The 288,358-nt window shown below is 36.1% G+C and overlaps 2 protein-coding genes and 1 non-coding gene across 3 annotated transcripts in view; 2 read left to right on the forward strand and 1 right to left on the reverse strand.

Annotated features, from left to right (window-relative positions):
* Positions 1-18,004: 18,004 nt before the first annotated feature.
* Sec5 (exocyst complex component secretory 5) lies at positions 18,005-160,852 on the reverse strand. The gene is made up of 9 exons (XM_089097972.1): positions 160,603-160,852; positions 131,508-131,660; positions 124,200-125,161; positions 109,051-109,200; positions 84,741-85,115; positions 51,152-51,691; positions 42,882-43,063; positions 23,421-23,474; positions 18,005-18,162 (listed from the first exon to the last, which is right to left on the reverse strand). Exons 1-9 carry the CDS (start codon positions 160,709-160,711, stop codon positions 18,093-18,095), a joined length of 2,595 nt encoding a protein of 864 aa, XP_088954098.1. The 5' UTR covers positions 160,712-160,852; the 3' UTR covers positions 18,005-18,092.
* Positions 160,853-184,179: 23,327 nt separating this feature from the next.
* Positions 184,180-288,358, forward strand: part of LOC148946370 (uncharacterized) — a 127,051-nt gene continuing 22,872 nt past the window's right edge. Inside the window, exons 1-10 of the mRNA XM_089098414.1 lie at positions 184,180-184,263; positions 206,154-207,871; positions 214,593-214,867; positions 223,660-223,813; positions 228,511-228,895; positions 231,513-231,752; positions 252,581-252,693; positions 265,296-265,523; positions 274,980-275,078; positions 282,973-283,250. Coding sequence (XP_088954540.1) covers positions 184,207-184,263; positions 206,154-207,871; positions 214,593-214,867; positions 223,660-223,813; positions 228,511-228,895; positions 231,513-231,752; positions 252,581-252,693; positions 265,296-265,523; positions 274,980-275,078; positions 282,973-283,250 — 3,547 coding nt within the window. The 5' untranslated portion in view covers positions 184,180-184,206. The remainder of the gene's footprint in view (positions 184,264-206,153; positions 207,872-214,592; positions 214,868-223,659; positions 223,814-228,510; positions 228,896-231,512; positions 231,753-252,580; positions 252,694-265,295; positions 265,524-274,979; positions 275,079-282,972; positions 283,251-288,358) is intronic.
* On the forward strand, positions 217,223-217,293 carry TRNAG-GCC (transfer RNA glycine (anticodon GCC)). The gene has a single exon. It is a non-coding gene; the product is annotated as a tRNA-Gly (tRNA).

Below are 288,358 nucleotides of genomic sequence, written 5' to 3' on the forward strand. Positions count from 1 at the left end.
GATTTTCGGACTACTAGTTACAAAATGGCTATCTCCCAATTTCAATTGAATTCGTTTCGGGAAAATAAGATGTCAGGGAGGAGGAGGGTAGTTGCTCTCAATCATCTTTCACTCTTAAAAGGGAACTAGGATTATACATTTCCAATCAAATGAATCTCTTTTAAAGCTCACACGACCACCCCTTCCATAAAAACCTTCCATGTCCCTGGGGCATAACTCAAAACCCTTACCACAAGACTCTTGGGGATTCTGTCAACCCCAAAGGCGTTATTATATGACCTTTGGGACTATTTTTGACCAGATGGCTATTTCAAAATTCTTATCGGGTACATTTGTGGAAAATACGATTTGGGGGGGGGGGTGCGGCTGCCCTTCGATTCATTTGACTCTTAAAAAAGACACTAGAACATCTGAGTTCCAATCAAATGGGCCCATTCCGGAGCTTTTACGACCACCCTGTCCATAAAAATCTTATATACCCTTGGAGCATAGCTTAAAACCCTTGCGCCGAGGGCTGTGGGGGGTAGTCATCCTCAAAGACATAATTTCCAGACCTTTGAACTACGCTGAACAAAATGACTATCTCAAAATTTCGATTAGATGTGTTTTGGGAAGTGGTGGGCATGGGAGGGGGGCTTGCTGCCCTCCAATCACTATTGACTGTTAAAAAGGGCACTATCTCTTTCAATTTCCAAACAAATGAGCCTTTTTCGAAGTTTCCACGATAATAAATGGCCATCTCAAAATTCTATCAGATGCATTTCAGGAAAATCCAAGGTGTGCGGAGGGGGGGGGGTATTCACCTTCCGATCACTCTGGATCTTAAAAAGGGCACTAGAAATTTCGATTACCATTCTAATGAGCCCCCTCCGAAGTCTATACGATCACCCTTTCTGTATAAACCTTACATGCCCCCAGGGCATAACTTACAACCCTTGCCCTGAGGACTGTGGGGCAGGGAGGGGGAGTCGTCATTCTCAAAGACCTAATTTCCTGACCTTTCAACTACGTTGAACAAAATGGCTATCTTAAAATTTTGATTGGACGTGTTTGGGTAAATGGTTGGCGTGGGAGGGAGTTAGGTGCCCTCCAATTACTTTCAACTATTAAAAAGGGCACTAGACCTTTCAATTTCCAATTGAATGAGCCCTTTTTGAAGTTTTTACGACAATTCGTTCGATACGAAGTGTCTTGGTCTAAAACAAACAAACAAACCAAAAACATAATATATATATATATATATATATATATATATATATATATATATATATATATATATATATATATATATATATATATATATATATATATATATATATATATATATATATATATATATATATATATATATATAATAATAATAATAATAATAATAATAAATTGTGCCCAAATCGGTCTTTACTTAGGCTGCGTTATTGCGCTGCCCATAATTGTTTTCAGCTAAAAAAGAAACTAAAATTTTGACCACGAAATTTCGGCATTTATTTATAATTTTTATATTATAATTTAGTTGTTTTTTTTAATTAGAAACGCTTACCACATTCGCCTGCCAATGTGGCATAAAGAAAACGAACAAAAGTGGGTATTTTAAGACCAAACAAAAATACTGAAAAAACAAAGCGAACGTTTCGAAAGGACAATGGGATCCATTTTCAACCCGAACAAAAAATATATTTCAGGAAAATACCAAAGAAGTCAAAGAAAAAACCAAAAACGAATGCGGAGAGTCTATGTTTGAGTGAATGAATTTTCTTTCATTGGCCAGTCGTTTGCAAATATTCTTCGATTGCAGTTCAAGAGTTTTTGGATTTTGTGCAAATGGTGGATATTCATGAATGACTCGCTTTTGGTTGTAGGGTATTTAGTTCTTCCGATTTTAACGTTCCCTCCCGCCCCCCGGGAAAAAAATCTTGGATATGACCCTGGCTCTAGGTACAGAAACAGGACGGGAGTCACAAAAGAAAAAATGAGACATAGCAGCTATGAAGAGGATTCAGATTCTTTCAGGTGGATTTTGGGTAGACTATCTCTCTTCAAATAGACCGGAAAGGTGGAGCAGAGCCTTAAGCTCGGACCCATAAAGCTTTAAAAGGGAAGGGAAGGAGGAACAGGGAGCTTAGCTTTCGGCAACTGAGTGCGTAGATCACAAAGTGGTGTACAATTGCAACCGACTATGTATACCTCCTTAGTATATCGAAAATTCTATTACGGGGAGGGCTCATCTTCAAGGGTGGGATACAATAACGAAATATTTTTTTTTCATTATTTCGCAACAGAAACAGAAACACGTTATTTTTGCCCAAAAATATAAGTATATTATTCAAACAAATCAGCAGGTATTCCTTTAAAAATCGGGCAAAGCTTCTAGAAGATGATTAGTATATTGCCAGGGGCCAGCAAATTCCCCTTTTCTGCTTTTCAAAAACAATTTGAAAAAACAGATACGAGGTCTTCGAAGACCTCAGTAGCGTTGGTCGTGGGCAAAGACTCAAAGATCTGAAATTAAAATCAACAAAAATGTTTCTGAGAACGGAATTATATTCAAAATTCTATTGTTAGGCTCCGTTTTCTATTGAGAAGCGTCTCAATTTATTTACATTTAGCTATCGCGAAAGTTTTGATCCAGAGCTTTTTAAAATGTGAGGGGGACTGCAAACCCCTTGAATTCATACTGTTTAAGTTCAACTTTAATTTATGTACAACAATTCTTCGAGAATGATAATCATCGGTCAAAAAGTGCACCCCTAAAATATTCATCTGGAGGGGGATCTTAAATATCAAAAATGAATTTTAATGTTATAATGTTCACATTTTTGCCAAGAGGACTTCCTTGGACAAATCTTATTTTTACAAGATACCCCCCCCCCTCTTTTCCTTTCTATGTAGGTAAATATTTGAATTTATTTTTTGTTGTTACACTTTAAATATTTCTGCAATAAGAAAGAAGTTGTCACGTTGCAGCCTTTTAGTCGAAATAAATTCCGAAAAATAATAGAAGGTTAGCGGGATAAATTCTAATCGCGCTCCTGCCCCCTCTACATATTTATCTGAAACTCAATGATAGTTGGGAAATTAATCACCTAAAAAATCACCTTAAAAGTGATTCCCCCATCCTCCAACGATCGCTGTGGATTTTTATACTACTGTGCATAAATTAATGAAGCCTCGAATGAATCAACCCCGTCATACGAAACTTTAAAAATAGTCAGTAATACTTGTATATTTGCACGGAATTAATGTATCTTAAGGAATGGACGCCCCATCGCGTGGCATTGTTATCCCTGATTTGATTACCTTAACTCGATTGGCTATCTTTTGACCCCCTTCAGGCCACAGTTGTTGCGTTACATCAAATATGACAAAAATTGCTCCTTTACTGTGGTGTGATATCTTGTGGTACTTAACAAGAGCACTAGAAATCCCAATCTTCGTTCTAGCAAGCCCTCTTTCGACCTCTCTTTTGCTACCATCACCCCTGAGGAAACAAACATGCATCTGTGATAATCCTTCACTTAAAAAATATGAAATATCAAATTATGGTAGATAGGAACTTTGAATTCTCTACTATGGAGTTCTTGGATATGCTGAATTTGATTTCATTTCATAAGGTATTCATCTCATTTCATAAGGTAGTAATTTCATTTCATAGGGATTACTTTTCTTTTTGGGGATGGTTTACTCCATTTTCTAAAATTAAAAAAAAATTCTTATCTTATTAATTTTTAATAGGTAACTTGTATTTGCAAGTTACACTATGTATTTGCATATATTTGTGGCAACCACAAATAGTAATTCTTGTTTTATGTACATTGTTGTTGAATTTTCTTTAGAGTTTCAGTTACTATTGGCATGAGTTACTTTTTACTGGCAAATCGTTGCCCTAAATTCTCTAATGAATATTTGGCAATGATTGTCTGCTGTAAAATGCAACATTTTTTACAATTTCAATTATTGTTGATGGTAATTTTTTCTATATTTGTTGTTTATTTTTTCATTTAAATATTTGAACAAAAATAAATCTACAAAAAGTTCAAAAACCATGATTCCAGTTACACTTTAAACCCTGCAAAGTTATAAAAACGTCAATCATTACTAAATTACGAAAAATATGAAAAAAAGACTTTCGTCTTGGATATTACTATAAAAATGGTAAACCTCAGAGGATAGTGATGAATTTTTTCCGAAGAGTACCACTATTTTACCAAATCATGTTAACATAGAAAAGAGACCATGTCCACAAACAAAACACTTATCTTTTAAAAGAGGTAAACAAAACAAGGCAATTTTCAATAATGAACGGAATATTCGATATTTTGCACTTTCTGTGATTAGCCCTAATGCGTGCCGATAAGAGTAAATTCATGTGTAAACTCCATAAGTCCGTTCATGAGTAGACCAAATCTAAAGCTTTTTTCAAAGGTTCAGAACATTATCAGAAAATGAGTCCTGACTTTGGCCAAAATTCCAATTTTTAATTAATTTTAACTACATAAAAGAAGAAGAAAAAGAATAGTTACTCAAGCGATTGATTTTTGAATTGAATTTATCAAGTATTTTGGGCAATCGGTTGCATCAAGACTGGTCTGGGTAATTGTAGACAGAGAAAAGCCAAGACAGATAGAAGATTTAAAAGAAGAAGAAGAAAACTGAAGAAAGAAAGAAGAGAAGAAAAGAAGAAGAACAAAGAAGATAAAAGAAGAAGAAGAAAAGTGCGGTATTTAGATGAAGAAGAAGAGGAAGAACTGTAGCGATAATAGAGCTTTAAAAGAAGAAGCAGAAAATTGAAAGAAAAAAGAGATGAAGAAAAAAGTACAAATAAAGGAAGAATAAAATCATGGTGTTTAACAGAAGACGAATGAGAAAAAGAATAACTGTGACTCTAATGATAATAGAGCTATTAAAGTCAACGAGGCACACATCTCATTCCTAAATGTAGAAAATGGAATAACAAATTAAACCAAATTCACAAACAACAATGGCTTGTAATAGTAGATGGCATCACTTCCTGACCGGCAAAAATACTCCCTTTTTGAATCCCTATGTTTTTCTATTTATTATTCCAAGAAAACATTTTGGCAATACAGCAAGGTCAGATTTAGCCTTTTAGATTTAGCCTATTTTCAATTTGAAGTTGGTCCTGCTTTCTTGCCATATTGAACGGATATTTTCACCCGAAAGCGGAATCATGGCTCAGAAAAACTAAAGCTTGGCAGGACAATTTCAAAACAAGCAAAAACCATCCTTTTTGGCCCAAGACAAGAACTGTGCGCAGGTTTCAGAAATGTAATGTCATATTCATCAATCCGGCATGGGGTCCACATTTTTCATAAGAACCTCAGAGGTTAGACCCTTCCCATTTTCTCGCAATATAGTGATATCGACAACATAAAAAATTGGGGAAAAAAAATGAAGTGTTGCTCCCAAAACACATTTATCCACAAGTACTTTTGAAACAAGGTGAGTTTTTGTCAATCCAGTTTTTTTTTTAATTAGGCTCTTATCTTGTTTTGATTAGGGTCCCCAATTCAAGTCAAACCAACCCGCGGTTGGTAACACAGCAGTTGGTTCAGTAGTCAAACAACCGTCAGTAGTGTCTAAATTGGCTGTTTCTTACCAAAAAGTTTCTATGGTCTTTCAACGAGAACGAAAATACGACTTGGACCGTGTTTGACTGATTTGATCGTTCAGGACCTGGTTGATGTAAAAATAGATGACTGATACGACTTTAAAAATGGCAGGAGGATACGCTGTCCCTCTCACAACTCCTCTTACCCCCGTCGGGCCACCCCTATGACTTATTAGACACTGAAATTCTGTTGAATAATTCCTTATTTTAGAAAAACCAAAAGCTTTGATTGTGCATTGGCCGAATACTGGCCAACCATTCTATTCAATTTGAAAAGGTTACAATTACTAGTACGTTTTTACCTACTTCAGCTATATTTGAAAATTGAGCCTATCATTAGAATAGGCAACTCGATAATACAAAATCCACAGGGGAATGAATTAACACTGCAGGTAGATGAGATTGTGCAATAGAGCAACGCACTTTTATATTACCACTACGCACAATATTAACAGTAACGCACATGCTGGGTGGAATACTCAATCACTTACAATAATTACAAATAAGAGGATTATTTTTAAACGAATTTAACAAGCGATTTTCTCAGAACCACCAGCTGGGATGGAGGGGGAGAATTTTTCAAAAAATACCCCTAGGTTTTTTTGCCCTCCCCACTAGATTTTGAATAAATACCTTTTTTGGATAGTATCATTGAGAAATACCTTTTTTTTTGGTATTCTCATTGAAAAAAAATGAAATTACCCCCACCCCTCCTGGATTTTGAAAAATAAAGTCAGTCCTTTCATTCTGACGACCTGGCCATCCTAGCAGACTCCATGGATCAGTTGCTGGAGGCGCTTCAAATTTTACGAGAAGAGGCCGCAATTGTAGGCCTGCAGGTGAACTGGAACAAAACGAAAATTATGCCCATAGACCCGTATTCTCTTGCTGTCATTTCTCCAGTCAGTCTGGACGCAACAACTAGCATAGAAGTTGTGCAAAAGTTTACCTACCTGGGATCCACGATTTCTTCAGGTGGCTGACTTTGGCGTCAGCCAAAGTCAGTTCATCAGACTTTGGCGAAAACTGAATATCAGTCGTTCAACCAAACTTAGAATTTTCAGCACCCTCGTTGATTACATAATACTTTATGTAGCTGAGGCTTGTCAAGTATCAGCTACAACCCTAATGGCCATCGATGGGTTCCACTCAAACAGTCTGAGAAGGATAGATTGCCTGCGTTGGGTCGATCTCGTGAGTAATGAGAAGCTGCTGCATCTCACCAAGCAGTCCCGGTTTTCTACCTAAACAGCCGAGCGTATCTTACAGTGGTTTGGACATCTACTTCGAATGCCCCCGCACTTACCTGCAAAGATGATCTTCGACTTTGACTCTGTCAAAGCCGGTTGGAAACGACCTCTGGGCCGACCAAAAAAGAGATGGTCCGACAGCGTATCTGAGTTCCTAGTGATGGCAAATATCAGACCAAGTGAAGCGCAAACCCTTGCAATGGACCGAAGTGGATGGAGGAGGCAGACGTCACTCTCTACGCCGAGTAGCACCCCGGCAGGAGACCTAAGTCAAGTAAGTCAAGTCTTCATTCTCGTGAATTACTGCCTCTGATATTTATTATTATTATTAGTTTTTGGTTGGGTTTCAGTTACGTTCCGGAGTTGGCAAGACAAATCAATTGCATTCTGATTTTAGCTTTATTTTGTTACTTTTTGTTTGGACAAAAGTAGTTTGTTGCACATTAAATTTTAATTTGAGCATGTTCTTTCAATTATCTTCTATTATCTTTCTATTTATCTTTCTATTATCTAATTATCTTTCTATTATCTTCAAACCTTATGAAAATTCTTTTATCTTTAATTATTTATTATTATCTACACCCAGCGATGGGTGAAATACTTATCTAAATACAGACACAAAATACTTGGCGGTAAATGTTTTTAAATAGTATTTCTAAATCCGTGACTTGGAATGTATTTTGTATCTAAGTACAGAAACACGTATTTAAATGCCCCCCCCCAATAAAAATGCTGGAGATTTGCCCCTCGAGATCTGGGATGTTTTGACATTAAAATGCACCCCTTGAGGTATCTCTTGAGGTGAGGCGGGAGGGAGTAGTAGTGTACACAATCTTTCTCTCAGTATAGCCTTAAAAGCCGAATAGAACCAGATTTTTCGTACAGTATGTTGTTTGACATACAGTCAGTCAAACTGATGCCTAAAACCGGCAGTAGACAATGCTTCTGGAAGGCATCTAACAAATCCTCCCCGTCTTCTAAAGCACCCACGCTTCAGAATCATACTTGACCACTGTCGTGACCGTAGCTTTCAAGATCCTAATCCTGGTTCACATAATTATCTTTCTATTCTTCCGACTTTTTTCAACTATGAAAAATAACATGGGCATTGACTATTTTACTTTTTACATCTTCACTGCGCCCACCGTCTTTACTATTATCATCTTTACTTTTATGAAACTTCAGGGAATGTTGAGGAAAATGTTGAACTTAAATCAAAAGCCTTTCTGTATCTAGGTGCTCAAAAGGACGTATATGTAATATATCGGGAACTGCTAAGGGTATTAAGTTGAGACTTGCAGAGAATGGTGAGGGTTTTTTTGCACTAAATCAAAAGACATTAAATGCATCTATGTTGTCAAAAGGGCTTATCTGAGAATATCTATATTGATCTCAAGAACGGATAAAGCTATTAAATAGAAACTGTCAGGGGCCGCTAAGGGGGATGTTAAACTAAATCAAAATACTCTATATGCATCCAGGTTGTGAAAACGGCGTATCTTCAATATCTGAGAAACGGTTATGGGTTATTAAGCTGGAAATTCAAGAGAATGTTGAGGGGGGTGCTGAACATAAAGACACTATGGGCATCCATTTGTCAAAAGGGTGTATCTGCAATATTTCAGGAAAGGCTAAGATTATTAAGTTGAATTTTTCTGGAAATATTGATTGGGATGTGATGTCTGCAATATCTCAGGAGAAATTAAGGGTATTAAGTTGAAACTTTCATAGAATGTTAAGGGGGATGTTAAACTAAATAAAAAAAAAAAACTATATGCATCTAGGTTGTGAAAAAGGCATATCTTCAATAGCTGAAAAACAGTTAAGGTTTACTAAGCTGAAACTTTAAGGGAATGTTGAGGGGGGGCCTGGACTTAAAGCCACTATGGGCATCCCAGTTATCAAAAGGGCATATCTACAATATATCAGGAAAGGCTAAGTTTATTAAGTTGAACCTTTCCGGAAATATTGATTGGGATGCTTATCTAAATCAAAAGACACTCTGTGCATCCAGGTTGTCGAAATGGCATGTCAGCAATATCTCAGGAGAAATTAAGGGTATTAAGTTGAAAATTGCATAGTATGTTAAGGGGCGAAAGCAGTCCAAATCGCTTGGCTATCTCTTCAATGTTAAAGAAATTTTGTTTGTTTAAAGAAACAGATACATAAGAGAACGTAAATTGTGGTTCACCTGGAGACTAATGGCTATCATTTGGTCAAGTTCACCTTTTTTTCGTTTACTCCCTCAATTTTTTAAATGCATATTTATATAAAAACTCTTTTGGCTTTGTTAATGAAAACGTTATTAATAACTTTAATAAAATTCATACTAGCTTGTAAATGTTTTTAACCCAAACTATTTGTTCAGACAGTTTATGTTGATTTTACTCAATTAAAGGCTTTTTTTTATCCTTTGTTTTTTTTTCGCTGCAATCGATTTGGAGTTACGGAACCCTCAAGTTGAAAAAGTGTTGTTTAATTTTCAGGTCAGTGTTGCAATTGACAGGCGCCGTGTCCTGTGCATGATACCACTAAACTTGGATAAACATGCCGTATCCGCTGTATGCCGTTGTTCAAAACCAATCGAAATATATCAAGGATTGAGCAAGTTCTATTCAAGAGATTGAAAAACTTTTTGAGTTATGGAAAAAAAGCGCAATAAAAGAGGACTTAATTTAATTAACCTGCAAAAGGGCAGGGAACAAATATGCGTGAAACGTAAAAGACTTCCAAAGTATTTGCTTGACTTAGAGGAAGTATCTATGCAAGAGGAAACCATTATAGAACCACCAAGACTAAAAACAATAACAGGTGGCCGCAATTTAACTTCTGAAATCTTGAAGACTGCTTGTTGGATAGTCAATGTGCCTTATTTTGTGAAAAGCTACAAAGATCTTGTAATCAAACATACGTAAATACAACTTTTAATTTTATAGAAAAATAATATGGTTTCCCTGCCTGACCCCAAAGAGGGTTACATTAACCACCCCCCCCGTCTCCAAAAAAAAACAACAAAGAACATTAGAGGTTCAGAATAATTTAACGGTACTTATTTAGAAAGCAGTAATTACAAGATAATTGTATTGTGAGAACAGATAGAAATTTTAATGGGTAATGCCTGGATGCTGTATAAACATAGGTTACGTATTTAATATATTCTATGCTTTACCACCCCCCTAATGCGCAAATATATAGCTCAAATTTGTTTCTGAACTATTATATTTTCATCTCATTTTGTTTTATTTCATTAGCATTAACGAAATTTCACTTCTCTTGTACTTACCACTTTCTTAACAAGTACCTATTTAACGCTTATGTTGGAGTGCCATTTTATGGGTATTTTCGGTACTAGATTTGAAACTACTGTTTTTTAGTATTTTTAATGAGAAAAAAAGAAAAAAAATCAGTATTTGTACGATATAATCCTGACAGTGGCAGATCCAGGGGGAGGGGGGGTGCCCCCCCTAGCGTAGTCTAAAGTAGTGTAATTTACTTAATTATCTCAATTTTGCATTAATTAAATTTGCCCCTATCGCAAGTTTATCGGATCAACCTATTTTGCCCCCCCCCCTAAAATATTTTTTTCGGATCAACCTATTTTGCGCCCCCCCTAAAAAATCCTGGATCCGCCCCTGAACCCTGACCTAATATTCCTCATCTAAATAGAACCTGTTTCTCTGACGTTCAATCCAAATGAAATTTACCTAAATATGATAAAAAAATAATACTTTAGAAACAAATTTGGGCTATATATTTGCTTATTAGGGGGGGGGGGATAAAGCATAACGGGTCTACAAGCATAATGTGTTAGGTACAATTATTTTCCATATTATGAATTAAGAATTGTTTTCTAACTTAACACTGTCCAAATACTTTACCAACACCCCTCCCCCTTAGGTGCAAATATATTGCCCAAATTATATATTTCCCATCTATTCTGTCACTTCTCTTTGTCTTGTCTCATGCTAAGCTGAAAGAAACGAGCGAAAAAAAAACCGGTTCTACAATGTGTCAATGGATGAACCACTTGAGTGGTCACGGCTATACCATACAAGTAGCCTGCCTAAAATTCTCTTAAATCTTGAAAAAAAATGTAAGCGGGTATCTTATTTTCTTATTAAACAAGGAGTTCTCACCCTTTCCGATGTTTTTGAACATTGGTGCCCCTGCACTTGTGTGCAATTTACTTTTATTTATTTATTCATTATTGGATTTAAGTTTGATGTGTGTCAGAGTAAAATGCATAAATAAAGACTTGGACCCACGGATGCCTTGATTTTGCTTGATTTTTAGGTGGAATCCCAGTCTGTGACGTGCTTTAGAGGCTACCATTTGAGATATTCGCATGTTTTAACTAAGGGTTACCAAGATGCAGCTTGACAAAGGGATAGTTATCCGTACGAAACCAAAGGATCCATGTAATACTTCTTGGTTCCCGTAAATAAAATACAATATCGACTATGTACCGCAGTTCCTACCATTTGAAGCCAGGTATGAATGCAAGGACCCAAAAATCACATGAAAAAGAGCAGTGCCAATTTTGAAACCAAGAGCTCAAGCTATCGACCTTAAAATTTAAGAACAAGACTTTCTGTTACCCAAGAGGTTCTTAATCTGGTCGTTACCCATAATCTTATCCATTGTTCCTTTTACTTGCCTAAAAACTTGAAGCTTTTTTTTTATCAGTCCCTGCTCCCTATAATCCAAGTCTGAACCTTTTCTAATCGCAGATGGAACAAAATTATCCTGAATATGTGGGTAACTACCAACCTTTTAAAATACCACTGTTCACACTAGGGTTTATTAAGACTTGGGAAAATTTGGCATTAAAATCATCCTTCCCTCCGTAACTACAAAATAAATAGAGAACCCCATTCTAGAGTTTCAAGGAAATTTCTAGTCGTTTTATTATAAGTCGAAATGTATTGCAAACCAACCAACAAGGGATGGGGGTATTAATTTTCGGGGGGTGTCTTACGGGGGGAGGGGTCTTTTTCGGGGAGGGGACGCCTATACTAATTTCCGTTTTACTGTTGTGACAAAATTAATCTCATCCCATGAATTCCCCCCCCCCCCCCCAATGTCAAATTCTTAGCCAATGTCTTGTTTAAGGTGCCAAGACATACAACTTATTGCAAATATGATGTTCAACAGAGAGTTCAGGGCTGGATTACGTTCACGTTTCATTTTCAAATGTGAATCATACAGTGAAGAGATTACTTTAAAAACACCGAAAAAGACATCGAAACCATCTCACTAATAACACAGGTTGGAATCAGATTTACAACCAGAAGAAAAGGAGACTGAAAAAAAGCAAAAGAAAACAGTTTTACAAAAGAAAGAGTAGCCAAAAGACGAAAGGTCAGCACAGGGACAATAAACGTTAACAAAGAAGCAGTAGCTGGTGCAATAAACACTGGTATGAGTCATGCCCAAATTCAGGAGCTTTTTTCTACAGTTGGTTTAAACTGTATGTCACAAAAAGTTTCTATAAAATATGAAATGGACATTGATGAGAACTTGGAAAAAACACTTCATCAATTTTACCGAACAATGGCAAGATTGAGCGCAGAATGGTTATTAAAGCAGGCAAAAAAGCCAATATGCATGGTTCAGTGGAGACTTGTGTTATAGTCGGTGGTGGCTGGTGCACTAGAAGCTATGACAATAGTTGTTCTGCGTTGTCTGGTTATGGAGTCGTCATTGGTTTTTATTCAAAAAAGCTTCTACATGTTGGGATTAGAAATAAATACTGTTGCATTTGTATGAAGCATCGAAGGAATGAAAACACTTTGCTTCCCGACCATAGGTGTTTTATGAACTGGCAGGGACCAAGCACAGGTATGGAATCTGATAGTCTAGTCGAGGCACTTCGAATCGCTCCAACTATGCACTCTTTAAAATATGTTAGATTTATCGCTGATGGTAACTCTAGCACCCATGTAGAGCTTACAGCCATAGTACCGTACGGTAGATATATCGAAAAATTGAGTGTGCCAACCATGCATGTAAGTGCCTAAAAAATCGGCTTTACATGAAGCAGAAAGAAAACCCCGGATGCAGAAGTCTTCTTAGTGATTTAAAAATCAAGAAAATGTGCGGCTTTGCAAGAAACCCAATTGCACGCACAACCAAAGAAGGGAAAGGGGTCAAAGACCTTGTAAATGAGCTGAAAGCGATACCATTGCATTTCTTTCGTGGTCATCATAGACAGTGCCCAGAATGCTGCAAAAGGGCAGGAAAAATTGTTGAATTCAGCGAAGAAGGTGCCCTAAGCAATATTTTCCTTAGTCATGTGTATTCAGCCTTTGACACTTTAACTAGAAGAGCTTGATTTCTCATCGGAAACAGTACTAGCAACCTTGCAGAGTATTTTATGAGCATAGTTGCTAAGCTTATCGGGGGAAAAAACATAATGGTGACAAAAAGAGCCCGATACACAACGCGTTTTACCGCTGCGGGCATAAAATATTCTAAGGGACATTCTGCCCGTTTGCATATTTTTCGCAGAAGTTTAGGATCTACACCAAGTCGTTTGTTGAAGCGACTTGCTGACTGCGTCAAAAACAAAAAACAACAAAACCAAGTAGATAACTTTGAATACCACACAGACTTTCCTTAACGATAAATAAAAGTTCAAATAGGGATACTTACTTTCAGTTAAAAAATAATTTTTTATAGTTTAATTTCTGGTGGTTTTTGAAATAGTGCCAAGAAATCCGGCTCCACCTCCACGGAAAAATTCCCCCCCTCCCACAGATAGATCCTCTAGACAATTCAATCCGGGTGAAAAATTTACCCCGGACAATTGCCCTTAACATCTCCATCCTTAAAATTTACTCGACAAAGGGAAAGTAAGACAATAAAAAGAATTTCGCATAGGAATTTTGGCAAATTTCCCCAGTATAAAATTTCCTCAGAAAATTTCACCCCCCTCCCCCCGCGGAAAATTCTCTCCTGAGGTAAAATTTTCCCTGTGGAAAATCCCCCGAGCAGAAAATTCACCACCCCTCCCTCACCCGAAAAATTTATGCCAACTTCGCAATAAAAAATACTATACGTAAACAATGGGCAAATTTTATAACTTAGAGATGCAACCCCAGGGGCTATGGGGGCCATATTCTCTCCATGGTTAGGGCATTATATCTCACAATTTTGATCGAACGATTTAGGGAAAAAGGGGTGGTGAATGTCATGAGGGGGGGGAGGCTAATTGCGCTCCAATCTTTTTGGTCACTTTAAAAGGGCACTAGAACTTTTAATTTCCATCGGAATAAGTCCTTTTCCAATAATATAGGTCTATTGGTTCGATACAATAACCCCTTGGGAAAACAAACAAAAAATAACAACAAATAAACCCGTATCCGTGATCTTTCTTCTTAAAAAAAAAAATACAAAATTTCACATTTTTGCAGAAGGGAGCTTGGAACTACTAAAACAGGGTTCTCGGATACACAGAACGTGAAAATATGATTTTCATTATGATCTCTTGACTTTTCGGGAGTGTTTCTCCCCCCTTTTTAGAAATCAGGCAAATTTTCTGAGGATCGTAGCTTTTGATGGGTAACACTAACTATCAACATAATAAGCCGATTCTTTTGATATAACTATTGACACAAGAATTCTGAATTTTTCGTTTCGGTAAAAATTAAGCAGCGTTGCTCCTTACTTACAGTTCGTTACCACAAACTATTTGATTCAAATTTAAATTAGACAAAAATCTATGAATAAGCCTTGGAATTTGTACTCAGCATTAGAAGCTTACAAAATAAGCCTCTGTAGTTAATTTGTGACGGAATTCATGATGTTTTAACCTTTTTTCCATGATATTTCAAGGGAAATTTCCCTATTTCTTCGAATTTCAATTTGATCGTTGAGTTATGAAAACTAAATCTTGTTGGATGGACGCTAGACTGAGTATTAACTTAGTTGCATCTTTCTTCTGCATTTATTTTTTGGGGTCATTGTCTTTTTTTTTGTAATACAGACAAATTGTTCAAGTTTGTACACTTCTTTTTATTTGTTCTTTTACGACCTGTGCAAGCTACTTTTTTGCGATCGTAAGAACTTTTGATATTATGGAACAAAATTTTAAAATGATTTATCTCGGTTTACGAGTGTTGAACAATTAGCCTATTTTCATCATTTGTGTTAGTTGAATAAAAGCTTAATAAAGGTATACTTCATGAAAAACTTGTAATTTGTATTAGCAAATCTGATGTGCATGTGTAATGTATCGTATGTCATAACTAGGTAAAATTGTTTTATGGCAAAAATTTATAGTTTTCTCCGTTTTTTTTTATATTTTTTTTTTCATAGTGCTATTTTATTTAGTTGTGTTAGAAGATTTTCATCAGATTTCTAATGAATAGGTAATCTATTAAAATTGAATTTTTTGTAAAATTTGTGCAAAATTGTGCTCTCAGTTTCCATAATCCAACTTTCTTGTGCATTTTTTCTTTTTTTGCACGCGCATTTTTTTGTGTTGCAGATCCATTTTTCAAGATTCTACTCTAGGTATTATTTGTATTTTTGATAAATGTCAGCCCATTTTATTAGTTCATACCAGATTTGTTTTCGTTCTCTTTGCAACTAATTATTTTAAGTCACTTGTTTGAATTAGTAGAGTTAAACTGTAACATTGGTTTTTAAAATGATTTGTGCTTCTAAATGGGATGCTTCACAAAAAGCTGTAGTAAAGTTTTTCTTAATCAGCCTTATGTGCTGGTACACCCTTCAGAGGAGATAGACAGACCATAATGTCAATATGATCTTACTCCTATAAATAAAAACCTGATTCCATATCATCATGTGGTGAAAACTATTTTTTTCAAAACAAGTTTAGAAAATTTACTCTATTTAACCTCAAATTTATGCAAATGAATTTTTACATGGTAAATGAGGTAGAACAGCTTAATGTTTTCCATCACTGTAACTGCATCGGTCTATTTTTCTTTTAGTGGGATCCTCTGCTTTGTCTGCTAAATTGTCTACCGTCCACATTGCCCTAAATGTTTTAAAGGTTATTGTTTAGAGTCTGAAAGTATTCTATCTTTAACTGACTCCCAGTCTGCAATACACTTGCTCTCAAGTTTACACAGAATTGTTGATGATAAGGGCACACTTCTTGTGTTCGATCACACAAGAAGCGTGGTTTTTGTATCTTGAGCAAGCCCCCTCCCCTCCTTTTTAATATATTAAAATTTTGTTTAGTGTCATATCGGGAAAATCTAAATATTGATTATTACAAGGTCTAAGAATTTAGTGTGCTTGTGCATAATAGGGTGCCCACAAAAGAACTCAAATTTGGTTAATGTTAATAAAAATAAATAGGATGAATAGATAATAGTTTAGAAACAAATTTGGGCTATATATTTGCACGTTGGGGTGGGTGGGTGGTTGGGTGGGTGTTAGAACATAGCATATATTAAATACGTAAACTAACCAAGGTACCTTCCCCCCCCCCCCTAAACCCCAAAAAACAACAGTTTAAATATTGTAAACGCAATGGAAACCACGCTTTGCATTCCGTTTCTCTATTGCCAATACCCGTTTGTCGGGTTTCGTGTCTTGTTTCCTTGATACAGTTATAGCTGTGGGTACCAGACAGTGCACAAGTACCGAATTTATCTTCAGAAATAGGGTAGGCCGACCATAGAGGCAGGCAAATGAAAAAAAAGGTATTTGTTTGCAGTTTGAGGACTTCTTGTATTCGAGTTTTGTTTTTTATGTTTCAGCAATGGTAGCATCGGGGCTAGATCAAAATTATATATGGAAGCTTTATTACCCTAAATTCTAAACGGAAGAAGACCTCAATATTTGGTAATCCAAAAGACATTTATAAACGAGTTGACAGGTAAATAAAACTGCACACATGACTTCAAAGATAATGTAATTCGGAATTAATGTTTATTTACTGCATACGCTAAAAAAAGTCTCAAATGCTGAAAACGAACGCATTTATACATATGTATGTTATTACTACATACTGGAAATAAATTTATACTTCTTAGCTGTCATTGAAATTATCCTGTCTAGATAATGCTAAAACCGTGTTTTTTATTCTTCAAAATAAAAAAATAATTCATCTATTTTGAAGGTCAGTCTGGGCCAAAAGATAAAAGGAAAGCCCCATCTTCATGAATTTTCGAACCCCTTCATGCATAGAACGTTTGGGATTTCGTAAGGAGTACAATTGCTTCTGTCACGAAAGAAGAAAATACAGACCAGGACATAGTCAAGGCTTAAAAAGTAATTGTGGTGCTTAGAAGTACCACCAATTACCAAAATCTGTCAGCCATTTCTTAACGGATCGAAGGCAGGGGCGTAATTTGCTATGGGACAGGTCCCTCTACACCCAATTCCCCCCCTAGACCTCAGGTAAAGTTGGAGCCAATTTTCCCCAATCAAATGAAAATGGCAGTGAAAACTGAGAAATGATCCATATATTACCGTAAAGACAAAAATATACTAAAGAAAACTGCATGTTTCTCTGGATACTTGAATTTTGCAGGCTTATCTTAGTGACAAGATTTTTTGCAGAAACTAAAGATCGCAACGAAACTTTGAAAAGTTGTCAAGTACACTCTTGCGAAGGTTTTACCCCCCCCCCCCGCCCAAGGCCCTCTTAACACTTCGCGCTGACTGAGATACGACACCTCAACACAAATACTTGACAGTTGCTTATGTCCGCATTATTTCTATTTTCTGTGTATTAATTATCCAACAACGCTCGCAGGTAAGTTAATAATCCTAACCTAATTTTTTAGATACGTTTGAATTTAAAAATACGATCATTATTTTACATGAGGGGAAAATTTTCCGGCGAATGTCAGGGGAGATTTCCCAGGGCGAATTTTCCACAGGGGGGTTTTCTCGGACGAAGTTTCTCACAGAAGGGAATATTCCGGCGGATAGCTTTCCGCGGGGGTAATTTCACGGAGGGAGAAATTTTCGGTAGGGGAAATTTTCTAAGGTAGATTTTCCTTTCTTCTGATATCGCAGCAACGCGCGACGGGTAAGCTAGTCCCCCTATAAACGTAGAAATGGCGAATCACTATACAATAACTGAAGTAAATGCAAGCTCCGCTGCGCTCTTTTAAGAGTGAATTCGCTTAACATAAATCACTTCGCAAACAAAAATAGAATTTAATAATAATGGCAGTAAAGCATTTAAATATAACAAAGATTGGGACAAAGCAACAAAACAGACAAACTTATCTCTTCAAGCACATTTGTATCACTCTAGATTTGTTCAAGTAGCGACGTAGAATACGATCAACTATCCTAAAAACAAAAAAGGAGCAAATTTAGAATTTGTTAAAATCCTGGAAGGGAGGGGTCAAAACGGGCATGGTACCCCCACCCCCTAAACAAGATCTTTCTGGCTAAGTATGATGAAACGAGAAAACGCAGGAAAAACAATAAAACAACGTAAATCAGACAGTGAAAAAAGAAAAATAACAACAAGTATTTCCATCAAAACGTTTTTTCAACTATACTTTGTGCAGAAATAAGAAAAAAAAATATAGACATAAAAGTCGACCAGACAATAAAAAAGCAACTAACCTTTAAAAACTAACATTCGTCGTTTTATACTGTCGGGTGGACTTTTATCTACCTCTACTACTGATAACTCACAGCAGCACCAAGCCAACTCAGGCCAACGCAGCTACGCACGCTCCTCTTCTATTTTCATCTACTCATAGACCAATCTCTTAACATTAAATCTTTTTTAAGACCTCCTCCCACCCGATTCGGGGACGACCTGTTTTTCGTTTAACCCTAGACGGTTGGCCGTAAAGGACAATCTTTGGCAGTCTGTCATTGTTCATGCACAGAGCGTGTCCTAGCCATCTCCGTCTTCCTCTTATTATAGCCCCAGGAAGTGGGGTTGAACCCCCTTTTTCGTAGAGCTTACTGTCTGTTACCACTCTCATTGATTAATTATATAAACTTAACTCACAAAACGGTGCACGGCAAGTATTTTTTGCATTTTAGTCGTGCGGGACCTTTTCATCGGCATGTGTGATTATAGTACGGCTCGGATATAACAACATTCGCCACCTCCGTTATAATAGGGCCGTTTTTTCACTCATCAATGTGCTAAGATCTTACATTTTTTGTAAGAAAACGCTTAAAAGTGAAATATTTGAACAGAGATCTTACATCTTTTGTCGTTTTTATGCAAACGTCTTTCATCTTTTTTGTCTGATCAGCGGTCTGAGAACAATGATGAGTATATCATCAAAGTTCTCTCATCATTGTTCTATATGGCAGAAAGATGGCGTCTTTCACGCTTTTTGCTAACATCAGTGTGCTTTAAGATATTGGAACAAAGATGAGTTTAAAAAACGATAATCTTTGCAGAAAGATGAAAGATCTTAGATGTAAGATCTTAGTGCTAAAAAACGACCCTAATATAAACAGTGTGAAATGAAAATTAGCGTTAAGACATTTGGTTTCGCTAACCCTTATTTATTAGAGTTACTGAATATCCTTGCATTTGTTGATAACATTCTCATGGTGCTAACACATGCAATATTTGACTTCAGTATTGCATATGAAACGCCAAGTTACACTAGCTGACTTCCCGTTATGTAACCCCAATACGCTAAAAGCCCTGACTTACCCGTCTTACTTAAGTTTTTGATTATTGGCCAATGAGAGTGAGCATTTTTAGTACTGGATTTGTGAAAATACTTTCCATTCTCACTTAACATGCTTATTGGTGAGTTGGGCTAACAAATGTTTTTTTTTGAGCGTCGATGTCTTACGCATTTAAATTATATGCCAAAAAAACCCTGCCATCTTTATAAAAAGAAGCCTACCCTTTACACGGATACGTTACTGAAACGTTGGAAAATAGTGCAATATATACTTAGCCTTCCTACCAATTGTCCATGCAGTTTCACGATGCTAATCGTCCTAATCATTGACGTCACTATTGCCCACCAAACACCGATGATGAGCAATCTTGCCTACTAGATAACTAGCCCCAGAACACTGAAATGCACCAAAGACAACTAGAGATGCTCAGCAACGATCAGCCCAGCAGATGCCCAGCAACGATCAGCGCAGCAACGAGTTAGATGATTCGCCACATAATCTCTAATGTAAAACGGTTGGTCGAAAAGTAGATCAATCTTAGCACCTGTCTAAAGCACTTCATGGAAGTAGGACCATGTGAGGAGGGCGGGAGAGGGGGCATTTAACCACTACACTTTTTGCCCCCCCCCCCTAAATAGCAAAAAAAAATTTGTTGGTATTTTCATTGAAAAAATACTTTATCTTGTTACTTTTAATAAAAAGAAAAAAAAATGATTTTGAAGAATATCTTTTGCCACCACCACTTTAGATTTGAAAGAAATATACACCCCTCCTCCAACATTTCCATAAATTGGCGCCATTACTTCATTAAGCTAACCGGTCTAATCTCTGTCACCACTATTACGTTTGAAATGTCAAACCATAGTAATCAGAAAGTAACCCAAGTTTGTTAGAATACAACAACTACACGATATAGCTTCTCCTAGCTATACTTTCGTCTATTACTAATTACCTCACAAAAAAATAAAAATAAAAACGAAAAAATGAAAGCACTTTCCAAGTACCGTCAAATAGAGTCTTTAAATTAGACTTTAACTATAGATTTATTACCTTAATAGATACCAAGTAGCATCTATAGAAGCATCTATATTGCCTGATATTGATAGTAGCATACTACATTAACCATAGATTTGTTGCCTGAATAGATATAAAGTAATATCTATAGCAGTATCTAAAACCAAGTAGGAAAAATTGTGATGAACTCTGGAAAGGGTGATAAATACTCCCAAATATAAAATAACAAAGAAACTTCCTCTAGGTTAAAAATATTTTTTTTTTGGCATTTTAATTAAGAAAGTCGAAAAAAAGAAATGCCTCCTGCCTAAATATCGAAAAACACCTTTTTTGTATTTTCATTGACAAAAATTTAAAAATCCTTATTCCTCCTCCCCCTACAATTTGTGAATTGAGACTACTGTGTAAATAAGAGAGAAGATCCTAATATGGGTTAAAATCCCACTCATTCCCAAAAGAACCCTTAGCTGGTGACACGCAACAAACATCGCACAAACAAACACCGTCTGGTGACGGTACTACTCATCACCAGAGCTTTGTTCAATCACTCTTTTGGATTTTTTCGTATTTATTACTATTTTAATAATCATTACTAAAATTTCCGCAGCCACGATGCAGTGAACAATACCATAACATTTGCTTACTAATTGCCATAATATTCGCCACATTGGCATAACAATTCGCCATAACAGTGCCATACCATTTTGCAATAACGATGCCATAACAATTACTATAACAATTTGCCACAACATTCCGCATAATATTTTGCATGGCAATACCATAACATTCGCTTTCTATGGCTTTGAGTCTAGCCACACAACTCTTTAAATAGTAACATTACCCACTTTTTTATTACTATTCTTTTAGCTCTCAGTTATTTTCAAAAATATTAAATTCAAACATCAAGTTCTATTCAAATTAAAAAAAGAAAGATACAAAATGATGACGTTGAATTGAAGTAATTAAGGTCAGCTCATTAAATAACAATGAAAATAAATACAATATATTTAAAACGCATCTAATACATCAATTGTGCACTGATAGAATGCAAAGAGAAAAAAAGACAGAAAGCGACGAACTGGAAACAAAAACATATACAGTAGCTTCAGAACTGAAAGATACAGCAGCTTCAGAAAAATGATAAAAAGAGAAAGGTGTAGAGAACCTAGAGAATCAGATTTGCCCATTCATGCGCAATTAACTATGGGTCTAGTTTTTGTCACCTATTACCCTTACCAACAGCTAAATGTAGGTTTGCTAGGTTAAGTCAAATGCCGCCAGAAAATGCATGGTTGTTAATTTGTAATAATTGTAGGCCTATCTTACAGAATACCTCAATTTCTCTAAAAAATGAAATCCTATCAAATTTCTGCACGCGGTAATAGCCTACAAGACGATATCGTACATTTTCAATTATCTAAATTTAAATAAAAGAGAAAATAATAATACAATCATCCTTAAATTCGAAAACAACCATTCGAGGGGGGGGGAACTTGTCCAAATTTTATTATTAAAGTGTATTACTCATTACTGGTTCACGAATTTGATTTAGTGCGACTGAGCACACACTGCACTAACTCATCTGTGCCAAAGTGGAATTTTATTACTAAGACGTATTACACATTACTGGTTCACGATGTTGATTTAGTGCGATTAATGCACGTACTACACTAACTCACCCTTGACAAGGTGGAGCTGATAAACGGAGCTCATTCGATTTTAGACCTTCCAGCATCTTTACTCTTGTGGTATCTAACCAGGCGTTGCAGGGTAACTGATTTGACAACCCAGATAACGTCACTCCTCAAGAAGAATTGTGGTTTTCGACTAAAGAGCGATCCGCAAAATTCTACAATAACGATATTTGGAGCCCCCAAAACCGCTGGGGAAATACGTAAACTGGTGTATAATTTTCAACCCTGCCGTTGTACCTGAACTTTTCGGTGTTTTATCGAATTTATCCGAAAGAAAACCGGAGCTTCTCCGAAATCTCCCTCGCAATCAACGTTGTTAGTCATCACATTTTAATTACAATTCATGATTTTTAACTATATTTCTAATTATCATAACATTTTTAATTCAATTTTTAATCATCACATTTAAATATATTTGATGGCAAGTTTGTATTGATTTGTAATTGTTAATTGTTCTGTATACAGTCACCAGTTCCACTGTTAGGACTTTTTCTGGGTTTCCCCGGACAAAGAATTGGAATCTCCCTGGTAATTGACGTTTTTAATTATTACACTTTCAATATTAAAAATGGCAAAATGTCGCCTTACAAAATCCTTAAATGTCTTAACCAGAATAACCCTTTTGCAAATATTTGTAAATAAACTTTGCAATCCCAAAAACAAAATGGCAAAATACTTCGATAATCTGAGTGTTACAATTATATTAGAAACTAAAATAGATCAGTTGTGAAAACAGTGCCACATTCAGAGGGAATTTAAGCTCATTTTAAGAGGTCAGAATACTACCAAAACAACTATGTTTGACCTTATTTTACTTTGGCCGTACAGTTAGCTTGAGGTTTGAAAAAATCCTTATCAAGTTAAAGGTAGGAAGAAAGTAAGAGAGGAAGGGAAGGAGGGAGGAGTAAGAGCAAAAAAGGAGTGAGAGAAAGGAAAAAAATATATATGCTTACTCTTGGTCCTTTGGTTCAAGCCGGATGTTCGAGTGAGAGAGAGGGGGGAGGAGTAGGGAGAGGAGGGAGAAAGTGAGAGAGAGAGGGAAGGAGGATTAAGAGAGAAAAGGGAGTAGGAGAAAGGAAAAAAGATAGATGCTTACTCTTGGTTCAAGCCGGATGTTCGAGTGAGAGAGGGGAGGAGTAGGGAGAGGAGGGAGAAAGTGAGAGAAGGAAGGAAAGAGGAGTAAGAGAGAAAAAGGAGTAGGAGAAAGAAAAAAAAATAGATGCTTACTCTTGGTCCTTTGATTCAAGCCGGATGTTCGCAGCTGCATCCTCAAAATACCGTCTGAAATTAAAAATGAATCATTTTGGCACAAACGGATTTAAATATGACATTTGAAAATTCGTAGTACCGAGGACAGTGGAATGAAATTCAATTGTTTGAATTGGAGAAATAGAAACTAATACAACCATATATATCTGCAGTTTTTTGGTACTAGTGGACGTAAAATAAAAAAAAAATGGTTGAAAAACCAGCAAAAAATCAGCTAAAAACACATGGCACCAAACAACTTAAGAGGTTGTAGTTTTCCTGTGAAGTATAGTTGTCTTTGGGAACGAACGGATTGTTAATGATTGAATTTTAAGGCGGAAAGCGTTGTCAAATTTAACTAGTTAATTATACTTACTTATTTCAACCGTTCAACGTGGCAACACTGACAAAAATGAGACAATGCCCAAAAACTTCGTTAGGTTGAAACAACCAAAAGAAAATTTTTAGAAAATTGCGATTTTGCAGGCGAGAATAGACCTAAGATGAGTCCAGGGCACAATTTTGTATTTTTATTATTGATGTCCTTGGTAATTACATAAACCGTATAATTACAACTATCCACTTCTCATACTGATTATCAAGTAAGACTGTTTTAATAAATATTTTTACATAAAATATTTCATACCCTTGGCACTATACTATATGTCCCAAAAAAGAAGGTGGGATAATTTGAGACAAAAGAGAAATTACAAAATAAATCCCAGGTGAAACAGGACGAAATGTTTTTGCCTACAATGACTGTAATACAAACTATGTTCTATTAAACACCTTTTTGTAGAGGCGTGAATGGAATTCCAGTTATTAGGGAGGTATGACCTGACCCCACTCAGTTATGACCTGAGCCCACTCAGTTATGACTCAAGTTATAACCTGACCCCACTCAGGCCGAGAGGAAAGGACGAACAATGAAAAAGTCTTTCTATAAAGAATTTTAAAAGCAAAAATTAAAAACATGATCTTCCCAACTTGGAGGCAGGCTCTGAGAAAGGACACCCACAGTTAATGGTGAGGTGGTAAGCCCTCCCCCCTTTATAATTATTTCCTGGTACGTCTTGAAAAAAAAAATCACGCAGGTGGTCTTGGTTCCAGGCCTTCCAAATTCTACCCCTGGCTTACTTGATTAAGTCCCGTCCTGGGTTTGTGGTTGTATTGGTACTTCTCTTTTAGGCAGACGATGAATTTGGCTACCGTATTTCAATCTGTCTGTCGCTAGACGTAGTAGCTGGGGCCAGTTATGGTCTAGGAAGTTATCGGTCCATCTCTTGCGAGGACACTCACTGAATAGGGCTAAAGCCAGCGAAACTGTTACTTTTTGAGTCAGTTTGTGATGGTTCGGGGGCAACGGAGTAGTTTTCGGAGGTCTTCATTTGAGACTCGGTAAACGTAGGTAGTTCTCCCAATGTGCCTAAGTAAGGCATTTAGTTTCAAACGCGGAGATTCTTTGCTCATCATCAGCCTTTTTCACCAAGTTTTGCTTGAGTATAAGGTGATGGGCATTATGAGAAGGGTTGAAGAATCTCACCTTTAGAGAAGTTGCCAGAGCCTTGCTTTCCCAAATTGGTAAGAAGTTTTTGCATAGCCTGGCCAAGTCTTCGCTTGATTGCTTTTGAGCAGTCTTTTTCAGAGGTTAGGATTTAATAGACGAAGGATTTAACATTTTCTACTGGTTATTTTTTTTGTGCGACCAAATTTCAGTGCTGCCTAGTTTTGAAAAATTTGAGCATCACTAGAATATTTAAATGGTAATGCATGTGAGCAAAATTACAAAAAATAAAGAATTCTAGGATGTATAGTTTAATGTTTGTTAGAAGCAGCAAAAAGGCGATTGGTAAGTTCAGACAGAGTGGAAATTCAAATCGAGTTATTAAAACTTCGAAAATTATTGAAATGTTTTAGCTATAGAGTTGTATGTTGAGTGAGTTATGGTGTTCATTAACGTTTAATTGTGTTACAATGCAGAGTTATAGTGGGTCATAGCATTATAGTGATTGAGTGTAACTGCATAAATGGTGTACTAGAATAATAATAATAAAAAAAAAAAAAAAAAAAAAAAAAAAAAAAAAATCAAGAATGTAGTGGCTGTTGACAGCAACAGAATAACAGCTCCAAACATAGCAGAATCTCAAAAATCCAAATATAGACATAAAATTTGAAGATTTTAATATAATAGATGGGGGTAAAAAAAACCTGAAGTTTAAAACATGGTTCATAAGCCAAGAAAAAAAGAAAAAGAAGAAAAATTCCAAATTTGATTTTCTGCTTGAAACATTAACATTTATTTATGACACGAAACACTTATTTATGACACGTTGTAAACAAAATAACAAATAGAGTATAAGAGAACAAAAAAGAAAAGAAAAGAAAGACAGAAAATGACGTATATAACAAAATTACAGAGGATCCTAACAAAACAGGCGAGTCACATCGAAATTAGATGAAAAATAGTAAAAGAAAAAATGTTGGGATTATAGTGTGTGTCAGAAAACAAGTCTTGTATTCGTGTTATTTCTTTTTCTTTTTGGAATTAATTATTGTCTTGCTTTCCTTTATGTTAGTGTGATTCTGCTATAATCATTTCGGTACTTGTATGATACCTACGCCCTACCTAATGTTCTTCTAATATGTGTTTCTCTGACGCTCAATCCTAATGATATACCAAATTAAGATAAAAATATAATACTTTAGAAACAAATTTGGGCTATATATTTGCACATTAGGGGGGGGGGGGGTATTGCGCTGCCTAAGTAAAGAACGATGTTGGCACAATGTATTATTTATTTTTTTGTATTTTGTTTTCCATACCAGGGCACTCGGTATCGAAGGAGTTCTCGTAGAAACTTCGAAAAGGCCTCATTCGATTGGAAATTGGAGTAGCTAGTGCACTTTTTAATAGTCGAAAATGATTGGAGGGCAACAAGTGCCCCCCCACCCCCATCATTCCCCCAAACACATCCAATCAAAATTTTGAGATAGCCATTTTGTTGATAGCCAAACACATCCAATCAAAATTTTGAGATAGCCATTTTATTCAACGTAGTTTTATATTCTGGAAATTAGGTCTTTGAGGATGACAACCCCCCCCACAGCCCTCAGGGCAAGCGTTGTAATTTATGCCCTGGGGGCATATAAGGTTTTTATAACATTGTCGTAGAAACTTCAAAAAGGGCTCATTAGGTTGGAAATTTAAATGGCTAGGGCCCTTTTTAATAGTCGAAAAATCTTGGAAGGCAAATAACACCCCTTCCACGCCCACCATTTCCCCAAAAACATCCTATCAAAATTTTGAGATAGCCATTTTATTCCACGCAGTTTAAAGTTCATGAAATTATACCTTTGAGCAGGACACTCCTTCCACAGTCTTCAGGACAAGGGTTATAAGCTATGCCCTGGGGGCATATAAGTTTTTATTGAAAGCTTTGTCGTAGAGACTTGAAAAAGAGCTCATTCGATTGGAAATTCAAAGATCTAGTGCCCTTTTTAATAGTCGAAAGTGATTTGAGGGCAACTAACCCCCCTCTGACGTCCACCTTTCCCGCAAACATATCCAATCAAAATTTTTAGATAGCCATTTTGTTCAGCGTAGTTAGTTTCTAGATAGAAATTAGTTTTTTGAGGAGGAGACTCCCCCAAAGCCCTCAGGACAAGGGTTGTAAGTTATGCGCTAGGGCATATAAGGTTTTTATAGAACGTGTTGTTGTAGAAAATTCAAAAAGGGCTCATTCGATTGGAAATTGAAATGGCTAGTGCCCTGTTTAATAGTCGAAGGTGATTGGAAAGCAACTAACACCCCTTCCACGCCCAACATTTCCCGAAACACATCAAATCAAAATTTTGAGACAGCCATTTTGTTTCCCGCAGTTTAAAGTTCAGGAAATTATACCTTTGAGCAGGACATTCCCTCCACAGTCTTCAGGGCAAGGGTTATAAGTTATACCCTGGGGGCATATAAGGTTTTTATTGAAAGCTTTGTTGTAAAAACTTGAAAAAGGCTCTTTCGATTGAAAATTCAAAGGGCTATTGCCCTGTTTAATAGTCAAAAGAAATTGGAGGGCAACTAACACCCCTCTCACGCCCACTTTTTCCCCAAACACATCCAATAAAAATTTTTAGATAGCCATTTTGTTCAACGTAGTTGAAAGTTCTGAAAATTAGGTCTTTAGGGATGACAACCCATCCTCCCCACAACCCTCAGCGTAAGGTTTGTAAGTTATGCCCTGGGGGCATATAGAAAGTTTTTTATAGAAAGAAATGTTGTAAAAACATCAAAAAGGGCTCATTAAATTGGAAATTGAAAGGGCTAGTGCCCTTTTAAGAGTCGAAAGTGATTGAAGGACAATTAACCCCCCTCTCACGCCCACCATTTCCCCAAGCGCATCCAATCAAAATTTTGAGATATCCATTTTGTTCAACGTAATCGAAAGTTCTGGAAATTAGGTTTTTTAGGATGATAACTCCCTCAGAGCCCTAAGTGCAAGGGTTGTAAGTTATGCCCTGGGGGCATATTAGGTTTATATTGAAAGTTGTTGTAGAAATTTCAAAAAAGGCTCATTTGTTTGAAAATTGAAATTGCCCTTTTTAATTGTCGAAAGTGAGTGGAGAGTAATTGAACCCCCTTCACACGCCCACCATTTCCCCAAACACATTCAATCCAAGTTTAGAAATAGCTATTTTGTTCAACGTAGTTGAAAGTTCTTGAAATTATGTATTTAAGGATGACAAACCCCCCAGAGCCCCCAGAGCAAAGGCTGTCAGTTATGTCCTTGTGGCATAGAATGCTTTTATAGATAGAGTTGTCGTAAAAACTTCAAAAGGGGCTCATTCAATTGGAAATTGAGAGGGCTAGTGCCCTTTTTAATAGTAGAAAGTGAGTGGAGGATAACTAACCACGCTTTCTCGCACACCATTCATCCAACCATATCCAATCAAAATTTTCAGATAGCCATTTTCTTCAACGTAGTAGAAAGTTCTGGAAATTAGGTCTTTGAGGATGACACCCCCCCCAGCCCTCAGGGCAAGGGTTGTAAGTTATGCCCTGGGGGCATAAAAGGTTTTTATTGAAAGCGTTGTCGTAAAAACTTCCAAAGGGCTCATTTTATTGGAAGTCGAAAGGGCTAGTGCCTTTTTTAATAGTTAAAAGTGATTGGAGAGCGACTAACGCTCCTCTCACGACCATCATTTTCCCAAACACATCCAATCAAAATTTTGAGATAGCCATTTTGTTTAACGTAGGTGAAAGTTCTGAAAATTATGTCTTAGAGGATGACAACCACCCGCACAGCCCTTAGGGTCAGGGTTGTAATTTATGCCCTGGGGGCATATAAGGTGTTTATAGAAAGCGTTGTCATAGAAACTCAAAAGGGCTCCTTCGATTGGAAATCGAAAGGCCTAGTGCCCTTTTTAATCATCGAAAGTGACTGGAAGAATTGAAATTTTTATATCAAAGATTGATGTGGGTATAATGTATGATTTTTGTTGTTGTTGTTGTTTAGACCAGGGCACCTCGTATCGAAGAGTTGTCATGGGAACTTCGAAAAGGGCTCATTCGATTGAAAATAGAGATGTCTGATGCCCTTTTTAATAGTCGAAAGTGATTGGAGGGCAACTGATCCCACGCCCACCCTCCCATTTGCCTTTATGTTTAAAAACTAAATGTTGCCTTAAGATTAAATCAAAATCTACTGCGTTAATGCTAATTCCCGATAAGGCATCTCAGCAGTATCCCAAGAACGACTGAGGGTATTATGTTCAAACTTTCGGGGCTTCTTCTGCTCTTAAAATTTAACCAAGTCAAAATAGCGCAAGTGTATCCAAGCTATCGAAGAAATTAAGCAGATTTTTTGCGAATGGCATCAAGTTTTCCATTTCAGGTCAACTAGAGGAGGTATGAAACGAAATTAAACACTACTATTTGTGTCCAGATTTTTAAAGGGTATATGCTGTTAAAAATTACTGAAAATATTTCTCAAGCATACAAATAGAAGGCCAAACTATAAAGACTTAAAAAAACGAAAAGATTTAAAGTATTATTTTCTTTTTCACTGAAAAGACTATGTCAATATAAAACGAACAGAAATTAATTTAAAAAACTTTTTCCACAAAATAAGTTTTTTAAAGAAAATTAAAGAACTCCATTCAACAAAAATGAGCAAAAATAAAATCAAATAATCTACCAAGCGTGAAACTACCACAAATCAGCATCAATAAATAAATGAAACCAAAAACGAAGAGAAATTAAAATTATCAACCGAGTCAAACTCAAAACGAGCAGAAATTAACATACGGTGGGCTTAAAACTCCTGTGCCTTCCCAAGGCCGGAACAAAATTTGCACTTTACTGAAAAAATACAAATGAATGTGTATTGTCAGTTTAATACACATATACTGATATTTAGTAATCAAAATGTTAATGTTATTTGATTTATTAAAGTTATAAAGGTAAAAACATTTATATTTTTTACCATCTGATCTCTTTTGATTTAACTGAACTAGAACTTTCAATTTCCAATAAATTGAGCCCTCTCTGAAGTTTATACGAGCATCCCTTCCATAACATGCTATATATGCCCCCAGGCATAACTTACAACGCTTACCACGGGTACTGAAGGATTGTGTCGATCTCGGAGTTTTCGTTCTATGATTTTTGAACTATTTTGAAAAAAAATGGCTCTCTCAAAGTTCTTATCGGATGGGTTTGAGGAAAATAGGGCGTGGAGAGGGAGGGGGGGGGGTCAAGTTGCCCTCCGATCTCTTTTGACTCTTAAAAAGTGAACGAGAACTTTAAATTTCCAATCAAATGAGCCCTATCCGAAGTTTATACGAGCATCCCTTCCATAAAACACTTCAATTTAGCTGTGGCTGGGCTTACGATAACCCCCCTTGTCGGAAGAGAGCCCGAGGATATTGGTGAAGGATATCACCTGATCTGGTCTGGTGACCAAAAAAGCAAGACGAAAGTGTAGGCTTCGTGCTGAATGCCAGAGCCAAGAGATGCCTTCTCTCCTATAAACAAATTTAAGATAAAATACTGAAGGCTCAGCTCCAGCATAAGCATAGAAATTGGACAATCATTGTATGCTATGCTCCCACCAATCCGAATCCTGAGGAAGTGAAGGATCAGTTCCACGCAGGGCTCTCAGCGACCGTATCAAGAGTCCCATCCCACAGAATTGTTACTCTACTAGGAGACCTTAAAGCGAAGAACAGTCACTTCTCAACGCTTCTGAACGCCGAGACAGTTGCTGATCCCGACCCAGATCTGATTCAAGCAGCCATGGCCAAACCCGAAGCTACTTCCGACCTCGTATCGCAATCGTTTACCACCTCTGAGATTCGAAATCCTGTTAAACAGTTAAATAAGAATCGAGCCCCTGGCGTCTGTGGTATTCAGAACTCCTCAAGTACGGGGGTGCAGCGATGATTCTGTTGCTCAAGCTAATCTTCTCAGCTGTATGGACGACGGAAAGCATACCGAACGACTGGCGTGCTGCCATCAAATCGCTGCTCTGGAAACACAAGGGCAGCCGTCAAATCTGCTCCAACTATCGTGGGATCACGCTTCTCTCCGTTCCTGGGTCCAGCAACGCGGGAGTTCGACGACGGAGCAAATTTTCACTATGCGCCAGTTGATCGAGAAGACGCAGCCACCTCCTTTGCATGTCACGCGACGCCCCAGCACGGGTTGCATTAGACTTCGACCCCACCCTACACGGATGGAAGCGACCCAGAATACGCCCCCCCACTAGGTGGAAAGACAAAGCCGATGAATTCCTCGCCCAAGCCCACATCCCGGTGGAAGAAGCTGCGAGCCTGGCAAGCCATAGGTCAACCTGGAGGTGCCTGGTCTAACCGATCTCTACGCCGAACCCTCGGCAGGAGCCTTAAGTCGAGTAAGTCAAGCCTACCATAAAAACCATATATGTCCCCAGAGCATTACTTACAACGTCTGCCCCCGGGCCTGGGGGGGTTGCATCCATACAGGAGTTTTTCTTATCTGACCTTTGAACTATTTTTAACAAAATGGTTATCACAAAATTTTCATCGGATGGATTTTGAAAAAAAGGCGTGGGGGGGGGGGGCTAGTTGCCCCCCGATCTCTTTTGACTCTTAAAAAGTGATCGAGAACTTTCAATTTCCAATCAAATGAGCTCTCTCCGAAGTTTATACGAGCATCCCTTTCATAAGACGCTTCAATTTAGCTGTGGCTGGGCTTATGAAAACCCGCCTTGTCGGAAAAGAGTCTGAGGATATTGATGAAGGATATCACCTGATCTGGTCTGGTGACCCAAAAAGCAAGACAAAAGGTGTAGGCCTCGTGCTGAATGCCAGAGCCAGGAGATGCCTTCTCTCCTATTAACAAATTTTATATAAAATACTGATGGCTCAGCTCCAGCACAAGCCTAAACACTGGACAATTATTGTATGCTATGCTCCTACCAATCCGAATCCTGCAGAAGTGAAGGATCAGTTCTACGCAGAGCTCTTAACGACCCTGTTTAGAGTCCCACCCCACGACATTGTCACTTAGACAATGCTTTGTCACTTAGAGTCCCACGACACGACACAGCTCTGCAATATGCAAAATCAGGTCATATCAAACACGCTCTTTCAGAGACGAGATATACACAAATACACTTAGTATAGTAACGACGGCCAGACAAAGAAGATGATCGATTATGGTATGATCTCGGGTCTCTGGCGCTCGTCAATAACAAACTGCCGGACTTTCTGGTCGGCCGAGCTTGGAAACACAAACCATAGGATGGTAGTCGCCACGCTGAGGCTACGCCTGAGAGCGCAACGACAAGAAAAACAGCCTCTCAAGTTTGACCTTAGTAGTCTGGCTACATCTTAGATGCAACAGAAGTATGCTCTCGATATCTCTAACCGGTTTAGCTGCCTCCAAGTTCTAGACGACCCTGAAGTATTATGGAAGTCTTTCAAACATAACATACTCGATTCTGCTGGCAATAGCATTGGCCGCAGCAGACACAAGAATAAACCCTGGATATCCCAGGAGACTCTGTCCATGATCGAGCTGCGTCGGAAAGCCCACTTAGCAAAGAATATGCCAGAGTACAGACGACTCAATGGCCCGCACAATAGCCTACTGCACAGAGACAGGAATACCTTTGTTGACAAGGCAGCCAGTGATCTTGAAGATGCTGCAAGGAAAGGCGAGACCTGCTCCCTGTAAAAACACCTCCGCGAACTGACGGAAGGGAAGACTTCCGCCGTGAGCCGTGTTTTGTTTACTGACGACAGCATGCTGGATGACGATGTAGGCCAACTCTCCGCCTGGAGCAGTCTCTTCTCAACGTTTCTGAACGCCGAGGAAGTTGCTTATCCCCACCAAGATCTGATTCAAGCAGCCATGGCCACACCCGAGGATACTTTCGACCTCGTATCGCATCCGTTTACCACCTCTGAGATTCGAAATGCTGTAAAAGGTTAAATAAAAATCGAGCCCCTGTCGTCTGTGGTATTTCTGCAGAACCCCTCAAGTAAGGGGGTGCAGCGATGATTCTGTGGCTCAAGCTAATCTTTTCAGAGGTATGGTCGACGGAAAGCATACCAAACGACTGGCGTGCTGGAATCACATCGCTGCTCTGGAAACGCAAGGGCAGCCGTCAAATCTGCTCCAACTATCGTGGGATCACGCTTCTCTCCGTTCCTGGTAAACTCTTCACCATGCCACTCCTCGACAGGTGCTCCACCTTTTTGCGCAGAAAGAGAAGAGTCCAGCAAGCCGGGTTCATACCCCGGCAGGTCGACGACGGAGCAAATTTTCACTTTGTGCCAGTTGATCGAGAAAACGAGCAAACAAGACCTTCGATTCGGTTGATCGCCGTTCACCTTGGCTGATAGTGAGAACTTCGGGCTTACCCCATAAATATTGCTTTCTTTTTGAAAAGCTGTATGACGATACGGAGAGCTGCGAGCAAGTAAATGGAAGACGCATTCCCACATTCTCGGTGAAGACTGGCATCCAGCAAGGTTGCGCCACCGCTCCCGAGCTTTTCAACTGCGTCATAGACCATGTTATGACCAGCACGACGAATCACCTTTGGCTCGGTCTTCAGTTCGGAGACCGGCTACTCTCTGATGCTGACTTCGCCGACAACATAGCGCTAGTTGTGGACACCGTCAAAAAGGTCACCAAAGCTCTCCAGGTGCTCTCAGAAGAAGCCCCGAAAGTTGAACTGAAGATCAACTGGCAGAAAACCAAAGTTATGCTCCTTGAGCCCCCCACGTCCCGTTCTACTCTAAAGGAAGTCAACATCGGAAGCAACTGAGTAGATGTGGTTGAAGACTTCACTTACCTGGGATCTATTCTGTCGAGGGATGGCTTGATCACAAAAGAGCTTACATCTCGAATAGCCAAAGCGTCGGTACTTGTTGAAAGGCTTAGCAGCATCAGGGAAAAGTCAAACATAAGCCGCTCTACTAAAATGCGCATTTACAATGCGTCAGTCAGTTATGTGCTGCTGTATGGAGCGGAGACGTGGCCAGCTGCAAAATCTATGCTCAGCGCTGTCGGTGTTGCACAGATGAGACATCTCCGAAGAATCGAGGGACCTCACTGGACCGACTTCGTTATCAACCAGACCCTCCTTTCACGTACGGCACAAACTCCTTTCTCGACACAGCTCGCCCAGCGTACTGTTCGGTGGTACGGCCAACTCCTTTGCATGTCGCGCGACGCCCCAGCACAGGTCGCATTCGACTTCGACCCCACCCTATACGGATGTAAGTGACCCAGACGACACCCCCCACCAAGTGGAAAGACAAAGACGATTGATGCATCGCACAAGCCCACATCTCGGTGGAAGAAGCTGTGAGCCTTGCAAGCGATAGGTCAAACTGGAGGCACCTGGTCTCATTGTTCTCTACGCCAAACACTCGGCGGGAGCCTTAAGTCAAGTAAGTCAAGCCTTCCATAAGAACCATATATGCTCCCACAGCATTACTTACAACGTCTGCCCATGGTTTTTCTGACCTTTGAACTATTTTAAAAAAAATGGCTATCTCAAAATTTTCATCGGATGGATTTGGAAAAAAAGGCGTGGAGGGGGGGGGGGTCTAGTTGCCCTCTGACCACTTTTGACTTTTAAAAAGTGAACTGGAACCTTCAATTTGCAATCAAATAAGCCCTCTCTGAAGTTTACACGAGCATCCCTTTCATAATAGCCATATATGCCCCCAGAACATAACTAACAACGCCTGCCCCCGGGCCCTGGAGGGTTGTGTCAATACCTGAGTTTTTGTTATCGGATTTTTGATTTTTTTTTTAACAAAATGGCTATCTCAAAAGTTTAATCGGATACATTTAGAGAAAAAGGGGGTAGGGGTGGAGGATGGGTCTAGTTGCCCTCCAATCTCTTTTGACTCTCAAAAACTGAACTATAACTTTCAATTTCCAATCAAATGAACCCTCTCTGAAGTTTTTACTTGCATCCCTTCCATAAGAATCATATATTCCCACTGGGAATAACTTACAACGCCTGCCCTCGGGCCCTGGGTGGCTGTGTCGACCCGGGATAGGATCTTTGAACTATTTATAAAAAAGGCTATCTCAAAGTTCTTATCGGATGAGTTTGAAGAAAAAAAGCATGGAGGCGGGGGCTATTTGCCCTCTGATATCTTTTGACTCTTAAAAGTGAACTAGGACATTCAATTTCCAATCAAATGAGCTCTCTAAAGTTTATAAGAGCATCCCTTCCATAAGAGCTATATATGCTCCCAGGGCATAACTTGCAACGCTTGCCCCCGGGCCCTGGGTGGTTGTGTTGACACCGGACTGTTTTTATATGACCTTTGAAATGTTTTTAACAAAATGCTATCTCAAAAATGTTTTCCAAACCCATCTGATGACACTTTTGAGATAGCCATTTTGTTAAAAATAGTTCAAAGGATAGATAAGAAAAACTCCTGTATGGAAGCAACCCCCCAGGGCTAGGGGGCAGGCGTTGTAAGTAATGCTCTGGGGGCATATATGGTTCTTATGGAAGGCTTGACTTACTTAACTTAAGGCTCCTGCCGAGGGTTCGGCGTAGAGAACGATAAGACCAGGCCCCTCCAGGTTGACCTATAGCTTGCCAAGCTCGCAGCTTCTTCCACCATGTTGTGGGGTTGTGCAAGGAATTCATCGGCTTTGTCTTTCCACCTAGTGGGGGGGGGGGCGTCCTCCGGGTCGTTTCTATCTGTGTAAGGTGGGGTCGAAGTCGAATGTGACCCGTGATGGGGCGTCTCGTGACATGCGAAAAAGGTGGCCGTACCACCGAACAGTACGCTAGGTGAGCTGCGTCAAGAAAGGAGTTTGTGACGTACGTGACAGGAAGGTCTTGTTGCTAACGAAGTCAGTCCAGTGAAGTCCCTCGATTCTTCGGAGATGATTTATCTGTGCAATACCGACGGCGCTGAGGATAGATTTTGCAGCTGGCCACGTCTCCGCTCCATACAGCAGAACGGTGCTGACTGACTTATTGTAAATGCGCACTTTGGTAATGCGGCTTATGTTTGGCTTTCGCCAGATGCTGCTAAGCCTCCCAACAAGTACCGACGCTTTGGCTACTCGAGATGTAAGATCTTTTACGATCAGGCCATCCCTCGACAGAATAGATCCCAGGTAAGTGGAGTCTTCAACCAAATCTACTCGGTTGCTTCTGTTGTTGACTTCCTTTACAGTAGAACGGGACGCGGAGCATAACTTTGATTCTCTGCCAGTCGATCTTCAGTCCAGCTTTCGAGGCTTCTTCTGAGAGCACCTGGAGAGCTTTGGTGACCTTTTCGACGGTGTCCGCAACTAGTACTATGTCGTGGGCGAATTCAGCATCTGAGAATAGCCGGTCTTTGAACTGAAGGCGATTGGTCGTGCTGGTCATAACATGGTCTATGATGCAGTTGAAGAACTCGAGAGCGACGGCGCAACCTTGCCAGACACCAGTCTTCACCGAGAATGTGGGAATGCGTCTTTCATTGACTTGCACGCAGCTCTCCGTATCGTCATACAGCTTTTCAAAAAGCGAGCAATATTTCTAAGGTAGGCCCGTAGTTCTCAGGATCAGCCAAAGTGAACGGCGATCAACAGAATCTAAGGCAGCCTTAAAGTCCACGAATGCGATGTACGCTTTTCGGTAGAACTAACGCGTCTTCTCGATCAACTGGCGCTTAGTGAACATTTGTTCCATCGTCGACCTACCGGGCATGAACCGGGCTTGCTGGACTCTTCTCTTTCTATGCAAAAAGGTGGAGCACCTGTCCAGGAGTGACGTGGCGAAGAGCTTACCAGGAACGAAGAGAAGCTTGATCCCACGATAGTTGGAGCAGATTTGACAGCTGCCCTTGCTATTCCAGAGCAGCAATATAATGCCAGCACGCCAGTCGTTCGGTATGCTTTTCGTCGTCCATACAGCAGAGAAGATTAGCTGGAGCCACAGAATCGTCGCTGCACCCCCGTACTTGAGGAGTTCTGCAGAAATACCACAGACGCCAGGGGCATGATTGTTATCTAGCTGTTTTACAGCATTTCGAATCTCAGAGGCGGTAAACGGTTGCGATAAGAGGTCGGAAGTAGCCTCGAGTGTGATCATGGCTGCTTGAATCAGATCTGGGTCGGAATGATGAACTACCTTGGTGTTAAGAAGCGTTAGAAAATAACTGATCCAGGCGGAGAGTTGGCCTGCAGTATCATCCAGCAGGCTGCTGTCACCAGACAAAACACGGCTCACGGTGGAAGTCTTCCCTTCCGTCACCTCGCGGAGGTGTTTTTACAGGGAGCAGGTGTCTCCTTTCCTTGCAGCATTTTCAAGATCACTGGCTTTCGTGCCAACAAAGGCCCCCCTATCTCTGTGCAGTAGGCTATTGCGCAGGCCATTGAGTCGTCTGTACTCTGGCATATTCTTTGCTAAGCGGGCTTTCCGGCGCAGCTCGATCAAGGACAGAGTCTTCTGGGATATCCAGGGTTTATTATTTTGTCTGCTGCGGCCAATAGTATTGCCAGCAGAATCGAGTATGTTGTCTTTGAAAGACTTCCATGCTACTTCAGGGTCACCCAGAACTTGGAGGCAGCTAAACCGGTTAGAGATAGCGAGAGCATACTTCTGTTGCATCTCATATGTAGCCAGATTACGCAGGTCGAACTTGGGTGGCCGTCTTTCTTCTCGTTACACTCTCAGGCGCAGCCTCAGTGCGGCGACTACCATCCTATGGTCTGTGTTTCCAAAGCCTGCCGAAATATAAGTCCGACAATTTGTTATTGACGAGCGCCAGGGATCCGAAATCATAACATAATCTATCATTTTCTTTGTCATGCCGTCGTTACTATACCAAGCGTATTTGTGTATATCTCGTCTCTCAAAGAGCGTGTTTGATATGACCAGATTATGCATATTGCAGAGCTGGAGGAGTCTTTGTCCGTTGCCATTCAGTGAATCCGGAGTCACAGGGCCGAGAACACTTCTCTACACGCCCTCCCTGTCATTTACCGTCGCGTTGAGGTCTCCCAGTAGAGTGACAATGTCGTGGGGTGGAACTCTAGACATGGTCGCTGAGAGCTCTGCGTAGAACGAATCCTTTACTTCCACAGGACTCGGATTGGTGGAAGCATAGCATACAATAATTGTCCACTTTCTAGGCTTGTGCTGGAGCTGAGCCATCAGTATTATATCTGAAATTTGTTTATAGGAGAGAAGGCATCTCTTGGCTCTGGCGTTCAGCACGAAGCCTAAATCATCTGTCTTGCTTTTTGGGTCACCAGATCAGGTCAGGTGATATGCTTCATCAATATCCTCGGACTCTCTTCCGATAAGGCGGGTTTCCGTAAGCCCAACCACGGCTATATTGAAGCGTCTTATGGAAGGGATACTCGTATAAACTTCGGAGAGGGCTCATTTGATTGGAAATTGAAAGTTCTCATTCACTTTTTAAGAGTCAAAAGAGATTGGACTAGCCCCCCCCCCTCTTCAGTCCCTATTTTCCTCAAACCCATCCGATAAGAACTTTGAGAGAGCCATTTTTTTTCAAAATGGTTCAAAGATCCTATAACGAAAACTCTGGGGTCGACACAATCCTTCAGGGCCCGGGGTAGACATTGTAAGTTATGCCCGGGGAAATATATAGCTGTTATGGAAGGGATGCTCGTCTAAACTTCAGAGAGGGCTCATTTGATTTGAAATTGAAAGTTCTAGTTCAGTTTTTAAGAGTCAAAAGAGATAAGACGGTAACTATCCCCCCCCCCCACGCCTCTTTCCCCCAAATGCATCCGAAAAAAAATGAAATAGCCATTTTGTTAAAAATAGTTCAAAGGTCAGATAAAAAAAAACTCTGGTGTCAACAAAACCCCCCAGGGCCCGGGGGCAGGCATTGCAAGCTAGGCCCTGGGGGTGTATATGGTTCTTATGAAAGGGATGCTCGTACAAACTTCAGTGAGGGCTCATTTGATTAGAAATTAAAAGTTCTAGTTCACTTTCTCAGAGTCAAAAGAGATTGGAGGGCAACTAGCCCCCCCCCCTCCACACCGTTTTCTTCCCAAACCCATCCGATAAGAATTTTGAGATAGCAATTTTGTTAAAAATGGTTCGAACATCCGATAATAAAAACTCCGAGGTTGACACAAACTCATTTTTTTACTTTGATGTTGTTACTTTGATATCAGTTTTGATGCTTTGATGAACATCTGATTTTGAAAAAAAATTTGAGTTTGAAATAAGGAACTTTAAAAACATAAAACTTTTTGCAATCAAAAACGAGAAAAAATTAATTAAAAAAACAACTTTCCGAAAAAGAAGTTTCTCAAAAAAAAGTAAAGGCCATTTCAAACCTAAGACCAGCAGATACAAATACCTTTTTAAAGAATAAATGAAACCCAAAAACCAACAGAAATTAAATAAACAATCGTAGCAAAAAACATGCAAAAAGTAATAATATAAATGAATAAATAGATCTTAAAGCGGGTAATGCTTAAATTGAATATGCAAATGAAGCTTAAAACGAAAAGAAATATTTTGCTATTGAAGTATAAATAAACTCAAAAAGAACATAAATTAAACAAACAATCTATGCAAACAGACATCCTTCTCTCCATGGAAAAGTCTAAAACCTAATGCGTCAATGGCGCTTTACTGAAAACTATATGTGTCTTGAACAGTCTTAGAAAGTATAAACTATAATTGGCTTCACATGACTTATTTAGAAAGTAACTAGATAAACCGCAGTAGCTAAAAAACATGTATGTGCTGTAGTATACTGTTTCATTTTCTCTTTATATTACTATCTTAATATCATTTATGTTATTGCGATTATCTACAATCATTTCTATTATTTTATTATCGTTGACTTTACATGACTCACTTAGTAAGTATTTAGACAAATCGCTGTAGCTCAAAAACATATATGTGCTGTATTTTACTGTTTAGTTTTCTTTTTGGCATTTATTATTATCTTACTATCATTTATGTTATTGTCATTCTACTACAATCATTTCTATTATTTTATTATCATTGGCTTTACACAATTTGTTCAATAATTAACAAGACAAATAACTGTAGCTCAAAAACAGCTTATTTTCATCTGCAGTAGAAAACTTCAGCTACTTTTCAACACTCTCCCCAGCAAGATTTTTGCACTTTACCTGTCCTTGCTCTGATTTGTATATTGTTGTTGCTATTTGTGTATCCACGAAAACCACGGATTGTGTATTTTACGGTTTTTCCGTGAACTTATTTTTTTGTATCTATACTTTATTGAAGCCACACACACCCCAAAATTTTTGCCCGACTCGTAAAAACGTAAACAAAATGAATATAGCCAAATTTTCATGTGTTTTTTGAATTTTTGTACCCCCCCCCCGAAAAATTCACTTTGCAAACCTCCCCCCACCCCCCAAAAAATCCTGGATACGGCCCTGGTAACAACCAAAAGAGAACTCACAGAAAATCATAGTTTTCAGATATCAATAGACCTACGATGGAGCCAATTGGATTCTCTGGCTTATTTCTGGGCAGTGTCTCATTTTAGACGTTAAACTGTGAAAATAAATAAGCAAAACTATATTGTTAAATCTGATAGCAGTCTCTAGTATAAAATTTATTGTTATGACCACGAAGTCACTTTTGCATCTGATTCCTAACTTCTTCGCTGGATAGAAAATGTTTCCCACCTAGGGCCTCTTTAAGGGGTTCAAACAAGTGAAAGTCCGACACAAACGACGATTTTTCTAGAAGAATGTAATGGAACGTGGATGCACAATTTTGAACCACAGTCTAAGCCTTAAATGGAAGCATACGGGTTCACACACCCAAAAGAAATTCAAAACCCAGTCTCCTGCGGGTCCCAGTGCACTCTGGGATCCGCAGGGGACATCCCGAGAATGTAACTTTCCTGAAGATAGACAAACGATCAACAGCTAGCATTACAGTAATATACTCATAAACAAAGTAAGGCTTGCCATAAACGTTGTGGACTCTCAACTTTAGGTGTGACTTTGCTTCATGACAATGCACGTTCACATGTGGCTTGTAATTTTAATCTTGTAATTGTAAAGGTGTGTAGCTTATAAAAACATCATACAATTGATAATTTTAAGAAAAGTGTAGTAATTCTAGAGAAATATTAAAAAAAGATATTATAATAAATTTACAATGAAAAGTGCGAAAATTGGAGATTCATGAATACCTTAATTCTAACATAATTCCTAGAGAAGAATCATCCCATCTGGTGGAATGTATTGATGCTCAACTGGATTTTCAAGTCAAAATTTTCCTCGGTTGCTTATTTTATGCTGAGTTTAAATTCATTCAGTGGAAAATAAAACAACACATTTAGTGAACGAAAAAGAAAACACTTTAAAGAAATAGTTCATAAGCCATCCCCCCTAGGGCCCTGACCTTACCGGTCAAACTTATCATTCGTTTGGATTGATTAAAGAGGCTCTATGCGATGAATATTTTCAATCTCGTGACAAAGTTAAAAATCAGGTGCAAAAGTCATTTTGTGTGTATAAAAGAAAGGATGAAATGTCGTCCTAATTCTTAAAGCCTTTGCAATGATTTCTCATTTTTTGTAGTGAGAATTTTGGCGATGAAAATAACGATTTTCGCAGTGTGTGTGTTCGCGTATTTAGTAAGTTATTTAAAAGCAAGATATGTCTGTCCTTTAAAGGTGCAAATTTAAGGTGCAACTCGCTCATCCTCGTTCGCTCAAAGCCAAATCTGACTTAAATGGGAAGAGAGGAGAAAACGAAAGAGAGAGAGAGAGAGAGAGAGAGAGAGAGAGAGAGAGAGAGAGAGAGAGAGAGAGAGAGAGAGAGAGAGAGAGAGAGAGAGAGAGAGAGAGAGAGAGAGAGAGAGAGAGAGAGAGAGAGAGAGAGAGAGAGAGAGAGAGAGAGAGAGAGAGAGAGAGAGAGAGAGAGAGAGAGAGAGAGAGAGAGAGAGAGAGAGAGAGAGAGAGAGAGAGAGAGAGAGAGAGAGAGAGAGAGAGAGAGAGAGAGAGAGAGAGAGAGAGAGAGAGAGAGAGAGAGAGAGAGAGAGAGAGAGAGAGAGAGAGAGAGAGAGAGAGAGAGAGAGAGAGAGAGAGAGAGAGAGAGAGAGAGAGAGAGAGAGAGAGAGAGAGAGAGAGAGAGAGAGAGAGAGAGAGAGAGAGAGAGAGAGAGAGAGAGAGAGAGAGAGAGAGAGAGAGAGAGAGAGAGAGAGAGAGAGAGAGAGAGAGAGAGAGAGAGAGAGAGAGAGAGAGAGAGAGAGAGAGAGAGAGAGAGAGAGAGAGAGAGAGAGAGAGAGAGAGAGAGAGAGAGAGAGAGAGAGAGAGAGAGAGAGAGAGAGAGAGAGAGAGAGAGAGAGAGAGAGAGAGAGAGAGAGAGAGAGAGAGAGAGAGAGAGAGAGAGAGAGAGAGAGAGAGAGAGAGAGAGAGAGAGAGAGAGAGAGAGAGAGAGAGAGAGAGAGAGAGAGAGAGAGAGAGAGAGAGAGAGAGAGAGAGAGAGAGAGAGAGAGAGAGAGAGAGAGAGAGAGAGAGAGAGAGAGAGAGAGAGAGAGAGAGAGAGAGAGAGAGAGAGAGAGAGAGAGAGAGAGAGAGAGAGAGAGAGAGAGAGAGAGAGAGAGAGAGAGAGAGAGAGAGAGAGAGAGAGAGAGAGAGAGAGAGAGAGAGAGAGAGAGAGAGAGAGAGAGAGAGAGAGAGAGAGAGAGAGAGAGAGAGAGAGAGAGAGAGAGAGAGAGAGAGAGAGAGAGAGAGAGAGAGAGAGAGAGAGAGAGAGAGAGAGAGAGAGAGACAGAGAGAGTGAGAGAGAGAGAGAGAGAGAGAGAGAGACAGACAGGCAGACAGACAGACAGGCAGAGACAGAAAGTGAGAGAAAGAGAAAGGGGCGAGATTAATATTGCATTGAGGGAGCAGAGGGAGAAAGATGATATATGGCTAGGAGAGCAGCATACTTACAAGGCTGATTCTGTTAGGTACGGTCTAAAGAGTGTTTTCATAGCTAATAGATCAGCTCTTGCTTGAGCAGCACCTAATCTGGAGAATTTTTCATCAAACATAAGGCGATGTATTTCATTTGCTACATTTTCCATTATGCGTTCTACAACATGAGGTCCAACGTTCTTATTTAGTGAATATGTCTGGAAAAAAATGGTGTAGTACATAAGATCGTAACAAAAATCAATCTTTTCTCTTTAAAACCTAGAACACAAACCTATAGGTAAAACCTAAGCCACAAGGTGTAATATAAACACAAAAGTTGGTAAAAACTACCCCTAGCCCATGATTTGGTTTCGAGGAACAAGGTAAATCCATTTCTGGGTAATGTCTAACGATTGAAGAGGCCCTTTCTGGCCATTATACAGCCAAAAAGTACAAATCTTTATGGAACTTATTTCACATTTACAGGGAGAGAGTCAAATTGTATGCTCATCTTAAATAATGCGAATCACGGAAAGGTCAAAGAAAAGGCCACATCCAGAATTTTTGTTCGGGGGAGGGGGGGGGGGTGTGTTCCCGCCCTTTCTGGATACGGCCAGAATTTTTGGGATTTTTTGCCCAAATGCATCCGATAAAAATTTTGAGATAGCCATTTGGTTAAAAATAGTACAAAGATCATATAAATAAACTCCAGTGTCGACACAAACCCCCAGGGCCCGGGGACAGGGGTTATAAGTTTGTGCCCTGGGGGCATATATGGTTCTTATGGAACGGATGCTCGTACTAACTTCAAAGAGGGCTCATTTGATTGGAAATTGAAAGTTCTAGTTCATTTTAAATTCAAAAGAGATCGGAGGGCATCTAGCCTCTCCCCCTCCACGCCCTTTTTTCCTCAAACCCATCCGATAAGAACTTTGAGATAGTCATTTTTAAAAAATAGTTCAAAGACCATATAAACAAAACTCCGGAGTCGACATAGGCCCCCAGGGCCCAAGGCCAGGCGTTGTAAGTTATGCCCTGGGGGAATATATAGTTCTTATGGAAGGTATAATCGTAAAAACTTCAGAGAGGGCTCATTTGATTGTAAAATGAAAGTTCTAGTTCAGTTTTTGAGAGTCAAAAGAGATTGGAGGGAAACTAGCCCCCCCCCCTGCGCCTTCTTATCCAAATGCAATCCGATAAAAATTTTGAGATAGCCATTTATTTTATAAATTGCTCAAATGTAAGATAAAAAAAACTCAGGTGTCGACACATACCCCCCCCCCCTCCCCCGGGCTTAGGGACAGGCGTTGTAAGTTATGCCCTGAGGTATATATGGTTCTTAAGAAAGGGATGCTCGTATAAACTTCAGAGAGGGCTCATTTGATTGGAAATGAAGGTTAGAGTTCACTTTTTAAGAGTCAAAAGAGATCCGAGGGCAACCAGCCCTCCCCCCCCGCCTTCTTTTTCAAAACCCATCCTATGAAAATGTTGAGATAGACATTTGGTTAAAAATAGTTGAAAGGTCGGATAAGAAAAACTTCGGTGCCAATACAACCCCCCAGGGCCCGGGGGAAGAAGGTCTAATTTATTCCCTGAAGGCATGTATGGTTCTTATGAAAGGGATCTCGTATAAACTTCATAGAGGGCTCATTTGATTGGAAATTGAAAGTTCTAGTTGAGTTTTAAGAGTAAAAACAGGTCAGAGGGCAACTAATCCCCTTACACCTCTTTTGTCCCAAATACATCCGATAAAAATTTTGATACAGCCATTTTGTTAGAAATAGTTCAAAGGTCAGATAACAAAAATCCCGGTGTCAATACGATCCCCAAATTGAAAGTTCTAGTTCACTTTCTAAGAGTCAAAAGATATCCGTGGGCAACTAGCCTCCCCCCCCCAAACCCTTTTCCTCCCAAACCCATCCGATAAAAATTTTTAGATAGCCATTTCGTGAAAAATAGATCAACGGTCAAATAAGAAAAAGTCCTGTGTGTCGAAGCAACCCCCCCCCAGGGCCCGGGGGCAGGCTTTGTAAGTAATGATCTGGGGGCATATATGGTTCTTATGGAAGGGATAATCGTATAAACTTTGGAGAGGGCTCATTTGATTGGAAATTGAAAGTACTCTTTCACTTTTAAGAGTCAAAAGAGGTAGGAGGGCAAATAGCCCCCCCCCACGCCCTATTTTCCTCAAACCCATCCGATAAGAACCTTGAGAGAGCCATTTTTCAAAAATGGTTCAAAGATCATATAACGAAAAACTCCGGGGTCAACACAATCCTTCAGGGCCCGGGGAAGGCGTTTCAAGTTATGCCTGGCGGGCATATATAGCTGTTATGGAAGGGATGCTCGTATCGACTTCAGAGAGGACTCATTTGATTGGGAACTGAAAGTTCTAGTTCATTTTTTAAAAATCAAGAGATCCGAGAGCAACTATCCCCCACGTCTCTTTTCCCCCAAATGCATCCTATACATAATTAGAGATAGTTATTTCGTTAGAAATATTTCAAAAGTCAGATCACAAAAACTTCGGTGTTTACAGAAACCCCCAAGGCCTGTGGGCAGGTGCGGCAATCTGTGCCCTGGTGACATATATGGTTTTTATGGAAGGGATGCTCGTATAAACTTCAGAAAGAGCTCATTTAGATGGAAATTGAAAGTTCTAGTTAAATTTGTAAGAATCAAAAGAGATCGAAGGGCAAATAGCCCCATCCCCACGGCCTTTTCCCCGCAAATCCATCCAAAACAAATTTTGAGACAGCCATTTTTTTAAAAATAGTTCAAAGGTCAGATAACAAAAACTCCGGTGTCGACACAACCCTCCAGGGCCCGGGCGGCAGGCGTTGTAAGTTATGTCCTGTGGCCGTATATGGTTCTCATGAAAGGGATGCTCGTATAAACTTCAGAGAGGGCTCATTTGATTTGAAATTAAAAGTTCTAGTTCACTTTTAAAGAGTCAAAAGAGATCGAAGGGCAATTAGCCCCCACCCCCGCCCTTCTCCCCCAAACCCATCCGATAAAAATTTTGAGATAGCCATTTTGCTAAAATAGTTCAAACATCAGATAATAAAAACTTCGAGGTGGACAAAAACCCATTTTTTTATTTTGATGAATATTAGATTTAAAAGAAAAAGTTTTATTTTGAAATAAGGTATTTTGAAAAACTTGAAACTTTTTGCAATCAAAAACGAACAAAAATTAATTAAAAACTTGCCGAAAAAGAAGTTTTTCAAAGAAAAGTAAAGGCCATTTTAAACTTAAGATCAGTAGATACAAATACCTGTTTAAATTTAAACTCAAAACGACCAGAAATTAGATAAACAATCATAGCAAAAAAACATACAACAAGTAATAATATAAATGAATAAATAAATCTTAAAGCAAGTAATGCTTAAATTGAATATGCAAATCAAGCTTAAAACGAACAAAAATCATTACAAACAAGAGTTTGGGTATCGCCTCCTTCTCTCACTGTAAACGTGTAACTTTTTTTTGAATAACTTCTTTTTCGGCAATTTTTTTTCAATTAATCACAGTAAAACAAAACAAAACAACATTGGAACTATTTTTGAGCAATAGGCATTCGACACAAGAGAAAAAATAGAATGAAAAAACCTACGAATGTTGCTGGACTGTCGGTGGACAAAAGTCCAACGAATGTTGAATTAAATGTTGCCAATCACCCTAGGTTCATGGGCGATGACTGTTCTTCAATCCAAATATTTTTTGGAGTTTGTATCAGGTCAAACAGTTCGTGGTAACGAACTGTAAGTAAGGAGCGACCCGGCTCAATGGTAACCGAAACTCTAAAAAACGGGATTTTGATACCAATAGATACATCAAAAGAATCAGATTTTAATTCTGATTTCAAATATATAAGTTTCATTAAGTTTAATATTACCCATCAAAAGTTACGTGCCTGAGAAAATTTGGCTGATTTTCGAAAAAAGGGGGAAAGACCCCCTAACAGTTATAGAACCTTAATGAAAATCACACCATCATATTCAGCTTATCAGAGAACCCTACTGTATAGGTTTCAATCTCCTATCTAAAAAAATGTGGAATTTTACATTTTTTGCCACAAGAAATATCACGGATGCGTGTTTATTTTTTTTTTTTTTTTTTTTTTTTTTTTTTTTCTTTTTCCCAGAGGTGATCTTATTAACCTGGCGACTCTAGAAGTTTGTAGAAGTGCTCCTGGGAACAGGCACGAAAGACTATTTTTTCCTTTTATGGTGTCAAAAAAAATGGAAGACCCCTAGACCTCTTTTTGCTTTCGTTTATTTCCCAAAGTTATCCGATCAAAAGTTTCAGATTGTCATTTTGTTCAGCATAGTCGAAAATATGATAAAAATGTCTTTTAGGATGACTTGATCCCCCAAAGTCCCCAGGGGGAGGGCTGAAAGTTATGAACTTTACTCAATGTTAACATTTAGTATTGGTTATTGGGAAGTATACAGCCTTGTTCTGAGGAGTTTTGTGCGGGTAGGGGGGGGCCGCCGACGGTCGCCGCCTAGATTGACGGATCTTTCCAGGAAGCACTTGTGCCTGGGGGAAGGGACATTGCTATGAAGGGGGCGCCGGATTTCCCAGCATTATTAAAGAAAAAGATCAGGAATTAAATAAAAAAAAAACAAGTTTTTCAACTGATCAACTGATTGTGATTAAGAGGTCATTTTTAAAGAACTGGAAAAAAAAAATCGAACTATAGTTTAAAGAGCAGGGTATTGACTAGGGGCGAACCCCCTAATATACGTGTTAAAAATTTATGAATATAGAAGTTCGTTACGTAAGTTAATTCTAAGTTACGTATATTTATTACTAATAAAAACGTTCGTAAATAAAATTAAACAAGTTTCGAGAAAGCCATTTAACCAAATATAATATGCAAATTTTGTTTTAATTATTCATGTACGGTGAGCCAAAATCAAAACCTGCATTAATTCGAAAACGTTCAAAAATTAAATAAAAAAAACAAGTTTTTTTAAGTGAAAGTAAGGAGCGAAATTAAAACTTAAAAAGAACATAAATTATTCCCTATATGAAAGGGATTGTCCCCTCCTCAACGCCTCGCTCTTTACGCTAAAGTTTGACTCTGTCTCACAACTCCATTTTTTAAAACAATAAAAAACTTTAGCGTAAAGAGCGAGGCGTTGAGGAGGGGACAGCCCCTTTCATATACGGAATAATTTCTGTTCGTTTTAAGTTTTAATGTCGCTCCTTACTTTCAGTTTAAAAAACTTGTTTTTTTTATTTTCACACCAAGAACTGGATTGATGGACCCTTCTTGACTTCCAAACATACCTGATACTAATAACACTGGTGGTCATACTTACTACCATCAAATTAAAAATGGAAAATAAAATAGCATGGTAGAATTCAGCCTGAATTTAAATCACACACTATCTCTATTTCATATTTATTTCCATCTAAATGTCCTACACATTCGAACACTGTTACTAACAGGAGAGACATGGACGGGACATTTCTCCTAGTCCTGAGACTACAAGGGGCATGGACTAAGCTGAATCGGAAAAATATACATATTTTTATGAAGACTAGAGCCAAAGATTTTGCTATCCCCCAGGCCGCAGTTGTCCCAGGCCAGGTAAATTTTTATTATCTACTATTTAAACAATTTCTTGATTAATTTTTAAGTGGTTGAACAAAAACAAAATCCACTTTTGTATAAATAATGACGAAGACCGTACTGCCTTTCGAACACAAATACAAACAACAAGTAGAAACGACAGGGAATTTTTTCTTAGTACAATGGAAATAAAGACTTTTCTTAAGACATTTCAGAAAGAAAATCTTTAGAAAAATCTTTATTTGAAAATTTTTTAAATTCTTTGTTTGATTGTTCTCAGGTTGTTAGATTGGACAAAAATTTGTTTAGCCATGATTTTCGCTTTTCAAAGGAACAAATTATTAAAAAACTGGAAAGCCTGAGTTATTCGAAGAATAATTGTAAAACATTTAATCAAGTTCTAATTTATTAATATTTAATACTAAATATTAGTAGCCAATACGAGCTTGATCACTTATTGGCTGATGGCCTTCTTGTCAAAATCCATACTACAAAATATGTTTTCGGGTCTTCACATTTTGTTGTTTGGTCTTCACATATTCGTCTGAATAGTTTCACCTTTAAAATGTCAAATCAAAATAGATAAGAAATTATAATGTGTAGAAGAATATTCTTGCTTTAGTAATTTAGTAAAAATTTAGTAAAAATTAGTGAATTTAGTAAACATTTAGTAATTCAGTAAATTTTAATAAGTCGATAGGCGTTTTTTTAAGCCTTTAAGAATATATTGGAATTTTTTCCCCAAGTGCTCTTAAAACAAAACCCAAATACTTTTTAAATATTTACTTATTTGGTGACAAATGCTGTTATGGAAGAAAGTGCTGTTATGGTGACAAATGCAATTATTTGCTGTTATGGAAGAAAGATTCAAAGCTACCGTTAATGCCATGAATCAGTTTAATACACATTTTACTTTTTTTTAAAATATTTTTCTTATTTTAATTATTTTTCTATTGAAATAAATAGGTTGAATATATTTAATATTAATTATCTAGTTTAATATTGGTCTTTAAATATTAATTTAATGTTAGTTTAAAATATTAGATTTTATCTTAAATATAATATATATATATATATATAAATATATATATATATATATATATATATATATATATATATATATATATATATATATATATATATATATATATATATTCTATTTTTTCTCTTGTGTCGAATGCCTATTGCTCAAAAATAGTTCCAATGTTGTTTTGTTTTGTTTTACTGTGATTAATTGAAAAAAAAATTGCCGAAAAAGAAGTTATTCAAAAAAAAGTTACACGTTTACAGTGAGAGAAGGAGGCGATACCCAAACTCTTGTTTGTAATGATTTTTGTTCGTTTCAAGCTTGATTTGCATATTCAATTTAAGCATTACTCGCTTTAAGAGTTATTTATTCATTTATATTATTGCCTAGTTGTATGTTTTTTTGCTATGATTGCTATGATTTAGTAAAAATTTAGTAAAAATTAGTGAATTTAGTAAACATTTAGTAATTCAGTAAATTTTAATAAGTCGATAGGCGTTTTTTTAAGCCTTTAAGAATATATTGGAATTTTTTCCCCAAGTGCTCTTAAAACAAAACCCAAATACTTTTTAAATATTTACTTATTTGGTGACAAATGCTGTTATGGAAGAAAGTGCTGTTATGGTGACAAATGCAATTATTTGCTGTTATGGAAGAAAGATTCAAAGCTACCGTTAATGCCATGAATCAGTTTAATACACATTTTACTTTTTTTAAAATATTTTTCTTATTTTAATTATTTTTCTATTGAAATAAATAGGTTGAATATATTTAATATTAATTATCTAGTTTAATATTGGTCTTTAAATATTAATTTAATGTTAGTTTAAAATATTAGATTTTATCTTAAATATAATATATATATATAATATATATATATATATATATATATATATATATATATATATATATATATATATATATATATATATATATATATATATATATATATATATATATATATATATATATATATATATATATATATATATATATATATATATATATATATATATATATACAAGTTAAATTTATATTTAGGCCAAGTGGTGGATTATTTACATCAACAAGCTTTGCTTCAGGTTTTGTTATATTAAATTTCTAGGAATAAACCGCATATATACAACGTTGGTATATTTTTAAGGCCACAATCCTTTCTACGACAAAACAAATAAGAGTTTCAATAGGGATAGGTCCTTTTATTAGACAGTGAATAACATATACAAAAGTTCTGGATATTTCGAAGACATAACCAGTCTTCATCATCAGCAGAGAAACTAAAGTTATTTAATACTTTAGTTTCTCTGATGGTGATGAAGACTGATTATATGTCTTCGAAATATCCAAAACTTTTGTTTATGTTTTTCACTGTCTAATAAAAAAAAACATCCCTATGGGAACCCTTATTTATTTAGGAATAAACGCTTTTCTTTCTTAGAAAAAATGATAATAATAATTACAGATATGAAAGTGCCGAAGATCTAAGATGTCGAATATAAGGTCAGAAATCTTATCAAATTTATGCTAATTCCAGCGTCATCTTTCGGACGAGTATACAACATTTTTGAATAAATTGAATGGGTAAGATATTTTCGTAGATATGGATAGAGGGCAATAGAAGGGGGGGAGGTATCTAAAGTATATAAGGATTCATCCTAACGTATAGCTAGAATTATTAAAATTCTTACTTACATCCTGAATTACTTGTACAACACTTAATACGATCTCATTTACATAAGGGCTGACATCGTTAGGGACTAAATCACATTTATTCCATTTGAAATTTCCCGCGTACATATGAGGCTCAATCAAGTTCACTAGAGTATCCTCCCTATCCGGGTCACACAAACTGCTCAAATAGCATTCATATAACATTTTCGATATAGCTTCATATTGATCTCGTGCATCATCAAAGTTTATACTACTTAATCCAAGGTGAGTAGCTTTACCTTGAAGAAGAGGAATAATGAAATCACGTGTATATTGGCAATTGTTTCTTGAGATTAGCACACGCTGTTCATGAGTGACACGTCTAGAGGTATTGTCACTGTCTCGTTTGTAAAAGCTTTTTAAAACGAAAGCAAATTCAAAGAGGGCTTGACGAGAGGAACTTCGAAGACCATTTGTACTCAAACTTTCATCTAAAAGGGATGATTCTCCTTCATAACCTCTTATGCTTACATCAACCACTTTCTCAAAGGCTTTTGAAATAATTTGTTCAAACTGGAAAGGCTGCAAAGTAATAAATAAACAATTTAATTGTGTTGTTGCTATATACAATTAAATACCATAAAATACAATATATATATATATATATATATATATATATATATATATATATATATATATATATATATATATATAATTCAAATGTATTGTTGCTAATATCAACTAATATTCCTGTTCATTTTAAACCAATATTAAATGACCATACTAAAAAAATTAGGTCAGTAGACAGGCTGCATTAATCGCCACGTGGGACAACACTTTTCGGCAGTGTAATTTTTGAATAGTCTTTCGTTTGTTTCTGGCTTGGTTTTTACTGTCTCGATAGAATTGACTTCATAAGGTTAGTTTTGTTTTTTAGTACTGAGGACGGCTTGGCGGAAATCCTTGCTGAAATATCTGCTTTTTCTTCTCGCTTTCTTTTCCACCGGCTGAAAATCCCCCTCGTTTCATGGTTTCTTAAATTATTTTTTTATTTTTTCAAATTATTTAGTTTTTCATCAAGCATAAAATTATTCAAATGAAGTCCTTTACAGTTAAAATAATAAAATGGATGACTATCCTTCAAAGATTCATTCCTGAAGACATAATTTAATAGTTTAGTTTTGAAGGGTGACCTAGGACTCCTCTACAAGAAGCACCAAGGACATAAAAATCGAAATATTTTATAAAACTTGGACCCATCTTAGGTGTATTCGTAGATTCATTCCAGATTCATTCCTATTCATTCAAGATTTTAAGATTTCAGCAACAGGTTCAGCCATTTGAAACTTGGAGCACTTTGAACAGACAGGCATAGACAGATATAAGTAGAAGATGGATCATATAAAGGGTGAAATGAGTTATTCCATTGCAACCCTTTGTACTGAAGGCAAGCAATAAACAGCATTTACAAGGGTGTTTAGTAAAAACCGATATTCTAATAATTTTTGGGATTCTTTAAAAATTGTAGTAGTTTTAGGGTGGTATCACATTTTCACCAGTGTTGTCAAGTTGAACTGCAAAAATAAATGGACAAAACTAACGCGTCGAACTTGACAGCTCTTTTTCCATAAAAATTAAAACAATAACAATCTCTTGAGTCCCAAAGACAAAAACACCAAAGGATAACAACATCTTTTACAACAAAGGATAACAACAAATGATAACATCAAAACAGAAAAGGATAACAACGCCCTTTGGCGTAACATATTTTTCGCTTCAATGCTTCGATGGACGGGTGAGTTTGTTTAGATGGAGGGATGAGTTTGTATTTGACAGAATTGAGTTTGTCTTCACGAAGGGGCGGAGGGGTGATTTTATCCTTAATGGAGGGATGAGTTTGTTTAAATGAGGGACGTTTTGATGGAGGAATAGGTTTGTTTTGATGGAGGAATGAGTCTCTATTTGACAGGATCGAGTTTGTCATCACGAAGGTTTGAGTTTGTTTTGATGGAGGGGTGATTTTATCTTAATGGAGGGATGAGCTTGTTTAAACGAGGGACGTTTTGTTGGAGGAATAGGTTTGTTTTGATGGAGGAATGTTTCTCTATTTGTCTTGTCTGTTTTTTTATTCTAATTTATTTTTGCTTTTTTTGCTGGATGGATTATGTTATATTAACGTTGTTATTATCTTGTTACAACGATGTACGGTTATTGTGAGGACTGGTATTTTTTTGAATTATTTCAGTGTCTCAATTATACAGGATTTAGTTTGTAATAACGAAGATTTGAGTTTGTTTTGATGGAGGGGTGATTTTATCTTAATGGAGGGATGGGCTTGTTTAAACGAGAGACGTGTTGATGAAGGAATAGATTTGTTTTGGTGTAGGAATGAGTCTCTAATTGACAGGATTGAGTTTGTCATCACGAAGGTTTGAGTTTGTTTTGTTGGAAGGGTGATTTTATCTTAATGGAGGGATGAGCTTGTTTAAACGAGGGACGTTTTGGTGAAGGACAAGGTTTGTTTGATGGAGGAATGAGTATTTTCTTTACTTGTTTGATAATTTCATCTAGATGGTTTTTGCTTGTTGTGTTTGTATTTTGTTTGTTGATTCACGTATTGATTAGTCTGTTTATTTGAGGGAAGTTTAGATGAAGTACTAGGATCGTTTTGTTGAAGGTCAGAGTCTCTATTTGACATGATTTAGTTAGTCATCACGAAGGTTTGAGGTTCTTTTGATGGAGGGATGATTTTATCTTAAAGAAGGGATGAGTGTGTTTACATGAAGGAAGTGTAGACGGTTTTTGTTGTGTGTTTTGATTGAATACTGATTCTCTAATTGACAGGACTGAGTTTTTAATCAGGTAGGTTTAAGCTTTGGTTAATGGAATGATGATTTTAGCTGAATGGAGGGATGATCTTGTTTATTCGAGGGAAGTTTTGGTGGATGAATAGCTTTGTTTTGATGGAGGAATGAGTCTTTATTTGAGAGGATTGAGTTTGTCATCATGAAGATTTGAGTTTGTTTTGATGGAGGGGTGATTTTATCTTAATGGAGGGATGAGCTTGTTTAAACGAGGGACGTTTTGATGGAAGAATAGGTTTGTTTTGATGGAGGAATGAGTCTCTATTTGAAAGGATTGAGTTTGTCATCACGAAGATTTGAGTTTGTTTTGATGGAGGGGTGATTTTATCTTAATGGAGGGATGCGCTTGTTTAAACGAGGGACGTTTTGATGGATGACTAGGTTTGCTTGGATGAAGGAATGAGTCTATATATGACATGATAGAGTTTGTCATCACGAAGTTTTGAGTTTGTTTTGATGGAGGGGTGATTTTATCTTTATAGAGGGATGAGCTTTTTTAAACGAGGGACGTTTTGATGGAGGAATAGGTTTGTTTTGATGGAGGACTGAGTCTCTATTTGAAAGGATTGAATTTGTCATCACGAAGTTTTGAGTTTGTTTTGATTGAGGGGTGATTTTATCTTAATGGAGGGATGAGGTTGTTTAAAAGAGGGACGTTTAGATGGAGGAATAGTGTTGTTGTGATTGAAGAATGAGTCTATATTTGACAGGATTGAGTTTGTCATCACGAAGATTTGAGTTTGTTTTGATGGAGTGGTGATTTTATCTTAACGCAGGGATGAGCTTGTTTAAACGAGGGACGTGTTGGTGGAGGAATAGTTTTGTTTTGATGGAGGAATGAGTCTATTTTTGACAGGATTGAGTTGGTCATCACGAAGATTTAAGTGTTTTTTGATGGATGGGTGATTTTATCTTAATGGAGGGATGAGCTTGTTTAAACGAGGGACGTGTTGGTGGAGGAATAGGTTTGTTTTGATGGAGGAATGAGTCTATATTTGACAGGATTGAGTTTGTCATCACGAAGATTTGAGTTTGTTTTGATGGAGGGGTGATTTTATCTTAACGTAGGGATGAGCTTGTTTAAACGAGGGACGTGTTGGTGGAGGAATAGATTTGTTTTGATGGAGGAAAGAGTCTATATTTGACAGTATTGAGTTAGTCATCACAAAGATGTGAGTTTGTTTTGATGGATGGGTGATTTTATCTTAATGGAGGGATGAGATTGTTTAAAAGAGGGACGTTTTGGTGGAGGAATAGTTTTGTTTTGATGGAGGAATGAGTCTTTATTTGAGATGATTGAGTTTGTCATCACGAAGATTTGAGTTTGTTTTGATGGATGGGTGATTTTATCTTAATGGAGGGATGAGCTTGTTTAAAAGAGGGACGTGTTGGTGGAGGAATAGATTTGTTTTGTTCGAGGAATGAGTCTTTATTTGATAGGATTGAGTTTGTCATCACGAAGATTTGAGTTTGTTTTGATGGATGGGTGATTTTATCTTTATGTAGGGATGAGCTTGTTTAAACGAGGGACGTTTTGATGGAGGAATAGTTTTGTTTTGCTGGAGGAATGAGTCTATATTTGACAGGATTGAGTTTGTCATCACGAAGATTTGAGTTTGTGTTGTTGGATGAGTGATTTTATCTTAATGGAGGGATGAGCTTGTTTAAAAGAGGGACGTTTTGGTGGAGGAATAGATTTGTTTTGATGGAGGAATGAGTCTCTATTTGACAGGATTGAGTTTGTCATCACGAAGATTTGAGTTTGTTTTGATGGAGGGGTGATTTTATCTTAATGGAGGGATGAGCTTGTTTAAAAGAGGGACGTGTTGGTGGAGGAATAGATTTGTTTTGATCGAAGAATGAGTCTTTATTTGACAGGTTTGAGTTTGTCATCACGAAGGTTTGAGTTTGTTTTGATGGAGGGGTGATTTTAGCTTAAGGAAGGGATGAGCTTGTTTAAACGAGGGACGTTTTGGTGGAGGAATAGGTTTGTTTTGATGGAGGAAGGAGTCTCTATTTGACAGGATTGAGTTTATCATCACGAAGATTTGAGTTTGTTTTGATGGAGGGGTGATTTTATCTTAACGGAGGGATGAGCTTGTTTAAACGAGGGACGTTTAGATGGAGGAATAGTTTTGTTTTGTTTGAGGAATGAGTCTTTATTTGACAGGATTGAGTTTGTCATCACGAAGATTTGAGTTTGTTTTAATGGATGGATGATTTTATCTTAAAGGAGGGATGAGATTGTTTAAACGAGGGACGTTTTGAGGGATGAATAGTTTTTTTTTTTTGGAGGAATGAGTCTCTAATTGAAAGGATTGAGTGTGTAATCACGAAGTTTTGAGTTTGTTTTAATGGATTGGTGATTTTATCTTAATAGAGGGATGAGCGTGTTTAAACGAGGGAAGTTTTGATGTAGGAATATTTTGTTTTTTTTGGAGTAATGATTATTTATTTGATAGGATTGAGTTTGTCATCACGAAGTTTTGAGTTTCTTTTGATGGAGGGGTGATTTTATCTTAATGAAGGGATGAGCTTGTTTAAACGAGGGACGTGTTGATGGAGGAATAGATTTGTTTTGATGGAGGAATGAGTCTATATTTGAGAGGAGTGAGTTTGTAATCACGAAGGTTTGAGTTTGTTTTGATTGATGGGTGATTTTAGCTGAAGGGAGGGATGAGCTTGTTTAAACGAGGGACGTTTTGATGGAGGAATAGTTTTGTTTTGATGGATGAATGAGTCTATATTTGATAGGATTGAGTTTGTAATCACTAAGTTTTGAGTTTCTTTTGTTGGATGAGTGATTTTATCTTAACAAAGTGATGAGATTGTTTAAAAGATGGACGTTTTGATGTAGGACTATTTTTTTTTTTATGGAGGAATGAGTCTTTATTTGATAGGATTGAGTTTGTCATCACGAAGATTTGAGTTTGTTTTAATGGATGGGTGATTTTATCTTAAGAAAGGAATGTGCTTGTTTTAACGAGGGAAGTTTTGATGGAGGAATAGGTTTTTTTTTATGGAGGAATGAGTCTTTATTTGATAGGATTGAGTTTGTCATCACGAAGTTTTGAGTTTCTTTTGATGGATGGGTGATTTTATCTTAAGAGAGGGATGAGCTTGTTTAAACGAGGGACGTTTTGATGGAGGACTAGGTTTTTTTTTATGGAGGAATGAGTCTGTATTTGACAGGATTGAGTTTGTCATCACAAAGTGTTGAGTTTCTTTTGATGGAGGGGTGATTTTATATTATTGAAGGGTTGAGCTTGTTTAAACGAGGGACGTGTTGATGGAGGAATAGTTTTGTTTTGATGGAGGAATGAGTCTATATTTGAGAGGATTGAGTTTGTCATCACGAAGATTTGAGTTTGTTTTGATGGATGGGTGATTTTATCTTAAAGGAGGGATGAGCTTGTTTAAACGAGTGACGTTTTGATGGATGAATAGGTTTGATTTGATGGAGGAATGAGTCTATATTTGAAAGGATTGAGTTTGTAATCACGAAGATTTGAGTTTGTTTTGATGGAGGGGTGATTTTATCTTAATGGAGGGATGAGCTTGTTTAAACGAGGGACGTTTTGATGTAGGAATAGGTTTGTTTTGATGGAGGAATGAGTCTTTATTTGATAGGATTGAGTTTGTCATCTCAAAGATTTGAGTTTCTTTTGATGGAGGGGTGATTTTATATTAATGGAGGGATGAGCTTTTTTACACGAGTTTCTTATATTGTTTTTTAGAGGTTTTTGGGTAGTGAGTAATTTGTCTCTATTTGACAGGATTGAGTTTGTCATCACGAAGATTTGAGTTTGTTTAGATTGATTGATGTGTATAGATTCCCGATTTTCGGATCTTATATCATCGAGGGCCTTGTAGATTGAGTACTGGTTTTTTTTAGATTGATGACAGAGTCTTTATTTGACAGGATTGAGTTTGTCATCACGAAGATTTTAGTTTGTTTTTATGGATGGTTGATTTTATCTTAATGGAGGGATGTGCTTGTTTAAACGAGGGTCGTTTTGATGTAGGAATAGGTTTTTTTTGATGGAGGAATGAGTCTATATTTGACAGGATTGAGTTTGTCATCACAAAGTTTTGAGTTTCTTTTGATGGAGGGGTGATTTTATCTTAACGGAGGGATGTGATTGTTTAAACGAGGGACGTTTTGGTGGAGGAATAGTTTTGTTTTGATGGAAGAATGAGTCTATATTTGACAGGATTGATTTTGTCATCACGAAGATTTGAGTTTGTTTTGATGGATGGGTGATTTTATCTTAATAGAGGGATGAGCTTGTTTAAACGAGGGAAGTTTTGATGGAGGAATAGGTTTGTTTTGATGGAGGAATGAGTCTGTATTTGACAGGATTGAGTTTGTCATCACAAAGATTTGAGTTTGTTTTGATGGAGGGGTGATTTTATCTTAACGATGGGATGAGCTTGTTTAAACGAGAGACGTGTTGGTGAAGGAATAGTTTTGTTTTGGTGGAGGAATGAGTCTATAATTGACAGGATTGAGTTTGTCATCACGAAGGTTTGATTTCGTTTTGATGGATGGTTGATTTTATCTTAATGAAGGGATGAGCTTGTTTAAACGAGGGACGTGTAGGTGGAGGACTAGATTTTTTTTGTTGGAGGAATGAGTCTGTATTTGACAGGATTGAGTTTGTCATCACTAAGATTTGAGTTTGTTTTGATTGATGGGTGATTTTATATTAATGGAGGGATCAGCTTGTTTAAACGTGGGAAGTTTTGATGTAGGAATTGGTTTTTTTTTATGGAGGAATGATTCTTTATTTGACAGGATTGTGTTTGTCATCACAAAGTTTTGAGTTTGTTTTGATGGATGGTTGATTTTATCTTTATGTAGGGATGAGATTGTTTAAAAGAGCGAAGTTTAGATGGATTACTAGATTTTTTTTGATGGAAGAATGAGTATTTATTTGAGAGGATTGAGTTTGTCATCACGAAGATTTGAGTTTGTGTTGATGGAGGGGTGGGTTTATCTTAATGGAGGGATGTGTTTGTTTAATTGTAGGACGTTTTGATGGATGAATAGTTGTGTTTTGATTGAGGAATGAGTATTTATCTGACAGGATTGAGATAGTAATCAAGACGTTTTTAGTTTGTATTAATGGAGTGGTGGTTTTATATTAATGGAGGGATGGGCTTGTTTAAAAGAGGGACGTTTTGATGGAAGAATAGTGGTGTTTTGATGGAGGAATGAGTCTCTAATTGTCAGGATTGAGTGTGTGATCAAGATGGTATTAGTTTGTCTTGATGGAAGGGTGATTTTCTATTAATGGTGGGATGGTATTGTTTAAACGATGGACGTTTTGATGGAGGAATAGATGTGTTTGGATGGAGGAATGAGTCTTTATTTGACAGGATTGAGTTTGTCATCACGAAGATTTGAGCTTGTTTTGATGGAGGGATGTTTTTATCTTATTGGAGGGATGAGCTTGTTTAATCGAGGGACGTTTAGATGGAGGAATAGGTTTGTTTTGATGGAGGACTGAGTCTATATTTGACAGGATTGAGTTTTTCATCACGAAGGTGTGAGTTTGTCTTGATGGAAGGGTGATTTTATCTTAATGAAGGGATGAGATTGTTTAAACGAGGGACGTGTAGAAGGTGGACTAGTTTTGATTTGATGAAGGAATGAGTCTGTATTTGACAGGACTGAGTTTGTCATCACGAAGTTTTGAGTTTGTTTTGATGGAGGGGTGATTATACCTTAATGGAGGGATGAGCTTATTTAAACAAGGGACGTTTTGATGGATGAATAGGTTTGTTTTGATGGAGGACTGAGTCTCTATTTGAAAGGAGTGAATTTGTCATCACAAAGATTTGAGTTTGTTGTGATGGAGGGGTGATTTTATCTTAATGGAGGGATGAGCTTGTTTAAACGAGGGACGTTTTGATGGAGGAATAGGTTTGTTTTGATGGAGGAATGAGTCTTTATTTGACAGGATTGAGTTTGTAATCACGACGGTTTGAGTTTGTTTTGAGGGAAGGGTGATATTATCTTAACGGAGGGATGATATTGTTTAAAAGAGTGACGTTTAGGTGGAGGAATAGGTTTGTTTTGATGTAGGAATTAGTCTCTATTTGACAGTATTGAGTTTGTCATCACGAAGTTTTGAGTTTGTTTTGCTGGAGGGGTGATTTTATCTTAATTGAGGGATGAGCTTGTTTAAACGAGGGACGTTTTGATGGAGGAATAGATTTGTTTTGATGGAGGAATGAGTCTTTATTTGACAGGATTGAGTTGGTCATCACGAAGATTTGAGTTTGTTTTGAGGGAGGGGTGATTTTATCTTAATGGAGGGATGAGTTTGTTTAAATGAGGGACGTTTCGATGGAGGAATAGATTTGTTTTGATGCAGGAATGAGTCTTTATTTGTCAGGACTGAGATTGTCATAAAGAAGATGTTAGTTTGGTTTGTTGGAGTTGTGATTTGATATTTATGGAGGGATGTGCTTGTTTAAACGAGGGACGTTTAGATGGAGGAATAGGTTTGTTTGATGGAGGAATGAGTCTCTATTTGACAGGATTGAGTTTGTCATCACGATGGTTTGAGTTTGTTTTGATGGAGGGGTGATTTTATCTTAATGGAGGGATGAGATTGTTTAAACGAGGGACGTTTTGATGGAGGAATAATTTTGTTTTGATGGAGGAATGAGTCTTTATTTGACAGGATTGAGTTTGTCATCACGAAGATTTGAGTTTGTTTTGATGGATGGGTGATTTTATCTTAATGGAGGGATGAGCTTGTTTAAACGAGGGACGTTTTGATGGATGAATGGGTTTGTTTTGAGGGAGGAATGCGTCTCTATTTGACAGGATTGAGTTTGTCATCACGAAGATTTGAGTTTGTTTTGATGGAGGGGTGATTTTATCTTAACGGAGGGATGAGCTTGTTTAAACGAGGGACGTTTTGATGGAGGAATAGGTTTGTTTTGATGGAGGAATGAGTCTTTATTTGATGGAGGGGTGATTTTATCTTAATGGAGGGATGAGCTTGTTTAAACGAGGGACGTTTTGATGGAGGAATAGATTTGTTTTGATGGAGGAATGAGTCTTTATTTGAGAGGATTGAGTTTGTCATCACGAAGATTTTAGTTTGTTTTGATGGATGGGTGATTTTATCTTAATGGAGGGATGAGCTTGTTTCAACGTGGGACGTTTTGATGGAGGACTGGTTTTGTTTTGATTGAGGTATGATTCTCTCTTTGACAGGATTGAGTTTTTAATCACGAAGATTTGTGTTTGTTTTGTTGGCGGGGTGATTTTATCTGAATGAAGGGATGAGATTGTTTAAACGAGGGACGTTTTGATGTAGGAATAGGTGTTTTTTTATGGAGGAATGATTCTTTATTTGATAGGACTGAGTTTGTAATCACGAAGATTTGTGTTTGTTTTGATGGAGGGGTGATTTTATCTTAATGAAGGGATGAGCTTGTGTAAACGAGATAAGTTTTGATGAAGGAATAGATTTGATTTGGTTGAGGACTGAGACTTTATTTGACAGTATTGAGTTTTTCATCAAGTAGTTTTGAGGTTTTTTTTCGTGAGTGGTGTTTTTATATTAATGGTTGTAGTAGATTTTATAATAGAGGGACGTATTGATGTATGACTTGGTTTGTTTTGATGGAGGAATGAGTCTCTTTTTGACCGGATTGAGTTTTTCATCACTATGTTTTGAGTTTCTTTTGATTGAGGGGTGTTTTTACCTTAAAGAAGTGATGTTCTTGTTTAAACTATTGTAGGTTTGATGGAGGAATAGTTGTGTTTTTATTGAAGAATGTGTCTGTATTTGATAGGATAGAGTTATTCATAACGAAGATATGAGGTTGTTTTGATGGATTGGTGATTTTATCTTAACAAATGTATGTGCGTGTTTAAAAGAGGGACGTTTTGTTGGATGTATAGATTTGTTTTGATGGAGGAATGAGTCTATATTTGACATGATTGAGTTTGTCATCACGAAGATTTGAGTTTGTGTTGATGGAGGGATGATTTTATCTTAATGGAGGGATGAGCTTGTTTAATAGAGTGACGTTTTGATGGATGACTATGTTTGTTTTGATGGAGGAATGAGTCTCTATTTGACAGGATTGAGTTTGTCATCACGAAGATTTGAGTTTCTTTTTAGGGATGGGTGATTTTATATTAATGAAGGGATGAGCTTGTTTAAACGAGGGAGGTTTTGTTGGATGACTAGTTTTGTTTTGGTGGAGGAATGAGTCTCTAATTGACAGGATTGAGTTTGTCATCATGAAGGTTTGAGTGCGTTTTGATGGAAGGGTTATTTTCTCCTACTGGAGGGATGAGATTGTTTAAACGTGGGACGTGTTGATGGAGTATTTGGTTTTTTTGATTGAGGAATGAGTCTTTCTTTGACAGGATTGAGTTCGTCATCTCGAAGTTTTGAGTTTGTTTTGATGGAGGAATAGTTTTTTTTTTATGGAGGAATGAGTCTTTATTTGACAGTATTGAGTTAGTCATCACGAAGATTTGAGTTTGTTTTGATGGAGGGGTGATTTTATCTTAATGGAGGGATGAGCTTGTTTAAACGAGGGACGTTTAGATGGAGGACTAGATTTGTTTTGATGGAGGAATGAGTCTTTATTTGACAGGACGGAGTTAGTAAACAAGAAGATTTGAGTTTGTGTTATGTGAGGGTTGGGTTTAGATTAAGGTAGTGTGGAGATTTTTTAAACGTGTGACGGTTTTTTGGAAGACTAGTTGTTTTTTTATGTAGGAAAGAGTATCTATTTGACATGATTGAGTTTGCCATCACGAAGATTTGAGTTTCTTTTGATGGAGGGGTGATTTTATCTTAATGAAGGGATGAGCTTGTTTAAACGAGGGACGTGTTGGTGGAGGAATAGATTTGTTTTGGTGGAGGAATTAGTCTCTAATTGACAGTATTGAGTTTGTAATCATTAAGTTTTGAGTTCGTTTTGATGGAAGGGTGATTTTATACTAATGGAGGGATGTGAGTGTTTAAACGAGGGACGTGTTGGTGGAGTACTAGATTTGTTTGATGGAGGAATGAGTCGTTATTTGACAGGTTTTAGTTCGTCATAACGAAGCTTTGAGTTTGTTTTGATGGATGGGTGATTTTAGATTAATGTAGGGATGAGCTTGTTTAAACGAGGGACTTTTAGATGGAGGAATAGGTTTTTTTTTATGGAGGAATGAGTCTTTATTTGACATGTTTGTGTTTGTCATCTCGAAGATGTGAGTTTGTTTTGAGTGCGGTGTGATTTTAGCTTAACGGAGGGATGTTCTTTATTAAATGAGTTACTTTTTGAATGTAGACGGGGTGTGTTTTTATTTAAGAATGAGTATTTAATTGACAAGACTGAGTTCGCCATCACGAAGGTTTGAGTTTGTTTTGATGGAGGGGTGGTTTTATCTTAATGGAGGGATGTGCTTGTTTAAACAAGGGACGATTTGATGGAAGAATAGTGTTTTTTTGATGGAGGAATTAGTATATATTTGACAGTATTGAGTTTGTAATCACTAAGTTTTGAGTTTGTCTTGATGGAGTGGTGATTTTATCTTAATGGAGGTAGGTGATTGTTTAAACGAGGGACGTTTTGATGGAGGAATAGATTTGTTTGGATGTAGGACTGAGTCTTTATTTGACAGGATTGAGTTTGTCATCACGAAGATTTGAGCTTGTTTTGATGGAGGGATGATTTTATCTTAATGGAGGGATGAGCTTGTTTAAACGAGGGACGTTTTGATGGAGGAATAGGTTTGTTTTGATGGAGGAATGATTCTCTATTTGACAGGATTGAGTTTGTCATCACGAAGATTTGAGTTTGTCTTGATGGTGGGGTGATTTTATCTTAATGGAGGGATGAGCTTGTGTAAACGAGGGAAGTTATGATGAAGGACTAGTTTTGATTTGATGAAGGAATGAGTCTGTATTTGACAGGACTGAGTTTGTCATCACGAAGGTTTGAGTTTGTTTTGATGGATGGGTGATTTTATCTTAATGGAGGGATGTGCTTGTTTAAACGATGGACGTTTTGATGGATGACTAGTTTTGTTTTGATGGAGGAATGAGTCTCTATTTGACAGGATTGAGTTTGTCATCACGCAGTTTTGAGTTTGTTTTGATGGATGGGTGATTTTATCTTAATGTAGTGATTAGCTTGTTTAAACGATGGACGTTTTTGTGTAGGAATAATTTTGTTTTGATGGAGGAATGAGTCTTTATTTGACAGGATTGAGTTTGTCATCACGAAGATTTGAGTTTGTTTTGATGGAGGGGTGATTTTATCTTAATGGAGGGATGAGCTTGTTTAAAAGAGGGACGTTTTGATGGAGGAATAGATTTGTTTTGATGGAGGAATGAGTCTTTATTTGACAGGATTGAGTTTGTCATCACGAAGATTTGAGTTTGTTTTGATGGAGGGGTGATTTTCGCTTTACGGTGGTAGTAGCTTGTTTAAACGTGGGTCTTTTAGATGTAGGAATAGTTTTGTTTTGATGGAAGATTGAGTCTTTATTTGATAGTATTGAGTTTGTCATAACTAAGATTTGAGTTTTTTTTGATGTAGGGGTGATTTTATCTTAATGGAGGGATGAGCTTGTTTAAACGAGGGATGTTCTGATGGATGAATAGTTTTGTTTTGATGGAGGAATGAGTCTATATTTGATAGGATTGAGTTTGTCATCACGAAGATTTGAGTTTCTTTTGATGGATGAGTGATTTTATCTTAACGGAGGGATGAGCTTGTTTAAACGAGGGACGTTTTGATGGAGGAATAGGTTTGTTTTGATGGAGGTATGAGTCTATATTTGACATGATCGAGTTTGTAATCTCGATGATTTGAGTTTGTCTTGATGGTGGGGTGATTTTATATTAACGGAGGGATGAGCCTGTGTAATCGAGGGACGTTTAGATGAAGTACTAGGTTTGTTTTGATGGAGGAATGAGTCTTTATTTGACAGGATTGAGTTTGTCATCACGAAGATTTGAGTTTGTTTTGAGGGAGGGGTGATTTTATCTTAATAGAGGGATGAGCTTGTTTAAACGAGGGACGTTTTGATGGAGGACTAGTTTTGTTTTGATGGAGGAATGAGTCTTTATTTGATAGGATTGAATTCGTCATCACGAAGATTTGAGTTTGTTTTGATGGAGGGGTGATTTTATCTTAATGGAGGGATGAGATTGTTTAAATGTAGGACGTTTTGATGTAGGAATAGATTTGTTTTGATGGAGGAATGAGTCTATATTTGACAGGATTGAGTTTGTCATCACGAAGGTTTGAGTTTGTTTTGATGGATGGGTGATTTTATCTTAATGGAGGGATGAGCTTGTTTAAACGAGGGACGTTTTGATGGAGGAATAGGTTTGTTTTGATGGAGGAATGAGACTCTATTTGACAGGATTGAGTTTGTCATCACGAAGATTTGAGCTTGTTTTGATGGAGGGGTGATTTTATCTTAATGGAGGGATGAGCTTGTTTAAACGAGGGACGTTTTGATGGATGAATAGGTTTGTTTTGATGGAGGAATGAGTCTCTATTTGACAGGATTGAGTTTGTCATCACGAAGGTTTGAGTTTGTTTTGATGGAGGTGTGATTTTATCTTAATGGAGGGATGAGCTTGTGTAAACGAGGGACGTGTTGGTGAAGTAATAGATTTGTTTTGAGGGAGGACTGAGTCTATATTTGAGAGGATTGAGTTTGTCATCACGAAGATTTGAGTTTGTTTTGATGGAGGGGTGATTTTATCTTAAAGGAGGGATGAGCTTGTTTAAACGAGGGACGTTTTGATGGAGGAATAGGTTTGTTTTGATGGAGGAATGAGTCTCTATTTGACAGGATTGAGTTGTCATCACGAAGATGTGAGTTTGTTTTGATGGAGGGGTGATTTTATCTTAATGGAGGGATGAGCTTGTTTAAACAAGGGACGTTTTGATGGAGGAATAGATTTGTTTTGCTGGAGGAATGAGTCTTTATTTGACAGGATTGAGTTTGTCATCACGATGTTTTGAGTTTGTATTGATGGAGGGGTGATTTTATATTAATGGAGGGATGAGATTGTTTAAACGAGGGACGTTTTGATGAAGGAATAGGTTTGTTTTGATGGAGGAATGTGTCTTTATTTGCCATGTGCGAGTTGTCATCTCGATTGTTTTAGTCCGTCTTGATGGCAGTGTGATTTTCGACTAATGGAGTGATGATATTGTGTAAATTAGTGTCGTTTATATGAATTACGAGGTTTGCTTGTATGGAGGACTGAGACTGTATTTGACATGATTGAGTTTGTCATCACGGAGATTTGAGTTTGTTTTGATGGAGGGGTGATTTTATCTTAATGGAGGGATGAGCGAGTTTAAACGAAGGAAGTTTAGATGATTTAATAAGTGTGCTTTGATGGAGTAATGTGTCACTAATTGACATGACTTAGTTCTTAATCTAGATTAGGTGTTCGTTGTTTGATGGAGGGGTGATTTTATCTTAATGGAGGGATGAGCTTGTTTAAACGAGGGACGTTTTTAGTTTTTTCGGGATGATGGTATAGCTAAGACAGTGTATCTATTTGATAGTAGAGAGTTTTTAATCACGAAGATATGAGTGTCTTTTAATGGAGGGGTGATTTTATCTTAATGAAGGGAAGTGCTTGTTTAAACAAGGGTCGTGTTGGTGGAGGAATAGATTTGTTTTGATGGAGGAATGAGTCTCTATTTGACAGGATTGAGTTTGTCATCACGAAGGTTTGAGTTTGTTTTGATGGAGGGGTGATTTTATCTTAATGGAGGGATGAGCTTGTTTAAACGAGGGACGTTTTGATGGAGGAATAGATGATAATTTCTTAAACCACATTGGCCTGACATCACATAAAGAAAGAAAAACGAGCAAAAATGGGGTTTTTATAGGCCAAATGACGATACTGAAAAAACAAAGCGAATATTTCGAGAGGACAAACGCCTCTCTTCTTCAGCACGAAACGAAACGATGTATCAATAAAAGCCAAAAATTAAAAGAATTAAAACCAACTACCTAACAACCATAAAAGCGAGTTATTCGCCAATATCCGTGATTTGCACAAAATCCAAAAAAACATGAACTGCCATCGACTGATACTAGCGAGCAACTGATAAAGGAAAGGAATCAATTCATTCACTCGAAAAAATAACACGAACCTTCAATTAAATAAGTTGGAAAACTATGTCATTTGATTTTGGATTTTAATTAAGGCATTTCTTGCAGACACCCGTTGAGACCTAAGGGGCTGTTCATGTGTTTGATTAGATGACTGGGAAAGAGGTTCAAGGTTTATTTCAGGGATTACTAACGTATCGGCTTCTCTTTTGAGAAAACAGAAATATGACTCTTTTATTCTTAAATCACCGGAATCTCTGTTTAAAGCTAGACCTAAATGTTGGTATTTATAAATTTCAACAGCTTCTCTGTAGTGCTGGACAATACCTTTATCATGCGAAATAAGACTAGCTTGACTAAACAAAATAGTATGGTCTGGTTTTTCAAAAATGTGCTCTGCAAGGGCAGAGTCAAAATTTTCTGGTTTTTTCCGCTTTTTAAGTGTATTATTAATTGAACTAGAATGCTGGGTTAATCTATCTGTTAGTCGCTGATTTGTTCTTCCGATATACCAAAGACCACACGAACAAGGAATTCTGTAGACACCGGAGTTTTCACCTATCGGGATAGGGTCTTTACCTTGATAAATTTGGGACCTGATAGTTTTTCTGGGTCTATAATAAGTGTAAATGTTATTTTTCCTTAGATTTTTGAAATGTGGTCTGAAATCCCTTTAATGTATGGGAGGCCAAGATAAACTGAATTTTCCCTTTGATTTGTGTTTTCTGTGGAACTATCTGATAATCTTTTAATGCGTTTTGTAATTACAGAATTTATTAAACTAATTGGATAACCATTCCCAAATAAAATATCTCTAAGATGGTTGAGTTCTAAATCCAAGAAACGTGTTGAACAGACTGTCAATGCTCTATCAACTAGAGAAGTGACAACTCCTCTTTTCACAGCTGTAGAATTATTGGAGTAATAAATTAAGTAACGGTCATTTTGTGTGGGTTTTATATATACACTAAACTCGAAACATGAATCATTTCGGTGCACCAGAACATCTAAGAAAAGAAGACGCCTCTCTATCTCTGATTCCTGAGTAAATTTCAGTTTTGGATCCAAGGAGTTGAGCAAGTGAACTCCTTAGGTCTCAAAGGGTGTCTGCAAGAAATGCCTTAATTAAAATCCGAAATCAAATGACATAGTTTTCCAACTTATTTAATTGCTGGTTCGTTTTGTTTTTTCGAGTGAATGAATTGATTCCTTTCATTTATCTGTTGCTCGCTAGTATCCGTCGATGGCAGTTCATGTTTTTTTGGATTTTGTGCAAATCGCGGATATTGGCGAATAACTCGCTTTTATGGTTGTTAGGTAGTTGGTTTTAATTCTTTGAATTTTTGGCTTTTATTGATACATCGTTTCGTTTCGCGCTGAAGAAGAGAGGCGTTTGTCCTCTCGAAATATTCGCTTTGTTTTTTCAGTATCCTCATTTGGCCTATAAAAACCCCATTTTTGCTCGTTTTTCTTTCTTTATGAGGAATAGATTTGTTTTGATGGAGGAATGAGTCTTTATTTGACAGGATTGAGTTTGTCATCACGAAGATTTGAGTTTGTTTTGATGGAGGGGTGATTTTATCTTAATGGAGGGATGAGCTTGTTTAAACGAGGGACGTTTTGATGGAGGAATAGTTTTGTTTTTATGGAGGACTGAGTCTTTATTTGACAGGATTGAGTTTGTCAACACGAAGATTTGAGTTTTTTTTGAGTGAGGTGTGATTTTATCTTAATTGAGGGAGGAGAGATTTTAAAAGTGTTACGTTAAGTTTGAGGTAGAGTTGTGGTTTTATTGAAGAATGATTATTTATTTGACAAGATTGAGTTAGTCATCACTAAGATTTGAGTTTGTGTTGATGGAGGGGTGGTTTTATCTTAATGGAGGGATGTGTTTGTTTAAATGAAGGACGGTATGATGGAGGAATAGATTTGTTTTGATGGAGGAATGAGTCTCTATTTGACAGGATTGAGTTTGTCATCACGAAGATTTGAGTTTGTTTTTATGGAGGGGTGATTTTATCTTAACGAAGGGATGGTCTTGTTTAAACGAGAGACGTTTTGATGAAGGACTAGATTTGTTTTGATGGAGGCATGAGCATCTTATTGAGATGAGTGAGTGTGTAATCATTATGATTTGAGGGCGTCTTGAGGTAAGACTGTGTGGATACGATGGGTTTTAGCGGCGTGTTTAATCGAGTGAAGTGTATATTATGTACGGGGGTTGTTTTGATGTATTACTGATTATCTCATATAAATGTGTGTGTGTTTAATAACGTTTTTGTTTTTGCTTCTTGATGTTGGGGTGTTTTGAGAGGTCCTGAGTTATGGTCGTTTGTCTACAAGTGAAGTTAAGATTTATGACTGGTTTTGTTTTGAAGGATGAATGACTCTCTATTTTACAGTATATAGTTATTAATCACGAAGGTTGGAGTGTGTTTTGATAGAGTAATGATTTTATCTTACCGGAGGGATAGGCTTGTTTAAACGAGGGACGTTTTGGTGGAGGAATAGGTTTGTTTTGATGGAGGATTGAGTCTATATTTGACAGGATTGAGTTTGTCATCACGAAGATTTGAGTGTGTTTTGATGGAATGGTGATTTTATCTTAATGGAGGGATGAGCTTGTGTAAACAAGGGACGTTTTGATGGATGAATAGGTTTGTTTTGATGGAGGAATGAGTCTGTATTTGAAAGGATTGAGTTTGTCATCACAAAGATTTGAGTTTGTTTTGATGGAGGGGTGATTTTATCTTAATGTAGGGATGAGCTTGTTTACACGAGGGACGTATTGATGGAGGACTAGATTTGTTTTGATGGAGGAATGAGTCTCTATTTGACAGGATTGAGTTTATCATCACGAAGTTTTGTTTTTGGCTTGAGGGCGGTTTTTTTTTCTATGTCCGGATTGATTATTTATAATAACTTTGTTACGTTTATTTTGTTTTAGAGGGTTGTTTGATGGAATCCATTGTCTCGAATTTACAGTACATTGAGTTTATTATCGGATGGTTGATCGTGTGGTGAGTTTGTGATTTGAATAGCTTAATAGAGGGATGATCTTGTTTAAACTAGGGAAGTTTTGATTGAGGAATAGGTTTTTTTTGATGGAGGAATGAGTCTCTATTTGAATGGATTGAGTTTGTCATCACGAAGATTTGAGTTTGTTTTGATGGAGGGGTGATTTTATCTTAATGGAGGGATGAGCTTGTTTAAACAAGGGACGTTTTGATGGAGGAATAGCTTTGTTTTGATGGAGGAATGAGTCTCTATTTGACAGGATTGAGTTTGTCATCACGAATATTTGAGTTTGTTTTTATGGAGGGGTGATTTTATCTTAATGGAGGGATGAGCTTGTTTAAACGAGGGACGTTTTGATTGAGGAATAGTTTTGTTTTGATTGAGGACTGAGTCTATATTTTAAAGGATTGAGTTTGTCATCACAAAGCTGTGAGTGTCTTTTGATTGATGGGTGATTTTATCTTTAGGGAGGGATGAGCTTGTTTAATTGTGTTACGTTTAGATGTAGGTATAGGTTTGTTTTGATGTAGGACTGAGTATCTATTTTACAGGATAGAGATTGTCATCTAGATTGTGTTAGGTTGTTATTATTGAGGGATGATGTTACATTACCGTAGGGATGAGCTTGTTTTAAAGAGGGACGTTTTGATGGAGGAATAGGTTTGTGTTGATGGAGGAATGAGTCTCTATTTGACAGGATTGAGTTTGTCATCACGAAGTTTTGAGTTTGTTTTGATGGAGGGGTGATTTTATCTTAATAGAGGGATGAGCTTGTTTAAACAAGTGAAGTGTTGATGGAGGAATAGGTTTGTTTTGATGGAGGAATGAGTCTATATTTGACAGGATTGAGTTTGTCATCACGAAGATTTGAGTTTCTTTTGATGGAGGGGTGATTTTATCTTAATGAAGGTATGAGCTTGTTTAAAAGAGGGACGTGTTGGTGGAGGAATAGTTTTGTTTTGATGGAGGAATGAGTCTTTATTTGACAGGATTGAGTTTGTCATCACAAAGATTTGAGTTTGTTTTGATGGATGGTTGATTTTATCTTAATGGAGGGATGAGATTGTTTAAACGAGGGACGTTTTGATGGAGGAATAGGTTTGTTTTGATGGAGGAATGAGTCTATATTTGACAGGATTGAGTTGTCATCACGATGTTTTGAGTTTGTTTTGATGGAGGGGTGATTTTATCTTAATGGAGGGATGAGCTTGTTTAAACGAGGGACGTTTTGATGGATGAATAGGTTTGTTTTGATGGAGGAATGAGTCTATATTTGAAAGGATTGAGTTTTTCATCACAAAGTTTTGAGTTTGTTTTTATGGAGGGGTGATTTTATCTTAATGGTGGGATGAGCTTGTTTAAAAGAGGGACGTTTTGATGGAGGAATAGTTTTGTTTTGATGGAGGAATGAGTATCTCTTTGACAGGATTGAGTTTGTCATCAAGATTATTTGAGTTTGTTTGGATGGAGGGGTGGTTTTATCTTAATGGAGGGATGGGCTTGTTTAAACGAGGGACGTTTTGATGGAAGAATAGGGTTGTTTTGATGGAGGAATGAGTCTATAATTGACAGGATTGAGTTTGTCATCACGAAGTTTTGAGTTTGTCTTGATGGAGGGGTGATTTTATCTTAACGAAGGGATGTGCTTGTTTAAACGAGGGACGTTTAGGTGGAGGAATAGTTTTGTTTTGATGGAGGAATGAGTCTATATTTGACAGGATTGAGTTTGTCATCACGAAGCTTTGTGTTTGTTTTGATGGAGGGATTATTTTATCTTAATGGAGGGATGAGCTTGTTTCAACGAGGGACGTTTTGATGGAGGAATGGGTTTGTTTTGATTGAGGAATGAGTCTCTTTTTGACAGGATTGAGTTTGTAATCACGAAGATTTGAGTTTGTTTTGATGGAGGGGTGATTTTATCTTAATGGAGGGATTAGCTTGTTTAAACGAGGGACGTTTTGATGGAGGAATAGTTTTGTTTAGATGGAGGACTGAGTCTCTATTTGAAAGGATTGAGTTTGTCATCACGAAGAGTTGAGTGTGTTTTGATGGAGGGGTGATTTTATCTTAATGGATGGATGAGCTTGTTTAAACGAGGGACGTTTTGATGGAGGAATAGTTTTGTTTTGATGGAGGAATGAGTCTTTATTTGACAGGATTGAGTTTGTCATCACGGAGATTTGAGTTTGTTTTGATGGAGGGGTGATTTTATCTTAATGGAGGGATCAGCTTGTTTAAACGAGGGACGTTTTGATGGAGGAATAGGTTTGTTTTGATGGAGGAATGAGTCTCTATTTGACAGGATTGAGTTTGTCATCACGAAGTTTTGAGTTTGTTTTGATGGAGGGGTGATTTTATCTTAATGAAGGGATGAGCGTGTTTAAACGAGGGACGTGTTGGTGGAGGAATAGATTTGTTTTGATGGAGGAATGAGTCTATATTTGAGAGGATTGAGTTTGTCATCACGAAGGTTTGAGTTTGTTTTGATGGAGGGGTGATTTTATCTTAATGGAGGGATGAGTTTGTTTAAACAAGGGATGTTTTGATGGAGGAATAGATTTGTTTTGATGCAGTGATGAAGAATTGAGTTTGAATTCACGAAGAACCGAGTTTGTTTTGATCGAGGGGTGAGTTTGTTTTCACGAAGGGATGACTTTATTTTCACTAAGGGATGATATTTTTCTAAAGGAGGGATTAGTATGTTTTGTGTCTATGTACCTCTGTTCATACTCACTCCCCATTCTTGTTCGACTTCCACAGTTTACACGATATAACTTTAACTCAACTGCAACTCAAATTTTTCAAAAAAAATAAAAATTAGTCTGTTCAAACCCAGGAATTAGTGAAAATTTCAGGAGGATCCTTTTTCCCAAAGGGTCATACAGGCAAAACAAGATATCACATGGTTCGTCTTTACCAAAGAAGAAGCTGCAAAACATGAATGAAAAAATTAAAATAAATACAGATTTGTCGAGTTCGTTGAAAAAAAACTTCTGTGTATTTTGCAAAATTTACAAGATGAGAGTTAAATTTCTACTTATTAATAGAAAAAACTTACGTCAGGTAGTATCTTAGTAATAATGCATGAATAAATCATCTTCCATAAAATTCTGGCAGGACTGAGCTCTTTTTTCATTTGGCGTTCAGCCAAGTTGGCACCAAACGCCAATTTGGCGTTTGGCTGATGAAGCGGAAAACAAATCAACCAGTGAAAAATCAGTTTTCAACCAAAAAAAATTGCCTTAAAATTTTGTAAGCTGATTTGTCCCTATTCAACAGTGCCTAATGTAATTAATCTCCGTTAGTTCTGGTTTTCAATAACAAATTTGTAATTTCTATTTTCTTATTGTGCTTCAAAGATAAATAAGCAGCAAATTGTCCTTTTGCAAATAGGAAATTCTTCGTATATTTATCTATCAGGATAAGCTAACTATATATTTTTTGTTAGTTTCATGGGTTCTATGGGGCAGCAAAATTTTTAGTTTTTTCTGCAAGAAATTCATGTTGGTGTCTAAGCCCCGTTCAATTCAGCACAATAATTACGTTTATTCAATAAATTATTGCAGTTTATTTTATATAAGCTATGTTGAAATCGGGGTTGCTTCCTACTTCGTCCATAAAATGTTAAATAAAAACAAGCTTTTAATGTTTTTGACTTGATTTCGGGAATGCTGTATCGCCACGTATAACTATAATAATAAAAATATCGAAACATACTTAGATGGCGTAATTGTTTCGATTTATTACTGGATAACTCTGGCCTACTTGCCACGAAGTGTCAACAAACCTACTTCACTCATAGTTGAAATGGTTTGAAGTTAATTGGAGAGTAATTGGTGGAAGCCGTTTCAGAGATAAATTACGAAACAGACAGTACAAAAAAACTGCATCTCGAGATTATCAATCTATGTATAAGAGAATGCAACATATTTAATATTTAAATATAAATTCCTTTTGAGCATTATATACAATTTGACTAGTGACATTATCATAGGCAGCGTGATAGCACTGCCTAAGTAAAGAACGATGTGGGCACAATGTGTTTTTTTTCCATGCCCGGGCACTTCGTATCGAAGGAGTTGTCGTAAATACTTTTAAAAGGGCTGATTTATTTGAACCTAATAGCAACTAGATCCATTTTTAAAAGTTAAAAGGGATAGGAGGACAACTAGCCCCCCCCCACGCCCATCCTTGTTCCCCGCACTACCACTTAAAATTTTAAGATAGCATGTTTGTTCAGCGTAGTCGATTTCCGGATGGAAAACATCTTTTTGAGGATGACACTCTCACCAAACCCACGGGGAATTGATTCTAAGTTATGCCCTTGGGGCACGCAAGGTCTTTATAGAAGGAGCTGTCTTAGAAACCTCAAAAAAGGCTCAGTCGCTTGAAAATTAAAAGGGCTAGTGCCCTTTTAATAGTCGAAAGTGATTGGAGGGCAACTAGCCCCCCCCCCACCCAACGCCCATCATTCCTCCAAACACATCCAATCAAAGTTTTGAGATGGCCATTTTGTTCAGTCTAGTTTATTTTCATATAAAAAATATATTTTTGAGGAGAATACTCCCCCACAACCCTCGGGGCCAGGGCTTTAAGTTATGCCCTAGGGGCATATAAGGTTTTTATAGAAGGCGTTGTCGTAGAAACTTCAAAAAAGGCTCATTCGATAGGAAATTCAAAGGCCTAGTGTCCGTTTTAATAGTCTAGTCCCCCCCCCCGCGCCCATCATTCCCCCAAAGACATTCAATCAAAATTTTGAGATAGCCATTTTGTTCAGCGTTGTAGATTTCCAGATAGAAAACATATTTTTGAGGAGGACAGTCCCCTATAACCCTCGGGGCAAGGGTTTTAAGTTATGCCCTGGAAGTATATAAGGTTTTTATAGAAGGCGTTGTCGTAGAAACTTCAAAAAAAGTTCATTGGATTGGAAATTCAAAGGGCTAGTGCCCTTTTTAATAGTCGAAAGTGATTGGAGGGCAACTAACTCCCCTCTCACGCCCACTTTTTCCCCAAACACGTCCAATCAAAATTTTTAGATAGCCATTTTATTCAACGTAGTTTCAAATTCAGGAAGTTAGGTCTTTGAGGATGACAACCCCCCCCCCCCACAGCCCTCACGGCAAGGCTTGTAAGTTATGCCCTGGGGGCATATAAGGTTTACATAGAACGCGTTGTCGTAGAAACTTCGAAAAGGGCTTATTCGATTGGAAATTGGAGTGGCTAGTGCCCTTTTTAATAGTCGAAAGTGACTGGAGGGCAACTAGTCCCCCCCACGCTCATCATTCCCCCAAACACATCCAATCAAAATTTTGAGATAGCCATTTTGTTCACCATAGTTGATTTCCAGATAGAAAATATCTTTTTGAGGAGGACACTCCCCCACAACGCTCGGGGCAAGGGTTTTAAGTTATGCCCTGGGGGCATATAAGGTTTTTATAGAAGGCGTTGTCGTAGAAACTTCAAAAAAGGCTCACTCGATTGGAAATTTAACGGGCTTGTGCCTTTCTTAATTTTCAACCTTGATTGTCGGGCAAATAGCCCCCCCCCACGCCCATCCATCCCCCAAACACATCCAACCCACATTTTGATATGTCCATTTTGATCATCGTAGTTGAGGTCCAGATAGAATACAAGGTTACGGAGGGAACACTACCCTTAGGACAGGAGTTGTAAGTTAGGCATTGAGGGCATATAAGGTTTTTACAGAAGGTGTTGTCGTAGAAAACTTCAAAAAAGGCTCCTTCGATTGGAAATTCAAAGGACTAGTGCCCTTTTTAATAGTCGAAAGTGATTGGAGGGCAACTAGCCCCCCCCCCAACGCCCATCATTCCCCCAAACACATCCAATAAAAATTTTGAGATAGCCATTTTGTTCAGCGTAGTTGATTTCCAAAGAGAAAATATGATTTTGAGGAGGACACTCCCCCACAACCGTAGGGGCAAGGGTTGTAAGCTATGCCCTGGTGGCATATAAGGTTTTTATAGAAGACGTTGTCATAGAAACTGCTAAAAAGGCTCCTTCGATTGGAAATTCAAAGGGCTAGTGCCCTTTTTAATAGTTGAAAGTGATTAAAGGACAACTAACCTCCCTCTCACGCCCAACTTTTCCCAAAACAAATCCAATCAAATTTTTGAGATAGCCATTTTGTTCCACGCAGTTTAAAGTTCAGAAAATTAAGTCCTTGAGGATGACAACCCCCTCACAACCCTCAGGACAAGAGTTGTAATTAATGCCCTGGGGGCATATACAGTTTTTATAGTAAGCATTGTCGTAGAAACTTCAAAAAGGGTTCGTTGGATCAGAAATTGAAATGGCTTGTGCCCTTTTTAATGGCCGAAAGTGATTGGAAGGCAACTACCATCCCTTCCACGCCCACAATTTTCCCAAAAACATCCAATCAAAATTTTGAAATAGCCATTTTGTTCCACGTAGTTAAAGTTCAGGAAATTCTACCTTTGAGCAGGAAACTCCCCTCACAGTCTTCAGAGCAAGGGTTATAAGTTATGCCCTGGGGGCATATAAATTTTTTTTGAAATCTTTGTCGTAGAAACTTGAAAAAGGGCTCATTCGATTGGAAATTCAAAGGTCTAGTTTCCTTTTTGATAGTCGAAAGTGTTTTGAGGGCAACTAGCCCCCCCCTCTCGCACACCCTTTCCTCAAACACATCCAATCAAAATTTTTAGATAGCCATTTTGTTCAGTGTTGTGGATTTCCAGATAGAAATTATTTTTCTGAGGAGGACAGTCCCCCAAAGACCTCAAGGCAAGGGCTGTAAGTTATGCCCTGGGGGCATATAAGGTTTTTACTGAAAACTTCGTTGTAGAAACTTCAAAAGGGTCTAATTCGATTGGACATTGACATGGCTAGTTCCCTTTTTAATAGTCCAAAGGGATTGGAAGGCAACTAACACCTTTTCCAAGCCCACGATTTCCCCAAAAACATCTAATCAAAATTGTTCCACGCAGCTCAAATTTCGGGAAATTAAGCATTTGAGCAGAACCCCACAGTCTTCAGGGCAAAGGTTATAAGTTATGCCCTGGGGGCATATGAAGTTTTTTATAGAAATGTCCCCCATTGTCGCAGAAACTTGAAGAAGGGCCTATTTTATTGGACACTCAAAGGGCTAGTGCCCTTTTTAATAGTAAAAAGTGATTGTAGGGCAACCGGCCCCCCTCTTATGCCCACCTTTTCCCCAAACACATCCAATCAAATTTTTAGATAGCCATTTTATTCAACGCAGTTGAAAGTTTTGGAAATTAGGTCTTTAAGAATGACAACCCACCCCACCCCCCCCGCCCACAACCCTCAGTGCAAGGGTTTTAAGTTATGCCCTGGGAGCATGTAAGGTCTTTATTGAAATTGATGTTGTAAAAACATCCAAAAGGCCTCATTCAATTGAAAATTGAAAGGGCTATTTCCCTTTTAATAGTCGAAAGTGATTGAAGGGCAACTAACCCACCTCTCACGCCCACCATTTCTCCAAACACATCCAATTAAAATTTTGAGATATCCATTTAGTTCAACGTATTCGAAAGTTCTGGAAATTAAGTCTTTTAGGATGATAACCCCATCTGAGCTTTCAGTGCAAGGGTTGTAAGTTATGCCCCGGGGGCATATAAAGTTTGTATAGAAAGTTGTTGTAGAAGTTTCAAAAGGAACTCATTTGATTGGAAATTGAAATTGCCCTTTTTAATAGTCGAAAGTGAGTGGAAAGTAATTAACCCCCCTCTTACGCCCTCCATTTCCCCAAACACATTAAATCAAACTTTAGAGATAGCCATTTTTTCAACGTAGTTGTAAGTTCTGGAAAATACGTATTTAAGGACGACAAACCCCCCAGAGTCCCCAGGGCGAAAGTTGTAAGTTATGCCCTGGGGGCATATAAGGTTTATAATGATAATGTTGTCGTAAAAACATCAAAAGGGGCTCATTCAATTGGAACTTGAGAGGGCTAGTGCTCCTTTTAATAGTTGAAAGTGATTGGACGGTAACTTACCCCTCTCTCACGCCCACCATTCCCCCAGACACATCCAATCAAAGTTTCAGATAGCCATTTTGTTCAACGTAGTAGAAAGTTCTGGAAATTAGGTCTGCGAGGATGACAACCCTCCCTCCCCCAGCCCTCAGGGGGAGGGTTGTAAGTTATCCCATGGGGGCATACAAGGTTTTTATTGAAAGCGTTGTCGTAGAAACTTCAGAAGGGATCATTTGGTTGGAATTTGAAAGGGTTATCGCCTTTTTCGATAGTTGAAAATGATTGGAGAAAGATCAACACCCCTCTCACGCCCACAATTTTCCCAGACACATCCAATCAAAATTTAGAGATAGCCATTTTGTTTAACGTAGTTAAAATTTCTGGAAGTAAGGTATTAGAGAATGACAACCACCCTCACAGCCTTTAGGGTAAGAGTTGTAATTTATGCCCTGGGGGCATATAAGGTGTTATAAGGAAGTGTTGTCGTAGAAACTCAAAAAGGGCTGATTCGATTGGAAATCGAAAGATCTGGTGCCCTTTTTAATAGGCCAAAGTGATTGGAAGGTTTGACATTTCTTCATTCAAGATTGATATGGGTATAATGTATTATTTTTTGTTGTTGTTTAGACCTGGGCATTTCGTATATAAGGAGTTCTTGTAGGAACTATAAAAGGCGCTCATTCAATTAAAAATAAAAATGGATGATGCCCATTTTAATCTTCAACAGTGATTGGAGCGAAACTAAACCCCCTCTCACGCCTAACCTCCCAATTGACTTTATGTTCAGAAACTAAATGTTGCCATAAGATTAAATCAAAATGCACTGTGTTAATGCTAATTCCCAATAAGGCATCTCAGCAGTATCCCAAGAACGCCTGAGGGTTTTATGTTCAAACTTTTGGGGCTGCTTCTGCTCTTAAAATTTAACCAAATCAAAATAGCGTAAGTGTATCCAAGCTATCAAAGAAAGTAAACAGATTTTTTTGCGAATGGTATAAAGTTTTCCATTTCAGGTCAACTAGACGAGTTATGAAACTAAATTAAACACTTTTATTTGTGTCCAGATTTTTAAGAGGGTGTATGTTGTTAAAAATTGCTGAAAATTTTTCCCCAGCATGCAAATAGCAGGCCAAACTATAAATCTAAAAAAACGAAAAGATTTAAAGTATTATTTTCTTTTTCTCTGAAAAGACTTTGTCAATATAAAACGAACAGAAATTAATTAAAAAAAACTTTTAACACAAAACAAGTTTTCAAAGATAAGTAAAGAACTCCATTCAAACAATCATGAATAAAACTAAAATAAGCCATTCTACCAATCGCGGAGCTACCACAGATCAGCATCGATACATAAATGAAACCAAAAACGAGCAGAGATTAAGATAATTAACAGAGTCAAGCTGAAAAAGAGCAGGTATTAACATAAGTTGAGCTCAAAATCCCTATGCCATCCCAAGGCCAGAACATAATTTGCACTTTACTGAAAAAAATACAAATGAATAAATTGTCAGTTTAATATACATATACTGATATTTAATAATTAAAATGTTAATATTATTTGATTTATTAAAGTTATTATTTGAAAAAAACTACGTTTTCTAAAGAGTTAAAGAGGCTGAGTTACAAGGTCGAACCTTAAAACGTACAGGGATTAGGAGGCACAGTTGGGGGCTGCCGCCCCCAAAACCCCCGCTTTCGCAGCCTGTAAATAAAAAAAAGTTTTTAAAGTGAAAGTAAGGAGCGACATTAAATCTTAAAACGATCAGAAATTATTCCGTATATGAAAGGGGCTGTGCCCTCCTCAACGCCTCGCTCTTTACGCTAAAGTTTGACTTTCTCACAACTCTTTTTTTTAAACAATAAAAACTTTTGCGTAAAGAGCGAGGCGTTGAGGAGGGCACAGCCCCTTTCATATACGGAATAATTTCTGATCGTTTCAAGATTTAATGTCGCTCCTCACTTTCACTTTAAAAACTTTTTTTTTATTTACAGGCTGCGAAAGCGGGGGTTTGGGGGGCGGCAGCCCCCCAACTGTGCCTCCTAATCCCTGTACGTTTTAAGGGTCGACCTTGTAACTCAGCCTCTTTAACTCTTTAGAAAATGTAATTTTTTTCAAATAATTTAAAAAAGAAACTGAGTTTCATTTTTAAAATTTAAATTCAGTATATAAAAAATTTTCTATATCTGTGAATCGAACCCGGGTGTACCGCCCGATAGTCAGGAGTTTCGACCGTTGCACTAAAGAGACACAATTGTAATTGTTTTTTTAGTATCCCGAATCTTTTTGACGCAAGCAAAACTTGATATTTGGTTTTTCGAAAACAGGGAAGGAGTGATCAGATTGAGCTGAAATTTCGAGGATAAGCTCCCAGGCCCTAGAAAAGCTTGTCCTCTAAATTTCAGCCCGATCAGACAACGTTAAAGGGGGGTTGTGGTGGGAAAAATTAACATGGGCTATTATAAGAAAACGAGGTTTTTCGTAAATGTAAAATCGGGGGATAATTTTTTCGGTCTGAAAATATCAAAAGGCCCTAACAGGTCGAATTCTTCTTCGAATGAGTCCTCATTCACCCGGATCCGTTGCCAACTGTGGCCTGTAGGCGTGGCTAAGAAAAAAAAAGAAATGAATTTTAAGTGGCTATATTTGTTTTTTTGAAAACAGGGAAGGAGTGATCGGATTGAGCTTAAATTTCGAGGACAAGCTCCCGGGCCCTAGGAAAGCTTAACCTCTAAATTTCAGTCCAATCGACAACGTCAAAGGGGGGCTGTGGTGGGAGGGTCGAAACTTCCGGCCCAGTTTACCCCATGAAGACAAAGTCGGAGGAGGATGAAATTTTGCACGTTTCTTAGTTTGAGCTTGGGCTACAAAATGCGATCACCGCCGTCTCTCTGCGGCCTCTAGGACCTGAAATCGCTTAACATTGTGGTGGGTCGCCTCTATAGAGGCACAAGTGTGCCTCCTTGATAAAGTCGGAGAGGGGAGAAATTTTGCACGTTTCTTAGTTTGAGCTTGGGCTACAAAATGCGATTACCACTGTCTCTCTGCGACCGCTAGGACCGGAAATCGCTTGCGGGCTCTTATAGGAAAGCGAACCCACGTTTTCGCGGGCTAGCCCGCTTATAGCGGGTTCTTATAGGTAAACGAGGTTTTTCGTAAATTTAAATTCGGAGGATAATTCTTTCGGTCTGAAAATATCAAAAGGCCCTAACAAGTTAAATTCTGCTTTGAATGAGTCCTCATTCAACCGGATCAGTTGCCAACTGTGGCCTGTAGGCGTGGATAAGAAAAAAAAATGATGAATTTTAAGTGGCTATATTTGGTTTTTTGAAAACAGGGAAGGAGGGATCGGATTGAGCTGAAATTTTGAGGATAAGCTCCCAAGCCCTAGGAAAGCTTAACCTCCAAATTTAAGCCCAATCGGACAACGTTAAAGGGGGGCTGTGGTGGGAGGGTCGAAACTTCCGGCCCAGTTTACCCCATGAAGATAAAGTCAGAGGAGGATGAAATTTTGCACGTTTCTTAGTTTGAACTTGGACTACAATATGCGATCACTGACGTCTCTCTGCGACCTCTAGGACCTGAAATCGCTTAACATTGCAGTGGGTCACCTCTTTATAGAGGCACAAGTGTGCCTCCTTGATAAAAGTAAAAACATTTATATTTTTTTCAGTAAAGTGCAAATTTGCACTTTAGTCGGCTTTTTGTTTTCATCTACTCACTGGGGGCTTCAGCCCACGCAGTTGGCTATCGCCTCATATGAGCCGTTCTCGAGAGAGTCTAGATCAGGTATGTCACATTCACGGTCCGCATTGTCAATTTTACAATTTCAGTTAGAAAGGACATTTTGGATTATTTTACGTAATATGTTCACATGTTTGCCGTTTACCTACAAAGTAAAATTTGATTGGATCGATTCGACTTGAAACTTGCATTGAAATTTTGAAACATGCATTGAAACATGTTTGGTTGTACATGTGACATTTAGGAAACTTTGTCAAAATTTCTTCCCACATAATTTTTTCTTTTCATTAGAACCATCTTTTGTCTGAATGCGTTAATATCATCCCACATATTAGCTATAACTTGCTCTTTTCCACGCCACCAAAATGAATCACTACGGATCCAAATCGTTGTGGGTTGGGTTAAAGAGTGTCTGAAACTTATGAATAGGCGGAAATGGCACTAGTGTCGAACAGATAAATCCCCAGTGTCATCTACTGTTTGAGTGGAAATGCAAGAAACTTTTCTGGTCAGGCACTGTAAAATGCAGGAGACGGCAATGGAATCAGAATCCTGTCCCCAGTAGGCCTGCCAGCTCAAAGTCAAAACGCCTAATCAACTTTGCCAGGATTTTCCCAGGCTAAACTAAGCCTGCGTTGTGCAGTCAGAAGTTCCCGCTCTTGAAAGTAACCCATACTCTTACGCACGTTGTTTAGTTCTGGAGTGGGGCTTGCTCGAGTTCTATCAGTTTACGTCCATTGAACCAAGTTTTTTCGAGAATTGAAACTTAACCTGCGTGTTTTTCATATTCTTTTTCTGGAAAGTTATTATTTAATAAAAATCAAAATAGTTTATTTAACATTTAATAGACAATATATTATTATTTTTGCATAAAGAGAAGTTTGACTTCTTTCGATCCTTCTACAACCTTCCTCATGAGTCCGTCAACTTTGAAAGAAAGTCAAAGGAAATGCTCCCAAAAGTATTTTTCAGAACTAAGGATTAGATGTATGCCTCAGTTTCAAATTCGATCCTGATTTCATTTCAGTTTTTCTAGTTGTATTCCGTAACCAAACCCTCGCAGGTGATCATATACGGTTTAATTTTCTCTTTGCATTTATAAAAAAGAGCTAATTCATTGGATATCACTTTTCCAATTTTCTTGGTGCAAAGAGGGTAACTCATAATAAAAAAAGTAGAGAATGGTAACTGCATATGACCAGTAACACAGGTTGGTATCCGATCACGGAAGAAACGTAAACATATTTATAAGAAAATTAAACTTTAGAAAGGTGAGTAATTAGCTGAATTAATTGGGTATCATTCAACACCCAAAACTCAGGCTTACTAAATTTGAAAATTTCCCTCAACCAGGCAGAGGAAAATGAACCAAAATGAAATCAGTAAAACCTAGACCACCTAAGTAACTATTGTATATAGATACTTAGTATTTATATACATGTATAGTATTTATCTATCTATCTAACTTTGTATAGTATATATTTTATATAGATACCTTCTGTATCTATTGTATACACTGGATTTTTTTTTCTTGTCCATACCCATAAACAAGTTCTGCACATAAAATATTTGAGCACTTGGTTATGCGATTTTAGTTTTAATTACTAAAATAGCAAATATTTATCCGCTACAATAACTTTAAGCTAACACGAATATGTCAATACTGGAAGCAAAAAATGAATCAAATAATACAATGAGCTATAAAATATTGTAAGAAAAAACAAATCCAAAGTGACAATGATTTTTTAAAAGTCAACATAATGTCAAGAAATAAAATCTATGGTCAAAATCACCGATAAAATGCTGCACAGAGGAACTACGGTATCTTTCTGCTGCACTTCCATTACATTAAGTTTAATTACGTAAGAGTTAAAACACAAAAAACTTGTTGATTTCAAAAGACAAATACACCTTCAAAGGAAAGGTAAATTTTCTTAAGCTGTTTTTCTTAAATTTTCTTAAGCTTTTTTTCTTAAATTTTCTTATGCTGTTTTTCAAGCTATAAATTTTCTTAGGTCGTTTTTCTTAAATATTCTTAAGCTCTTTTTAGCTGTTTTATAATTTGTAAATTTCCTTAAGCTGTTTCTCTTAAATTTTATTAAGCTGTTTTTATTACATTTTCTTAAGCTTTTTTTCTAAGCTGTTTTTCTCACATTTTCTTAAGCTGTTTTTTAAGTTAAAAAAATTTTTAAAGATATTTTTCTTAAATTTTCGTAAGTTGTTTTTATCTATTTTTAAGCTGTAAATTTTCTTAAGCTGGTGTTCTTAAATTTTCTTTAGCTCTTTTCTTAAATTTCCTTAAGTTGTTTTGTAAATTCTCTTAAGCTGCTTTCAGATTATTTTTTGATAATTTTTCATCCACATTTCTTTCTCTCTTTTATTTGGAACCCGCTCCCACCAAAAATGCATAACTGGGAGTCGAGGTCTTTTCATTAAAGACTGAACTCCCCATTTTTCCTATTTAATAAAGATATAATAGTTGAGAAAGATACCACTTAACCAATCTAAACAATCAGATTTCATTTTCAATGTCCCTGGTACTTTAATACGGCTAATAAAGTAGCACAAGAAATACTGATAGAGTCACAAATATAGAAACAAAATTGGATAATATGAATACAACCTACCAGTCAGTCCAAAACACAACAGTACAACCAGGGCCCGTATCAATTTTTTTGTGGGGAGGGGAGGGGGGTCATAAAAGAATTTTTTAGGGGGGGGACAAAACTTTTAAAAAATGCATCAAAAAATTGTATATATTCATTTTTGTTACGTTTTACGAGTCGGACAAATATTTCTGGGGAGGGGGGTTCAAAACTCATAACCCCCCCCTGGACTCCTGGATATGGCTTTGAGTAAAACATATCAAAGCATATATATGAGTAAAAGGTAAAACATACCAAATCGGTAATACCACCAGCGTCATCTTTATACAGCATCACCCAATTCTCCTTCTTCTTCAAACTTCGAATCTCACTGACTGCTGACTCGAATAGCAGCTGCAGGGAATATTCTCTGAAGTCAGATACTAATTTCTTGGTCGGTTGAATTACATCCTTCGGCAAGTCTAAAACTTCTAAGAAACTTCTACAGGAACGTAAACTTTTAAGGCATTCAACTAGCCAATCACTGGTAAGCTCTAAAGTTCTAGGTTTCTGAAAATCTGGCCACAATCCAAATCTTTCCCTGTGTTCTGACTGGCTGTCTAATGTTCGGGGCAGGAGTGCTGCTCTGACTAGATGATTGTATATAACAATAATGTCCAAAACTTTTCGCTGTAGAGAGGGAGACATTTATTAACAAAAAAATACGACATAATTTGCTTCACAGGCAGTGGAAGTCCCGAGAAACTTGTTAAAAAGCAGGTGAAAACAGAGGCATATGTAGGGTTTTCAGCACCTGCGGACAATGTTTGTTTTCACCCCCCCCCTCCCTCCCCCACCATCCACTACCACAATATAAGTAAACAAAATATAGTTCCTTATTAGGCCAAAAAATAGTTTGGCGCACCCTCAGAGGCTGCACCCGGGGACAGCCACCCCCTTGCCCCACCCCCTCTCTGCAACACCAATGGGGGAAAAAAATATTTATATACACTTAATAATACATAAAGACAACTCCATTAAGGTAATGTGCGGGAAAATAAATACTGAAAAAAATATATAGAAAAGTGAAATAAAAATGGTTTACTCTTTTATACTCTTTTAAGAAGAAGGATATTATCTCCATGGTCGTGAAGGCAACAAGATTCGTAGCCTCGCGAACATTACCCAAAACTATATATCAGTCATGGGGCAAAATTATTAATAATACGAATTAGTTTTTTTTTTTGCACTTCCTTAATTTTTCTACACAATATTCCCAGGAACCCTAGTTTCATAACGATAAAATTACTGCTTGAAGAAAAAAAAAATACAAATGAGAAGGCAGTTAAAATATTTATAACTTATTTAACAACAATATTTGTATAAACATTCACATGTTTAAATATTCATTTTTGTAAATTTATAACTACGATGTTATACGCTTATATTTACAATATTTATTTTTTAAAATAATCATTTAAAACATTTATATACAAAAAGCTATTTTAGTAACGTCTTAATTTTGCAAAATCCAACAGCTTATTTCTAAAAAAAAAAAAATTCCGAAATTGACGATTTTAGAATGACGATTCTACAAAAGGAACAATATTATATTTGTATTGAGGCCAAGGTGCTAAACATTCCTAAAAATTATAATCAATTACAATTACCTGTTACCTGTAACAGTTACCTGTTAGGATTCAGACAGTGAAGGTCTCCGGGTGTGAAATGAACTTGGATTAGCTACGTCACTTGCCCAAAGGACGCTGCTTGGATAAACAATTTGGATAATAAGTTTTGACTGATTGCGATTGCTAAAAGTGGGCCCTAAGTAATATTTGGATATTACAAATTATGGGCCCTTGCGATTAAGTTTCCTTTCATGACTTTTTAAGGATTTTTTAAATTGTGCGGCATTATTGTTGAAAAAATAAAAGATGGCTACATCACTAGCAAAAGAACATTTTGACCGGCGAATGGATGAGTTAACTGCTACGATTTCGATGCTACAACAAGAAAATAAGGTGTTGAAGACTAAAAATAAGCTGTTAAAATTGGAACTGATTAAAGTGAAATCGTCTGCACTTCGAGTGGATTTACATACACGGAGAAACAATATTCTGCTTCACGGGATCGATACGCCAAATGAATCTGATACAGTAAAAACTTTCATCGGAAAAAAACTCAGGATTGCAGATCCTGATCAAATAGGTATCAGTATTGCGTATAGGGTCAAAAAATCCACCGCGTCTGATGATGGTGTTGGTACTAGTCTGCGGAGCGGTAGGAAAAAAACAGTTGAGCCTATTTTCGTGAAGCTCAAGAATTATGATCGCTCATTGATTCTTAAAGAATGTGGTAAACTAAAGAAGACGGGCTACAGCGTGTTAACTGTCTTACCTGCTGAATTAGGAAAGCGAAGAAAGGAATTATTGGCTCTCAGTTACAAGCTAAAAAATGCAAAGAGAGCAGAGAAGGTCAGTAAAACTCGTGTGGTCCAGCATAACGTGAAACTCTGGCTGGATACAAAAAGGTCAAAAAGCTCACAGCAGTGGGTTAAATACGATGATGACTGTTTCGATCCGCTAAAACTGTTTGCCAAAAACGACCCAGAGGAGGTTGTTTCCGACAAGTAGTTTTGTCATTTTTTTTTTTCTCCGATGTTTGATTTTTATGTATGTGATATCATGAGAATTTTTTTGGATTATTATTGAAGCCACACAATAATTCTGTTTCAAGCTTTATAACAGAGAAGGAAGTAAAGCAAAAATTTAGTTTTATTCCTTTTTTGTTTCATCTTTGTTAAAGTCTATTTTCTCCTCTATAATGTTACAAAAATTCAAGGGTATTTATTTTGTTTTTGTTTCATTTCAGTGTTACATAAAGAAGTTCAATCGGGTATGTTCATTTTTTTTTACTCCTTGCTCTTCTGGAATTTTAACGACGGACCGCCGATTGCAGTTGGTAAGTGATGACTTTTTCTTCAGCTTCATCCCCGAGAGGTATCAGAGATTTTGATATAGATAGATTAAAAAATTTAGAAGAGTCTTATTTAAATCTCAAGTTTATTTTTGATCAAGAAATTGGTCAAGAAAATGATTTCCATTTGTTTCATGATAAAAATTTTCCTAAAAGTAAATATGTAATTTCTAATTTAATTACTGGGAGGTCTTCCGATTCTCAACTTTCGGTATTTCATTTGAATTGCCAAGGACTGTATTCCTCATTTTCTGATCTAGAGTCGACATGTCGGGAGCTTAGACCAGATTGTATTGGTCTATGTGAAACATTTATTACACAACAAACCGAAAGCCTTTTGATATTCCAGGTTACACTAGCCATTTTCTCAACAGAAAACAGATGAAAAGGGATGGTATAGCAATTTATATCCGCGACACACACACGGTTCAAACTAGGCAAGACCTTACACGAAATACTGAAGGAATTTTCGACTCGCTGTTCTTAGAAGTATGGCTGTCCCCAAATAAAAATTTATTGTGGGTGAAATTTATCGTTCTCCGTCAGGGTCAACGTCTCAGTTTATGGAACATATGGCTCAAGTTCTGGAGCTAGCACAGTGTCAAAAAAAACGAGCTTATTCTCATGGGAGATTTCAACATTAACCTCAGCATTCCGCTAACGGCCGAAGCAGCAGATTTCCTAAATAATATGGCAGGTTCAGGCCTATATCCTGCTGTTACGATTCCGACACGGGTTACTGAGAGTACGCATTCACTTATCGACAACATATTCAGCTCCTTGCTCCCAGAGTCGGTGGCAGTCCTCGTCAGTGACACATAAGACAACTTACCCATTCATGCAACACTCGGCTTTTCAGAACCAGCTAAGATAAGGTCCCGAATCAACCCTATGTTACCGATTATATGTTTAACAGAGGAAAACTTGAAGAATTTAAAAGAGGAGCTAGAGCAATTAAACTGGGATAAACTGGTAATGGAGATTCAAGATGTAAAGAAAGCATTTGGGTCATTTCATTCGACGTGCTCGGATGTATACAGTAGATGTTGCGTGACAAACCCGAAAACTAATAAACGAAAAAAAGACCAGCCAACTAGCCCCTGGATGACGGATTATATTCTACTCTATGTGAATAAGAAAAACCACCTTTGGGGAAAGTATAGACGCTTTCCCAGCTTAGCGCGGCTAGAGGATTAAGAGCAATACAGGAAAGTCCTTGGGACTGTGTTACGAAGAGCAAAGCGTGGCTGCCTGCAGCAAAAGCTGACGGAAAGCGGGAAGGATGGTCGAAAAGTTTGGCAAATTATCAACTCGGTACTACGGGCAACCACTAAGTCTTCCTCATTACCAGCGAAATTCGTCGTGAATGATGAAGAAATTACAGAACCTACACAGGTTCCCGCATCGCTGAGTACATTTCTCGCAAATATTGGCTATACCATAGCAAATTCCGTCGGGATACCATCTAAGTCATACAAAGAATACCTTGGCCCGAAGTGTATGAAATCAATGGCAGTGAGTCCTGTAACACCAGGTGAGCTCGAATTACTCGTAAAAAATTTTAAGGGCTCTTCTGCTTCAGGTTTCGACCTGGTCCACACAAAGGCACTGAAAGCAGTAGTGACGACCATTGCTGAGCCGCTAACTTACCTTGTAAATCTTTCATTAGATAAAGGGGTTTTTCCTGAAATGTTAAGAAAGGCAAAGATAATACCTCTTCACAAAGGTGGAAATCATACAGACACATAAAATTATAGACCAATCTCAATCTTATCAGTTTTCTCGAAAGTCTTTGAAACGCCAATGAAAAACCAACTTTGCCAACATTTAGAGGCCAAAGGCTTTTTTAACAGCCGCCAATTCGGGTTTAGGGCTGGCCATTCAACCGAAGACGCCCTTACTTCACTAAGTTTATTCGTAAACAGAATCCTAGATTCGGATGCTTTACCTGCAGCAGTGCTTCTAGATATTAAGAAAGCGTTTGATAGCATGCACCACAAAATATTACTAGGAGAGCTGGATCATATTAGAGTTCGTGGCCAAGTCCTAGATTGGTTTAAGTCTTACCTGGAAAATCGTCGAATTTACACAGGAAAGGACCATACAAATGATGTCGTAGTTAATTGCGGGGTGCCAGAGGGCTCTAAATAGGGACCGGTCTTGTTTCTTGTTCACGTAAATGATCTTCAGCAAGTACTGACTCCTGCAAGTCGTAGCCCTTATTGCTGCAAACTATGTCACCCACAAACGACGCCAGGGTCTATAGTAGAAGCCGAGGACGAACTAACGGCATTTGCAGATGATTCACTTATGGCAAGCTCAGAATGGAACATCAAGTCTCTCAAAACAAAGCTACAAGACATTCTTGAAGAAACATACCTCTGGATGGACGCAGATCGTCTAGTCATCAACATTGACAAATCGAGTGTTTAATTTTTTCACATATAGATTCACTGGCTTCTGATGTGATTGGTATTGAAACCTCTCGTGGACTTATCCAGAGACCAGAAAAAGGACACGTTTGATACCTATGGGTTTTAATTGACGAAAACCTCTCGTTCAGACACCACATAGCAAGTGTCGAGACGAAGCTTTCAAGGAACCTTGGAATCTTGAGAAAACTCAGTCACCATTTCCCTAAAAAAAATACTGATCCTGATTTACAATGCAGTTATCAAGCCTCACATTCAATATTGTTCTACGGTTTGGCAATCTAATTTCAAGACACATTTACAGAGACTAAACTCAGTTCACAATAAAGCACTTCAAATTTTAGGCCCAGCACCGAACAGACTATCAATGGCATCACTTTACAAACTATCTTGCACCGTTTTTTGTTTTAAATATTTTTCAGGAACACTCCCATCACCATTTAGAGGCTTATTAACACTAGCATCACAAATCCATAGTTTAAATACACGATCTTCATCATACATTTACACACCCCCGACACTGACAGCTAGGTCGAAATTTTCTCCTAGAATTGCGTGTGCTAGAGAGTGGAATGCACTTCCGCAAGAGCTGAGGTCATATAGGTCTCTCGGCTCCTTTAAAAAGAATGTGGAAAAATATCTAAAAGATTAAATATTTTTTTACTAGATTTATTTTATTATTATTATGTCTATAATTTTTCGATATTATTATTAATTATCATATTTTAGTTTGATACTTCAAGGGGTGTGAGCGGAGGAGAAGTTGTGTTAAATTTATTGTTATTTGATGACGGGTCGGGGTGGAAATTGGAGTGGATAGGAGGCCACGGTGTATTTAGAGTGTGCAATTATTACAGGCCCAAACGTGCATCAATGCACAAGGAATTAAGTTAAGTGTATTTTTATATATATTTTTTTGAATTAAAACCCATATTGAACTGAACTGAACTGAAGCGACGAAGTTTTAACATGAATTTTCCTATTGATTTTGCAAAAAGCGCACTCTAATAATAAAAATAATTTATTTGTACCCTCTTTACAAACATAAAATGCTGATAGAGGAGTAAAAAAAGGAAAAGGGAAAAAAATACACACAAAGACTAAGAAAATACAACATAGGATATAAAAGATTCAATGAAAACACCACTAATGAATAAAAATCTAATAACAATACAATACTATCGGATGCAATTAAGAGGAAAATTTACGATACATTCTCTACGCTATTCAAACCTTACCTTAGTTCTTCCATTTTCAACGAATCAAAAACTTTGTATTTCTAAACTATGTAAGTGTTCTTGATCCATAAGGGAAGGCAAAAAAAAACAATATCTAAAAAACTGCGTACGGATTACAAGGCGTCCAGTCTTATTAAAAAACTTCCAAACCGGCGCGATAAAAAATATATTGGGATCTTGTCAAACTGCCCGATTATTTTGGCAAGCATATCACAAGTCTTTCGAAATTTTTCCTTAATAGCTTGAATAATGAGAGTTCGCGTATTCTTTATAGACGCAGCAAAAGGTAGTCCCAGATAATTTAACGCATCCAAACATGCAATTGAGGATGACACGACTAAAAGAGACTCACCTACTCCAGAATTTGGATGAAATACCATAAATTCCGTTTAGAAACTTCTAAGGAAAGACCTATGTCTTAAAGACTAGATTAGACTACACTAACGGCAGATTGAAGTGAATCAAGATCTTTAGTTAGCAAAACAATATCATCAGCATAAGATAGATGCCTAATATCAATGAACCGATCAATCAGGAAAGGGGGAATATTTCTACTAGCTATACGGATAGCGTTAACAAATAAAGCTGGACTAATGACCGAACCTTGTTTGACCCATCTCTTTACTAGAATATGATCGGTAAGATGAATACCAGAACGCACCTTAACATGAGAATTTTGATACCAATGCCATAAGCAAGAGCAAATGAAAGGGTTGACGCCATTGCGAAGGAGAGCAAGGATAGCATAAGAATGAAGGCACTTAAAAAATTGACGACAATGGCAATGATGCCGAAATTCAAGTTCCACACTCGAGGGGTGGTAAGAGTGAATTGGATGCCTACCTTCATTCCCGGAATGAAAACATTTCAATCCTCCACTTAAAAGCTATTTAAAGGCTTATTAACAATTGTCAAATTTCACCATCCCCTGCTCCCCCCAAAAAAATGGTTTGGCTTATCCATAGTTGAAATGGTCTATGTAAAGATATTTAAACAACAATCAAGTATGTCGGCCAGCTGTGTCATATTGTGATTAATAACAAAAAGTAAAATTTTAAACAATTTTTTGGAAAACCTTTGAATTCTTTCAGGTGGGGGAAGGGAGAGGAGTGGTGTATTCTAATTAGACATAGTAAACATAGTAACATAGTAAACATAAGTAGTAAACAGAAAACATAGAAGTAAACATAGTAGACATAGTAAAGCATGTTCTATTAAGAACAAGTAATATACTTGAGGTAGGCTATGAGCAAAACTGAAAAAAATATATATATAATATATATAATCCTATATATATAATATTTATATATATAATATATATAATATTATATTATAAATATTATATAATATATATAAATATTATATATAATATATATAAATATTAATATATATAATACATTAAATATATATAAATATTATATAAATATTATATATATAAATATTATATATATTAATATATATAATATTTATATAATATATATATAAAATATATAAATCCAGAGTGAGAGAGCAGAGACCCCAAAATAAAGGTTACTTTAAAGCCCTTGTTTTGTCTGCAACAAAAAACAGACTTTGACACAAATTAGAAAGCCTACTTAAAAAAAATAAAAAATAAATAAAAAATGGGTCGGCAAGATTTGAATTTCAAGGGTAAAATCTAGAGTTATCTTCTTATTAATTTAAAATGCAAATAGTGAAAAATTCAAAACAGTCAAAATCGGTCAGTTTTGTCTATTAAGCAAGAAGAATACATATGCTTTTTTCATCAAGGAGGGAGGGGCTTCACCTTTAGGGGGGAGGGACTTGAATATTTCAAAGTCTGATTTGCAAGACTTGTTCCCGTCACAGCCAAATATTTTTAAAAACCGCTGTTTAACAGGGGATGTCATTTGAGATTTGAGGGGGGACGTTCCTTTTTGGATATTTTTAGCAAATAACATACCGATAAATATGTATTTTTAAGTAAAATTTCAGACTTCAGAGGTAAATCTTCTTGCTTAAACAGACTGCTTAAAAGAGTCAATATATATTTGCGGAAGGTAATTGTGCTTTTACTGTAATGGTATTATTGATTTCTTGGGCCACAATGACTTTCTATTTATTATTTATATGCAATGAGTATATCGAAAAAAGGGTAAAATTTTTAATAAGACAGCGAAGTTTGCAAAAAAAAACTAATATTTTTTGTTCAAACAATAATTAATGAGGCCAAAAAAATTTCGACTTCATACCCGGGAACCCGGAAGCAGATGACTCATTCAACGGAGAAAAAAAGGAAAAAATCTATCTAAAACAATTTAACATGTTTTTAAAAAAATGAGAAAAAACACAAATTATATGCAAAAAAAGGAAGAAAACAAAGAAACTCAGATTTATAAACCATAGTTGTTGTTTTTTAAACTAGTCCAATATAATAATTCATGCAAAACTATAGTTTACGAAATGCGAGTTTCCTTCATTTTTTTTTTTTCGTATAGCGTGTATGGTTTTCTTCTCGCATTTTTACGAAAATGTTAATTTGTTAATGCTGGTTCTTTCACTATCGTATTCCTCCTCGATTTATTATTGTTTTTATAAATTTTTTTTTTATTTTACTATCTTATTAAAAGTTGCAGCCATTTTTTTATATTTTATTTCATTTTAATTATAAATGGTGTCTATCTGAAACGCAACCTAAGTACGTAGTTACTTCTTCATGGTGTCTCTTTTGTTTCTTTGTTTCACAGTCTTGTTTTGCTTAACATTTATAGTCTTTTTATATATTTTGGTACATGTCTACCCCCTAGCGTAGTCTAAAGTAGTGTAATTTACTTAATTAACTCAAGTTTGCGTTAAATAAACTTTCTCCTGAAGCAAGTTTATCGGATCAACCTATTTTGCCCCCCCCCTAATTTTTTTTATCGGTTCAACCTATTTTGCCCCCCCCCCTAAAAAAATCCTCAATCCGCCCCTGGTCTAAATATAAATAACTTTTAAAGACAGTAACTATCTCTATATTTATAAAGCTAGGTGTGTTTATAGGCTATACAATCATGCGCTGAATTCGAGCCAATCAGACTGCGTTTTGAAGAATACATTCTGGAGAAAATTGTGAATAATTATGATAATTATATTGTGATGCACAATCATAAGCCTTGTCATCTAGGGGATGTGGTCCAAAAGCCGCACTCTTTTAAAAATATTAAATAACTTGAAGAGTTATTTAAAATACAATTTAATGCCAACATCGTGGGAACATAAAATAAGGGGAACACTCGTGGGAACATCTCAAAATAATAAATTAAATTAGCTATAGGAGTCAGACAAAGAATTCACGAAAAAGATTTTTAAAAATTTGCCAACAAACTGATGCCATTAAACATTGGATTTTCACGAGTTATATACTCGTAAGAATCCAATGTTTTATAGTTTGCAATTTGGCGATCAGTAAAACGCTGAGTAGTATGCAAACATTATTGTTGTTGTTGTTAATGATACAATTTAGGCACTGTGCCCATAAAAACCCCAAAAATTTTACATCGCGTGGAGTCTGAAACCAATAAAGTTATACAGGAAATTGGCCTTATAAGTTGAAAGAAAAATCCACTTGGGCCTAAATGAGGTAGGCCCAAGGGAACTGATATCAGGGCTGAAGGTTCGAGCTGCCCAAGGTAGCGAGGGAAGCGAGCAAAGAGAGGCAAAGTCAATGCTGCAAGGCCTCATCCACGAGGGGCAAATGGAATGAGTACCTTCGGATTAAAGCAAGGGCTAGTTACGGGGCCCGATCCCCTGTAAAGCAGCGTGAGAGCCCATGTGGCAGAGACGAGGGATCACATTCCCCCAAGGCTAAGTGAGGGTAGGGAAAGCAACGAAAGGCTGGCAGGCAGGATTTTTACTAGCCAGCAGGGCCAAAAAGTAGCCTTTTTTGTTAACCAATAATCACACTTCAAAAGCTGGAGGCTTCAGCGCAAGAGGCAAAGACACTAATTCCCCAGACACGAACTCTGTCCAAGTCACCAAAAATTAAGACTTTTATCCGATAGCAGGCTCGTCAATTCTATGAGAATTAGGGGGAAATCTCGAAAGTTCGAAGAAGAGGAAAGGAATTTACGCCTGTAAGACGGTATGTAGATGCAAGTATATACCAAGGTACTACTTTGCTGGGGCCCCCGTACCAAACAGTTTTTTCTGTTAATTTTTGCAGGTCATTACACTCTTTGCCAGGGAATAATGCAATCCGTGGTCATTCATCTGTAAGTTGTTTAGTATGTTTTTTTTTTTTAAACTTGGCTATTCGTTTCATGGGTTTCATTAATAGAACGAGTAATGTTCTTGAAAAGGGTAATTACTTCTTTAGTTTACGAGATTTGCGAATTTTTTGCGAAAAGGTATTAGCGTAAGGGTATTGCGATGCTTAAGAATGTCTCACGGGTAATTAAAGAATGGGGTGCTTACATCAGATACTTAATAGATTTGACGCTTACAAGTAACATTGCTAGAGTAAAATATATTTGGTGTTGGTGATATTATGACCCTCCAAGTCCCCTGGGGAAAGGGCTGCACAGTGTATCGGTATCGGACGTATTATTTTTGGGCGTATTGGTATCGCAGGTATCTATACAGATTTTTAGTAGCTCGTATAAAAGATATTACTCATATCTACGTTCTTCCTATAAATTCAACCATCAGCAACTTCAAAACGGCACTAAAAACGGCACTTTTGATGCAATGTCTCAAGTGGAAAAGCTGGGGCTAGTGGACTACCAGCACTTCCGGTTTTTCTGGTATGCGTAATTTCAAACTTCAATGTCTTTACCTCGCCGATGTGATCTGTATAATACATAAGTAACGTTTGAAAAATATTGTCAATTTAAAAAGAAATGGCTGAACAGTGTGCTGCGGGGGCGGGGGGGCAGAGCGGGGGGACGTGCCCGAGGGTTCAGTCACAGAAGCGCCCGGGGCCCGGGGGGGTTCGAGTCGCGACGGGGTCAGGTACACGAAGAGTCAGGATCCCGGGGGGGCTCCCTTTTTTTCGAAAATCTGGCTCCCTGTTTTCAAAATCACTTTTTCTTCCGAGGCTTGGAGCATTTGCATCAACAATACAAAGAATAAGCTCAGATACTTAATAGATTTGACGTTTACAAGAGACATTGCTAGAAAATATTCAATATCTTAATTGAAAAGTAACGATAGAATGACATTGTGACTTGACCTAGCTTTACCTCGCCGATGTGATCTGTCTAATGCATAAGTAACTTTTGAAAAATATTGTCAATTTAAAAAGAAATGGCTGAAAAGTGTTTTGAGGGGGATGGGTTGCATAGAGAGGTGACTTGCCCGAGGGTTCAGATAAAGAGGATACAGTGGCCCGGGGGGTTTCGGTTAGACACGGGTTCAGTTACAAGGGGATTCAGTTGCACGGGGGGTACACCTTTTTTTCAAAATTCGGGCTCCCTGTTTTCAAAATCCCTTTTTCTTCTGAGGCTTGGAGCATTTGTGTCAACAATACAAAGAATAAACTCAGATACTTAATAGATTTGACGTTTACAAGAGACATTGCTAGAAAGTATTCAATAGCTTAATTGAAAAGTAACGATAGAATGACATTGTGACTTGACCTAGCCTTACCTCGCCGATGTGATCTGTATAATACATAAGTAACGTTTGAAAAATATTGTCAATTTAAAAAGAAATGGCTGAACAGTGTTTTGGGGGGGATGAGGTGCATAGAGGAGTGACCTGCACGAGGGTTCAGTTAAAGGGGATACAGTTGCACGAGGGGGTTCGGTGATATACGGATTCAGTTACAATGGGATTCAGTTGCACGAGGGGTATCCCTTTTTTTTCGTAAATCGAGCTCCCTGTTTTCAAAATCCCTTTTTCTTCTGAGGCTTGGAGCATTTGTGTCAACAATACAAAGAATAAGCTCAGATACTTAATAGATTTGACGTTTACAAGAGACATTGCTAGAGAGTATTCAATAGCTTAATTGAAAAGTAACGATAGAATGACATTGTGACTTGACCTAGCTTTACCTCGCCGATGTGATCTGTATAATACATAAGTAACGTTTGAAAAATATTGTCAATTTAAAAAGAAATGGCTGAAAAGTGTTTTGTGGGGGATGGGTTGCATAGAGGGGTGACTTGCACGAGGGTTCAGTTAAAGGGGATACAGTTGCACGGGGGGTTTCGGTTATACACGGGTTCAGTTACAAGGGGATTCAGTTGCACGGGGGGTATCCCTTTTTTCGAAAATCGGGCTCCCTGTTTTCAAAATCCTTTTTCTTCTGAGGCTTGGAGCATTTGCATCAACAATACAAAGAATAAGCTCAGATACTTAATAGATTTGACGTTTACAAGAGACATTGCTAGAAAGTATTCAATAGCTTAATTGAAAAGTAACGATAGAATGACATTGTGACTTGACCTAGCTTTACCTCGCCGATGTGATCTGTATAATACAAAAGAAAACTTTGAAAAATATTGTCAATTTAAAAAGAAAGGCCTGAACAGTGTTTTGAGGGGGCGGGGGTGCCGCGCGGGGTGACGGGCCCGCAGGGACAGGGCCCGAGGCGCCCGGTGCCCGGGGGGGGTCGGGGAGCCCCGGGTTCAGGTACACGTGGAGTGACGTTCACGGAGTTTCTCCCTTTTTTTTTAAAATCGGTCTCCCTGTTTTCAAAATCACTTTTTCTTCTGAGGCTTGGAACATGTTTGTCAACAATAAAAAGAATAATCTCAGATACTTATTAGATTTGACGTTTACAAGAGACATTGCTAGAAAGTATTCAATAGCTTAATTGAAAAGTAACGATAGAATGACATTGTGACTTGACCTAGCTTTACCTCGCCGATGTGATCTGTATAATACATAAGTAACGTTTGAAAAATATTGTCAATTTAAAAAGAAATGGCTGAAAAGTGTTTTGGGGGGGATGGGTTGCATAGAGGGGTGACTTGCACGAGGGTTCAGTTAAAGGGGATACAGTTGCACGAGGGGTTTCGGTTATACACGGGTTCAGTTACAAGGGGATTCAGTTGCACGGGGGTATCCCTTTTTTCGAAAATCGGGCTCCCTGTTTTCAAAATCCCTTTTTCTTCTGAGGCTTGGAGCATTTGTGTCAACAATACAAAGAATAAGCTCAGATACTTAATAGATTTGACGTTTACAAGAGACATTGCTAGAGAGTATTCAATAGCTTAATTGAAAAGTAACGATAGAATGACATTGTGACTTAACCTAGCTTTACCTCGCCGATGTGATCTGTATAATACATAAGTAATGATTGAAAAATATTGTCAATTTAAAAAGAAATGGCTGAAAAATGTTTTGAGCGGTATGGGTTGCATAGTGGGGTGACTTGCACAAGGGTTCAGTTAAAGGGGATCCAGTTGCACGAGGGGTTTCGATTTTACACGGGTTCAGTTACAAGGGGATTCAGTTGCACGGGGGTATCCCTTTTTTCGAAAATCGGGCTCCCTGTTTTCAAAATCCCTTTTTCTTTTGAGGCTTGGAGTATTTGGTGGCTAGATATTAAACGTAATGAAATTTAGCACGGAGGTTCAGTTGTACAGGGTTTCAGTTATACAGGGGTTCAGTTACATGGGGGTTCTTTGTGTTAAAAAAGTAGTTTTTGTATCTTTTAAAAGAACTTTACGGGGATTGAGAGACTCAGATGCCTAATTCCGTGGGATTTTTCTTTACTTGATGGTCATTAAAAACGAAATTTTTGTGTTAAATAAGTAGTTTTTGTATCTTTTAAAATAACTTTACGGGGATTGAGAGACTCAGTTGCCTAATTCAGTGTGATTTTTCTTTACTTGATGGTCATTAAAAACGAAATTTTTGTGTTAAATAAGTAGTTTTTGTATCTTTTAAAAAAGCTTTACGGTGGTTGAGAGAATCAGATGCCTAATTCAGTGGGATTTTTCTTTACTTGATGGTAATTAAAAACTAAATTTTTGTTTTCATTTATTAGTTTTGTATCTTCTAATTGAGAGGGCAGGGTATAGATAGTCACAGTATTCTAAATATATTACTTTAGTCTTTAATTTATTTTCATTAAAATAGAAATTTGTTTCTTAAATAAGTAGTTTTTATATATTTTAAAAGAGCTTTAAGGGGTTTGAGAGACTCAGTTGCCTAATTCCGTGTGATTTTTCTTTACTTGTTGGTCATTAAAAACGAAATTTTTGTGTTAAATAAGTAGTTTTTGTATCTTTTAAAAGAGCTTTACGGGGATTGAGAGACTCAGTTGCCTAATTCCATGTGTTTTTTCTTTACTTGATGGTCATTAAAAAAGAATTTTTTTTGTTAAATAAGTAGTTTTTGTATCTTTTAAAAGAGCTTTACGGGGATTGAGAGACTCAGTTGCCTAATTCCGTGTGATTATTTATTACTTGTTTGTCATTAAAAAAGAAATTTTTGGGTTAAATAAGTAGTTTTTGTATATTTTAAAAGAGATTTAAGGTGATTGAGAGACTCATAAGCCAAATTAAGTGTTATATTTATTTACTTTTTGGTCATTAAAAAAGAAATTTTTATGTTAAATAAGTAGTTTTTGTATCTTTTAAAAGAGCTTTACGGGGATGGAGAGACTCAGTTGCCTGATTCTGTGTGATTTTTCTTTACTTGGTAGTCATTAAAAAATAATTTTTTGTTTTTATTATTTATTTTTGTATCTTTTCAAATAGCTTTACGTGGATTGAGAGAGTCAGTAGCATAATTCCGTGTGATTTTTTTTTACTTGATGGTCATTAAAAACGAAATGTTTGTGTTAATTAATTATTTTTTGTATATTTTAAAAGAGCATTACGGTGATAGAGAGACTCAGTCGCCTAATTCCGTGTGATTTTTCTTTACGTGACGGTCATTAAAAACGAAATTTTTGTGTTAAATAAGTAGTTTTTGTATCTTTTAAAAGAGCTTTACGGGGATTGAGAGACTCAGTTGCCTAATTCCGTGTGATTTTTCGTTACTTGGTGGTCATTAAAAAAGAAATTTTTGTGTTAAATAAGTAGTTTTTGTATCTTTTAAAAGAGCTTTACAGGGTTTGAGAGACTCAGTTGCCTAATTCCATGAGATTTTTCTTTACTTTATGGTCATTAAAAACGAAATTTTTGTGTTAAATAAGTAGTTTTTGTATCTTTTAAAAGAGCTTTACGGGGATTGAGAGACTCAGTTGCCTAATTAACTTACATACACACACACACACAAACTGACACAAACACACACACACACATAAACTTACACATGCACACTAAAACTTAGATGAACACAAAAACTTACATGCACACAAAAACTTACACACACACACACACACAAAAATTACACACACACACACACACACGAAAACTCACACACGCACACGCCAAAACTTACACACACACAAAAACTTACACACACACACACACACACATACACAAAAACTAACACAAGAGAACAAAAAAAACTCACACACACACTCGCAAAAAATTACACACACAAAAAAAATTACACACACACACACACACACACACACACACACACAAAAACTAAAACATAAACACAAAAACACACACACACACACTCACAAAAACTAACACACACACACACACACACACACACACACACACACACACACAAAAACTTACACACACACACACAAAAAACTTACACACACAAAAACTAAAACACACACAAACACACACACACACACATACACACACACACACACAAACACTGAAACACACACACACACACACTCACACACACACACAAAATCACAAACAAAACAAAAAAATCAAAAAAAAAATCATATCTATTAATAAATAACTATCAAGATTAGAAACTAACAAAATTACACACACACACAAAAACTTTCACACACGCACAAAAACTTACACACACACACAAAAACTCACACACACACACACACAAAAACTTACACACACTCCAAAACTTACACACACACACACACAAAAACTTACACACACACACACACACACACACACACACAAAAACTTACATAACCACACGAAAACTTACATTCACACAAAAACAGATACACACACACACTATAACTTACACACACAATAAAAAACTTACACACACAAAAGATAAGACAAACAAAAACTTACACACACACACACACACAAAAAAAAAAAAACACACACAAAAACTTACAAACACACAAAAAAAAACATAAACACACACACAATTACAAACACAAACACACACACACACACAAAAACTTGCACACACACGCAAAAAATTACACACACACAAAAACTAACACACACACACACAAACACACACAAAACACACACACACACACACACGAAAACTTACGCACACACACAAAACTTACACACACACACACGCCAAAACTTACACACACACAAAAACTTACACACACACACACACACACACACACACACACACACACACACACACACACACACACACACACACACACACACTTGACACGACACACAAACAGAGTCATAGTGAAAGAGATATCCAAAAGTTGGGGTTAATCTAGGTTCACTTAGAGTGGCGCGCCACTCTAAGTGAACCTAGATTAACCCCAACTTTGTGGATATCTCTCTCACTATGACTCTGTTTGTGTGTCGTGTCATGTGTGTGTTTGTGTGTGTGTGTGCGTGTGTGTTGTTTTTTTTTTGTGTGTATGTCAGCTTGGTTTTTTATGTTTGTGCGTGTGTGTGTGTGTAAGTTTTTGTGTGTGTGCGTAATTGTTCGTGTGTGTGTGTGTAATTTTTTGTGTGTGTGTGTGTGTGTGTGTGAGTGTGTTTGTGTGTGAATTTTTGTTCTTGTTTGTTTAAGTTTTTGTGTGTGTGTGTGTAAGTTTTTGTGTGTGTTAGTTTTTGTGTGTGTGTGTGTAAGTTTTCGTGTGTGTGTGTGTAAGTTTTTGTGTGTGTGTGTAAGTTTTGTGTGTGTGTGTGTGTAAGTTTTTGTGTCTAAGCTTTTGTGTGTGTAAGTTTTGACGTGTGTGTGTAAGTTATCGTGTGTGTGTGTATAAGTTTTTGTGTGCATGTAAGTTTTCGTGTGCTTGTGTAATTTTTTGTGTGTGTGTGTGTGTGTGTGTGTGTGTGTGTAAGTTTTTGTGTGTGTGTGTGTAAGTTTTGTCGTGTGTGTAAGTTTTCGTGTGTGTGTGTAAGTTTTTGTGTGTGTGTGTAAGTTTTTGTGCGTGTGTGTAAGTTTTTGTGTGTGTGTGTAAGTTTTTTTGTGTTTAATATAGTGCGGGTTGATATTAGTTTTGTTTGTGTTTTTGTATGTTTGTGTGTGTGTGTGTGTGTGTGTGTGTGTGTGTGTAAGTTTTTGTGTGTGTGTTTTTTTTTTGTTTTTTTTTTTTTTTGTTTTTGTTTGTGTTTTTGTGTGTGTGTGTGTGTGTGTGTGTGTTTTTGTGTGTGTGTGTGTGTGATTTTTTGTGTTAATTTATAAGTTTTTGTGTGTGTGTTTGTGTGTGTGTGTGTGTGTAAGTTTTTGTGTGTGTGTAAGTTTTGGCGTGTGTGTGTGTGAGTTTTTTGTGTTCATGTGTAAGTTTTTGTGTATGTGTGTGTGTGTGTGTGTAAGTTTTTGTGTGTGTGTAAGTTTTGGCGTGTGCGTGTGAGTTTTCGTGTGCGTGTGTTTGTTTATGTTTTGTGTGTGTGTGTGTGTGTTTGTTTTTGTGTGCATGTTATTTTTTGTGGGCTTTTTATTTTTCGTGTGCTTGTGTAAGTTTTTGTGTGTGTGTGTTTGTGTAAGTTTTCGTGTGTGTGTGTATGTAAGTTAATTAGGCAACTGAGTCTCTCAATCCCCGTAAAGCTCTTTTAAAAGATACAAAAACTACTTATTTAACTCAAAAATTTCGTTTTTAATTACCATCAAGTAAAGAAAAAACCCATGGAATTAGGCAACTGAGTCCCTCAAACCCTGTAAAGCTCTTTTAAAAGATACAAAAACTACTTATTTAACACAAAAATTTCGTTTTTAATGACCATCAAGTAAAGAAAAATCACACGGAATTAGGCAACTGAGTCTCTCACTCACCGTAAAGCTCTTTTAAAAGATACAAAAACTACTTATTTAACACAAAAATTTCGTTTTTAATGACCAACAAGTAAAGAAAAATCACACGGAATTAGGCTACTGAGTCTCTCAATCCCAGTAAAGCTCTTTTAAAAGATACAAAAACTACTTATTTAACACAAAAATTTCTTTTTTAATGACCATCAACTAATGAAAAATCACACTGAATTATGCAACTGACTCTCTCAATCCCCGTAAAGATCTTTGAAAATATACAAAAACTAATAATTTAAAAAAAAAATTTAGTTTTTAATGACTACCAAGTAAAGAAAAATCACACAGAATTAGGCAACTGAGTCTCTCCATCCCCGTAAAGCTCTTTTAAAAGATACAAAAACTACTTATTTAACACAAAAATTTCGTTTTTAATGACCACCAAGTAAAGAAAAATCACACGGAATTAGGCAGGTGAGTCACTCAATCCCCGTAAAGCTCTTTTAAAAGATAGAAAAAATACTTAATTAACCCTATACTTTCTATTTTTTTGACAAGCAATTAAGGAATATCACACGGAATTAGGCAACTGAGTCTCTCCATCCCCGTAAAGCTCTTTTAAAAGATATAAAAACTACTTATTTAACACACAAATTTCGTTTTTTTAATGACCATCATGTAAAAAAAAAACACATGGACTTAGGCAACTGAGACTCTCAAACCCTGTAAAGCTCTTTTAAAAGATACAAAAACTACTTATTTAACACAAAAAGTTCGTTTTTAATGACCAAAATGTAAAGAAAAATCACACGGAATTAGGCAACTGAGTCTCTCAATCCCCGTAAAGCTCTTTTAAAATATAAAAAAACTAATTATTTAACACCAAATTTAGTTTTTAATTACAATCAAGTAAAGAAAAAGCCCATGTAATTAGGCGAGTGATTCCCTCAATCTCATTAAAGCTCTTTTAAAAGATACAAAAACTACTTATTTAAGACAAAAATTTCGTTTTTAATGAACATCAAGTAAAGAACAATCACACGGACTTAGGAAACTGAGTCACTCACTCAACGTCATGATCTATTAAAAGATACAAAAACAACTTATTTAAAAAAAAAATTTATTTTTTAATGACCATCAACTAAAGAAAAATCACACGGAATTAGGCAACTGAGTCTCTCAATCCCCGTAAAGCTCTTTTAAAAGATACAAAATCTACTTATTTAACAAAAAAATTTCGTTTTTAATGACCATCAAGTAAAGAAAAATCACTCGGAATTATGCAACTGATTCTCTCAATCCCCGTAAAGTTCTTTTAAAATATACAAAAACTAATTATTTAACACAAAAATTACGTTTTTTAATGACCATCAAGTAAAAAAAAATCACACAGAATTAGGCAACTGAGTCTCTCAACCTCCGTAAAGCTCTTTTAAAAGATACAAAAACTACTTATTTAACACAAAGATTTCGTTTTTAATGACCATCAAGTAAAGAAAAATCACACTGAATTAGGCACCTGAGTCTCTCAATCCCCGTAAAGTTCTTTTAAAAGATACAAAAACTACTTTTTTAACACAAAGAACCCCCATGTAGCTGAACCCCTGTATAACTGAAACCCTGTACAACTGAACCTCCGTGCTAAATTTCATTACGTTTAATATCTAGCCACCAAATGCTCCAAGCCTCAAAAGAAAAAGGGATTTTGAAAACAGGGAGCCTGATTTTCGAAAAAAAGGGATACCCCCCGTGCAACTGAATCCCCTTGTAACTGAACCCGTGTACAACCGAAACCCCCCGTGCAACTGTATCCCCTTTAACTGAACCCTCGTGCAAGTCACCCCTCTATGCAACCCATCCCCCTCAGAACACTTTTCAGCCATTTCTTTTTAAATTGACAATATTTTTCAAACGTTACTTATGTATTATACAGATCACATCGGCAAGGTAAAGCTAGGTCAAGTCACAATGTCATTCTATCGTTACTTTTCAATTAAGCTATTGAATATTCTCTAGCAATGTCTCTTGTAAACGTCAAATCTATTAAGTATCTGAGTTTATTATTTTTATTGTTGACCCAAATACTCCAAGCCTCAGAAGAAAGAGGAGTTTTGAAAACAGTGAGCCAGATTTCCAAAAAAAAGGGATACCCCTCGTGAACATGACTCCCCGTTTAACTGAATCCCTATCTAACCGAAACCCCTCGTGCACCTGTCTCCCCTGTAACTGAACCCACGTTCAAGTCACTCCTCTAGGTAACCCATCCCTCTCAAAACACTTTTCAGCCATTTCTTTTTAAATTGACAATATTTTTCAAACATTACTTATGTATTATACAGATCACATCGGCGAGGTAAAGCTAGCTCAAGTCACAATGTCATTCTATCGTTACTTTTAAATTAAGCTATTGAATACTATCTAGCAATGTCTCTTGTAATCGTCAAATCTATTAAGTATCTGAGCTTATTCTTTGTATTGTTGACACAAATGCTCCAAGCCTCAGAAGAAAAAGGGATTTTGAAAACAGGGAGCCCGATTTTCGAAAAAAAGGGATACCCCCCGTGCCACTGAATCCCCTTGTACCTGACCCCGTGTCTAACCGAAACCCCCGTGCAACTGTATCCCCTTTAACTGAACCCTCGTGCAAGTCACCCCTCTATGCAACCCATCCCCCTCAAAACACTTTTCAGCAATTTCTTTTTAAATTGACAATATTTTTCAAACGTTACTTATGTATTATACAGATCACATCGGCGAGGTAAAGCTAGGTCAAGTCACAATGTCATTCTATCGTTACTTTTCAATTAAGCTATTGAATACTCTCTAGCAATGTCTCTTGTAAACGTCAAATCTATTAAGTATCTGAGCTAATTCTTTGTATTGTTGACACAAATGCTCCAAGCCTCAGAAGAAAAAGGGATTTTGAAAACAGGGAGCTCGATTTTCGAAAAAAAGGGATACCCCCCGTGCAACTGAATCCCCTTGTAACTGAACCCGTGTATAACCGAAACCCCTCGTGCAACTGTATCCCCTTTAACTGAACCCTCGTGCAAGTCACTCCTCTATGCAACCCATCCCCCTCAAAACACTTTTCAGCCATTTCTTTTTAAATTGACAATATTTTTCAAACGTTACTTTTGTATTATTCAGATCACATCGGCGAGGTAAAGCTAGGTCAAGTCACAATGTCATTCTATCGTTACTTTTCAATTAAGCTATTGAATACTTTCTAGCAATGTCTCTTGTAAACGTCAAATCTATTAAGTATCTGAGCTTATTCTTTGTATTGTTGACACAAATGCTCCAAGCCTCAAAAGAAAGAGGTATTTTGAAAACAGGGAGCACGATTTCCAAAAAAAAGGGATCCCCCCCGGGACCCTGTCTCACCGGAGCAGTGAACTCGGGGCGCTTCAAACGCCTCCGGGTACCGGGCGCTTCGGGATCTGTACCCGCGGGCACGTCCCCCCGCGCTGCAACCCAGCCCCCTCAGAACACTTTTCAGACCTTTCTTTTTAAATTGACAATATTTTTCAAAGGTTACTTATGTATTATACAGATCACATCGGCGAGGTAAAGCTAGGTCAAGTCACAATGTCATTCTATCGTTACTTTTCAATTAAGCTATTGAATACTTTCTAGCAATGTCTCTTGTAAACGTCAAATCTATTAAGTATCTGAGCTTATTCTTTGTATTGTTGACGCAAATGCTCCAAGCCTCGGAAGAAAAAGGGATTTTGAAAACAGGGAGCCCGAATTTCGAAAAAAAGGGATACCCCCCGGGCACCTGACTCCTCTTGTAACTGACCCCGGGGCTAGTCGCCATCCCCCGGGCCCCGGGATCCCCGGTCCCTGCACCCTCGGGCTCGTCACCCCTCTATGCAACCTATCCCCCTCAAAACACTTTTCAGCCATTTCTTTTTAAATTGACAATATTTTTCAAACGTTACTTATGTATTATACAGATCACATCGGCGAGGTAAAGCTAGGTCAAGTCACAATGTCATTCTATCGTTACTTTTCAATTAAGCTATTGAATACTCTCTAGCAATGTCTCTTGTAAACGTCAAATCTATTAAGTATCTGAGCTTATTCTTTGTATTGTTGACACAAATGCTCCAAGCCTCAGAAGAAAAAGAGATTTTGAAAACAGGGAGCCCGATTTTCGAAAAAAAAGGGATACCCCCCGTGCAACTGAATCCCCTTGTAACTGAATCCGTATATAACCGAAACCCCTCGTGCAACTGTATCCCCTTTAACTGAACCCTCGTGCAGGTCACTCCTCTATGCACCCCATCCCCCCCAAAACACTTTTCAGCCATTTCTTTTTAAATTGACAATATTTTTCAAACGTTACTTATGTATTATACAGATCACATCGGCGAGGTAAAGCTAGGTTAAGTCACAATGTCATTCTATCGTCACTTTTCAATTAAGCTATTGAATACTTTCTAGCAATGTCTCTTGTAAACGTCAAATCTATTAAGTATTTGAGCTTATTCTTTGTATTGTTGACACAAATTCTCCAAGACTCAGAATAAAAAGGGATTATGAAAAAAGGGGGCCATATTTCCGAAAAAAAGGGGTACCCCCCGGGCAACTGACTACCCGTGTAACTGAAACCGTGTATAACCGAAACCCCCCGTGCAACTGTATCCCCTTTAACTGAACCATCGTGCAAGTCACCCCTCTATGCAACCCATCCCCCTCAAAACACTTTTCAGCCATTTCTTTTTAAATTGACAATATTTTTCAAAAGTTACTTCTGCATTATAAAGATCACATCGGATAGGTAAAGCTAGGTCAAGTCACAATGTCTTTCTATCGTTACTTTTCAATTAATCTATTTAATACTTTCTAGCAATTTCTCTTGTAAACGTCAAATCTATTAAGTATCTGAGCTTATTCTTTGTATTGTTGATGCAAATGCTCCAAGCCTCAGAAGAAAAAGGGATTTTGAAAACAGGGAGCCCGATTTTCGAAAAAAAGGGATACCCCCCGTGCAAATGAATCCCCTTGTACCTGAACCCGTGTATAACCGAAACCACCCGTGCAACTGTATACCCTTTAACTGAACCATCGTGCAAGTCACCCCTCTATGCAACCCATCCCCCTCAAAACACTTTTCAGCCATTTCTTTTTAAATTGACAATATTTTTCAAACATTACTTATGTATTATACAGATCACATCGGCGAGGTAAAGACATTGAACTTTGAAATTACGCATACCAGAAAAACCGGAAGTGCTGGTAGTCCACTAGCCCCAGCTTTTCCACTTGAGACATTGCATCAAAAGTGCCGTTTTTAGTGCCGTGTTGAAGTTGCTGATGGTTGAATTTATAGGAAGAACGTAGATATGAGTAATATCTTTTATACGAGCTACTAAAAATCTGTATAGATACCTGCGATACCAATACGCCCAAAAATAATACGTCCGATACCGATACACTGTGCAGCCCTTTCCCCAGGGGACTTGGAGGGTCATAATATCACCAACACCAAATATATTTTACTCTAGCAATGTTACTTGTAAGCGTCAAATCTATTAAGTATCTGATGTAAGCACCTCATTCTTTAATTACCCGTGAGATATTCTTAACCATCGCAATACCCTTACGCTAATAACTTTTCGCAAAAAATTCGCAAATCTCGTAAACTAAAGAAGTAATTACCCTTTTCAAGAACATTACTCGTTCTATTAATGAAACCCATGAAACGAATAGCCAAGTTTAAAAAAAAAAACCTACTAATCAACTTACAGATGAATGACCACGGATTGCGTTATTCTCTGGCAAAGAGTGTAATGACCTGCAAAAATTAACAGAAAAAACTGTTTGGTACGGGGGCCCCAGCAAAGTAGTACCTTGGTATATACTGATGCAAAGGGCCCAAATTTTTCAAAATATGTACGCCTACAGTTCTGTAGGTCAAATGTTAAAATGATACTATCATATGTCTTAAGATAAAACCAACACAACAATTATTATTAATAATACCTTGAAAGCTGGATGATTCGACGCAACAGGGGAAGACACTAATTCTCCTTTGAAATAGCTCTGCCCAAGTCGCCAAAAATCAGGAAACGTTGCCGACAGGACGTCTGTCAACTCTTCCAAAAATACTAAGCGAGGAACTTCATTTCTTTGCTGAAAAGATAAAATAATTTAAAAATAACATAACTAACAAAATAGTCTAAATAATAACAATAGATAAAAAACAAAATAAACAAATAAATAAAAAATGAGATATAATTAAGGTGATGGCATAATTGATGAGTTAAGGTGATGATATATTGAAAATATAATTAGATGATGATGCCAAAATATGCTATCATTTCTCTGCTGAAAAGATAAAAATAATCAAAAAATTAATAAAATAATAATGAAAAGAAAAATACAAATGCTCTAATTATCTGACTATGTTTAAAAGCGTTTAAAACTTCTGGAAGTGTTTAAAATGTGAGTTGTATTAATTTGTCTGTTTTTTTTTTTTTTTTTTTTGTTCTTTTTTTTTCTTGATGTGTTGGTAGTCGTTTAGTTTAGATGGGTTAATTAAAAGATTGTTTCTTTTTAGTTAAATTTTTTTCCGTTGAAAAAGGCTCCCGGACGTGAAAACGTGACGTGACGTGACGTGACGTGAGTCAAAATATTCGGATTTTTTTATTATTTAAGTTTTTCATCTTTTGTTTTGTTCCACTACACTATTTAAATTAAACCAGTTTTCTCTCTCTTAATTTTTGTACAAGGTGATGAATAGGATAAAGTGACAACATCCATAATTTTACAGTAGAACAATAAAAGGAAAAATTAAGTCAAGACTTTTTACTGTTTTCAATCTTCAACTGCTTGAATAAACTTTTTTCAAAGCACTTCAGATTCACGATTCTGAAAATTTATGTAAGAATGAACACTGTAATTCATGCTAATTTTGTGTCACCAATACCCCTACACGCATTATCTGGGAGATTGGTAAACACTTTCTGCATTTTATGACTGCCTTTTATGCAGTCATAATGACTGCATTTTATGACTGCGAAGATTTAAGGGAAGAAGTTTTCGGGGAAGGCTTTATGGCAAAATAATAGGATGAGAACAATAACAATGCGAACTCTGTTACAGAATTTTGGGGAATTCGACATCTGGAAAAATTCCTGATATTAGGGCCATAGAAAGTTGTTTTTTTGTTGGTTTATGATGGATTGTGTTTACGTATTTGTGTCTTTGATATTAATTGCTGTTGCTGGTTGGTAGGTGCCTTATTCAACTTGTCACGACCCTTTTTGGCCTTCGTACAGATAAATTATCAATAGGCTATCATTGTTATTCTAAAGACGCGTAAACGTTTTTCTATTCTTAAGTTTGCACCGCCAGGAATATTTCCGAACTGAATTTGCCGCTAGTTTTCTTCATCGTTCCATCATGAGGTTGCAAATGCCTGTCGAATCTTCTGTTGAAGAACAGAGAAATGCTTAGGAAAAATGTCCCCAGGAAGATCGTTCTAAATCGACGTCCACCGTCGAACGAAACTGTTCATCAGCTGCGTACCTTTCAGTCTGTCTTGTCGGTTTTACAACAGGAGTCACAATACGAGAAAGCTCTACAGAAGAAGGCGAATTTATATAGGCCTACTTGCGAAAAACATCCATCGACGCTACGTCGAACCTTTCACCAAGAGACTGGAGAAAGCCATGAGTAACGAATGAAGCTTGTACCTTAATTTTCTAGCAATCCCTAAGTTTTCTGTTAAACTTAGTAACACTGAATTTCTTTAGTGAGAAAAAGTGGAACAGATTTTTGCAATTGAGAAAACTGAGGTCCTCAATTTTGTTAAAAACTGAGGTCCTGCATTTTAGGACCTCAGTTTTGTAAAAAACTGAGGTCCTCAAATGCACTGAAAACCCAATAAGATCCTAAAAATGTACTAAATAAAGGCAACCAGCGTCATTTGTTTTAGGAGATAAGATATGAAAAAACAATGAGTAAATTCATCAATAAATAATCATAGCACTTAAAATACAAGTACCCCAATACAGAGCATGTCAATCCTAGGGTTGGGGATAAAAACTTAAACGAATTTAACCCTAAAAAAAACTACCACGGCCAAATAGAATAGCATGGACAAAATCCTATTGAATTCCATGATGTGTTTACCACCGAACCCCCTATCCCAAGACTGGTCCTGATGATTGCCTCTCCCAAGATTGGTATTGATGATTGCCGCCTCCCAAGGGTCGAACATGGGTACACCTATGTTTTCCACTAAGTATATTTTTCCCACCAGCCCTGTCTTTTAATCGATGCACCCTGCATTTACAACTTTTGCCAGAGCCAAATCATAGTAAAAAAAAGTTGATAAAACGTCAATACTTATAGATGACTAGGGTTATTTCTTGATTTTAACATCACAAGTGGATTACAGAAGCAGAAGATTAAAATGGCAAGAAATTCATTTGAAAAGCATGTGCCAACACTACTTTGTTCCCAACTATAGCACTGTGTCTTTGATTCTTGTTACAGACATAAAAAACTGTTATTTCAATTTTTCGTCATTTATAATTTCAAAAACTGTACCTTAAATATTGACAAATTTAAACAAATAAAAATATAGAAAAATGGGCATAATATTTTAAATAAGACACCGGATAAGAAAACTTTTAATATTAAAAAATCTGGATATTTTGACTTGGCACCCAGAAGCCTCTATCAACGGTTGAAAACATACAAAGACTGCCCAAATAAAAAAATGTGAGAAAAATTGAAAATGACTTTTTTAGAAAATTTTGTAGGATTTAAAGAGATAGGAGTAAATGGGGATAATTAATTTTTAGGGTAATGATGGGAAATTGACATTTGAGAGAAATAAGAAGTGAGAGTCAAAATAATTATGGTGAGAATTTGCGTTGAGTTCGGAAAGATGGATAAAAGATGACAAAAAAGGAAGGCATTAAAGAAAATATGGAAACTGACAAGGATTTTATTAAAATTATTTTCTAACAAAGGACACTTATGTAAAAAAAAAATGACGAAAAGGAGGTGGCAGTTTTAGAAGGAACCTTGCAACGCGTGATCTCTCTGCCATGTAACACTCCCTTTTGGAGACAAGAAGTAGTTGGCAAGTATTGTCTTGAAGCATTATTACTTGATGTGCGACCTACATCCTGGAATGAGGCATTTGAAATAGAAGCTGCAGTCTCCAATGTAGTGTTTGGGGTACCACGTAAAGAAACAATGTAACTGTGAAGGCAAAGTGCACATTCAACGATTGTCACCAACTTATCATGCTGCATGATTATTCCTGAACTAAATCGTCTGACCCTTAGCACAAAAATGCCGAAAGTGTTCTCAATTAACCTGCGAACTGAGGAAACTCTATAATTGTATATCTTTTGGAGTTCAGCAAGGTTTCTACCAGGAAAGGACCTTATTATGCAGTATTTGAGCGAAAAGGTTTCGTCCCCTAAGAAAAAATGCGGGAAAAGGTGTTAGGTCCAGGGATTTCTTGAGTGGTGGAAGCCTGGTGTCTCCAATATCGATATGCTTCCCAAATAACGATCGAAAAAAGACACCACCATCACTCTCAGATCCGTAGGCACCAACATCATAAAACAAAATTTTGGTTCGCATCACAAGTTGCAGGTAAAATAACACTAAAATAGTTCTTATAGTTATAAAAGTGTGAACCAGAATTGTATGAGCATTGAAGCCTGATGTCCTTACCATCTAAAGCACATATCCAATTTGGCATTTTCCAACGGCTAAAGATCTGCGTTGCGGTAACTTTTAAGTCTTCCCCAGATGAAGTAGCAAGAAAATTGGGAGAAAGAATGACAAAAATGGCCGTGCAGTCCCTTTTGTTTTGTTCCCAACTGTTTTCTGTTGCTAAATAACGCAACATCAAGGCTAGGCGAGTCTCAGGGGATATAAATTTTCTATAATTTGTATTTTTCTTTGTTACTCTTTCTCGCACTTTACTTAGAAAATCAGAAAATTCATTTCTAGTAAAGCGTATAAAATTCATGAATTTTTCATAACCGTCAGTCAAGAGAAGCTCGTTAAGCAAGTTTAACTACCCTACTTTCTCTCTTTTATTGTTTTCTAGCACCAAACGTAGCCACTGCTTCCTTTTCTTTCGTTACTTAGAGCCATTGGCATTGTCATTTTGCTCGGAAGCAAGTAGTGCTAACGCAAACACTAAAATATCGCATCGGAATTGAAAAGAACATTAAAAAGAAGAAGCCGTAAACGTAAACCGTAAGCGTAATTCTTACGTTTTGATCTAAAAAGCCATTATCATCAAGTAAATGGGTGAGTCAAGTTAATGGCAAAATTGCGAAAATGTGCTATACTTCCTAAAATCTATCAGTTCAATATAAGGTTTCCTTGATTTAAAACTTTCAAAAATGGATATGAATACACCCTCTAAATCTGCAAATAGGACAGAAATGGAATCAATGAAAAACAAAAAATCATTGAAAACAAGAGATACTCTAAATTAGAAATACTGTCGGTATTTCAAATGCAAAGGAAAATTTCCAGGGGATCTTCCATAGAGGATAATTTCCGCAGGGGTTGTCCGCCGAGTTTTTTCATTGGACAACATTGGACAATACCCTTTTTGTTATTTTTATTTTAAAAATGAAAAAAACAACCCAAAGCTCACTTTTTGGGTGGCATGTGTCACTTTAAGATTACCTTACAAATTTAAATTTGTAAAGAGCAATTAAATATAAAAATTAGTTTATAAATGAGCCCATAATTAGCTCTCTGTGATGTCCATGTGTCCAGCCCAGCCTTTCCATTCCAAAAATGTCACCCAAATTCTGCTTTTAGTGTACCATGTGGCACTTTATGACGGGCTTATCGAACCTGGGCATTTAAAAACGAGAATACATGAGATATATCTTTTTTGAATCCTTAAACAGCTCCCTATGATGTTCCATTGCCTCAATAGTAACAAAGAAAAATAAGAGGACATATCACCACTGCTCATGTAAACAAGTGATTTTATCTTGTTGCTCAATGAGGGGAGTTGCAATTTTCCTATATAAGGTTTCAATAATGGTAATCAAAAGGGTGAACTTTTTGATTTGCTAAGACGTTATTTTCAAATCACATGCAACTGAATGACGCGATGCACGGGGCTGTTAAAATAGTGCGTAGCTCAAATGTGAGATTTTGTCTCCTATGAGGGGCGCGGGAGTTGAAGGAAGTGGAAGGGGGATACTCACTTTAATTTTAACGGTAAAGCTGGCAAAGAATCCGAGCTTATTAAACCCACCATCACCCACCCAAAGTGTTTACAGTGCACTACTGTCGTCTGCACCAACTCATTGCTGACAGCCTAAGTAATAGCTGAGTTTACTACTTAATTTGTTTGTTTCATGTGTGTGCATTGTTTATTTATGCATTCTATAATGTTTTTGAATTTAACCAAGTATTGTTTTTGCTAAATAGTAACTTTTCTTCGTTATTGCTTGAAGAACAATATCCTATTGAAGACTTAGGGAAGAAACGGGCTATCTTTACTTCTTAAGCGGTTGGTACACCCCCCCCCCTTAGGTGGAAGAGTGCACATGTGGTCCAAGGATCGGGACCGCTGGGCTGCTATACATTCTGTAAATTATTAATTCAGAATAAGCGCGTCCTTAGGCTCAGCGATGTAAGATGGCCAAAATTTTCGGTTCCTTAACAAGCTCCGTAAAAAACAGCTTAGTCTATCTCTCAACTTTGATGTGTTTTGCAACATTATTAGAAATAAAATTTGTATTAATTATAATTGGTTCTAACAGGCTAATAAAACCAATTAAGGGCACAGCTCCTTACTTTCTTTCTTTGGTTCAGAACTAACTTTATAAAGCAAAGGAAAGTGGAACAAGAAGAAAAAGGTATTGAAAAGGAATTTGATTCCCATCTACATCTACATCTTATAGTAACACAAGAACAGAAAGTGAAGACAATCTTAACAGTGAAAGCAGTTCAGCTTTGAGCAAATTAATTAACGATTCCAATTAGCGAGATCCAATTAATGGTCCAACCTCAGTTTTGTCTCATATTTGTGATGGCCCCTTTCAACAAAGAAACTTGATTTTCCCTTAGACTAACGGGAAAAAATTCTGAACAGAATCCTCAGAAATCTTCAAAACACATGTAGGCTTATGTTTTTCACAAGTTTTCTAAAACCCTTTCCCCACAGGAGGTTTTAGAGGAAAGGGGTTGAGGGGGCACTCGCCTCGAGAGCAGAAATTTTAGGGGCGCAAATTTGAAATAAAATAACCTAGCATTTATAATCATTTTGTGGTTTTTAAAATTTCACCTTTATCAAAATAAAGTAGAGGTTGTAGTTGGCTTTAAGTTACTTACTTACTGTAATACTTATATAATAATATTTAATACTTGCTGTAAACATAAGCAAATTGTAGAGGCCAGAAACGCCACTGCTTTTCACTGAAGGATAGCCCATGCTCATTGGCTATCCGGAGGTCGACCCCCTCTTCCCCCACCCCCATAAAAATGTTGGAGCTACGCCCCTGGTGGTTTGAAGCTCTTATCTACAAATATTTGAAATTTTACATTTTTTGCCAAAGAATGATAGTCCTCAGCAAGCTAGGTATATAAATGAAACAAAAATTATAATATTTTTGTTTCATACGTAGATTATTTTTGTTTCATTGTTTGTTGTGAGAATTGAGAGATTATCTTTAATTGTTATTGGTACATGCCCTACTCGTCACCACAGGCCATTTGGACTTTTAATAAATAGTGGTTAGAGACTCTTGTTCTACCTCTGGAGGCTCGTAGTATAATAGATTTGGAAAATAATAAGGTAAATTTTTATAATTACTTTAATGAATGTATTAATGGAAATTTGGACTTTGTGGTTCCAGCTTCTGACCCCCTCCGGATTCTAAATTTTTTTTTAGTTATGATTTTCAGGATGGTGAGTGTCAGCATGGTAGATCGGAAGATTTTGGGATTTTTCATTTGAATTACCAGGTCCTAAATACGACATTTGATTTCTTAGCGAATTTAGCTAAACTTAATCTTTTCCATGTGCTTGCTTTGACTGAGACCTGGTTGAGGGACCACAATTCTACTCTTTTAGATATACCTGGATATACTTTGTTCACTCGGAACCGGGAGTTATATCAACACGAGGGTCTTGCGGCTTATGTTCGTGAAAATCTCCATGCGAGAGTCCGAGATGATCTAAGTGAATATAAGGAAATGGTGTGTGAAACACTAGTATTACAAGCTAAATTGAAGAATGTTGATACATATTTAGTAATAGTATAGGCCTACAGGCCTCCTTCTGGTTCTATTCAAGAATTTTTTGAGAATTTTCATGAACAGCTGGAAAAAGTACAAATTAGTAATAACCCTTGTTTCGTTCTAGGTGACTTCAATAGTAACATGCTGGATATGGAGTCTTTAGTGACTTCTCAGTTATTAAATTTGTGTATGTCTTATGGTCTGTTCCCAACGATTAACATCCCAACTAGGGTTTCTAGGACGTCTGCAAAACTTATGGATAATATTTTTTCCAATGCATCTTTTAGATCGCCAGGAGTTCTTGTAAATGTGGAATCTGACCACTTGGGTGGTTTTGCAGAATTTGAGGTTTCTATCCCTAAGCGAGAAACTTCTGAACAGAGTAAAAGAGTTGTAGTTTTTGATCGTAGTGCCCTATTGAAAGTAAAAAATAATATGGATCATATTTATGGGTATCTCTGTTTGGAAATGAGAGTGATGTAAATACTAAATGTACACTCTTTTATGGTAAGCTTTTAAAAGTGGTTAAGGAAGTGGGTGCGGTGAAGAATTCGAAAGGTCGAAAACATTATGGGAGGAAGCCATGGATAACGCATGATCTTCTTCGAAAAATAAATGTAAGAGATAGACTGTTTAGGTCACAAGCTTTAAAACCTACGGATGAGAATAAAGAGCGACACCGTGCTTTTCATAATGGTTTGAATAATCTCCTCCGTGAGGCTAAAAAAAATATTTTAGTATGAAGTTTAAGGATGTTGAAGGTAATCCGTTGAAAACTTGGCAAATAATCGTAATGTTACAGGTCAGCATTCTAATATTTTACCAACTGAACTGACTGTTAATGAGGTTGTAATTGCAGATGGTCCTGGGATATGTAATAAGTTTCTAAATCATTTTTGTTCAGTAGGCCTAAAAATAGCTGAGATGATTTCCTCATCTCCAGAAGACCCACCCTTTGGATCTACTCTACCATCTCCTGCAAATGTATAACTACATCTAAAGATATTACATTAGATGAGTTAAGGGATATTATCTATAGTATGAAAAATAGTTCGTCCGGTAGTGACCTGGTAAGCCTAAAAATTCTGAAATGTATTTTCCCTTGTATATCTGGTGTTTGGACATCACTGATTAATGATTGCTTCGGTCAAGGAAGGTTTCCAGATTGTTTAAAAAAACAAGAGTGACACCAGTTTATAAAGGTGGTGATAGAAATAATTTGGGTAATTATCGCCCAATATCAGTCTTGCCAGTTATTTCTCATCTTATCGAAAAATGTTTTAGTAATTGGTTGACCCATTTTTTAGAGAAGTTTAGTTTGTTGAATAATAATCAGTTCGGTTTCGGAAAAGTTAGGAAGACAGAGGATACATTGGTATTTCTGACTAATATAACCAATATGGCTTTAGATGATGGATTTAAGGTTGGTGCAGTGTTTTTTGACCTAAAGAATACTTTTGATACAGATAACCATGGCCTACTCCTGAAGAATTCAGAGGTGTAAGGGATCTGAGCTTAAGCTCTTGACCTTATACTTTAAAGCTTGACCGAGGTAAAGCTTGACCTTATACGGAGTTTCCTTAGTAACCGGTACCAGTTTGTAGAGATGACTTGTATACAATCAGGACCCCGCCAAGTGGTTAGTGGCGTCCCGCAGGGGTCAGTTCTTGGTCCTATTATTTTTTTATTGTATATTAACGATAAGCCAATGCATCCCAAGTTGTTGTTTTAATGTTAGTGATATAGCTAAAAGTCCCCAGAATGAGACGGTATCGTTATTTGCTGATGACACAGTTGCTATTAGTACCACGAAGACAGAAGAATTACTTCAGACATCGATGAAAGATACTGTTGAAAGGTTAAATTCCTGGTTGAGGGTAAATAGGTTAAAGATTAATCTGTGTAAGACTAATTTTGTTATTTTTTCCCGTTCATCAGATTTTTATCCATGGATTTAGGATATTGTAACACAGTGTGGAGCTTTAAAGCGGGTGTGTTCTTATAAGTACCTGGGGGTTTATATTGATGAAGTTTTATCATTCAAGCGCCACGTACATTATGTTTGTAAAACTGTGTCTCCTAACCTGGGTTCAATGACAAAACTAAAGCATTTTTTCCTCCTTTTGTTATGCGCCTTCTTCATTATTCCCTTATCCATCCATATATATTGTATTGTAGTAGCGTTTGGCTTGGAACATTTCCTTCTATTGTTCGGCCAAATCGAGTTCTACAAAACAACGCTGTTCGGCTGTTAGATGACCTACAACCACGGGATTCAGTACGAAAAGCGTATGAGCGTGTAACGATACTGCCAGATTCAGGATTACAGGAGTGGTATGCAATTCTATCCATTTTTAGGATTCAAAAGGGTATAAACTTTTCGTGCTTTGATAGCTTAGCAAATCTGAGATCTTCCGTCCATGATTATGATACTAGGTCATCTGTAGAGATTAATATTCCGCTGGTTGTTTCGGCCCGATCGTTGCTTTCTTTGCTTTACAGGGGGATCAGAAGTTGGAACCATCTTGATCAAAATTTAGAAAATATAGGTGATATTTCATCGTTTAAGATAGTAATTAAAGGGATGCTTTTTATTAAGTATGAATTTTAGTTTTTTTGTGTTTTTTTTTTTTTTTTTTTTTTTTTTTTAATAAGGATATTAATAAATATTCATGGCTCTTGTGGGTGATGATTATGAATATGATAGTAAATCTAATGAAAATGTTAAGGTGTAAGGTTTGGGGACTGTGATATAGATAGGTTATTTTTTTTATTGTTTTGTTATGTTAGTGTATTTTTGCCACCCCCTTGGACAAGTTTTAAATTCTTGGGGTGGCCGCTAAACTGATGTTAAGTTGTTTGTTTGTTTAGAATAAATTTCTCTCTCTCTCACAATAAAATGAGACCTTTATCACTAAAATTGAAAAATTAAAACAGACCGAAGTTAGTCGTTTTTGTGATGGAAAGGCAGCATGGTCTCCTTCATTATTTAAAGATCATGAATGTGTGTGTGTGTGTTGTTTTGTTTCCCCTAAGGATGATCGTATCGAACCAAGGGTCCTAGAAGATTGGGAGAGGGCTCATTTGAACAAAAATTAAAAGTTTAAGTGATTCTACGAACCCTTAAAGGATCATCCAGTCCATTATAAACTTTTTATAGAACTTTTTTCATTATGAACTATTTTCATTAATGAAAATAATTGTCAATAAAAATTTTGTTTTTACTTTGTGTGACAAACAATTTAGAATTGATTAGTGGTCTTGACATAACTTGTAGCGCTTTGGTATGAAATCTGAAAAAACGAAACAGAACAAAATCCTGACTCCTACTTTCCCGAATATCTTAGAAAAACTTCCCCATTTCGTGCTGGAAATAGAGATATTCATTTTTAACATAAAAGTAACGTTACTTTTCCGGATCCATTTTCCCAGAAGTGCTGAAATATTTCAACGTGTTTACCTTACGATCGGCGTTTTCTCGGGAAGCTTTTCTGAAAACATAGCCCCCATACTTCTGCAAAAGACGTGGAAAAATTTATCGCACTAAACTGATCAGATTTAGTCACTAGTCAGTTTTATTTCATTAGCATAAGCCAAACTTCGCTTCTCGACAGAACTTGAGTTTGGTGGTTATAAGACACAAGTACCCAAATAAATTTTCAAACGGGGATTATTTTTGTGTGTATAAATTTGCTAGTTTCAATTCAATTATTCTAGTAATTCTACCGATGATGGTCGCTGTATATGTGATCGAAATATCTTGAATTTTGTATATGTTTTTTTTTTACTGTCTCAATAAATGGATTTACAAGCATCCCCATTTGAGAATTTATTTGTTCCAAAAGTGCTGAAATATTTTAACGTATTTACCCCGTGATCCACGTTTTCTCAATACGCTTTGCCGGGAAAAGCCCCCACATTCCGCGTAATTGTATCATACTTCTGCATAAGACATAGTAAAAGCCCTCACACATAATTTATCAGGTCCGTTTTTCATAGCTAACTTTAATTCTGCGGCCATGTTTTCCCACAAATGCTGAAATATTTCAATGTGTGCGGAACTGCGTTTTCTCGACCAGCTTTATCGGGAAAACGCCCACATTCCACAAACTCACATTATTTTTTTTTTGCAAAGTGCAGTATATGTATGTTTAAGATGGTTTAACTGGAAAATCTTGACTTATACAAACATGTTAAACAAATACAAAATTTACATGAAAGTTGGGCAAGTTCAGTTTAGCAGGGTTTTTTTTTAATTTATGTTGGCATAAAAGTGACAACGCTGAAGAAAATCAGTACAGTGTCGTCTTAATTTCAAAAGTAAAGATTTACTTATCTAACTTATAAAATAATTAGAAAAAAATTATACCCAAATTTCTGGGCCCATTAATCAATTGGCAAAAAAATTTCCAAAACGCATCAAAAATTTGTTTATATGCATTTTTGTTACCTTTTTACGAGTCGGACAAAAATCTCGGGGGGGGGAGTTTGAACCTCCTAACCCCCCCCCTGGATACACCCCTGAGTGGCATCTTTTGGATGGGAGCAAAGTTGGATTCTGTTCCCCCTATTTTTCGAAGAATACCTTTTCAGGGGTTATTTCCATTGAAAAATATCCTTTTTTGGTATTTTCATTGAAAAAAAAATATGAAAAAACGACAATTCACCTCCCCCTAGATATTGAAAATCAAATTTTGCAACTATCCTAATTTTTCGTGAACTGACGTCATTAACCATAAATATTTTTTAATCAATTAAAATTGGTGTAATTAGAATTCCCAGATTGGATTTAAGTAAAATTTGACTTTTAATTGATAACAAATTTTCAAGCAGTTCGTGGTAACAACTGTCCTAATATAGAAAAACTCATATTAATTTATATTATCTCAAACAGTTCGTGGCAACGAACTGTAAGTAAGGAGCGACTCGGCTCAATAGTAACAGAAACTTTAAAAAACGGAATTTTAATATCAGTAGATAGATAAAAAAAATTATCTTATTATGCTGCTTCCACATATATAAAAATCATCAAGTTTAGTATTACCCATCAAATGTTACGAGTCTGAGAAAATTTGTTTTATTTTTAAAATGGGAGGGAAACAACCCCTTAAATTCAAGGAATCTTAATGAAAATCATACCATCATATTCAGCGTATCAGAAAACCCTGCTGTAGAAGTGTCAAGCTCCTATATACAAAAATGTGGAATTTTCCTATTTCTGCCAGAAGACAGATTACGGATGCGTGTTTATTTTTTTCAGGGGTGTTCGTATTTAAATAATGATCCTAGAAGATCGGGAGAGGGTGCATTTGAACAAAGTTTTAGAGCCCTCTTTAAGTGACCAAAACAATTGGAGGGAACTGGGTCCCCTCTCACGCCCATTTCCCCCCAAAGTTATCAGATCAAAATTTCGAGATAGCCATTTTGTTCAGTATAGTTGAAAGATCAAATAACTATATCTTTAGGTGTAAAATGAACTCCCACAGGCCATGGGAAGGGACATGTAAGTTATGAAATTTGCCCATTATTTGCGTATAGAATTTTTTATTGGGAAATATACAGAAATTTTTCGGAGGGGGGGGGTTGTCCTTGGGGTGGATTTTTATTGGGAGAATCTTCCTTGTGGAGGGAAATTGATTTTGATTTCCGATAAATAATTTCCACGGAAGGGGGTATTTCTGGAGTGATCGAGAAACCGATTAGAGATTAAAGTCTCATTCAAATGAAAGAATGCTAAGGAGAATTTTTCAGGCTGAATCATCAGCAAGGAATTTTACGTTTTTTTAAACCATAAAATTTCAGTTAAAAATAAGTTTTTTTTAACTGAAAGTAAGGAGCAATATTAAAACTCAAAACGAACAGAAATTATTCAGGGTTGCCCCCTCCTCAGTAGGCCTACCTTGCTCTTTACGCCAAAGTTTGACTGTTTATCCCATTTTTTTAAGAGCGGCTACTGAAACATGGGGGTCGTTTAAGTAGAACTAATTGGAAAAAAAAACTTTCCGAAAAAGATCTTTTCTAAAGAAAAGTAAAGGCCATATTAAACTTCGGATCAGAAGAAATAGAAACCAGCAATAATTCAAACTCGAAATGACCAGAAATTACTATTAAAGATAGAATAGAACCCAAAACGAACAGAAAATAAATAAACAATCACAGCAAAATAAACATGCAACAGCTACTAATATAAATGAATGAATAATTCTCAAAACGAGTAAAGCTTAAAAGCTGAATATCCGAATCAAGCTTAAAACGAACAAAAGTATTTTGCTATTGAGGCATAGCCTAAGTGAAACCCAAAACGAACTTGGAAATTTGTTTTATTTTTGGGGCAGATCAAAGAAGGAAATTTAAATCAAGAATTTGAATGAGCTTTGCCATTGAACTCTCTCTAAAAATAATCTAGTGAATAATTTGGAAGTTCATTATTTTGTGAACGAGGGGACTTTTTCGATGATGATGTCTTGTGCAGATCAGATTATGCAGAATGTGGTGGATTTTCCCGGAAAAGTTTCTTGAGTAAACACAGATCTGAATACATTGAAATCTATCAACACTGTTTGCTATGAGAAATGGGCTTGATCTGTAATGTCTGAGGAATTTGCAAAAAAAATAATGTGATTTTGTGGAATGTCGGTGACTTCCCCCAAAAGTTTCTAGATAAAACGCAGATCGTAAGGTAAATACTTTGAAATATTTCATCACTTGTGAGAAAAGGCTTCCAGAAAGCAAAGTTTAAAAGTAAAGTTCAATGAAAAATGGACTTGATTTGTTAGGTTTGATTCATCTAAATCTCTTTTGATTCTCAAAAACTGAACTAGAACTTTCAATTTCCAATCAAATGACCCCTCTTTAAAGTTTTTACGAGCTATCCTTTCCACAAGAACCATTTATGCCCCTAGGGCATAACTTATAACGCCTACCACTGGGCCCTGGGGGGGGGGGGTCGACAACGCAGTTTTTGTTATATGATCTTTGAACTATTTTTAACAAAATGGCTATCTCAAAATTTTATCGGATGTATTTGGGGAAAAAAGACGGGGGGCTGGTTGCCCTCCGATCTCTTTTGACTCTTAAAAAGTGAACTGGAACTTTCGATTTCCAATCAAATGAGCCCTCTTTGAAGTTTATACGAGCATTTCTTCTATAGGAACCATATATACCTCAAGGACATAACTTACAACGCCTGCCCCCAAGCCCTGGGAGGTTGTGTCGACACTTTTGACTCTTATAAAGTGAAATGGAACTTTCAATTCCCAATCAGATGAGCCATCTTTGAAGTTCACACAAGCACCCCTTCCATAAGAACCATTTACAACCCCTAGTGCATAACTTGAAACACCTGCCTCCGGGCCCTGGGGGGTTGTGTCGACACCGGAGTTTTTGTTATATGATATTTGAACTATTTTTAATAAGACGCCTATCTTAAAATCGTTGGCGGATGCATTGGGGGAAAAAAGGGCGTGGGGGGGGGGAGCTAGTTGGCCTCCGGTCACTTTTGACTCTTAAGAAGGGCACTAAAACTTCCAATTTCCTATCGGATGAGTCCCAGTTGAAGTTTATACGACGAACCCTTCCATATGAAGTGCCTCTGGGACAAATAAAAATCTTTAATAATTAAGAAGTCTTTATAATATTTAATAACTAATAATTTATAATCTTTAATTTCCACTTTATAAATAATTAAGAAGTATTTGAATTTTCCACTTTGTATCTTTATATTTGTTATTTCGTTTTTGTGGCATGTAATCTGTGGTTTTTTTTTCCTTTTCCTGTGTCTTATTCAGTTATACTGTCTTATTCTGTGTTGCAGGTTTTTCAAGTAATAGTAATAGCAGGAAAGAAGGGTAATAAAAAACGGAAGAAACAATTCATACCTTTAATTCGTGGCTTTCAGTCAAAGGAGTTTTCAAAAAATTTGAAGCTTTGTTCGAATCTGGCTGTTCACGACTCAAATGTTCCTTCATGCACCTATTCATTACTTTCACAATATAATCAAAGAAACTGAGTAAAAAATCAAAAGCAATATCTCCCTCATACTCAAGACTCACAAGGTGACGAATAATGTTCTTTTGTTCTTCAATGTTTGATGGAAATTGCTTCAATTTATACATCAATTCTTTGCGAACTTCTATCATCTGTGATTCAACTGTGTCTAAGACCCTTTTCAGGGCATTACTTTTTGTATCCCTATAAAACGCCACAGCCCGTGCATAATCACTAACAACGGTGCCATAGTCTCCTTTCTTTATGTTTTTATCAATTGAAATGGGTAAATCAAAAAGGAATTTATAATTTTTGGCAATTTTGAAAGTACCTCGAAACTCTTCAGCCTGCTTTTCCCTCTCCAGTACTTTATTAAAGAGGCTATCGGACTCTTTTTTAACATCCTCTATTTGCTTTTCTAAATTATGAGTAGATGGTACATCTTTGACTTCAATTAAGGATTTGAGTGTTACTGAAGTTTGTAGTTGATCAAATATAGCTCCTAAATTATTTTTTATGAATGAAATTTTTCCTTCTCGTTCTGAATTAACAGTCCGTTTTAGATACGCAGCGCCGGCCTTCAAGTCTTGAAACGTCGTGGCATAATGGTGCTTCATTAAAAATCGAACAATTGAGAATTCAGGACTACAAATATCCGAATTCCCATCGGGTGAAATTTTATCAAGTTCCTCAGTATTTAAGGCTTCACGTCCTTCCATAGAAAGGCCCAAGGGATCATCATAACTTAACGCAGATGGCTTAGCTGGTCGTAAATAACCCCTCATTGTAACAGCACCTGAGTCATTCACCCATACAGCGCTCTCTTTTAGAGGACCCGATGTCTCCTCGATACCTAGTACAAAAAAGAAAGAAAATATATTAGAAATGCTATCAAAGTTTTACAGTTACCATATTTTCGACCTAACACCTTTAAATTAGTGTTGTTTTTTTAGACCACACTGCCCTTCTAAGACGAACAAATAAACTTTCAAATGGGGATAAATCCTTTTATTTAGACAGTGTAAAAACAGGTACAAAGGTCCAGATATTTCGGTCACATATACAGCGACCGTCTTCAGTGAAATACTAAAATAATAAAATTGAAACTAGCATATTTATATACAACAAAATAAAATAACTTTTCGGGTCATTCACAAAATAATGAACTTCCGGATTATTCATTAGATTATTTTCATAGAGAGTTCATTGGCAAAGTTCTTGATGTAAATTTTCTTCTTTAATCTTACCCAAATGTAAAACAAATTTCCAAGTTTATAGATGTTTACTGGGTTGGTCTCATTTCCCCATATACAAATAATCTAGTGATGTATATATGGGGAAATGAGACCAACCCAGTAAACATCTATAAACTCAACATTTGATTTGCAATTAGAAGACACGGAAGGCTTTGCCACTTTCATTGGAAATTTGTTTTACATTTGGGCAAGATTAAAGAAGAAAATTTACATCAAGAACTTTGAATGAAATCTCTCTGAAATATTTCTTTTTTTTGTATGATCCCTTTGTGGCCTGTACATGCTTTTACCCTGTTACTCTTCAGTTAATACAGACGTTTCTTTGTTAATATTTCTCTTTCTTTGTATGATCCCTTTGTGGCCTGTTACTTTGCCCTATTATTTTGTGGCCTGTACATGCTTTTGCCCTTTTACTCTTCAGTTAATACAGACGTTTTTGTTAATATTTCTCTTTATTTGTATGATCCCTTTGTGGCCTGTACATGCTTTTGCCCTGTTACTCTTCAGTTAATACAGATAATTTTTTTTTGTATGATCCCTTTGTAGCCTGTTACTTTACCTTACTGTGGCATATACATGCTTTTGCCCTGTTACTCTCCAGTTAATAGACCTTTCTTTATTAATATTTCTTTGTTTTGTATGATCCCTTTGTTGCCTGTTACTTTGCCCTATTATTTTGTGGCCAGTACATGCATTTACCCTTTTAATCTTCAGTTAATACAGACGTTTATGTGTTAATATATTATTTGTATGATCCCTTTGTGGCCAGTTACTTTGCCCTATTATTTTGTGGCCTGTACATGCATTTGCCCTTTTACTCTTCAGTATATACAGACGTTTCTTTGTTAATATTTCTTTGTTTTGTATGATCCCTAGGTGGCTAAATCGACAATTTGTCCATATACCTATCTAGCATTCTCCACATCAACAAATAAACCGCCACGAAACCAAAAGAAGTAACTTTTTTCAGATTTTACTATTAAATGATTTGGCTGAATAACTAACAGACTATTTGACTACTCAGACTACTTGTAAAATATATTGTGACCCCCCCCCCCTCCCCAAAAAAAAACTTTCCACTTCTTTTTACTGGCTAAAAAATTCACGCAGGAGAATCAATCAGGTCAAATTTGGCTTTTTGAACTCTTTACTTTACTTAAATTCCACATTTTATTTTGCATTTTTATTCTAAATTTTACTTTGCTTAAATTTTGCTTAAAATTTAACACAGGAAGACAATCAGGTCTTAAAAGGATGGATATCTGGCTGCCCTTTCTGTCATAAGGAAACTAATAACAAGACCCCCATAAATGACAAAAATAATCTGTTTAGATCACACTCAATTCCATTTCAAAAACAGGTGAAAATAAACACAGTAACGTGTAAAGAACATTAAGACAGTAAAACCGCGATATAAGTTGGAGCTCAACCTTTAGAATTTACATCTAGAATCCTAGGCTATCGACCCCATTTTCCATCTCCAGGCAATACTTTATCTTGGATTAATCACTTTGTATAAGCCTGTCTTTGGAATCAGGAGATAGGGGTATCAATTCAAGAAACTTTAGGAGGGGGAAGGGGGGCTATTCTGCTATTTTTTCAATGAAAAAAACAAGAAAAGTACTTTCAATTAAAACACCTAGAGAATATATTTTCAAGGCCTGGGGAGGGGATTGAAGCGCCAGTTAGAAGGTCTAAATCCGTATTTGTTTGCAAGGTATTGTTACTAATCCCAATAGCGTACACTGTGGTGCTACGCAAGGCTCTATCTCAAGTCCTGCAATATATAATGATGCTATCAGAGTAGTCACTACAGATTCTATGGTTCTTAAATGAGCCATCTACCGATGCAAGTAACCTGTCATGAAGACATTAGTTTTATCTTTGCTGGCAATGTAGACGCACTGAAGAGCCGCATTTTAATTAGCACCAACACATGATATTGCGTTTAACGTCAACACAACAAACACAATGTGTTTAATGTCAACACGGCAAGGTATCGCGTTTTATCGGATTTTCTGTCGACACAATATGCGTTGGATTTGTAAAATGTTGACATTTTTGACATTTTTCGTCTTTCGACGACAGATAAAAGGTGATTTTGTTTTTTAACGTTGACATGGAAAATATAAATTCAAGCGGCAAACTCGACATAGGTAATTTCGGACACCACACTACCTTTCCATGACGATAAATAAAAGTTCTAATAGGGATAAAATCCTTTTAATAGACAGTGTTTCACAAACAGTGATAGAAATTCACAAGTAACACGACATATTTCGGTCACATAAATAATCAAGATTCTATGCAGTGAACGTCATCAGTAGTAAAACTATTTAGCGGCAAATTCAAAATTTAAGATGAATTTTGGATATTTTTTTAGAAAAAAACAACTGTTTGTTTTTCTTATGAATAATACATTAATCAAATTAATAAAAGCTAACAGTTGGTTATGTTTCAAAGTGTTACATATGAAATAGCCACCAATAAAATACGTTTGGTGTGCTATTCTAAGTCAACATGAAAAGGCACAAACCAAATGCTAAACAGGAAAATGTCGACTTTGTAAACCTAACTAAAACACAGCTCAGAACGCCGCTGTTGTTGTTTCCTCCAGGCTTAAACAATATTAGTATTTCGGTTACTTCTTCCAAAACCGAGTCTCTCATTTCGGACTGATAACCGCCTCCACTGATACGATTCACGTCGGTACAGCTGCTCATCTTCCAGTTCACTTAGCCATTTAGGCCTTCCGTTTGGAGCATCAATTAAAACCTTAAGACATATCATAACATATTCTTCGAAAGAAAAACTAGGAAAATCCTACGGGCATCTCGCCAGACTAAAGAGCTATTTTGATAAGAGAGAGCTTGGTCAACTGTATAACTTACACGACAAATGTTGTTTTTGACAACCATTTGGAAATTCGTCTCCACCTCTGATAAGAAACCTAAACGACCGCTATTTTTTGGCTTTGTAAGTGCTTTTCCAGCACTCTTATTTGGACTCGTAATATTTTGCTATACGTAATATTCATTTCCCGATGGTGCTGTTGTAATTTTTAGGTTTTTCGAAAAATGGATGACCTTTCATCTAGGTTTTCTGTCAGCCACAATACAGTTGTCAATTTCCGCTGATGTGTCTTTTATCAAGCGCCTAGTGTCGTATGTTGTGACGTCGCATAATATAAGGCTAAAATTGGAACATGAACTAAAGAAGAAGTTTGTGCCACCTTCCTTAGAAATTCAACTTAAATTTAGGAAATATTAAAGAAGAAAATTTACGACAAAATAAAAGTTCAAAATAAGGATAAAATCCTTTGTAATAGACAGTGTATAGAAATTCACAAAAAATACCAGATATTTCGGTCACATATACAGCGACCGTTATCAGTAGTAAAACTACTATTTTATACTACACATATACAGTGACCAAAATATCTGGTATTTTTTGTGAATTTCTATACACTGTCTATTAAAAAGGATTTTATCCCTATTTTGAACTTTAATTTTGTCGTCATGGAAAGGCAGTGTGGTCTCCAAAATTATCTAAGAAAATTTACAACTCAAGATTTGGAATAAAGCCTGTTAATGAACTCTCTCAGACATATCTAGTGAATAAATGGGAAGCTCATTCGATTTATCGCAAGCTTATTCGGGTTCCGAATAATGTGACCCGAATAAGCCGATGACTTCATGATTTCTGCTGGTGGTGTATTTGGTCGGAATATCCAGATTTTTTGTATCTGTGTTCATTATCTAATAAAAGGACTTAACCCCATCTGAAATTTTATTTGTACGTCATAGAAAGGCAGTATGGTATTAGAAATAAAATACCTAAATTAAGGTATTACTTGGAAAATCAGTAAATGAAATTGCAGTTAAACTAACGCGAGAACCTAAGATCCTTAATACAACATTGATTATAAACGCAGGCGGAATATGAGATCCCTACCTCCTCCCTTCAAGCTTCAAATGGATCCCTCAAGCCGTTCCTGGGATATTGCAGATACAGTCTTTGATAAACTGGGGACTTACAGTTTCTTATTTCACTACATCACAACATCGACTGAAAGAAAGTTCCCTAGAGGCTCATAGCCTGAAAACTTTTGAGAGAATTAGAGATACAAATTTTTTTGCCCTAATATATTTTAATTTCTAATCAAATCAGTGTCCTACTAATTTTTTACTACCACTCTTTCTATATGCAAAGGTCAGAGACAAAACATATAATCATTTACTCTTTCCTAAGTCACTCTTCAAAAACTTCTTTGAAGTTTTTAAACTTCTTAAAACTTCACTCTTTGCTAATTCAGTCCTAGTGCATTGTCTCTGAAATTTGTATTAAAAAAAATCTATAAAAATATTTGGAAAGATTTTTTTTTTGGAATCTGAATGATGTACAAATGACAAGAATTACAATCTTTCCTTTATATATCCAAAACTTTTTCGCCTAAATATCTCACTAAACCCTTGAATTTGTGACTTGGCAAACCATTTCCCAGCTTTTTATCTGTTCTATGTAAATTTTTTTTTGGCGGGGGGATGGTGGACAACCTGCTCTCGGTACCCCTCATAATACTAATCTCAATCTGTCAATTGATAATCGGTAGGTGTCATGAAAATACTCTGCTCCAAATCCAGTGTAGGGTGATGCATGGCAGGGGACCACCTCCATTGATGAGGATGGGTATAAGGTGTTTAGGCTCTATTTCTCACCAGACGAATGCACTGACCCTTGGAGTACTTTGTCAATAGCCTTGCTAGGCTAACTACCATGCAAATATTTTTTACCTGTTTCCAAAATCAAAGCGAAAAAGCATTAGATTGGAATGACCACTTGTGAACGACTTTTTGTTTGTCCAAGGGCTATGAAAATGGACTTGCTGCAGCAGCCCACAGTAATGTACAAGGATACAGAATCCTCAGGCAAGATTCGAATCGCTGAGAAGATGTTGCATATCATGTAGGGCATCACTGTCTACCTAAAGAGCCATATTCCATATACTTACTTAAATGTCCAAGACCCAGAGGACAAAGTCATGCCCACAGTGATGTACAAGGTCCAATGTACAGGGATACAGAATCCTCAGGTGAGACTGGAAGCGCTGAGACGGTGTTATCTATCATGTAGGGCATCACTGTCTACCTAAAGAGCCATATTCCATATACTTACTTAAAGGTCCCAGAATTAGAGGACAAACAGACACTGCAGGTCAAGGTGAACTTTCGGAATAAGAGTGTCATCAAATCCAATGCCTGTCTGTTAGTTCTATTAAGAGGAAGTTCAGCAAACACATCTGTTGAGGGAAATTATAGGTAAAAGGTTGAAAAGTGGCATATAAGGTCCAACCATTTTAGCAGGCTGGCACTATATATTTTGTCATAAAAGATGATGAGCCCAGGGAAACATTCATGGGTGACAAATTGGTCTTTACTTGGTCTATGCTACTGCATAAATTATAATTTGACTAAAATCCTTGTTAATCGTAAGTGAGCACTTCAAAATAACACAGCACTCATGATAAACACACTGAGTATTTAGATAAGTGCTTTTTCCTAAAAGGAAAAAAACAACATATTTCTAGATCCTTTCAATACATTCAAAAATATCATGCTTGAGAAATACAAAGCTTCTACTGATTCAAGAAAATTTAAATATAACTCGACAAGCAATTCAACTATTAAAAAAATACAATTTGACTAAGAAAATTATCACCAAGTGTAATTTAAGGAGTTTTAGAATTCTAAAAACATCTCAATGATTTCTGCATCTCAAATCTTTCCAAAAAGATAAAAGAAATGAGCTACCGCTGAAAACTAAACAAAACAAGGCAACATTCTTTATATGGTCAATAGTAAAAAAATTGAACATTAATTTGCAGAAAAAAGCTTGAAAAAAACCTACGTTCTCAAACTAGGATAGAATGCTAGAGACATTTACCTTTGAATTGTACAGTACAAGTTCCTCTACCACCAGACTTAGTAGTAACAATGATGGCTTCAGTTATATAGCTAGGGCCTGATCTGGCTATTAACTTGTTTGGTGAATGCCATTCAGCAGATAGTAGACAGTCATGGTTGCAAATTGTAAGCCCTAGAACCAAATGAACAAAATAAAATGCCATGGTCTAAGATAGCAAAGTTGAACCATCAACAGAAACATCAAGATAACCCTGGTTTAACGGTGACCGGCGTTTACCCCCCCCCCTCCCGGAAAATACCTCCCCGCGGAAAATATCCCCCCGTGGAAAATAAGGCTTTCCAAATTTGAGAATTTTATTTGAGTTTTATTTTTTTAATTTCCGTAGGAGGAAGGAATTTTGGTACTTGAGTATTATGCGCCACTCACTCAAGTTTACGCACGTTTCAACGAAACTAAAAAAAAACTCAAATAAAAGTTTCAAATTAAAAAAAATTATTTTCTACAGGGGGGAGGGTATTTTCCAAGAAGGGGGTATTTTCCGCGGGAGTTGCTTTCCGTTCGGGGGGGGGAGGGGGGTATTTTTCGTGATGGGGGGGGGAGGGGGTATTTTTCGTGATGGGGGGAGGGCATTTTCCGGGGGTTAAACACCCCCCGCCCATTCACTATATTCATTTATGTTATTTTATTGTGTTCATGGCCGTATATTTGGCTTTAAAATACACTTATCTGCCCATCTATCTAATATGCAGAATAATTGTACCAAACACATTTTGCATGCAGAATCGATGTCCTTTACCCCCCCCCCCCCATAACATGCAAATTTATAGCCCAAATTTACTTCTAAAGTAACGAAGAAACTAAAAAAAAAAAAAAAAAACAACAGTGTATTCTCGAATTTTACACAGCGTAAACTTAAGTGACTGGCGCATAATAAACAAGTTCCAAAATTCCTTCCCCCTACGGAAATTAAAAAAATATAAAACTCAAATAAAATTCTGAAATTTGAAAAGCCTTTTTTTCCACGGTGCGGGGGGGGGGGGGGTAAACGCCTAGAACCGGTTTAAAATCCCTCCTATGCATACGGGGGATTAGGATCAATAATCAATAGATAAACTGAAATAAGTTTCCATAGACCTCTTCCTCACCTAAATGGCCCTGTCCCTATATGTTGATAATATCTTTTTTTGGTATTTTCATTAGAAAGTACCTTCTTTTAGGTGCTGTATTTTCATTGAAAAAAAAATAATTATCTACTAGAATTTGAAAAACACATTTTTCTTACCCCCTCCCCCAGTAGTTTTGTAAATGGCACCACTGATGCCAACTAAGTTAATTACCAAGTGTCTTGATCTTGGATCTGCTCCTTAACAACAATTCTTAACCAGTGTTTTATTGATGGCGTTTATTTATGGTGTTTTTAATCAGGCATGAGTCACCCCAGCTCCCATGTGTAAGTCCCTCAAACATTTTACCAATTTGATGCAATTTCAAAAACACTGGCTCTTTCAAAAGTGTCTGAAAGTTTTATTTTGGAACTTTCATTCAATTATATAGAAGATAATAAAGATTCCTATCAATTTGGATTTAGACCTAGAAAAAGCACTGTACATGATCTGGCTGCAATTTTGACACCATCCTTAAACATTTAGAAAAACACAAAGCAAATATTGAGGCATTATCCTCAGAAATAGTTAAGAATTTTGACAGTATTGGCAATCATCTAGTAGTAGAAGAAGCAGATTACAGGCACCCATCCATTTGTTATATGTGTACTTGCAAGTTTTCCTTTTAATAAATAATGCATTGTGCCCACATCACTCTTCACTTAGGCAGCACTATTGTACTGCCTATGATTTTTGGCTACATAAAAGGGATATAAACAACAATCCTTACTTCATTATATGTAGAATAGTTGTAGTCAACACATTTCAACTGCAGTTCCACTATACTTTACCCTCACTCCCCTCATGGGCAAATATATAACCTGGATTATTTATTTCCCATGTCTTTTCTGGTTCTCAATTTTGTCACAGTTGATTCAATTATGGATAAACCAGTTTATACAAGAGTCTTGTATAAACCAGTTTATATAAGAGAACAGGGGTATATAAGCAGTATCTAAAATAAGAGAACCCACAAAAAGTTAATGCCCCTTTCAGGAATGAATATGGATATAAAGATTTTATTTGAAATATTGTAAAAAGATTTTTTAGAGTACCGATTTTCTAGATTTTGTTTCAGCAAACCCGCTCTTGTCTCTTTTTCGTTTCTTTTCTCTTGTCATCTTTAGGGCCTATTTCCAACTTGGAAGACAAAATTTAGTATATACGTACACCCTGGTGGTTATCAAAATGGTTACAGGCTTATATTTCTACTAGGACTTTATTTTATGTCGACAATTTTATTAATAAATTAAAAATAACTTTTTGCACAAAATAAGTTTTTCAAAAAAGTAAAGAATTCCATTAAACCAAAGATGAACAAAACAGAATCAAATAATCTACCAAGCATACATCTACCACAAATCAGTATCAATAAATAAATGAAACCCGAAACAAACAGAAATTAAAATAAATATCAGAGTCAAACTCAAAACGAGCAGAAATTAATATGAGTAGGGTTCTAAACCCCTTGCTTTCTAAAAGCCAGAATATAATTTGTACTCTATTGAAAAAAATTCAAATGAATTTACTGAGAAAAATGTGCATTGTCAGTTTCTGAGTCACCTTCTCAGTGGGGGCCCTCTCCAGGCCACTCAGCGCGTCCCCAGGTGGCGGATAGGGGAACTTCCTACAGATATGTTGTGTGCCTCCCATAAAGAGAGGCCCGGACCAAGGGGGTACCTAGCCCAAGGGGGTCCATAAATTGAAACTGGGGTACCCTTTCCCAGGGGTCATAAATACAAGTAGAGGAGGAAGAAGGGCCCTCTGATGCACACTGAGCAGGGCCCACCGGCATGTGGACACGTCCCGTTTGTTGCAAACCTTCTTCCAGCAATGGGCTAAATTGTATGGTACAGCAGAATACCATCGTGGGGGGATCCTCTCCAGTAGGACAACTGCGAAATAGGGCAGATGATCCGGATATGGACAACGGCCTCTGCATGTTGGGTTCAGGTCCAAAAGCCTGGGACTGGCGTCCCTGCCCGTAGCCGAGCCAAAGAAACCGATTGGGCGTTGGCCTAGCAAGCTATCCCCGTAAAACAAAGACCGCTAACGAAATGTCAACGTTAAGCCTTAGATCCGAACTTCTAAATCTGATGACGACCCATGCAAGCCCCCAGACCAGATTTTTGAATACGAATAAGCCGTTTAAGGTCGTCCTATGGAATGTTAGAACCATGTCAGTACTGTCAAAAACAGAGCAAGTCCTTCGCGAATGCGAGAAGTTTGGACTTGATATAGTCGCCATTTCGGGAGCAAGGTGGAAAGGCAGCGGCGAGAAGAAAATCAGTGGCGACCGTATGACGTTTAAAGTCTTATACAGCGGAAAAAACTGAAAGTCAGTCTGCCAGAGTTGAAGCAATATTAGGTCCAAAAGCGACAAAGGCCCTCTGCTCATGGAAACCGGTCAATGAAAGAATACTACATGCAAGATTTGTTTCTAACCACGCAAAATTGTCGCTGATCGTGTTTTACGCACCCACTAATGATGCTGATGACACCTTTAAAGATGAGTTTTACGACAACCTCCAGTCTGTGATCGATTCAATGCCATTCCATGGCGTCACCTGTATCGCAGGCGATCTCAACGCAAAGGTTGGCCAAGACAGATCCTACTGCCCTGCAATGATGGCCCTCCACAGACTTGGCACCATAAACGAAATGGAGCTCGACTTGTCAGCTTCGCTATGGGGAATGATTTACTGATCGGCGGTACGCTCCTTCAGCATAAAGATATCCACAAATACATTTGGACATCCCCGGATGGCACCGTCAGAAACCAAATCGACCATTTCCTGATCCACCGGAGATGGCGAACAAGCCTAAGAGATGTTCGAAGTTTCCGAAACGCCGACGTTGGTTCACATCACGAACTAGTAGTCACCACACTGAAATTGAAGCTGAAGTCTAATAATCGGAAGGAGAAGACGGACATACTCAGAAGCTTTGACGTGGACAAACTAGATGACAAAAGCGTCCAATATTCGTTTGGCATCAAACTGTCCAATAATTTGAAACCCTATATAGCCTGTCAGAAGACGCCGAATAAGCTTGGGAGACGATCCGCAAAAGCTACACGGATACGGCAGAAGAAACCCTCGGGTTTAGAAAGCCTTCTAAGCAACAGTGGATATCTACGAGGACCTGGGATCTCATAGAAAAACGCAAGAAGCTGAATTCGAGTTCCCTTGGGGAAAGTGCTCACTGAGAGGTGACAAAGAGCTTGGCGTATAAAGAAGCTGATGGAAATGTAAAGAAAAGTGCCAGATCCGATAAACGGCAATGCATGAATGAAAAGGCCAGACAAGCCGAACAAGCAGCGAGCCGTGGAGACACACGAACCGTATATCGCCTTACCAAAGAAATAGTAGGCAAGTCACGTATCAAAGAATGCCCGGTGAAAGATGAAAATGGAAGGCTCCTGACAGATCCCAAAGAACAAAAGAAACGACGGACGAGCTATTTCAAAGCCCTACTAAATCACCCAACGCCAGCGGTCCCGCCGGATATACCAGACCAACCTCTCTTCAAACTTCACATCAGTGTTGAAAAGCCGCCAGCCGACGAGATACTCTCAGCAGCTGAAAAACTAAAGAATGGAAAGGCCCCTGGTAGAGACCGCATTTCAGCTGAAATGATCAAGTTCAGCCTGCGTCGAACCCTGAACATCTGGCTATCCTTCTTCTTACTCCTCTGGTAGACCGAAAAGTTCCCCAAAGACTGGAGAACAGGAATCTTAGTCATACTCTTCAAGAAAGGAGACGCGAAAGAATGTGGCAACTATAGATGAATCAATCTTCTCTCGATCCCTGCAAACCTCTTCACTACGATAATATTAGAAAGACTCCGAGCAGCCCTTGATCCTCACTTACGTGAAAAACAGCATGGATTTCAGCCAAAACGATCTTGTGCCGACCTTATTTTAACTCTACGCACTATGCTGGAGGAATCTAACGAATGGAGACAGCGCTTGTATATACTTTTCGTGGACTTCGAAAAGGCGTTTGATTCAGTAGATCATCAAACTCTGTGGAGAGTATTGCGGTTTTATGGCATTTCTGAGAAGCTGATCCGTCTAATATTTGCCATGTACGAAGATACAGGATGCTGTGTTAAAATATCGGACGGCAACATACGCTATTTCAAGGTGATGACTGACATTAAGCAGGGCTGTGTTCTGTCACCTCTTTTTTTCATCCTAGTTGTAAACTACATCTTCAGACAGATAAGTGGGCATAAAATCCGGATTGCAGGGAAACTTCTTCAGGATATCGACTTTGTCGACGACGTTGGGCTCATAGAAGCCGACAAGCCAAAGGTTCAGGAATTCCTGAAAAAAACTCCAAGAGAAAGCTGAACAATTCGGACTACACATCAAAGCCCCAAAGACAAAAGCTGTCAATCAATAGTTCATCCATGGGAATCCAACTAAGAGGAGAGGACATCGAACAGGTGACAGATTTCAAGTACTTAGGGAGTGCACTCATTTGCAGTGGCAACTCTGAAAAAGAATTGCGTACCAGGATAGCCTTGGCCAACGCATTATTTAAGAGACTTCTACCAATCTGGAAATACACCGTATACTCGTTGAAGTTGAAACTCAGGTTGTTCCAGAGCAACGCATTGTCCCTGAGTAACGCTATGGAATGCCTTAAGTTAACCACGGAACAGGAAAAACGCCTTACCGTCTTCGAGAATAACTGTTTTCGCCGATTCCTTAAAATCAGTTGGAGAGACCGTGTCAGCAATGACGAGACCCGTTCCTGCACAGGCCATCCAGATATTGCAACTGTTGTACGAAAACGTAGATGGCGATACCTTGGACACATCCTCAGCATGCCAAATCACTGAATTCCAAAAATGCTCCTCCCCTGGCGACTCGAAGGCACCCGTTACTGAAGAAAACCGAAGAACTCGTTTCGTAGGGCAGATGCAGTTTACAGAAGAACCCTCCATACGTGTTTCATCTCAGAGTGGGAAGATAGATATGCAGCGGCTCACATAAGGGAAGATTGGAGGCTACTCACCGACGCCCTGTGTGCCTCCGGAGGCACTGGATGGACTAAGATCTAAGGTAAGGTCAGTTTAATATACATATGCAGATGTTTATTCCTTAAAATCTTAATTAATTTTGATTTCTCTAAACTATAGAAATAAAAATTTTCGAAAAAATTTTCTCAGTAGAGTACAAATTATATTCTGGCTTTTAGAAAGCATAGGGGTTTAGAACACTACTCATATTAATTTCTGCTCGTTTTTAGTTTGACTCTATTATTTACTTTAATTTCTGTTTGTTTCAGATTTCATTTATTTATTGATACTGATTTGTGGTTTGATTCTATTATTTGATTCTATTTTTGTTCATTTTTGGTTTAATGGAGTTCTTTACTTTTTTTGAAAAACTTATTTTGTGGATAAAGTTTGTAAATTAATTTCTGTTCGTTTTATTTTGATATAGTCTTTTCCAAACAGTTTGTGGTAACAAACTGTAAGTAAGGAGCGACCCGGCTCCATAGTAACCAAAACTCTAAAAAACGAAATTTTTATACTAATACTCGTAGATACATCAAAAGAATCAGATTTTTATGCTGATTTCAAATCTATAATTTTCATCAAGTTTAGTCTTACCCATCAAAAGTCACGCGCCTTTGAAAAATTGCCTCATTTTCGAAAAAAGGGGGAAACATCCCCTAAAAGTCATAGAACTTTAATGAAAAACACACCATCAGATTCAGCGTATAAGATAACCATACTATAGAAGTTTCAACTGCAAACTGCAAACATGTGGAATTTTGTATTTTTTGCCAGAAGAATGATCACAGATGCATGTTTATTTATTTTTTTGTTGTTTTTTCCCCAGAGGTGATCGTATTGAGCCAGTGGTTATATAATATTGCAGGAGGGCTAATTTGAACGGAAATTAAAAGTTCTAGTGCCCTTTTTAATTGACTAAAAATGGAGGGCAACTAGGCCCCCTCCCACGCTGATTTTTTTCCCAAAGTCACCCGATCAAAATTTTTAGATAGTCATTTTGTTCAGCATGGTCGAAAAATATAAGGAATATGTTTTCTAAAATGACATACTCCCTCAGAGTCCCTGGCGGAACGTCTGCAAGTTATGAATTTTGCCCAATGCTTACATATAGCATTGGTTATGGGAAATATACAGACGTTTTCAGGGGGGATTTTTTCTGGTAGTAGGGGGGGGGAGAGTGGGGGGGTCGGGGGTTACGTGCGGGGATCTTTCCGTGGGGGAAGGGACATTGCTATGAAGGGGGCGCCGGATTTCCCAGCATTGTTTAAGAAAACAACGATCAGAAATTAAATAAAAAAAAAAAAAAATTCAACTGAAAGTCAGGAGCGACATCAAAACTTAAAACGAACAGAAATTATTAGGTATATGGTTGGGTTCACCCCCTAGTCATTACCTCGCTCTTTACGCTAAAGCTTTTTTTGTACTTTCATCAGAGCTATTTATTCTAATTAACTACCTTTGTGATTAAATGCCATTCTTAAAGAATTGGGACAAAATTGGAACTTTAGCCTAAAGAGCGAGGTATTGACAAGGGGGCGAAACCCCTAATATACGTAATAAAAATATACTAAGTTTGTTACGCAAGCTAATTCGTAAGCTACGTCATAAAAAAATTTCGAGAAAGCCATTTAGCCCCAAAAATAAAACTAATATGCAAATTTTGTTTTAATTATTCATGTACGGTTAGCCAAAATCAAAGCTTAAAACGAAATGAAATTATTCCGTATATGAAAGTGGCTGTCCCCTCCTCAGCGCCTCGCTCTTTACGCTAAAGTCTAACTCTGTCTCACAACTTTATTTTTTTAAATAACAAAAAACTTTAAAGAGTGAGACGTTGAACAATATGGAGTTTTTTATAAAAACCTTATATGCCCCCAGGGCATAACTTACCACCCTTGCCCTGAGGGAAGGGGGGATTTGTTATCCTCAAAGATACAATTTCCGGACCTTACAACTACTTTGAACAAAATGGCTATCTGAAAATTTTGAATGGATGTGTTTGGATAAATGGTGGGCGTGGAAGGGGTGTTAGTTGCCTTCTAATCGTTGAACAAAATGGATATCTCAAATTTTGATTGGAAGTTTTTGGGGAAATGATGGGCGTGGGGGGGGCATTTGCCCTCTGATCAATATCGACTAATAAAAAAAACACTAGTTCACTCAATTTCCAATCGAATGAGCTCTTTTTGAAGCTTCTACGACACAACTTACTATAAGAACCTTATATGCCCAAAGGGCATAACTTATAACCTTTGTCCTGAGGGGTATGGGGATGGAGGGTTATCATCCTCAAAAACATAATTTCCAGACCTTTTAACTACGTTGAACGAAATGGCCATATCAAAATACTAATCGTAAATATTTGGGAAAATTATGGGCGTGGGGGGGGGGGTGATTCTCCCTCCGATTACTTTCGACAATTAAAAATGCAATATCCCTCAAAATTTCCAATCGAATGATCCTTATATGCAATATCCCTCTAGAAACCTTATATGCCCCCTGGGCATAACTTACAACCTTAACCCTGAGGGGTGTGGAGGGGGGGGGGGGGTTGAAAAGACATAATTTCCAGACCCTTCAACAACGTCCAGCAAATTTGTTATATAAAAAATGTTGATCGGAAGTGTTTGGGGAAATGATGGGCGTGGAGGGGGGGGATTCACACTCCGATCGCTTTTGAAAAAAATTTCAAAATTTTGATTGAATGTGTCCAGGGAAATGTTGGGCGTGCGATAACCTTTCAATTTCCAATCAAATGAGCCCTTTTTGAAGTTTCTACAACAGAACTTTCTATAAAAACCTTATATGCCCCCAGGGCATAGCTGACAACCCTTGCCCTGAGGGTTGTGGGGGGTTGTCAACCACAAAGACCTAATTTCCAGATCTTTAAACTACGTTGAACAAAATGGTCACCTCAAAATTTTGATTGGATGATTCGCGGAAATGGTGGGCGTGAGAGGGGGTTAGTTGACCTTCAATCACTTTCGAATATTAAAAAGAGCACTAGCCCTTTCAATTTCAAATCGAACGACCCCTCTTTGAAGTTTCTATAACAGCACTTCCTATAAAAACCTTATATGCCCCAAGAGCACAACTTACAACCCATACCCTGAGAGCTGAGAGGGGTTGTCATCCTCAAATACCTAATTTCCAGAACTTTCAACTACGTTGAAAAACATGAGTATCTGAAGATGTTGATTGGATTTGTTTGGGAAAATGGTGGGCATGAGAGGGGGGTTAGTTGCCCTCCAATCACTTTCGACTTTTGAAAATGGCACTGGCCTTTTCAATTTCCAATTGAATGAGCCCTTTTTGAATTTTCTACGACGACACGTTCTATAAAAACCTTATATGCCCCCAGGGCATAACTTACAACCCTAGCCCTTTCAACTACGTTGAAAATAATGGCTATTTCAAAATTTTGGATTAGATGTGCTTGGCGAAATGGTGGGTTTGAGAGGGGGCGGGGGTAGTTGCGCTCCAATTACTTTCTACTATTAAAAAGGGCACTAGACCTTTCAAAATTCCAATTGAAATGAGCCCTTTTTGAAGTTTCCATGACAACCCTTTCTATAAAAACCTTATATGCCCCCAAGGCATAACTTACAACCCTAGCCCTTAGGGCTGTGGGGCGGGGTTGCCATCCTCAAAGACCTCATTTCCAGAACTTTCAACTAAGTTGAACAAAATGGCTATCTCAAAATTTTGATTGAATGTGTTTGGGATAATGGTGGGCATGAGAGGGGGGTTAGTTGTCCTCCAATCACTTTCGACTTTTGAAAATGGCACTGGCCTTTTGAATTTCCAATTGAATGAGCCCTTTTTGAATTTTCTACGACGACACGTTCTATAAAAACCTTATATGCCCCCAGGGCATAACTTACAACCCTAGCCCTAAGGGCTGTGGGGCGGGGTTGTCATCCTCAAAGACCTCATTCCCATAACTTTCAACTACGTTGAACAAAATGGATATCTCAAAATTTTGATTGGATGTGTCTGGGAAAAAGGGGGTTAGTTGCCCTCAAATCACTTTCGACAATTCAGAAGGGCACTAGCCATTTCAATTTCCAATCGAATGAGCCCTTTTTTAAGTTTCTATGACGACGCATTCTATAAAAACCTTATATGCCCCCCAGGGCATAACTTACAACCCTTGCCCTGAGGGCTGTGGGGGAGTGTCCTCATCAAAAACCTAATTTATATCAGAAAATCCACAATATTGAACAAAATGGTTATCCAAAAAATTTGATTGGATGTGTTAGGGGAAAAAGTGGGCAAGAGAGGGGGGCTAGTTGCCCTCAAATCACTTTCGACTATTCAAAAGGGCACTAGACCATTGAATTTCCAATCGAATGAGCCCTTTTTTAAGGTTCTAGGACAAAGATTTCAATAAAAACTTATATGCCCCCAGGGCATAACTTATAACCCTTGCCCTGAAGACTGTGGGGGAGTATCCTGCTCAAACGTACAATTTCCTGAGATTTAACTGCGCGGAACAAAATGGCTATCTCAAAATTTTGATTGAATATCTTTGGGGAAATGGTGGGCATGGAAGGGGTGTTAGTTGCCCTTGCCTTCCAATTACTTTCGACTATAAAAAGGAAACTAGCCATTTCAATTTGTAATCGAATGAGCCCTTTTTGAAGTTTCTACGACAACACGTTCTATAAAAACTTTATATGACCCCAGTGCATAAATTACAACCCTTGTCCTGAGGGCTGTGAGGGGGTTGTCATCCTCTAAGACCTAATTTACAGAACTTAAAACTAATTTGAATAAAATGGATATCTCAAAATTTTGATTGAATGTGTTTGGGATAAAGGTGGGCGTGAGAGGGGGGTTAGTTGTCCTCCAATCACTTTCGACTTTTCAAAAGGGCACTTGCCTTTTCAATTTCCAATCGAATGAGCACTTTTTGAATTTTCTACGACGACACGTTCTATAAAAACCTTATATGCCCCCAGGGCATAACTTACAACCCTTGCCCTTAGGGCTGTGGGGCGGGGTTGTCATCCTCAAAGACCTAATTTCCATAACTTTCACCTACGTTGAACAAAATGGCTATCTAAAAATTTTGATTGGATGTGTCTGGGAAAAAGGGGGTTAGTTGCCCTCAAATCACTTTCGACTATTAAGAAGGGCACTAGCCCTTTCAATTTCCAATCGAATGAGCCCTTTTTAAATTTTCTACGACGACACGTTCTATATAAACCTTATATGCCCCAAGGGCATAACTTACAACCCGTGCCCTGAGGGCTGTGGGGGAGTGTCCTCCTCAAAAACATAATTTATATCAGAAAATCCACAATATTGAACAAAATGGCTATCTAAAAATTTTGATTGGATGTGTTTGGGGTAAAAGTGGGCAAGAGAGGGGGGTTAGTTGCCCTCAAATCACTTTCGACTATTAAAAAGGGCACTAGACCTTTGAATTTCCAATCGAATGAGCCCTTTTTTAAGTTTCTACGACCAAGATTTCAATAAAAACTTATATGCCCCAGGGCATAACTTATAACCCTTGTCCTGAAGACTGTGGGGGGAATGTCCTGCTCAAAGGTATAAGTTCCTGAACTTTAACTGCGCGGAACAAAATGGCTATCTCAAAATTTTGATTGAATGTGTTTGGGGAAATGGTGGGCATGGAAGGGGTGTTAGTTGCTTTCCAATTACTTTCGACTATTAAAAAGGAAACTAGCCATTTCAATGTCTAATCGAACGAGGCCTTTTTGAAGTTTCTACGACAACGCGTTCTATAAAAACTTCATATACCCCCAGGGCATAACTTACAACACTTGTTCTGAGGGCTCTGATGCGTTTGTCATCCTCAGAGACCTACTTTACAAAATTTGAACCGACGTTGAGTTAAATGGCTATAGCAAACTTTTGATTGGATGTATTTGGGGAAAAGGTGGGCGTGAGAGGGGGGTTAGTTGCCCTCCAATTACTTTCGACTATTAAAAAGGGCACTAGCCCTTTCAATTTCAAATCGAACGACCTCTCTTTGAAGTTTCTATAACAACACTTCCTATAAAAACCTTATATGCCCCAAGAACATAACTTACAACCCATACCCTGAGGGCTGAGGGGGGTTGTTATCCTCAAAGACCTAATTTCGAGAACTTTCAACTACGTTGAATATAATGGCTATTTCAAAATTTTGGATTAGATGTGCTTGGCGAAATGGTGGGTTTGAGAGGGGGCGGGGGTAGTTGCGCTCCAATTACTTTCTACTATTAAAAAGGGCACTAGACCTTTCAAAATTCCAATTGAAATGAGCCCTTTTTGAAGTTTCCATGACAACCCTTTCTATACAAACCTTATAAGCCCCCAGTCCATAACCAACAAGCGTTGCCCTTACGGTTGAGGAGGGGGGCGGGGTGATTATCCTCAATGACCTCATGTCCAGAACTTTTCACTATGTTGAACTAAATAGATATCCAAAATTTTTGATTGGATGTGGTTGGGATAATGGTGGGCATGAGAGGGGGGTTAGTTGCCTTCCAATCACTTTCGACTTTTGAGAAGGGCACTAGCCATTTCAATTTCCAATCGAATGAGCCCTTTTTGAATTTTCTACGACGACACGTTCTATAAAAACCTTATATGCCCCCAAGGCATAGCTTACAACCCTAGCCCTTAGGGCTGTGGGGCGGGGTTGTCATCCTCAAAGACCTCATTCCCAGAACTTTCACCTACGTTGAAAAAAATGGCTATCTAAAATTTTTGATTGGATGTGTCTGGGGAAAATGTGGGCGTGAGAGGGGGGTTAGTTGTCCTCCAATCACTTTCGACAATTCAAAAGTGCACTAGCCATTTCAATTTCCAATTGAATGAGCCCTTATTGAAGTTTTTATGACACCGCTTTCTATAAAACCCTTATATGCCCACACGGCATAGCTTACAACCCTAGCCCTGAGGGCTGTGGGGGAGTGTCCTCCTCAAAAACATAATTTATATCTGGAAATTCACAATATTGAACAAAATGGCTATCCAAAAATTTTGATTGGATGTGTTAGGGGAAAAAGTGGGCAAGAGAGGGGGGCTAGTTGCCCTCAAATCACTTTCGACTATTAAAAAGGGCACTAGAACTTTGAATTTCAATTCGAAAGATCACTTTTTTAAGTTTCTACGATAAAGATTTCAATAAAAACTTATATGCCCCCAGGGCATAACTTATAACCCTTGCCCTGAAGACTGTGGGGGAGTATCCTGCTCAAAGGTACAATTTCCTGAGCTTTAACTGCGCGGAACAAAATGGCTATCTCAAAATTTTGATTGAATGTGTTTGGGGAAATGGTGGGCATGGAAGGGGTGTTAGTTGCTTTCCAATTACTTTCGACTATAAAAAGGAAACTAGCCATTTCAATGTCTAATCGAACGAGGCCTTTTTGAAGTTTCTACGACAACGCGTTCTATAAAAACTTTATATGCCCCCAGGGCATAATTTACAACCCTTGTCCTGGGGGCTGTGAGGGGGTTGTCATCCTCAAAGACCTAATTTCCAGAACTTAAAACTACATTGAAGAAAATTGCTATCTCAAAATTTTGATTGGATGTATTTTGGGAAATGGTGTGCGTGAAAGAGGGGTTGGTTGCCCTCCAATAACTTTCGACTATTCAAAAGGGAACTAGTCCTTTCAATTTCCAATTAAATGAGCCTTTTTTGAAGTTTTTACGACAATGCCTTCTATAAGAGCCTTATATGCCCCCAGGGCATAACTTGCAACCCTTGCCCCAAGGGTTGTGGGGGACTGTCCTTCTCAAAAACATATTTTCTTTCTGGAAATAAACTATGCTGAACAAAATGGCTATCTCAAAATTTTGATTGGATGTGTTTGGGGGAATGATGGGCGTAGGGGGGGGGGGGGCTATTTGCCAACAAATCAATTTCGAAAATTAAAAAGGGCACTAGCCCTTTGAATTTCCAATCGAATGAGCGTTTTTTGAAGTTTCTACGATAACACCTTCTATAAAAACCTTATATGCCCCAGGGCATAACTTAAAACCCTTGCCCCGAGGGTTGTAGGGGAGTGTCCTCCTCAAAAACATATTTTGTATCTGGAAATCAACTACGCTGAACAAAATGGATATCTCAAAACTTTGATTGTATGTGTTTGGGGAAATGATGGGCGTGGGGGGGGGGGCTAGTTGCCCTCCAATCACTTTCGACTATTACAAAGGACAGTAGCCCTTTGAATTTCCAATCGAATGAGTTTCTTTTGAAGTTTCTACGACAACGCCTTCTGTAAAAACCTTATATGCCCCCAGGGCATAACTTAAAACCCCTGCCCTGAGGGTTGTGGGGGAGTGTCCTCCTCAAAAAGATCTTTTCTATCCTGATATCAACTACGCTGAACAAAATGGCTATCTCAAATTTTGATTGGATGTGTTTGGAGGAATGATGGGCGTGAGGGGGGGGGGGGCTAGTTGCCCTCCAATCACTTTCGACTATTAAAAAGGGCACTAGCCACTCCAATTTCCAATCGAATGAGCCCTTTTCGAAGTTTCTACGACAACTCCTTCGATACGAAGTGCCCGGATATGGAGAAGAAAAAAGAAAAAAATAAGACATTGTGCCCACATCGTTCTTTACTTAGGCAGCGCTATCGCGCTGCCTATGTTACATTTGATAGAAATTTTGAGATAGCCATTTTGTTCAACAATTGTTCAAAGATCATATAACAAGGCCTTCAGGATTGACACAACCCCCCCCCCCAGAGCCTGGGGAAAAGGGTTTTAGTTTATCCATAGGGGAATTCAAGGTTTTTTTGGAAGGGGTGGTTGTAGAAACTTTAGAGGAGGCTCATTTGATTGGAAATTGAAAGTTCTAGTTCTCTTTTAAGAGTCAAAAGTAAAAGGAGGGCAACTATCGCCCCTCGCCTCCACAGCCTCTTTTCCCCAAACACATCTGATGTATCATTGTTGAAAGATTCAGTAAGCATGTCTTTGGGGATGTCAATCCCCCCCTACAGCCCTCAGGGTGAGAGCTGTAAGTAAGGCATTTTGTCCATTCTTTACATATAGTATACATTACCCAGAAAGGTGGTCTTGTTTGACCTTCACTTCCCAAAAAGACAAAGGGCATTCAGGCTAGCATTCCAGAGAATGTTGAGGGGAGTGTTGACCTATATTAATGTATGTTATGTGCATATGGGTTGTCAAAAGGGTGTAAGTCTGGAATGATATTAATTTGGAACTTTCAGGAAATAATAAGGAAGATAATCAATTGACCAAAAAGACAATATTTGTACACTACTACTACAACTACTACTAAAACTACTGCTTCTGTAGTGATTACTACCAAGGCTGAGGCAACTGAAATCAACATCTGAGGAAACATTGAGGGGAAAGTTGAACTAAATCAAAACATACCATGTGCAAACAGATTGCTGATACATATGTATCAGTAATATTTTTAGAATGGCTTGCCATATCAAGATAAAACTTCTAGGGCATTAATAGAGGGATGTTGAACTGACCAAAAGGCAACATGTGCTTGCTACTGCTATTTATACTGCTGCTACCACTACTACTCATGCAACTACAACTACTACTATTTTACTAGTATTATTAAGGCTATGGTGAAACTATTAAGGGAAGGTGAGAATTTGACAGAATATTGAGGAGGAATTTTTGACGTACTTTTGTAAGCAAGAAATATTATTGGTTCTTCTGTGGGAGATTATATTGGTTCTTCTGTGGGAGGGAACATAATCCACCCAAATCCATAAGTACATGCTCTGGAAAGGTACCAAGGAACATAAGGCAAGCAAATAACACAGGAAGGAACATAAGGCAAGCAAAGTATAACATTGATTACTACTACTTTTGTAAGCAAGAAATATTATTGGTTCTTCTGTGGGAGATTTTTAGGCAATTAAAACCAAAATTTTTAGTCAAGACATTTTTTACAAGTAGTCCGGTCATCTCTGTTTCTAAGTTATTAAACCTGGTTTATCCATTGCGAAGCTTTATGATGCAGTTTCGACACTTTCTTTCAATATGAAAAAGAAACAAAAGTAATGAGGATTCTAATAACTTCTTTATAAGTAATAACATTTCTTAGAAAATAAAAATCTACCTCCAAGTAAATTAGATTAGAGATATTTTGAACAAGGAAACATCAAAGTCTTTACATAACAGAGACTTTTCCAAAAAATGACTACTACCCAATCTTTTAAAGAATTACTACCACTTTTGATTATTCATTAATATAATTAATTAATTTGATTACTTCCGTATCTTTTTCAAGAACCAAGAATCGTACAATATGCCTACGCCCTCCCACAAACAAACTATGCCCTGAATGTTCATGAAAATCCAAAACAAGATCTATGAAAATAATAACGACGTATTAATAAAGACGGAAACCGAAACTCTAGAAAACGGGTTTTTGATACCAATAGATACATCAAAAGAATCAGATTTCAATGCTGATTTCCAATATATAACTTTCATCAAGTTTCGTGATACCCATCAAAAGTTACGCGCCTGAGCAAATTTGGCTGATTTTCAAAAAAAGGGGGAAAGACCCCCTAAAAGTTATAGAACCTTAATGAAAATCAAACCATCATATTCAGCGTATCAGAGAACCCTACTGTAGAGGTTCCAAGCTCCTATCTACAAAAATGTGGAATTTTGCATTTTTTGCCAGAAGAAAGATCACGGATGCGTGTGTATTTGGTTTTTTTTTCCCCAGGGGTGATCGTATCGACCCAGTGGTCCTGGAATATCGTGGGAGGGCTCACTGGAACGGAAATTAAAATTTCTAGTGCCCTTTTTAAGTGACCAAAAAATGGAGGGCAACTAGGCCCCCTCCCACGCTTATTTTTTTCCCAAAGTCACCTGATCAAAATTTTGAGATAGCCATTTTGTTCAGCATGGTCGAAAATATGATAAATATGTCTTTTAGGATGACTTAATCCCCCGAAGTCCCCAGGGGGAGGGCTAAAAGTTATGAACTTTACCCAATGTTATAGTATTGGTTATTGGTAAACATATAGTATTGGTTATTGGGAAGTATACAGAAGTTTTCAGGAGGGTTTTTTTCTGGTAGGGGCGGGGTGGGGGGCGGGGGGTATGTTTGAGGATCTGTCCATGAAGGAAGTTTTCATGGGGGAAGGGAAATTGCCATGAAGGGGGCGCCGGACTTGCCAGCATTATTTATTGGTTATTGGGAAGTATACAGACATTTTCAGGAAGGATTTTTTTCTGGAGGGGGGGGCCTACAGGAGGGGGTTACTCTGGAGAATCTTTCCGTGGAGGATGTTTCTTTAGGGTAAGGGACATTTCTATGACGGGGGCGCCGGATTTCCAAGCATTATTTAAAAAACGATCAGAAATTAAATAAAAAAAAACAAGTTTTTTCATCTGAAAGTAAAAAGCAACATTAGAACTTAAAACGAACAGAAATTATAACGTATGAGAGGGGGTTCTCCCCCAAGTCAATACTTCGCTTTTTACGCTACAGTTTTTTTAGTGCTTTCAAAAGAGCTATCTATTCTAATTAAACGGCCTTTGCTGTTCAGGGGTTTGCGAATCAAATTTTTTTTAACTTTTAACGCAAAGAGAGTGGTATTGCTTAAGGGGAGTAACTCTTAATATACGTAATAACACACACGCAATAAAATAACAATAAAAAAAAACAAGCGATACGGCTCAATAGTAATTGAAACTTTTAAAAACGGAATTTTGATGTCAATAAATGTATCAAAAGAATGTGTTTATAACATGCTGATTTTAAATATATAAATTTTATTAAGTTTAGTATTACTCATCAAAGGCTACGAGCCTGAGAAAATTTACCCTATTTTTTAAAGAGGGGGGAAACATCCCCTACAAGTGAAAGAATTTTAATGAAAATCACACCGTCAGATTCAGCGTATCAGAAAACCCTATTACATAGCTTTCAAGCTCATATCTGCAAAAATCTGCAACTTTGTATTTTTTACCAGAAGAAAAATTTACGAATATAGAAGTTAGTTACGTAAGTTAATTTGTAAATTACGTCATAACGAAATTTAGAAACATCCATTTAGCAAAAGAAAAGTAAAATTTTTATACAAATTTTGTTTACTTATTCAATGACGGTGAGCCAAAATAAAAGCTGCGTTAACTAAAAAACGATCAGAAACTAAATAAAAAAAAACAAGTTTTTTAAACTGAAAGTAAGTAGCGACAATAAAACTTAACACGAACAGAAATTATTCCGTATATAAATGGGGCCGTCCCCTCCTCAACGCCTCACTCTTTATGCTAAAGTTTGACTCTGTCTCACAACTTTATTTTTTAAACAATAAAAAACTTTAGCGTAAAGAGCGAGGCATTGATGAGGGGACAGCCCCTTTCATATACGGAATAATTTCTGTTCGTTTTAAGTTGTAACGTCACTCCTTACTTTCAGTTAAAAAAAACTTGTTTTTTTATTTAGTACTTAAAAGGATGAGGATATTGAAGTTAAAATTTGAGGAAATGTTAAGGGGAAAGTTGAACTAAACCTGAACATACTATGTGCATACAGATTGTCAAAAGGGTGTATTAGCAATATCTTAGGAAAAGCTTACTGTATCAAGCTGAACTTTCAAGGGCATCATCAGAAGGATGTTCTAAGGGCTAAAAGGCAACATGTTTATACTACTAGGCTACTGCTGTTAATACTATGGCTACTACTATTACTACTGATTCTAATATAACAGCACTAGTACTCCTACTACTACCATGATGCTAGTTTATTAATACTAAGGGCATGAAGGTAAAAATCTAAGAGAATACAAAGGGGAAATTTGAGCTAAATCAAAAAACACTAATGTGCATGCAGATTGTCAAAAGGGCATATCTCAGGAATGGATTAGGGAATTAAGTTGGAACTTTCAGGGAATACTGAAGGAGGAAGATCAATTGACCAAAAGGATATATGTGCAAGCTACTACCAACACTACTACAACTATTTTAACTACTACTTAAACACACTTTTAACTAAATTAAACACAACTATTTTGTGTTAAACACAATTAAGTAATTAAACACAACTATTTTAACTACTACTTCTATTGAAACTACTAGTAATGTTAAGAGTGCTAAGATGAAAATTTCAGGAAGCGTCAAGGGGTAAGTTTAACTAAATTAAACACACTATAGATATAGGGGTTATCAAAAGGGTATACCTGCACCAACACTACTACAACTATTTTAACTACTACTTAAACACACTTTTAACTAAATTAAACACACTATGGATATAGGGGTTATCAAAAGGGTATACCTGCAATATCTTACTAGATATATGAACTGAGAAGTTGTCCTCCTTGTACCCTAAGATAATTTCTTAAACCACATTGGCCTGACATCACATAAAGATGTTGTTAGGTTGTTAGGTCACATAAGAGGTTATGGTTGTTAGGTAGTTGGTTTTAATTCTTTTAATTTTTGGCTTTTATTGTTACATCGTTTCGTTTCGCGCTGAAGAAGAGAGGCGTTTGTCCTCTCGAAATATTCGCTTTGTTTTTTCAGTATCTTCATTTGGCCTATAAAAACACCATTTTTGCTCGTTTTTTCTTTCTTTATGTCCTTGTACCCTAATTATAGTGCATGTGCTGTTCATGCTTTACTAAAAGCAATATATATTTTAAGCGATTTCTCTTTAATCATTAGGCTATAACACTGTGATACAAATAGCTTGACAAAAGATCTCGAAATTAATCTGATTATATTGTGTAACATCAACCTAGTTCCTTCAGGCTGATATGCAGTGGTGTCATTTGGGGGGGGGAGCAGTTGCCCCCTCCCAATGATTTGGAGAACAAATTTTTATATGGCCAATTCCCTTGACTCTCCAGATGTGGACCCCTCTTGCCCCCAATAAAAATTTTGGAGCTATGCCCCTATTGATATGTGGTAAAGTTCCATTCATATTGCCAAAACTATTACTATTATCTCTTCTGCCACTACAACTAGTGCTTCTTTGGTGAGTACTACCAAGACTGAGGATATTGAAGTGAAATTTGAAGCAATATTGAGGGGAAATGTTGGAAGGGGACTTCTCTCTTATCCCTGTGGAAGATTCCCCCCAGGAAATTAAGGAGGTCAACTTGAGAAGGTGCATAATTAGATTAAACAATAATATTTGTGTCCAGATTGTCATAAGGGTATTTCTCTAATATACAAATAGCAAGCCAAGCTATGGATTCTTATAGAAAAAAAATATATTAAATACTATTTTCTTTTTCCACAAAAAAGACTATGTCAGTAAAAAATTGAAAAGAAATTATTTTAAAAACTGAACAGAAATTAATTTAAAAACTTTTCTTACAAAATATGTTTTTCAAAGAAAATTAAAGAGCTCCATTTAACAACAAATGAGCAGAAACAAAGTCAAATAATCTTTCAAGCATAAAACTACCACAAGTCATCATCAATAAATAAATTAAACCCAAAATAAAAACAAATTGCAATAAATAACCAAGTTAAACTCAAAATGATCAAAAATTAACACAAGTAGGGCTGACATCCCCCATGCCTTATCAACACCAGGACATAATTTTTTTATTACTAAAAAAAAAAAAAAATGAATGTGATTGACAGTTTAATATACATTTACTGATGTTTATGCTTTAAAGTCTTAGTAATTTTTGATGCATTAAAGTTAAAAAAGTGAAAACATATTTTATTTTCAGTAAAGTGTAAATTATGTTCTGGTCTTGAGTAGGCATGGAAATTATCAGCCTTACTTATGTCAATTACAGCTTGTTTTGAGTTTGACTTGATTATTTATTGTAATTTCTGTTTGTTTTGGGTTCACTTATTTATTGATGGTGATTTGTGGCAGTTTTCCAGTTGAAAAACTATTTGACTTTGTTTCTGATCATTTTTGGTTTAACAGGTTTCTTCAATTTTCTTTTGAAAAACTTCTTTAGTGATTTTTTTTATTTAATAAGAGAAAAAGGCATCATCTTTGAGGGTCTGTAATGGGCTTAAAATTGAACATCCAAGTAAAGCAATTATTACCTTACCTTAAATTGCAGCTTGGAGCAAACTTAAGGATTTTCATCCTTGTAATGTGCTTCCCAGTTGTAAAGGAATAAAAAATAAATGTGTTTCCAAGCACATTTAAAAATAAATGTGTTTCCAAGCACATTTAAAAAATGTAATGTGCTTCCCAGTTGTACAGGAACTCTTGCTATAGCCATTCTTTCTCAAGATTTTGCTTGAATGTACCTGTTGAATCAGCAGCCACTGTATCTTCAGAGAGTTGATTCCAAAGGTTTGTTACTTGCTGGCTGAGGAATGGCTTCTTTCTCAGATTAAGGAGCATTTCTTGAAGATTTTCTTGGAATGCCCACTAGTCACAGAACATTCTGGGGGGGGGACGGGTAAAGTAACTAGGGAGAACATTTTTTGAAATCATTTTGTAAGTTATTATCATGTTGCCACATTTCCTCTGGTATGCAAGAGTAGGAAGCTTCAAGTGACATTAATCATCTTTGTATGACATTTGTTTGAGGCTTTGACCATTTTGGTTGCTCTTTGTTGAACTCTTTCTGGTATTTCTTTGTCCTTCTTGAAATAGGGCGATGCCAGGGACATTCCAACCTCTAGGTGCAGGCAAACTAGTGCATTGCAGAGCTTCATAACACACTTGGTTATCTACTAGAGATAGTTCTTTTGATCATTCCAAGAGATTGGAGGGCAGATGACAATACATATTTTGCATGGATGCTGCACTTACATTGACAATCAACAATAACTCCGATATCTCTTTCTTCAGAGACTGCAAAAAGGGGGTTACCTTGGAGATGGTACTGCTGGTGTGTATTATGATTACTGAAGTGGATATGACATTTGTCAGCATTGAAAGAGAGGATTCATGTATCAGCCCAAGTCCCAAGAATATTGAGGTCCTTTTGGATATATTGCAGGTCAGAGGTTGTGGCTGCTTTACTAACAGGTTTTGAATCACCAGCATAAAGAGTGAGGAGGTTTGAGAGCAGATTTGGAGCATCATTTATATATAAGTTGAATAGACTTGGCCTAAGAATGGTCCCCTGGGGCATGCCACTTAAAACAGTTGTAGACAAGGAGAAATGAGGGACACCTTGAGAGTCATAAACTCTTACAACTTGCATTCTTTCTAATAAGAAACTCTGTATCCACTGGACAATAGCATCATCAACAGCAGCTGCTTTTAGTTTGTTGATGAGGAATTCATGACAAACCCAGTCAAATGCTTTTGAGAGGTCCAGGAGCACCATATCAACAGGTAAATCATTATCCAACAATGATGTAACATACTTGTATGTGTGTATTAGATTAGTATCAACAGATCTTAAAGATCTGAAGCCATGTTGAGTTGAAGTGAGAATGTTGTTAATTTCCAAGTGCTGAATTAGAGTTCTGTTGACAAATCTCTCAAGTGACTTTACAACTGCAGAAGTGATCCTGATAGGATGGTAATTTTCTACATGATCTTTGGGGCCTTTTTTGTAGATTGGTGTCATATAGGATGTTTTCAAATCCTTGCCCTGAAGACTTTGCCCTGAAATCTTGCCCTGAAGACTTTGGGAGGAGTGTCCTGCTCAAAGGTATAGATTCCTGAAATTTGAACTGCATGGAACAAAATGGCTATCTCAAAATTTTTATTGGATGTGTTTGGGGAAATGGTGGGTGTGGAAGGGGTGTTAGTTGCTTTCCGATCACTTTCGACTATTAAAAAGGACACTAGTCATTTCAATTTCCAATCAAATGAGCCCTTTTTGAAGTTTCTATGACAACACGTTCCATAAAAACCTTATATGCCCCCTGGGCATAATTCACAACCCCCTCCCCACAGCCCTGAGGGCTGGAGGGGGGTTGTCATCCTCAAAGACCAAATTTCCAGAACTTAAAACTACATTGATTAAAATGGCTATCTCAAAGTTTTGATTAGATGTATTTGGAGAAAAGGTCTTTCTACAAAAAGGTCTTCTACAGGTCATGCGTGAGAGGGGGCTTAGTTGCCCTCCAATCACTTTTGACTATTAAAAAGGGCACTAGCCCTTTGAATTCCCAATCAAATGAGCCTTTTTTGAAGTTTCTACAACAACACCTTCTATAAAAAAAAAACTTATATGCCCCCAGGGCATAACTTACAACCCTTGCCCTGAGGGCTGCGGGGGACTGCCCTCCTCAAAAACATAATTTCTATCTGGAAATCAACTATGCTGAACAAAATGGCTATCTCGAAATTTTGATTGGATGTGTTTTGGAATATGGTGGGCATGGAAGGGGTGTTAGTAGCCTTCCAATCACTTTCAACTATTAAAAAGGGCGCAAGCCACTCCAATTTCCAATTCAATGAGCCCTTTTCAAAGTTTCTACAACAACTTCTTTCATACAAGGAGCCCTGCTCTAAAGGAAAAATTAATAAATAATACATTGTGCCAACATGGTTCTTATATGCCCCCTGGGCATAACTTACAACCCTTGCCCTGAGGGTTGTGGGGGAGTGTCCTCCTCAAAAGCATATTTTCTATCAGGAAATCAACTATGCTGAACAAAATGGCTATCTCAAAATTTTGATTGGATTTGTTTGGAGGAATGATCGGCATGGGGGGGCTAGTTGCCCTCCAATGACTTTTGACTATTAAAAAGGGCACTAGCCACTCCAATTTCCAATCGAAAGAGCTCTTTTGAAGTTTCTATGACAAATCCTTCGATACAAAGTGCCCTGGTATGGAAAAACCAAAAATAAAGAATACATTGTGCCAACATTGTTCTTTACTTAGGCAGCGCAATCACACTGCCTATGATTTTTACAACAACTTTCTATATAAACCTTATATGCCCCCAGGGCATAACTTAAAACCCTTGCACTGAGGGCTCTGAATGGGTTATCATCTTAAAAGACCTAATTTCCAGAACTTTCAACTATGTTGAACAAAATGGATATCTCAAAATTTTGATTGGATGTGTTTGGGAAAATGGTGGGTGTTAGTTGCTATCCAATCACTTTCAACTATTAAAAAAGGCACTAGCCCTTTCAATTTCCCATTGGATGAGCCTTTTTGAAGTTTCTACGACAACGCTTTCAATGAAACCTTTATATACCCCCAGGGCATAACTTACGACCCTTGCCCTGAGGGTTGTGGGGGGAAGGGTTTTCATCTTTAAAGACCTAATTTACAAAACTTTCAACTACGTTGAATAAAATGGCTATCTAAAAGTTTCGATTGGATGTGTTTGGGGAAAAGGTGGGTGTGAGAGGGGGGTTAGTTGCCCTCAAATCACTTTCAACTATTAAAAAGGGCAGTAGTCCTTTGAATTTCAAAGCAAATGAGCCCTTTTTCAAGTTTCTACAACAAAGATTTCAATAGAAACCTTATATGGCTCCAGGGTATAACTTATAACTCTTGTCCTGAAGACTGTGGGGGGAGTGTTTTACTCAAAGATATAATTTCCTGAACTTTGAATGTTGTAGGACATATTGGCAATCTCAAAATTTTTTTTGGATGTGCTTGGGGAAATGGTGGGCGTGGAAGGGGTGTTAGTTGCCTTCCCATCACTCAACTATTAAAAAGGGCACTAGCCATTTCAATTTCCAATCAAATGAGCCCTTTTTGAAGTTTTTATGACAACATGTTCTATACAAGTCTTATATGTCCCCAGGGCATAATTTACAACCCTTGTCCTGAGGCCTGTGGGGAGGTTGTCATCCTCAAAGACCTAATTTCAAGAACTTAAAACTATGTTGAAAAAATGGATATCTCAAAATTTTGATTGCATGTGTTTGGGGAAAAGGTGGGTGTGAGAAGGGGTTTAGTTTCCCTCCAATCACTTTCAACTATTAAAAAGGACATTAGCCCTTTGAATTTCCAATCGAATGAGCCTTTTTTGAAGTTTCTACGACAACGCTTTCAATAAAAACCTTATATGCCCCCAGGGCATAACTTGAAACCCTTGCCCTGAGGGCTGTGGGGGAGTGTCTTCCTCAAAAACATAATTTCTATCTGGAAATCAACTACACTGAACAAAATAGCTATCTCCAAATTTTGATTGGATGTGTTTTGGGAAATGCTGGGCGTGGAAGGGGTGTTAGTCACCTTCCAAACACTTTCAACTATTAAAAAGGGCACAATCCACTCCAATTTCCAATTGAATGAGCCCCTTTTGATGTTTCTACGACAACTTCTTTGATACAAAGTTCCCTGCTCTAAAGGAAAAAAATAATAAATAATACATTGAGCCAACATCATTATTATGGTGTGTGTGTAACTGAAGCCCAAGCAACTGAACCACCATTTAACAGAACCACTGTGCAACTGAACCCCCTTGAAACTGAACCCTTGTGTAACTGAACCACCAGGCAACTGAAACCCATTTAACTAAACCCCTGTGCAACTCAACCCCATTTAACTGAGCCCCCATGCAACTGAACCACCATACAACTGAACCACAGTGCAACTGAACCACCATACAACTGAACCACCATGCAACTGAATCACCAAGCAACTGAACCCTTGTGTAACTGAACCACTGAACTCAGATTTTCAGTTCTCTAAAAATATTAGGCAATATCATTGGGTAAAACACAAGTTAGACTTTTTAGATGTTCAACCTTGTTGAAATTGTTTGTTTCTTAAATTCATGATATAAGCACCTGTCAAAAGTATTCACAAAAAAGCTTCGTTTTATTTTTGCAAAAGAAAAAGAAGATTCAATGTCACAAACCATTAAAGCTGATTTATTACTCTGTTTTTCAGATGAATCAGACCTTTGTGAATCTAGATACAAATTTTGATCAGATGTCCTTGAGGAGATTGCAACTAAAATGGACATGGGAGGGGGACTGGTTGTGCTCCAGCCTTTTTTTTCAACATTCCTTCAACTTGCCCTGAAAGTTTTAACTTCATATCCTCAGGTCTATACCCTTAGCTGTTCTTGACACATTGCAGATACAATGTCTTTTAAAACTGAATGCACATTGTGCCTCTTGATTTAGTTGAAGATGCTCCTAAATATTTTCCAAACAATGTGATAGCTGATACCATCAGCCATTGTAAATGTTCCTAGTATTTCCACAACCAATAACCAATAAAGGAATAAATGCTTTTTGGTTGTGTGTGTTATTCTTCTTGACATTTCCTTATGCTAGTCTTTGGTTTAATATGGCTCTTTATTTTTATTATAAAAATTGTTTTTTGAAAGAATTTTTTCAATTAATTTAAAGAAAGTGCAACAAAAACTGATTTTTTTGTTATCTAAATTCTCGAAGTTCCAATGTTTTCAGCATAGATTTTTATTACTCATCATTCAGGAAAGGTCTGATTCATCTATGCAAAAAAAAAAAATCAAACCAAGAGTTTCCAAACACAAAGACAAAGTAGCTTTTGTGTTGGCTCCACCAAAGCAGGTAATTAACCTTTTTAAAAGCAAACAATAAACAACTACAAGCATGGAAAATGCCAAAAATGAAAACAACAAAATAAGCAAAGTGGTAAAAAAAAAATACAGTATGTAGATGGTGAGAGCTGCAATTTACCCCCCTCCCCCCACAAAAACATCCCTTAAGGAAAATACCTCGTGGAAAATAACACCTCACAGAAAATACCCCCCCCCTCCCAGAAAATACCTACACATGGAAAATCCCCCCCCCCCAAAAAAAAAAACCTCTTGCAGTTGGTTAGTCTCTAATCACTTATGGATTATAAAAAAAGAATAGAAATGCCTGGGGATTATCAAACAATTTCTACCTCTATCCTCCAGTTGTCTCCCCCTTAGAGCTAATTCTGTATTTATTTGAAGGCTCAATGAGAGCTGAGATGTTTTGGCATCAAAATGCACCCTTTGAGGTATCTTCCTCTCTTGATAGCTACAAAACAATCAGATAACCCCAATTGCAGAAGTTTCAGTTCCTTTTTAAGTTTTTTTTTTTTTTTTTCTATTTCTTACAGATAGTATTTGTCATTGGAAAACATATGAAATTTTTTTGGGTGGGGGTTTTCTGGGGGATCTTTCATCAGAAGAGAGTTATTGCATGGAGGGGAGGGGCGCAAGATTTACACATACATTCCTCTTTTCCACTTCCCTTAGAACTTCTCAACCAAACTAAAAAATGAAATAACTCAAAGAAGATTTTTAAATTTTGAAAACTTTAATTTCTGCAAGGAGGGTATTTCCAGGCAATGGGGTTTCCATGGGTGGAGGAGCGAAAATTTTTCATAGGGGAGGGGGTAAATGCTTAGACCTATAGAATGTGACAGGGTGAAGGAAACCTCAATTAAAAGACATAAGAAAGAGAAATAAATCTGGATTTAAGAGATTTTGATGTCCAATTTTCTTTGTTTTTGTGACAACAAAACAGATCATTTTTATAAATTATCTTGACGGTAATTTATATAAATAATGAAAAAACAAGCAATTCCAACAAGGTTGATTCTAATTTGTTTATTCTGATTCTAATTTGTGTTTTACCCAATGTAAGTATGGTGGTTGAGTTGCACAAGGCTTCAGTTGCACAGTGGTTCAGTTGTATGGTGGTTCACTTGCACAGGGGTTCAGTGACATGGTGGTAATTACACAGGGGTTTAGTTAAATGGGGTTGAGTTGCATGGGGGGGGGGGGTTGAGTTGCACAAGGGTTCAGTTAAAGGGGATATAGTAGCACAAGGGTTCAGTTGCATGGGGGTTCAGTTGCATGGTGGTTCAATTGCATGTTGGTTCAGTTGCACAGTAGTTCAGTTGCTTGGGGTTCAGTTAAATGGTGGTTCAGTTACAATGGAACCATAGGCTATTATATGCCCTCAGGGCATAACTTAAAACCCTTGCCCTGAGGGTTGTGGGGCAGTGTCCTCATCAAAAATATATTTTCTATCCTGAAATCAACTATACTGAACAAAATGGCTATCTCAAAATTTTGATTGGATGTGTTTGGGGGAATGATGGGCGTGGGGGGGCTAGTTGCCCTTCAATCACTTTTGACTATTAAAAAGGGCACTAGCCACTCTGATTTCCAATCAAATGAGCCCTTTTTGAAGTTGTAAAATTCTACTTTAGCTACTTTTGGCTATCTTGGGAAGGGGTTAGGTTAGGAAAATGAGACTTTCAGGGATGGGTCTACAGGCTAAAGTATGTCCCAGGAAGTTATTTTGAAGGACCTACCTCCACTCCTTCTCCCTCTAAAGGGTCATGAAATTTGCCTACATGACAGGTCTATACCCATTGAAATTTTGACAAAACAACATTTTACCTTAATTTTCAGTTATCAGTTTCTTCTTATCTGGCTTTAGCTGTGAAAATACAATTTCAGCTATTTGAGAAGAATCTTAAGCCATATAAATAGTTTATTTCCAAAAATCAGTAAATATATTTTCATATTTTTAAAACCATATAAATTGAGATTGAGCAACGTATTGAAGTTGAAAACAATTTTGTTGTACTTTATTTAAACCGAAGATCTATTTTGCAAGGTTTCACTTCTATAACTCACATATTTTTAAAGGTCATCAAAGGTCAGGACCCTCTAGAGGGAGACAGGGTGGAGGTGGATACTTCAAAATATCTTCCCAGGACATACTTTAGCCTGTAGACCCATCCCTGAAAGTTTCATTTTCTTAACCTAACCCCTTTCCAAGATAGTCAAAAGTAGCTAAAGTAGAATTTTACCTGAATTTCTATGACAACACCTTTGATACAAAGTGACCTGGTATGGTAAGCAAAAACAAAAAAAAATTTAATACATTGTGTCAACATTGTTGTTTACTTAGACAGTGTGATTATAGAAACACGAGCATACTTTAGACTTCAAATTCATCCCTTAAAGTAGGCCTAGTCTACTTCTAACTTAACTAGCCTACTTTCCAAGATAGTAAATAGCCTATCATCTAGAGATTTGCCACTGCCTTTTTCAACATTAGAATACAATCCAGATAAATGCTTAAAAATTACCAATTAGATCTTTCTGGCCAGTTCCTAGGTTTTCTCCACGTATTATCACTTTTGTTCCTGGAGCTCCTTCAATAGGTGAAACTCCAGTCACGATGGGTAAGGGATCCATTGTAACTTAGAGCATATATTGGGTTTTCTTTGTGGTAATTTACAACTATATAAAAGGTATTTTATCCTTTCAGCTTCCTGAATTAGTTACTAGTATCCTGGAGATGGACCCTTGTTCTAGCGAAATTTTCTATTTGATTAAGGAATACGAATGGGAGCTGCCAGTAAAGTTGATAATCATTAGAATCTTGCGACCAAAATATAGAGGTAATGAGCCATTTTACAAATTACAAGGCTCGCCATGTCCTTTTTTAAGAAAGACTTCCTTTATTCTGCAATTGGAGCTTTCGCATTCGACTGTACATAAATCCGCAATATAATCTTATAGACTCTTCATCTATTTAATCAGAATCTATTATCTTCTTCTGTTCAACTTAAGTATAGCTTTGTCACAAGGAAGAAATTTGTAATTTTCCTCACTCAAAAAAGAAAACTCTCAGGAAGGTAAACTCACAAAATTGGCATTGGAAAACTGATTTATATCATATATTGAGTCTGAAATTGAAACTTCCAAAGAGCCAGGGTATTAGCCCCAGTATTTTTATTGGGGGGGGGCAAGATGGGGTCCTCATTCGGATAGTCAATAGGCATGTTCTATCCTTCTGGGGAAAGCACTAGCGGTTCTAGTTTCTTCAATTTGCTTATACTTACAGTAAATATTAAGAGTTATTATACAAGTATTACATTAAGTAATTAACATACCGCCAATTACGATCTAAACTTGATTTTAATGAAGACAAAATTTTAAAAACTACAAAATGAATATAAATGTTAGATTATTTATTTCAAATTTGCGCCCCTAAAATTTCTGCACCCGGGACTAATGCCTACTTGACCCCCCTCCTCTTAAAACACCTGTGGGGAAAGGGGTATTGGAAAACTTGTGAAAAACAAGCCTAAATGCGTTTTTAAAGATGTCGGAAAATTCTGATGATTTTGTGTCCAAATTTTCACCCGTTAGTCTAAAGGAAAATTCAGTCCCTTTGTCGAAAGGGGCCACCCCAAATATGAGCCAAAGCCGATGCTGAACAATTGATTGAATAATGTTTTTTAATTAATTTGGTCAAGGTTGAGCTACTTTCACTGTTAAGATTGTCTTCCCTTTTTGTTATTGTTTTACTATAAGAAGACGTACATGGAAATTAAATCCCTTTTCAATACCTTCTTCTCCCACTTCCGTTGCTTTTTTAAAGTTGGTTTTGAGCCAAAGAAAGAAAGTAATGAGCTTTGCCCATTTTATAACCAAACAAAATTGATACGAATTATATTTTTAATAGCGTTATAAAGCACATCAAAGTTGAGAGCTGGACAAAGCTGGTTTTGAGAACTGGCTAAGGAACCGAAACATCGCTGAGGAACTGGTTAAGGAACCCGCCATCTTATATCGCTGAGCCTACGGCCGTGATTATTCTGAATTACTAATTTACAGAATATGTAGCAGCCCAGCTGTCCGGATCCTGGGACCACATGTGCATGCACTCTTCCAGTTGATGGGCGAATGTACCAAGTAAAGACAGTCTTTACCAAAAAAGTAAAGACAGCCCGTTCCTTCCCTGAGTACTCAAGAGGATATTTTTCTTTAAGTGATAACGAAGAAAAGCTACTATTTACCAAAGACGTTACTTGTTTGTATTCAAAAACATTACAGAATACATAAATAAACAATATACACGCATCAAACAAAAATACATTAAGTAGTGGACTCAGCTTTTGACTAAAACTGTGAGCAATGAGTTGCTGCAGACGACAGTAGTGTACTGTACACAAGCTTTTGGATATGTGATGGTGAGTTTAAAGAGTTCGTTTTTTTTTGCAATCTTTATCGTTAATATTAAAATGCATATCCCCGCTCCACTTCCTTTAACTCCCTTGCCGATAATAGGAGACTAAATCTCGTAGTTGAACTACGCACTATTCTAACAGCACATGCATCACGTCATTCAGTTGCATGTGATTTGAAGATGATGTGTAAGCAAATCAAAAGTAAACCCTTTAAATTGCATTTGTTGAAACCTTATACAGGAAAACTACAAACCCCCTGATTGAACAACATGAAAAAATCACTATTTTACATGGGCAGCAGTGATGCGTCTCCTTATTTTTCTTCGTTGCTATCGGGGCATTGAGAACATCATAGAGAGCTGTTTGAGGACTCGTAAAAAGCTAATTCTTATATCTTAGTGGTTTCTTATATATTAGACTCGATAAGGCCGTCATAACTACATGGTACAATAAAACTACAAATTGGGTGACATTTTTGGAATGGAAAGGCTGGGCCGGACACATGGGGATCATAGAGAGATAATTATGGGCTAATTTATGAACTAGTTTTTACATTTTATTGCTCTTTATAAATATGACTTAATAAGTTTATCATAAAGTACCACATGGCACCCAAAAAGTGTGCTTTGGGTTTTTTTTTTTTTTTTGAAAAATAAGAAATAACAAAAAGGGTGCTGTCCAATGATTAAACTCGCCTGACAAATTTACCCCTTTCCCTGCGAAAATTTTCCTCCATGAAGAACCATTCTCCTTACATTTGAAATAGCAACAGTATTTCTAATTTAAAGTAGTAAAAAAAATGTGTGAAATATTAGCTTACGCGTTGAGCACTGTTTGATTAAGAATATCAAGAAAATCTGAACGATTCTTGTCAGCATTGCTGCAGAAACCCTACATTAATAAAAACTTGCCAGAGATGCCAATTGGATGGGTAAAATTGAGATCTAGAGTTTTAAAATTACCTTCTTCTTTGTATCTTTGCTAAAAAAAAACGAAATCTAGAAAAATTAAAACAAAGTTTTAATTTTTTGCACAAAATTAAATTTTTTTCTGATTAAAAAAAAAATTAAATTAAAAAAAATTAATTTTTTAAAATTTTTAATTCTTTTAAAATACATGTAGTCAATGTATGATTACACATTTCCGTACTCATACATTGTACGGAAATGTGTACAATGTATGAGTATACATTTTCGTGAGGGGGGGGGACTGAAAATTTCTTTATGTTTCAAATTTCCTTCACCCAGCGAAGCTAGGTCTCCTAGTACTGAATGTGAAAACTGATAACAATAAAAGAGTGTGGGTTGGTACCGCTTATATATGAGCTTAAAATATCTAAATTGTGTGAAAAATATACATATAATGTTCGGATTCACTTTATCCAACTTGCAGCAGAAATTTCGTACATTATGCTGATGCAAATATAAACTTCGAACAAGTAGCGCTGGTGTTAAGTGAAATGCTACTAATATCAGTAACAATCCTTAGTACATCTATGTCAAATCTGTTTTTGGAGTTGGTAAAAAGAAATGTTTATAAAATTGAAAATAGCGAGGTACGAAGTCAGCACGGTACTGTACATAGAGGCAGCTATACATTTATGGGTTAGTATGTGATTCCAAAACACAAGAAATCTTATCTTCTTTTTCGATGATTTCTTTTTCCTGTTTTTCAATGAAAAAAAAATCTTGCATTCAAGGATTTCTTGTTTTCAGTGATTCCATTTCTGTCCTTTTTGCAGAGGATCTATTCGTATACATTTTTGAAAGTTTTGAAACAAGAAAATCTTATTTTGAACTGAAAGATTTTAGGAAGTAAAAGACCCTTAACGATCAGGGGAAAAAACTTGACCTGAGCAAACGTGGAAACATAGGAAGTATAGTACATTTTTGCAATTTTTCCATCAACTAGGCTTACCTATTTGCTCGATGATAAGGTATCGAAGCCGCTATATTTGTATGAATATTAATGTGGAGCTTACTAGGAAGTGTAATGGACACCTGTTTTTCATGTTTTAACGCGAAAAACGACACCACTGCAAAGAGCTTATTGGGAGCATTTTTGGTCTTTAAACACTAAATAGCGATATGCATAAAAACATATTTTTGACATATCAGTAAAGGACAATTTTTACATTCCTACTTTTGAGCTCTACTTGTCATCTGAAACTTCGATAATTTGGACCAAGTGGAATTGCTCGTACAAAACTTCGGTAATTGAAAAAACGCGATTGTACGATTTTAGGTCTAATCGAGACAGCTTTAGGCTCCGAGTATTATTTATAATTCAATTTTAATTATATTTTGAAAGTGTCAGTGAGGATCAAGTATGAAAAACTTTTGGCTCAAGCAAATACATTCCTCTAAATTGATTTTTCAATAGTCATAAGCATGGACATCTAGCCTCTCAAAGTTCGAACCAGGCATTCTGCCCTCATTGTAGATCGTGAGACTATATCTTTAATAGTTCACCTCCATGCTAAAAAAAGGAATGTTCTGTTTAGGATACAAAGTTGCCTCTCGTACATGATATAGTATAAAATGTCCGAAAAACACTAGCCAATTAGTAAAACTCATTGCATAGCCTGACCTCATGGGCGTATGAAGGGGGAGGAAGCTGCCCCCCCCTAGAACATCAAATTTAGAGTATATATTAACGAGAACTTTTCGTGTGTTAGAATTTTTTTTTTTCGGTTGTTCACTGGTAGATGGTTGAAAAAACTGGAAATAAACAGAAATTTACAAATTTTGTTTCCGATATCGCTATTTACATTTCGATATTCAATATTGATTTTTGGTCCGATGTACCGACACATCAATTTTGATATTCTAACATCGCCCCACTTAACACTTTACTGGTAGATAGAAAAGGAGTTACGCTAACTGCAGGCTGGGGTCTACGGAACCCCACTTTTTAAAAGTCAAGAAAAATACAATTGAAAACTTACCCCAATTTCGTTTACAAAATATTTAGACACATCAGTTAGAAATGCTTAAACACAAAAGTCATTCCACTATTTGGGTTTGGGGCAGAGGAACTTGGTATATACCGTACATACATTTATTTTACCACGAACTGCAAGTATATTTGGATTTCCTGTCCTTGCCTAGGGGGCAAATGCCGTAACGACCTTTTCAGTCATTGGAACCTGAAGAAAACACGCGGGGAGCATTCTAAGCTGGATATCATGTATGGTTCTTAATTAAATTACGCACTGCTCGTGGGGTTCTTTGGAGGGTTCCTCTAATCCTAATTTGACGGTCGATAAGGGATCGTCGTAGCTCTATCAGCATTTTTCTTCGGGTCCTGTCTTTTCTTGGAGTGTTGAGTAGCTCAGAATGATATTGGCATTGACTCCACCTGTGTCCATGATAGCATACCACACCTCCTTGGACCGTATTCTCGTGCGGCGGCTAGTCGTATAAGTGGACTACTTTTGTTCTAGACAGTCCGCTCCATTTTTTGTTGCTACGTCATGATGATCTCTGGTTTACTACTCTCATGTTCAATTACTGCTGAAAAGTGGACTGATGAAGCAATATAAACTGTTTTATTTCTTTGGAACATACGACACGAGGTTCAGACGGTCTCTAAATTTAAACATAGACGAGTTGGACTCCCTTGTATGACCAGCAAGGAAAGAGGGTGGATCTCTCTTTCGTTTTTTTTTCCCGTGTGTACATATGTCATTCTTAAGAGTCTGAGCGTTTTAATGAGCTCTATGGCCGTGAACCAGTTGCCGGTTGTGATGTAGGTGTTCCAGCTCTTCAAGATATCGACAAGGGTCATGTTCATGTTGGAACTGAAGCAATTTGGATTTCAACTATAGGTGCTTCATTTCCAGTGTAGACGAAGACACTAGAGAGATGAAATGTCTCCATGACCGCTACAAATTAAATGTTGAATCCAAACTTATTTGGTTTAGAACAAATTTACTTGATGAGTCTGCACCGTCCTCTAAATGCGACTAGCATTTCATAAATCGCCAAGTACTCGCCTGATGAGTAATTTGCTTTGCAGTTTGCGATGAAGAGGTTAAAAACCTCTTTCATGGGAACTAGAGATGCGCCTCTTTCATGACATGTTTGCCTATCATCGAACCGAAGACAGTTTTCCAGATACTAGAATTGCTTCAGGCTCATCGTAATGTGGAAAATGTCCCATCCAGTTCCATCAGCTATAAAGAGACCTTCATAATCTTCACTTCCCGACTTGAATACTCTAGAGAGATACAGAAGGTCTAAGACGGTTCGCATCTCTATGACATCGACGGGTTTCAATTACGTTTTCTTATCTGCAATGCAAAAGTTATAATGCATGTGGCACTCGTCAGTCCTGACATTGGTCAGAGGGATGGTCTTTTCAAGGATATCGGCTGTGATAAAAAGGTCTCATGCCTTTTCAGGGAGTTTTTAGGTCTTTGTGTCCTTTGGTATTGGAGTTACCCAAAGAAATAAAATAAAAAGGGTCTACTAAAAACGAAAATCTTTTCCTTTCGAATGTAGGACACTTAAATAACTTGAAATGAAACTAATTATTCTTCAAAAAGTCATAAAAACTTAAGTCGATTTTTCTGCTAAGGCACACAAAAGTTAAACAAACTTCAGGGTGGTGTCTGTTGGACCAAAGAAACCTGTATCTGCGTACTTGTAAGTGATTTCGAGATGCTCTTTTACCGAGGTTTAGCACTCAACTGGTGCAAAGAATACACGAGATATCAGCCTCCTAGCATAACCCAGTAGTACGAAATGGACAAAAAACGTAGCGCTAGCATCTGAGAGACCCCACCCTGCCAGTTAAGGGTTAAACTTTTGAATTGAATTCTTAGAACATAAAACTGTTAGTTTTTTTTAAATCCCACCTCCTCTCCTCTTGGTGACATAACAATTTTTTTCACTTAATTTCAAACTTTAATGTCACTTACACTAATTTAAAAACAACTTTATTTTTCAAATTTGAATTTGGGTAGCCAAACATAATTGAAAAAGACAAGGTATACTAAAAAAAAAATTCAAAACCGCAAAAAAGTACCATTCCCGGTTTAGCAGGGTGCCTTTCTGCCATAGAGCACCCCTTTTCCGTGGAAATACATTAATAATAGACAAATAATTTTCATAAAACCTTGTTCTCAATCAACTATAAATCATCCTCCATCCTCCCAACCTTCCCTCAACCCAAAAACAAACCTAGGAGGAGTAGAAAGCTGTGCCCTTACAATATCTTTAGGCACGCCATTCTAATCCTTCTTTTATAACACACAAATAAACTACTAAAACCTTTTTAATACCCATTTGGCTACTCAAAAATCAAACAAAACCAACAAAAAATACATTAATATGAATTATCATAATACTAACATCAATTCCTCAATTTTTTTTCTTCTTTTTTTAATAATTTAAAACATTTAAATCGAAATTTTTAAATTTAAAACTCAATTTTACTCATCCATTGTGAATCTACTCATTCCCTCCATACTCGACTCCGTCTCAAGTCATCCACATAACTTTCAAGCCAAACATTCGCCAAAGGAATTTTGACCTGCTTCTGACGTTTCCGCATTTTCCACACATGCATGCCAACACCTGTCACTAACAAACACAGTGCATAATTCCTTTGCTTACCTTTAACACAAAATTACAGCATTAGAGATTTTTCTTTTCTTCTACAGACGTTGTTTTTATTCCTTCATTTTCTAATATTTCCAATAATCTTTGGGGTAATCCTCCGTTTTAGGGGCATTGAATCAATTCGTGTAATAGTGTGCCAAGCACTTCGTCTCTACACTTCGAATAAGTAGGCACTTGAGTATCCAATATGTCATTAACTCTATCACTAAAGGGTAATATTCCGTGAATCATGCAGTACACAAATTCTTTCTGTTCATAACTAAACGGCAATTCACTTAGATTTTTAAAAGATTTTTAGACTTTAAAAAATCAATGAACGGCTCCTTTTCTCTTCCTCTATAATTCGGTTCTTTCTCACTTCTAAAAACATCCCGCGATACCTTCTTTAGTTCCTCCTTTCCCAAGTCGCATCTCCGTGCTCCCAATTCCTTTGCTTCACGGGGCAGACAATCCATCGCAAAGGGGTCGGAGTTTTTTTGCTCAATTTTTTCACCTTTTCTTCTGCATCCTCATTGGAGAAACCACCAATCAAAATTACAGGTGATGGCTCTTCTTTAACCACAAGTTCACAAATATTTCTGAGGAAGAGCGTCTTGCATATAACCCTGAAATTCGCTACCCCAGTTCCGCCCGATTCCATTGGAAAGTACAGCATTTTTATTTATAGCTTTTCCAGTTTCCCCGTCCAAACAAATCTCCAGATGGCTCTTTCAATTTGTTTGGCAAGGTTTTCAGGTAATGCCAAAACAGGAGCAGTGTAAAATAATAGCGTGAGGCAATATGTATTGACATACAGAACTCTTTCGGACATCGTTTTGAAAAGACTTTTTCTCGGTTGACTCAATATCATGACTATTTTATTTAATTTTTCCTCCCAAATTTTTTGTGTTCAGCGCTTTCTCAAAAGTCAGGCCCAATACTCAAGGTAGAACACTGCTCTTTTGTCTGTGTATTTTCACGTGAAATCTTTGCTCGTACCAATGCAAACCCTTACACACAGTTTTTATATCATTTTCGCTTCCTGTGATAAAATTACCGTCATCTAAGAAAGCTGCACTTTTCAGAAAAACTTTTCAGAAAGTTGAACACCGCACATTCTTTCTTCTAAATACCAAAAGAGTGGGTCGAGATATATTCCAAATAGCGTTCCAGAACAAGGGTTCCCTTGCAGAAGACCTCTTTCTAGGTTTATTATTGTCGTCAGTTTTCCATTAAGTTTTATAACCATTTTCGGTGCAGAATATATTCTTTCCAATTTATCTATGACATTCTTTCCGAAATTCATCTTTAGTCACAATAATAACCACAAAATCTCTCGTATTACGGAATCATACGCCTTCACTATGTCAGCGCTAACTAGGGCTTATAGGTTCAAACCTAACACCTTTTCCATCGTTTTTTATCTCGCCGAAGGCAAAGGTCTCTGAAAAGTATCATGACATGTTGGGCTTTCCTGCTTTTTATTCCACCGTACTGGTAATCTCCCACTATTTTCGCTGCGCTTTTCTCCAGTCTTTTATACCATACTTTAGTACATATTCTAAAGTCACAGTTTGTTTAAGAAATTGGTCGCCAGTTTCGCAGGTCTTCTCTAGGTCCGCCCTTGTGTAACAGTGATATAACTGACAGTTCACTTTCAGGGTATCCTCTTGACCCAAATTCATGAAGCACTTTTATTCATATTCCCTGATTTCGCTCCACGTTAAATTATAAAAATCATAGCTTAGCCCGTCCATTCCTGCCGATACTCTATTTTTTTAACCCAGATGTCATTTTTTCTATTTCATGTCCCTTAATTTCTTCACCTATTTGTGCATTTTCTTCTTCTGTAACCCGGTATCTGGACTAAAAATCATCGAAGTAGTTTTGTGTGGTGCTTTCAATGGGAGGTTTTTTATACAAAACTCTGTAAAAGGAGGTAATTTCTTTTTATACTTTTGTTTGATACTATGTTGTTTCACTATATTTGGTTCTGATTTTCCCAATTCGGTTTTCGTTTCTCTTTGCATGCGCTTTAACCTTTTCTGACAACGTTATCAGTCTTGATCCTTCCAACTCTTATAATCTATTTTTTATCATGAAGGTTTCGAACTCTTTTTCTTCAATTTGTCTTATTTGCTGTTTTATTTCGTAGTACTCTTGCCAGATGCTTTGCCCTAAATCCATTTCCTCCTTTAGGTTAGTTAACGTCTTATATAGGTGGCGCTTGTGAGCTTCTTTTTCTCTTCTCTGTTGCTTTTCAAGACCTCTAATGAAATGCCCTATATTTTGCTTGGAACCTAATCCAAAACTGGCATACGCCTGTTTCTTCAGTGCAAACTCCTAGTAATTCTTTTACTTTACTTCGAATTATTGTTCTGGTCTCTTTTCTCGTAATATATTTGGGTCCATTATCCAAAATACTAGTTTTTTTTACGTCGATACTACGGTCCTGTCTGGCTCAAAGCTGAACGTCATAACTAAGGCCGAGTGATCTGTGAAAGGTACCACAACGTTTTCCCTCTTCGTCACATTTTTAGTGAGGTTTGAAGTGCAGTAAATTCTATCTATACGGCTCGCACCTCTTGCGTTAATACGGGTGTAATACACCTCCTTATTCTTGTCTATCCAGACATTTTTCAGCTCCCAAACACGTACAATTTCTTTTAGTTCATTGCTAAGTTTCCTCTTGTCATTCTTCATGGCTTTACTTTTGATGTCTGTTTGCTGTAATATGCAATTGAAGTCACCTAAGACATTCATTGATTCTGCATTGAGATGATTAATAATTTACCTTCTCAGGACTTCTTCAAGTTGCTCAAAGTTATTTGTGCCAGACGATAGGTGTACATTAACCAAAGTGATATTTTCCCACTTGATGCTGCTCACTTTTTCGTTGGTGTCATATTTCAGGCTCTTTTTATTTATGTTTTCATCATTTCGAGAAATTAATCCTGTGTCAGGTGCCAGCCCTGCTGATATAAACTTATAACCTTTCTCTTGAAGGTACCTTATATTCGTCGTGTCTACCTCCTGGATGCACAAAATATCCAATTTATTTATTAAAATAAAATCTAGTAGCATTTTTTGTCTTTTCTCATGTTTTAGACCATTTAAATTTAGAGTTCCTATTCTGAAAGCCATATTTTTGTTAAGGTCTTTTTATTATTTTTTTTGTTCCTGTTTTAATTCCTTTTTTCTTTTCGCTTGGTTTCGCACCTTTTTCCTTCTCACTGTTTGACTCCACCGAATCTTGCGAGACATTGCTATACTGTCTTTTGGGAGTGTCTCCTGGTTTTCTTAGTTCTGGCTTTTCTTGAAAGCTGTGCCTGGAGTTGGTATCCGTGACTGTTTGCTGATCAACGCTCCTTCATGTACTTTGTGCTTGGTACTCCACTCTTCATTCTTTTCATTTTTAGCGCACTGAGTTTGATCCAGTTGGTTGGTGGCTTCTGTTTCTGGATTTTTTACGAGTGGAGATTTGGTATACTGTTCCGGATTCTCTGATTGATGAATTTCTGATGTGGCTGAGAAAACTAAGTTGCTGCTTTTGTGCTGCTAAGCGATACAATACCCTATAGTGCTGATTTAGATTTATCTGGGATCGTTGGTTGCACCGGCGTGGCTAACCCGGCAGTTCCCCAAGGATTGTGGCTTTTTCCTGTTGTACCCCTTCTCTGGTTTGGATTTTTACTCGGGCAGGTTGCAGCATCATGGTTGTCGTTGTGGCAGATGAAACAAAGCTTGGGTTGGCCATCGTAGGGTACACAATCTTCTCTTCTTGGTTTATCATAATCGCCGGTGGAATGTGGGATTCGATATACATAAGCGCTGAAGCTCGGCCTGTGGCTACCTCAATAAAATCTTCCCCTTCGAACATCTTTCGACGCATGTTCAGGATCTGTCCATTGGCTGAAGATTCACCGGGGATTTTTTGGAGATAAACGACAACTGGGCGCTTGCCATATTTTTCCACAAATACCGGGTAAACAACTTGATCAAAATTTATATTCAGTTCCGTTTTCTTCCATTTCTCGGCAAAGTCATCGGTGAATTCTGCAGAACTAAGTGTAACCTTCACGATTCCAAATTTCCGCAGATCTTCAGAATCTATCGCTCGGACATTTGTAGCATTGAGATTTAGCCCTTTTAGGAAACGATGGATGTCTATATCTCGAACGGTTTTCAGAATATCCTCTGGGATAGCTCTGAAGTTGAAGCTAACTGTACTCCTCATTTTTTTTTCTTACGCAAAACTAGACTTTTTCAAAATGCACCAAAATTTTGTTCGCTGCCCCGTTTACGGCACCTCGAGAGGTCTCCGGCAACGCTACGCACTGATGTCAATCACAGTGTCACTTCATTAGGAATAAAACCACTGTGAAACGATACTTAAACCTTAGACGTAATTGGGAAAATACTTACAAACACTGAAACCAACACTAGACTACACTGTATCACATTCACTGATGCTTTCCAAGCTCTCTCTATCTCTGTTTTGGCACCAAAAAGGGAGATTCTTTTCAAACAACTGTGACATGCACTGCCCAGTGTTACTTAACCGCAGTCTAATTTGATTTGGGATTTTGAAAAAAGGCAGAAGGACTAACAAAACGTCCGGCCGCCTTTTCACCGTAGTTGTTTCGAAAGTTGTTTCGTAGTTGTTACTGATCCAAGTATACCTAAACAGACCATAAGCGTGTCGTGGCGCAAGCCGCGACACCTGAAATTTTTTTTACTGTAGCACCGAAAATCACTGTGTAGCATGCAAAACTGGGCAATTTTAGCACTTTAGGAACTGACCGTTGTGGCAACTCGCACACAACATTATCTCGTCGTATTTCAAATAAGTTCAATGAAGAGACCCTCAATCATAGAATCGGCTGCCCCCCTCTAGACAAGATGCTGCCCGCGCCCATGCATGCGCCTGTGTCTTTTTGTGCATGCCACTTTGTACTTTCATGGAATTTAAATGGCAGGCTTTCAGTTAAACTTCCTGCAATAAAGGACTTTATTTCAAATCGTGGTATATTATTCTTACAAGACAACTTTCTGGCAAACAATAGCTTAAGTCTGTTCAAAGTGCATAATAATCTTGTTTTTTTACTCGGAGTTTACTAGATGGTCCACACCCAGAGGTCACAATCAAGCGGTATTACCGGTGTCAATACTTCATTTCGGTTTAGTTTCTTTAATTTATGGGATTTTTTTCTTTTCGTGCAGATTAGTCTGTTATCTTCTGACAAATTACCGTAATAATCGTTTGAAATTAATATTTATTTCTGTGTGAAAGAAGCTATTTTAGAGTCTTCGCTTTCTAAAATTTGACAGTTAGATGAGTTATTTTAAGTGTACCATTGACGCTTCGTAAATGTGTGCTCTTATTTCATCTGGTATTTTTTTTGTTTGGCTTAAATCCTACTGAAAGACCTCAACCACACTTACACCCACCAATCAAGTCATTTATCTAGCATTGATAATATGGTTGCCTCTATAGATCTTCAGGTGTCACCTGTACAGTTAGCCAGTGATTTTTGACGATCTGACCACCTTTCACTCCCCAAATCTTCTTCTTGTCCCTCTACTCACTTTACACTGTTTTTTACAGTCCCGTCAAATGTCGACTTTGAGAATGGTGTCGGTTCTTCTTCTTGAGTTTTCAACAATGGATTTTTCGAGGAACTGTCAGCTGCTCCTTAGTCTTTCATCATTTTCGAAACTGATTTACTGTTCTTCTGATATGCAGACGATATAAATTTCTCGATGACCTTATGATTTTTAAAACTTTCTATAGAAATTTTATTAGCAAACCTATGAGCGTCCTGAATGACATTGCGCAAGATTCCTCTAACTTGAACATGAGAGTAAACCCTTCTAAATACATCCTAGTGTCAATTTGTCTTCTTTAATCCCCTCCCCATTTTTTAATCCTGTCTCCCCTAAAATTTATGTGTTCTCCATTAAATTACTTAGCGTCACCGCTTCTTCTCATTTAAGGTGGAGGTATCCATGCAAAAATATCATCCATAAAGGTAATTGATCTATCTCCCTCCTTAGGCTTCTAAATAAATGTGGAATCCCCTCTTCCTGTCACTTAAAGATTTATACTTTCTTTATCCACCTCATCTCGAATATGCCTGTCCAATGTGGCATCCAGGCATTTCCAAGGAACTTTACTTTTTACGTTGTGCTTGAGCCTGAGCAGTGACTGCTCAGCCCGGCTCGTTACTATGGATGTGTTAAACGACATTCTACCCCCAATTTTCGGTCTTCTGTTAGGGAACAAACAATTTCCAGCCACGATTTGTTCCATTTACATTATTTCTTCCGGAATCCTCCCAGAGGCACCTGGTCTTTCTTGACTGTGGCATGCCATAATTTAGTTTGACCTCCTTGCTTAATCTTCCTTTGGGAAGGGGGTTTTATATCAAGGGATTGTACTCGTTTGGGAGAACATAACGTGCTCAAGCTACCTAAGCCTTCTACTTTTGACAATAGCCGATAATAGATTCTTCAGACTGCACATTTGTTTTAGAAGGTCGGTGCCTATCCTGTGGTGAAGTTTGAGGCGGCACTTCTATGAAAGAGATAGATAAAATTAAACCTATCCAAAAAGAGCCCTGCAAATAAATTTCAAAGAGGGTAAAGTCCCATACTTTCTCCTTCAAAAGAGGCTAGAATATGAACGCTTGAGTTTAGGAGAGGCTATTGTGCCTCCATGTTTAGAAAATACGACAAGCCCTCACACAAAACACATTTTTCCCAAAAGAAACTCTCCTCCCAGATTCCACCAACCTTGGGCCGTTTTCCAGCCTGTTCCTGCCTTGTCTCCCGTTCGCTACTGCACCTCCAGATATGAAACATCCTTTCCCCCCTAAATTACCAAAAAATAAACAAAATATCCCACTAGTTTCCCTCTTCTTATTACTTTGTATAGATGTTATCCACATTTTTATTTGTTTGCTAATTTTTTTCCCTTTTTTAATGTCGTCTTTGATTTTTGTTTGATATTTATATATATATTTTTGTTTGATTAGTTGAGTTTTACTTTTTCTTATCTTTTTAACATGGTATGAACCATCCCAGTTTAAATAAAGAATGGATTTTCTTTCAGTGAGATTCAATTTTGGGCATTCCTTTACTAGTCTTTTAGTTTTTGTTGCTCTTAATAATAACAATAACGTATTTATAATCACTATTCAGAAAGAAGGTTTTGGAGTAACAGAAAAAAGAAAAAAGAGCAACGCACAAGTTTAAACAATAGCACACTATCTATATAGGCAAATAAGGCGATGGTGAGGTCCTAGCACAAAAGGAACATTTTTACTTAATTTATGACTCAAACGATTGAAGATGGGAATAATATATGTGCCATGGTACTTTCTAACAAGCCTTCGGTTCCGATAGGAATAAAAGAGGAATTTTGCAATATACGAAAACTATTGCAATTTAAATTTTCGTATGCAAAATCACTATTAAATAGGATACTCACATTTATCAACATTTAAATCTAGCCCTATACTACGAAATGAAGAGGTGACATGTTGCACAGAAAACAAAAGCCCAAGTTTAGTTGCACAGAAAACAAAAGCCCAAGTTTAGTGCGGCTGATTAAAAACAAGTTATCGGCATAAGGTAGATCTGATTATAGGCAGCGCAGTCGCGCTGCCTAAATAAAGAACGATGTTGGAACAGTATATTATTATACATTCGATACTCCTTCGATACTTCGTATCGAAGGAGTTGTCGTAGAAACTTTGAAAAGGGCTCATTTGATTGGAAATTGGAGTGGCTTGTGCCCCTTTTAATAGTCGAAAGGGATTGGAAGGCAACTAACACGCCTTCCATGCCCACAATTTCCCCAAACACATTCAATCAAAATTTCGAGATAGCCGTTTTGTTCTGCGTAGTTGATTTCAAGACAGCAATTATGTTTTTGAGAAGGACACTCCCTCACAGCCCTCAGGGCGAAGGTTGTAAGTTATGCCCTGAAGGCATATAAGGTTTTTTCAGAAAGTGTTGGCGAAGAAACTTCAAAAAAGGCAAATTCGATTGGACATTCAAAGGGCTAGTGCCCTTTCTAATAGTCGAAAGTGAATGGAGGGCAACTAAACCCCCTCTCACGCTCACGTTTTTCCCAAACGCATCCAATCGAAATTTTGAGATACTCATTTTGTTCAACGTAGTGGAAAATTCTGGAAATTAGGTCTTTGAGGATGACAACCACCCTCCCCCCACAGCCCTCAGGGCAAGGGTTTCAAGTTATATCCTGGGGGCAGATAAGATTTTTATAGAAAGTATTGTCATAGAAACTGCATAAAGGGCTAATTCGTATGGAAATTAAAATGGCCAGTGCCCTTATTAATAGTCGATAGTGATTGGAAGGCAACCAACACCCCTTCCAAGCCCACCATTTACCCAAACACATCCAATCAAAATTTTGAGATAGCCATTTTGTTCAAAGTAGTTTAAGGGTCCAGAAATTATATCTTTGAAGATAACACTCCCCCCACAGCCCTCAGGGTAAGGGTTGTAAGTTATGCCCTGAGTACATATAAGGTTTTTATTGAAAGTATTGTCGTAGAAACTTGAAAAGGGCTCATTCGAATGGAAATTCAAAGGGCTAGTGCTCTTTTTAATAATCGAAAGTGATTTGAAGGCCACTAACCCTCCTCTCACACCCATATTTTCCAAAAACACATCTACTCAAAATTTTTAGATAGCCGTTTTGTTTAACGTAGTTAAAAGTTTTACAAGTTAGGTCTTTGAGGATGATAAGCCCTCAGAATCCTCGGGGCAAGAGTCGTAAGTTATGCCCTGGGGGCATATAAAGTTCTTTTTTTATAGATGTTGGTGTTTTGGAAACTTCAAAAAGGGCTCATTCGATTGGAAAGTAGAAGGGCTTTTGCCCTTTTATTAGTCGAAAGTCATTGGAGGATAACTAATATCCCTCTCACACCCACCATTTCCCCAAACACATCCAATCAAAATTTTGAAATAGCCATTTTGTTCGACGTAATTAAAAAGTCCAGATATTAGGTTTTTGAGGATGACACTCTCCCCAGAGCCCTCAGGGCAAGGGTTGTAAGTTATGCCCTGGGGACATATAAGATTTTTTTATAGAAAGCGTTGCCGTAGAAAACTCAAAAAGGAATCATTCGATTAGAAATTGGAACGGCTAGTGCCCTCTTGAATAGTTGAAAGTGGTTGGAGGGCAAGTAAGTACCCTCTCACGCCCACCATTTCCCCAAATACATCCAGTCAATATTTCGAGATAACCATTTTGTTCAACGTAGTTGAAAGGTCCAGAAATTATGTCTTTGAGGATGACAACCCCCTCACAGCCCTAAGGGCATGGGTTGTAAATTATGCCCTGGAGCATATAAGGTTTTTATAATAAGCGTTGTCGTAGAAACTTAAAAAAGGGCTCATTCGATTGAAAATTGAAAGGGCTAGTGCCCTTTTTGATAGTCGGAAGTGATTCGAGGGTAACTAACTACCCTGTCACACCCATCATTTTCCCAACACATCCAATCAAAATTTTGAGATAGCAATTTTCTTCAACATAGTTGAAAATTCTGGAAATAAGGTCTTTGAGGATGACAACCCCACCCCAGCCCTCAGGGCAAGGGTGGTAAGTCGTGACCTTGGGCATATAAGATTTTTATTGAAAGCGTTGTCATAGAAACTTCAAAAGGCCTTATTCGATTGGAAATTGAAAGGGCTAGTGCCTTTTTTAATAGTTGAAAGTGATTGGAGAGCAACTACCGCCCCTGTCACGCCCTCTATTCCCCCAAACACATCCAATCAAAATTTGGTGATAGCTGTTTTGTTTAACTTAGTTGAAAGTTCTGAAAATTAGGTCTTTGAGGATGATAACTCCCTCACAGCCCTCAGGGCAAGGGTTGTAATGTAAGTTCCTGGGGGCCCATAAGGTGTTTAGTAGATATCGTTGTCGTAGAAACTCAAAAAGGGCTCATTCGATTGGAAATTGAAAAGGCTAGTGCCCTTTTTAATAGTGAAAAGGGATTGAAAGGCTTGACATTTTTATAGCAAAAATCAATGAGGGTACAATATATTATACAAATGAATGTGCATTGTCATTTTAATATAAATATACTGATATTTAGTAACCAAAATGTTAATACTATTTGATTTATTAAAGTTATAAAAGTAAATATTTGTTCAGTAAAGCGCAAATTATGTTCTGGCCTTGGGAAGGCATAGGGGTTTGGAGCCCTACTCATTTTAATTTCTACTCATTTTGAGTTTAACTTGGTTATTTATTGTAATTTCTGTTCGTTTTGGGTTTTATTTATTTATCAATGCTGATTTGTGGTAGTTTCACGCTTGGTAGATTATTTGATTCTATTTTTGCTCATTTTTGGTTTAACGGATTTCTTTACTTTTCTTTGAAAAACTCATTTTGTGGAAAAAGTTTTTTTTAAATTAATATATGGGAAAGGCCCCAAAAACAAGTAGTCAAAATACTAGAAAGCACACTCTCAGCACAGGAGTTAAATATATAATGAGAGAGGACTCCACCTTGTCTAATTGAACTTTTAACTGGCATGTGACCAGAAAATTCACCATTAGAAGACTTTAAAACGTGCATAGGAATGAGAATACCAAAATTCAAAACTAATATAACCGAACGATTAACACCAAGTTGACTAAGAGTAAACCAAGCTTCAGCATGACAAATATAGTCAAAAGCTTAGGACAGGTCCAGAGTACAAAATGTATGAAATTTAAATTACAAGCTGCCTCTTTGACAAAAGATGCTAAGCACGATGAGCATGCTGGACACCAACTCTGGCTCTGAAGCCAAACTGATTTGTATCATAATTTGCAAAACTGGATTATATGGGCAAGTAAAACATATTTGAAAGCTTTCTAAGGGTGCACGCTACTGTAATTGGCCAATACGAGTTTCAAGAATTAGGGTCTTTTCCTCGCTTAAGGATGGAGGTTACACTACCACATAGAATGGAATTAGGAACTAAAGACTTGGTAATATACGTTTGAAACAACAACTGTAAATGCGACACAAGTTCTGGAGAATTAGAATTTTAAATGAGACACATTAATACCGTCAAGATCAACATATTTTTATTTAAAACGACTAATACTCTTAATAATATCACATCACGCTTATCAATTGGTATATTATGCGTCCCTTCGGGGCTGATGAGAGCAATTTTCTGAAATAAATATCTTATCTTATTTATCTTGTATTCTGAATTTAAGTCGTACTATCAAACGCAGGATCGAGATATCTAGCCCGGAATTATTTGACTATATGACGCTTTGCTTCAAGGCCAATGCCAAAAAGTCTGAAGTTGTCTTCTTCAACTGAAAGCAAGCCCCATTAGTGGATATTCCCTCTCCAGAACAGCGGGATCAAGCTAGCTGACCACACTACTTTTGTTCGTATCCAAACTGGTTCGTCAAGAAAGCTTCCATGTCTACGCTTAATATCTCTCATAGAAAATGGAGTGTCACAATCGTTTCTATGGATCTTTTGTCATGAATAAAATACACTTCAACCGTCATCTTCTATTGAAACTTTACAAACCTGTCGCCTTACTCCATTTTCTATGCATTACATATTTTTGGAACTATATACAAATTCTGAAACGGCAAAAATTTAGTCAGATTTTTTTACATTTCATTAAATATATTGTATGTTTCCAGCACGGATCCGAAATTCTTATCTTGTAAGAAAATTTAACATTGTTTACCACCACTATTTCTGTGGAAAGTTTCAATATATAATTTCTGTCTATTTAAACTTAACTGTCTTTGGATCTTGGTACTGACACAGCAATCTACAAAAGATAGAATGTGTTTTGAAGTCTTTTGTGAGGCACATTTTCAAATTAATAAACATGGTTAAAATTTTGCTCTTTGATCCTTTAAGAATCCCCAGTAGCATTATTTTTTTTGTGGGGTTAGTAGCGGCTCAGATAACAAAATATTTTGGAATCCGGTAATAAAGTAGTAATAAAGTGGATTAAAAAATAAATCCGCTAATGGCTCAGGTAATAAAGTATTGTGAAATAGTTCTATGGATTATGGCTCCTGGAGTTAAGTATTGAGCAAACAATATATATTTACAACTTAAAATGGTGATATGAGTTTTTTTTCCACTAAGCTTTACTATAACCAGAGCAGTTCCTAGGCTTATTGAGGCCCAGAGAAAGATTAATTATAGTACCCACCTCCCAACTCCACTTTGTCCCGGGCTAGCTTGTCCCGGTGCCCCTCCACTTTGAATGACTATGACTACAACATAACGGGTTAACGGGTTTCACCTGCCTTAACGGGTTTCGAGGCTTTACTTTCTTTACCCGGCACGGTGGAGCCTCTATCATAAGATCTATATGGTAACCCTATGTCAGGTAAAACTTGTGAAATACATGCATACTATATATATATATATATATATATATATATATATATATATATATATATATATATATATATATATATTTTTTTTTTTTTTTTTTTTTTTTTTTTTTGCCAAGTAATTACCTCTTAAACATAATATATATATATATATATATATATATATATATATATATATATATATATATATATATACACCTAGACAAAGCAAAAGAAAGAGAGAAAAAGAAATGGTAAACAGTGGAAGAGAGAGAAAGAGAGAGGGTGAGAGAAATAAAAAGATGGCAGGAGAGAAAAAAAGGGAGGGGGAGATAAAGAATACCAACTAAATTAATTTGATAATTAACCGTATTTGCGCAAATTAGAGAATCCAGCAATGTTAGTTTTATTTAATTGAGCTACGGCTAAAGTGTCAAGTTTTGTCAAAGTAAAACGCTTAGAAAATTGAGAAGAACGAATTTTTGGATGAAAAATAGTTCCTTTTGACAAGTGATCTTACATGAAATTTAGACAAGTTTCGAAAAATTAGAACAATAATACTTATTTGATTTAAAAAGTTTGTTAAATGTCAAATAAAGCAAAAGCAAACATATTGCAAATATAATCGACAGCATAAAGACTTTGGTAATTTCATTTTCACTATATTTATTAATGAAAAGAGTTAAAGAAATTTCTCATTGCCATGATCAGATTTGTTCTATCACAGATTTGTAAGAATGAGTTTTGTTATGGTACCAGTCCTTAAAGATAGTGCATATGTTATTACGATCGGACGAAAGAGAAGACCAACAAACCAATATTAAACCAGAAAGAATTATGCAAATTGTATGTTCTATGCATCTACTACTACTAATACTACTGCTACTACTACTGTTAACTCACCATAGCACCATGCCACCTGAGACAAACACAGCTACCAAAGCTCCTCCTCCATTCCAATTCATTCAAAGCCTCCCTTTTTGCACCTTCGCAGGAAGTTCCCATTGCCTTTAAAAATTTCTTTATGACTTCCTCCCACCTTAGAAGAGTACAACCTACTTTCTGTTTAGCCCTAGACGTTTAGTCGAAAAGGACAATCTTTGGCCATCTGTCATTCTTCATCCACACAGCTTACCCTAGCCATCTCAACCTTTTTTTCATCATAGCCCTAGAAAGCGGGATTGAACCACATTTTTCGTACAGCCTACTGTATGAAATACGGTAAGTAAGCCGGTACCCAGAACAATCCGTAGGCAATTTCTCTGGAAAACATCTAGCAAATCTTCAACCACTGTTTGGAGCGCTCATGTATCAAAGCCATATTTGACCACTGTCATCACTGTAGCTTCTAATATTCTAATCTTGGTTTGCAGACTTATCTTCCTATTCTTCCAAACTTTTTTTAACTGTGAAAAAACACCCTGAGTCTTGGCTATTCTACTTTTAACATCTTCACAGCTCCCACCGTTTTTACTAATAGTACTACGAAGGTAAGTGAAGCTGCCCACCTGACCAATCTTTTCGCTACCCAACGTTACCTTTTCATCTACACTTATTCCTAGTCTTAGTGACTTAGTCTTCTTAACATTAATTTTCAAACCTTTTGTAGCACCTTGAAATTACATAACCTCTAAAAGTTCTTTTTTTTTCTCACACTTTCATCTAGGATGCTTAAATCATCAGCATAATCTAAGTCCAAGAAAGTTTTTCCTCCCCAATTGATTCCGTGATCTCCCATCACCTTTTCTGTGCTCCTTAAGACAAAGTCCATCAAAATGATCCACATAAAGAAAGATAGAACACACCCCTGATTTAATATAAAACCAGCTGCTAATCTCATTTCCTATTTTAACCCCAGCAGTGCTATTCTCGTACATAGTACTAATCCCTCTAGTTTATTTTTCTGGTATACCATACAAGGATAAGGCCTTCGCTAAAGCTCTTCTATCAACAGAATCGAATGCTTGCTCATTATCTATAAAACTGAGGACTAAAGGTGTTTGACGACTCAGGCACTCCTCAATTATTAACCTAAGAGTAAAAATTTTGTCAATCGACACATCCTCTACCTTTTCCAAAACCCTTTTTTACCTTTTCCTCACCGTTTTTACTAATAGTACTACGAAAGTAAGTGAAGCTGCCCACCTGACCAATCTTTTCGCTACCCAACGTTACCTTTTCATCTACACTTATTCCTAGTCTTAGTGACTTAGTCTTCTTAACATTAATTTTCAAACCTTTTGTAGCACCTTGAAATTACATAACGTCTAAAAGTTCTTTTTTTTTCTCACACTTTCATCTAGGATGCTTAAATCATCAGCATAATCTAAGTCCAAGAAAGTTTTTCCTCCCCAATTGATTCCGTGATCTCCCATCACCTTTTCTGTGCTCCTTAAGACAAAGTCCATCAAAATGATCCACATAAAGAAAGATAGAACACACCCCTGATTAACTCCTGATTTAATATAAAACCAGCTGCTAATCTCATTTCCTATCTTAACCCCAGCAGTGCTATTCTCGTACATAGCACTTATCCCTTTAATGTATTTTTCTGGTATACCATACAAGGATAAGACCTTCGCTTAAGCTCTTCTATCAATTAAATTAAATGCTTGTTCATTATCAATAAGACTCACGACCTAAGGTGTTTGACAACTCAAGCACTTCTCAATTATTAACCTAAGAGTGAAAATTTTGTCAATCGACACATCCTCTACCTTTTCTAAAACCGCACTTATCTTCTCTTAAAACTTTGTCTACAGCATCTCTCAGTCTAAAAAGTATCATATGCACTAAGTAATTTGCTACCTACAGAGACCAGACTAATGCCTCTATAATTACCACACTCTCTCTAATCATCTTTCTAATACAGGGGTTTAATTATAATTTTCCTAAAATGGCTAGGTACTTCCCCTTTTTCGAAAATCACATTCATAATCTTCAGTAACTTATCTCTAACCTCAGAGCCACCATATTTAAAAAACCAATTTACCACACTATCAGCACCTGGAGCCTTATTATTTTTTAATCATTTTAGTACTGTTGCCAATTCTTTTCACAAAACAAATTTTCCTTCACATCCAAGGAATCACAAACTTTTTCATTTTCCTCTAGATCTTTCCCTGCAACTCTATCTTGGTTTAGTACACTCTCCTTATCACTAATTTGGCCCCGTTCCTATCTTTAACTGGGACAAGTCTGGATTGACTACTTCTTCTCAATTTATTAACATGCAGAGTACAATATTTTACTATTGTACCGTCTAGCTGCATCCTCCAGATCCTCAGCAATTTTATCCATGACCTCCACCTCCTTAGTTAATATTTTAATGCTTTCTCAACTTCGTTTCCATTCCTTTTGGTTTTTATATGATCTATCACTCCGATAACTCCTTGTACGAGCCCCTTCTCCTCTCTATTGAACATAAAGCTTTTTCACTAATATTTTTACTTGCTGTTTCTTACTTTTACATTTTTTAGCTGCAACATCTACATTTCTATAAGATCGTTTGATCTTTTGTTGAAATATCCCTGTCATAATAATATTAAAATCGAGATTGCATATTTTCTGGCTAATTTGTATTTATTATACGAAAAACATTTCTCATTTGGCTCATTTTCACCTATAGTCTTTCTTTTTCGGCAGAATTTTCGGTGATTTATCCCTAATAATCTTGTAGTGGCAGGTCTGTTTAATATAAAGTTTTGCAAATAGAAAAATGTCTAAAAAGAAACAAAAAGACCTTTCATCTTCCTTGAAACCTGGAAAAGCTAAGGTAGCTGTTTTTTTTTGCATTAAAAATATTTTTGTTTATAAGAATCTGGATGATGGGGATTGTGGTACCTTAGAAAGTAGTTACCTAAATTTTAAAGGTGCCAATTAAAAGCTGTTAGCCTATCTTAAAATATTCTAAAATAACCACTTAACCTATCATTCTTGGTAAGTATATGTTTTCAACATAATTTAGCTAGCCTGGGATGAAAGTGAACACATCTTGAAGCCTGTCTTTATGGTTTTTTATTGACCTAGGCCTAATTGAATAACCACTTTTGGAACAAATTAGGCTAGGCCTATATTTTTTGTTATTCATATTATTGATGTATGAGTAAAGTAAACATACCAACTTGATGCCTTTTTTTATGCTCTTTCCAAATGTAATAATCATTTTTGTCAGAAATTAATTTTACCCTCACCCCTATAGGGTATATACCAATTCAGGGTATATATTTGCACATTAGGGGGATGGGGGTAAATTTTATTTCTTAGCCTATTTACATAGGTAAATGAGAGGTAAGTCTTAACTTTCTCCCCCCCCCCCTAATGTGCAAATATAGGCTAACCTGAATTGGTATATTTAGGGGTGGGGGTAAAATTCATTTGTGACAAAAATGATTATTATATTTGGAAAGAGCATAAAAAAATGTATTGAGTGGTATGACTGGTAGGCCTATGTTTACTTTATTCACATGTCAATAATATGAATAACAAAAAATTTACCATATTTTGACTCCTTAAAGGGCTCAAAACACCCATAGTAGGATAACCAAAAGTTTAAAGATATGCTCCTAAAAATACTAGCTAGGGTAAAAGACCCCTTTTTGGGAAAGCCCACTTTTCTTTGGCATTCCAGAAAAATAGCAATCAGGGTTGCCACCGAGGTTACGTTTGTACCATTTTTGGTACGTTTTAAATAAAACAGTTCATTTTACGTTACGGTCCTAAAAACGTTACATTTTTGTTACGTTTTTGAGTTTATGTTACAATTATGTTATGCTTTTGAATAGTAAGGAAGTTTCGTATCTTTTGAGTAATCTATTTTTTCCCCCATGAAACAAAATCCGCTGTTCTCATTTTAATTACACTGACATGAGTATCGACATTTTTTCATATCGCAATCATTTAATGTTATCAAACAATCACTAAGTTATTAGGATTAGAAAATACCCACTTCGCTTACTCGCATAGTAAGTTAAGATAAAATTATCTCTCATGAGAATACGATTATCATTTGTTTAGTGACAATAGTCAGTTAGTAACCTCATCAACTTTCAATTTCATTGGTTGACTTTGAATCTTGTTCTGTCAACATTTATACTAAAATTATTTGGAGAAGGAGTTTCATTAGTTACTGCTAAAAATAGTTCCATTAGTTACTTCTAATTAAATCAAACAAAATAGTATGATAATAAAAAAGTTTAGAGCCAATTTGATATTTTCCTGTGCACATCGGCTTTTAACCATCAATAACGAGCGAAGCTTTATAATCTTCCTCCTAACATCCTCATCCCCCCTTTCTGTGGTGTTTTAAATACAGTCAGTCTGTATACACAAGTAGCTCTTTTACTATTGGATTCTGACAAGCTGGTATTGACAGAATATATGAAACAGTAAAAATGAGCCATTTTTTGTTTTTATCTAAGCATTGAGGTGGGTCAGTCGAACCGGAATTTTTGATTTTATGCTAAACCTTTTTGAAGTATTATGATGCCTCTTTTAAAATATTACCCCCCTCCCCAGCTTTGATAGCACATATAAATAAGCTCAATTCCAGATCCTCGTTGTACCTACCAATGTTTGTAAAGTAGTAATAGGGGAAGACTTTCGGATAATGAACTTTCTCACATAATGTTTTCTTGGTTTGTATTTTTTTTAATATTTTCAGATTGATATATAACTGCAATTTAGGGTGTGGGGTTGGTTTTGTCATCCCATGTGCCATATACATGTTAAATATAAAAATAAAATATAATTTGATTTAATGAGGTGTCTTGCAGCATTTTTTCTACAGCCAATGAAAATCTAAAAAATCAGTTAGATAAACAAAGCAACGATAAGCAGTAAAAGTTGAATGGATGAGTTAACAGTAGTGTATTAGGAGATGATAGGCCAACATTCCTCATGCAAAGTGCAAGAAAAACGATAAGAGTATAACTCGAGGCTGTTTTAATAGAGTTTTCACTCTTGGATGATATACTAAATTTTGTTTTTTAATTTGAAAATATTAAATATAAGTGAAAATTTTTGGGGCCAAAATTCGATTCGTTTTTGCATAATTTGATCTTTTTTTATTTGTTTTCCTCAACTCATCCACTTTTTCCGTCCATACATTTAAAAATTAGATAAATTTGGTGTTTATTGTATTTAAAACTCAGGGCTTTTGTGCCCCTCATGCTCGCTTATATTCACATATTCTTGGGAAAAAAAAATTCTCTACTTTTTGGTTCATTTTGAAAATGAGTTTTATTTTTTTTTTATTGTTTGACAAACTCCCCTCTCCGCTCAGTATAATTACCGGGCATTTATAAAAAAGCAACAATATAGTTTTTTTAAAATAAGGTGGTTGGAAGGTTTTGGAATATAAATTTATGAAAATTCCTACCATTCTATTATAGTGTTTTTGTTCGGTTTAACTTAATTAACCGTTTTAAATGGACATTTTTCGATAAACAAATAAAACTACAAAACTGTGTTAATCTACCTTTAGAATAATTGCAGGTGTTGTCGAGGGACATTTTGAAAATATGTTAGGTGAGACTACAACCGAGCAAATCTAAAATATTAGACAGGAAGGGAGTGATTAAAATGATTTTTTTGGGTCAGTTTAAGAAGCTTTATTTAGTAATGAAATTTCTTTGAAATGTAACAATAAATAAAAAAAAACTAGTTTGTGGTATATTTTTATTAAAATATATAAATTCTAAAGATCGGTTTGATTTTAATTTTATTTTCTACGTATTACTCATCAACTTTTGGTTTAAAACCCAAAAAATGCAATTAAAAACAACAACAAGATAAGCAGAATAGTAGTCTGGGGTTTTATACACGCGTCATTGGTGGGGGGGGGGGTTCTTTCGGTTGTGCATGGAACAGATAAGACGTAGGTTGAAGTATAGTATGTAAAAATAAATTTAAAATTATAAATGAAGCAAATCTCACCTCCCACTTGAAAGTAAAGCAATTTATAGCGAAATAAATGAACCCTGCCAAGAAAATATACTTTCCTATCAAAAATTACGAAAACGTTACGTTTTTAAGAGTTGGATGTTACGAAATTTTTTGGTCTGGCGGCAACCCTGATAGCAATATGTTTTTGGACCACCCCTTTTTACTACATCATGATGCAGTGTGAGGGCAGTAACAAGAAACTAAATTTTGGCCAAATTTTCACCAATGATTTGTCAGCATAAATTGAAAATGTGGTCTCTGTTTTGAAAAGCAATTGAAAAGAAAAATTATATTTAATGTTTGTGATTTATAGAATAAACATATTCCCAAAGCATGGTGGACAAATCAGTGCCAAAATAAATGGAAAACAAAAAAGGCAGCTAATAGAACATTCTTAAAAAAAACTATCACCTACTACATATTTAAAAAAATTACAAGCAGAATCTAATCTAAAAAGGACCATAATAAATGCTAAATATAACTACTGGAATAATTTTGCAAATAATCTCCCCAGAGAAACACATGAGCCAATTATACATAAAGTCATAAGCCACATCTATGGGAAAAAGACTTCCCCCAACCCACTCCTGTATGAGCTTATACATAATAATGCTCATTATGACAATGATAATGAAAAAGCTAAGCTTTTTTTGCCACTCTTTTTGTTAGTAAGCTAACATCAAATAATTGTAGCAAAATGCCCCCAATTCCTATGAACCCAAGATACCAACCTCGCCCACGATTCGAGTATATAACCAGTCCATTTTTAATCCAGGAACTGAATAATGCAATACATCATATTAGGACCAAGACTAGCGGCAGCTATGACAATATACACCCTACATGGATAAAGAATCTCACTCCTTCATACAAACAGGAACTTCTGAATTGTTATAATCATGCTTGGACTTCATCTATGTTCCCCAATATCAGGAAATGTTTGTCCCTCCTACCAATCCTAAAGAAAAATAAACCTAAAAATAACCCTGAGTCTTATAGGCCCATAATGATTACTCCTGTGATGGGGAAAATAATGGAGAAAATTATATATTACTGACTCTTCTGGTTTGTTGAAAAAAATAATATGAACCCTCACACACATACTGGCCTCAGGAAGCACAAGTTCCCCACAAACGCTTTCATATTGTTAAAAAATGCAATAAATGAATTATTCTCAAAAAAAAATGTCCTAGTTACAGTTTTCCCAGGTTTTGAAGGGGCATATGACAGTGTGAACCACCAATTCCTTTTAATTAAACTTGCAAACCTTGGAATACCCCCCAAGCTAGTATCTTTTATAAAATCTTTCATAGAATTGCGAAGTTTCATTGTTTATGTAGGTTCAGCCTCTTCACCCCAAAAGACAATAACCAAAGGCCTTCCTCAGGGAGCAGTCCTCAGCTGCCTCCTCTTTGCCCTATATCTCTAGGACATGAACCTCCCCCACACAAATATACAATATGCTGATGATCTGGTACTATGGTCATCTGGCAACACCTTTGAGATTGCACAGTCAAATCTGCAAAAGTAAATTTTCCAATTTGAAAAATTCTCTCAACATTAAGATTTACCCATTGCACCTACCAAGTCAAAAATAATCCAATTTCACTGAAAGCAAAATCATGTTAATGCAAGATTAACTCTAAATGGAACAACTATTCCAGAAGATAATCATATTAATTACCTAGGTCTCATGCTTGACCAAAAACTTAATTTCCACCTCCACATTTCAAACTCAATAAAAAAATGCTATAGAAAAACAATTATACTAAAAAGACTTCTTTCCACACCCTGGGGCTGTTAGGGGAAAACCTTACTCCAGTTTTATAAATCACTTATAAGACCCCATATTGACTATGGGCTCATCGTCTATGGTGCATGTGCAAAGACCCAGATGCAAAAAAATGAAACAATACAAAATGATATAATACATCTCATATTTGGTCTTAGGAAACCCACAAGCACCAAGTGTCTGCTTATGGAGAGTGGATTAACAACAATATGGAAGAGACGTAGCTTTCTCTTCATAAAACATTTTACAAAAATTGAATCAAATAGCTCACACACCCTACATAATTGTTTAAGAAATCCAGCCGTGTATAGAGGCATTGCAGATGAGTATGCCAATATTCAGAAGAAGTTCCCTGTACCCAAAAAGTCTATTGCACCTACTTTCCCCCAATCCCCTCCATGGAATTGGTCAATCCCCACAATAAATAATGATTTCTCAAAGTGGACTAAAGATTTAACCCCCATCGCTTTTGTCCAGAAAAAATTTGCTGAACTTAATACAATTACCTATAAAAATTACTTCCAAATATTTGTTGATGGGTCCAAAATGAATGAGAAGGTAGCAAGTGGTGCCTTCCTTCCTCACCTGAAAATTGCAATGGGTGAGGGATTGTATAACAATGTATCTATAATGTCTGCAGAGTTAAATGCCATAATCATGGCATTAGGTTACCTTATGGATAATAAACCCTTGATTGCTAATTCAAATAATATTATAGTTTATTCTGACTCTCTATCAAGCCTTGAGTTGCTGTCTTCAGCTCCTCCGTATAAGCTGGATATTGATACTTATAATTGTCTTGGTAATATAAATAATCTTGCTTCAAGTGGCATAAGAACTTATCTCCAGTATATTCCTAGCCACTCTGGTGCAAATGGTAATCATTAGGTTAATAAAATAGCAAAAACTGCTGTAAATATTGACCAGCTAAGTGGTAGACCAATCCCCATTAGACATATTTACCAATGGAGAGTATCAGATATTATGTTTAATAAAAATCATCCTACTTTTTCCCCATTTCCCAACAAGTATTTTTCGAAAATTTATCATAGAATTCATTCTAGAACAAATGGACTAAACTTTCTTGCATTCTCATATCAGTTTCCTAATTCAAGTGGTTCAGTTCCCCTGTCCCCTCTTTGCAGGTATTGTATTGAATAATGAAACAATTGACCACTGCCTATTTGAATGTAATATGCTGACGTCTGCACAGTATACTTTGCATTGTAAACTGTTAAAGTGCTTCAAACACCACACAATCTCACTATCAGCCAAGAGTCTAGCCAACTATACCTGCACACAGAGGTCAGAAATCGATATTTATCATCTTATATTTGAATTCCTTGAGTCGAAAGATCTACTGAAAGATATCTGAGAAAATCTAATAAATAAGAGACAACCAAGCCATTAGCTATGTAGCCCAAGGAATGAAGCAAATAGAAAAGGGCTAAATAGTATCAGCTGAAAAGCCCGCCTGCTGTGGTATAGAAGAATAAGAAGAATAAATATCAAGCAATAAAAGTTATTAGTAGAAGAAGAAGAGAGAGAAAGGCTTTTCAATTATCAGACCAGTTATGAAGCATTTCAATTATTCAGTTATGAAGCAGTTCACAACAGCAACCTTATTAGAAAATCAAAATATATTTTCTTGTGAATTATTATCGCTTCTAATCAGCAGTTGTACCAAACCAATCCTGCTCAACTCATCCTCAGGGCTATACTGTTGTGTTTCTCCTCCCCATAGTATAGTGCAGACGGTTTGATATTATTGTATTTTCCCTTCTTGTTTTAGTTTTTTTTTGTTTAAAGCTTTTTCCAATAGGCAATTTTTAGAAGTCCTTCAAAAAAAAAGTCCCACCAGATCCCAAATCAAATGCTAGTGAAAGTGACATATTGAAGAAAGCTCATCTTGGCTGGTCAAGCACAACATCTCAAAGTTCAAATGATAGCTCCAATTCGGAGAATAGGACAATGATAAGTGTAGGGGCTAATGTAACCATAAATGATGATAGTGGGTTTCAAGAGGTCCTCTCTAGAAGCTCTTAAAAAAAGGAAAAAAATCTCCCCAATCAATAGCATTTCCCCTCTCCCTGCCCAATATCCTCCCTCCAAAAACTTAGGAATTTACCTTAAAATTACTCCAACTACCCCCTTTTAAATAAAAATGATCACTGCAATAAGAGTTGCAATTTTTAAATTGCTAAAATCAATGTTCTCTCTTAATATTAACCGTGATGGATCTCTGCTAATAGCTGTAGAAGATCACAAATCAGCAGATACAATAATTAACCTAAAATCCCTTCTGAATACCCCAATTATTCCATTTAATTGGAACCCAAAACAATCACCAACAACAATAGTAGTTTATAATGTTCCCCCAGAGATATCCACTCAGGAGTTAAAAGAAGGCCTATCAGATAGGGCTGGAAACACAATCCCAGTTGAGGATGTTACCCTACTTGGCAAACCTAACTCTAATGGCCTAAAAACTAGTAGATCCTTCTTATTATAACTAGTAGATCCTAGTAAAGCCTAGTACTAGTAGAACTAGTATAACTAGTAGATCCATATATAACTAGTAGATCCAAATAAAGCCTGTAATGAAACCAACCAAAACCCCCAATTCAAACGCCCCCAATGCATCAAGCACCCCATATAAAACACCATCTTCTAAGCCCCCTAGCTCAAATCCCTATCAGAAGGAATCACCAAGCCAACAAGCATTCAAGCAAAAAAAGATCTTGCTTTACTTTTAACAAAGCTGAACATTGATACACAGTCTTATGAAGAATAAATCAACAACACAACATATATCAATACTCCAATGGAATGTAAGATCACTCACAGAAAATAAGCTAAATGAACTAATATATTTTATGAACAATAATTCCATTAATATTGCTTGCCTCCAGGAAACTCATTTAACCCAAAATCAACAAATTAGGTCTCTGGGATATACTATCCTCAGAAACGATAGATCTTCAGAGAGAAAAGGTGGTAGGGTAGCTTTATTAGTTAAAAATAATATAAAATTTTGTGGCATCAATTTTCCAGATTTTGCAAATAATGTTGATGTAATTGGTATCAGTGTTTGGCTGAATAATTTAAAAACCTACATAATAAGCTTTTATAACCCTAATGGCAAAACTACAGATGCCAAGGATTTCTTTAATTATATAAATAAGTCTAATATGTTAAAAAATATCATTATTTGTGGAGATTTCAATGCCCACAGCCTTTTGTGGGGGAATAAACCAGCAAATAAAGCTGGTAAATTCATAGAGCATATGACTTCAAATAATAATGAATCAGCTGTTGCTACCCCTCCAAACCTGAATACATATATCAACCCCAAAAGTGGCAGATTCTCCACAATTGACCTACAAATTGTGTCATTAAATTTTTTGAACAAAATTTACATAAATAAAATTGATAGTCTATGTACTGAACACTTTGCTATAGTTTGCTCCCTAAATGAATCTGCTGAAACTTTATCTCATACCTCCAGATATATCAACACTAAAGCAAATTGGTCTATGTTCCAAAATAAGCTAAATTAAGAAATTACAAGTTTCACCCAAAGTTCATGCATTTCTAACACAACAGTTGACACACATGCTGAAGCCTTGCCATCTTTACTAATAAATCCAGCTAATCATGCTATCCACAGGACAACACCTAAGAAAACATTCCCTAAACAAATTCCTAAAGCATGGTGGACAAATGAGTGCCTAAATAAATGGAGGATAAAAAAGGCAGTTAGTACAGAATTCAAAAAAAAACCATCACCTACTACATATTTAAAAAAATTACAAGCAGAATCTAATCTAAAAAGGACTATAATAGATGCTAAATATAAATACTGGAATAATTTTGCAAATAATCTCTCCAGAGAAACGCATGAGCCAATTATACATAAAGTCATAAGCCACATCTGTGGGAAAAAGACTTCCCCCAACCCACTCCTGTATGAGCTTATACATAATAATACCCATTATGACAATGATAATGGAAAAGCTAACCTATTTGCAACTCTGTTTGTTAATAAGCTAACATCAAATAATCAAAGCAAACTTTCCACAATTCCTATGAACCCAAGTTACCAACCACGCCCAGGATCCAAGTACATAATTAATCCATTTTCAATCCAGGAATTGAATAATGCAATACATCATATTAGGACCAAAACTAGCGGCAGCTATGACAATATACACCCTACATGGATAAAGAATCTCACACCTTCATACAAACAAGAACTGCTAAATTGTTATAATCACGCTTGGGCATCTTCTAGGCTCCCCAATATATGGAAATGTTCGTCCCTCCTACCAATCCTAAAGAAAAATAAACCAAAAGATAACCCTGAGTGTTATAGGCCCATAATGATTACTCCTCTGATGGGGAAAATAATGGAGAAAATGATCTATCACATGACTCCTCTGGTTTGTTGAAAAAAATAATATGATCCCTCACACTCAAACTGCATTCAGGAAACACCACTCCTCAACAGATGCTTTCATTCTGCTAACAAATGCAATAAATGAATTTTCCTCAAAAAATAATGTCCTAGTTGCAGCTTTCCTAGATTTTGAAGGGGCATATGACAATGTGAACCACCAAATCCTTTTAAACAAACTTGCAAACCTTGGAGTACCCCCTAAGCTAGTATCTTTTATGAAATCCTTCATAGAAGTGCGAAGTTTCATCGTTTGTGTTGGTTCAGCCTCTTCACCCCAAAAGACAATAACCAAAGGCCTACCTCAGTTGTTAATGCTCATGGTTGATGAAATAGCAAAAAATGCTATAAATATTGACCAGCCAAGTGGGAGACCAATCCCAATTAGAGATATTTACCAATGGAGGCTATCAGATATTAATTTTAATAAGATTAATCCTATCCTCTCCCCTTTTCCCAATAAGTATCTTTCTAAAATTTATCATAGAATTTGTTCTGGAACAAATGGACTAAATTTCCTCGCATTCTCATATAAGCTTTCTAATTCAAGTGGTTCAATTCCCCTGTCCCCTCTTTGCATGCATTGTAATATGAATAATGAAACAATTGACCATTGCCTATTTGAATGTAATATGCTGACGTCTGCACAACATACCTTGCTTTGTAAACTGTTAAAATGCTTCAAACACCACAAAATCTCACTATCAGCCAAGAGCCTATCTAACTATACCTGCACACAGAGCATAGAAATCGATATCTATCATCTTATATTTGAACTCCTCGAGTCAAAAGATCTACTGAAAGATATCTGAGAATATCTAATAAATAAGAGACAACCAAGACAGTAGCTCTGTAGCCCACAGAGTGAAGCAAAAAGAAGAGGGCTAAATAGTACCAACTGAATAGCCCGCCTGCTGTGAATAAGAAGAAGAAGAAGCAGTTATTTTATCATAAGAAAATTACCCTGTTTGCGGATACAACCTTATAAGAAAATCGAAATATATTTTCTTGTGATTATTATCTCTTCTAATCAGCCTTTGTACCAAACCAATTCTGCTCAAGTCATCCTCAGGGCTATACTGTGGCGTTTATCCTCCCCATAGTATAGTGCAGACGGTTTGATATCATCTAATTTCCCTTCTTGTTTTTAGTTTTATTTTTGTGTTTTAAAGCTTTTTCCAATAGGCAATGATTAGAAGTCCTCCAAAAATAAGTCCCCCCAGATCCCAAATCAAATTCCAGTGAAAGTGTCATAGTGAAAGATACCCATCCTGGCTAGTCAAGCACCCTATCTCAAAGTTCTAATGATAGCTCCAATTCGGAGAATAGGACAATGATAAGTGTAGGGGCTAATGTAACCATAAACGATGATAATGGGTTTCAAGAGGTCCTCTCTAGAAGTTCTAAAAAAAAGGAAAAAAATCTCCCCACTTAAAAGCATTTACCCTCTCCCTGCCCAAGAGTCTCCCTCCAAAAACTTAGGAATTTCCATTAAAATTACTTCCACTACATCCTTGGAAATAAAAATGATAACTGCAATAAGAGTTGGAATTTTTAAATTGCTAAAATCAATGTTCTCTCTTAACATTAACCGTGATGGAACTCTGCTAATAGCTGTAGAAGATCAGAAATCAGCAGATACAATACTTAACCTAAAATCCCTTCTGAATACCCCAATTATTGCATCTAATTGGATCCCAAAACAATCACCAACAAAAATAGTAGTTTATAATGTTCCCCCAGAGATATCTACTCAGGAGTTAAAAGAAAGCCTCTCAGATAGGGCTGGAAACATAATCCCAATTGAGGATGTTACCCAACTTGGAAAACCTAACTCTAATGGCATAAAAACTAGTAGATCCTTCTTTTTCAAACTAAAGGATAAAATTGATATCCCAGAAAAATTATTCCTATTTGGGCAAATCAAACCACACAAAGAATACAAGCCTAAGCCTATTCAGTGTCAGAAGTGTTTCAAACTGGGACACACGACAAACAAATGCAATGAAATTCTCCAGGAGTGTAGTAATTGTAAATCTTTCCATCCTAAAGAGCTGACAACTTGCAACAACACCCAGCCTACATGCATCAATTGCAAAGGCCCACATGAATCTACAAATAAATCATTATGCCCTGCATACAAGAAAAGAGCTCTAACGCTCCAGATATCAACAGAGAAGGCCATCCCATACCCTTTTGCTGCAATGGAAGCAAATGCTGCCCAACAATACCAAATAAAGCCTGTAATGAAACCAACCAAAACCCCCAAGTCAAATGCCCCCAATCCATCAAGCACCCCATATAAAACACCATCTCCTCAGCCCCCTAGCTCAAATACCGATCAGAAGGAATCACCTAGCCAACAAGCCTCCTTTTCCGGTGAGATGAGGCCAGCCTGGCCCTACCTCCCAAGAAGAAACAAACCAGATACACTAACATGAATCAATCCCTTAAAAAACAAACAGGATGAACTACCAAAAATGCAATCCCCAAATATATGCTTATTCATTCTAAACTGTAATGTAGTTCAGGCCATGAACATACATCAACTACAGAAAACATAAATTATTTCAGAATTGTCAAAAATCTACATCCCAGATGATATGCTCATTCAAGCAAAAAAAAAATCTTGCTTTACTTTTAACAAAGCTGAACATTGATACACGGACATATGAATAATAAATCAACAACCCAACATATATCAATGATCCAGTGGAATGTAAGATCACTGACTGTAAATAAGCTAAATGAACTAATATCATTTATGAATAATAATTCCATTAATATTGCTTGCCTCCAGGAAACTCATTTAACCAAAAATCAACAAATTAAGTCTCTGTGATATACTATCCTGAGAAAGGATTGATCTTCAGAGAGAAAAGGAGGTGGTGTAGCTTTATTAGTTAATAATAATATAAAATTTTGTGGCATCAATTTTCCAGATTTTGAAAATGATGTTGATGTAATTGGTATAAGTGTTTGGCTGAATAATTTAAAAACCTACATAATAAGCTTTTATAACCCTAATGGCGAAACTACAGATGCCAAGGATTTCTTTAATTATATAAATAATTCTAATATGTTAAAAAATATCATTATTTGTGGTGATTTCAATGCCCACAGCCTTTTGTGGGGGAATAAACCAGCAAATAAAGCTGGTAAATTTATTGAGCATATGACTTCAAATAAAAATGAATTAGCTGTTGCTACCCCTCCATACCTGAATACATATTTCAACCCCAAAAGTGGCAAATTCTCCACAATTGACCTACAAATTGTGTCTTTAAATTTTTTGAACAAAATTTACATAAATAAAATTGATAGTCTATGTACAGACCACTTTGCTATAGTTTGCTCCCTTAATGAACCTACTGGAACTTCATCTCATACCTCCAAATATATCAACACTAAAGCAAATTGGTCTATTTTCCAAAATAAGCTAAATGATGAAATTACAAGTTTCACCCAAAGTTCATGCATTTCTAACACAACAGTTGACACACATGCTGAAGCGTTGATATCTTTACTAATAAATACAGCTAATCATGCTATCCCCAGGACAACACCTAAGAAAACATTTCCTAAACAAATTCCTAAAGCATGGTGGACAAATGAGTGCCTAAATAAATGGAGGATAAAAAAGGCAGCTAGGACAGAATTCATAAAAAAACCAACACCTACTACATATTTAAAAAAATTACAAGCAGAATCTAATCTAAAAAGGACTATAATAGATGCTAAATATAAATACTGGAATAATTTTGCAAATAATCTCTCCAGAGAAACGCATGAGGCAATTATACATAAAGTCATAAGCCACATATGTGGGAAAAAGACTTCTCCCAACCCACTCCTGTATGAGCTTATACATAATAATACCCATTATGACAATGATAATGAAAAGGCTAACCTATTTGCAACTCTTTTTGTTAATAAGCTAACATCAAATAATCGAAGCAAACTGTCCACAATTCCTATGAACCCTAGTTACCAACCACGCCCAGGATCTGAGTACATAACTAATCTATTTTCAATCCAGGAATTGAATAATGCAATACATAATATTAGGTCCCAAACTAGCAGAAGCTAAGACAATATGCACCCTACATGGATAAAGAATCTCACACCATCATACAAACAAGAACTGATAAATTGTTATAATCACGCTTGGGCATCTTCTAGCTTCCCCAATATATGGATATGTTCATCCCTCCTACCAATCCTAAAGAAAAATAAACCAAAAGATAACCCTGAGTCTTATAGGCCCATAATGATTACACCTGTGATGGGGAAAATAATGGAGAAAATGATTTATCACAGACTCCTCTGGTTTGTTGATAAAAATAACATGATCCCACACACTCAAACTGGATTCAGGAAATACCACTCCTCAACAGATGCTTTAATTTTGCTAACAAGTGAAATAAATGAACCTTTCTAAAAAAATAATATCCTAGTGGCAGCTTTCCTTGATTTTGAAGGAGCATATAGCAATGTGAACCACCAAATCCTGTTAAATATACTTGCAAACATTGGAGTACCTCCTAAGCTTGTATCCTTTATTAAATCCTTCATATAAGTGCGAAGTTTCATTGTTTGTGTTGGTTAAGCCTCTTCACCCCAAAAGACAATATCCAAAGGCCTAGCTCAGGGAGCAGTCCTCAGTTGCCTCCTATTTGCCCTATATCTCTGGGACATGAACCTACCCCACACGAATCTACAATATGCTGATGATCTGGTGCTATGGTCATCTGGCAACACCTTTCAGATAGCACAGTCAAATCTGCAAAAGTCACTTTTCCAGTTTGAAAAATTCTCTCAACATTCAGATTTACCCATTGCACCCACCAAGTCAAAAATAATCCAATTTCACCGGAAGCGAAACCATGTTAATGCAAAACTAACTCTAAATAAAACAACTATTCCAGAAGATAATAATATTAATTACCTAGGTCTCATGCTTGACCAAAAACTTAATTTCCACCTCCACATTTCAAACACAATAAAAAAATGTTATAGAAAAGCAATATACTAAAAAGACTTCTTTCCACACCCTGGGGTTGTAAGGAGAAAACCTTACTCCAGTTTTATAAATCACATATAAGACCCCATATTGACTATGGGCTCATTGTCTATGGTGCATGTGCAAAGACCCAGATGCAAAAAATCGAAACAACACAAAATGATATAATGCGTCTCATATTTGGTCTTGGGAAACCCACAAGCACCAAGTTTCTGCTTATGGAGAGTGGATTAACAACAATAAGGGAGAGACGTAGCTTTCTCTTGATAAAACATCTTACAAAAATTGAATCAAATAGCTCACACACATTACATAATTGGTTAAGAAATCTAGCCATGTATAGAGGTATTGCAGATGAGTATGCCAATATTCAAAAGAAGTTCCCTGTACCAGCAAAGTCTATTGCACCTACTTTCCCCCAATCCCCTCCATGGAATTGGTCATTTCCCATAATAAATACTGATTTTTCAAAATGGAATAAAGATTTAACCCCCATTGCTTTTGTCTAGAAAAAATTTGCAGAACTTAATACAATTACCTATAAAAATCACTTCCAAATATTTGTTGATGGGTCAAAAATGAATGAGAATGTTGCAAGCGGTGTTTTCCTTCCTCACCTGAAAATTGCAATGGGTGAGAGATTATTTAATAATTTATCTATATTGTCTGCTGAGTTAAATACTATAATCATGGCACTAGAACACCTTAAGCAAAACCAATCTTTCATTGAGAATTCGAATAATATTATCATCTAGTCCGACTCTTTATCAAGCCTTGAGTTACTTGCCTTAGCTCTTCAATATAAGTTGGACATTGACACTTATCATTGTCAAAGTATTATTGATAATCTTGCTTCAAGAGGCATAAAAACATACTTTCAGTACATTCCTAGTCACTCTGGCATAAGTGGTAATCATCAGGTTGATGAAATAGCAAAAAATGCTATAAATATTGACCATCCAAGTGGAAGACCAATCGCAATTAGAGATATTTACCGATGGAGGCTATCAGATATTAATTTTAATAAGATTAATCCTATCCTTTCCCCCTTTCCCAATAAGTATCTTTCTAAAACTTATCATAGAATTCGTTCTGGAACAAATGGACTAAATTTCCTTGCATTCTCATATAAGCTTTCTAATTCAAGTGGTTCAATTCCCCTGTCCCCTCTTTGCAGGCATTGTAATATGAACAATGAAACAATTGACCATTGCCTATTTGAATGTAATATGCTGACGTCTGCACAACATACCTTGCTTTCTAAACTGTTAAAATACTTTAAAGACCACAAAATCCCACTATCAGCCTAGAGCCTAGCCAACTATACCTGCACACAGAGCATAGAAATCGACATCTATCATCTTATATTTGAACTCCTAGAGTTGAAAGATCTGCTGAATGATATCTGTATATATATAATAAATATGAGGCAATCAAGCCAGTAGCTCTGTAACCCACAGAGTGAAGCAAAAGGAAAAGGGCTAAATAGTGTTACTGAAAAGCCCGCCTGCTGTTAAATTGAAGAAGAAGAACTCAGCAGCAACTCTATAAGAAAATTAAAAATAAATTTTCTTGTGAATTTTATCGCTTCCAATCAGCAGTTATACCAAACCAATCCTGCTCAACTCATCCTCAGGGCTATACTGTGGTGTTCTCCTCCCCATAGTATAGTGCAGAAGGTTTGATATCAGTCTATTTTCCCTTCTTGCTTTAGTTTTTTTTTCTGTTTAAAGCTTTTTCCAGTAGGCAATATTTAGAAGTCCTCCAAAAAAAAATGTCCCCCCCGATCCCAAATCAAATTGCAGTGAATGTGCCATAGTGAAAGATACCCATCTTGGCTGGTCATGCACACTTTCTCAGAGTTCAAATGATAGCTCCAATTCGGAGAATAGGACAATGATAAGTGTAGGGGCTAATGTAACCATAAATGATGATAATGGGTTTCAAGAAGTCCTCTCTAGAAGCTCTAAAAAAGGAAAAATATCTCCCCAATCAAAAGTATTTCCCCTCTCCCTGCCCAAGATCCTCCCTCCAAAAACTTAGGAATTTACCTTAAAATTACTCCTACTACCCCCTTCGAAATAAAAATGATAACTGCAATAAGAGTTCAAATTTTTAAATTGCTAAAATCAGTGTTTTCTCATAATATTAACCATAATGGGTCTCTGCTAATAGCTGTAGAAGATCAGAAGTAAGTGGATACAATACTTAGCCTAAAATTCCTTCTGAATGCACAAATTATTACATATAATTGGAACTCAAAACAATCACAAACAAAAAATAGTAGTTTATAATGTTCCCCCAGAGATATCCACTCAGGAGTTAAAAGAAGGGCTCTCAGATAGGGCTGGAAACACAATCCCAATAGAGGATGTTACCCAACTTGGCAAACCTAACTCTAATGGTCTAAAAACTAGTAGATCCTTCTTATTCACACTGAAGGAAAAAATTAATATCCCAGAAAAATTATTCCTATTTGGGCAAATCAAACCACACAAGGAATACAAACCTAAGCCTATCCAGTGTCAGAAGTGTCTCAAACTGGGACACACAACTAACAAATGCAATGAAATTCTCCGAGAGTGTAGTAATTGTAAATCTTTCCATCCTAAAGAGTTGACAACTTGCAACAACACTCAGCCTACATGCATCAATTGCAAAGGCCCACACAAATAAATCATTATGCCCTGCATACAAGAAAAGAGCTCTAACACTCCAAATATCAACAGAGAATGCCATCCCATACCCCTTTTCAGCAATGAAAGCAAATGCTGTCCAACAATACCAAATCAAGCCTGCAATGAAACCAACCAAGTCCCCCAAGTCAAATGCCCCCAATGCCCCAAGCACCCCATATAAAACACCCACTGCTAAGCCCCCTAGCGCACAACCCGAACAGAAGAAAAGGCCACGCCAACAAGCCTCCTAGACCCGTGAGATGAGGTCAGCCTGGCCCCCCTCCCAAGAAGAAACAAACCAGAAACACTACCAGGAATTAACCCCTTAACCGACAAACAGGATGCACAACCAAAAATGCAATCCCCAAATATATGCTTATTCATTTTAAACTGTAATGCAGTTCAGGCCATGAACATACATCAACTACAGAAAACAAAAATCATTGCAGAATTGGCAAAAATCTACATCCCTGATGATATGCTCATTCAAGCAAAAAAAAGATCTTGCTTTACTTTTAACAAAGCTGAACATTGATACACATTCATATGAAAAATAAATCAACAACCCAACATATATTAATACTCCACTTGAATGTAAGATCACTCACAGAAAATAATCTGAATGAAATATTATCTTTTATGAATAATAATCACATTAACATTGCTTGTCTCCAGAATACTCATTTAACCAAAAATCAACAAATTAAGTCTCTGGAATACACTATCCTCAGAAAGGATAGATCTTCAGAGAGAAAAGGAGGTGGGGTAGCTTTATTAGTGAAAAATAATATAAAATTTTGTAGCATCAATTTTTCAGATTTTGCAAATGATGTTGACGCAATTGGTATCAGTGTTTGGCTGAATAATTTAAAAACCTACATAATAAGCTTTTATAACCCTAATGGTCAAACTACAGATGCCAAGGATTTCTTTAATTATATAAATAATTCTAATATGTTAAAAAATATTATTATTTGTGGAGATTTCAATGCCCACAGCCTTTTGTGGGGGAATAAACCAGCAAATAAAGCTCGTAAATTCATTGAGCATATGACTTCAAATAATAATGAATTAGCTGTTGCTATCCCTCCAAACCTGAATACATATTTCAACCCCAAAAGTGGCAGATTCTCCACAATTGACCTACAAATTGTTTCATTAAATTTGTTGAATAAAACTTACATAAATAAAATTGATAGTCTATGTACTGACCACTTTGCTATAGTTTGTTCTCTAAGTGAACCTGCTGAAACTATATCTCATGCCTCCAAATATATCAACACAAAAGCAAATTGGTCTATGTTCCAAAATAAGCTAAATGATGAAATTACAAGTTTCACCCAAATTTCATGCATTTCTAAAACAACAGTTGACACACATGCTGAAGCCTTGACATCTTTACTAATAAATACAGCTAATCATGCTATCCCCAGGACAACACCTAAGAAAACATTCCCTAAACATATTCCTAAAGCATGGTGGACAAATGAGTGCCTAAATAAATGGAGAAAAAAAAAGGCAGCTAGGACAGAATTCATAAAAAAACCATCACCTACTACATATCTAAAAAAATTACAAGCGGAATCTAATCTCAAAAGGACTTTAATAGATGCTAAATATAAATACTGGATTAATTTTGCAAATAATCTCTCCAGAGAAACACATGAGCCAATCATACATAAAGTCATAAGCCACATCTGTGGGAAAAAGACTTCCCACAACCCACTCCTGTATGAGCTTATACATAATAATACCCATTATGACAATGATAATGAAAAAGCTAACCTATTTGCAACTCTTTTTGTTAATAAGCTAACATCAAATAATCAAAGAAAACTGTCCCCAATTCCTATGAACCCAAGTTACCAACCACGCCCAGGATCCGAGTACATAACTAATCCATTTTCAATCCAGGAATTGAATAATGCAATACATCATATTAGGACCAAAACTAGCGGCAGCTATGACAATATACACCCTACATGGATAAAGAATCTCACACCTTCATACAAACAAGAACTGCTAAATTGTTATAATCACGCTTGGGCATCTTCTATGTTCCCCAATATATGGAAATGTTCGTCCCTCCTACCAATCCTAAAGCAAAATAAACCCAAAGATAACCCTGAGTCTTATAGGCCCATAATGATTACTCCTGTGCTGGGGAAAATAATGGAGAAAATGATCTATCACAGACTCCTCTGGTTTGTTGGGAAAAATAATATGATCCCTCACACTCAAACTGGATTCAGGAAACACCACTCCTCAACAGATACTTTCATTCTGCTAACAAATACAATAAATGAATCTTTCTCAAAAAATAATGTCCTAGTTGCAGCTTTCCTAGATTTTAAAGGGGCATATGACAATGTGAACCACCAAATCCTTTTAAACAACTTAAACACCAAGTTTCTGCTTATGGAGAGTGGATTAACAACAATAAGGGAGAGACGTAGCTTTCTCTTGACAAAACATCTTAATTGGCTTTCTCTCAACTACATAATTGGTTAAGAAATCCAGCTATGTATAGAGGCATTGCAGATGAGTATGCCAATATTCAGAAGAAGTTCCCCATACCAGCAAAGTCTATTGCACCCACTTTCCCCGATCCCCCCCCCATGGAATTGGTAAGTCCCATAATAAATAATGACTTCTCAAAGTGGAATAAAGATTTAATCCCCATTGCTTTTGTCCAGAGAAAATTTGCAGAACTTAATACAATTACCTATAAAAATCACTTCCAAATATTTGTTGATGGGTCGAAAATGAATGAGAAGGTTGCAAGTGGTGTTCTCCTTCCTCACCTGAAAATTGCAATGGGCGAGAGATTATATAATAATGTATCTATAATGTCTGCTGAGTTAAATGCCATAATCATGGCATTAGAACACCTTAAGGAAAACCAACCTCTGATTGCAAACTCAAATAATATTATCATATATTCCGACTCTCTATCAAGCCTTGAGTTGCTGGCCTCAGCTCCTCAATATAAGTTGGACATTGACACTTATCATTGTCTCAGTATTATAGATAACCTTGCTTCAAGTGGCATAAAAACTTATTTTCAGTACATTCCTAGCCACTCTGGCATAAGTGGTAATCATCAGGTTGATGAAATAGCAAAAACTAATATAAATATTTACCAGCCAAGTGGTAGACTAATACCACTTAGAGATATCTACCGATAGAGGTTATCAGATATTAATTTTAATAAGATTAATCCTATCTTTTCCCCCTTTCCCAATAAGAATCTTTCAAAAATTTATCATAGAATTCGTTCTGGAACAAATGGACTAAATTTCCTTGCATTCTCATATAGGTCTTCTAATTCAAGTGGTTCAATTCCCCTGTCCCCTCTTTGCAGGCATTGTAATATGAATAATGAAACAATTGACCATTGCCTATTTGAATGTAATATGCTGACGTCTGCACAACATACCTTGCTTTGTAAACTGTTAAAATGCTTCAAACACCACAAAATCTCACTATCAGTCAATAGCCTAGCCAACTATACATGCACACAGAGCACAGAAATCGATATCTATCATCTTATATTTGAACTCCTTGAGTCAAAAGATCTACTGAAAGATATCTGACAATATCTAATAAATAAGAGACGACCAAGCCAGTAGCTCTGTAGCCCACAGAGTGAAGCAAAAAGAAAAGGGCTATATAGTATTAACTGAATAGCCCGCCTGCTGTGAATTAGAAGAAGAAGAATTAAATAAATTTTCTTGTGAATTATTATCGCTTCTTTTCAGCTCCATTACCTTCTTCACTGATTTGGGATCGTTCAAAACGATATCTAGGGATCCTGATTTGTTTATATTCATACCAAAGTTGCAACAAATGGTCTTGAAGAAGAAAATTTACAACTTAGGTAGATCACGGTTGTTAACTATGCAATTATCAGATTCGGGAAATAGTTAAATAATTACCGTGGAATCGGCTGGATTTCTTGAAGAGTTGTTCGTGGTATCGGTTTGATGTATTATAGCTGAATCTGGTGGACTTTTTGTTCGCTGTCTTTTACGCTTAGCCGAGTTTACTATCTTAAAGCCTTCTTCATCTTTTTCAGTATCAGTTGTTGAGGGTGATGGACATTGGGTGGTATCCATATTTAAGGTATGAATACTCTTCAGAGAGGTCGCTGGTACAGACGCAGTTGTAGGGGGGGGGGGGGGTCTAGCAAGGGCTTTTGAAGATGGTTGAAATGGTGACTTACTCATATCCCTATCAGGAGGTTGTTTAGGAGGCTCCTTTTTTTCAAACATTTGAGCTATTCAAACTCACAAATTCGAACACTTATTTGAATTTGGTTCTCAATAAATTCAAAATAATCAACAGTAACGAGAAAAGTACCAGTAATCTGGTTTAGTGTTTACTCTTCAGTTGCAAAGAAATTTAATTGTTCACTATTTTAACAAAGTTGAATAGGTTAGTGGGTCACCTTAAGTCAAAGTATCCACAAGTCTTATCAAAAACATGAATTATTCACGTTTTGTTCACAGGTTAGGTTGCGAAATTGCTGGTATCCAGATTATATATAATTCACAAGAGAAGTGTCTCCTCCGAACTCACAATCAAGACAGTTTCAAACTATTATAATTTGAAAATATGATATAAAAATAATTGTTTAGAGATAGAGCCGTGATCTGCCACCTAGTTTTATTTCTGGAAGAGTTGGAATTTTGCCCATCTCAGAAAAATTTGCAAGAAATTCAAGAAATGTCAGATTTTATTGATTGATAAATATGTTGTTTAATTTCAGGTTGAAACCAATAAAGGTCCAAACAGCGATACAAGAGAAGGCTCTATTTCACCTGAATTTGTGTTTCGTCCTGTGCAGCGAACTTATTTTAGAAGATCCAGATCAAAAAGTGTTGGAAGGAGTGATTCAGAGGGTGGTAAAAGTGAATCTGAGGCCAGATCTGACGTCGAAGATGATAGGAAGTCATCTCAAAGTCCTGGTCCTTTTACAAATGATGGCGTTTTTCATGGCTTTGCTACAGCCGAGGGGACAGAGAAGGACTCTATTAATAATAAACCTGGCCCCACAGTATCCTCTTTGAAGGAATCTTTCAGCCAAGACGCCAAAGCTGTTGATTCTGAAATTCAAAAAGTCAAACATTCTGCTTTTATTGTCAAGGAACTAAGTCCCGTGAAGCCTTCTGTTCTTTCCGCTCAGGAACGAAGTCCTGTAAAACCTATCTATTCCCCTCAGGAGCAGATGCCTACCAAACCTTCTGCCTTTATTGTTAAGGAGCAAAGTCCTACCAAACCTTCATTGTTCATCAATAATGAGCGAAGTCCTGTCAAACCTTCCTCATCTATTATTCACGAACAGACTTCTGTCAATTGCGAAGCTTTAGAAACCAAAAATGAATACAAAGTCGAAGATATCAATCCTGTTCAAACTGAAAATGTCGAGAATTTATCTAAAGAGCCAAAGAGTCAAGAAGAAATATTAGTTGAAAACAATGATCAGAAGATAGAAACTGGTGCTGACCTTGTGGAAGTTGCAAAGTTCTCAGCTGACCAGACAAATAAAGTTACTGATCATACTTCTGATATGGCAAAGAATCCAACTGTGGAGGCTATGGATACTTCTGAGCAGTTGCAAGAATTCTCCTCCAATTCAGAAAATGGAAATGGGGACTATGAATCTGCGACGCCTGCTGCTGAAACTGAATCTGATGCAAAAGTCGATTCTTCAGAAGTAAAAGTGAAAAAAAGAGGGAGAAAGAAAAAGTCTTTGTCTGTCCTTGAAAAGGGAGAAACACCACTAGTTCCGCTAAGACGAACTTCCCGCATCATCAGAAAAACAAGGAAGGCTCTAGCTGAACATGACAGCCTTACCGGCAAAAAAGCATCAAATAGTTCACCAAAAATGAACAAACGGCGATCGAAAAGTGATACTGACCTGTTAGGAATGGCAGCTGAGGATAATGATTCAGTGCCTTTAGCTCGTAGTATTTACAGGACAGGCAGTAAATATCAAACTACTGTTAGTAGTGATGAAATGGAGAGTGCAAGTAAAAATAATTTTGACCTTGAAAAGCAAGTAACTACTGGCATGGACAGTTTAACCATGGAGGAATCTCAGGAAATGGAGGTGGAAGTCTTTGAGGAAACGACCAAGCCAGGACTGTCGAGATCTGCGCCAACAACTCCACTACCAAGACGAGTGAAATCTAGAAGTAGAAGATCAAGTGAACAAGAACAAAAACATACTTCTGATTCTGATACAACTCCTTTAGAATCTCCTAAAGCTGTTTTTGAGAGAGTGCCATTAACAGAGGAAGAGAAAAATGAGTTGGATAAAAGACTTAGGGAGTTTGAACAAATTGAAGGCAATGTCTTTCTGACCAGAAAAAGTACTAGTAAAGAAAGGATGCATTGCGATTGTACACTTACTAAAGAAGAAATAGCATTTGGCGAAAAAGGATGTCTTGAAGATTGTCTGAATAGATTACTTATGATAGAATGGTATGTAATTTAAATTTGTTTTGGAGGGGGGGGGGGCAATATTTTTACTTAATTTACTGCTAATAACCTTAATGTCTTGTATCAATCACAGTGTCAACGGGACTAATTTATTTCTTTGTCTGTTCCATGGAAACAGCTGTAGGTCCATGGTCTCAATTTGGAAGCTTTTCTTTCAGTTTTTTTTTCGGTTTAAATTTCCATGTATTTCTTACAGTTACGTCTAATGCTATAATATAGCATCTTAACTAGACGAACAGCAAAATCATAAATTTGCTTCATTTATTCATAACCTAAAAGTTTTCACTTATAGTTAGAAATATATTGTTTAAACAAATGAATTAGCTGTTCAATAGTGGATTTAGCTGGTTTTTTTTTTTATATTTTAGCTTTAAACTACTTGTTTGAACTGAACTTTTTACATTTGTAACAATAATATTAGTAACAATAAAGTCACAATAACAAAGTAACAATAAAATAAATAAGAAAGAGTTCTGTGGATGGGAGGGGCATGAAAGTTGTTTAACCCACAACCACTATTGGTGTAATTTTGAAAATGCGGCGGAAATTGAAATTTTACCAATTATTTTTATAATGATACCAAAGTTTTTATTCGTATTTTTTTTTTAATGGAAAAAAACGTTACCACATTTCTTGAAATATTTATTTGAAACTGTTTGTGTAGACTTTGATTAAAAATGAAACAGTGTTGTGTATTGCAGCTCCAGTCGTGCGGCATAAAACGGGAACAGATGAATTCTTAAAGTGACTAGTTCTACAAAGTACTGGCACTTATCTGTTTTTCTTCCTGTTGTTAACTACTGATTTGGTTTCAGGGATAGAAGGTGTCGGCACTCGAGACTAGCAAAGAAAAATGGCCCAAAACGCGTTACAATATTACGCCTTCTAATGGCCTTTTTAGGAGTCTAATTTGCCATAGTGAGAAATGTAGATAGCGCCACTACCCGTCAAAAGGAATTAAGTTCGTAAAATGACGATTTTTCGGCTCTAACTGGCATAAATACTGCTCTAAACCGAGTCCAAAGATTAATTTGATGTAACAAATGCAAAATTTTGTGTTTTTCAACATAGGAATTTGAAACACTCACAATAGGGCTCTTGGACATGCTGAATATGATATTGTAATGGCTGCTCCCTTTTTTTAAGTTCTGCAAATTTTCTGAAGTTCTTAATTTTTATTCATAATGTTTAATTAAATTAATTTATATATTCGGAACCACTGTAAAAACGTGCTTTAATCTGTTATCATAAAAAATTATTTTTTAGAGTTTCTGCTACTATAGACAAATGTCATTCTTTACTTACACCTTCTATAATTTTGTCTGTTACACCTTAGCGTTTGAACTTAAGGTTTTTCAATCAAGTGTAGGCCACGGTGTGCCCTGTGGGTGCTCAACTGGGAACACTTGGGTAATTGTTCAGTTTTATTCCTCTTATTCTGCAATGTTGCTTGCGTAGGTTGTATCAAACTGTCAGGGCTACTTGGTGGATACAAACAATACAAATAATAGATTTTGACCTGATTTATTCTCTGTCATGTGTAGACTACAAATACAAGCAAGGTAAAAAGTGTAACTGCTTTAGTTATGTTGGAATTTGAGGGCATAATAACTTTTGTTGTTTCGTTGACACATCTTATGTATCAATCTCTACGGGAAGGGGCATATGACAAAAATAGGACAGTTTTACGTATTCTGCTTATTGAAGTCAGTAAGAACAACGCTTTTTTTTGTTTTAAAAACACATCCAAGACACTACAAGACAGCCTGTAGAACAATGTTAACTGATATTTGCTTTGAGTCGAGGTTCGTATCCGACCCAGATGTTTGGAAGGGGGAAGAGTCCCCTCATTACGACTACAACATTCACTCGAGCGGGTTGTCATGTATAATTTGAACTAAATGTAAAGAAAGAGCTAGTGTCCTATTTGTGCAATTTTGGGGCTCTAGCCTGTCCTACCTCTTTAAAAAAATTGAGGAGGGGCTGTCAAATCCTGCTGTTAGAACATCTCCCTCAATTGGTAGTCAAACTTCAACCAAACGTAGTGGAAAGTGATTTACTTTCCAGTTTGTGTCTTTTTTTAGGCCTGGACTTTTTTACTGGGACTTTTTTTAGGCCTGGACTTTTTTAAAGTCCATTATTTTAAGTCCATAAGTCCAATAAAAAGCGGGACTTTTTTAGGGGGAGGGTTCCATAAATTATTCTTGTAATAACGGATCTACCAGACGACATTTTATTCTTGTTGACGAAACTTGCTAAGAGGTACTTACTTGCTGCGGGACCAAGACGCGGACGCCTTACCTGGCATCTATCACTCCGTATGGTTTTGATTTTCGGAAGCTCGAAAGCAAACCGACGTCTCAGGGGAACAAGGGAAATAATGGATGCGTAAATTCTAGCAGTCAGAGAATTTACCAAAAGGGGTAATTAGACCTCAGTCATACTTGAGCAGAAGAAATAGTTAGTGACCTAATTATGCCTTTCCAGCCTTTGGGATCTATTCAACCTCTATAGGGGAGAAGAAAAGGAGACTAATTTTTCTGATGAGTGCGTCTACCAGAAGGGAACGTTATATCTTAACCAAAATAAGTGGGAAGTAAATGCCGGAATCGTGTTTGTCTCTTTTTTGGGGTCTTTGTTCAGTACGACCCAAGGCCGTATCCAGGGGGGGGGGTTACCCGGTCTGAATCCCCCCCCCCGAAATTTTTGACCGAGTCGAAAATAAGTAGAAAATTAGTAAAACCTAGGTAAAAATCAGTAAAATTAGTCGAAAACTGAGTCAAAAATGAGTAAACCCCCCCCCCCCGAAAAAAAAAATCCTGGATCCGCTCTTGGTACGACCTCTTTGATTGTATTAGACACAAATTTCCCCCGCGGACAATCCCCCCCTCTAGAAACCTCCCATTTCCTGCTGAAGACTCCGCCTCAGATAATTCCCCCGTGAAATCCCTCCAAAAAATCTCCCCCCTCCGCAGAAAATTCCCCCCTAAGAATTGCCACCCTCTTGGAAAATTCACAATCATAATTTTTCCCTGGAAAGTTTTCATAAGTGTTATTTTACACGTGTAAAATAACACTTATGTTTTTAAATCTAAAATGTTTATTAACTTACCCGTCAGGCTTTGTTAGATGATTATTATCCAGAAAATGTAAATAATATGACATTTGTCCGGAAGGAACTGTCAAGTATTTGTGTTCAAGGGTCTCTAATTCCAATCAGTGCTAAAATTATTAAGAGGGTCTTGGGGGGGGGGAGGGGAATTTATGCCTAAAACTTTCGCAAGAGTGTACTCAACAACTTTTTGAAGTTTCTTGACGATTGGATGAACAGTGTAGTAGGGTAATATTAAATGCATACAGGATAGGCAGACAATATTCAATTTTATGTAGCCTAGATGGAAGAAGAATATAAAACAGTTTGTTAATTTGTTAAGTAGAGTTTTTATGAGTATATTTTTGAATTTTACCGTCTTCCTAGCTGCTGAGTACTTCTCATGGCCCACTATTTATCACCTAGCAGGGGGTGGTCCAAATTGAGCCAGCCTATGGTCCATACTAGGCCTCTAAAAGACGCATACAAGTTTTAATTAGTTTACTCTCTTATAAAGCTGCAGAAACTAAAGTACAAAGCTAAATATAAAAACTGAGACCTTTTATGGTATTACCAATCTTCAAAAGCGAGGAAAGAGGATGGCTTTGATACTGTCCCTCTTGCAGGGACTTGGTTTGAGATCTTCTTCAGAATATACTTGCAGTGATAGATTATGGAATCTTCCTTTTCAGGCCACTTCCATTTACATATTCCTGTAATGTCTAATACGCTTATTTTAGCTGAGTCATGGCTCTTTGCTTGAACAATACTAGGGCAATAATTCCCTTCATAGACCACTTTTACATTATGTCCATCTGCAATAGTATCAAATACGTTGTCGTCTGCAGGCTCCTCATTTTCTTCCTGTCCTGGGTGAAGAAATCAGTCATCACTATCATTCATTGATAAACTTTGATCGCTCTCATATTGCAATATTTTTTCACCACTACTTGCTCGACTGCTTTTTAACCTGTAACTGCTTCTTTTCCCCATTTTTGCTTTCTCCTCAGCTTCAATTTGTTTTTTAACTGAAGTATCAGTGAATACTTTTGTTGATCCACACTTCCTTCCCCTAGTAGATTGTTTTCTAGGAACAACTTTTGCAAAAGTTGTGACTAGCTCTGGAGTGATAATGGAAGAGTAAGGTTGTTCACTGCCAGTGAAGCCTGTAATACCTACTTTTGGGCATGCATACTTGGGCAGCCCTTGAGGTTGGTCTTTGTCATTTTCATTAGCCATATGATCAGACGACATGCTTGGTCTGTCACTTACCTTAAAGGAAAGAAAATACTACTCGGTAAAGATGTCAGGGTTGAAATGCCAAATATCAGATTTGGCAAATCCACTCTGTGTATTGGAAGGAGTGAATGCACGTGGGAAGGATATACCAACCAATCCTGCTATATTGCAGATCGCAACCGTTTTTTCTCGGACTGTTTAGCATCCAATTATCCATTACTCTGTTGTAGTGAGCTTTGAATGGGGAAAAAACACTGACATATAGTGGGTTTAGCCTATGGCTACTATGAGGAGTAATGGTAAGTAGGACAGTGCCATTTTCCTTTGCTCTGTTCGAAGTGTTTATCGAGATGCGTGATTCGTGACTATCGAGGATCAATAGCTTTTTTCGCTCATGCGAGGCACACGAATACTTCACTAAACGGTGCAAGTACTCACAGAACAGCTCTTGTGATATTCACCCAGACGGATTTGCTCCAGAAGCTGACCCATTATGACTTCCATTTAGCATATGGGGGTGGAATTTATTTCTTGGAAAGACAAAATAAGGCGGTAAGAAATTTCCACTCGCAGCAGATGTTCCAATCATTGTAACTAGAGGGCTTCGTTCGGCTGAAGGAACTTAGCTGACTATTTTCTTACCTATATCATAGGTCATCAGGATGTCTAGGTCATCAAATTATCATGCCTAGCAAATTTTGAGAAAGGCTGATAATAGGGACTGGGACTGGTTTAAAAGTCTAAGTTGTTTATAGACGTCGGTATTTTTTGTAGGCGTACTTTTGTTTGTTTTTTTCTTCTTTTATTAATCTTTTTCCGAGCATTTTGTCATGTACAGAAGGTAAAAATAATTTTTTAGAGGGTAAATAATGCTATGGTTGATAGTAAGTCAGTGACTCACTGTGTACCACCTTATACTGGGGCAGTATGCACCACCTACCCTTTAGCCACCAAAACTAAAATCTGACGAAACTGGTGCATTATCAAAAGAAACGATGGCGCTACTTACAATTTCTTACCATCAAGGATTCTAACAAGCCAATAAAAATTTCTAGGATCAATCAAAACAGAGATAAATGAAAAAGTATGGGCACAAAATATTTTTTTATGGCGTAGCAAAAACTTTAAAGATAGCTATAAAAAAAACAAGGTTGTAAATTATCGCCAAACTGGATAACGAAGTCAACCATGTTGTAAGCAATATCACAATCACATAGATCATACAACTTGTTTCCACCTGAATAGATGGCAGTTAAGGTCAATGGCCCACTGTGCACCTATACCCAGAATATACCACCTTCCCCTATATATAATATAAGAATAAGATGAATAATGATTTGTTGTAATTAAATATACAATGATTATATATATAAAATTAATTGAATATTAATTAAGTATATAATTAAATAAAATTAAACACATTGAAATAATATAATCAAACAAATTAATATATGGATATATATATATATATATATATATATATATATATATATATATATATATATATATATACATATATCTATATATGTATGTATATCTATATATATATATATATATATATATATATATATATATATATATATATATACATATATATATATAATATATGTATGTATCTATTATATGATCTAAATGAAGAAAAATTAATTAAAAATTAGAAGAATTTGTAAAGAATTTTAATATTTTTGCAGTGATATATATATATATATATATATATATATATATATATATATATATCATATACATATATATATATATATATATATATATATATATATATATATATATATATATATATATATATATATATATATATATATATATATATATATATATATATATATATATAGTATAATAAGTATAGTATATATATAGTATAATAAGAAGGCGAGATGGACTAATTACTTTAACAGAACCACTAGTTCAAGATGTAATAGCTTAGATATGATTTATGATCTACTAGAATTTATTCTATTTAATACTTTTATAAAATTTATTGGTAATCTATATAATCAAAGTATTGGAATTCCTATGGGGGGTAATTCTAGTCCATGTATATATATATATATATATATATATATATATATATATATATATATATATATATATATATATATATATATATATATATATATATATATATATATATATATATATATATATATATATATATATATATATGTATATATATATATATATATGTATATATGTATATATATATATATATATATATATAGATATACATACATATATAGATATATGTATATATATATATATATATATAATATATGTATGTATCTATTATATGATCTAAATGAAGAAAAATTAATTAAAAATTAGAAAAATTTGTAAAAAATTTTAATATTTTTGCAGTGGACCTGATTGCTCTCTTAAGTCTAATTGTATGAACAAGTATTTCCAAGAAAGAAAAAATGCGAATATAGAAGTATTCAAGACCGATAGAAAAGGGTTTGGGCTCCGTGCTGTTGAAGATACTCCACCTGGGACTTTCATTATGGAATATGTTGGCGAAGTCATCAACTTAAAGCAGTTTGAAAAAAGGAAGAAACAGTATGCAAAGGACAGTACCACGCATTACTATTTCATGGCTTTGAAAAGTGACACCATTATTGATGCTACAAGCAGAGGTTTGTGATCATTATGTAGTTATTTGTTTCTCTGTTTGGTTACTAAACTTAACATTGTAATCATTGTTAGAAGAGGAGTAAAGAGACCCCCATGAACACCTCTCCTTCTGACTGATGGGTTTTAAGCAAGAAGATAGTCATGTTGCATATTGTTCAAACTAGAAGTCAATAAGGACTTCCAATTTGTATGATTAAGGATATAAAGTGGGACAGAGGCCCCTACAATAATACATGAGTACTAAGGAAATCAAAATCAATTTTTTTGTCCCCTGGACCAGAGGCGGGCTTAGGGGAGGGACAGAGAAGGCACTTGCCTATGGTACAGAAACTTTAAGGGCGCAAAATTTCAAAAAAAAAATAAAAAATATAAAGGTTATAATCATTTTGTGATTCTTGAAATTTATTAATAAAGTAACGAACGCAGTTAATAAATGAAAATAATCAATGACTTATTGATTATTTAATAAAATAAAAATAATTAAACAATTAAAGTAATAAATTAAAAATAAATTATTAATTAATTAATAAATTGAAAATAATTTTGTTAGCAAATTAAAATTTTGCTAAAATTTGGCTTGGCAACTTTGTGGAAGACAGGGGGGGAGCGCTAATTAATATTTTGCCCTTGTCGCTAGAGAGGTCAGAAATGCCACAGCCCTGGGCCTATCTTAGGTCTATTCATACCTCAAAATCGTGATTTGCTAAGGTTTTCTTTAGGACAAGGTTGTTTCAAAATTGGGAAGTTTTTTGGGTATTTCTACATTTTCGTCAATGTTGCCATGCTGAACTGCGAAAATGAATAAGCAAAAATAATTGTTAAATTAAAAACGCTTTTCGTCAGTAAAAATTCAAATATTGACAATGTGTTGATTCCCACAGACAGGTACACCTTCAAAGGAAGGTGTCATTTTCTTTTAATTCCTTTCAATGAAAAAACCTAAAAAATGGATTTTGAATGAAAATACTAAAGAAAGGTGTTATTCAAGATCTAGGGTCCATAACAGGGGGGGGGGGGGGGTAGGAGGGTTGACAGAGATTTTGATCTTTTGCAAGTTCTAAACAAAATTTGCCAAAGTATTTTGTACAAATGTGTAAAATAAATTAATATAATACAAAAAAAAATTAAATCTATCATACTGTAAGTTACAAAGTAAAAGTCCTCCTCATACATAGGAATATTTTGCTTGTTTTAAGTTCTAGTGGTGTTCTTGAAGTTTTCATTTCAATTTTTTTCTTTTTTTTATCTTTGTAGTAAAGAATGGGTAAATATTTTGATTATGAACGTATTTTTGAAATTTCAAACCTTTTTCTCATATCGCCAAACTCAACTCAAAACGAACAGAAAAACGAACAAACTTTAAAACGAACAGAACTATTCCGTATATGAAAGGGGTTGTCCCCTCCTCAACGCCTCGCTCTTTACGCTAAAGTTTTACTCTGTCTCGCAACTTTTAAAACAATAAAAAACATCTCACTCTTGTACTAAACGGACTCTTTTATATGCTGCAATGCAAACCAGTCACGAAATAGACCGAGATGCGTGATGAAAAACAGGTTTACGTTGCCATCTGGGATGTAAACAAAGGCATGAACTGTATTTAAACTGTTGTTTTTTGGGGTATAGGGGGGGGGGGAGGGACCTAGGTTATGTTAGATCACATATTTAATATATGGTATGCTTTGCCCCCTCCCCCTAATGTGCAAATATATTGCCCAAATTTGTTTCTAAACTGATTCACCCTATTTTATTTCATTTGCATTAACCAAACTAGCACTATATAAAAGATTCGGTAAATATATACCAAATCATATTATTGAGTTAGGAATAAAGTGAATACACCATTCGATGCCTTTTTTTATGCTGATTACGAATATAATAATCATTTCTATCGGAAATGAATTTTAGCCACCCCCCCCTATATATGCCAATTCAAGGGTATATATTTCTACATTAGGGGGGAGGGGTGGGGGCAAATTTTGTTTCTGATGTAAATGGGAGGTAAGTTTAAACTTTACCCCCAGCCCCCCTAATGTAGAAATATATACCCTGATTTGGCATATATAGGGGGGGGGCTAAAATTCATTTCCGATAGAAATGATTATTATATTCGTAATCAGCATAAAAAAAGGCATCGAATGGTGTATTTACTTTATTCCTAACTCAATAATATGATTTGGTATATATTTACCAAAGAGTCCATTTAGTACAGGAGTGCCAAAAAATTTAGCGTAGAGAGCGAGGCATTGAGGAGGGGACAGCCCCTTCATATACGGAATAATTTCTTTTCATTTTAAGTTTTAATGTCGCTCCTTACTTCAGTTAAAAATATTATTATTTTTTATTTAATTTAACAAGCATCGATGGTTCAGTGGTAGAATGCTCGCCTGCCACGCGGGCGGCCCGGGTTCGATTCCCGGTCGATGCATTTTTTTGTTTAAGCTTTTCCTATCTTAGTTTAATCCCCCTTCTTTAACCACCATGTTTTTATAATGGCTAATCATTTTAGTTGAGAAATTTTATTATCGCAAGGTTCTTTTTATGCACTTCTACTCATGCTGTTTGTTAGGTGTTAAATAGCTGTTCTTACTTTATTTAACGTATTTATGGTAGCTACACACACACATTATATATATATATATATATATATATATATATATATATATATAATATCCTTGTTATTACTAAATGAAGGTTCTTGCCCCCCAGTTTGCTTTTGTGATAATACGGACAGATTCGTTTGAGAAACCTAAATTTAATTAAATACTTTTTGGCGGTATGCCTCATCAACAAAATCTAACAGAGACCGCACAAAGTAACTGAAACTTATGTTTCATTGTTTGCAAAAGAAAATAGTCTTAATAATTTAAAACTTATTAGAAACTCAACTATTAAAAACCAATTACAAAAAACAACTTTCGTCCCAAACCAGAGCAAGCAGTTCCAACCACAAACCCGCCACTACGTTAGGGTGGGGGCACACCCCCGCGCCCCCTGGATCTGCCACTGTTTGTATGACACATCCACAATCAACAACCATATAAACATAAAATATTCCCCTCTATTCTCGTCGACGCACCTTAACCAAGAACTAAAACGAGAGTTGAGAAGACTTTCTTAGTTCCTTTTTGCCGGCTGACACATAAAATGACAACGGTGCCTCTCCACGATGACCTCTGGACAACACCCGGTCACAGGGCTTTTGACGATTTTCCCGCCAGTGTAGTATCCTTATACGTTGCACTCCGCATGTAGGTATCCATCCCCTTTAGGGTTTTGGGGAGCACATTAAGTTGGCACATTTGCCATTCATTCGTTCAAACAGCTGCAGTAATAATCTACCCACACCTTATACTTAGCCGTTTAATATTTATATACCCTTTCACTGTAATTTTATTTTAAATTAAATTAAATCTTTTAATTTCATGAGCTCATTCATGTCCTCTATTTTTCGCATCAAGTGCACATTTATTTCAGATTTGGGATTCTGCGTATTGAACAAAATGCAAAGACTTTGCGTTTGCTTGGATTTGTGCCAAAAATACGATTATGTGCTAATAATATTAGCACATATATATATATATATATATATATATATATATATATATATATATATATATATATATATATATATATATATATATATATATTAATATAATATAATACATAAATATATTAATAATATTAGCGTACTTTCAACACAAGGGGAATCTATAAACCTTCTTAAGGTTGACTCTTAGGAAAATTATACATAATCAATCTAACATCAAATCCAACCAACCCCCAAAGCGGACCTTGTAACCGAACCATTCCAACTATTACAGACATTACGGACCTTGTAACCGAACCACTACAACCGTTACGGACCTTGTAACCGAACCATTACAACTATTTCGGACGTTACGGACCTTGTAACCGAACCACTACAACCATTACGGACCTTGTAACCGAACCATTACAACCATTAAGGACACTACGGACCTTGTAACTGAACCATTACAACCATTATGAACATTACAGACCTTGTAACAGAACCTTTACAACCATTACGGACATTACGGACCTTGTAATCGAACCATTGCCACCATTACGGAACTTGTAACCGAACCATTACAACCATTACGGACCTTATAACCGATCCTTGAAAAAACCATTACAAGGACCTTGCGTTTATTGGGATCGGGAACTGAATAAGATTAGCTCTACCGCGTGCTATCACTGCAAGGGGAATCTGGTTGACTATTAATAAACTTATGCATAAACAGACCAACGCCATAAATAACTAACCTGAAAAGGGGTATCAATTTTAAATGAATGAATGAGTATGTTTACTCGACTCAAAAATTCAATAGAACATTGGGATCTTTCCGTTATGCCTCTGCCTCTATTTAAAATCTATTTTTTCGTCGTTTACGGGTATGAAGCTGAAATAAAAGTGTGACGTATGGCAAAATACCTGGGAAATATATAAGTAGGGCTGTATATTTGCAAATTTGGAAGGGAGGGGGGATAAAGTAAAATGAAGAGGTTTTAGGAATGATATTAGTAATTAACGAAAAGATCTATCAAGTAGACAGCTTCATTTACCTCGGTAGTATCAGAGGCAACGCTGTAGCGTTGCCTATAGTAAAGGCCATACAGCTCCAATGTTTTATTTATTTATTTATTTTTTTTCGCGAGGCACTTCACATGGAAGGGGTCGTCGTAGAAGCTTCGAAGGGGGCTCATTTGATTGGAAATAGATAGTTCTAGTGCCCGTGTTAATAGTCAAAAATGATTGGAGGGCAACTAGCCCCCCCACGTCAATCATTTCCTCCAAACACATCCAATCAAAATTTTGAGATAGCCATTTTGTTCAGCGTAGTTGATTTCCAAATAGAAAATAAATTTGGACGAGGATAGTCCCACATAACCCTCAGGGCAAGGGCTTTAAGTTATTCCCTGGGGGCATATAAAGTATCTACAGAAGCCGTTGCCGTAGAAGCTTCAAAACAGTTTAATTCGATTGGAAATTCCAGAGCTAGTTCCCTTTTAAGTAGTAGAGCGTGTATGGTATGTTACTTGCCCCCCTCCCCCCCCCACGCCCATCGTTTTCTTGAACATATACCATAGAAATTTTGAGTGATCCATTTTGTTCAGCGTCGTTGAATCTAAAATGGTAAATATATTTTTTAGGAGGACCCTCACCCACAACCCTCCATGCAAGGGTTTTAAGTTATACCGTGGGGGAATATACGGTTTTTATAGAAGGCCTTGTCGGAGAAACTTCAAAATAGGTTCAATCGATGGGAAATTCAAAGGGCGCGTGCCATTTTTAATAGTCAAAATGATTGGGGGGCAACGAGCCCCCCCCCCCACGCCTATCATTTCCCCGCACACATCCCATCAAAATTTTGAGAAAGCCAATTTGTTCAGCATAATTGATTTACACATTGGAAATGAAATCTTGAGGAGGATACTCCCCAAAATTCCTCAAGGCAAGGGTTTTAAGTTATACCCTGGGGGCATATAAGGTTTTAATAGAAGGCCTTGTCGTAGAAACTTCAAAACAGGCTCATTCGATTGGAAATTAAAGAGCTAGTGTCCTTTTTAATAATCGAAAGTGATTTGAGTGGAACTAGCCCCCCCCCCCTACTCCCATAATTTCCCCAAACACATACACTCAAAATTTTGAGATAGCTATTTTGTTCAGCGGAGTTGATTTCCAGATAGAAAATATATTTTTGAGGAAGACACTCCCCCACAACTCTCAGGGCAAGGGTTTTAAGCTATGCCCTGGGGGCATACAAGGTTTTTATAGAAGGCGTTGTCGTAGAAACTTCAAAATATGCTCATTCGATTGGAAATAAAAGGGCTAGTGCGCTTTTTAATAGTCGAAAGTGATTGGAGTGCAACTAGCCCCCCCCCCTCACTCACATCATTTCCCCAAACACGTCCAATCAAAATTTTGAGATAGCCATTTTGTTCAGCGTAGTTGCTTTCCCTATAGAAAATATGTTTTTGAGGAGGACTCTCCCCCACAACCATCAGGGCAAGGGTTTTAAGTTATGCCTTGGGGGCATATAAGGTTTTTGTAGAAGGCCCTATCGTAGAAACTTCAAGAAAGGCTCATTCGATTGTAAATTCAAAGTGATAGTGCCCTTTTTAATAGTCGAAAGTGATAGGAGGGCAAGTAGCCCCCCCCCTCACGCCCATCATTTCCTTAAACACATCCAATCAAACTTTTGAGATTGTCATTTTGTTCAGTGTAGTTGATTTCCAGATAGAAAATATGTTTTTGAGGAGGACACTCCCTCACAACCCTCAGGGCAAGGATTTTAAGTTATGCCCTGGGGGAATATCAGGTTTTTTATAGAAGGGGTTGTCGTAGAAACTTCAAAACAGGCACATTCAATTGGAAATTGAAAGGGCTAGTGCCCTTTTTAATAGTCGAAAGTGATTGGAGGGCAACTAACCCCCCCTCACGCCCTTCATTCCCCCAAACACATCCAATCAAATTTTTGAGATAGTCATTTTGTTCAGCGTAGTTGATTTCCAGATAGAAAATATGTTTTTGAGGAGGACAATCCCCCACAACCCTCAGGGCAAGGGTTTTAAGTTATAACCCTGGGGGTATATAAGGTTTTTATAGAAGGCGGTGTCGTAGAACCTTAAAAAAAGGCTCATTCGATTGGAAATTCCGAGGGCTAGTACCCTTTTTAATAGTCGAAAGTGATTGGAGGGCAACTAAACACCCCTCTCACGCCCACCTTTTCCCAAACACATCCAATATAGATTTTAAGACAGCCAGTTTATTCAACGTAGTTTTAAGTTCTGGAAATTAGGTCTCTGAGGATGACAACTCCCCCAAAGACCTCAGGGCAAGGGTTGTAATTTAAGGATTCTCCGAATTCTTCATATTATTTCTTATGGAAGGGATGCTCGTATAAACTTTACAGAGGGCTCATTTGATTGAAAATTGAAAGTTCTTGTTCACTTTTTAAGAGTCAAAAGAGATTGAAGGGTAACTAGCCCCTCTCCCTCCTCCACGCCCTAAATGCATCAGATAAAAATTTTGAGATAGACATTTTGTTAAATTAGTTTAAAGTTCTGATAACAAAAAACTCCGGTGTCGACACGGCCCATCAGGGCCCAGGGGTTGGCGTTTTAAGTTATGCCCTGGGTCATAACTTATTAAGGGGGTTTTATAACTTATGGGAAGGGGTTTCGTATGGGAAGAACACATAGCAAATCGATTATAATTATCCAATTATAAGGTTAAAATACATACTCTGTGATAGATGCAAAATTGCTTTGGAAAACAAATTCCTATTAAGGTCAATTCCAAAAAGTCGTGATACCTTTGTGTCAGCAAGTGAAATGGTCTACACACCCTAATCGGAGCTATTTTTTCAATCCATTCATTGTTGTCAATTGCTGTCCACAAGTTATGCAAGCTGACTATTGTTCATATATAAAGTTTTTATCAAAGAGGTAATCGTATAGACTTTGAAAGAATACCTCATTCGATTTAAATTGAAAGTTCTAGATCCGTTTTTTAAAGTCAAGAATAATCGGACAGTAAGCACCCCCCTCCCCCATGCCATAAAAACCTGAAACTGTGGGAGGATTTCACAAGGAAATATTTATGGGAAATGGGAATTTCCTTGGAGTGTGTAAAGAGGAAGACTTTGAATAATTTGGGACGGAGGAGGAGCGTGCATAACTGTGTTGGTCTCAAGTGGCTTGGTGTTGCGGTGAGGTGTTAGCAGCAGTAGTAGTATATTAGTAATTATTTGGGATTTTTAAAATTATTTATATGATTCCTAAAAGTGCTTCACTTTACTTTAACCACTCCCTCCTTAATGTGTAAATATATAGCCCAAATTATATATACCCCATGCAGTTTGCCATACGTCACTCTTTTGTTTCAACTTAATACCCTTAAACTGAATAAATTTAATCCACGCGTAATTAGCGGTATAGCTAGGGTCGTATCCAGAATTCTTTTTCGGGGTGGTGGGGGGGGGGGCACAAAGTGATTTTTTGGGGGGGTGGATACAAAACGCATCAAAAATCTGTTTAGGTTCATTTTGTTATATTTTTACAAGTCGGACAAACATTTCGGGTGGGGGGGGGCATGTGTATAACAGAAAGCACCCCAATTTTGCAATAAAGTAATAAACCAAAAATGGAGAGCTGGATTATTAATTCTTGGGTTTAATGAACATGAGAATTAATTCTTCAACTCAAAAAAAAAGAAAAGAAAGTAAAAATACTGAGTTAAAGACTGGGCATGAAAAAGAAGCGCTATTATGACATTGTTAAGTTGGTAACCCTGACATGGTAAAGAAATAAAAACAATAAAAAATAATCTAAAATATAATTGCGTTCCATCATCAAAGCTCAATAAATTTTTTTAATATTATGTTTTTCAAGTTATATTTATTCTGTCCAAATAACTCAGCTAGAGTTTTGTCGCTCAATTTATATATATATATATATATTTTATGTTTTTTTTATCTATTAATCTGTGTTAGTCTTTTATTTATACGGTATTTGATTTAGAACTTAGATATTTTGGCATTAACATTATGAATTTGATTCTCTCTAAAATACCTAAGATACCTAAAAAACAATCGACAGTATGCAGAAATAATCGAAATTCGTTATTTCGCATGTCGTGTACGGACTCATTCGTAATTGTGATCATCAATTAACACTTATTGCAAAAAATTATAACAAATTTTAAATTAGATTTGCGATTCCTTGATGTATTATGAAAAATCTTTAGGATGATTTTTTTTTTTTTAAGGAAATATTTCCCGTTTTATCAATCACAGCTGTTATCCGAACTGTGAAACCCAAAAGTGGACAGTAAATGGAGAGCTTCGGATCGGATTTTTCACAAAGGCTGAGATCAACGCGGGAGAGGAGTTGACTTTTGACTACCAATATGAGCGATATGGGTAAGTTAAATTATGAAAAAAGTTGTGGAGAGTGCAGCATTAACGAGTGGATGCTATTCAGGGGCTCAAGTGGGTGGGAGTGGGAGGAGCTTCTGCCTCACCGTAGATTTCTTTGCCCCCCCCCTCACTCTAGTGTTTGAAAATTTGCTTTTTTCCATGAAAGATGTCTGTTTTTGATGTTTTCCTTAGGAAAATTGAAAAAATCCTCCTCCCCCTGCATTTTGAAGTGTAGATTTGGCCCTCCGCTGTACATTGTTGTCAATTGACGCCACTGATGTTAGTCCCTTTAAAATACCAAGGATATTGAAATAAAAACATTATATATATATATATATATATATATATATATATATATATATATATATATATATATATATATATATATATATATATATATACATATATATATATATATATATATATATATATATATATATATATATATATGTATATATATATATGTATATATATATATATATATAATGCTATGTTATAATCCAAATCTTGAAAACTCTACAGAATTCATTTTGATTTTCAACAACCAAATGAAACACGCATTTTTAGATCCATAATTTTTTTTTCTTACTGTTTCTGTTCAAGCGCTGTGGCTGAAAATCTTATTTGAAATAGAAAATAGCCCCTATGGACCAATGGGGTTTTGTAATAAAATACAAAAGACAAATACAAGAATAATGTGAAATTTATATTAACTTTAGTGGTGAACAGCGTAGTTGATGTGCTAAGAGTAACAGAGCTAAAGAGAAAAATACTAGGGTCCGTAAAAAAATCTATTCCCAGCCTTGTTTTGAAACATTTTAGATTAAGGTGAATTTTGAATCTACATATAAACGGCACTAGACCTAGCAATTTCCTTTCAAATGAGCCCTTGTTTTTTTTTTCATTTAATTGTTTAAACCTTTTTTTATTTATTTAATTTTTATGGATGTAAAATGAGTGTTTTATTTGGTTGTCGAAAATCGAAATGGATTTTGTAGAGTTTCCAAAATGTGGATTATAACATAGCATTATAACAATGCTAAATTTTCTTGCAAATTTAACAGCGGTATCTGTTTGATTTGCTCAATAGATGTTGCAATTATCTTGCAATTCAGCCTTATTCATTATTGGGCTCACTGGATCAGAGATACATTAAAAAATTTCGATTCAGAAATAAAAATGGAAATTATTGAGTTTCATTTTAAAATGTGAACTGTTAGAATGAATTGTTAGAATAACAAAAAGTCATTAAATTAGGATTTTAAAATTATTTGCCTTATTGTATCAAATTATGTGAAAGAAAAATGATGAGAAATGATGATGAAGGACAAAAAATATGGCTATTTTAAACTACTCTGCAAGAGACGTCGCTCTCGTCTTCTATGGTCTTAATTTTTGTTTCAATATAAAAAAATTTACATAATTAATTTTAACTTAGAGGCTTGAATTATAGCAGCTCTAAATTTGATAGGACGGATTATTAAATAATCCGTCTAACCATGGTGTATGGTAATACTTATGAGTTTGACTCTCCCGGTGCTGTACTAGCTAGTTTCTTGTTGATATGGAAGCAGGAAGATGAAAATATTATAATTTATTATACTTCCTTTGATGGAATTTTGAACACCTTTTCATGATGGTTAGGTGGCACTGTGCGCTCGGCATGCAAACCACTATCTTAGTTTAGCTTTAATTCACCTGTTTTGGCGCCATCTATCCAAACAGCGTTGGGCTCTCTCGGTATTTTCAGACCTAAAGTAGGTGGCGTGCATGTTGCAAACCAAACGAAACTGGAGATACCGTGGCTACAGGTCCGACACCTAGGCAAAAGGAGAAAATCACTGGTGTGTAATCCTATTCCTGTGGTTGTAACTAACAGGAAGTGTCCCATAAGTAAGCCCAAACCACACAACCAACGATGTCTTGTACCTGTTTGACTGATTGAGCTTCCCTCGAAGCTGCAGTTGGCTTCCACTATGCCATAGATTAATTGCTCGCACCTTATACCTCCTCTATTGTGACCGGGACTTTCTTCAATCCAAAGAGTTATGCCGAATTTATTGCCCGGTCTTTCTCGAACAAAATGGGCGAACAAGAAACAATTTTGCGTTTGAATTATATCCCAGGTGCCGCTATTACAGAAAGCCGGAACGTGACTGAACAAACTTGCGCTATCCCTGGTTTTATCACTAAGATTAAAACACAGAAAGAAAGAGGCCTCGATCGTAATGGTGGTGGCGTAGCAATATTTTACAGAAACAACATTTTCCGTAGGCTCCTTCTCCAACTGGAAGACCCTGCCCATGCATCCTTGTGGGTTTATACAAGGCCTAAAGGACTATCCCGGCGCTTCTCCTGCCTTATTTTGGCAGCCGTCTACTATCCAGAAATCGCAAGGAACTGCAAAGGACTGTTATTGCATTTACAAAAGGGGTAGATTTTTGCCGCACCAAGTTCAGCTGCCCCGCCATTATTGTGTGGAGATTTCTACAAGGCGAATAAACAATAATTGGCTTCTAGCCTCAGTCTGAAATAAAGTGGTGAAAGCGCTACTCACGTTGCGGTAGACTAGACTTAATTTTGACAAATGCTGAACGCTTCTACCGTAATACCCACTTCCTGGGATCTTTGGCAACATCAAAACGTTATACTTTCTTCTGAAAGGCCAGAAATCCTGTAGCAGCTCCAAAACGCGTCCCTGTTGTAGTAAGATCTTTCACTAAAAACAACATCCAGTCCTTCGGACGATGGATAAGTCAGTATGATTTCTCAGCAGTGATCAATGAACAAGCACTGGGCAGAAAAACCGAGCTTAGAAACTCAATCTTGTACGAACAGTATGAGGAGCACTTCCCAACAAAGCTGTGTACAAGTCCTCCTCTGATCGCCCATGGATCACAACTGAAATCAAGGGTCTTAGAAAACTGCGGTCTCAAACTCATGATAAAGGACTGCGCAGCAAAGTCGTTGCCCTCTGCCGCAAAGCCAAGAAATCGCTTGCTGCAAACCGCGTTGATCCATGTCTGTTACTAACTGCAAAAAATGGCACGATTCAGTAAAGAAGATGACCGGCAAAACGCGAGACCCTCATTTACCGATTCCGGAAGACGACAACTCCTATTTGACAGCGTCAGAGGTGAATATTTTTTTTGCTGGTATATGTATCACATTCCCGACCTTTACGAGTAAAGAACTTGCAACTGTTCTCGAAAAATTTAGTCAGTTTAGCGAGCGACCGCCAGAAGAGCCTTATCATGTTTCTCGTCAACTACTCAAATTCAAACCCCAGAGCTCGTCATTTTCTGGTGAAATCCCCGTCAGACTTCTTCGCAAATATGCTCCTTTCATAGCGACTCCGATAGCGAGTATCATTATATCACAATGTATCACAGTGAATGTAGTATCACTATCGTAATGAAGCTCAACCCTCTAAAAACTGATTTCCAAGAGCCAGTACCCCTCTTCCAGCCTCTGAAGATTGAAATATACTCGGTGTTACTTTCTCAACTGATTGCAGATCCAACAGCCATGTGAGTGAGCTAGTCTGCAAAGGCTACGCTGCCCTGGAGTCGCTTGTTACAATAAAAAGGTTCGATTTCAGAGGGAAGTCAATGAAACTGGCCTACATGACTTACGTTCTGCCTGTACTAGAATACTTATGTCCTGTTTGGGGCCCAAGCGTTCAGTTAAGCTCTGGGCTAAGCCAAGATATTGAGGCCATACAAATACGTGTTTGTAAAATTATGATGGGAGAAAGCTATACTTCCTAGGAAAGGGGCCTTTAATTACTGGGACTTTAGTCACTCCACAACCACAGACAAAATCATATATTCAAATTTGGACAACACATTCTAAGAAGCTCAAAACACAGGTGTATCCTCCCCCCCCCGAACGTACCCCCAAACACTCTCACCAGAAGACAGATCAAGTTGGAATCAGTTTACTGATACACAACGCGGTATCAGCATTCTTTTGTTCCCTCTTTCACGGGTCTTTTTAACAGCATAAAATGATTGTAGTTCTGGTTCGTGTAATTTATATGTGCCTTGTAAACAGCTCAGTTTTAGTGGTTCTTAGTGCTATGTCGAGTGTGTCAATAAATATGTCTATGTCTGTGTCTATATCTATGATTCTTTCTCTCTTTTTGACCCCCCCCCCCAATAGCTTTCCTTGAGATTTAAATTCTTTAATTCCAGAAGAAGACAGGTATCTTTGACAACATTCACCCCCCCCCCCCCCATCCCCAATTATCCCAATCTGTGCCATTAGTCTTCATATAATTCCACTGAGTCTAACATTCTCATGAGACTGGAACTTGACGATATTTTATTGCAATATTGAGGTGCATGAAACCAAAATAGTAAAGTAAAGAGGTGCATGAAACCAAAGCTGAACAGAAATTAAGTCAGATATTATTTCAGGCGACAAACAACAATAATCACCATTATAAGTAAAGAGGTACATGAAACCAAAAATTAAAGTAAAGCTGAACAGAAATTAAGTCAGATTTTATTTCAGGCGACAAACGACAATAATCACCATTATAAGTAAAGAGGTGCATGAAACCAAAAATTAAAGTAAAGCTGAACAGAAATTAAGTCAGATATTATTTCAGGCGACAAACAACAATAATCACCATTATAATTTGTATTTTTTTCTGAAGTTTTGTATTTATTTATCTATTTTTTTTCTTTGTTTAGGAAGGAAGCTCAAAAATGCTATTGTGAATCTACAAATTGTCGGGGCTGGATAGGGGAGGTACCATCAGACGAGGAGGAAGAGGAAGAAGAAGAGGAATCTTTTTCGTCAGAAGAGGATGACCTCCCATTGCGCCCACCAAAACCAAAGGAGGAAGCTCTTATACAGCCTGTTGAAGAAATTGCAGCTGAAGAGCCTGTCGCTGTTTCAACCGAAACGAAGGTGGCTGAAAAGGTTGAGGTTGACAAGGTGGAAGAGGTGGTAGCTAAGATCGAAGAGTCTGTTGAAGAGAAACCTGTCAAGATAATAGAACTGCCTCAAGAAGTTTGTTTGAAGAAGAAAAAGAGGAAAACGAGACTGGCAAGGCTGTTTAAAGAAGATGATGATGTAAGTTCCATTTTGGCTCCTTTTTCTGCATTAATTTTGAATGGAATGGATTTAGACACAATAGACCAAATAAGCAATTAGTGGAAACTTTGACTAAATATTCTAATTGGCATACTCAGTTTCATTGTTGGGGAGTGGCCTCCCTCCTAGATTTCGAAAAATACTTACTTTGGTATTTTCATTGGAAAACACGCTTTTCTGATATTTTTATTAAGAAAAAAAAAAATAGCCTCCCCCCTAGATTCAAGTATATCCCGCCCCCCTTTCCCTGGATTTTTTTTCCATCCTAAATTTAAAAAAATACATTTTTGGGGGGTCTATTTTAATAAACGCCATCTACTTGAATAGACGATGCTGACATCGGATGCTGCCTTTATCCCGTTAGGCTTAAATTATTCCAGTATTCTAGCATTTGCGCCCTCATTTCTAGTTTTTTGGTTTCTTCCAAGATTTTGATGAATATCTTTTTTTTTGTTTGTTTTTTAATGAACGTGATAATGTAAGTTCTATTTTTTCTCTTTATTCATAAGGAAAGAAGGGGTGGAATTGGAATTTTCCAGGAGAGGAAAAAGTTTCGCAATAAGTTTTTTTTTCCAAAAAATGTTGAAGAAGTAAACTTTTTCTTTTGTCAGCCAAATTAAGTTTCCGAGCAGTCAGGCCTTTGATCTTTATGCTCATAACAAAAAACAAAGGACTCACATCATATCGAAGATCTTTGCTACAGCGGTTTTGATTCTTAAATTATAAATATTCAAAATTTTGTATTTGTCGCTAGAAAGGTGGTTAAGGATGTGTGTTTATTTGCTTTCCCTGCTCCCGGGACTACGGTATCGAATTGTTAAATAAAGCTATCATTTGAACACAGACAAGTTAAAAAAAAGTATTAAGCATAGATAACAGGGGGAGGGGTCTGAGTGGTGAAATGTGTCGTGATTCTTTGTTTTCAAAATTTTTGCGCTTTATAAGTATTTCGGTCGTTTACGATCAAATTACGATCATTCTGTAGTTCCAGTACTATTTTAAATGATGTTATTTTATATTTAGTTAAATTTTATGTTTGCATATTATATTTTTTATTATATTATGCTCCTATGTTTTTTTTTCTTTTTATTAGATGTTTTTTTATCTTATGTTTTCCGCGTTAATTTATGTTTACTTGACATTCCAAGCTTCTTAAGAAATGTTTTGATGTTGTAAAAGTGTTAATAAGTTAAATTATTTGATATTGAATAACTTTTTAAGAGCCTTTTTTCGTCCATAAATGTCAGATTTTCTATTGAACGAATTTAGGATAAAAAAAATAAGGACAAAAAATAAGTATCAAAATTTAAGGACATTTAAGGAAATTTAAGGACATTTAAGGAAAATTTAAGGAAATTTAAGGACATTTAAGGAAAATTTAAGGACAAAAAATAAGTATCCAAGGGAAGATTAGTTTGACTGGTCTGAAAAATAAAACACAGATTTCGATGTTCTGCTTGTTGATGTCTGAGCTAAAAAACCGGAATCCGGAAAAGAAAATGTGATTCTATTTTACGTTGAATTGAACATCCAATCTCCTTAAAAATAGTTTAATGAAAAGAAAATGTATTATTTCAAAATATAGGGGGGGGGGGGGTGGGGACGTCAACAAATTTAGGGGGGGGGATGAAGACTGTTTGCTCTTCGTAAATCACATGAATTTATTTTTAGTAGAATATTCAAATTTCAAAACATTTTCAGGGTGGTTTGGAGAACAAAACACAGATTTTGACGTTCTGCTTGTTGATGTTTCGAACTAAAAAACCTGAATCCGGAATTGAAAATATGGTTTTATATTACGTTGAATTGAATATACAAGCTCCTTAAAAATAGTTTAATGAAAAGAAAATGTATTATTTCAAAATATAGGGGGGACTTCAACAAATTTAGGGGGATTGAGACCGTTTGCTCTTCGTAAATCACATGAATTTATTTTTAGTAGAAAATTCAAATTTCAAAACATTTTGAGGGTGGTTTGGAGAACGAAACGCAGATTTTGACGTTCTGCTCGTTGATGTTTTGAACTAAAAAACCTTAATCCGGAATTGAAAATATGATTTTATTGTACGTTTAATTGAACATCCAAGCTCCTTGAAATTAGTTCGATAAAAAGAAAATGTATTATTTCAAAATTTAGGGGGAGGGGGGGGGGGGTAGGCGTCAACAAATTTAGGGGGGTCAAGACTGTTTGCTGTTCATAAATCATATAAATGTATTTAACGTTGACGTTCCGCTTGTTGATGTTACTTGTTGAAAAAACTGAATGTGAAACCTGAATAAAAATATGCGTCTATTTTATGTCTAATTGAACGTCCAATTTTCGTCAAAATGGTTTGAGAAAAAAAAATATTTCAGAACATCCATGGGGGGGGGGGGGCTCAACAATTTTTTTTTTGGTGGGGGGGTTAAGACTGTAAACTGCTGCTCGTAAATGATATTGTTTTGTTGCCGTTTGGACATTCAAATTTCCAAACGTTTTGAGAGGGATTTGGAAAATTAACACTTTGACTTTTTGCCACTGATGACTTGACCTGAAACTCTTGATTTGGTAAATTATATTGAGTTCTTTGTAAATCTTTCTATTTTATTTTTTTAGCTGGATATTCAAATTTCCAAACTTCTTGAGAGCGGTTTGAAAAATAAAACTCAGACTTTGACTTTCTGCCGATTGATGGTTCGAGCCGAAAAACCTGAATCAAGACGTTCATTACTGTCCCTCTTGTCTGAAGAGAGGAGTGATCCAGCATGCCGTCGTCTTTTGCTTGACTACCATGGTCTGAGGCTCCTTGGAGGTTGGCTTAGTGATCCTGCCACTACTGATGAGATGAAGTTGGAGGTAGGTTTCTTGAACTTAAACTTCACTGAAAAAAAAGTGAATATATAAATGAAAGCTTCGAATTAAACTTCGGAGCTTTATATGATTTTTAATTGTGATGAGCTGCACAACGATATAACTGTAAACTATAAGTAAAGATTAGTCAAAATCAGACCAACGATAAGAATTAAATAGCGATAGTAATCATAGTAATCAGTGGTACCACAAACGGGTTTAGTGTGCTCAGGGGCTTGATTAAGGGGAGAGACAGTTTCTTTTTCTATATAGAAACTATCCTCTATATAAATTGTTTCATATAGAAACTGTCTCTCATCTTAACTAAAAGGAGTAAAACTACCCGTTTCTGTTCTTTATGCTGAAATTTGACTACTGTGTTGAATGCAATAATTAGTAAGATTGTGCAATAATTAACAAGATAAAAATAAAAAACAGAGATAGAAATAGTGTCACTATTAAACAGAAATAAAATATTATCACTATTTGTAGAAATAATATAATATTTATAGAAAATAATATACTATTTATTGAAAAATAATAATATAAAATAAAAATAGAAATAATGAAATAACAATAGTATCACTAATAAAATAGTATAGCTAATAAAATAGAAATATTATCGCTAGATTTGTATGCTACTTCCAAATATCATGGTCGTTTTTCTGACTATGCATCCGCTCCCTGATGGTCCCGGTTATAGCCCGACAAAAAACTAAAAGAAAGGTTTCTTGAACTTAAACTTTACTGAAACAAAGCTGAATATGAATGAGCACTCTCATACAGAGCTATGCTCCTAAGTCTAGAGCACTGTATATAAATAATATACAGTAGAATCATTCCCTATCTCAACCATTATACAAAGCCGGACCGAGATGTTAATGCTCCGGAGAACGTTTAAACATAAGCGACATTAGATTTTTTCACGGGTAGACAAGTCAGATTTCTCTTGAACGCGAAACGTGGCTTCACCTTTGTAGTACTAAATTTTAAAGAATCTTATCTTAAATTAATTTATTCTAATACATATATAAAAATCGATAATTAGCAGAGCTATGCTATTATTAGATGTTTTAAGGAATTACAAGTAGGTTTCGAAGTTTCGAGTTGATTTGAAAGGCATTTTGAGAAAGTTTCTGCGAAAATACGTTTTCCAGGATTCTCATTTGATCTGCCATCAGTGGTCCAATGGACACAGACGTGCGAGTATATGGGCGGAGCTTTTATAAGTGCCAAGACTGTAGTAGCCAAATATTACTGATGCGTGATTCTACTGTATATTGTTTGTATACAGTGGTCTAGAGACGATTCAAAATCTAAAGTCGAACTGGTCAGCCATGGCAGAACAAAGAGAGAAAAACCTCAAAATGAAGAACAAAGCAGCGGGTCCTTGGCCGGTAGAAGGAAAGGAATAAACCAACTAAACGACGGATATTTTGCCAGTATAAAACTAGGTATCTTCGAAACTATAATATAAAATATGGCCAGTAGAAAGAAAAGACAAAGACAAAAACAACGCGGATATTTCGTCAGTATAAAACTAGGTATCTTCGAAACTATATTATAAGATACGGCCAGTAGAAAGAAAAGAAAAAGACAAAAACAACGCGGATATTTCGTCAGTATAAAACTAGGTATCTTCGAAACTATAATATAAGATACGGCCAGTAGAAAGAAAAGATAAAGACAAAAACAACGCGGATATTTCGTCAGTATAAAACTAGGTATCTTCGAAACTATAATATAAAATACGGCCAGTAGAAAGAAAAGATAAAGACAAAAACAACGCGGATATTTTGTCAGTATAAAACTAGGCATCTTCGAAACTATAATATAAGATAGGGCCAGTAGAAAGAAAAGATAAAGACAAAAACAACGCGGATATTTCGTCAGTATAAAACTAGGTATTTTTGAACTATAATATAAGATACGGCCAGTAGAAAGAAAAGATAAAGACAAAACAACGCGGATATTTCGTCAGTATAAAACTAGATGTCTTCGAAACTATAATATAAGATACGGCCAGTAGAAAGAAAAGATAAAGACAAAAACAACGCGGATATTTCGTCAGTATAAAACTAGGTATCTTCGAAACTATAATATAAAATAGGGCCAGTAGAAAGAAAAGATAAAGACAAAAACAACGCGGATATTTCGTCAGTATAAAACTAGGCATCTTCGAAACTATAATATAAAATACGGCCAGTAGAAAGAAAAGATAAAGACAAAAACAACGCGGATATTTCGTCAGTATAAAACTAGGTATCTTCGAAACTATAATATAAGATACGGCCAGTAGAAAGAAAAGATAAGGACAAAAACAACGCGAATATTTCGTCAGTATAAAACTAGATGTCTTCGAAACTATAATATAAGATACGGCCAGTAGAAAGAAAAGATAAAGGCAAAAACAACGCGGATATTTCGTCAGTATAAAACTAGGTATCTTCGAAACTATAATATAAAATACGGCCAGTAGAAAGAAAAGATAAAGACAAAAACAACGCGGATATTTCGCCAGTATAAAACTAGGTATCTTCGAAACTATAATGTAAAATACAGCCAGTAGAAAGAAAAGACAAAGACAAAAACAACGCGGATATTCCGTCAGTATAAAACTATGTATCTTCGAAACTATAATATAAGATACGGCCAGTAGAAAGCAAAGATAAAGACAAAAACAACGCGGATATTTCGTCAGTATAAAACTAGATGTCTTCGAAACTTTAATATAAGATACGGCCAGTAGAAAGAAAAGATAAAGGCAAAAACAACGCTGATATTTCGTCAGTATAAAACTAGGTATCTTCGAAACTATAATATAATATACGGCCAGTATAAAGAAAAGATAAAGGCAAAAACAACGCGGATATTTCGTCAGTATAAAACTAGGTATCGTTGAAACTATCATATAAGAGACGGCCAGTAGAAAGAAAAGATAAAGACAAAAACAACGCTGATATTTCGCTAGTATAAAACTAGGTATCTTCGAAACTATAATTTAAAATACGGCCAGTAGAAAGAAAAGACAAAGACAAAAACAACGCGGATATTTCGTCAGTATAAAACTAGGTATCTTCGAAACTATAATGTAAGATACGGCCAGTAGAAAGAAAAGATAAAGACAAAAACAACGCGGATATTTCGTCAGTATAAAACTAGGTATCTTTGAAACTATCATATAAAATACGGCCAGTAGAAAGAAAAGACAAAGACAAAAACAACGCGGATATTTCGCCAGTATAAAACTAGGTATCTTCGAAACTATAATGTAAAATACGGCCAGTAGAAAGAAAAGACAAAGACAAAAACAACGCGGATATTTCGTCAGTATAAAACTAGGTATCTTCGAAACTATAATGTAAAATACGGCCAGTAGAAAGAAAAGACAAAGGCAAAAACAACGCGGATATTTCGCCAGTATAAAACTAGGTATCTTCGAAACTATAATATAAAATACGGCCAGTAGAAAGAAAAGACAAAGACAAAAACAACGCGGATATTTCGCCAGTATAAAACTAGGTATCTTCGAAACTATAATGTAAAATACGGCCAGTAGAAAGAAAAGACAAAGACAAAAACAACGTGGATATTTCGCCAGTATAAAACTAGGTGTCTTCGAAACTATAATATAAAATACGGCCAGTAGAAAGAAAAGATAAAGACAAAAACAACGCGGATATTTTGTCAGTATAAAACTAGGTATCTTCGAAACTATAATATAAAATACGGCCAGTAGAAAGAAAAAATAAAGACAAAAACAACGCGGATATTTCGTCAGTATAAAACTAGTTATCTTCGAAACTATAATATAAGATACGGCCAGTAGAAAGAAAAGATAAGGACAAAAACAACGCGGATATTTCGCCAGTATAAAACTAGATGTCTTCGAAACTATAATGTAAGATACGGCCAGTAGAAAGAAAAGACAAAGACAAAAACAACGCGGATATTTCGTCAGTATAAAACTAGGTATCTTCGAAACTATAATGTAAAATACGGCCAGTAGAAAGAAAAGACAAAGGCAAAAACAACGCGGATATTTCGCCAGTATAAAACTAGGTATCTTCGAAACTATAATATAAAATACGGCCAGTAGAAAGAAAAGACAAAGGCAAAAACAACGCGGATATTCCGTCAGTATAAAACTAGGTATCTTCGAAACTATATATATAGTAAAAACAACCAATATTAATATTTACAATTGTCGCAACTGATCTGCATAGGTAACAGAAGCTAATAGAGTTACTTCAATGAGAACACCAAAGCAACTGGACAAAATAATATAAAATGGAAATGAAATTAATAAGATACGGCCAGTAGAAAGCAAAGACAAAGACAAAAACAACGCGGATATTTCGTCAGTATAAAACTAGGTATCTTCGAAACTATAATGTAAAATACGGCCAGTAGAAAGAAAAGATAGACACAAACAAGTCGGACATTTCGCCAGCATGAAAACGAGGCGTCTTTAACGCTGATGAAACAAAGACAAAGTCTTAAATAACCTAAAAATGAATAAAAACCAAAACCAAGGAATAAAAACAACCAATATTAATATTTACAATTGTCGCAACTGATCTGCATAGGTAACAGAAGCTAATAGAGTTACTTCAATGAGAACACCAAAGCAACTGGACAAAATAATATAAAATGGAAATGAAATTAATTATTCTGTTACAAAATAATCGTATTGTTTGCAACTATTGCTGTAACTCTCCTAGGTCTTGTATTTGATCTAGCCCCCGCCCCTCTTGGGACGCGCTTGCTTCTAGGTCTTGAATTTACTTTAGTCCCCTGATTATTTTGCAAGAATTTATTAAAATTATTAACTATAGGCTCATTTTTAAGACTGATATCATAAACTGAGTCAATATTCAAACTTCCCGCGTCTCTGTTCATAGAAAGATTAGCAAAATATTTTTTTTCATTTCAATGGCTTCTCTAGCCAATTGTGTTAAGCTTCTATAGTTAGAGATACCTCTCTCCCTCGGAGATTGTACGATCAGGTGGTCAGATGGTCAGGGTGGTGGAAAATATGCTCATATACCAGGCCTAGGTGAAATACTTAAACGACTTGTACGTAATTATAATATTGAAACTTGCTTTGAATCAAGCAACTTTGACTCAGCTTGATTCTGCCTTGATCATAACCACTGACTAGCTTTCTAAATTCTGGGAATTTATCAACAACTATCTTTTTTACGGAATTACATTATAAGAATAAAATTAGGTTTTGATTTGAAACTTAAAAACAAAATCTAAACAAGAGGGGGGAGAAGCTTAGCAGTTCTTTTTTTTATGACATCTCTTATACAGTTTATTGCAAATTTTTTATTTTTTTTTAATTAGAAACTTAATCAACATACTGTTGTCTTTCAATTAAAAGAAATCGTGAAAGAGTTCTACAGTACCCCGAAATTCATGCGAGAGGGGAATTGATTAATTTCACAGTGACACTCTGCAGGAAGCTGTTACCCATTTCTGTGATGACTAAAATTGTGGCATTCATGCACGAGACGGATGAAATAAAATGAAAGAAGTATGCAGTATCGAAAGATATACGCGGCAATCCCTTAAGAGATTGAAAAATTCCCTCAACGCTGAGAAATTAAACTTTCTCCAGATCGGAAAAAATAAGAGTCATGACTCAGAAGTCTAAGTTTTATGTTACACAAAAAACAATTTACGTTAACCCTTCAACACTCCCCGAAACCTTCAACTCGAAGACTTGTGGCAATTTAGGTAGTGGCGTGTACAGTATTTCTTGTTCTTGTGGAAAATTTTATGTTGGCCGAACCCTCCAACAGTTTGTGGAAAGCATTATTGAGCGTGATTCAATCGGTAAGGCTCTAGAATTCATAAAAACCTCCAGAAAATTTCGTTTCAGCTTGGGTCGAGCATTTCTTTGTTGTAAATATACACTGAAGACAACTGAAATCTTTTCTCAATTCTTATTTTTTCATTTTTTGGTACGTGTATTTAATTTAAAATTTTATAAGAAATAAATGAAATCTAAATCGAAAAATATGGACCTTGCCTTCCTGATTTACAACGCCATCCATTTAAAACCAAACGCAAAGAATGCAAATGTAAATTGATTATAAGAATGTAAATTGATTATAGAAGAATCTGAAGTGCCTTACTAGGTTTTATACAGGTCAATATGTGCAGACTCAAATGGGTTAAATCTGCAGGCTTTCTCTTATCAACTCCCAAACTCAACTGGCCCAACCCCATCCTCCCCATTTTGTGGATATTGCAACAGAATAAATGAATCAATTCCTCATTGCCTATTCGAATGTAATATACCAGGGCCGGCACAGTATACCCTTAAAAAAAAAAACTGTTAGTGTTGCAAACAACGCGAAATTTCTTCATTAGTCGAAAGCATGTCTGACTTAACCTGCACAAAGAGTGCTGAAGTCAAAATATACACCTGTTTAATCCAGCTCCTGAAACCCAAATAACCATTTCAAGATAGACGACTAGAAGCCATCTGTAGTAGTTCAACATACCTCATGTAAAGAGACGAAAGGCCCCCTTGACGCCTTACAAAAGAAGACGAAGAACACCACGTTGGATATCCCGCTGAAGTTAAAAGGAAGAGGGCTAAATGGTTTTGACTGGAAAGCCCATTTCTCGCCTAGCAGAAGAAGAATTAAAAATTACAAACGCCAGAAAAACTAAAAAACAGCTTAAGTAAAAAAACAAACTAATCTAACTAAACAATTGAGTTTCTTGAATCAAATGTGAATGTTTTTTTTCAAAGGAAGCATACTATTTTGTTTTTAAACTCTTCTCTGGCTTATGACTGGGCTAGGGCTTTAGGGCTAGGGTATTACGTGTTTATTAGAGCTTGTGGGCAATTGAGTTTTAGGGCGTCGTTTTTTCCCACACTTAATAAACTTTTATTATACATGTTTTATTATTTGAACATTTAACCATTCAGTCATGGACGCCAGAAATTGTGAGGGGGGACGCAACTTAAACTCGGTATTTCTGGTGTACACGGGCCCAGCATTTCTTTTCAGGGTATGAATAATTGATGTCCTTTTTGTCCTGGATTTGTATTGTTCTCATCAGACATTACTGATTATTTTAAAATATCAAAGAGAGATTGTCTGGAAGACTATTTCAACCTAATGTTAATTTTAGTTCTCTCAAAGCTGGCGATAGCCTTTTTGAAATAAAACCTTATCTTGCCTTATTCTTTCTGTAATAGAAGATTGGTCTCCGTTCCGTTGGTCTCCGTAATAACTAGCATGAAGTTGAGATATATAATTGTACGATATAGGCTAATAGGCAAATTTTATATAGATAAATAGATATAGGAAAATAAGCAAAAAATAAGATATAGGCAAATAGGCACATACTTTTATAGGCAAATAGGAAGTATCAGACATACGAATTGGCAAGCGAACTTCTTGGGAGGTTGTAAAGAGGGAGGCTTTGAATAGATATGGATGGAGGAGGAGCGGGCGTAGCTATATTGACCTTAGTTTGCTTGGTGGTATAGAGAGTTAATAGTAGTAGTAGTAAGCGTAATAGTAAAATGCTTTTTAGTTTTTATTCTTTTTATAAAAGGAGATATTTTTTAAAACGAAATTGGGGAAATGATTTAAGAATTAGTTAACGTCCACGTTTTTCTTTGTCTCTTATCAATTTTCACCAATTTTTCCGAGTTCCATGTTTTGAACGATTTCTTCATTTCTTCCTTGGTTTCTTTAATTAATTGAAACTTGGTGGGGAACAAATAGAGGTGGTAAGTAATGATATTAGTCTCATATATCTTTTTTCTATCTGAAGGACGAAATATCCTGTCTCGACTGAATAATACATGCCAGAACATCTACAATTCTTTTAGACACGCCTAAATTGAATTATGAGCAATTTAACTGTTAAATAATTATTATTAAATTATTTAACTTTTAAATACTAAACTATTAATATGAATAGGTTTGTGAGTGGTATTTAGTACTTAGTGGAGTAAGATAGCCAGCTTTCAGAATTTTTCCAATTTCGATTTTTTTTTGCTGAATTAATGTTTAAATAATTTCTCTAGTTCTTCTTTTATTTCCTGAGTTAATTAAAAATCGGTAAATAGGGTGTAAATCATAAGGGGGTTAAGTGATGATATTTATCGCATCTTTTTTATTTACTTTCTTTGTCAAGGACATAGGACATAATATTTTCACTGAGAATAACATTCCAGAACATCTCCATTGGTTCTAGACATGCATAAATTAAAATCTTGTCAAGAAAAGGTATGTGAGAGCTATTTTACTACTTAATGAAGCAAGATTAGAAAGCTCTTATAGAGACAGAGATTTAGATGCTGGAGGAGAATATTCGATGAAATCCGAAGTTGAGATTTCTAAGCTGCTGCAAAATACTGAAATGATTCGAATGGAATTTAATAATTTTAAGAAAGAGCTGCTTCTCGATAAACGTCTTCTCTTATCTTAATGAAACTTCAGAAACAGATTTGTATCCCAATTCTAGGTATGAGAAGGTGTTATTTGCATGAAATCTCATATCCCTGTTTGTAAGACTCGAGGCTTCCTGTTATGATAAGTATTTTAACATACCTGTCTCAGCTTAAAAAGACATTTTGGCTTGTCCTAGGATCCTGCAGATATTCGTAATATAGCATTGGAGCTGTATTCATCTGTCACTGTAGTTTAGTTTCTAATTTTATTTTTTCAAACAATCGAAAATTAAATTTTTACGGGAGTGCGTTTGAGTATCCCTTATTCGACTTATCCACTGAATATAAACCTCCCCAGGATGTAATTGGTAAAGGGTAACAACAAATACTTATCCGGCAACTTTTCAACTAGCCGAGTCACAACATAAATCATATGTACTCATGAAGTGTGTGACATTTCAAAATTACTGTCCCTTTTTGTTATCTGCATATATGTCACATCTGATTTCGATTTTTGAAAAAAATTATTTCTTTATGTATATATGACGTCACATCCTAAGTTATCCTGCATTTCGCTTACACATTTAAACTTAGCGACAACTAATCCAGATCGTTTGAAGTAGTAATCTTTCTAACCTCTGATGTGGCTCGAAGCGCTAATTATAAGCAATCGGGCTGGTCAGATAAGTAATCTTGAAATGTTTAGAGAGCTACGGATAACACGATGATCATTCTGACGATTTTTCTGAACAACAGCAACAACCATGGAAAATGCTAGTGAGGAGAATAGAAAAGTTTGATGATGTAAACATTCGGTATGAATATAAACAGTCGATAATGTTTTCATTGATACAATTCACGGTTTTCGGTATGAATATAAACAGGCGATAATGTTTCTCATTGATACAATTCACGGTTTTCGGTATAAATATAAACAGTCGATGATGTTTCTCATTGATACAATTCACGGTTTTCGGTATGAATATAAACAGTCGATAATGTTTCTCATTGATACAATTCACAGTTTTCGGTATGAATATAAACATTCGGTACGAATATAAACAATCGATAATGTTTCTCATTGATACAATTCACGGTTTTCGGTATGAATATAAACATTCGGTATGAATACAAACAGTCGATAATGTTTCTCATTGATACAATTCATGGATTTTTGCCTGTCGGGGCATTTCTTCTCCGTAAGACCCTAAGTTTCAAATCAGGTTTAAGTCCTGGGAATTGTCTTCAACCAGATTAGCGACTGAATTTTGATTGAACCTTGAATCCTAGTTAAGTTGAACCTTGATGAGACAAACTTGATTTTTTTAAAAGTAGAGGCAGGTATAGAACTGCCAGAGTTGCCTTTTTAAATTCCTTTGCCAAAAGAACATTCTTGCTCTGCTCGGGGGTTGGTCGCTGTCTGTTCCCAGTGCGAACCAACCCGATTAACTAAACCTGTCGAAAGTTAAGACAACTACTTCACTGAACCAAATTTTTCGAAAGCGCCTGTTTTCTCTAACCTTACAAATCTGGGAAAAGTCGAAGTATAATCTTGAAGACTTTTTCGCTTGACCGAATTTGGCCTGTAGATCCATCCCTGAAAGCCTCCTTAACTTAACAAAGGTGTCTTCTCTAAAACCTGCTCTCATTTACTGCACTATCTAGGATTTTCACGTGAGTGAAATGCAGGTTCATAACGAACTCTTTTGCAAAGCAACTGACTTTAAGGCAAATTTCCCAAAAACACCATAATTAGTGCAATTCCAGTATGACTATGGAGCTTAACGAGTAGTTAATATATGTGCTAATATTTCAGGGATGTTGTCAAATCCTTGGTGTTGGTTCAATAGTGTCTATAGAAATTTTCCTGGGGGGGGGGTGCATTTACTACCACGACTTTTGTTTGAGGTGTCGCAGATTTTCAGAACTCGCATACACAAGGTGGCGTAGGCCAAGCATGGTCGAACTGTGCCGAAGAATGATGGGACTGTGGAACTGGACGGCACACTCGGCGTTTTGAGTTTTACACTATGACGGAAAGTGGGGGACCCCTCGGTTTAGTGTTTACCAGGACATAAATTGGTGGAAGTTTTGCTCATGTTCTTCTTTTGTTCCATTGATTGGATTTTTCCTTTTTTCTTTTCCTTTTTCCTTTTTCCTTTTTTCTTTTTCCATTTTTCCTCTCCTATGTCGTGGCCCCTCCGCGCTGTCGCCACTGTGTTGGTTATTGAGGTGATATATTAAGCCTGTTTTGTTTAACATTTCTTTCCAATAAGCAAGACTGTTCTTTCCAGAATGGACAGAGATCTACCTTTATATTTGAAAATATCTACTGTAAACTTCGTGAATGAGAAGAAGCAATTCTATAAAACTAACTTTTATAGTAATTCTATAAAGAGTTAAAAACAATGGGATTTAAACCACTATTAAAAGAGTCCTCGTTTCCCCTAATGCAAGTTCAGTTAAGACTCTTAATTCAATATTGGCCTATTATCTATCTTTTTTTAATATAATTGACTTTTTGGGTTTTATTAGTTTTTCATTTTTAATAAAAAATTAATGAAAACTAATTTCTTATAAATTTCCACGAGTGAATACTTATAAATAAAATTATATTTTGTAATCAGCATCTTCTCATTCTTAGGATCTACCCGCCATCCCAACAAACCCGTTCTTAGATTAAAGAGTAAAGAGCAGTATCATCTTTAAAACTCCTATAAATTATCAAGCATAAAAAGTTTTTGGTAAAATTTTGCAACTTGTTTCTAATAAAGTAGAACCGGTTATAAAGGTGAAGTATATGTAGTAGAACCGGTTATGTTTAGTAGAGACGGGTTTAAAAAGGTTGCGCTATTTGTTTCTCAAGAAAATTGAATTAAGTAATAAAATAAAATAAAGTAAATAATTAAATATTATATTTATAGCATTAAATATATTTATTTCCTTCAAAATTGAGGAGTATATAACGTTCATAAATTAAATTACAAAAACGGACTACTTGAACAAACGAAACAAAGTATTGATGTAAAATAGGCTTAATAACAAAATTGAAGAAAATACGTAAGAAAAACACAACAACAAAATATAAAAAAATATTTAAATTCTGGAAAAAAGGTGAAAGGTTGTGCATAAACAGCAAATTTTCAGAAATACGATAAAAATTATCCATATTAATCCTAGATACTTCCAACGACTCTATAATTTTAAATCTCAAAACTAATTATGTGTTACTAAAACACATTGTAAAACCAAGGAAACATTTTCAATATTTAAAATAGCAAACGCGAATTGAAGACAAATCGCAGATTTTAAAATCTTGAAGAAAATCTGCATGCGTGATTCTTAATCTAATCAGTCTGAGGTACTCTGGGTTGACATTTGCAGTACTTCCGCATCTTTTTGGGATAAAAAAAAAAAAAAAAAAAAACCCTACAAAATAGCATCTTATGTATTCAATTCAATTCAAACTTTTTATTTCCTCCGAATACGAAGAGTAAAAAAAGAAATAAATAAAAATAATAACCGCTAATCAACAGGCCATAAAATTATCTTAAACAACAAATACGCAAAGGCCTTCAATCAAAATTATCACACAAATTAACACTTCATTCAATAGATAATAAATTAACACTTCACAAATTAACACTTCATTCAAAATTAAATCAAATAAAATAAATTAAGCTTCGTGCGCAGCTCTATATAAATTATGAGAAAAAACATTTAATTTGGATAAAAAGTTCTTTTGCTTTTTCTCCAAAACATCAACAGGGTTTTTTATTTTATATGCATTCATTAAAAAAGTATTTTATTCAGATTTAGAAAAGCGGCAAAGGAAATTAGCAAAATTAAAAATTGTGTTTTTTACATGCGAAATATTAATAATTATAAAAAACGGGAGAAGCTATTAAAAAACTAAAATTTGAGGCAAAGCGACTGTATTATATACCCGAGCCAGTGGTTTCCGAGAAAAAAGATCACGAAGACAAATTACTGCCCCAAAACTAGACGCTATTCTACTTTTAACTGCTTTGGAAATAGAACCACGGCATATAGCTAAAGTTGGTCCATAATGCACACCAAGATATAAAAAAGATTCCAAAGGTTTTGAAATACTATCATAAATATGGACAGAAATTTCTGAATTAACGAGATCATTAGCCTTAGGACCAAGAATTAAAAACTGACTCTTTTCAGGGCGAAAACAAAGTCCATGCTCACTAAAAACCTTTGCTAAAAAATCTACATTTTGTTGAAGTGACTGAAGCGATCGACTCAAAAGTAGTAAATCATCTGCGTAAGCAATCCACGACAGAACATAACCTTTACCATAAATAAAAGTCAACTGAATTTGATCAAAGAGCCCCGAAACAGTAATATTGAAAATCCAAGGAGAAATAATGCTTCCTTGTCTCAGCCCCCTACATAACTTAACATTATAATCACTAAACTGATTCTTCCACTTAATACGAATACGAGAGGAGCCATACCACTTTTTTAAAACCAAAACTACTGGAAGTGGGGCATTATTCTTCAGAAGCGCAGTCATAGCCCAAGAATGGATAATTGAATCATACGCCACCGCAAAATCTAACGCAAGTCTATAAACTCTATCCCATTGCTTACAAAAAGATTTTATTCTTGAAATGAGGGCTTAAGAAACATCCATACTTAAACCCTTACAGAACCCAATTTGAGTCAGGTCTTAGTTACAAGGCTCCAGATATTTTAATAAAACTAACTAAAGAACTTTGCTAATCTGTCATGAAGCAGTAATCGGCCTGTAATCAGAACATCGATTCGTATTCCCTCCTTTTTTTGAAAGGAGGGAAACATTTAATTATTTCCCTCAAAATCGAGGACCATATAAAATACACAGATGAAATAGCTAAAAAACTTTAACAAATAAAACAAAGCAACGATTTACAATAGGCTTCAAGCATAATTGAATAATATACGTGAAAAAAGGTAACCAAACATTATCTAACTTGTGGAAAAAAGCGAAAAGGTTCTTCATAGAGAGAATACATGTATTTTCACTCTTATCATAAAAAAATATGTCTTAATCATAGCTAATTCCAACTGCTCTTTAATTTTAAATCTCAAAACAAAGTCAGTGATATTAAAACAAATTGAAAAACCAAGCAAAAATGTACACTATTTAAATTGCAAACGCGAATTGAAGACAAATTGCAGATTTTAAAATCTTGAAAAAGAAGGGCTGGATAGAGAACGTGCGGGAGGGCAACTGCTTTAAGAAGAAAGCCTAAAATATTATGACGATAGACACCACGAAGCCGTATTATTGAGCCAGGTGCCTATCTAATTTTGTTCTTGAATATTTAAACTGAATATTCACTTTGAATTTCGAGATGATGCACAATAAGGTAACCCCAGATAAAGAACAGTATCAGAATTGCTAAATAGCCAATAGACTTAAAAAAACAAGATTTTAATCTCTCTTTTTACCATGGGGCTATTGGAAAGTAAAATGTGTATTCCTCTTTAGCTACGTATTTCGCGAAATGGTTAAATATATGTTGAACCTTCCCGTGCAGGAATCCATAGATGGCTTCCCAGTACTAATCAGCTCTTTTTCAAACAATATCCTAATAATATAAATATTTTTGGATGTCTTTGAAGTCTGTCTCCTACAATTTGCAAAAGGTACATTTTTCTTTCCTTATCACTATTTCAATAAACTGCTCCCTTTCCCCAGGCTCGGATAAAGCGCGATTAGACTCAATCGGGTCCCGTTGTTGAAAGGGTGTTACTATCAAAATGAACAAAACATTTTCTTTTTAATTTTAAAGCAAATTGTTTTTGACGATAAGCTGTGTCGGCCTCAGGCGGCTTGGTGCTGAGGTGAGTTGTTAGTAGTAGTAGTAGTAGTAGCAGTAGTGGTAGATACCAGTTAAAGTTTATGTCAAAACTATTGATATGTTAGATATCAAAACTATCAAAACTTAGAATTTAATAGGGATAATCCTATATTAGAGTGTTTTTGCACTACGTACGTGAACTAATTTACGTACTTAAACTATAAGGCAGATATATTTTACTTAAATATTTAGTATGTAAGAGGGCCCCCCGAAAAACCGATCGGGCCCCGCTCCTATTCGGTCAATGCCTGCCTTCCCCTTGAATTGAAACGAATGAAATTTTGATATAGTTGACTGCTAAGTTTTTTTTTGTCACGATTGGTCTCAAAATATTTTTTAACTAAACGGCTTTGAAAATAAACAGCTTTTTTTCAAACAATACCTGCATATTTTAAGTAATATAAAAACTTTCGAAACCTCTGAGCTCTCCTAGTTTTTCTAGTAATTGTCAAACGGCACATTTTCTTTCCGTTTCAGAAGTTCAATAAGAAGAATTGTTTCCTCTTGAGGGGGGGGGGGGGGTAAAATATTTGGATAGTTAGAAGTCAGAAAACAATTCTTTCTAGGTATATGGCCACTAAAAAATTACAGAAGAATAGCTAGGTATCTGGAAATTTTGTTAACTGAAAAAAATAAATAAAAAAAAAAAAAAATCCCAGTATAAAGTAAATGTAATGTTTTATTTAAGTGTTTTTTCCAAGCGTTAAGTGTTTTTTTTCAATGACCGTTTGTCCAAGTATTAAGTAATATCATTATATTAATGTAGTGTTTAATTTAAGTGTTTTATGATGATCGCTGATCAAAGTTTATGTTATTTGTGCCTTTCATTTATGTTATTTTAGTGTGTTCATGGCCGTATTTTTGGCTTTAAAATTCACTTTTTTTTATCAATCCATCTAATATGCAGAATAATTTTATCAAACACATTTTGCATACAGACCCTCTATACTTAACCCCTCCCCCCAAATGTGCAAGTCTATAGCCCAAATTTATTTCTAAAGTAACGAAGAAACTAACGAAAAAACCGATGTTTTCTCGAATTTTACACAGCGTAAACGTCAGCGAGTGGCGCATAATACAGAAGTACCAAAATTTCTTCCCCAAACCGAAATTAAAGAAATAAAACTCAAATAAAATTTTCAAATTTTTAAAGCCTCATTTTCCACAGGGGGCATTTTTAGGGGTGCGGGGGGGGGGGGGGTAAACGCATGCCACTAATTTAAATACAGGAAATCTAAATGTAAGTACAAAAATATTTTTATTTACTTTATAGTAAAAAACTATAGTTTTTAATTCAATTGAAATGTATTTGAGACATGTACATAGTAATTTATTTATAGAGTAATTTTAAATATCATACTGAGGTGTCATGTGATTACATTATACACCCCATGAAATTTGGCATGGATAAACAAGAAGAGTGTCACCCCGGTTGCATTCTCACACACTGACATTTTTGTAAAATCATTTACTTATTATTCGAAATGTAAATAATTTTTCGAAGTTGTGCTGAGCTGTTCTAGCCTTCTAGGAGATCGCGAACCCCTAGGAGATTGAAAGCAATTATCACTTACGTAATAGAGAATTCCAAGTAGAACGCCTTACCAGGAACACAGAAATGCTTTTCTAATTCTCAACAGGCTCTCCGAGAATAACATCAGCTAAAAAGGCTATAACATCAGGGAATCCAGTTTTTATTGGGTTATTGTATCATTGCATTCCTTAAGCTGTAGTAACCCTGCCGAGAATCGTTATAATTGGAGATCTTTCCATTACTAAGCTATAAATTAGATCAGGGTTTCTTAAAAAATTTTATTCAAAATCTCATTTATGATTCCTAGTTTCCTGGCGACCCCATATAAATTTAAAAGAAAAAGATTAATGATGATTTATTTATTAGATAATAATATACATGTAAATATGAAAATGTATATTACTAGAATTTGTTTAGAAACATACAAAAATCTAAAATTGAAAATTTTACAAAAAGTCGCAAAATTTTTTTTATTATAGTTACAAAAATTAAATGCCCATTTTTTTTTTATCAAAATTGCTTTTATGCAGTAACATAAATAAAAAGTAATTCTGTGAACGTCTTAGTTCACTCGAATATATTTGAACTCAGGGGTTGAGCGATAAGTATTAAATTAAAATTAAAGGACAAATTTAATGAGATGGATATGCCTATTTTTTTATTGCATAACAAATTAAATCTTGGTGGACCTTGATGCTACTGGATATAAGACCTCTTAATAACAATAATATTCTTAAACTTCAACCTCTTGACAACCATCTTACTTTTGCGCGTAAAAATAAAGTTGTTCTGTTGGAATCCGTATCATTAAATATATTTGAAAAAAAAACGGCTGTTAAGGGCATGGCTCTTAATAAAATTTATAATCTTAACAGGATCCTGAAACACATCGTTTAATTCTGGGGCTAAGTTTTTTTTCCTGCAACGGCCTCGTAGAGAATAAGGCAGTCAGTAAAATTTATATGGTCATATTATGGTCATAGTAAAATTTAATGTCATATTGTCATATATTATGTCATATTGTTATATATAATGTCATATTGTCATATTGTCATATATAATGTCATATATTATGGTCATAGTAAAATTATATGGTCATAGTAAAATTTATATGGTCATTTATTTCATTTATAGCATCTTGAAAAATCATTTAAAACCAAGATTTTTGCCCGTCGTTGCTCTTACACCATCTGTGCATATTCAACAGAATTTTTTCTTTCCAAACCTTCAGTATTAATATTTGTCAACTTTACAATATAATTATGTCTTTCCCTGTAGTATGGTCTTTCATAGGACGAAATAATAACAATTCTTCCTCCACGAATCTTTATAAATGTACCTGACATATACTAACAACTGAGCCAATTTATTAATATCAGTTGTCTCGTTCAACTGAATTGAAAATTTTGGGATTTCTTTAATTCTTGTAAGAAGTTGCACTAGTTGCTCCTTGTCAATATCAGAAATCCTATTCGAGACAGTGTCGTTTGACAAAGAAGTCTTTTTAATATCATTGACATATTTGTTTTCATCTAGTGTTTCTACCATTTTTCTAGAAATAGCAGCAGGTAATACAAGATCTTCTCCAATGGTGAACGGCGTTTCATTTTTAAAATACAGTGTGAAACTTTATTTCTCAAAGGTTTTTTTTTCTTTATTTAAAGATTTATGCGGTTTTATAAAATATTATTTTGGTTTACTTAAATAAAAACATGCTTTTCAAGTTTTATTATTTTTTTCAAGGTTTCATACTCTCTGGAGCCTATAATTTATTGCAGATCAAACACAGAGGCTGTTCAGTATAATTTTGAAATGTAAAGCAAAATTGAAGAAATCACTCATTATATTTTCTTTTTCGTACATTAGATGTTTTTTTTTTCAACACTTTGTCCTGCCTGAGCAGAGTTTGTAGCATTATTATCTGTGTCAGTACCACTCTTATATAAGTAAAAAATTAAAAATATTATTAAAAAGTTGTAAAAATTATTATGATTCCAAAATCAAATAAATATATAAAATAACATATTGCATATAATAATTGATTAATTAGTGAACAAAAAGAAATAAAATGAAATCTCGTAAACACTGACAATTGACTCCACTAGACGACCCAGTGTTGTCAGAAGGTGCAAAAAGTAAGTCAGAGCCTTGAAAAACAATTTTTACAGTGCCAAACGCAGTCTCCGAGAACATAACCCCTAACCTGTTAGAAGAATTGAGGTACAAAAGCTTTTTGTTCGTTCAATTCAAATGATGCATGGATGTCTGAAGAACATAATCTTTTTCCCGAAAAAGCATTTCAAGGCAAAAAATAAGCCAGATCATAATAAAATTAGCCAAGATTTAAGCGGATAAATTAAAAAAAAAATTATCACCATTCACCATCAAAATAAGCCAGTCTTGGGGGAAATAAGCCAATATGGCAACACTGTGAAGAGAGTCAATACTACACTAGCTCACATTACAGTCAGTGTTATTGAATCATTGTCTCGCTGTAATTCGTGTGCGCGCATTCCAATCTCTTTTTTGTGATTGCAGGTTTGTGAGAGTAATTCTGCAAAAATACACATCTAGGTGTTATAGAATCGTCTATTTAAATATTTAATATTAAAATCTTTCGCGACCCTGGAATTTTGCTACGCAACCCCATTTGGGGTTGTGACCCGTAGTTTAAGAAGGCCTGAGTTAAATGAATATACCATTCAATGCCTTTTTTATGCTCTTTCCGAATATAATAATCGCTTAACTTGAAATTTCAATTTTAAGTCTTTTATGGACCTTTAAAGATTATACCCTTTTTCTTATTTTTGGCTATAGAACGGGGTTAAAATATTGGTTAAAAACTTACTATTTGATTATAAATCGATTTTGTTAAAGTTATATTATCCAAAAGGATTGATTCGTCATGATCCAATTGAATAAACAATTTATAAATATTTTAATTTTGCCATATTTACTTGGTGCCCTCTTCTTCTTCGATAGGCCGTTTTTGTCTTATTAAAGGCTGTCTGAGTGCTAAAATTTGCTCGACATTACGATAGCGAACGTAGAAAAGCAAGTGATTGCGGCGTAGAAAAAAAATATAGATTGTTTACCTTCTACAAAAATGAATTTAAACAAATTAAATTAAACAACAATTATAAAAGTGAAAAAAGGAGACATACCTTTGAAGGTGCAGTTATCCTCGGAGACTGAAACCAGCCGGCGGTACTCTTCATCTGAATGATCATCTGAATCCATTCATTGGGCGGCTGTAGCCTCCATGGCTCTGCGAGGCAAAAGCTCTGACCAGGTGGGGGGAGGGGGTGAGGGGTAAAGCTTTGTAGCTTGTGTTAAAAATTAACGAATATGCTCTTCTGGCCAGGGGCGTCCCGAGGCTTGTTTTATTTGGGGGGCGATCTTTGTAAATTTTACCGTATCGCTACCTGATTTTTGCCGAATTTTCAGAAGATATGAAGAATTTTGCTAAATTTCGGCCGATTTTGCAAAATTTCTGCCGAAATTTTTACCTTCGGCGAAAATTTTACCGAATGTCAAAAAGTTGGGGGGGGGGGGGGTTGGCGCTCCTCTCCCCGCCTACCCTCGGGACGCCCCTGCTTCTGGCTTGTAGGTTTCGAGGAAGAGAATCTAGTCGCGTAATGTTTCAGGTACAAACTCTTCATCTCCGACCTTTTGCAGCATTTTTTCAAAGAGCGCCGTAGCCTCTCAATTCATTGGGTAGTCGCATCTTCAAGGTCGACAAAGTTTTGGAGTGATTTATCTCGTGGTGGGTATAGCCGAATTCTGAGTCGTTATGACAGACTGGACTATACTCTCCAGGTACCGCTCATAATTATTGAGCCCAGTCTTATGTATCTCTATGAGATTAGGGTTTCTTTGGCCCTTCTCAGAGTCTCACCATCTTCTAGGAAATGGATTATGAATGTCCTCTATTCCAACAATTGATTTGTGATTACGAAATTAAGATGCCCTTAAAGAAGTGAAAACAAGAAAAAAAGGACAATCTTTTATCTTTAATTTTCATTGGATAGCACCGAATTATTCAATTATTTTTCGTTTATATAAAATTGTATTTCTACCTCTAAATAGTTTATTGTATTTTCTGCCATTCTTCTTTTTATGTAGCCTGGTATTTGCGGCCATATCCATGGGGAGGGGGAGGGGATTTGAATCCTTGTAAGAATGTCACAAAAATGTATGTAAACAAATCTTTGATTCGGTTTAAATTTGTTTTTGTAACCCCCCCCCTCCTGGAAAAAATAGCCTCCCCGAAAAAAATCCTGGATACGGCCCTATTTGTATTATGTTCAGTACATAATATGGAAAATTTTCAAGTTTTAAGTTTTGTGGCCATGGTTTTATATTTACCTCTTCGTTATATTTTCAGAGAGCATGGATGAGAGGTAGTGCCGAAGTATTTTCTTTTTTTCGTTTGTATGGAAATATATTCTTCCTTTGTACAGTTTATAACGTTTTTACGGTTCGTATTTTGTCTTTCCATGTAACGTGTATTATTATCAATAAACCATCTTGAAAACTGGAAGTTTCGAGTTTTTGTGGCCATGGTTTTTATATTTACCTTTTTGTGTAATTTTCAGATCACCGCCTCACAGAAGCTTGGCCAAAATATCTTCTTTTTTTTTGTTCTATATAAAATTGTATTTTTTTTATTTTTGGTAATAATTTTTGGTAAAGTATTAGTAAAAGAGGGTGCTTTTGAAATGAGTCCTGGCGATGATCGAAAAAATCCACGACTGACGATAAACAGTGGTATTGATTTTAAGGAAAGTTAAGGGGGAGGGGGAAGTATTGTTCATTATCTGGGGGGGGGTGTCATTTTTTCAATTTTAGAATAAAATTTCCAAAAAAGGTATCTGTGATAAATGCCTATGACATGCATAAAAACAATAATTTCAAAAGCGTATTTTCCCTAGGGGGCACGGCCCCCCCCCCAACATTATATTTAAAAGATGTATTTTATCTTTTACAGATTCTTCAAGCTATAGAAACCCTGCCGATACCCAACAAGACCTTAATTATTGAAAGTAAGGTTTTTTCGATTGTTGAGAAATGGTCTCAAGGGCACAATTCAGCTCCTCAAAGGTAATTGGATTACTTTTTATCGACTAGGCTCTGCATTAGATTAGCATTTGAATAAGTGCTTTTTTTGCTCTATTTCTTCTTCTCAAAGGAAGTAAGATTATTTCATTCTGAGAAACAGAGACTATGGGAGATTTATAAGACTGGAAACTTAAGCCCCTTCTTTGATAGGGAGGGACTTGATAATGCTGTCCTTGATATCAACTTGGCCGAAAATATGTAAAATAGCAGTTTAAACCTTAGTAAAAATAGTAATACAAAAGAATGTAATAATAAATTAGAATAAATAATTTAATAAATAATAATAAATGTATTGTAATAAATTAAAAAAATAGTAATAAATAAGAATGTATAATAAATTAGAATAAATAATATAATAAATAATAATAAATGTATTCTAATAAATACAAAAAAAGTAATAAATAAGAATGTATAATAAATATATATTATATATAATATAATAATAATAAGTATAGTTGTATGTAATAAATATATAAATAAATGTATGATAAACATGCAATATATATATATATATATATATATATATATATATATATATATATATATATATATATATATATATATATATATATATATATATATATATATATATATATATATATATATATATATATATATATATATATATATATATATATATATATATATATATATATATATATATATATATATATATATATATATAAATAAATAATAAACTGCGTCTTTCGCAATAAGAAAAACAACAAAAAAACTAGCTAATGTACACATATTTTGTTTATTCATTTATAACCTTTAAATACAAGACAAGTATCAAGGTGGAGTAACAATAAAAAACACAATCATTGAAAATAATGGATGAAACCATGGGCAGAATTAATGTTTGGCGGGGGCTATAAAACCTTAGGGGTGCCCATAAAACGATGGTGAGGGGGGAATTACCCATAAACTATACCTGAGAATTTCTTATGCCATATTTCCAACTTCGAAACAATATCAGAATCACCAAAATTATTAATATAAAACTGATTTTTGTCCATGGTGGAAGAAAAAAAGACAAAAGATTTAAAATTATTTATCCGAATATTATTCAAATCACTAGCCTTAACAGTTGGGAAAACCCTGAAACAAGAAAAAGTTAAACAAATAGTAATATGGAATAAGGAATATTAAAATGAAAGTAATATGGAAAAAGATGTTCCAGAACAGAGGACATGGTTGTACTTATCAAAAATGTGGTAGTATCAGTTGATGGGGAAACGAAATTGGGTGATGTTTTCAGTGGAAAGCTAAGCAAATGTATTGTCAATTGATACATTGATTGTCCATATTTGTGGCGGCGTCTATTCAGGAAAATTTAGAGGGGCAAAATTATTTTCAAAAGTCTAAGGTGGGAGGAGGGGGGATGGGAATTTGTCGTTTTGTTAATTAAAATACCAAAAAAGGTATTTTAGTTACATTACACAAACGTATTTTTCAAAATGTATGGAGTGGAGGCAATAAAGTTGTGGGGCACATGTCTCGGCGTTTGACGCCACCACATACTTGTTCAATTTTAAAAGAAGTTATGGCCATTTAAAGAGGGAAAAGCTGAGGTTCCAAAACTGGTGTCTTGCTCTAACTTAATGTGCAACTTATTTTTAAAATTGGTACTACAATTGGCCTATTTTAGGCCAAAACAGTTTGCTAAAAATATTACAAACTGTTAACTGTATTTTACATACCGCTATAATATGTCTGCCCTAGAAAAAATATGATTTCTCTATCAATAAAACAGCTGTTTTGTCAGAATTGCTGCTTTGGCAGAAATTTGCTATGCTTGGTAAATGAGCTTTTTGCCTTAAGTTTGAAGTGCAAAATATTGAGCGATAATTTTTTAATTATAGCAGGATGTTCTTCCGTAATTTGTTTAATTTTTTTTTTAGCTTTCGCGTTATGATGTTTTGTTGATTATTACCCTCTCCTCCACCTCGAAATATTCGCTTTGTTGTGTTTTTTTTTTCAGTATATTCATTTGGCCTTTAAAAACCCCGTTTTTGCTCGTTTTTCTTTCTTTATGTTAGGTCTATTAATCGCTGAATTTCGAACTATTTATGATAAATTAATTGTCGACAACTGTCCTAAATTATGTCTATTTTCTATTAATTTTCTATTAATTATGTATTACATTATAAAACACCATAATTATTTTCTATTGGATTATGGTATTTTCTGTTATGTCTATTTTCGTTTAAATTGCAACCATTTCCCCCCAATTGAAAGTCCCACATGATGGGGTAGAATCCTATGAGGAAATAAATACTTTGCGAACGGCTATATCTCCAATTCCGATGCTTCTTTATAATTAATTTATCGGCAATAGCTTTAAATTCCGGATCTTAAGTGCTTATGTCACTGGGAATTTTCTAGGGAATACATGAAAGGAAAACAAAAGAAGTTAACGAAACGGCTGACTAGGCAATAGAAGAATTTTTCAAAAGAGGGATAACAATAGAAATAGCTTAGCATGATTGATCCATTATAGAAATGATAATGTCACGTGGCTGTTTTACGTATGAGTTTAATCAACGTTTTGACGTTCTTAACCAACGTTTTTGTTTTGCGACTGAATTTCCCCATGTGCTTGAATCCTCCAGTGCCATTGAGGGTAGGAGTTTGTGTTTGTGTTGTGGACCTTTGTTTTGCCTTTTTTTGTTGTTGTTTTTTACAGGGACAGGCAGCAAGGTTGCACCCTACTTTAAAGTAGGTGGGATCGAACCCTGGGCCCCGTATTGCCAAGCAGAGGTCGATCCACTGCACTACCTCAGTTTCTACTAAGTAAAACTACATAAAAAGTATCCTTTTGTTTATTTATCCTGACAAAGTTTTATCAGGCAACTTTATTTTGCTAATTATGACTAAGAGACATCATATTTGAGCTTTGCCCACGAGAGCGATATCTTGTTTTTGAAGTAAATGAATTTGAATAAATGAAACCTCAGTTTTTTTTTCTTCTCTTCTCTTCTAAAATTTCTCTTCTCTTCTAAAAATGTGAACGGTGAACGTTAGTATCTTTAGATACTAACGGTGAACGTATCTTTAGAACGATGAACGTTAGTATCCCACGAGAGCTATGTCTTGTTTTTGAATTAAATGAATTTGAATTTGAATAAATGAAACCTCAGTTTTTTTTTCTTCTCTTCTCTTCTAAAATTTCTCTTCTCTTCTAAAAATGTGAACGGTGAACGTTAGTATCTTTAGATACTAACGATGAACGTATCTTTAGAACGATGAACGTTAGTATCCCACGAGAGCTATGTCTTGTTTTTGAATTAAATGAATTTGAATTTGAATAAGTGAAATTTCAGTTTTTTTTTCTTCTCTTCTCTTCTAAAATTTCTCTTCTCTTCTAAAAATGTGAACGGTGAACGTATCTTTAGAACGATGAACGTTAGTATCCCACGAGAGCTATGTCTTGTTTTGGAATTAAATGAATTTGAATTTGAATAAGTGAAACCTCATTTTTTTTTCTTCTTTTTTTCATCTCTTCTCTTCTAAAATTTCTCTTCTCTTCTAAAAATGTGAACGGTGAACGTTAGTATCTTTAATTTGGCTCAAGGCGGAATAGCTCTGACGCGCTGAATTCCTTTCTTACATTACCCAAAAAATGTTACATAACGTTCCAATAAAATATAAATAGATGGCGATATAGGTAGAATGCACATACAAGTCTATATACAAAAATACGCCTAAAAACTATTAGTTATGGGAAATCTATTCAATTGACTAATATTATGCCTGATACATACATGGCCCTCCCCCTTCAGAAAGAAATGCAACCAGTATTGCTACTTAAATAATATTATGATCTGCAAAATTAGATAATGTCCCAATGAAGTAGAAATAAGTGGTGATTAAATTTTAAATTTTAGTTTGTTATTTTTAAATTTACTTGATTCCGACTTGGAGTTTGACTCCATGTTATTTAAATTACACTAAAGAAAAGCTCCCAGTCCTAGCCAGTATATCTGTGCATTCCATCACGGAACACCCTTCTCACAGTTACCGAATTTCATATTTTAAAATTATTATCTTTGACCTTAACCTTACCCTGTCATGAAAAACTCAACCCCCAGCCCCTAAAACATGATAAAATAAGAATTAAAAAAAAAAAAAATATAAAAACTACAGGATATAGGCAGAATTATACTGATCGACTCAAATTCTATCACCCATGGTTGGACTGTCCTCACATAGTAGATCGCCTTAGTCATGGATTGACAGCCAGTCACGAAATCAGCCTGCAGCCACGATGGCATAAGCAGAAATCACGGGCAACCTACTACTTTTACTCCTACCAACAACTTACTGCAGCACCAAGCCCCCTGAGGGCAACACAGCTTTGCACGCTCCTCAGCCACACCTATCTACTCAAAGCTACACTCTACCCACCTTCCCTGTAGTTCCAAATTTCTTTAAGTGCTTTCTTATGACTTCTCACCTTACTTATAGATGACCTTCTCTTTTTTGGCTCAATATGGATTGGCAAAAAATATTTAGTAATCTGTTATCCTTCATCTGTAAAACGTCATGGCCTGGTCATCTTAAAAGTTCTTCATTATTGCCCTAGAAAGTGGGATGAAACCGCAAAGGCTGGGGACCACGAAAAAAATATAATAAATCAGTTTTTGTAAATAATGACGAAGACCATGCTGCTTTTCCATCATATAAAACAAGAGAAGATAATGAGAAAATTGTTACACACTGTCTTCACAAAAAAACCCATTATCTTCTGTTGTTTTCTAAGAATCAGTTTTCAAAACGTAAACAAATAGTGCATTTGTTTGTGCCTTTTAAAAATCTTCAGTCCTTAGGTGGAAGACAAGGTCATCCCCTTGTGGGAATCCCCGCTGACTCCAACCAAAAGTTAGTAAAAGGATTTCATTTCTTTTTCAAGTTCTCTGCAATCGGTTTGTCTAAAATAGTTTGAAATGCTACAACTTAAATGCTTTTGACCAAGGCAATCTCTTAGAAAATACATCAAAGATAAGACGAAAAAAAACTTTATAGAGTTGCTGACTAGGCTTTTCAAGGAGTTGGAGTTTATCATCTGGATCTAGAATGAATTGTCTCTTTCTTTTGCATGGGCATACAAATGACTTTTGGAACACTATTTCTTGAGCACATTTTTCCTGTTCCGAATTATTTGTTAGAAAAAAAAAAATCGCGCAGTTTAATTTAAAAGATAATTTTATTTTCAGGTTAAAACAGAAAAGGGTCATTCAAAGTTTTTAAAGTCACCAAGTTAATGGGAAATTTAAAGCATAAGGGGACTCTTCAACTCTTTTACCATGGGAATTCTAGTTGTGATAGTAATGGACGGGATAACGTACCGCTTACGGTGAAGCCTTATTGACTTACTTTACTTGACTCAAGATTTCGGATGCATGGGGGGTGGCGTAGAGAGGCTTGTGATTTTACTCCTTCTGGCGGACTGATCTGCTGCTATGAGGGACACCTCGTCAACGGGTTATGTCGGTCTTTTCAGGAAGATCCTCAGGCTGTCCTTTCACCTGGTCCGAAGCCTTTCCTTTGGGTGCGACTAACCGTCTGACGTGGGATTGAGATCATTCATAATTCGAACAGAAGCTGCCGCAGGCATCTGGAGGAGGTGCCCAAACCGTCGGAGGGTTTGCTGGGCATTTTGATTCCTAATTGGTACCTGGTTAGCAAGAATAAGGAGGTTTTTGCTGCACACTAGTCGTCCAATTGAAGGCTTTCGATTCGAATGAGTTGTTTCGTCTGACAGGCTTGTACCATGCTCATGATCGTGGATCGGAGGGGCCATGGCTTGGCCACATAGAGTAGGATTTAGCTCGCGGGCGGGTTGTGTAGTTGTATCCCTTGAAATATGGGGCGTTCTTCTAACAGCGTTGAGTCTTTCGACAACAGAACACGCAATAGTAATTTGGATACCCATTTCCGCTTCTAGGAAGTCATCATTCGAAATTAGGTGACCAAGATAGCTTAAGTTGATGACAACTTCAATTTTGGCTCGACAAAATGTAATAAAATCTGGGTCGTGTGGCTGTTCTATTGCTATTATTTTCGCGTTTTTACTTGTTTATTTAAAAGAGCCGTTTTACCAGAACCCTTTTCGGTATTTGAGATTTTTGCTTTATTTGCCGCCGTGGTATAAGAATAGGAAAATTGTGCAGAATTTAAATGCTCCAACTATAACGGCAAAACTGGCCCTGTTACATGAGTTGTCATGATCTGCTATTTCAAAGTTTCAGCAGTTTAATGGTCTCATCGCCTGTTTTTGCTTTAGTTGATAGTTTTTTGTTTTGTTTTGGTCTTTTTTTCATTTAATTCATTACCCCATTTTTGTCTTGATGTTTATAGTGGGTTATTAATTATTATTATTATTAAGGAGGATCCGAATTATTTTGAAGATCAGAACGATTATTTGTCAGTTATGCTGGAAATGGTAGATGGTTTGTATACGGACTAGATCAGGGCCGACAAATGGCCCAAAAATAAGGGACTAGCTTAGGCACCGAAAATACGATTTGGCTTATCATTCTCATGCAAAAGAAAGAGGACACCTCATTATAGATCTGGTTGATTAACCTCAGTGCCTTGAAAAAGCCTAGTCAGCAACTCAATAAAGTTTTAACTCTTATTGTTAACTATGATAGAATACTGGAATAACCCTATGTAACGCAATTTCTAACCTGCAGAAATACCCCAATTTCTGGGGTAGTTCAGACCCCAGAAAGCAGAAAGATGACAATTCCGTTTTAGATCCAGGTTATAAACCTCAGCTGCTCGAAAAAGCCTAGTCAACAACTCAATGAAATTTGAATGATTATTTTAATTGTTATAGAAATGGTAGTAGGCTGAAGCGTACCCAAAGTAAAGCCCTAGCTGCAGGCATCTAAAACATGATCTGTCTGACTTACAATCAGCTAAAATTCTAGAACTATATACCATTTTTAGAGTATGTGCTAGAGATTTCGAAAATTTAAAATTCTGTTAAAATAATATCTTTATTTAAGTTTAGTTGTCTTAAAATAGATGTCACCAATGAACCACATAACTGTAAAAGTGTAAGGGAGGCTGTTACTCCGTCCTTAAACTCACTTTTCTTACATTTAAGTTTAATATTATTTTAACAATGATTTGAGAATGGCAGCCATCTCTCAGAAAGTACACTCCTCGAAACACTTACTAAGAGGTGGGAGGAATCTGAAATGTCATAAAAGACTGACAAGGTCATAAAACGGCTGAAAATTTGTTTTGCTTAAGATTCTTGTTGTAGATAGTGTTCTGGTTGACTGCTGAGAAAAAAAATGCAGGTAAGAAATACATTAACTCATTGCCTCTTATTCATAAATTTAAGTAAGATGTAGCATAATAAAGAACACTCAGCTTTACTGAAAACGTTATTTACACTGAGATTTTAAAAATATATAATTTGACCCTTAGATCAAAACAAGATCGCCCCCTCCTTACTATTATTCTTAATTCAATTAAATTTGCCATTCCATTCCATGGTGAATCTTCATGTTTATGAAGATGAAAAGTTCTATGGTACCAAAGGGTTTTGGAATAATATTCAAATATAACCAGATATTGCCAATACTAATGATTCTCCTGAAAAGCGGTTAGGAATTGCATGCAAATATGGCTCTACATAGCACTAATCACAGAGGCGTAACTAGGGTTTTCAGCGCCCAGATACAATGTCGGTTCCCCTCCCCCTACCATCACCACCCTCACATAAATGGATCAGAGTATTGGCAAAAAATCTCAATTTGATGTCCCCTCAGAGCCTGCTTCCGAGGAAAGCCATCTCCCTTTGCCTCCCCCTCTATGCCACTGGCCAATTGCTTTAATATATTTTTCTGGTATACTGTACGATGATAGGACCTTCTCTGTAGCTCCTTTATTGGCTTAATCAAACGCTTACCAAATAAGGTTTTTTGCTGCTAAACAGGGAACCAAATAACCTATGTAAATTTTTAAGCCAATAAAACGAATGACAAGTTAACTTCCACCTGATTGGTTCTTCTGTTTGAAATTCTGAGCGAATAAAAAGAACGAAGCGTTTTCGAGTCAAAAAATTGTTTACAAGTAGTCTCTCTGTTTCTCAGTGACTATATATTCATTTTATAGCCTTGTCAGAAGAGTAAAGATGCTCTCCAGATGTGCAGCTTTTAGGGTTTTATTGGTCCAACTGAAAACATACGTAGCATTCGTTTTATTACAAATACATAATTTTCATAACTATATAGTAACATTTTCTCGTTTTTTTATTTTATTTTTTTTAGTTCCCAGAATTTAGTGGTTTAAACAAACTATCAAGGTAAGATAAATTCTGCGACTGAACAGATAATTAGTGAGCTGGCTTCCCCCTTTCCAAAACTCTCTGTAATTAATTTATGTGGAAATGTTTTATATGCTTAAACTGGGATGTTTTTATCAGCTTGAATCTCCTGGGATTTAAATTAAATGAAAAGAGAAATATTTCAAGGATTTGCTGACAAGACGCTTGTAGTTTATCGCCCTAATTTAATATGGATCGCATTCTTGCTATTCCAAGAAAATAGAAGTCATTTTAAGACACTATCTCCTGGGCAAATTTCCTCATCTGAATATTTTCCATTCTTTATGGTTCTTGAATATTAAAACAAGCTTTTCCACTATGAATTTAGAGCAAGTTCAAGACCTAAAATGCACAAATTATACTTAGAAATGCCAGAGGGGATGCAACCACCCTCCTCAGCCTCCCCCTCTTTACACTAAGATTTTTTTTTTTGAAGAAAACGGCTTTCTTATGTAATCATTGTACAATTGAATTTTTCTGTTGAAATGTTTGTTAAGACAATCGGTAAAAAACACTCTTGGTATATATGTAGCATTTGTACATACTTTCAGTACAGCACAAATTTACCTTTTGAGTAAAGTGTAGGGTTTCAGGGATCTGGTTAAGGAATCCCCCCTCACATTGTGTATACTTTCTGTTCCAAGTTTTAATACTGCTCGTTACTTTCATTGTGATTTTTTAAATTTCAATTTCTGTTCATAATTAGCTTATTTGGCATGCCAAAACTTCAATAGGTAAGATATTGGTCCAGCTCCAGTTTTCTATCACAATATTTCAATGTTGAATGCCTTGCCAAATATCTTGATGATAAAACATATAATATACGAGCGGAGGGTGCCCCCTCCTAATTTGGTCGATTTTGTTCGTTTTCGCTTCGCCATTTTACTTTGATTTGAAAAGGCTGTGTTATTTAGTATCTTTTCGAAATTGTTATAACTAGTTATACACATTTTTTAATTCGCGAGGGGCTACCCAACCTCCCCCATGACTTCTCTTCTTCCTCTGTAATACGGCTCCACTTTTCTCTCCCAATATTTTGGTTTTGAATCTTGTATCAATGAAACAGATAGATAAACATTTTGCTCTTTTTTTGCTACTTAAATAGGGCACTAATATCAATAGTGTCTAGTTAGAACGACCATTTTCTCTATTTTTTCTACAAACTCTTTGCTCTGTACTCCAACTATGAAAAAAAGTGCATCTTGAAAGCGTCTAATGGATCGGCAAGAAATCATTCCCGGTTTTTTTTTTGTCTAATTTTTAATGGGACGATGGTTCTTCGAATATATTATGTTTTTTAGAGTTGTCTCAACCCCCATCCCTATCTACTGGTAAATTTGTCTGGGGTTGCGCTAACCCCCATCCCTATCTTAAGGTAAATCCGCCTTGAAAATGTATGGGGAATCTTGAATGGTTCAAACTCGTTTTTAGGACTCAACTGTCTATTTTTTATGGGGCGGTAGTTCTTCTGGTTCTCTAGGGTTGCCCCAACCTCTATCTCTTTCTACAGGCAAATATGTGAATGTAATATTCCCTTTTACACTATAAATATTGTTTAATAAGCAGGGAGCTGACGTTTCTTCAGCACTCATATTTTTTAACCTACTGGACACCATTTGTCGAAGAATATGTGCTAAAGACTGTGATCGGTCATATTACAATTTTCATAATTTGTACGTTAGTGCAAATCGCAATTAGTACATTTTTGGGTAAAAATCGGACAAATACACAATGTAAAGCTACAAAGTTGATAATTGTGTAACATTTCTTTCGTCCCAAACTAAAACTGACTGCTACAATTAGAAAATACTAAACATATATCTCGTATTTAGGATATAGTCCTGTAACGCAAGCGTTGTCTGTAAAAAAGGGGGTTGGAGATTGGGCTTCTCCACTTTCCTTTGTTTGATACTCCTTGAATAGGCTATCCTTAAATTCTTCTATCGTCATAATTACCTATAGCCTTTGCTTAAAGTAAAACTATTTAATGTAGCGTAACTACTGGGAATACAATATATTTGCCGATGCTATGTAGGAACACTGAGAAATTACTTGTAAAAGATGTTGTGACTCAACAACTTTTCAATGTATCACACTGGCTAAACATAACTCAGAAAAGAACCAATCAGGGTTTAAAAGAAGGAAATTGCATTCTCTCTCTAGAAAATGCTTATCATTGTCAATCCGGATTTGTTGCTCAGGACCCGAAGCATTAGCGAACCAGGTTTTAAAAAGGCGGGGTTATTTTACTCTGTTTTTCCCTTTGAATAATGTAATTGACTAGCTAAAATACGTCATAAAAATAAATCGTACGTCATAAAATTATAAGTAAATCATGTGTCATAAACCATAAAAAATGAATGGAATTAAATCAAGTAATTACATTGAACCGATTAAGTATTTACAAACTACCTATCCATGGAACCTTTATATACAAAGAACCTTTTTAATAGAGAAGTATTGGACATTATCTCTCATTTTTCTCTTGAGTAGGAACTTGTGCTTCCCTTTTTCAGATTTCGATTTAAAAAATTACCTGCCAAAAATAGTTTTGAAGATAAAATGCAATCCATAAAACACTGTTGAATATTGGGACAAAGAAAATAAATATTTGTTTGTAATTAAAGCATCCATGAAATATTGGCGGGCGCCTGTTGCAGGTCTATTATATTTGGGTGGAATAACAATGTGTTATAAATTCTAGCTATCCTTGGGGATGTAGCAGAAACACTACAAGAAAGGAGGAAGCCACACAAAATAGAATTTATGCTTATGTATTATCTTTCTCTAATGTGTATTTATATTATGTATCTTATTATATTCTTTTTTAGTTATATTTATTATGTTTATTTACATATATTAATGTTCTATTTATTAATGTATATGTTACCGTGAATGTTCGATATTCGCGAATGTCGACATTCACCGTTGAATGTCCGAAATGCCTTTTATCTCCTTGGATCTAGTCAGCGTTAGCCTACCCGTCAACTTTTTTAATTTAATGCGACGTTTGATGATGAGAGGTTAGCTTAGGTTTTCAACCCATTCTGGTCTGATATTTATAACCAAATTTAACCAAAACAAAACCAATATAAACTAACCTATCTTTAACTTTTACCATTATAGCTTGCATAAGACTAAAAAAGCTGGCCCGTAAAACTAATTGAATCCAAGCTGAGAGAAAGAGATTTCGGACATTCACCGGTGAATGCCGAGTTGTCGACATTAACCAGATTTGGGATTTTCACGGTGACGTATATACTAATACTACTACTAATACTATTCCTGCTACTACTACGGTTTATGCTATTACTACTACTATTCATGCTACTGCTACTACTACTACTATTCCTGCTACTACTACTACTGATATTCAAGCTAATACTACTAATATTACTATTTCTGCTATTATGACTACTACTACTACTACTATTCCTGCTGCTGCTTTTGCTACTACTTCTGCTGCTACAGCTACTACTGGTACTAATAACAACTCCCTGAAAGACTAAGCCACCTGAGGCCAACACGGCTACGCAAGCTGCTTCTTCCCAACCTGTTCAAACCTTATACTATATGCTATATGTCTAAATAAAAGTTCAAATAGGGATAAAATCCTTTTAATCGACAGTGATAACTTTCACAAAAATACTAGATATTTCTGTCACATATGCAGTGACCATCATTATTAGTAAACCTTAACTAAAACAATTAAAACAATAATTTATGAATGAAATAAAATAAATCTATATTTTCTTGGATAATCTAATTCTTTTCAAAGGAAAAACGGAAGCTAGTTTCTTTAAACTTCCTGGATCCTGTTCATTAACACTGAATGAACAAACATTTGGACAATGGTCAACTACATTGGATGAATTGAACCTTACTCTATCAGATTTTAATAAATTGTCGTAGATAGAGTTCAAACCAAATTCCCCCGTGTCACGATTTAAAGCAATATTCTTGAATAAAATTTTCTTAATTTCAAGAGTTTTGCGAAAACTTTGCCTTAAACCCCGGTCCCTAGAAATCAAAGAGACGTTATCAAACAAAATGGCGTGGACAATCAAAAATATGTTCCGAAAGGGCTGAAGTGAAATATTCAGGCTTAGAATTTTGGTTTAAAGCCGATGAAATAGAATCTTTATGCTGTAGTAATCTTATTTCCAAATTCTGGTTAGTACATCCCCTATATGAGCTTCCGCAAGTGAATTATCTACAATATTTTTTCTTGCAGGAAAGAAGAAGATGCATCAGAAGACAATAACGAGCCATTAGAAACAGAGACAATGAAGGTGATCCGTGAATTGTCAAAGCAGCTCTTGGAATCATGGTCGTCCCTTAAGGAGGTATTCAGAATTCCTAAGAAAGAAAGGATTGAAGCTATGAAAGAGCACGAGCGGGAAGCTGATAGAAATGAACAAATTGAACAGCGATGCTGGCCAAGTAAAAAGTTTCATGAAAGGTATGTTTAAAAAACAATTAAAATATTGTTTACTTCTTTATTATCTTCTCTAAGTACTATCAGAAGATTGTTATTATCTCCTATCTTCTGTAAGTATTGGTTCGCGGTTCCCACTAGGTTTATTTTTTATTTATTTATAAAATTGGCATTTTTGTTTTTTTTGTTTTTTCGTGCGTAAAATATTGAGTCAATCTACAAACAAATCTGCATAGATTTTCACGTGGTAGGTCTATTTGATATCATTTTTGTGTGTGTGAATATTGGTCTTTAGTAAAAATGATTTTTTCTCTCTCTGTATTGTAGTAGCTTGCTTTCTATTGATGCCAGGAGCTTATATATTGGAAATATAAGTCATGACTATCTGCTATCTGCTTATTATTTTTTTTTTTAGCAAAAATATGAATTTTAACAATCTATATCAATTTTACTGCTACATAATCATGTTTAGCCTATGAGAACATAATCATGCTACATAATCATGTTTAGCCTATGAGAAGGATTCTCAACCGAAACGGCTAAAATTTTCCTTAAGTCAAAAGTACTTAGGTTCCAAAGTAATTAGGGTGCGTTCTAGGCTTTAAAACCAACTAACTTTACATCAAAGTATAATCACCTACGGAACAAGAACTGACAAAACCTATCCTCTCCACACAAAAAAAGTGAACCTTTGTATACCTATGCGAACCTGGCAACTAAAACCCGTAATTATACAATTCATCCCGGTCACTCGGTATTTTGGCTCGGAGCGATTAAGTAGTACAGCACTTTGCGTCTAGAGGCGCTGAGGTACGCGGGGTCACTTTTGGAGAGTTTTGTCAGTACTTGTTCCGTAGGTGATTAGACTTTGCTTTACATTAACCACAGCAGTTGTTTAAGTTGATATCCACCGGGAACCGTCTGAAATAGCTAAGGGCACAATCTTCATAAGTTTCGATTGTATCCATTTCTCTTTTATTCGAATAATGTTTCAACATGTTCTAATCTGATAGTACAACCAATTATTATAATGATGCATATTTACTTCACTAAAGATGTCCGTTAACTAATTTTAGTAAAAAGTGCGGCGAAAGTAAATTTAAAATTACTTTTCTGTCGTTCTAGCTATTACGAAAACGTCAGCTGGAACGAAAAATATTGTTTTTAGCAACTTCTAGTAAATTTTTGCTGAGCCTGGAACACACCCTTAGAGATGCAGTTATTTAAAGTACTTAGTAAATTAAAGCAAAGTACTTCAATTTAACTAAATTACTCTGGTTTCTGAATTCAGATTTTTTACGTCTAGATTTCTCTTGCTTTCCGATATTCTTGTTTTGTTTTTGATCTCTCGCATGTTTCTTTTCTGGCTTCGTAATACAGAACGTATGATCGTAGAAATTAAAGAAGGTGTAGTTTGATCACATATCGAAATTTATAATATGGTTTTTAAAGACCCTAACTGTTCTAAGGGTAAATTGTCATCCTTTAATACATATTCCCTAAAGATATGTTTATACACCTGAAATTTTTCAATTTGATTTTCTTAAAATCCAGTTTCTAAGAGTTAAAGTATTTTAACAAAATAGTCGTGATTATTTTCACGGACGCTACTATAATTTATAATGCCTTGGGGATAATAAGAAAATTAAAAACACTTTTGGGACGTTGTTAATAAGCAGGAGGGGCTAATTTTTTTTTCTTCAACGTTTTGGACGAACAATAATAATAGGTTAATAATAATAGGTTAATAATAATAGGTTAATAATAATAGAATAATAATGGATAATAGAATAATAATAATAATAAATAATAGAATAAAAACCAGTTAATAGTAATTTATTTTAGGAGTTTAGAAACACACTCCTAGCTTTTAGTAGTTTAAATCGTTTAAGTTTGATTTTCTGTTATTTCGTGTATTTCTTTTTGTTGTTTTTTGAAACAGTTTTACAAATTTCTATAGAAATATTTTCGATTAAATCAGACGACGATTGACCAATTTGATGAAGTCCATATAACAATCATAAAGCCAAAAATCAAAATAAGTATTAATTGTTGGTCTTATTTTAATCCGGTGATCGAGCCTTTATGTATTAATTAAAAAAATACTTTCCAAAAAATAAGTTTTTCAAAGGAAAGTTAAAGCCATTTTAAACTTAGGCTCAGCAGATACAAATACCTTTTAAAATTCAAACCCAAAACGAATAGAAATTAAATAAACAATCATAGCAAAAAACATACAACAAATAATAATATAAATAAAATAAATAGATCTTAAAGCGAGTAATGCTTAGATTGAATATGAAAATCTAGCTTAAAACGGAAAAAAATATTTTGATATTAAAGTATAAATGAAACTTCAAACGAACAGAAATTAAATAAACAATCATAGCAAAAACATACAACAAGTAATAATATAAATGGATAAATAGATGGTAAAGCAAGTAATACTTTGATTGAATACGAAAATCTAGCTTAAAACGGAAGAAAATATTTTGCTATTGAAGTATAAATAAAACTTAAAACGAACAGAAATAAAATAAACAATTAATGCAAAGAAACATACAATAGATATTAATGTAAATGAATCTTAAAACGAGTGAAACTTAAATTGAATATGCAAATCAAGCTTGAAACGAACAAATCACTTCAAAGAACAGTTTGGGTATCGCCTCCCTCTCTCACTGTAAAAGTCTAAAAGCTACTGCGTCATTGGCGCTTTGCTGAAAGGCAATTTTATTACAAATATTTTCTTTTGTACTTAATGTTGAAAATAAACATTAAAATTATAGTAAAATTTTGAACTGATGAGCTTTCAGCAATTAATATCATTATACATCAAATATTCAGTTTAATTTATTAGTTCTTTCTAAAGCTATTCAAGACGAATTTAGTTTCACAACAAACAAGAGTTTGGATACTGCCCCCTTCCTTAACTTTAAATAAAAACCAAAAACCTATTGCGTCATTGGTGCTTAACTGAAAACAAATTTTGCTACAAATGTTATCTTTTCCAGTTCTTACAGCATTGAAAATAAAAATAAAATTAGGGTGAAATAAATTCTTGAACTGATGGATCTTTCAACGACTAATATCATTGTATATCAAATGTTCAATTTGATGCTGTTTATACTTTCCAAAACTGTTCAAGACGCATATAGTTTTCAGTAATGCACCAATGACGCAGCAGGTTTTAGACTTTTACAGTGAAAGAAGGAGGCAATACCCAAACTCTTGTTTGAAGTGATTTTTGTTCGTTTCAAGCTTGATTTGCATATTCAATTTCAGTTTCACTCTTTTTAAGATTAAATTTTTCATTTACATTAATATCTATTGTATGTTTGTTTGCATTGATTGTTTATTTAATTTCTGTTCGTGTTACGTTTCATTTATGCTTCAATAGCAAAATTTTTATTTTCGTTTTAAGCTTGATTTTCATATTCAATCCAAGCATTACTCGCTTTAAGATCTAATTATTTATTTATATTGTTACTTATTGTATGTTTTTTCCTATGATTGTTTATTTAATTTCGGTTCGTTTTGGGTTTCATTTATTCTTTTATAGTAATTTCTGGTCGTTTTGAGGTTGAATTTTAACATGTATTTTTATCTCCTGAGCTTAAGTTTAAAATGGCCTTTACTTTTCTTTGAAAAACCTATTTGTCGGAAAGTTTTTTTTTAATTAATTTTTGTTCAATTTTGTTTGGAAAAATTTTAAAGTTTTTAAAGAGTTCTTAATTCAAAATCAAACTTAAAAAAAAAAAAAAATCAAATATTCATAAAAGTATCAAAACTGGTATCAAAGTAACAATATCAAAGTGAAAGAAGTTTGCCCCTTTGAAATGAGCCCCCTTTGAAATTTATACGGCGACTCCTTCTATATGAAGTGCTTCTGGGAAAAAATAAATGGAGTGTGGGGGGAGGCTAGCTCCCCCCAATCACTTTTAGCTCTTAAAAAGCGAACTAATTGTTTCAATTCCAAATGAACTGGGCCCTTTAGCAGTTTTATACGAGCATCGCTTCCCTAACAACTATATATGCCCCCAGGACACAGCCCACAACGCCTACCCTCGGGCCCTGGGTGACTGTGCAAACACCGGAGTTTTTGTTATCTGAACTTTGAACTATTTTTAACAAAATGTCTATCTCAAAATTCTTATCTGATGCATTTAGTGTGTGGAGGGGAGGGGGGCTAGTTGGCCTCTAATCTCTTTTGACTATTAAAAAGTGAACGAGAACTTTCAAATTTCCAATCAAATGAACCCTCTCCGAAGTTTATACGAGCATCCCTTCCATAAAAACGATATATGCCCCCAGAGCATTACTTACAACGCCTGCCTCTGGGCCATGGGGGGTTGCGTCTACACAGGAGCTTTTCTTTTCTGATCTTTGAATTATTTTTGATGAAATGGCTATTTTAAAAATTTTATTGGATAGACTTGGGGAAAAAAGGGTGTGTGGGGGGATGGGGCTAGTTGCCCTTGGATATCTTTTGACTCTTAAAAAGTGAATCAGAACTTTCAATATCCAATCAAATGAGCCCTCTCTGACGTTTATACGAGCATCCCTTTCATATTAACCATACACACCCCCAGGACAACACTTACAACACCTACCCCCTAGACCCTGGGGGGTTGTTTTAACACTGGAGTTTTTATTATCTAATTTTTACACAATTAAAAAAAAAACTGGCTATCTCAAAATTTGTAGCGAATGGGTTTGTGGAAAAAAGGGCTTGGGGGGGGGCTAGTTGCCCTTAAATCTCTTAACTCTTAAAAAGTGAACTAGAGCTTTCAGTTTCCAATCAAATGATTCCTCTATGAAGTTTATACGAGCATCCCTTTCATAAGAACCATACATGTCCTTAGGGCATAACTTAGAACGCCTTCTCCCGGGCCCTGGGGGGTTGTATTGACCCCGGAGTTTTCCTTATCCGACCTTTAAACTATTTTTTTTTTTTACAAAATGCCTATCTCAAAATTTCCATCAGATGGGTTTGGAAAAAGAAGGCGTGGGGGGGGGGCTAGTTGCCCGCGGATCTCTTTTGACTATTAAAAAGTGAACTAGAACTTTCAATTTCCAATCAAGTTAGCACTCTCTGAAGCTTATACGAGTATCCATTTCATGAGAACCATATTTGCCCCAGGGCATAACTTACAACGCCTGTCCTCAGGCCCTGGGGGGTTGTGTCGACACTTGAGTTTTTGCTATCTGACTTTTGAACAGTTTTCAACTTAATTACTATCTCAAAATTTTTGTCGGATGTGTTGGGGAAAAAGGGGCGTGGAAGGGGGGCTAGTTGCCCTCCAATCTCTTTTGACTCTAAGATACTGAACTAGAACTTTCAATTTCCAATCAAATTAGCCCTCTCTGAAGTTTTTACGAGCATCCCTTCCATAAGAACCATATATTCCCCCAGGGCATTACTTATAACGCCTGCCTTCGAGTCCTGGGGGACTGTGTCGACCCCACAGTTTTCGTTATATGGTCTCTGAACTTAAAAAAAAAATGGCTTTCTCAAATTTCTTATCAGATGGGTTTGAGAAAAAAAGAGCTTGGAGCGGGAGGGGCTAGGTGCCCTTCAATCTCTTTTCACTCTTAAAAAGTGAACTAGAACTTTCAATTTCCAATCAAATGAGCCCTCTTCAAAGTTTATACGAGTATCCCTTCCATAAGAACGATTTATGCCCCCAGAGTATAGTTTATAACGCCTGCCCCCGGGCTCTGGGGGTTTGTGTCGACACTGGAGTTCTTGCTATATGATCTTTGAACTATTTTTAGCAAAATAGCCATCTCAAAATTTTTACCGGATGTATTTGGGGAAAAGGGCGGGGGGGGAGGCTGGTTACCCTCCGATATCTTTTCACGCTTAAAAGTGAACTAGAACTTTCATTTTCCAATCAAATGAGCCCTCTCTGAAGTTTATGCGAGCATTCCTGCCATAAGCACCATATATGCCCCCTGGGCATAACTTATAACCCTAGCCCTCAAGACCTGGGGGTGGGGGTGGGGGGGGGGTGGGGAGTGCTATGCTCAGAAATATTATTTCCAGAACTGTCAACTACGTTGAATGGCTATCTCACAATTTTGATTGGATGTGTTTGGGGAAATGGTGGGGTGGAAAGGGTGTTGTCCTTCCAATCACTTTCGACTATTAAAAAGGGCACTAGCCATTTAAATTTCCAATCAAATGAACCCTTTTTGAAGTTTCAACGCTTTCTATAAAAACATTTTATGCCCCCAGGGCATAACATACAACCCGTGCCCTGAGGGCTGAGGGGGGGGGGTCATCCTCAAAGACCTAATTTCCGAAATTTTCAACCACGTTGAACAAAAAGGCTATCTCAAAATTTGGATTGGATTTGTTTGGGGAAAAGGTGGGCGTGAGAGGGGGGTTAGTTGTGCTCCAATCACTTTCGAGTATTAAAAAGGGCACTAGCCCTTTGAGTTTCCAATCGAATGAGCCCTTTTTGAAGTTTCTACGGCAAAGCTTTCTATAAAAAGCTTATATTCCCTCAGGGTATAACTTACAACCCTTGCCCTGAGGGCTGTGGGGGAGTATCTCCCTCAAAACATAATTTCTATCTAAAGATCAAATACGTAGAACAAAATGACTATCTCAAAACTTTCATTGGATGTGTATGGGGAAATGGTGGGCGTGGAAGTGGTATTGGTTGCCTTCCAATAACTTTTGACCCTTAAAGAGGGCACTAGAACTCTCGATTTCCAATCGAATGAGCCACCTTTGAAGTTTTTACGACAACCCCTTCCATATGAATTGCCCCTAGAAATAAATAAATAAATAATAAAACATTGGAGCCGGATGGCCTTTACTATAGGCAACGCTATAGCGTTGCCTCTGACTACAGCCCACGATTATGACGTCATTGATCAATATTGTACCTGAAAAATGAAGTTTTTCGTAAAAAATTGATTCTATTTTAAAAATATTTGTTTTAATTACAAATGACACTAAATCTAGAAATTTACTTTAAAACGAGCCATTAAACAACTCTCTACGATGTTCCAGTGCCAAGCTAACTATGGAAAAGAAAAAAAAAGAGAGAAAAAAAGATTCCGTTTAGGCAGAATGCTGTAGTAGCTGCCACTTTTCTGATTTTCAAGCCAATATATTTCCCTTGCTGTTCAAGCCAAGGGACAGAAAGTTTCCTATACAAGGGTTTCGAACAAGGTGGTTCTAATGGTATAGTTTTTGTTTTGATCTGTTACTAGTTATAGGAGTTATGGGATATTGTATTTATTAACATTGAACGTGATCGTCTCTTACTAGGTTGCTAGCTACCGCTGCAACCCGGATGTACCAATCATTTAGTGAAAAAAGAAATCAGTATTTTGATGTTGCCCAGGTTCTAGGTGCCTAACAGGTTTTTTGTGCATTAGCTTCTAAATATTTAAACAAACTAACGTGATGAAACACATACAAATAAGAATGTATACATTCACCATATGTGTACAAATTACAATTTCCGTTTCAGTATATGCATTACTGTATGCAGTGAATATATATGTTACCGTGAATGAACGAAATTCCTTTATTTCTGCTTGGATTCAATTAGCTTTGCGAGTCAGCTTTTTCAAACTTACGCAAGCTATGATGGTAAAAGTTAAAGTTAGCTTAGGCTATGTAAATTCAGTTTAGGTTTGGTTAAATTTAATTATAAGTATCAGAAATGGGTTAAAACCGAACTTAACCTAGCCCAACCTAACCTAACGAAACCTGTCATTATTAAACCTTGCATTAAATTGAAAAATTTGACTGGCAACGCTGACTAAATCCAAGGAGAAAAGAAAAGGTATTTCGGACATTCACCGGTGAATGTCGACATTCACGAATTTCGAACATTCACGGTAGCATTTATATATTCTTTACAATTTCTATGTATGTGCAATTGTATACGCACTAAATAGAAATAAATGTTTACAGATTTTAATGTTTACAATCAGGAGCTGCTTTTTGAAATACAAAATCTTCTAATTTTGTTTTAGGTTTTTTTTTTAATTTGGTAATTAAGAAGGACCTTGAACATCTTTCCATTTTATTTGCTGCTTTTTCTTTGATTTCTTTTAGAGATCGTTTTTATAAATGTATCCCTGGGCTATTCACATCGAAGATGACCATCATGCCTCCAGAACTATCACTAAGAATTCAGCGTGGCCTAAGATTCACTTGCAAAAAATCCCAAAAGTTCTAAAAGAAATTAAAAGCTCTTAAATAATATATATATATATATATATATATATATATATATATATATATGCATTTAATATACTTTTCATATATTTTTATACGTTTGATATACTTTTAATATATATTCTGAATATACTTTTTAGGGGAATGGTTAAGGTACAATTATTCCCAAGATCTCAAACTCAGAACTGGATCCCCAAGATCCTAGGGAAATGTGAGAGAATAGCAGCGCGTTTAGTTTTCGTTAATTTCTTATTGAATTTTCACCAAAAGTGCGGAGTTTTATCAACACATTGTTTACATCACAGTAGACAAAATATACCAGTAAGCTTATCGCAGATCATTTCTGGTCTTCGTGAACAAAAAGCTCCTCCCACTTATTTCTGCATTAGCTTGTTTAGCATGTCTAACATGTTTAGCATGTCTAGCATGTTTATATGCTAGACATGCACCTGTCTAGCATGTCTAACATGTTTTGTATCTGCCAAAACGTTCTCCGGAGCACTCGCACCCCGGTCCGGGTTTTTATAATGGGTGAGATAGAGAATGATCATACTGGATAATATATGAACTGTGGTTTATATACTATATAGAAAGCTGTGTTATTTCTGCTCAGAATGCATTTTGGTTTTCTCTTAAATTTTGTATATTTGATTGTCTTTGCCGAAGTATTGCCTGGTACTTGCCTTATGTATTGCCTTATGGATACCCATGATAAGTCAGGAAGCTTTGTAGCTCAGGCGTCTAACAATTGATTGATATTGATGGTTTCTTAAACATTTTACTGCGTCCCTCACATAGAAGATGCCTACTTTACCACTAGACATTTGCCTTCTTGTTTTAATTCTTGTTAATTCATTAATTCTTGTTAATTTATTATTGAATTTTCCTCAAAAGTACGGAATTTCACGACGGTACTTTTCTATGTTATCTAGAAAACTGTTTTAGTTCTACTTAGAAGGTTTATACGTTTTCCCTTAAATTTTGTATTTTTGATCTTCTACCTTTGCCCTATTTGGGCACCTCTTGCGTGCACCCAGGGTCGTATCCGGAGGGGTTAGGGGTTTTGAACCCCCACCCCCCTGAGATGTTAAACGAAGCAAAAATGCATATAAAGAAAATTTTGATGTGTCTTTTAAACCCCCCACCCCACCCCGAACAAAAATCCTGGATATGGGTTGTGTGCACCGATGGTAAAGCAGGCGGTTTGTAGTTTCAAACCATTGGTAGATATTAATAGTTTTATATTTAACCGTAATTTCATCTACTTTTAGTCGGAACGATCGTTGGAGTTTCCATGATAGATTGGAGAGGGATTATCGGAAAAGAGAACATTTTTCACCGGATTGGAAACGAAAAGAAATCACTGACAGGTAATCTTACTGATTGAGTTGATTTCTGTGTCTTATAGCCATTCGCCATTTGCTTCCTTTTCTGATTGATTGATTTGAGATAAAATTTTGAGTATAAAGGTTTTGAATACTTTTATAAAAAAAATCATTGCGCCAGTCTGCTAATCTTTAGAACCTGATATATCACGAATCAATCACTTATCAGTTTCCCCTCTAAGATTGTGTCAGCTAGTATTCCCAAATGAAGTTTTAGGGGAAACATGCCTTGGGAGATCATGTCAAGTGGAGGTGGAGCGTCTTAGAATTCTGTTCTTCAAGTACTTGATGTGGGGGGCATCCTTTTATAGGTTATTCGGCCGAAAGATTTTTCGGCCGGCTTGCCGTTTTGGCTTGGCAAACGGCGGTAAAGGTGGAAATATTTCGTTGGGGAAGGGTAGCAGATGTATTTGTTAAGACTGTTATTGACGCCACATTAGATCTCCCACTGAGAGGTTTTAAATTTACTTGATTGTAAAGAGGATTGTAGTGAAACATTCTGGAACATCTTTTCTGTTTTACATTATGTTTGTGGTGTGTTTTGTTTGTGTGTTTGCACACAGTTTTTGAGCTTTGTTTTTTTTTAGTTTTTTTTTTGTTCAGAAAGCATTGAATCCATGTGATTCGTAAAATAAAAAAGACATCGATCACAAAATTCTAACTTCATGGCAAAGCACTATTTGGAAAAAACTGGCAGCATTTGAACAACTTATTCGAGAAAATTGAAAATATAATGAATTGTGGGAATTGGAGTATCTCAGTGTTGATACTCCCCTCCGCAACAAAGAATATGGGAAATTACGAATTTAGAGCTTCCCGAACAGCTATATAAAATGATCACTACCTAAAAGAAGCCATATTTTCTGAATCGAACTGTTTTAACTTATATCCCTTTTATATCGAGCTGAAAACAATTTCCACACCTCACTTTCTGAAGTATTTTTGACAGAAGATTGAGCAAATGTGCTAAGTATATATTATTTACAATCTGCCAAGTATTTTAAACCCTTTTTCAAAAGCAGGTTTAATAGAGTAGATATAACTTGGAAGTTTTCTGCATATCTTAAACTAGATTTGTAATATAATTGCAGTATCATTTTAGTTGTAATTATGTTATTGTTGGTTATAAGAAATAAACCAAACATCTCTAGCGCTCATGAACATTTATGTTTATAAGAAATGTTAAATCAAGCATCTCTAGTGCTTATGAAGATTTTGCTTTTGCCGTACAAATTTGAGGTATATTCTACCTCCAAATATATCGATTAAATTAGAAAAAATTAAAGAGATGAAATCAATTCAAGGAGGCCAAGGGATTCTGTATCTTTTTTGGGATTTTTTTGGGGATTGTAATATAGCAGATAGATCGGGGTTTCTTTGCATAACTGAAAGATTAATAATAAATATGTAAATAAAAAATTAATAATAATAAAATTGCATAACTGAAAGAAAAAGTCCAAGAGTGTGCTTTAACTTAAATGCTTAGCGATGTTAATTATAAAAAAAAAACAAATGGAAAAATTGAATGAAAGCTTTCTTCGAAATTTGACATAAAAAAATAACTTAAATTTGTCCCACAATGAAATATAATCATTAATGGATGTAGGAACAAAATTATTTAGAAGTCGTCAAGTGCTTTTAAAACTTTTTAAAACATGGATTACAATAAAGAACGTAAAGTTTATTTTTTTTTCCATTTTTGTGACTTAAAAATAGTGCTCGGAGCAAGATCTTTGACTCAATTTCTTATAAATATCGATGATAAAAAAGTAAATGAAAAAATATGGTAAGATTTCCCATAAATATGGCAGGCAAATAAAAAAATCTTATATCAATATTTGAGCATTTAATTAAAGTAGAAATGAAATGACTTAAAAAGTATTACCAAGGGTGCCAAATGGGGAGAAGATAAGGTTTTTTCATTTTATTATTTTTAGGACTTTTTCAGTATTTTCATCTTAAAATATCACAAAAACAAAAATGATACTTCGTATGTTTTGGAAACTAACTTTTTTTTACTTCATTAAAAAAATCGATAATCCCCCCCCTCAAACATTTTCATGAATTGGTGCCACTGGCCGCTAAGTGCTTTTAAATTCTTTCGCGAAATTGAGGGTCATAGAACTTCTATGATAGAAGAGACATTTTTGAATATTTGAAGCATGACCGAACGTTAGTCCTTGAAATACATTTATCCACTCCCGTGTTTGTAATACATTACACCGTCTACGAAATTGAAGAGAGAAGATTTGAAGAGTGTTGATTTTCTGAGAGTCAGGAAGATCTCTTAGATATGGAATAATCCTTGCTTCAGTTCTCTGAACTCTCTCAACCCGATGCTCATCGGGTTGTAACCTAAATGGGGTACCTTTCATTTATGTCCCGCTTAAAATCGTGGCATCTATCCAGTTTTCCCTTAGTTTATTATATTTTCATATAAATCACAGTTTTTTGTCACTTCTTTTCAACCCCCCCCCCCATAACCCCGAACAAAGGTGTTGTCACGGTCGACCTAGTTAAGAACGGTTCTCTTTATAAAGCACACGTTTTCATCAATTTCTTTTCAATATGTGCCTCTCCTTGGCGGTGAAGAAGACCCGGGTTTAAGGGGTTTTGTTTAAGTTGAGTTTAAAAAAAGAGGACGTGAAGTATATTATTGAATTGAGCAGGAATAGTTCACCACTAGGGGTAAGAAGGAAGTATTTAGGGAGAAGGCAAGGGCAGGATGGTCCTTATTTTTGCCCAATGTGTGGAAGTATGGATGACAGTGTGGGTCATGTGATGTATGAGTATGAAGAATTGAGTGGGTTGTGAAATGAAGTGCATAGAGAGTGTAGGTGTGAAGAGAGGATGGCTGGTGAATGTAATGATTGATGCATTTTTTGCAATTGTTAACAATTTAGGACGATTTCTCAGGCTCGAAATGAAATATAGAAGTAGGTTTTTATGATTTATGTTTTTTTCTTTGTTTATGCAATGTCAATTATTTGGATGAAAAATTTCTTTTTCTTTTGTACTCCCATGGTCCTAGAGCTTTTAGCAAAATATAATTTATTATTATTATATAAAAGTCAAACAAATATTTATACTTTTCCTTTCTTGTTGTCTTTATTGTTTTAATCAATTAATTAAAAACAAATTTCCAAAAAATAAGTTTTTCAAAGAAAAGTAAAGAACTCCATTAAACAAAAAATTAGCAAAAAAAAAGTCAAATAATCTACCAAGCGTGAAACTACCACAAATCAGCATCGATAAATAAATAAAACCCAAAACGAAAAAAAAATAACAATAAATAACCGAGTCAAGCTCGAAACGAGCAGAAATTAACATGAGTATGGCTCAAAACCCCTATGCCTTCCCAAGGCCAGAACATGATTTACTCTTTACTGAAAAAAATATATATGTTTTCACTTTTATAACTTTAAAAAATCAAATAATATTAACATTTTAATTAATAAATATCAGTATATGTATATTAAACTGATTATGCACATTCATTTGTATTTTTGTCAGTAAATTGCAAATTATGTTGTGGCCTTGGGAAGGCATATGGTTTTTGAGCCTTACTCATGTTAATTTCTGCTCGTTTTGGGTTTTATTTATTTATTGATGCTGATTTGTGGTAGTTTCACGCTTGGTAGATTATTTGATTTTATTTTGCTTATTTTTGATTTGATGGAGTTCTTTACTTTTCTTTGAAAAACTTATTTTGTGGAAAAAGGTTTTTTTAAATTAATTTCTGTTCGTTTTATATTGACATAGTTTCCCGTTTATCGATTTCAATCGCTTTCCATTGATACCATTCTGATCTTGTTTGGTTGCAGTATATTTTGGATTTTTTTCCAATACGATTTATGATTATCTTAATTTTTATTGTCTTAATGGATTATCTATCATTATTAATCGAGTATCTTAATAATTATAATCGATAATTATTATTCGATTATCTTAATTTGATTATTTATAATTTTAATTATCTTAATCGCATAAATTTTTAGAAAATAATGCTTATATGTTGCCCCACTGCAGATACCAAAGAATAACTTTCGTATAATAAACAACTGGTCTTTAATAATGACCAAAAAATCCGTAAAGCCTTTTGAGTAACCGTTGGTGATTAATTTTGCCTTTCACCAAGTTTTGTTAAGGTCAGGCAACCCTCTTCGGTAAATGGCCGGATGATAATAATTTAAGAACTACCTTATCAAACTGTTTGTGGTAACGAACTTGGGTCAAAAGGTAACGAACTTGGATCAAAAAAGATTTTGTGCTTGGGGAGGGGTTTTATGGGGAGAAGTTTCTGCAAGGAGGGAAAATTCCGAGAGTGAACTTTCCAGAGCAGATTTTACACTAGGGGGATTTGACAGAATTCCTATACGAAATTATTTTTATTTGTCTTACTTTCCTTGTCTTACTTTCCTTTCCAATTCTTTTTATTTGTCTTACTTTCCCTGTGGAGATGTCTGTATTGTCGATCTTGTCTTACTGGAGATGTCGATATTGTCTTACTTTCTGTGGAGATGTTCCGGGAGAATTGTCTGGGGGAGATTTACAGCGGATTTGGATTTCCAGGAAAAACATTTCCACGGACGGGGGGATTTTCGGATTGATCCGAAAAACGACTAGAAGTCAAAGTCGTTTTCAAATGAAAGCATGACAAGGAGAATTTTTCAGGCTGAATCGTCCACAAGAAATTTTACAGAGAGGGAGGGGGGTTCAGCGAGGATGGAATTGTCCAAATGGAATTTTACGGGGGGAGGGGTGTGTTTTACATGGGAGGAACTTTCCACGGGGGAGTTTCCCATGAGGGTTGGGATTTTTTCATGGAGGGTGAACCAGATTTGCCAGTATTGTCCGAAAACTGATCAAAAATAAAGTTGAAAAAAAAAGTTTTTCAGCTGAAAGTAAGGAGTAACATTAACACTCAACATTAATAAAAATTATTCCGTATATGAACTGTTGGCCCTCCTCCTCAATACTTTGCTCTTTACGCTATAGTTTGACTATTTGTCCCAATATTTAAAGAATGACTCCTGAAACACAAAGGCCGTTTAGTTAGAATAGGAAGCCTTTTTAAAAGTGCTAACAATTATAGCGTGAAGAGCTAGATATTGAAGGGGGGGGAGGCAACTTCTTCATATAGGAATAATTTCTGTTCATTTTGAGTTTTAATGTTGCTCCTTACTTTCAGTTGAAAAAACTAGTTTTTTTATTTATTTCACGCATAGGTCGGATTGGGAACGGACTTTCAAAAAAACAGGAATAGAATATTTGCTCCAACAAAGTTTTTCTGTATCATATTTACTTTTCAGCGGTTTATCATGTTTTTTTTTGAAAATGTGTTGTATTTCCGTTTTTTCACTTCTTAGAAATAGTTAGAAAATGGAGGTTTTGGCATCATAGTTCTTGTCGTCATATCCACGTATATGACACACGTGTATCCACACGTGTCTAACACACGTGTAACCACACGTGTCTAACACACGTGGATCCCTCTTCCATAAACACCTGCTTTTTAATAACATCAAAGAATAAAAACATATTTTCAATTTTCCACTCTCCCATGAAATTGATATAGTGTAACATAACACCTTTCGAGTTATTGCATCCGTATTAGTTAGCACGGTGAAGTCCCCTAATATTATTTAAGCCCCTTAATATTGAAAACTCGTATCCCTTTTCTGACTCCAGAGTTTTTGACATCGAAGTGTTTTTGCTCTGTCTTTGATGCCATAACAACTTCGTTTAGACAAACAATTGCTTGTTTGAAAAGTTTTAGGTTCTTTTGTTTAGCTAGAGCTTAGGTATTACACATAACACCATTTAAATTTTTGCGACCAATCTATTGGGAAAAGGAAAACAATTTGTGCTAGCATTAGTAACATTTTTTATCCATTTGTTGCACCTCTGACAATAATTTGTTTGAGTGTGCTACTAAAAAAAAACCAAAAAAAAACAAAAAAAAAAACATAATATTATGACCCCAAGCAACAATTTTTGTAATTGTAGTAATTACAAACATTTGTCTTTCTGTTTTGTTTTTACTATTTTGTCGTTGGAAAAAAAAATTTGTACTTGGAAAAAAAATATAGCATGTGATTATCCGGTATGCCATTTGAAGATGGGGCTAGGTTTGGCTGTGCCCCTTAGCTTCTATGTCAGGGTCATATCCAGAATTTTTATTCGAGAGGGGGGAATCTTCCCATGGACATTTTTTACATATATTTTGCTATTTTTGTACTGGTTTGATAAATATTTTTGGTAGGGATTCAAACCAGGCACCCCTCCCCTCCCTGTCTAAGATCATGCTTATTAAAGCTTTGCCCACAAAACAGAATTAAGATTATAGTGTGGTATGTATGAATTCTAAGATTTGAAGTGGAGGAGCTGGGGAGGGGGGTAAATAGCACTTTCTCTGGGACACAAGAAGACATAAAAAAGTGCAGAAAAATACAAAAATGAGAAGCGTTGCGATTTCAATCCTGTTAAAAGTAAAGCTCTTGGGAGTAAATTTCCCCTTACCCCGAGAATTTTTCATAATTAAGGTCAAAGTCTGGCATGTGTGGCTTCTAACATCTGGGACGAGTGTGTTGAAGGGGTATTTCCCCTCCTCTTGGAAACAAAATACATAAAAAATGTATAAAATAATAAAGTGACAAATATTCCCATTTAATTCCTGGTATTGAAAAAGCTACTGAAAGCACTTGGCCCTTCCCACCCCCTTTGGTAAGTTTCCTGGTGGCGCAAGATCATCATGTGCCTATGTTTGTTTGTTCTTTCATTCAGGGTGAACAAAGGCTTAAAGCTGTTTAATAGCTAACTTTACCCACAAAACGGAGCTAAGATTGGAACGTTGTATTTGGGAATTCTAGGGTGTGAAGTGAGGGTATGGAGTTGTTAACATTGGGATGTAACGTGGATCTTCGGCTCCTACTTCAAATGTAAATAAAAAACAGCAACTTATCAGGAGTAGGGAAAATTAATTTAAGGAAAATTAATTTAATTAATTTAATTAATAAATAAATTTATTATCCTTTAGGGTGTGATTAATGCCTAGGAATGGTTAATTCCCCCTCCCTTCATCAATACTTCAATTTAAAAGCCAATAAAAAATAGGAGTTTTGCCGGAAAATTTTCAGAGCTCATACAAATCTTCCTAAAATTCATAAAAAAAATCCGGGTGATTCCGACGCATCCCTGATTTCGGGGATTTTTCTTGAGTTACAGTACACTATTCAACGCAGGTTTTAAAAAGTATATGGATGAAATGTTAACAAGATTTCACCCAATTTGTCAGGTTCTAGGTGTGCAAGGAAGCACAGCAATAATTTAGGCATGCTTTTATTTGCTAAAAAAAAAAGGTTATTCAGGATGACAAAATTAAGGTTAAAATATGAATATTGCAAACTAGGAACCAATAGACCTGGGTCTCCTGGTTTTTACAATTGAGATCTCAGAAAATTTAACTGTATGATGAACGCACTTGAAACCACTTTCGACTACCGGGGGGAGGGGAGGGGACATGGCTGGGAAAAAATAATGACATCTCTGAGACCATTATCTCAAGGTCGACATGGAAATTGTCTAATATTCCCAGTATTTTCTATTATATAACTCTTTTTTTATATTTCATTATATTCATATTATTATATTTTCTGTTATTTTCTATTGTTTATTTTTTTCAAACAAAAGTAGATGATTTTGTAATGAGGAATTTGACCAGACTCTTGCCAATGCTTGAAAATATTTGCCTTCAATTCATTGCGGGGATTCTTTGTGTGCCGTCTATGTGGGGAAGGAGACACCCATCCCTTTCCCTAGAGCTCTGTTTTAGCACTCCTGTGTCCTATTTGTATTAAATACTTTTGTACTATTTTAGTCTTTCCAAAGATGAAAGAAGACAAAGATTTATGCTTCAAGTTCAACAAGAAGAAGAAGAAATTAAGAGGAAGAAAGTGAGGGAAGAGCTAGCAAAAAATCATGAAGCACAATGCTTTGCTCTTGGCTTAGACCCAAAAGATGTACCTCTCTTCTTGGACCCTACAACTGGTGAACCGTTGGTTCAGCCCCCTCCACCTCCCGAGCCAGGGGTAGACCCTTCAAGTCTTACTTACTATATTGACCCTCTAACCGGACAATGGACTGTGTATATGCCAGGTAGACTTTTTTACTTAAAACTATTTACGAGTTTATTTATTTCCAGCTTCGATTAACTAAATTAAATTTGTTGGTATACAAAGTTGCATAATGTCCTAATGAAACTGGAAAGCAGAATTGAATTTGAAATAAACGGTCATAAATATATTTTTACATACTTGCTTTTTTCCATGGGTGGAGGGGGGAGGGTCAACATTTTTCTTTTGAACCACCTCTCCGTGCGCCCCCAGAAATAATTTTCCGCTCTCGCCTAAGGGTTTGGTATGCGTGTATCTATATCTTTGTAGTCAGGGTATAATCAGAGCTGATTAAGCATGCTATTAATAATGTAGAATATTTATATTTTAATAACTTTTTTCCCATTGTTTTCAATTGATATTTTTTGTTCTTAATTAATTCATTTATTCATGTTTTAACCCATGTCATATACAAAAATGGCACTTGTAGATCAATATAATATAGAAAGAGAAAATACACAACATTGAAATTAACTAAACAGACGGACTAAAAGATGATGGAGTGAAAATCGATAAAACTGAATGAACACTTACGAACTACTTTGCTATATTTATGCCAGGGGGGGGGAAGATAAAGGTAGAATTTACTATATCTAAATTAAAAAATATATATAGAATCTAAATATCATAATATTTATTAATAGAATACATAAAATTGTATTAGTAAAATTCTAGTAAGTTATGATATAATTGAAATAGATATTACGAATTTAGTTTCCTAATTATAAGTAGAGGGGAGGTGGAGGGGAGGACAGTGATCGAATTTTTACTACGTAATCAGGTGGTGTAATTAGATACTTGGTTGTGAATGTGTAGATATGTCTAGTTGGAATAGATACAACATCTAAAAATTTTATAATAAAAAAAGAGAAAATTGAAAAGGCAGTTTTTGAAATCATGAGCATTATAATATGCCTTCTTAAAATATTTTTTTTTTATTGATTTTTGTTTCCTGTTTCATTTAGTTGATTTACTGCAGTTTTACTTGTGCTTAAGTCTGCCCTGGCTAGTTTATATCAATATTATTTATTATGTACTTTGCATTGTTGAATAATTGTTTTCTTTGTCTATATTCAGGGGATATACTCATCTCCTTCGTAACGTCTATTTGAAAACCTTCCCCCGCCACTTATAAATGTCTCCTGGCAACCCTTTCCCCACAGCTTGTCCCGCGGAACCTATTAATTAATATAATTAATTAATTAATATACATTTTTTTGTATTTTATTAATAAATATTATGATATTTAAATTCTATATATTGTAAATTCTTACTTTATCTCCCTCCTTGGCATAGATATAGTGAAGTAATTCGTAAGTGTTGAGTACCCGATGTAACAGCACAGCTGGCCGTGCTGCAAGGAGAGCAGCACATATTTAGTTTTTATCGATTTTCACTCCATCATCCTTTAGTCCGTCTGTTTAGTTAATTTCGATGTTGTGTATTTTCTCTTTCTTTTGCCGCGGAACTTATTATTAATATAAATAATTTTGTTTAATTGTTCCTGAAATCCCAGTCCAAATGCTTCGTATATATATCGGCTGCATTAATCCAAAAAATGTTATGTGAAATTCTTCTGCTTTGAAAATTGAATCCAAAGGGCACCGATTTCAGCAGATCAGTGGGCAAAAGATACCAGTACAAAACCAGTGTCATTTACGCGAGATTTTCAAAACTAAACATCATGGACACCATTAGTCAACTGAAAGTTGTCAGTAGTTGCATGATCGATCTCAATTTATTATTTAGTTCTTTTATTCTTATTAAATTCTTTTATTATTAAAATGTCTAATATTTTAAATTTAATTTTATTAAAAAATTTGTATTAGATTTTTTTAATTATTTCATTGTTATTTATTAAATTCTTTTACTATTAAATATTTAATTATTAATATCATTATATAGTTCTTTCGATTTTCCAGCTGAAGAAAAGGAAACGATTGATGATTTCTTATTTTTTCTGGTGATCACGATGGAATACTGCGCTTTTTTTGTAAATCAGCACCGAAAACTAGAAAAGTTTTAAAGCTCAAATCGGCGCCGTTTTCATTGCAAATCAGCGTTGATTTGGTAAATCGGAGCCGAAAAAAGCTACGTGTGCCCAACCCTTAAGCCCATCGTCTCAAACCAAACAAGTTATATTGATTGGCTCAGCCCATTTTCTCCTCTCTTGTTTGGTTCTTAATATATATAAAAGTTACTCTTTTTTTCAAAATCTGGTATATCCTGTTTTTTTGTTTTTTTTTTCCGAAAGAGTTAGTTTGGAAATGGACTTGTTGATATGATATCAATATCATTTTATTGTTTCTGAAATTCTTGAAAAAAAAGGTATATCACTTACTGCAAAGCCGTACCAAGGATTTTTTTTCGGAAGGGGTTTTACTAAAAAAAAAATTTTTTGTGGGGGAGGGTTTACAAAAAAAAAACCCTCAAAAAACGCATACAAAATTTGTTTATGTCCATTTTTGTTGCGTTTTTACGAGTCAGACAAACATTTTGGGGTAGTGGGGGGTTCAAACCCCCTAACTCCTCCCCTGGATACGGCCCTGACTTACTTGTCTTTCATTATCGTAAAAAAACGTAATTTTTCTGTAGTGTTAAAATTTCAACGTTAAATGAGAATTTTGGTATTTTTGGTAGCTGAAACTCAGGGCTGTCACAGGTTTGTTACAGGGAACATTAATTTTGGTTGACAATTAAACAGGTACTGGCCTTACAGGGTACCAAGAAAAATGCAAAGGGTGTTGTTACATCATTTTTTATGTAATTTTTTACATAGCCTGCAAGGGGGTATCCAGAATTTTTTACGGGGGGAGAGGGGTTACAAAAAAATTAAAAAAACTATCAAACATTTGTTTATATAAATTTATGTACTTTTTAATGAGGGGGACAGAAATCTCAAGGGGGGATTCAAACCCGGTAACCCCTCCTCTTGATATGGCCTTGATGGCCGATTTTGAATATTTTTTTTGTGCCGTGTGTATTTTTTAATTTTTTTTATTCTTTTATTTATTTTTATGAATTTATTTTCTTATATTTTTATTTATTTTAATATATACTTTTTGTTTATTTTTATACACCTGCCACGAAACCTCTTGGACTACAGGCATAAAAAGGAGAAAAAAAAACACTAGCGCATACTTTCTTGTGAGGGTCAGAGAAAAATTGCCCCCCCCCCTCCGCAGAACAGACTCCGAGGTTGTCTTTAGTTTGTAGGTTTTTTTAAATTTATGCCAAGTAACATATCGCCTTTTGGAATACCCCAGCCAAAATGTCTTTAATAATCATTAATTTCTACTTAAAATACAGGGGAAAAAGAGCAAAAATTTAAAGAAGCTCATCAATTCTTCTACAAACTTCGAAAGGAATAAAAAATTTATGGAACAAACCTCTATGAAATGGAAAACTTGACATATTAAAATATGTGAAAATCTTTTGTTAACGAAGATTAACGATAAATCTTATTTGAAGACTGATATTTGAGAAAAGAGAAATAGGTTTCCCAACAACGGTATAATGAGGATAAAGCTGAGTATTAGGAATTTATTTCAACCGAAAATATACAGATTGATAGATTTATTGGACAGGCAGATCTATTGGACGGATGAAGTTATTGCCTCACAGGGAACTTCTACACAAAGAGTATCTTATAACACGGAATAGGTAGGGCCTAGTTGGGGAATAGGTCGAATCTAGTTAAGGAATTGTTAGGGTCTAGTTAAGGAATAGGTAGGTTCTAGTTCTAGGATCCTTTTTTTGTTACTTTTATTCTATTATTTATTTATTTTGTTGTTGTTGTTTAAGGGTACAGTTTTTTGAGTATAATTGAGTTTGTATATACATGTATTATAATGTTAATTTGTCGTACAATGAAATTAATATGGAAATTGAAAGAACTTGAACTAATAAGGGAACAGATAGGGTCTAGTTAGGGACTGGGTAGGGTCTAGTTAGGGAATAGGTCGGATCTAGTTATGGAACAGGCAAGGCCATACCCAGGATTTTTTTTTGGATGGGGTTTTACTCAATTTTTTTTTTTGGGGGGGGGGGGTGCACAAAAAACCCTAAAAAAACGCATAAAAAATCTGTTTATGTCCATTTTTGTTACGTTTTTACGAGTCAGACAAAAATTCCGGGGGGTGGGGGTCAAACCCCCCAACCCACCCCCCTGGACACGACCTTGGGAACAGGTGAGGTACAGTTAGGAACTTGGTGGGGTCTATTTAGTAAATAAGCAGGTTTTAGTTAGGGAATAGGTAGGTTCTAGCTAAATAATAGGTAGGGCTTAGTTAGGGAACAGGTAGGGTCTAGCTAGGGAACACGTAGGGTCTAGCTAGGGAATACGTAGGGTCTAGTTACGGAACAGGTAGGGTCTAGTTAGGTAACAGGTTGGGTCTAGTTATGGAACAGGTAGGGTATAGTTAGAGAATAGGTGGGGTCTAGTTTGGGAGTAGGTAGTGAATAATTTTCGCACGTATCGCAATTCTTTTGCTTTAAATAGTTCTGAAATAAATGATCTCCCCTGGAAAACAGCATGAATAGTCGGGATAAATAGTAGGACTGCTATTTAGCCGCTCCATCCCCCGAAATATCATATTTTTTTTTTCCTTCGCAAAATTCTATGTTTTCACATCATAGTTCATATGTTTTATAAAGTTTGGACAAATATCCTTTTATTTTCCTTACAATTCTGCCGTTATTACAGTTTTGGAAATTGCCCCCCCCCCCCTCCCCAGTTCTCTTGCTCTACGGTAATGATTCGATGATTATAAATATGGATCATGCTCTGTGTAGACAAATACTAGCAAGATCTAATCGTAAATCACTGAAGGCTAATTATTTAATTTAATTATAATTATGTTTTGGTATTATTTGTATATGTGTTCGTTAAAATCATGTTATTTTCATGATGTTAGTGTTGCTCGTTTCAGTTTGTTTCTCGTTTCGTGTGGTCCTAAAGTTATTAGTGAAATTCGGGCTACTGATTATTTTAATATTTATATATATTTATATATTTTTCTCCTTTCTTCCTTGTTTCCCTGGCCATGAAGCCTTTCGGGGGGGGGGGGGGAGTATGAGATCTTTTATATA

The sequence above is a fragment of the Artemia sp. Qi Xiang Cuo genome, chromosome 12, assembly GCF_049724085.1.
Source record: "Artemia sp. Qi Xiang Cuo chromosome 12, ASM4972408v1, whole genome shotgun sequence".
NCBI lineage: Eukaryota > Metazoa > Arthropoda > Branchiopoda > Anostraca > Artemiidae > Artemia > Artemia sp. Qi Xiang Cuo.

Coding starts and splice junctions, on each gene's coding strand:
- Sec5 (XM_089097972.1), bottom strand. CDS start 160,711: ATGGATCCCTTACCCATCGTGACTGGAGTTTCACCTATTGAAGGAGCT. Junction 131,661..160,602: donor TGGCCAGAAAGATCTAATTG/GTAATTTTTAAG, acceptor ATTTGGTTCTAG/GGCTTACAATTTGCAACCAT. Junction 43,064..51,151: donor TTGTACAAGTAATTCAGGAT/GTAAGTAAGAAT, acceptor ATTTTTTTCCAG/ACATATTCACTAAATAAGAA.